Raw genomic sequence first — 288358 nt, 5'->3', positions numbered from 1 at the left:
GTTAATGTGGGTAATAATGGTGTAGTAGATAGTTTACTGTGTAATTGAAGATTACTGACAATTAATTACGTAAAATGAAACCAAATTAGGATGATTTACATAAGTATGAACTTCAGGAAGAATTGCTTTTTACAATATTCAAATCATAACTAGTAAAGAGTAATTTGGCTGTACGGGGAGTTCCGAGAATTTAAACCAAAATTAAATACCTATCGAGAATTTTGGAAATATTTTCCAGTGAGAATACACTGGATCCCTCGTTGCATGATATGCGAATATTAGAAAACGTTGCGGGGCTCCAAAACCGAACATTTGATGAATAGCGTAATCGCCCCTGCTGGGCGCTGGAAAAATTGCGCAGTTCTCGAGCCAGGGCTGTCCCAGCGGTGAAATAGCCTCGAGGCGGGAAACCACATTTTCTCCAACTTATTTGGCCCTCTCACTGATGAGTACTTGGGATATTATATCATCGATATGATATTTTTCTTCATCAAAACTGAGCACTTTTTTATGTATTTTAATTGAAAACCGTAATCAACGTGAGGAAATATTTTTGTTCTCAGTAGTTTCATCAATTTTTTTTTTAAGTATCGGATACGTACTTATCACACTAAGGTTTTTAAATTAACGATCTATAATATTTGAAAGCATTTAATGCACCTACTTAATGCTCAAAAGGGAATCTAGCCTTTTGGATTGGACTAAAGGTTTTAATTTTCAAGTTCACTTGTCCTTATACTTTGCACAAATGCGAAACCAGCTATTTTACCTTCACGAAATGAAAAATGAAATGACACGTAACTTTTCATCTGGCAGCCCTTAGAAGCTATTGGCCGTCAGAAATCAATATGGCGGTGGTCTTTTTGTCGGCGGCGATGCAGGCGCATCCAATCAATTGACGCGATTGAACCTTTCAATCATGCTAGTTGGAACATTCTGTTTGGGTTCTGCACTTCGTTATTAAGTCGTTAGGGACTTACTTGCGAAGGCATTTTCTTTATACGAGTACATCCCCAATTTATCATAAGAATCATCTTCATCATAATTATATCAGCCATAGGACGTCCACTGCTAAATAAAGCATCATAAATGTAGCAGGAAAGCGCTGGACGCAGGCCGCTACCAACCGGGCAACATGGAAAGCATTTGGGGCCTATGTTCAGCAGTGGACGTCCTTATAGCTGAGCTCATAAAAATGTAAAATAGAAACTAAGACTGATACATATTAAGTTGAAAGAAATTGCTACTGGGTGACGCAAGCTATAGCTACGATAATAGTGTAGATGCTACGAACTACGAAGTTCGTAGCGCTAATGGATGTAACGCCTCGACCTGCTACAGCAATCAACGTCAAGCATCTAAAAAAAATTCAGTAACTATAATTACTTATGCTTTACCTTTAGGTACCTAGGTAAGTATATTGTATAATTTTTTTTCACTTGATTTTGAGTCTGCTTTTGATATCAATCTCACCTGATGATAAGTAATGAGACTCTAAGATAGAACGCGCTTGTTCAGTTAACACCTTAACACGGGAGGTAACATCCAGGTAAAAGCATTGTTAGATCTTCCATTAATCTAGTTTTTAATGCCTTTTCTACATATATTGTTAATAAAATCTATATTACGTATATTATACTAGAGAATATTATACCAATGTCGATTCTAGGGAAGATAAGATATATTTCTTTTGTCTTCAGTATTGTACTGCACTATTCCTATTATGAAAACGGTCGCCTATCAAGGAATAGACAATTCCAAAGCTATTCTCATTCGTATTCATGCCAAACTAGGTCAACCTAAATAAATATCTACCATCAAAATGAGCTGGAATGATGCGCCGGCGACGGCTTAATCCCGCGTCAATCACCGCTTTCAATTTTCAGGCAATCCTGCTCACAAAGCTGCCTATTTGCTCACATAATTAATTGTTTTGCCAGAACTATAAGGCGTGGAGCACACCATGAACTAGGATCACCGGGGCTAGCTATTTAGCTCTTAGATATAGTTCTCATTTCTCTATTTTTTTATCTTCTATACTTATAATAAATCTGTAGAGAGGTCAATTCTGTACATGAAATATATTTTCAAAATAACTATCAGGGGGTGATTAGTGATCGACGAAAAATGCAATCAGTAAAATTTTTGTCTGTCTGTCTGTCTGTCCGTCTGTCTGTCTGTCTGTCTGTATGTTCCTTATAGAAACAAAAACTACTTGACGGATTTTAACGAAACTTGGTACAATTATTCTTCATACTCCTGGGCAGGTTATAGTATACTTAGGAATTCCCACGGGAATGGGAATTAGCGGGAAAATCCTTTTGTATGAAAAATCTAAACCGCTTAAGTTAGACGCTTGAAATTTGGCATGCAGGTACCTTAGTAAACTTAAAGCTTAGTTACAACAGGATATTGCAAAATTCCTACGGGAACGGGAGTTAGCGGGAAAAAACATTTGTATGAAAAACTCTTAACCGCGTAAGATAGATGAAGGGGGTAAAACGGGATCCACGCGTACGAAGTCGCGGGCGGCCGCTAGTACATAATATGGTGTTTGAGTTAAAAGAGAATTACGATTTATAACATGTTTTCTGTGAAATATATTAATTCCGGCAGGTAATTTAGTGCGCGTTGTGGACTTCGAAACTAATACTCATATGTTTTGTGTTGAATGCTAACATTTATAGTCATTGGATTAGAGGTAATTACTATTATTATGTCATAGATAAATCTAATTAATAAAAGAACAAGTAAACGTAAGCGATACTTATGGATCTGATAATATGACTCGTTCATAGCATGATTAAAACATGACATGATATTGACCAATGTTTAAATGTGTTTATTATTGAAAAATTGTTTTCTAAAATTTATGCTTGCTTAGTTTGGGACTAGAGACACCGTATAAAATGTCCAAGGATATTTATTATTATTTATTTATACTCTTGCTTCAGTGTGCACGTAGCTTTACAAAGCTCGCTTTACAGACGATCGGTTCATGTAAATGCATTTCATGATCGCTCGAGTATTATCTATTTGCTAATGTTAATAGGCAAGTTAATTAAATGCCTGTTAACCACATCCAACTACGGAAATCCTGCTACTGTATTGTTCAATCAAAAGTTTAATCTAAAATTAATAAGATAGGTAGATGACACGACAAACTAATTTCACATATTAATTAGGGCAGTCAAAACACAATTATTTCATAGAACTGAAAATTGAATGATTACGAGTACCAACCTCATTTTCTGTATAAAGAAAAACCAACTATGTATAATCTTATTTCAGAATTAATTGACAATTATAATTGGTTTTTGGGCAAATTAAGTTTTCTTAGAAAAGTACGTTGACCGACATTATTGTTCTATAGTGTAAACTACTGAAATATACTACGAATATTAATGAAATGGAACGTTCCAATTAATTTTTCATTGCTAACGTCCCACCTATAAAATGTTAGTGACAAGTAGAAAGAATGAAATTGAATGACAACTTTTCTTATACGTACAAGTAGATGATACAAATACCTACTATTCTTCGCTAAAATGCAGTACCTACCTAATGTAATCATCATCATCATTTCAGCCACAGGGCCAACAGCAGGACGTCCACTGCTGAACATAGGCCTCCCCCAATGACTTCCACATCGCACGGTTGGTAGCGTCATATGGTTTTTTTTTATCGCTATGTATTCTATTCTATTCTATTTTAGTTAAAAAGACTTATTCTTGAAAGTGAAGATACATAAAATAATGTTTTATCCCCAATCTCTTTGATCAGGTAATCCCAAAGCTCATCCAATACATGTCAATACCAGGCTCCTTCAGTTCAGAGCGCAATTTACGCTCAACGGTCGTTGAGTCTGTAACATGTGACAACTCCAACTAAAATAAAACAACCGTAAATTGTTTTGATCCTTATAAGTCAATGTAGTTAAAGTTTAAAATCTTGTACTGACTGTAGGTACTAGAATACTCGTATGTTTCCTGTTTAATTCAATATACTATACAAATTTATTTTTCAACTTTCCTCTTTGAATATTAGTGCAGATATCACAATATTCTCAACAGCTTCATTCTTCTCACTAAAAACCTTGACCACACAAGAATTGGGTGCTAAAGTAATTAATGAATATGTACCGGAAGCCCCGCCCGCCCTCCAATTAAGTTGACGACGGCGCAGCCTGGCGCGGCTGACAGCCGTCGGCCCACTTCCGCACTGATTACTATACGGCTTTGTATTGGCTGTGTACTGAACTTGACTTTGGTAAACAGAAGTCAATTAGGATATCTTATAAATAGGACTATATTATCTAGGTTCTATCCAGCGAATAACAGAAAAAATGTAAGGATGATTTTGGATGATTTTGTTTTGTTGTTAGTGTTTCAAAATAATATCTACATTATCCTATTCTTACTCAATGGTCCACTCCACGAGTGCACAAGAAAGCTGCAGTGCGGGAGGAATGGCGACGGATTATGAGGCTTGCCACCGGACGGGTGTGACGACCACGATCACTCTGGCAAGAGTGTAGAGACGAAGAAGAAGAATTCTTACTCATATCCTTATTTTACCAGCTAGATGGAAAATCAGTAGGTACTTATCAAAAATGCCAGGTTCATGGTTTGCTCTTGGTGACAAAATTAAGCTCAGTATATTCCAGAAAAAAAGAGAGAGAGATAGTATCGTTTGTCACCTAATAGCCTCGCCCACGTCTGTCGCAGGAAGTCGTTAAAAAGCGTCTAGCTTTTTTGTTTCATACAGAGCTTATCTCTACAATTATTAACACAAACAGAAAAGGTTCTGCCAAATCAGGCCTTCCTCAAGTTATACTTCGCAACAAAAGCGGCGAATGATTTTTATTTTTTAACTTTAGGTACATGAAGCCTCCTTTTTGCTATACTATTAACAGAGTTTTCAGCCTTGCCTGTTAATTCCTGTTTAGATTTGGCTAGTTCTATTGAAACCTAAGTATATAACGGAAGTTCAAGCACACAATAACTCCCACCACAAGCACGGCCAAGTTAAATAAAAGCTGGCTCGAGTTCCCACACCGTTCCGGTGAATTTTAATCAACAAATACCAACTAGCTTTAAAGTCTGCTCTTATTAATTATGTAGAGGCTCTGCACATCGCAACTGTTTTAATATATAGCATACTTGTTACTTAAAATTAAAATTGTTACTTAAAGTTATTATAATTGTTACTTGTGCATCATAAAATATACTTAAACATCCACCACTCAATGAAGAATATGCTCATACTCATGTACTCATCACACTAAGATGCGTCCCCTATAGTCTGGTCCGCGAGCACGTAGAATTTTGTCCAATGACCCCTAGCTACCCATCCTTATCGCTCGCGCGTAATTATATTGCTATCGCGACTGTGCGACTCGCACCCGCAGTGAGTGTGCGAGCGCGATGGTAACATAATTACGCACGAGCGATAAGGATGGGTAGCTAGGGGTCATTGGACAAAATTCTACGTGCTCGCGGACCGGGCTTTACACGATTATAACTCGCAACCCCAAGGCGATGTCGTCCAAAATTGCAAATCACGAAACCAAATATACCTATGTATTAATACAAATAAAACTGCTCTTGATAATATGAAAAAGCAATAACTGAAATCAAACAAATAAATACGTATTGTATCCTATCTTCAAACAATACTTGTATTGACAACAAACGGCGTGCGCTCACGAATCCGTAACATCCGAGCCAGAGCGTACTTTATAGAAAAATCCTCGCTGAATGTACATTGTACAGTCAACAGCATCATACAATTTTGTTGCAAAATACTACCTATTTCAACGACATAAGAGCTCAGTGTATAGCTTGGTGCTGCCGTCTGTACAATTTCATTCGCCAATATCGTGACAAAGGTGTTTTGCATCCATTTTTGCCGATAGAACGCCTGTCGCGTGCAGGTAAAGTTTTTTAGATTTTCCGTTGTTGAATAGATATGTACGACCGATGGCATATCAGGTAAACACTGTGGCATCTTATGTGCTTTTATTGTGAACGATTTTGCAACAGGAGTATTATTCTTATTTGCTGTTATGTTCAGTTTAATCATAGAAGGCATTATTAAACATGTGTTTCTAAGCTAACGAAACGACGTATCATGTTGTAGTCTAAGTCTGAGTTAATACTATCGTGACTAAATTAAACATGAAGGTGATATATTATCACGGTGATGTACCATAGTGTGTCCAGTACGCCTAAGATGCGCGCCGTGATAACTTTTATCGACGTCAAAACGTATGGGCAAATCGATAAAATGGCGTGACCGCTTATCGCGGCGGCCTGCTTGTCTGTGTAATTTAGCTACTCTGACGCCTGTAATAAGGTTATTATAAAAACAATTGACAGTCCAAACTTTCATGCAAAACGAATTGCAAAGTCACACCTCAGCAAACACCCTGACGTAAAGTAATATTTTTGTCCAAATATGTATTTGCAAATAAGCGGGGCTTTTTACAGACAGCAGCACATCAATCTTAACACTTTAGCTTCTTATGTAGTTGTTATAGGTGCTATTTTTCAACCGAAAATGTAGTCTTATATGCCTGTACCTACTTTTGCAGTACTAATACAGGAGCCACTGCACAGTGGGGTGGCTACCCCAGTTGCGTGGGCCGCTGACTCACTCACCTGGAACGGGGGAAAACGCGACATATGTCTCTGCTAACAATCTATTCGTTTACATATTTATGCCCAACTTCCCGCCGGGAAAATGCCCAAACGATTTTGTAAGGAAATACTGCGATTTGCATGCTTTTAAAGGTTGATGTCAAGCTGTAAACTGTTATCTTGTTATTAAATATTGATGACGCGTCAATGTTTTTTATTTCATAACGAATTCATACTTTAATCTGTTCAAAGTGTTGGGTTTTAACAGTCCATTCAATATTATTCAATTTTCATTCCTTTTCATCTTCTATTCTAAAGCAATAGGTACCTACTTACAATACCTACAATACTTGCAATAGCAATAGAGTGGGGTAAATTTTCCGCAGTTCTAGAGCTTTATTATAGGCAGATTTAGGATAAACTAGTCTATATTACAAAATGTGACTTTTTAAGTAGGATTCAGTAAAAAAAAGAGTTTTAGTACCTACCTATGTTTGTACAAAAATCTACACACACAAGTAGAAATGGGGTTTTAATCTGCTATCACGTTTGACATCACCCGAATCCCCAGGGGAGCCGTTTGTTAGTTCCTCGCCCGACTTCTGAATCTGGGCAATGTTTACGCAATCCAAAGAGGCAAGTTTTACGAGCCAAGATCGATAGGCCTATTCGGGGCGAGACTCTGCGACACCTGTATTACGTAAAAGTATGGAAATTGGAGGTAAAATTCAATACAGACTTGTTGACAGTGTTTTTACTACCGAATGAATTTCGAAGCGGTGGGTGTATGGCAAACGATTGACGTTATTGTGTTGAAGGCTGAAGCATACCCTAAATATAACTTCAGTAACACGAATGACATGTAAATGTTTTAAATTGACGGTATACAAAGCTACACGCTGTCGCATCTCATGAAGTTGCAAATGTGATTATAAGTTGAGTAAAGTAAGTAAAACACATTATGTACATGGGCCTAACAACCACTTAACACAGTATTTCTTGTCGCATACAAAAGGCAAAACAAACTGCGATATTTTTCTAAAGAGTGCATTGCAAAAATACCAATCTTTATAGGGAGTATAGACACAGAATAAGGTTGAGTTGCACCACCCAGCATTTTGTATGGAGTTTGACAGATTTTTGACGTTTGTTAAAGTTAAACTAAAATGGTGCAACCCAGCCTAAATATTTTAACATGTTCCCCCTTTTTTGACAATATAGACAAAAAACCCTTCCACTAATCGCTCACCTCAATGCCCTATGGCCATGAACTGGGTCGCACCCTCGGGCGGCACGCGACGGCCCACTGTCCACTCGGCCTGATCGCCACCGATAAGGTTTACGACTGGCTTAAACACCGCACAGTGGGCTGATGTTGCCTTTTTAGTGTTTAACGTGACCGTTTAATTTTACTTGCGCTGACGGAATTGTTGAAAAAAAATCTACGTTTTGATAGTATTAAAGCTCCCTTTTTTCTTTAGTTACTGTTTTGCCGTTTTTTGTCACTATTTTGGTGAAAATTTATGTTCAAGATATAAATTACTGGCGAAAAAGCGTAATTAAGTGTGAGCCAAAAATCTGTCAAAATCCTAACAAAAAACACCGATTATCGTTAAAGTTACGGTCAAAATTAGGTGGTGCAACTCAGCCTAAAATTCGAATCTTTAACAGTATGTTACAGGCAGATAAATGAAATTAAATTATCATATTCAAATATGAAATCAGCTGAAGGATCATATTAAAGATCCCAAAATAGTCTAAATGAAGCCCGCAACAAGCCGGGCTAATGAGCAGTCGATCTCATTAACGACTAATTAACTCGCAACACGGATATATTCCAGTAATTATCCCGGAAGTGTATACTTTAAAGCCTTTTACGTCCTCGGAAATATTAGGTTATTAACAAATTCAGGGATTACTTAAATTACTGGTGTTATGAGTTTTCATTTTATAATAATGTTACAATTTTCGCCACCCACAAGTAGGTATGCTAAAATGAGTCTTTAGTCTATGGGTTCAGTGTTATATTTTGAGACGGGGCATACAAGAGTCAATAATCAGATCAGAGCCGAGTTTTTATTTAGAAGAAGAATAAAATATTTATTAAAATGTTTTCTTTATTACTTTTTTTGCGAACTAATGACTTTGCCACATGAGAATTTCATAATCAACAACTATACAGGGTGGAAACGATAAGTGATCTCACGCGATTATTTCGAAACTATACAAGATATCGAAAAACTGGTTACTGACCTTGAAAGTGCTTCACAAGCTCTTTCCCGTTCCGTCTATTATTGATACCGTTAGATAGAGCTTGTGAAGCACTTTTTTTTAAGAAAGAAAGAAATACATTTATTTGGTCACTTTCAGGATCAGTAACCAATTTTTGGATATCTTGTGTAGTTTAGAAATAATCGAGTGAGATCACTTATCGTTTCCACCCTGTATAAATAAAGTTGAAAACATATTTGTCGTCTGCCACCTGTCTGTCGTCTGCCACATTAAAAGAAAATGTCCTATTGACCATGTCCTGTCACCTTAATTTCTACACACATTCCTACCAAAAAACCAGATTATCCCCCATCATTCTTCCTAAGGGATAGTGGAATAGCGCATTTGCGTGTCCATACACGTTATCCCTTCGTAACGATGCCCTAATGAACTCGGTCGTCGGTGTGGGCTGCACCTTATTTCGTGAACATATGAAGTGAAGCGAAGTGAAGAGAATATTTACCAAGTCCAGCGTCTGGGATATCTGGAAAGAGAATTAAAACAGTTTTAGTAAATGTAATGAAAACTTTAAAGCATCCATTTAAATTACATTAATAAAATAAATAAGAGTTAGTAAAATTTTGCAAACAAATAAAGTCGATCGTTCGAGTCATCATCGCGCATGCAACTACAGAAATATGGAAAGCTCTGGGAAAAATATACCTACATTTGACAGTATAATTAAAAAACTAAATATAAGTCATAAACATCTACTTCTATTGGGTATTTTCTTGTATTCGTAGGTTGATTCTTTAATCTCGATTAAACATGTTCAAATATCAATTAATGTTCTGTAGGCCTAACATGCGCGCCGCGATAAGCGGTTATCACGCCATTTTATCGATTTTCCCCATACATTTTGACGTCGATAAAAGTTATCACGGCGCGCATCTTAGGCCTACTGGACCTGATTAGGACTACCATAGGCTAGGCTACTAATCGTGATACTTTTACATCTAAAACCGCATCGCTAAATAACAAAAAGCTGTACGTTAACTCTATTATGGTGTCCGTTAACAACAAAAACTCCGCCCAAGTGGCTAGTGGAATCGTACTTATATTGCTCTCAAGTCGGCCGTCCTTCATAACTTGGAGCGACCTCACCAGGCTTTACGACTAATCGTAAATCTCGTTATACGTTATTTAAAAACTTTCTCTCGCACTATTTTTGGAAAATGTTTGAGGAGATTCGTGTTTCTGAAGCTTAAAGTACGTAATTTGGCAGTAAAAACGGATGCGGTCTCGTTTTAATGTAATACAGACGTAAATGTAACCACAAATGTTACTGAAATGTAGAGAGCAACTTTGATGTGTGAATTTGATCGTTATAAGTACTAAAATTTGAATTTATTTTACTAGCTATGATTACTGTGTGTGGTAATCGTTTTTCAACTAGTCACCCAATAAATAAAATACTCATATACGAGTAGGTAGTAGGAAGACGCTGGATGCAGGCCGCTACCAACCAGGCAATTTGAAAATAATTGGGGGAGGCCTATGTGATCGTAACTCATGCAATTGTCTTAGGTAAAGGGTTAAAATGTCTTAGTTCATGATAAAATATCTAAGACAAGAATACACCTACAGTTAAATACACATAAAGCCAGAACTACCCAATCCAAATAGAATAAGCGATTCTACAATACGAAGCGATTCCGTTCATATCGTCTAATGTTATTTTACTTTATCGCTCTGAGTTGAAAAATGGCGAGCGATATTTCTCTTAGTTTGCAAGGAATCGATGTAACGGATTGGAGAAGTCGCGTTTAGGGTTACCAAATACCTTTGTAACTGAATAACTTATTAACTTATTGGTTCTCCTCGTTATATTCTACTAATATTATAAAACTAAATGTGAAATGGATGGATGTATGGATGTTTGTTACACTTCATGCAAGAACACAGAACAACATTTATAAGGTTTAATTTATAACGATCTGTGACAAACTGGATTTCACGCGGGCGAATTCGAGGGCAAAAGCTAGTTTTACGTACCTATATTCATATTCACATATCAACACAGAAATACGTTCCTATTCCTAGTCCTTACAGTTAGGTAATTGGTGATATTTAGGTAGTTTACTGAAAGTAAAAACGCCTGAGCTAAAACGGTAGCGATATTGATACCGTACCGTATCTTTGCACTTTATAAAACTTGAAGGTACTCAGCATACTGAATTCAGGTAGTTAGAGGAAGCCATATTATGACCACGAAAGCTCATAATTGTGTTTTTTCAGAAGTAGGTTAAATGTTTACCCCCTTACTAATAAAACTTACACGCTCGTTGAACAGTGTTTTAAAGTGACGTTTAGTATGGAAATGTCATTTTAAAACATTGATCAACAACTTGTAACTTTTTATTAGTAAGGGGGTTATAATTTAATTTGATTAATTCCTAAAGAATATTCCGATCGGGCAACCCTAACAGCGAGAACAAAAAGATAAACGTGATGTCGCTTACAGAGATTTATGTCGGGCCTCATCGCTCAGGGCTTAGTCGTATTTACCGAGCCTACATGCCCCTAGAACGTCTGGCTTAGAAACTTAGTGACGACTTGGTGACAAGTATAGCCCACGCCAATAGAAAGTGTCATTTTTCTAACAAAGAGAAACTATTTAAGCAATCTTAAACTGATCTTTAATGGAAAGGAGAAGATTAGCCGTATTTACCCGAGCCTACATGTCCCTAGAAAATCAGGCTCAGGGACTTTATTAGTGACAAGAACTAACGCCCGTATTCACAAACATTACTATAAGGTCTCACAGTGCGCGTGGACGTACAGAGTAGCACACAAACCAATCACAGAGCTCTATGTAACGCTGTGTTCGATTTTCTGCTTCACATAAGCAAGCATCGTTTGTGAATACGGGCGTTAGTACGACTTGGTGATCAAAACATGTAAATTGAGTCCTCGATGAGCATTTTGTTATCTAAACGCAAACTATGGCGCGTGATGGTTACAAATTATGTTAATAAATACCTACAAATGCTATATCAAGTAACCGCTTCTCCGCCATTTTAACATGCGGTCTGCGTTGTCGTCGCCATTACCGTGCTGGTTAATTACCAGCTTTAAATTATTAAGTTTCGCTTGCGTAAGTATTAGGTTAACTACCCATATAAATTACCAAAAACCGGCGCTCTTCCAATCTGAAACTAACTAAATCCACAAAGGTAACTTTAATTAAAGGCCCATTTACGACCAAAAAAAATAAAGACTCACACGCTGCGAATTAGGTTATTACCTACTGCTGAATAAAATTAGGGTGAAAGAGTTACGGTTCTCTAATAAAACGGGTAAGCCATACAAAAAGTCCCAATTCGTCAGAAAGGTCTCGGCATATACAGTACCTTTTCCGCTAAGAGCTACGTGCCAATTTTGGCACAAACGCGCGCACACAAAAGCTTGCCTAACGTCATTTTCGCGACATAATCTAGAGCCAAAGCTTTGAACAGAGCCATCTAGGCAACATCATCGACACTCTTTGAAAAATCACTCAAGATTATAAGCTCTCAGATAAGCTCGGATTTTCAGAATTACCCACTTTGGTACGTACAAACTTCAAAGATTCGGGGAAATTACTGGTTGAGTGTAAAAGGCTGAATATCACACTGAGGATAACATTTTTTGCCTACATTAATTTTTCGTAAATCCTTTCTAGCATGTTGTGAGGTCCTTAGGAAAATTACAGAAGACTAGGAGCACTACTAAATACTTCTATAGAAGAATGTAGAGAATTCTGAGAATGTATTATTTTATTTCCCTTTCATATTTTCTGGGGGGATCCCTCATTAGCTTCTTTTGTCATACCTACCTCCTATTTATCTTTACACAGGCCGTTCAATAAAAGGATATGAATAGAATAGAATAGAAATCATTTATTTGCGTAAGAGACACGGTACATATTTGTTCAAATTATACATAAAGCAGTTTGTAAGTGCATGCGTGCTCTACCGAATGTCGGCATGCAAAAACTTAACAAAAATGTCACATTAAATAAATTAAAATTAAAAAGATGTCCATTAATAAAATCATAATAATATTACATGCTTGTCAGGTACACATTCATTTACATTGTTTATTTAAGTCAAAATATTCTTTCATGTCATAAAAGCACTCTCCAACAAGCCAGCGTTTTAATTTACGTAAAAACAAAGTAGTAGGTAATTGTCTAATTTCTAAGGGGATTCTATTATATACGCGAATGGGCATTATATAACAGTTGTTATTATGGAGAGTACTATTATGTTGTGGCAACATCAGTTTGTGCGGGTCTCTTGGTCGTAGCCTCTGTATATGAGTTTCTGTTATAAAGAATGACATGTTATGCCTTATGAAAGTTCCTATTTCAAAGATATACATGGCTGTCACTGTAAGTAAGTTGTATTTCTTAAACATAGGCCTGCAGCTTTCACGTGGCCCAATGCCACTTATGGCTCGCACACATTTTTTTTGAGCAACAAACACCTTTTGCACATCTGTTGAGTTTCCCCACAAAATTATTCCATATCTCAACACTGATGATACATAACCATGGTATGCCATGATGGCAGTCTTTTCATTTGTTGTATTTCTTAGACGATACAGAGCAAATACGAAACAGCTTAACTTCTTACATATACCCTGAACATGACTTTTCCAATTGCAATGGCGATCCAGTGTTATACCCAGAAATTTCGTCTCATGGACTTCATCTATAATTTGTTCTCGGCATTTTAAGTTTAAGTTTATGCTTTTACTTTTGACGTTATGAAACTGAATGTATTTAGTTTTTGAGGCGTTAATTAAGAGATTATTCTGTCTTAACCAGTTATCTACATTAACTATTGATTTATTAATCGAAGCTTCGTAGATCACCCCTTTCTCATTATTTGGTATAACAAGTGAAATATCATCTGCAAACAAGATAGTTTCAAAACGGGTAGCCTTCGGTAAGTCGTTTACATATAAAAGAAACAACAAGGGTCCCAGGACGCTTCCCTGAGGAATGCCCAATTTATTTTGTTGAAAGGATGACCTATAGTCAATCGCCTCGTTACTCTGATTAATTTTTGTGACCTGTACGCACTGCGTTCTGTCTGCAAGGTAACTCCTGATCCAGTTGAGCGCAGGTCCTCTAATGCCATATTTTTCGCATTTGACGAGGAGGATTTTGTGGTCAACTAGATCGAATGCCTTGCTAAGGTCAAAGAATATAGATGTAACTGGCACTTTGCTATCTATAAAATTGGTAACGCTACACATCAGTCTGTATCCTGCGAGAGTTGTAGATTTATGTTTCTGAAACCCATTCTGCTCCTTGGCTATGATATTATGTTTATCCAGAAAGTTTGTGATCCTAACTTTCATAGCCTTTTCAAAAATTTTTGAAAGAATAGGAACAAGAGTTATAGGCCGATAGTTATTTACATCCCGTTTGTCATTCTTTTTAAACAATGGTTTGACAATGGAGTGTTTAAGTGACTCTGGAAATAAACCTTGCTCAAATGATAAATTTATCAGATGCACTATATATATGTTCTTTGAGTAGGTCCTAGTCTATTTGCACCTACGCCGGCAGTTTTGCTAAGGCTTTAAGTAAATAAGAGTACTTATTAAAATCAATCATCTATGGTGAATTGTAAACTAGCACTAATAATAATTGGCTGTCTTATGTAATAATAAAATATTCATAAAATGAAACCAAACAACTATACAGCTTCCAGACTTTCAATTCCAATTAATCCAATTTCGAAAATTATTCGACCCAATTTTTCATATATTTCCCACGGGCCAGCGAGTAATTCCACATATTGCAATGCTCAAAATATTTCATTACGTACAATGATATTATAGAACTATAGATATGTTACGTTCATAGAAATTACGATTTTAATCCGTGCCGAGCTATTCCAAATTGCACACATTGACAAATGTAACTCATAAGTGAAACAAAAGATACGAAATAGCACGCAAATGAAAGAGATAGCTATAGTTTTAACGATTGTGCACTAACTAATCTATGTCCGCAGCGCACGCATCCTTATCGATCTAACGTCAAAACAAGATCGCTTTCTCTTTCTTAACTTGAACATGGCGCATGGCGTCTTGATTGTTTGCATAAATAATTGAAAATATAAATACTAAATAATTTTGCCTAATCACATGTGGTAAGAGATCCCTTGTATTTTGTTTACTTAGAGTCATAATTGGTACACTTTCTAAATACACACGATGGCATTTTTTATTTATTTTGGTAAGAACACAGGAACTTACGTTGTGGTACGCACGCGATTGCGCACGACGCAGGCCACACGAAGACTAAACACAAGACGTCCCAATTGGGACGTATTTGAGTATTCACAGCGCGAGCGCTTATAACATATCTGCTTTTGTTTTTATATAATATCATTGATTACGTAATAATGTTTCGGCAACGTGTACCAATATTTTGATGGAGCAAAAGGGATTATTAACTATCCGAAATTCAATTGTATAACGCGCAGCCATGCGTGTAAATATTCGACGACCGATACTGTTTGAAATGTAGATTGAATATTAAGCTTTAATAAACAACCCTTATATTGCAAAATATCACGTAGCAAGTTACAATTAGGAACACTATTGACGTAATAAAAGTACAACTAATAAAATAAAGCATTCTTAAGAGAAAATTCAATTCAGAAACTCAGTTAACCCCTGCGGTTGCAGCAGAGCCATTCATTATAGAAAACTTCGCATTTGTTCTCATACAAGCCGGTCTGTAGCGGATATTAAGACAGAGGCACTAACTTCAGGAACATATTGCTCCGCAGACGTTAAAACAGTTCGTGATAATATAAAGCATTCTTTACAGGCCCAGTATATTACGGTTTACTATACTTTAGCAAGAATTTCCCGGGAAGTTCATAACACTTACGTACCGAGCCATATCTCGCAACTACAGAGGATATTTCTTTTTTCTTTGAACGTATGCAGCATCATATGGTACGCTCGCGCCGCTTGGACTGTTTCGCGAAAATTCGAGAGGGATTTTTAACAAGACCGAGGCATAAGTGTAGTATTGTAGAGCCAAGATGAAATATGGCGGTGATTCCCGCCACTGTATTGTTTTATAAACTGGGAAGTATACGCACTCAGAACAAAGCAAGTGGGTTTTGCTGAAATAAACGTACGAGTATTGTACAAGTATGAATGTCTTTCATACGTCGAATAAAAACATTCAGCGGTTTCTTTGTTTTTTCAAATAACTCGGTCAGTGTTTAGCAACTGTACTGTAGTTTCTGCTTCGTGATTTTAACTAACTCCAGTTCAGAGAACTAAATAAACCTTGATGTGAATTTATTTAAGAGGATTTAGTGTGGAACAATGGTTTTGAAATGTATTATAATAATGCTAGCTCATTTATTTATGGAGTTTTAACTAATAATAACACTATTATAAATTAATAGTTTAATAGGTAATTCAAGTATATTCCAAACAGAAATGTGTCGATTGCGTATTTTTGACGTTGCCGTGCCAATTTCTGTATGAATTTTGGATAAATGTTGAAAGTTAGCCTAAATTAAGTTCATATGATAAAATCATAACTAATAATGATAACAATGCCAATTTTAATCACAAGCCGGCAAAAATACATGCAACTAATTAAGAAAACAAATCTCCTGAGAAGAAACAAGAGTAATTCCGAACTTTCGAAGTCTTAAACTAGGTCGGCGTATATGATGAAATATACCTTCTACATTATAATACGTAAGTACGGACTCGCAAACTCCTCCAGTACAAGTTTCATATCAAGCCAGACTTCAGCAAAACTTCTGTGGTAGAGCTAATATTATTTATTTAAGGACCGATTCTGACGAGGATTTACATTTCTTTACCTTATCTTTCAAGTCTGGGGATTTAATAAACTTGATAAACTTTACGAGCTCAGAATGTATCGAGTAAACAAATATTTGATATTCTACAGTGCTTGCGAGCGATAAGACAAGCCATCGAGTTCATTATAGGATGGCTTTTGCACAACGAACTAGTAGGTACTAGGGATAGCGATCTAAAATCAATTTTTAGAAAAGCTGAAATCAATAAAATTGTTGTTAAAAATAGATCGATCCCTTGAATCGATGTCAGAGACTGCAAAGCCTTGTTATCCATCCGTGAGCCTTACGTCTACATGTCCACACTTACTTATTATTTTATGGATTACTAGCTGTGCCCGCGACTTCATCCGCGTAGAAGTCGAAAACGTTCTCATAGAATTTATAAATGGTTTTTTAACGTTATTAACTAGGTATGTACAAAAATATTTTATAAAATATTTTTTTCAGGTTAAATAAACATAAAAATAAAATTTTGTTATGTTTTATGAACATGTAGCTCGGCCTTTGATATGGATTTATCTATTAGGACATGCATAAACAAACATATTATGTGACCTAAATATCTTATAGCCCCTCTTGGCATAAGCATAATTAATTACTTAGCATAAAGAATCACAGAGCGTGAACTATAGATAAAGAAATGAGTGAAATCTCCTGACAAAAGCCTACCAGGTAGGCAGGTAGTACTTTCTCACAGAAAAGTGAGTAATTTATGTTACCTCATTATTTATGAAGCTTCGCGTCGCGATTTCTTATTTCCTCGAGGAGCGCGAGTTAAGACAAGAGCCTCTCAAGGCAGGTAACTCGAGTATGTTCTTGCATAAATTTTAATGAACAAAGTAAAAGGTAACTTCCTTAACTCTCACGCGTGAAATTCACCGCAGGCTGAAGGTAAAGGATTTAGAACCTTACGAAAACTTAGGCTGAGTTGCACCACCTAACTTTGACCGTAACTATGACGATAACCGGTGTTTTTTGTATCCAGTTTGACAGATTTTGGACGTTTGTCAAAGTTAAAGTAAGATGGTGCAACCCACCCTAAGTTAGTATGGGATTGGATAAAAAATTACACGAAAATTGCGACAGGTTCATCCAGTATTAAAGTAGCTCAGATGGAAGAGCATTCGCCCGGCAAGCGAAAGGTCGTAGCGTAGGTTCGATTACCGCCTTAGGCAGTTTGATTTTTTCAAGTTATTTAAAATTTAGATAAAAAATATGAGAATATGAGCAAATTACTTTAAAACTCAAAATCGATTCAAAGTCAAACATTTATTCAGATCGGTGGCAGTAAATACAACAATAAAATAAAAGAAATAATTTCTGCCTTTTGCAGCCAAGTTTTGCATGAACAAATAATCTTCATGACAAACGGCCTGTGAAAAGCGCCGAAGTAAAAACCAAAAGATAATACATCTCACGGAACTTTAACACTTAAGTTTCACTATCATTATTACCGACCTCTAAAATTCCGGCGAAAACTTGACAAAAGAAAAGAGTTTTCCTTGAAATTTTATCTTTTCATCACGATCTGGTTAATGAAGAAGTCGCTTGCAAGATCTTCCCCATTAAAAGTTTGTTAATCTTTGTTAATTTTGAGAAAGAAAACTCGTGGCTGTGACGTGAATTAAAAAGGTAAATAAATGCGGGATAATTTACATTGTTTGTTTTATTTATCGCATACTTAGGACTAAAAGCGGTTGTACGTTCTAAACTCTTATTGGATGCATTAATAAGAGAGCTTCGTAATTAACCAGTATTTGACAAAGTTTACTAAGCTCCAGCTTATATTCATCAATTTAAGAGGAGGTACTTTTTTACCTAACAATAATATTCGGGTAATTTGACAAGGCAACCCCCACATACACGCGCCATTCACCCCTTGTCACCTACAAGGGCGTAGTTGTCAAAACTTCAGAAAATTCAAAGAAATACAAAGGGGTAACTATAGGGTCTTGCCTTAACAAGGGTACGGTTACTTAGCGTCCTTTTACGACTATTTTGAGTATACTTTTAGGATACGGCAATAGGATAAAATTTAAATACAATGCAATGGAAAGTCGATAAAAGACTTCTATTTCCATTTTACAAATCGATGGTAACAAAAATAGAGGAGTTGTTCATTATGCTTTGTCTCGACGGCAATTAGCAGATGTAATTAAGCAAACGCCGCCAACTACGGCGCAATCCTGCGAATTGCTGCTGTTTTTACAGCGCAGTTTAATAAGCAGTGCTACAAAAAGCTGCTGGTGATTTTAGTTGGAGAAATGCAAAAATGTTTATGGGAATAAAAATCTTCATCAAAAGCAATGAAACTAATTATGAGAAACACACATCTAAAGACACCTTGCAATATTCCTGAATTATGTTTAAAACATCACTGTGCTTCTATCTATTTCAATTAGATGAAGTTTTTACAACGAAAGACTGCATATGACCCAAGTACCTACAAAATTCACAATTAACTAGGCACAAGCCAATCCAGCATTGGCATAATAAAGGTAAATAGAGACAACCGAATATTAAAGGATAATGTTTTATACATGGTAGTGTAGCTATAATACAATATAGGTTCCATAACCGTAGCTGATTCACCCCATTTGTCATCACATCTATTTGTTAAAGATAACAAAAGGAAAGTAAAAATTCATTCAATGATCGTTTTTATCCCAAAATCAGCCCCCGGATCGAAAACAATGCTATCCATTTCAATTTAGAAGACCGTCTTCGCGCCAACTTTAAAAGACCTAACTCATTATCGGATTGGGCTCGTCGAAACTCGAATAAAAAAAGCAAAAAGATCTCGAATGCATCCAAAAAGTTTTCATTACTCGGAGAGCCAATGCGACGGCTTTTGTTTGCTTCGGAAAAAAGATAACGGGCGAAAACACGCGTTCCACTTTCAGCTCTTTCCCCAGACGAATGATGGCGACAAAGGCCGGGGGATAATGAAGGGGTATGCTGGGATTGTCTTCTGTTGTATTGTCTTAGGTCAAACGCCATGTTCGAGAACATATTATTTTTGATTATTGTGATATTTACTATATTATACATTAATAATGAGGTATTTAGTGAGAGTTTTGGAAAGATACTCGTAATTACAATTTTAATTGTATTTTCAGGTATGTTTTTCTGAGGGTTTTGTCAAAACCCTGAGAAGAATAAAACGATGGCAACAGGCACAATCATGTCTTAAACTTGATAAACTGCAAAAAACATATGACATGATGTCACAAGACCGACATTGATTTAAATAACTGGAATAAATGTTATTCAAGGAAGATTACAAGCTTAGCTCGTCGAATTCTCATGTGTTTCTTTTCGAAAATATAGTTAGTTAGTAGTTTTTTCTAACCATCTTTCACATTTGTATTATTTGTCCAAATTTTCTCTTCTTTATAACGTCCTCAAGCACAAAGGAATAAAGTTGTGATAACAATAAAACTGTGTTTGTTAAGGTCGAGGATCGCCTGCATTTCATCAGCTAAAAGCTAGCGCCATCGCATTGACTATGTATGATTGTGGGAAGCAATAACCACCTCTGTGGAGCTGCTACATAATTATTACGTATTATCGTGGCAATATCACGAGTGCTGGATTGAAATTGTGTCATTGCAGCGTAATTACGAATCGTGGAACTAATTAAACTACTTTGGAAAGTAGTTTTGTCCAAAGCCTTTGATTAATCGTAATATTAACTCATAAGTTAATAACTATGATGTAATTTATAGGGCCATTTTTTGACGATTCCTAATTGTCACATGATTTAGGATAACTAAAGAAAAATATCTTAATAAAACTACTTACTATAACAATAAATATTTTTATAAGTTGCGCGCTACAAAACGAAACAGTGCCTGAACATCACGTTAAGTTTCAGTACTTCGTTAACAATTTAAGGCTTATCAAAATTGCAAGGAAACTGCCAAGCGACCTGCAGTAAAACGTCTGAAGCCCACTTGCAAGTATCGCGAACATTTGCAAAAACGGGGCAAAGTGGGGACCGCGTGGTGTCATTACCTTGCACTACTCCTTGGGGGCTTGTTTGCACCCCCCGCTTGTCTGGGGCGCAAACACAAAGGGACCGAATAGTGAGAGCGATGAACTTTAACTATTTGTTTCACCACATTTGGAATTTAAAGCTGAGTTGCACCACCAAACTTTGACCGTAACTATTACGATAAACGATGATTTTTGTATGGAGTTTGACAGATTTCTGATGTTTGTACAGTCAAAGTAAGATGGTGCAACCCAGCCTAATATCTTCAAAATAACATTATTTGTTTAATTGTTGTTACCAAACTTTAAAATTGGGATTTACTTTTTTGCCTGATAACTATGTCATGTCTGTTATACATGTCTGTTTATTAATAAAACCTGCGGTCTACATCAAACCGGAAAACTTTAATATCATAAAAGCCTATCGTGCAATATTCATGATGAAGCACCAGTAAAAGTTACCTATTAATTAAAGTGACAACAATACATTTTTATTTCAAAAGCGCACTTATTCCAACGACATAAAATTCACAATGTTTAGCTTGATGATCTATCGCCTGTACACTGCTTGGTTCGTTCGTTCGTTTCAGCCGAAAGACGTCCGTCCACTGCTGGACAATGATTTCCACGAAGACTGGTCCTGCGCCGCTCGCATCCAGGCACCTCCCGCGACCTTCACCAGTTCGTCGGTCCACCTAGTGGGAGGCCTGCCCACGCTACGTCTTCCGGCCCGTGGTCACCACTCAAGAACTTTCCTGCCCCAGCGGCCATCAGGTCTATGAGTTATGTGCCCCGCCCACTGCTCGCTACACTGCTTGGTACAGAATTTAATCCTCCGGTCATCGAACGCACCTGAGAGCTGAGGTTACAACAAACCGCCAAATAATTGTCCCGCATTGCACTAATCTGCGATGGCCGCATAAATCCTGCTTTAATAACCGGGTTGGTCTATAACCGGGTCTAGGGTTGCCAGGTCCAAAAATACAAAAGCCGGACTCGGTTCTTAATTTGGCGGGAAATTTAACCCTAAAAGCCGGACATACCTTTTTTAAACATGGGTGCAATTAGTAACAACTATTATCTTATCGGTAGCCCAACATCCTATGCCCATGTGTGCTCGTGGCTCGACTTTCGCCTGGCGCGCCAGCCACATAAAAAGCCTAACAAAAGCCGGACAGGCCGGACAAGACCTTAAAAAGCCAAACATGTCCGGCTAAAGCCGGACACCTGGTAACCCTAACCGGGTCTATAACGGACCGGACCGCGGAATTGGAACTCTATTGGGCTGTCTTCCTGGCATTTGAGAAACGCGGCTGGGAAGCGGAGATTGTGGGAAGATAGACAAAGCCTTCCAAGATTTATTATATTTATCAAATGAATAGGAGAACCACAGACTATGCCACAGATTGCCCGAGTCGTCTGGAAGAGATCGCTTTTCAGCGATAAGACTGAAAGATCGTTCGATTTGCCTTATGAATGAATAAACTTAATTGTCTACGTAATTTAAACATCAAAAATGATTATTCACTTGAAAGAAAGTAGTGGTACCTAACTAAAAAGTTTTCAAAAGCTTTTTAACAGGTGGGTATTGAACTCACAATTTATTACCTTTTAGTACACATAGCTAACGCTGTAAAAATGACCTAAAAACAGATATTTGCATACTTTTCCCTTCCTCATTACTAATCCAAAACAGCATTTAATAACCTTATTAATTTACAATTAAACAGCCAAAAGGGCCGACAGCTTAACGCAGAGGTTTGCAAACAAACAACATATTATCAAATTGCGATATTCCCCGTTAGGGCGCGTTCACACGAGCACAAATCGTGATTGTTGACGAATCGTCTTCTATTCCGATTCTTTTTTTTTTTTGACGGTGACAAATTCTATAAAATGCCGGTGTTCACACGCAGCAATCGTGAAAAATGACGGATACGTATTAAATCAAGTATCTTTTAAAAATAACATTCGTCAACACAAAAAAAAACACGAATTATCAATGTTTTTTTAGGTAACTTGTGCTGTTCACATCGTGTTCGATACTTCAAAACATGACTGAACTCAATTTTTGTTTACAATTTTTACTGCTTCAGAAGTGTTCCATTCCGGTTTGAAATCGATGAAATTAAATCTAATGAGCAAAATAACAAAATATCATTTCGGATATTTAGACGAGATTCCGTATGCAAGTGAACGTCCACCCGTCATCATGAGGTAATAATCTTTTTTGACGAATCGTTAATGATGGATCCCGTGTGAATGCGCCCTTACACAACACCCGTCCCTCACGCGAGAGGGGCTATCCTCCTACCCTCGGATTTACCCCAATATGATTGGATTACGCGGAACTCTTTGAGATTTTAAACGCGGTGTGTACCCAATTTACGATAATATGGAATATTTTGTGAGGTTATGTAATAAGCAAAACCTTTTTGTAACATTTAATAACAGGTGACAAATGACTGCTCATTGTGAAGTTTAAGATTTAGTTCTATTGCTACTAGACACTTTTCAGTTTCATCAAAATCTGAGTAGTAGATAAGGCGTAAAAGTGAAGAGACAAACATCTATGCATTCTCACAGCAAATTTGCTGTTATATTATTATTATAGTAGATAGAATCTTAGGATCTTAGCAATAGCCAATACAAATGCTTACACGTGTGATAATAAATATTGCCTGTCAAGAAGCGAGCGTAACAATTCCTCCAAATCCTCCAATACCTATTCACAAAAGTTTTCAGGAATAATATATTTCTGCGCTGTTACGATAACGACTTTTAAAAAAGGATAGTATTGTTTCTAAGTTAATATCACAGATACCGATTGATAGAGTGCCTATTTTGAAAGCATTACGCTATTTCAAAACTGTTCATTTAAACTTTTGCAAAGGTCGAAATGAGAAATCATCGACACATATTTTCTGAAAACAAAATAACTTCCCGGTTGAGGGTAGTTCGCACCGAGTATAAAACCAGCTATACATCAGCGGCCGAGGCCGGGACTAATCGCACCCCCGGGACGGGACGTCCCAGCGCTTAACCCTTCGAAACTCCGCGCAAAATTACTTACTGCGACTTCGGGATAAATACAAACACGAAATCTGTGGAGGATTGCACCTTGTCATATTTCGTGAAATATTCCCGAAGTTTTCGGTTTGTTTTTCATTCATTATAACAAAACGGTTCACGTATGTCATAATCATTATACGTGACGTCAAATCATTACTTACGCATCAGCATGTAATAGCTGGGATGATCCAATACTACTCCCCATTAAACTACAAATGTTTCATTAAGCCACACGTTGGAACGTACTTATTTAAAGCAGTTAATAACATTCCGGATTACGTGTAATATTTAAAAACATTGTATAAATTAATCCACCCTCCATTTAATCACGCGAAACACAAATTAGTTGTTTACAAATGGGGATTAAGGTTATGGGATACGAATACGTCATGTTTTATCATAATCAGCTTTTATAGTGTTTTAAATTAAAGTACACGACCACTTCCAAAGGGTTTGTTTAAATTTTTTAACCATCACACCTTAAATAATACTTAATATGATTTTCATCGTACTTATGACAAAGGCATAAGCCAGCGGAGTTCGAACCCTCTACAGAAACTTTTTTTAGTCAACAATTTATAATTACTCGTAGGTTGAACTGAACAAAATATACAAAATTAAATAACATAATCTAATAGCTTATCTTTAGGTCGTGCCATTTTGAAATAATATAACGCCATAGTTCTCGAATTTAAACGAAAAAAGATTCACTGGAGATCATGTCCATCAAAGCGTGGCGTGGCGATAAACTAAATCCCTTTTTAGGGGGGCTAATAGAAATTGAGTCCAATCAAAACGATTCATCTAATAAGGCAATGGGCCATAGATATCTGGATCTACAAATTTAGAGCGGGCAGTAAAATTTTTACGTCGCAATAAAAAGGGCGTAAAGTGGACTTCGAATGCGGCAGACTGCGTCAGCAGCGAGTGCTGGGAATATAGATCTTGGACTCTGGTTAAGTGTCGAATAGTCTTTTCGATGTACTGACAAGGGATCATCAAGCTGAACATTGTGGATGCTACTTTGCAATGAAAAAAAAAATCATACAGCTTTGTGCTCTATATTGTTCCTAAAGTTTCATTTCACAAAACATAACTAAACAATATTAACGAGTTTGTTCACAAAGTTGAAATATATTGCGTTCATTACAAACGCAAAGTAAAACTACGCAACATCCTTTTTACAAAAATCCGGAACTCGGAAAATTCAACGGGGACCGGCTAAAAGCACAACTCTCGCAAAGCCATTAAAAGCTACATTCACATAATCAAAAGCTCGATTCACGCTCCCATCTCAAAGCTTGACATGTAGTCGAAATGTCGCCCGTTCGGAACTTTCCTTTCTCTAACACACATGACTCTTTCTAACACAAAGGCTGCTATTAAAACTCGAGACCAAACGCAAAGCTAACGAACGGAGTTGCAGCTAATTCAGCTACTAGTTGGTGATTTGTTTTGCTTATACCACCCTGCGCGCCAAAGATAAGAACCGCCATTTCATTTCTAATAGCTTAATAACCTATGAACGCCCTCCACGCGCTACACTAACGCCATCTACGCTGTTACACCCTTGTTTCCTCTAAATAAAGTTCAAATTTGCATTAGCGAAACGGTTTGACAACAGGAGCAAACACGCGTTGGGGTGAGACCTCTACCGTTTTTATTGCAGCAATTTATAATATTAAAGCGTTTAATATTCAAATTTGGGACATGAATTTTTAGAAAGTAGCGAAAATGAGAGAAGCTTGTACTGAAAATTTTATATGGATATTTTTATAAATAAATTCATAATGCAATAATGTTGTTAGAGAGATGTGGGGAGATCGTTGCCCAGAAATAAGACACAGTATTGTTTATGAAAAACATTATTGCTTTTGCAAATTACTGGTACCCAAATATTTAAGAATAATCCATTGATTTTTCATCCTTTAAAAGAACATTTACTTCTACTATTATAAACCACTAATCTCCCAAATGGAATGCCTCAAAACATATCTTATCCAAAAATCGTATCTAGATCGGAAATGGTAGCAATAAAATATTTATGTTTGCCTAACACACGTTTGATTCGATATTTGTATCGGAGGTTGGCATAAATCTCCTTTATTGTTGTGGGTAATCTAAATATAACCCAGCTCTTTCATGTCAAGTTGTTATTCCACCGGGTCTGACCCCAGGGTGCGTAGCGAGGTGCCTCGCGATTGGAATATCAAGTCGTATACGAATTATTTGGACTGCGTTATGAATCCAGTGGTACGAAGATTCAGATCATTGATGCAATCAAATAAGGTGATTCTACTAGGGTTTTGAAACCCATTAGAATTTTCTAAGTTTCTAGGCATTTATTGGTAACTTCAAAAATAACTCCGATATTAATTAAAATGAATGCTTTCAGCCATGTTAGTTTTTCAAATACTGTAATATGCACTTTTACATTTACTTCGTGTTTGTTTACTTTATCGCTATTCACTTATTTACACTATAAGTTTATTTTTAACTCAACGTTGGGTCAAACTTACACAATGTTTTGCTACGTGAACGTGATACTGTAAACAAATACATACTAGTCTGTAAAGATATTTTAAGATTGAGTACGCTTAAGCAGTATAAGAACTAAAATATATTCACGCGACTTAAACAAGCATATAACTTAGGAAAGTGGGAAGACTGATGAAGAAGAATGTACTTGCAGCCAGCATAATGTTACGTTCGTTGCATTAGGTATTATTGATGTCGACTTTACTCTTTTTTACTCTGCTATGAAGCTTGTTGTATTTACACTTTAAGAGCTGAGCAAGATTATGGAATCTTGCTCAGCTCTTAAAAAGAATTGACTGTGAATGGTCACAGTCCACTCATCCTCACACCTTATCACGTCGTGAAATCGTCAAATGTTATTACGTACTAACCATCACTACTCCAAAAACTGCCACACACCTCTTTCATAAAACATTTTCCGCGATTTTCCCTTGAAATATGATCCCGGAGTAATCTCGAAGGGAGCAATCGCTGGGCCGAGTGCCCCATAACACTCCCATGTGCCATAAAAACTGAATTTCATACATTTATTACGGCTCGCTTTGAACTCCGACAATGGTCATGGGTTTTATGGCGTTAAGTGTGACTATTTCGATCGTATACAAATTGCTTTCCCGGAAAAATTACTAGCTGCTTATTATTTTATAGGAGCTTTTGCCCGCAGAATGACCCGCGTGGTTTTCAGTTTGCTGCAAAACAATTCTTTTTAAGAATGTTAGCAATTTGTAAATGCAAATTACTAATAATCCCGTTAACTCACATTGGGCTCACCACAATAGTCGAGCGGCGGCGGGATAACCTGCGTTCCTCGGTTCACGAGTCGGCCAGTCCGCCCCCTTCACCGTTCGGCTATCGTGGCTACTCGGAAATTGGAAGTTAGTGCCTTTTTCCTGATCTCGTCACAGGAAAAAGGTACTTACTGCACCGTTATAACACTTATAACACACTTAACAAACAAATAAATATGTATGTGTAGGTACTGACTTGTGCGCGCAACTTCGGCTGCGTGGAACAAAAAAAATAAGCAGTTTAGATCGTGGTTATTGTTATTATTCATTGTATGAAAGTTAGGTCTGAATATCTGGTTTTAACAACATGAATGAGATAGGTACGTACATCTTATTTCTCCAAAAAAAATTGAAACCTTGTCTCTAGCATGCTTCTACGTTAAACACTACTAATCAAGATTTATAACATTACTAAGAGCCTAAAAATTAATTGCTCTTTGTGAATGCAAAGAATTCACACTTTGATAAAACATTGGATTTAATTAATGGCATTCGTCGCGAATACTTGCCAACTCTGGAACCCTCCTTACCTGGAAAATGAAAATTATTCCATTAGAATACGTTAAATATTTCCATTTAATCTTATTAAAATACTTAAAATATTGAAGAAAAAATTTCGACATTGGATTGCACCATCTAACTTTACTATCTGTATGTTGTCTGTCAAACTCCATACAAAACTCCAGTTATAGTTACGGTTAAAATTAGGTGGTGCAATTAAGGCTAAGTTTCAGATTTATCAGGGCAGATTACAATTCTCATCTAGAAATCCAAAGGCCAGTTTAACCGATCCTTGATAAAGTATTTGAACCTATTAGTACTTTCCTAATAGCCTTTTAGGCAACTTTTGGTTTTATAAGAGCCGTTAAGAGATATTTGGCAGATAAAATGACCGCTTATTAGTAACCGTTGATATTAGATAGCTACCTGAAACTACATGAGTACGTATTAGCCCTTTTATTTTGTTGAAGTCTAAAGCTTGGTTGCACCATCTTACTTTAACTTTGACAAACGTCAAAAATCTATCAAACTATACAAAAAGCACAAGTTATCGTCATAGTTACTGTCAAAGTAAGAAGGTGCAACCCACCCTTAATAGTAGTTATTTGTTTGCAACCACGTGCAAGAGGAGAAATATTTCGCAATTAAATGAAATTCCTGTCACCTTTATACACAGTTTTCAAACAAGCGCTTAATGCTTTAAAATCGTATTATCTACATTCAAACAGCTGCCAATCTGAATTCATCTCTATTTCTATACCAACTCTTTGTTTACTATACAACATTATGTCATTTCCCCGCGTATTCCATCTTATTTCTATTCAAAATGGAATCCCGGCACAAAACATTTTACTTTGTAGAAACTTCAACGCTTTGGGACTCAAATGAGTTTATAACTCGGGTAAATTGCGTGGTGCCCGCCCGAGAACGTGGCTGTTGTCATTTAAATAACAGGTAATTATGTGCAAAACGCAGCTCTTTGAAAAAATGCAAAATGTGGTTTAGAGCCCTGCTTTTTACTTTGGAAAAGCTTTAAAAAGTGCTCAACTATGGACTTTGATCTTTGTAGATAGAAAATGTAACAAAATAGCTACAAAATAGCTCTAATGTCAGAATTCTTTAACACTAAATCCTATATAAGTAGTTTCTGATATCACCCAAGTAAACTTGTTTGTAGAATAAACCAATTTATTACACACTGTAGCATCCTCACAGGTCAAACATAAAAAAGAATAATTGGCCAACGTACATAAGTTATGATATTACCGAACATAAATAAAAAGAATTACTTTTAACTTGGTCCAGCGAATAAAGGAGCGGCGGGACAAGGAAATCTCGGAAACTTATTAAACTCACTGGTAACTTCTCGAAAGGTTACGAGAACTCACAAGTATCTCGAAAATATTTCAACTTTCTGAGAAATTTTTCATCGCCCATTCCAATGTAACTGGAACATTTCTTACTAATTCCCTTTGAGTCGCTGCTCCTTTGATTCTCTTATACTGTAACTAGTTGTAGAGTTTTGTAATTTAATTCATTTTATAGAATGCACAAAGGAATGACGGTTTTTTTTGTTGTAGGTAAGTACTTAGTTACTTAACTATTCCGTATGTAACAAGTACTTTAGCTTTTGTTATTCTTTTACCGTACGTGGGCTGTATTAACTGAGAGAAAAATCATAGTATGAATCTTTATAATTCAAAATTCATTCGTTTCAACGAAAAAATATAGTTTGTGAATTTTATACTCAATATCCCTTATTCTTTGGCCCAAGGATGTCCACAACGACTGATCGTGCACTGCCTACATTCAGGTGCTTCCCGTGACCAGATCGTCGGTCCACCTACTGGGAGGCCTGCTCATACTACGTCTTCCAGCCCGTGGGCGCCTCGCGAGAACTTTTCTGCCCCAACGGCCATCAGTTCTAAAAGCTAAGCGACCTAACAACAACAATACATATAATATATCCGTCAAATACAAACATTTACGTAAAAGCGTCCTCATCGAGTTAATACAAGGATGAGGAACCTCGAAAATCCCAACAAAGTGCCCTTAATAATGCATCTTCGTGGAGTTATGTCAATTTATAATACAAAGGCGCGACGAACTTTTACAATTCCCTCCGAACTTCTAACCCGTTTGGTATAATTCCGCTGATTAAATACGGGACTTGTCAAACAAAATTAAAATGTATGACGACATTACTTAAGTTCATTTTCAATAATATTTAAGACAGAGATACTCAAGCTATACTTGTAATTTGCCCACTTAGCAGAGTCAGGAAATGATGTTTTATTAACACCAAGTATATAAATGTTTTACCTGTATAAAATTATCACTGATCGAAAATAAAAGAAAAGCTGATGAAAATTACACTTTTCCAAGTCCAATATTTTACTGAACGCAACCGTTATTATTAATGGATTACTATTATACTATGCACTATTAAAACATACAAAATAAACGTAGCCGTTGAGTACATAATTCCGAAGCAATAACGGACACAACGTGTATAAATAAAGTTGTTCATCGAACTGAAGTTTTCCCCCCGTAATTATGCCTGTGGGTTCTGTTTTTATATGACTCGTAAATTCTTTAATTTATTTAAACTTTCTTTTACCGAGCCCAGAAAAAATTGCGATACATTAAAATTACTTCCCCAGATTTCCACACATTCTTTAGGGGAAAACAAAATACCTGCGTAACACAACGTAACCTCAAGTCCTTTAAAACGACAAATTCCGCAATTTCCACGGCAGCTCGACACTGCAAAACGCCGTAGAATTTTATTATTGGTGGCTTATAAAAGAAATAACCCCCGAACAAAGGGAGATTTTCTTACAGGCAGCGCTACGCGGCGGAGTTGAGGAGCCCTATTTTCCGGCCGCTTTGCTTCTGTGAAGAGGCTATTCTACTCGGGCGGGTTGGCTAGGTGTTTTATTCATTTTCCCAAAAGTTGGGAAGGCAGCGAGGTTCGTTATGACGGAACCCCGCCCGCGGCTAGGGTTGGCAACCTATAAAATATACCGTTGTTGTGGAAAAATAAAAGCATTCTTGAATGTTTGATGGAAACATCTTTAATTTATAGCGAAATTAAATGGTTATAAAAACATTATTTATTTTTTAAACTCTCTTAATCTTACAGGTGTTTCCGAAAGGTTTTACTTCTTTTCTTTGATTATAAAGACTTTAAACATTGCCAACCCTACAAAGAACCGCTATCAGACGATTATAATAACTTTTTCTCAAAACGAAAGAACATTTTTTACGTGGAGCAATTCGAAATTATATTTTATTTGTTGTTCAACGTTGAAACGAAACGTTTTGATTTATTCCACAATATTAATCTCAATGCCTTTATTCGCAATTGACAAGAACGTTTTATTTCTTATTTATTGTTTGAACTTTTATTAATCTCCTGTCACCGGCCACTTTTAGGATGTAATTATTATTATGGTTTACTGAATTAAAACTCATTAAAACTTAAAACTCATTAAAACTCATTTATTTCTGTAAATAGGCTTAAAAAGCACTTTTACACGTCCCAGTATTAACCCTACCACTGCTTCAGGACAATAAATGGGCCAGTGCTGAGAAGAAGCAGCGCAAGAAACTCAGTCACTATTGTCAGCCTCTTTTTCAATTCCTATGAAAGTTTATTCAAACATGATTATCTTATAAATAATGATTATCTACATTTACGAAATCTTTCTTTTTTGTTTTCCTTTTCCTGTGAAATAATTTTAAGATATTTGCTTGTTTTATAGGCTCTTCAGTTCAGGTATGATAAATGTATTACCTACACAATAATTACGCGGGCTTCTATGGCACGACTAATACCCTAGAGCCTAGATCAGTCTTTCCCAAAGTGGGCGACAACGCCCCCTTGTGGGCGCTGCAGGCCTAAAGGGTGGCGGTAAGAGACCCAAAAAAAGAATTGGGACGTTGTGTAGAGGCTTGGGAGGCGTCATTTACTAGGAGGACTCTCAGACACCGACTGAGCACTCGACACTCGACTACAAATGGGGGCGCTAAAAAGAATTTATTCTCAAAGTGGGCAGTAGACAAAACAAGTTTGGGATCCGCTGGCCTAGATGATAGGTGGCCTAGCTTACGAGCGGCCTGAATGCACACAATAGAGCCAATCCTTTGTCCCGGCATCAATGGCCGACATGTCGCCGCCATGCCATCCATCCAATATCGCTTCAAAACCCCCTTTGTTCCACGAAAAACACTGTCAAATACAAATTCGATCAGCGCCGCCTATTCCAGACACATGCTATAAAAAACATTAGCATATCCTGGATACAATGGCTTCCCCATATTTTACGACGATAGCGCAACACGCTTTAACTCAACAAATACAAACGATAAATTCGACCTTATCCCTAAACAACTAAGACCGAATAACTCTACGACCTTCATCGATGTTCCCAAACCCGGTACACTGCAGTACAGTACATAATTCAATGACACTCCCGGCTGAGCATTATCGACGTGATCGATTACAAATTGTTTCATTATGTACCTAATTACAGCAGCTAAAGGTAGCTTTTGCGCTGTGCTCCGCGGGTGGGAGCTATCGAAGTGAATTGGGCCTTATTGCTTTGTTGTAAGGGTGACAGGCTGTTTAGAGGACTAGCCTCCGAGGGAGCTGACACCCTCCGGAGCGTATAAGGTCAAATGCAAACTTTACCTTTACCCTTTAAAGGGAGCATGTGGGTATTGCACTATTTTATTTGCTTGAAACAAAGATAAGCTAATGAAAAGGTTACTTTAGAACCATTTTTGTCGAGGCAATCAAAATATCTCCACACCATAACATAGTTTCGGTAATTAAAAAGTATCATATATCACAGGCACTTTATACTAGCGTGCCATTAGATACAAATACTTAAAATGTGTTTGTTCTATACTTTTGTATATCCTCAAAATCATAATTTAATAAGGCAGTAAGAAAAGCTTTTCTCGTTAAAAATTAAGTCTATTGACTGTATTTACGAAAGCTTACACATTTGTTACAAAATTAATTACTTTTATTAATTGCTTACTCCATTTATGAATAGTTAACAAAGTAAACAGAGCCTATTTGACAGACTTTTTATTATTATTTGATAACATCATTAATTATAAAGGAATTCTTATTTCGTATTGTGTAAGGAAAACCCATTAGAAACCGAAAAAAATACGAGCTTTCTCTTTTCCAATAAACGTAATATACCTCTATTGTTCGCTTTGACGTCGATGGATGTCAATTCAACGAGACAAGGAAAGAAATTATCCAAATGGCTCCCCAAGAAATGGCTACGAAGTACTGTTCGTAATGGTGAAAACGATTTACAAAACTCACAGGTCAAAATCACTCGGAGAAATGTCAATAAATATTTAAATGAAAAATTGCGAGTGCGATATTTTCCATAAGTAACGGTCGAGTGCCTGCGGGAGTATTAACGTTGAAGGTATGTCCAGAGACCCTTCTTTATTTAGCATATTCCGACCTTTGATCATGCATAATTTGTTGTAGATCGATCGCGACGTCCGGCCTCTACGGAGCGTGCCGCTTGAATGAGCGCGCAGTGGACCGCGATCGCCGAAATGCCACGCCCTTTGCGAACTACCCGCATTTCGATCTATAGCACTGGTACTAATTGTGCATCCAATCAAGGCTATGTGCTGACATAGCAATTCGCTTAAGATAACATAAGCTATGTGCACATTCGAAAGATTCCAGATTAATGCAATGTTACGTAGGTTATTCAGATTTTCGTGTACGTTACAAAGCTTTCTTTGCAACCCGTACAAACCAGCCTAATTTCCAAAAGCTTATTAGCATAAATTTTCTACCGCATTACCAATTTCACCTCGCGTAATCGCAAACATGAATTTTGTAGCTCATTTTCGTGATAAATAGTTTGTTCTGGAAACGATCTGATATGTTATACGCGAACAAAAGCTGGCTTAAATAATTGACATGGTTACAATCGAGCTTGTACAGTCTACCTTCAAAATTATCGTTTAATTCGTACTGATAATATCACTCTAATAACTTCATAATTATAGAGTCACAAACAAGTAGTAGAGTATAAAGCAAAGGTGAGTTAATAGTCTAGAGCATTTCCATGTATCTAATGTAACGTTCTTACAAATGTCACAATACAGGTTAAATGTATGACGTTTGGTGAAAGGGTGACATTGACACTGACAGTGACACTAGAACATATTTTCATAGAGCGGCTCGTTTTTCTGTAACAAGTAGATTTTCTTGACCTTGAGGCACAAACATTGCTCATTTTGGCTAATAATAAAAAGAATGAGGTTTCGAAATTAAGAAAAAACTTACTATTTTTTGTTTTAGCGTCTGTAAAGTAGATCTTAAAAAAGTACAAGGGTTTTCTTCAATAAACATAGAAAAATGTACAATTTCTTTAAAAGCAAAGTTTTCCTTTCACGAATAGGTAGCCGAGTGTACATCCTGCGTCAAATTGCTCTGAGGTGGAATTGTGTAAAGCAATCGTAATCATTTGACAGTTCATATCGTACGATTGTTCTGTCAAACGCTTTGTTTAACTGACTTTATCGTACGATATGAACTGTCAAACGATTACGATTGATTTACACAATTCCACCTCAGGTATTGATTGCTAATTTCATTAAGGTCATTTCCATGACAATGCTCGACCTCGGAGATGAATGTTATTCAGCTCTTGATTTCATTTTAACATGTCCCCGAAACTTTGAATTGGGTTCCACCTATTTTGAATACGGCGCCTTGTATGGTTCGTCGAGTACTATTATAATGGGTTTAATCTATTGTAGCATTAATGTAATAGCTATAATTGAAATTATAAGAAATTTTAATCAAAGCGAAATTAAGCTGATTGAGTATTTTATGGAGATACTAGCTTTCCGCCCGCGGCTTCGCCCGCGTGGAATTTTGATTGTCACAGAAAAACTTTATCGCGCGCGTCCCTGTTTCAAAAACCGGGATAAAAACCATCCTATGTCCTTTCCCGGGACTCAAATTATCTCTATGCCAATCATCAAAATCGGTTCAGTGTCTTAAGCGTGAAAGCAGACAGACAGAGTTACTTTCGCATTTATAATATTAGTAAAAATTTTCAAAGATAGAAAAGTATGAAATATCAAAGAAGAAAGGACGTCACATTCATCGACGTCATCTGTAGCAAATCTATACAGCATCAAAGCAATGTGTATGTACAATGGAAATGTACAGGGAATACCCAGGGGACCTGAGCAGAACTTCCTAGAGCGTAGTACCGTTTGTGTGTCACCTGTTGCACAGAACCAACAGCTTTGATTACCATCCAGAAGGGAAGAAATTTAGATTCTTATCGGGCAATCAAATACTTAAAAAATTAAAGCTAAAATCACTAAAAAACCTTCTCTGCATCAGTAGAGTAATTTACGCCAGTATTCACAAACATTACTATGAGGTCTCACAGTGCGCGTGGATTCATACGGTGACACACGAACCAATCACAGAGCTCTATTCAACGCTGTGCGTTCGATTTGCTGCTTCACTTAAGCAAGCATCGTTTGTAAATTACAGGAGTTAGTCGACTGGCAAGTAATTTATTAAGTAGCTAAACGTGTCTGAACACCAAACATTTAGGCTGAGTTGCACCACCTAACTTTGACCGTAACTATAACGATAACTAGTGTTTTTTGTATTGACTTTGACAGATTTTTGACGTTTGTCAAAGTTAAAGTAAGATGGTGCTACCCAGCCTTAGTCGAGTTATATCAAGTTACTAAATCGTTTAGTCGAGCCAATCCAGACCCAATTCATTTGTCTATAGTCTGGTCTGCGAGCACGTAGAATTCGCATGCACCCTCACTGCGGGCGCCCGTCGCACTGTCGCAACAGCAATATAATTACGCGCGAGCGATAAGGATGGGTAGCTTGGGGTCATTGGACAAAATTCTACGTGCTCACAGACCGGGCTTGTTGATTCTTCAAAGTCTTGAAAGATGATACTCCCTTGAGATTCAAACCTAGACCTCATCCGTAAGGGAGTCTAAATCTCTAACCACTAACCACGGCGTAGAGTAGTTAGTAACTCTCATCAATTATTTATCATATTCATTTCCACGTTTCCATTAGCCTAAAACCATTAGTTTCAAACAGCCTCTCTCATTTCCCAAGTTTATTTTGGGTAACTATTCCATGTTGAATACAGAGCTGGGTTGAGGTTATTACCTGAATAGAGGTTTGGATATACAGGGTGATTTTGCAACCATTTGGCAAAATTTTTAATAAGCTCTATGAAACAATATAACTTTATCGTAATTATATTAAATAGTGGTATTTATCGAAAAAGAAATGAAGATAAAATTCGCGGGTGCCCATAATAATATCTTAAGTTTTAAAGGCTGAAGCTTATTTTTGCGCACCATAACGTCTATTAAGCTTTGCAGATAACTGTGTGTGTGTGTACGTAATTTTTCTATGAACGAAGTAAATTATCCTGTGTGCATTTTAAAACCGTGCGCAGTGGAAAAAAAATTAAATATGAAAAAAAATGATTTATTTACGTAAATCAATTAAGTTACTGATTCTGTCACTCCTAAAAAGACAAGTGTTTGCAAATTCACCCTGTATTCTGTTTACGCTGCGACTACCGGTTACCGGTTCGATTCCTGTCGATCGTTTTCGCCTCCTGACAATAAATTAGTATTGGTGCGGTCCCTTCCGACGAAAGACTTAGGTATAATTTGTGGTAATGAAGGCACGGGTAAATATGTTAATTAAAACATTATCTCTCTCGACAATAAGGCCCACTATCCGCCGTCCCTTTTGTTCTCATTTTGTATGGAATTATTTCGACTGAATAAACAGTCCCATTTTACCATTGTAAGTGTTAACTGACAAAGTTGTTTTCGTAAAATGACCGATAAAACTAATTATTTGAGTCACGGTACGGTTAGCAAGGAAAAATGTTTAGCACATTTATTCTGTCAGATTTAATTGTTTAACCTTATCAAGATCCTCGCAACGTCATTTAATAAAGTAACTGTAGCCTACCAGTTAAAAAGATTATGAGACATGTAGAGCAAAATGACGATTTGTAAGAACTATTTATTAGTCTAAACAAATAAAGAAATTTTGACTTTGACTTTGACTTTAACTTTGTTGATCCCATTAGACTGTATTTTTGCAAAAATAACACATAAGACGCCACAACAGTGTTTAAATCAATGTGTTTAGTTAAATAGGCTATAGCAAGAAGGTGGCACTACTGCTCAGTTAACATTTAGAAAGAAAGAAAATATTTTTATTTAGTTCAAACATCCTTAGACTACTTACAACATAGTTACTTACATAAGTAGTTAAATTTGAACTAAAATGGCAGCACCTATGCTCTAAGTCAGGACCTAGAGCATAACGCTGGTATTCTGTGGCAGCCATATTAAGTGGATAGACACTAACCCCCTTACTAATAAAACTTACACGCTTGTTGATCAGTGTTTTAAAGTGACGTTTAGTATGGAAATGTCATTTTAAAACAGTGATCAACAACCGTGTAACTTTTTATTAGTAAGGGGGTAATATTTTACACAAACACATTTGGTTTCTTTCTTTAACCTATGTGGTACTCTTATGTCTATGCACTCTACTTTCTGTGATGTCCATAACTAATGTTTCTTTTTTTCTATCTGTACCTACCTAGCACAATAATAGAAAGACATTTAAATTACTGCAATGAACTCTCGTTCAACCAGACCCTTAGCTTCTCCAATCGGATTACCCCACGACTCTAATATAAAAGGCACCGGGGAAAGGTTACCGACTTAAGCCCGACTTGAGCTATCTTTAGAGATCGCGAGTCATGCAAACGACGTCACATCACGTTATTTAAATGAGTCCAGTAGGGCGACCAAGCGTTGACTTTTAGTTACGTCGCTACATTGTATTATGTTTTCCTAAGCGATAACACTTGCCTATATGGTATTTACAAAGGCTCGTGAGCCGGGTGGCTGTTTTAGCTATCTCTGACTTAATCCATTGTCTGTTGAGGCCAGGCTACAATTGTACATAGATAGTACATTATAGTCAACTAACGTCATAAATGTTTTTCTTCAACTTCTCATTTAACTCCAAACCTAAGACGTCATTACGTGAAATGGCTCGTAGCAATTAAATTCAATGTTTTTTTTTGTTGGATTTTAACTTTATATGTATTAGGTTATTCGATTTAGCCGCAAATTCCCCTACTCCTAGTCCTAGTCCAAACTTTGCCAACTCCAGTCAGCAGCCCAATGTATTATGTGTTCCCACGCGGACCTAAGGGCCCACACGACGGCCAGTCCGAGAATGGACTCCCTGCATATGTATGGCCTCCGTATTTGGCATGTTTGACATGCAACAAATATTAACATGGACCATCCATAACTTAGAAGATAGAATATTGAATTTGACGAACATTGTAAGTTGGTTGTACTTATTACAAGTTTACATTTGGAAGTGCATCCATCCTTCGGATCGCGCATAGCAAGTTTTCCACTTAAATCATATTAAGTTATTTTCCGAACTAAAATCCCAACCCACTTTAAGACCCTATCCAGGAAACTAATTAATTTTTAACTAACTAGGTAAGATGGTTATCATTAAATTATCTTGATTTTACTATTAAAAATACACGGTTTAAGAATATTAACCGTTCTTGTCGTATTTCCCACGCAAATCCTGTAGTTTCCCACACACTTAAACGAGTCCAGGCGACGTCACGGCTCCTGCATATGTATGGCTTCCACTCTCTGGTCTTTTGCGACTTTTTGCTGCTTATCCGACTCGCTAAATTAACTTATATTTCACTCGAAGTGTCAGAGATTTAAAGCTAAACTTTGAGTAAGATTTATTTTGTAGTAGAAGTTCGTTTCTAGTCACTAGCTTCCAAGGCATAAAGAATCAGACTGATTTAAAACAATCGTTTATAATATTTTAGAAAGTCGATTTATAATTTAAGTTCTAATTCAATAGATATTATCTTCCATTGTTTATCGAGTTTGCTATCTCCTGATAATGATTTAGTTACTTTAAGATTATGTAAACCAGTTCACAATAGACTGTATTCCTACGACAAGCGTACCCATATTTGCCAGGCATAAAGTTGTCCTATCGAGTTAACAACAGCTAACGCCTACCAAACCGGCCAAAGCACGTTCCAGGCTAGAAATCTAGACCGAGATTCCCACACACTGTTTGGCAAAGCCAGGAACTAGTTTAACTACTCCATGAAGTTGAGTTGCCAACTAGAATTTAATGTAAGTTACAACTTACAAGCACAAATTTGTAGAGTTTAATAGAGATCTGCTAGACGGAATGGAGCTATCAATAGATTTAGTAATGGAATACGTTTTAAACCATTTGGAGGTAACGTTCGGTTTAGGGCAGAGTGAATGAGGCGTGAAAGGGAATGGCTTAAACTCAGGCACAGCTTTATTGAGACAAAAGATGTCATTAAGGAAACGAAGGAGCTATTTCTCTTCGCCTTAAAATGATGTTAATATCCATGCCAATACAATATACTAAAGCAGGAATTTAAAAATGTATTAGTTAAAGAAATTCCAAAGCAAGAATAATATTCCTACTTTAAGACAAATCAGAAAAAGTAATTTATTTATTTCTGAAAATAGATGTGCAAAGCTCATCAGATATGGCGCTATAGGATTTCTAACGCTTCTAATTTAAGATTTCATGATTCAGGGGTCAAAAGAACCAACTATGAATTTGAAGCAAAAATACACGTCGCACGAAACGAAGGCAGTGCAAGTTTAGTGTTGTGCTGCAATACTTTCACGTAGTCACAGTTCCATTACCGGCGATACCGTGACAGGCGTGATACGACGTCCATTAGTTGTACGACAGGACGCAATTGAGTCGTACAGACGTGATTCGACCTATGCAGAATGCAGTTCTTGATTACGAGTGTAGTCCGACGACTAAGCAATGAGCTGTGTTAAACTCGGTTTAGTCAAAGTAAATGCATGCAGCAAAGCAAGCAAGCTACTTATACACTTGTTGAATTCACGGGTTATTTCGACTATCACAATCAAAATTGTAGAGCCACTGCCTAGTTATAACATGGGTCACATAAAAAAGGTTATTAACAGCCTTTTTATGTCATCTAGTCAGTCATATTTTAGTACATTTGACTGTACCCTAATCTCTTAGTTACGCCAATGAATATCGTCGAATATACCGACATGAATGACTGAACTAAATGGATATTATGTACATTGTAGCTATGGACAATACAAATATTTAACTAACAATAAACTTTATGTCCCTTTTGACCGTTAGCCAAAGTATCTTTAATACCCTTGTCTGTCTGTAATAGACAGTTCAATAATCAAGCCATGTACAGACATTTAAAGTCAAGTTTGAAATTGATAAGGATCAAAATATTTCATGAACAAAAAAATTGTGAAACATCTCGTTTTTTCACCAAAAGCTTGTTTCCACGTAATCTTGTTCATTACGAAAAATGAAAAGTAAATCCCTAATATCAAAGTACAAATGACTAAGCAAAGAAACCTTAGGTATGAGCTCGATCGCCGAAATTCTTTGGGAATAAAACCGAGAAAGCGTCGTACAAATCCCGGGCCAAATTAACTCCATCGCCGCGTTGGCGGGATGGCGGGACACGTGAAAAATTCCCGCTCTTTAATAAACCCGCCATTACGGGAAGCCCGAATTAATACCCGCTCAGATAGGCTCTTCCTATCTGGAGCGTAGGGAGGTGATGAGTTCAGTTCGGTTTTAAATGTCGATAAAATATTATAATTTTATTTTTTGTTATAAAAAAAGGTTTTACTCTATGGCATAAAAATGTTAATAAGGTGTTTAATATCTGCTGCATACTTAGAGGTTGCATAATATTTAATTAAGTATTTTTACGTCAGACATAAAAACACCTGTTACTATAAAATACTGCAGTCTTCCTTCCTTACTTTATTATTGAGCGTTGTACTTCTATAACACAAATTAAATATCGTAATATCATAGTGTTCAACATGTTAAAAATCCTACACACTAGTGTAGGATGCTCAAATAGTTCTCGATAATGTGCACTTTGAAACAAAATTTTCTTATAAGTTTTCTCTATTTAATTAGTTTTAAATTACTTGTCGCTATCGATAAAATCCAAGTCCAACCGTACCACGCTTGGCACGCACCAAGGAATTTCTCATTTAGCGGGGCGCTCTATGCACCTTCCTGCAAAAAATGCGAACTCGCTGTCCTCCGATTGTCGGACACGTAGCCTCTGTCACTGCGATTATGCACTTGCGGAATTTTCGTATTAACACGCGAGCCCCTTGCGGGACGGGACAGTGGTTGTGGGATAGTTTTATCGTGTAATACGAGAATATTTGGGTTTTCTTTTAATATAGAGACTATTTAGAGAATTGCTCCTATTATTATGAATGTAGTGTTGTTAGCAGTTATCGAAGAAGTGTTTTAAGAGGCTTACAGAAGGGTTTTTATTACAAAAACAAAATTAAGGAGAAATTATACAAAAACAGTAATTGAAATCAATTTGAAATGCCACAAACCTTTTTTGAAAAACTGTTTGAAACACCCACCCGCATCACTGGCCCCCGTCACTGATCCCCATCACAGTTCCGCGTCATGTGACCGAAATGCACTCGTTTGTGAGTTCTGTGAGCTCACAGCTCCCATTTGACTTAATTAAATAAAAAATATCAAATCTTTGTGTTATTTTACAAAACTTTCTTGTGTAATACCCAAGGCGCTCCTTACTCCCGGGTGACTTGCGAAACGAAATAAAAGTCTAAGCTGTGTACTGAAACACAAGCTGCAACGAAAGACGATACAAACGGAACAGTATTACTGGGCCAATAGTTTCCCGGTACGTGACCTCTCCGAGTGAGGTGCGAAATCCCGGGAATTCCCGGATAAATCGGAATTCTTGCCCGGTTTAAACTTCGCCGAGCGAGTTAGATTAAATCGAACTATTGAGTTATTCGAGAGTTCCACGATATGATTTGGTACGCCTACGGAGTTCAGCCTTTTCTTATGCAAGTTGCTCAAGTTAATTGCTAGTTACGAAGTTGTAGTGCGATTAAAATTTTCGTAAGTTATCCAATAAAATTTCCGTTGAAATATTTGTGTAGAGCTATCGATTTCAAGCCAACAAAATAAAAATTTTAAACTATAACTTTTAAAGCGTAACGAGAATTCAGTTGAGCAGATAAATCGAAATGAATTTAAATTATCATTGATTCCTTCCTGGTAACTTTACGTCATCCTTACCAAATTAAACAATAATGCTTACGTTTAAACTTTGATTAAAATGTAAATTCAAACTAAAATCATCAGCAGCCAGACCTCTACTTTTAAATAAACTACGACCCAACTGGATCAGCTCCCAATAGCGCCAAATTTATGGTGACAGCGCGTCGTCACGTGATATACCGCATCACTGGCCGCGTCACTGCTCCCCGTCACAGCTCCGCGTCATGTGACCGAAATGCACTCGTTTGTGGCCTGCCTGTGACAGGTAATGACCCATCCGTTTCGTTTAAATGCTTTTGGTGCTTTGGGCCAGCCTCGTTTCTTTATATGAGGTTATTTATGGCGCCATGAAAATAAAATAAATAAAGGACAAAAATGCTGGAAATATTCACATGCTGTCAACAGAATCGGGCATGTGTATACCACCAACAAATATTTGCTTTGATACAATGTAAATATGAAAAATGTTTTGTACTTTTATAAAATAACTTAATACGAAAATAAAAGACGATTTCTACAACAACATAATTTTAAAAATAAAAAGGTGACGAGGAGCACGAAAAGTATAATATTTTAGAAAAGATTGTGCTGGAGCAATAAAATTTTATGGACAAAGTCTAGACGCGTAGGCAATAAATTACGAACGTAGGTACTCGGGCTCTGGTGCTGCATGAAAAATATTGTAAGACTGATGAGACAGATTCTATATCGTCTATTATTTTATCGTCTATCCCTTTTTTGTAGTTGCAGATGAATTCGAACCCCATAAAACTATTCAAGTTTAGAAAACGCAATAAGGTTACTTTCTGGTTGAAAGGAATTTCCATCAGCAAAGTTCCAGATTCCGGGTTACCCGTTAGTTTCTTTAGAAATTGTCAAAGAAAGACTCACTAAAACGTTTGAAATCGTATTTCTTACATTCGATTATAAGCCCATTAATTTTACATAAGTAAGTATAATATGTTAGTCAGCTACATGGTTCCCCTAGCAAGCCTTAATTTCCCTAAAACAAATAATATTACACATCTCCAAAACTATTTCGTCCCAACCAAAAAGCCTGCAACTCGGAGAAAAACTACAGAATATTTATTTATCTGTGGCAGTGCTAAAAACTGTAAAACAAACGAGGTGGTAAAACGCGCGTGACAAGCGCGCCGACGAAAACGCGGGAAAACGTGGAAAAAATAAAATACCACGCACTGAGGCAAACAAATAGCCAGGTACAGCCAGCCAGGTGTAGAAACATGCATGCATATTCTGCATTTTCCGGCTTATTGTGTAGAGAGGAAAATGAAAAAGGTGTACGAATATCTTTGGACCAACCATACTATATAATAATGGATCCAACTAGGGATTGTACGGGACGCCATTTAAAAACTGGTGGAATATTTTTTTCATTGTATGTTTTGTCGTAGGTACCCGTTATTTTCACCAACTGTCTATTCGTAACTGATCACGCAAAAATACCGGTAACTTACATAGGAATCGGTATTTCTCCGTCCCAATGTGTACCGGTATTCTGCCCATCTCTATCTCTGGGCGAGCACAAACAGAATGTTTTCTGTTTGTTTTTTCACACGGAAACTACAATTCTAAGCTGGTCCGACTGTCCGCACCGTGTTTATATTTCTACCTACATTTTTCTGTTTTATGAAGCATTCGCCTGGTTTATTTGTAACGCTTGTTCAACACGAGAGGCTGTCATAACAACAACGAAAGATAACTGTGACCTTGGAAGTACAGTCAACAAATCAAGCTAAAAACCGTGGCATCTCAATTACTTGAAATAAAGGCGATTTTGCAACAAAAATTTATAGTCTGAAGTGTTGTCAACTGTACTTGAATCATGTGAAGGTGACATGAATTTAGTCCTTGTGTTGAAAGGTTTTTATGTCGCAATATTATTTTTATCACCGAATAGACAGAATCTGAACAAGTTGAGAACCCTCGCCTTTGTTTGAAAATATTAAAGTTACGCAGTTTTAATATTTATTATCGTGTGTAAAGAATATTTTGTTGTCTAAGTAAGTTATGTAAAATCCATCAAATCAAAATAAAGATCAGCATTATGTATCAACCAATTTCTCGTTATACAATACAATCCAAGTTCTCCTTTAAAAAAAATAGGTTTCTGACTTTACCTCTTCAGTATAGGTATATAGGTATACCTCTAACAAATTAATGATATATTATATGAACCACTTTCCAAAAACAAACTCCTTTTTTATTTCTATACTTTCAGACTTTAATAGCAATGTTCAAGTAAATGTTTGAAAATATCTCGAGGCTATAAAGTCGAAAATATTATTATACGCGCCCACGCTCATAGGCGGCAAGAACCAGTGTTGGGGAACAATTGTGCGGAGGTATCGATAGTGCCTTTTACGATTACTATCGATAAAAAAACTATTAATTGTGACTTCACTTGTAACCACAGAATTATAATAAGTACTCTGTAACTCAGAGTTGACTTTGTGTTGTGATTATTTAGGTATGTGTTTTAGTACGATGGTTTCTCTATTGATACAGTCGCAATGTTGGTTAGACTATCGATCAATAATACTAAGGGTGAGTTGTACCACCTAACTTTGCCGTAACTTTAACGATAACCGGTGGTTTTTGTATGGATTTTGACAGATTTTTGCCGTTTGTCAAAATTAAAGTAAGATGGTGCAACCCAGCCTAAGTGTAGTCAGAATTATCTACCTTTAATACCCATTGCATACCTCACAAAGTCATTAATTTCTATTTTTTGTGTTGTAATCGACTTGTCTGAACTCTACCAATATTGTGTTATCATTACTTAAGCAATATCTATATTATTCTTTAATTCATCAGTCCTGAGGGTGTATTCCTCAATACTACGTAAAGTAAAAGATGGAAAGAACCAGAGACATCGACGACTCTATTTTCCTGAGCCACAAGCCTGTCAGGAGTGCGTAGGCGCGATATTGACCTCTGATAAGCATCTCTCCTGCTAACAATGTTAGCGGCCGAGGTTTTATTGCGGGCCTTTTCCGACACTTGACATGTCAAACGCGTGGTAATGAATTAGAGGAATAGGTATTCAATTATTGAGGTAGGTAATAACAAAACATTGACATAAAAGGGTCAAACATGTGACCATCAGACCTCCCCAACTGACCAGCGTGGGTCAAGGCCTCCATTTGCCACTGGCAAATTAAAAGAAGGCTAATGTAGTAGAGACTAAATTGACCTAATAATGATTGAAGTAGGCAACATTAACGCTTTATCGCTGGTAACCCATACCAATCCTTATATCGACAACTGATAGGTCTTCAGCGTTTTCGTTATTTCAGCCGAAGCTGAAATATTGCGTGTAATCACATGAGGAAACTGACGAATTACTTACGAAGCGATATTGGGCGATATTGCCCGCTAATATCCGCTAATGATGCCTGCCATTACTGAGCCGCGGGGATGCGAGGAAAAACGTACGAAACTATAGTGATGAGGTAACACATCAAATTATTTACGAGTAGTTTATAAGTATGCCATATTGCCATATTGCCGGGATTTGTACCTATGGAAATTAATTATAATGAATTGATACTACTTATCTAGTTTTCATTATTTTGGCACAGTTAATAAATACTGGTGAACGCAAACTTATGTAATATAAGTTAACATAAAGTGCCTAGATATGCATAAATGTAAAATAGTTTAATTACGATAAAGATCTTTTTTAAATAATGAATTTATTCATCGTAAATATTATGTTACATCTTAGGAATATACCTACGTATTTATTTAGATAACAGGAAAGTGTGACAGAACAATGTAACAAGACTTTACACGAACAAAGCAAAAGCCTAGCCTTTCATTTGCGAAGCACTAAATTAGTACCTGCTTATTCGAGACTCCATTTGGCCAAAATCCTTGCCCTTGCGCACTCAGTCATTGTAAATCCGATCCGGGTCAACTCAATCGCGCGCTCATCAAAGGCACATTCCGGCTGAGAGCCGAAACGTGTACCCAGTGTAATTGGATTAAACAACAGGCTGCTCTTCGCTGAGCTGCTGTATAAAACGGCTATTTTCTACGCCTATTTACCAGTCATAAATAAAATTGCAATTTTCCAGGTTTAAAACAGTTTGCAATGATTTATTGCGTGTGGTAGGGTGTTGCTTACCGTGGGCTTTAGGAGGAAAACTTATTCAGTAGATGATGAAATTGAAGAACATTGAGAAAAAAGTTTCTTTTTGACTTTGAGCAAGTTCTCAAAATGTAAGAAGACAAAAATTAAGAAAGAACTAACTTTTTGGGGTCAATCTGAATAGTTGAAAGTCCTTGAAACAGTTTAACATGCTCGTCATAGGTATCTTTACCATCTTTAAAACAATTCTACCCTATTGTGGTCGAAAATTAAGGATATGTATGACACACTAATCAATGGACTAATTTTATGTGCTGTCAAAACGCAGCACATCCATAGATTTTGTTTAATAATATGACGTCACTTTTCATTAATTATAATTATTGGTTATTGGTTTATAGTGTCAACTACGAATTCCGAATCACGAATTCAATGAGCGAAGGCCGGCTATCGGATGGAGGCGGCGGAGCGTAATCAATAGCGTATCTGCTATCTGGCGAGCCTTAGAGGATGCGCCAGGAAGCGCCGAGGGCCCTCGAGATAAGCAGCGTGGGCGAGGACCAAGAAATGGCGTCGCACTTTATTCTTAGCCCATCAAATTACGTGCCAATCGAGGGGTTCTGGACAATATTCTGTGTTCACAAAACAAGTTTTCTTTTAGACAATGTCACAACTTCACACAACACACACTTTTCTTGAATCAGTACTATTAGTCCTGCTACTTACGGTAGGGATTACAACTTTATAATGCTTTAAGATACGAATATTAATGAACTTCATAATTACTTATTGCTGTTCTTCATTTCAATTCCAGTATTCAAGCAAGTTTTTCCCACATTATCCAATACTTCAAATTACCTTCTACCATAAAGCTGTGCATCAACCGGACCGAAGCCGATAAATACTCGAAACTTCCATGAACTTCACAGGTGAAAGTTAAAAGCCACAGATTATAACACCGCCCCTTCGGTTCACACTCTAGCCGGAGGGGGTGTAAAGCCAGCTTTATCCAGCTTATAAATCGCTGAACCGAACCAACATAGTGCGAATTGCCAGCACCAACCGCAACTTTTGCTAGCTTAGAGCTGAGTGCAGGTGTGGAGTTAATGTATCTCACCTGAGCTAGAAGGGATATTGATTGGAAGAATTAGCTACTTTAAGTGAAAAGTTCTTAGTTCCTTTCAATTAAAGTATGGACCTTTAGAATCACGATATAACATTTAATTTCGATTCGAAATTGTAATAGCTTCGATACCTACAATAAATGCTCATCACAAAATGGTCTAGAATTTAGATGCACGAATACAGGCATTTTAACACAAATGGAATTTATATCACTAAATTAATAAAATATTTTTAAAAATCTTAATGAAAAAAAAACAAAATTCTTATTAAGAATAAAACTTGAAGTGTATTTGTTATTTTACCCTCCAGCCTTTTCGCCTCCCTAATGAATACCTACAATCTTAATCGCGCTGGCCTCTTCCTACGTTAATATTTAATTAGGCCACTAGGTGGCGCTTTGCTTTAATGGCTTAATTGCAGAAATATACCAATTTAATACCGTTTCTTGCCTGGAAAGTCCTTAAGATATTTCATAATGTTTTATTAACTCTCTAGAGTCGCTCTTCACGAAGCAATATCTTTTTTATGACAAAAAATTCTATTTCCTTGCACCATTTTTAATATTTAGTTACTAACCTCAGTAGCATGTTTTTCAAAAAACATTTTAGATGATTAGTAACATTTTAGCTTATATCGTATAGTTCTTTGAGTTCATCACCGAAAGACCAATATTGCGTACCTATCTATCTCCATGTCATTCCAAGACTATATTCGCATTCAAAATGAATTCGAATTTTTTTTTAAAATCTATTGAGGTAAAAATACTTAAGTAATCATCCTGCTACGAAATAAGTCAAAATTGAAAAACTTTCGCCATCACCTCAGGTAAAATGGCGCTGTGAGCTAAAACCATAAAATTTAAACGCTAGGAGTTAAGATATTCAAAGTGAAACAAGTTCAGTGTGTCAGGGCCTCTCGGAGGGAGATAAGCCGAGTGCCGAGGGCCCTAATGAGGGCTCCGCCAGTTTTTAGCATAAGTGACTTTGCTGCAGCCGGTTTAATAAACTTTCAAAGAGGAAAACTTACAGCACAGGAATTTTAAAGAAATACTTTCAGGCTGCGATCGTTTATTTTGCTTTTTATTCCTGAAATAGCCTGATTGGACGTCGCTTTTTTAAAGTAACTGTCAGCTATTTAGTGTTTAGAGTTTTATATTTTATGGAACAAGGATACTTTTGTGTACCAAAAATGCATCAACTTTGTTTAAAAGAAATTCCTAGTGAGCTCTCCCATCATTACCGTCATTTCAGCCAAAGGACGTCCACCGCATCCCCCAATGACACATAGTTACATACAGCTCTTTACATTCTATGTTAATCAAATCATTATCTAGGTATATCAAAATCTTAGTAGTATCACTAAAGCTTCAACTACACCAACGCGTGCAGATCGCCATTGCCGGCGCGATCATAAGCCAATGACACTAGGTCGCGCGACCAATGACAGTCCGCGCGACCTATGACAGTCCGCGCGACCTATCATAAATTCGATCGCGCCGTGATCGCGCCGGCGATGGCGATCTGCACGAGTTGATGTGGTTGAAGCATGTTAACACTATATACTAAAGGTCATCTACATCGCCCTGAAAGATAAACAGCATGATGCTAGAGCTTAATGAGTGAGTTTTCAACTCCTGCCGACCCAGGGTTGCGATAATTAAAGTCCTCAGCTCTTAGCCAGGTTAAGGTCTTACGAGGGTCGCACATTTATTTCATGCTGACCTACTTGATTTACTTGCGGATTCTTTAGAAATTGCGGAGTTTTAGCAAGGCCATATTTAAGGTGGAATGAAAGAAATTAGAAAATGGGTCGGTTACTTTGTTACCACCGCAGGTCGGAATTGGTTTGAAGGAAATCACCAATTTAATTATTTAATTAACGAACCTTTTACAACTACTCACTTAAAAGTTGTTAGGTTTAGTAATGTGTAATTTGCCCTACAATAAAGAGCAAAATTATAAGAACAGAGAATAAATTTTAATTATATTTTCATTTGTAATTTTACAACCTACCTATGTACGGACAACTTCACAATCAATATAAAAATTGTTTCAGCCGAATGACGTCCACTGCTGGACAAAGGCCCCCCAAGGATTTCTACAACGACCGGTCCTACGCTGCCCGCATCCTTTTTTTTCATCAACATGAGTTTTCTTTACAATCATTAAAAATATTATTTTAACAAACACTTGTATTTTCTCTCTTTTACCGAAACAATATCTTACTCGAACAAAAAACAATAAATCATCATAAAAATGGCGGAACTTTTGTAAACTCGCGACTCTTGTTCCCGAATTCCGATTCATTCGACTCCTTACAACTTTATTGTTTCCAATTATTTCTTTGCTTTTATATTCGTTTCCAATTTCTCGTTGCTATTGGCAATCGCTTCCAATTTATTTAATAATAATATTTTATTTTAAAGAAAGAAAGAAAAATTAACTATATAAAGAAATAACATAACTTTAACCTACAATGTTTTCTAGCAAGACAGTTTTATTTCCAACCTAATTAAATCATATATTTTTAAGCACTCCGTTAACCCCTCGCTGTTTTCGAAACAGCGTCATACGCGATCGCGACTACGTCATTCGAGTCCATAAGGCAAGTCCAATGAGGCAGTGGAAAAAAAATTCGCAACAGCGTTCGTCGCTACAATGGTTTTCGAACCTACTTATGCGATGGGATCCTTTTGGAGTTTTCTAATATACTGCATCTATCACGTACAATATCTACGATCAATCTATGTATATCAAATGATTGTTAAAATCATATCAAATACCCATTAACAAACCATATCATGGAAACTCGAGAGCACTTGCCTACTTGCTGACTTGCCTCGTATATTTTCAACGTCAGAACTAGGTCAGTCTTCGACCTTAATCCCTTGTGAAGGTAAGTAAGGACCTGCTATAAAGGAACTGGGCGTTCGATTTCCTTGGGAAACTTCGATGAGTAGAGAAGCCCTTTAGGCGTGCGGCGCAGCGCGGTCGTCCATATAAATAAAGTAGCTGGAGGAAATCGCCACAACACTTTGGTGAAAGGCATCATATGAGCACGCCCTAAATCTCATCTACGCCTTATTTGAAGCCAATATTTGAAAGTAATAAATCCAATGTTCATGCGTGGGCAGGCCTCCTACTATGTGGACCGTCGACCTGGTAAAGGTCGCGGAAAGAGCCTGGATGCGAGCAGCGCAGGGCCGTTCATTATGGAAAACCTTGGGGGAGGCCTTTGTCCAGCAGTGGACGTCATTTGGCTGAAACGAACGAATGAACGAAATCCAATGTTCGTTCGTTTATTTCAGACCAAATGACGTCCAGTGGACAAAGGATTTCCTCAACGACCGATCCTGCACTGCCCGCATCCAGGTAGGTACTTCCTACCACCTTAACCAGATCGTCGGTACACGGGAGGCCTGCTTTTTTGCGTCTGTCTCTTACTTCTTCACTCTTATACCACCGAAGACAGAATTTGAATAAAAAATTCACATCTTATATTCAATCCTCGTAATTAATAAACCTCCTAGTTAGGATTCATGGTTAAAGTTGTATAATAAACCGCAGTAAATAGGGCAAGCCTCACTCGGCGCGACAATGTGTGGCGCGAAGTTTGGCGCAAGCAGACCGACAAATTGGACTTCACGGCGAGATTACCCTGGTCACAGCTGAGATTGTACAGCCAGGATCATCCAAGCAACATTGTATACCTTAAATACAATGGCCTATGCTAAGCAATACAGCACAGGAGTCAATTACTTAATTGTTGACGTCGTCAATTCGCTTTTAGTTTAGCTGGTCCCAATAACTAAAGGAACGGTATTAGGTGAAACTAGATCCATAGCCTGAACTGACACGCGTAGGATAAATCGAATTGACTAATGACAAAATTCTTTCGCCCAAAATCGATTCTCAAAGGTTATTTCTTTCTTTCTTTCTTCTTAACTCATCATGGCTTACGAATGTTTCCCAAAACTGGATCCTGTTTTTGAAAATGTTATGTAAATTACTTAGGTCTTATTAAGGTCCGTGAGGAAGCTGCATTTTTCCGGGCTGTGACTGGATGAGATTACCCGCAGCCGCATAATGTGCCCCGACTTTACAGTGCCGCGTGAGACGAGCTCGGTCGGCGCCAACTTTCCAACTATATGCGCGAACTTTGTTGAGGTTTTTTATGCAATACATCTCTCTACTTTGTTCAGAGATGTCGAGACAAAGTTGCGAGTTTAGTAACACCAGCCTGAAAGAATCTTAATACGGAGCACAATTTCTAAACTTCACTAAGTAGGTACTAAACAAGACAAGTAAGTAGCTATAAATTACTTATACTTCAAGTAACTATACATAGTTAGTGTTTCTGAAACCTAAATTAAGAAGCGTTACGAAGTGATGCGTTTGTCTGTAAATGTTCTGCAATAGATATTCCTCAAGTCTTCGCTAGAAAGAAATAAACAAGGATTGTGTTCTCCTAAAATGAGACATTTTATGGTTAGCTCCGCAGGTGTTCGTAAAAGCTCTCTTCATAGCTAATGGACCGATACGACTTTATTAATATCGATAAGTTACTAATAATATAAGTCACTCTACAGTTGCAAGATAGAGCAACAATTAAATAGTAATAAAGAGTGGCTTGACTTTCTTTGTCTTTAGTTGTAAATTGAAATACATAGTGTTGAGATCACTGAGACAGAATCTGTTTTACTATATTTCATTATTAGTGCCAAATTCAATATTTTTGTATATTTTAAACATCTTCATGTTCTTACAAAGTTGCCTTGTTAAGAACCGCCACAGAGACCACAACTACACTTACAACACCCCGTTTGCGCCGGCCTGCCGTAAACAACTCACAACTCGCGAAGTTTACCTCAACGTTGGGACTATTATAGTTACTGGTGTTGCTCACTATTGTTTGGGCACGGTTAATTATGTGTACAAGTAACTAACAACTCAAACATACAGTTTGATATCTCAATATGAGAGCAAACACAAAATTTAAGCAGAAACTTCCGAGATGCTTAAGCGTCTTTTGAAATATAATCTACATGAAGAATGCTACTTTTTCGTGGTTGCGAACACTTCTTCGTAACGAAAGGCAAATCTTGAGTTCCTTGAGTCCTGGAACTTTGTTTTTCGTGGAAACTTCTGGATCGCAATCCTGGCAGAAAAGTTTGCTATATCATCGTTTACGAGTTGGCTTAAACTTAAATCCGCTCCCTAGTTTCGAATTTCAGAACGACTTGGGATTTATCGCAAATTACCTGATATTATTAGTGTTCTAAAGTAATAGGAAATATGGCAAAACTACTATGGATATTGCAGTCACAAGCTGACTGCTTTCTCAGGTTACTTCGCCGTTCATATTCTTCATCTTCACAGCCTTTCAGGCGCTTTCACTGCCAGATCTTGCATGAACAATATTGATTCAATATTTTTTTACGTTGACAAACATCAAACGGTTTATTGCAAAATAATATGTAGGTAAAATACTACTTGTAAAACTACATCAATTGCCACAATGATAAGCTATTCAATGATAAGATCAACGTTTCTACAAGAATTTTACCTACATAAAGTACGAGAATGATTTCCAAAGGGCTGGGCCCTTTAGCTGGTTATCAATATCCATGCAGGTTTTCCAGTAAAATTTCTCAGATTCAATTACCATCCAGAAATAATTTTGTATTATCCTTTAACGAGTCACCTAAATGGGTTAATAAAACAATTCCCATCCCAGGTGATCCGTCACGTATCACTAAAAAGCTCGTCACAGATTGGAATTAGTCGAGTGACCTTCGCCTACTCCTCCATTACGGAGGTCGTTATAAAGGGAGGGCAAAGTTTTAATGAGTGCCGCCGCCATCGCGCCAGATAAGGGCCGGTGTAATCCTTGCCTAATTGATTCGCAAAACGCCCAGTCAGCCCTGCAAACGCCTGACTCCACAAAACCTACTGATGAAAAATACTTAGAACTGAATTCCAGCTGGCGATCGATTATTCTAAGTAAGATCGGTTACTACCGCAGATTCTTCATGGGTGCTTGGAATTAAATGCGCATGTCTATTTGGGTTACAATTTAAATGGCTCGATCCGCATTAAATCACAAACAAACGATCGCACGAGAGATCGACTTTTTGGTGCTAAAATACACCCTTATTTGATCGCTGTGATCATTTACTAGCTTAAGCTTTGTAAAAATCAAGTCTGAAATGAGCAGTTGAATATGGAGAAAAAAACATGTCCTTTTCAAACAGGATCATTGTATCAGTTCATCAGGTTCGCAAACTTGCAATATTCTAATCATACCCAACATTAATAAGTCCGATGCTTTCTAGCCTTCGACGATATTGAAGGTCGAGGCTTGTCGCCACGCAAGACAGCCTTCAAAAGAGTCTATAAACAACTAGAGAAATCGATAGACAGCAAGAAAATCGGAATATTAAATGGAGTCCCCAGTAGGTAGGTCCACTAACGGAACATTCAAATGCCTCATATTTTAGACCCGGCTAAAACAATAGACAGCTACTAGTTAACTGACTGAGTGACTAACTCAGCTAACTGAGTGTTTTGTCTTGCCAATAAATTTTGCAAACCGATTCTGTAGCAAAATGGAAATAACTTATAAAACTGACAATCAGTTTAGACAGTTTGTTACACCTTCACTGTTTCAGAAATATAGCCACTTTGTTCAACATTTTAAAGCTCACTGCAAATGACTACAACCGATCTCAAAGGGTATCTTTAACTGACCAAATTACACCCGCGAGGCTACAACTGTTTGTATTCGCAAACTATTTACAGAAGCAATAAACTTGCGATATTTCCCTTTCGCTCGCTCAGCTCAATATTTCCGCATCGCTCGAAACAAAGCGCCCAAAACTAACAAATGGGTATCTGTTTTGAACCGACGCGAAGTTCCATCTCGCATCGGGTCCGTACAAAAGCGCAAACTCCATTCAACTAGAAATATAGCAAGCAGGCGACAGGAATTTCGCTCTTTTAGAAACACTCGAATCTCGTTTGCCTGAATAATTGGGACAAAGGTTTTTCAGGCATTCGTGTCACAGCCAGAGGAGAAGAAGCAATTTACTACCTGAATGTTCAATACAAACCCTGCGTGTGTCGAGTCATTCGATTTGAAAAACTTTTTAAGTGTCAAATTGATTACTAAAGCTAGAATTGCATACTTAAATTGCTTGATAAGAAAGAACTGATGTTCTTCGGCAAACATAAATATTCGGTGATTAAGTCCTGTGACAGACAAAATTTTACGCGGGCGGAGCCGCGGACAAAGCTAGTATTTAAAACATGTAGGGGAAGCCCGGGCAAGAAGCATAATGTGGGTAAGAAGAATAATCGATTTTACTAAAAACCTACAACACATGGCGCTACTGGACATTTGCGGGTCTGTAAAACAGCAACACAGCCACGCCATGATAGTTCCACCAAAACAATACGTGCGTGAACTTTTTGTCAATTCGAAATCAAAAGTTTTTGGCTGTTTTCTTACGATTTTTGGCAAGGTATGTGTGTTGATTTCTTGTATTACGTATTAAGTGTTGACTTATAGACTCTGTTTAGTTGATTGCATGTTAAATTAAGTTTAATTTGTGTATGTTGCTTTTTTTCACCGGTAGAAATTTAACGGGTGGGTATACAACTTTTAAATATTGGTGCTTTGGGCAAGACGGATATGGGCAAAACGGATAGGTAAAGACAGCCATAACTGAATAGCAGGCCCTAACAAAACCACACATCTGAAAACAAGAACTTCCAAACAAGACTTGTCAAGAGGAAAAATGACCAAAAATAAAAATCAGATGGAGAAAACAAAATATTTATGTTGTGTGCTTAGAAGAATACACTGAACCACCTACCGAGGATTGGATAGAGTGCAATCAATGTAAGAAGTGGGCACACGAGGATTGTACCTTATATTCAGGCATAGGCAGTTATTATTATGATGATTGCAATGATTAAAGCAGTTATTACTGTACATATCCGTCTTGCCCAGGGGGGTCGGGCAAAATGGATAATTGGAACTTTTTTTAATGACATTTTTATTGCAGAATTTGTTTAAGTTTCTAAGTTTATTCTTTACAATTCCAAAGATGATTACCTAAGATACAAATTATTAATTAATAGACTGTTGTCGATTGCATATTTATGTGGTTTTTTTGCCACTTTTCTCAAGGTATTCGTGCTGCCCGGGCTTCCCCTACTGAAAAATATAGAAACAACATGATTTCATGTGTGATTAATATTAATTTTGTGATAAATTCATACTTGAAAAAGTGTTTTTTAGTTTTTAATCTCGGCTGTACAATTTCGTCAAGAGTTCATTAGCATACTGAAAGAGACTTGCTTTTTTGGTGATTGCATGAAGAATCCTGGCCGTTTTCCCCACACTATGCACAGGTTTTGCAGACATTCATGTTCTCCCGTGCAAATACTGCTCACTAATGGCGGAACTAGACATGTTTTCGGCCGTTGCTGCGCCCATTCCCCATTTTATTACCCGTTCTTCGAGGACCCGTTTTTGCCCACGTTTTAGGAATTTAAGCTGCATTTTGTGCCCGTATAACGCTAAGAATCCACTCTCCACCGCTAATTCGCTATTCCACGGGCGGGCTTTTGTCTGATTGCGTATTTGTTCGGGCAAGTGCAATATTTTACTCGGCAAAATGTTGGGAATGTTATTCGTTTGAATGAAATTCCTCGGACGTAGGTAGATTTCGAATGGATCTACAGATTTTTCATTCAGATAATTTTAGTGCTTAATTTTTTTGGCACTAATAGAACTATCTACACGATTCTATTTGGGTACTTTACTGACTTTGTAGTAGGTAAAAGATATTATAGAAGCAGATTTTGAAAAACCAATTAAATATTAACCCTCAAAATTTCTACCGTCCTATAATCTACTTTCGGATTATTCTGCACAGAACTAAACCAGATGGCAATATGGCTCTGCAGCTATACCCGGGTATTCCGGGTAATACCCGGGCGCGCTCAGTAACGGGCCTGATGAGGCGCCGCGCGAATACTGATGGACCGGGCGACTCTGATGAACCAGACGAATACAGATGAACCGGGTGAATACAGATGGCCGTCGACCCGGATAACCGGACGAAATTAATCACTCCATAATGTCCTGTTGCATATTCCATTGAAAAAGGTCATCCATCAAACGTTGTATTTAATTATACTAAAGTGTCTTATAGTAGTGGATTAAATAACGACACACAATTCTGAAGAGTTTTATAAAGGGAAGTAATAGCTTTTCTCACAAACAATTTTAGCTGAAACTTGATTAAATCATCAAAATTTATCATTGCCGATATGTTAACCAATTGTATTTCTTGCTCCACAAAACTTCTAAAGTTAAGCCTATAGAACAAAATTAAATCCTTCCATTTACCGTTGAAATCAAGAGAAATAGTTCAGAGTCGCACTGCAAGTCTGATTTATGTCCGGATCGCATCAGGGCAATATCCGGGTGAACCGGCCCAGGTACGGATATGTAATAATTTTTCATTTTCTCACCTGATCAATCTTCGAGCGCTTCCTGGGTGTGAAGGGAATACGCATTTCATGGGGTTAAATGTATATTAAGGTCAGGCCCTTTTTGCATGGTGATTGCTTTGATTTAATGATAATTTTTGATATTTCCTCTTATTAAATGAAAAGATTATTTATGCTAACTAATATTGCATTGTTTTTCTTGGCTACTGCTTCTGAATGTACAGCTGAGAAATAGAGTGCTTCAACAACTTCAGTTTAATTTCGTACCTTTCAAGATTAATTTGAATGATAAATCTACGTTAAGGACATTTTAATAATAATTGTATTGCTAATATCTACCATTAAACAATCCCTCAAAGTTTCGAATTGCTCAATTAATTCACGCAAACAAAGTCAATAACAACGCTTATAAAAGATTCAGAAACCTTCAACGGGGACCAATATTACGATTCAGTTTATGTTTTATGTTTCGAATTTCGCGAAACAATAATAATTAGGTATGCTGAAATTACTCAGGCCCTTATAAATTCTTCACTTATTATTCAAGGGGTGTCGCTTTTGCTACGCCTAGTAAATTTATTAAACAGGGTCACGCCTCCAGTTTATGGGGATAATAAAAAGTAAAACAACACGTCCATCTGACAGATGAGATCTGAAATGAGGATCTTGCGACGCGAAAATGTCCCGGCGACGAATATTCATGTTTTACTCATACATTTTCTAGCAGGAGCCTCAAACTGAGACTTAGTACTTCGATCAGCGCTTCCTCAGTCAGAGTATCTATGAACTAGACAAGTTGTGTTTGTAAATAGCACGACTACATATCAGTCTTATTCTTGAGCATCAAGAAGAAGAGAACTCTTTCTATCACTTCTGTTGTTTTTCTTTCATTTCTCCCTTTTTATTGAACATCTATACTTTAATTAACACATCACCACTTGTTAATCTACAATTCGCTCGTAAATCAAACGGTAGTTTAGCAATTAATCGTCGATATTGTTTACCCTGTCACTGGAATCAATTTGCAATATCTCACGCAATTATTAATCATAGGGCTATTTGATGAAGTAATTGGAATATCACTCGAAATGAATACATTGCATGGATCAATGGCGTCATAAATTATGAGTATAAGAAGCTAATAGAGATAGCATACCTATCAAAATTAAGAATGGAAAGAAAAGAGAGGTAAAACAAGACACACCCTATTTAGATGAAGCGGTTTTCCTTTCCTAACATCAACAGGTTAAAAATCTGAACATTTTACTCCAAAAACACGCGAGAGTAATCAAATAAACGTTGACAACACAAAACGGATCTTATGTAAACTTAATTTTCGGCTTGCATTGTCCCGCAGGGCTCATTACTGCAAATTGGGTTAGACTCTAGAAAAATAATGGAGAATCTCTTCATTGGATGAATATTCAAATATTCTGAGGACATGACCCGGGCGTAATTAAAAATAATTATGAGGCCGACTCGACTCGGGGGCTCACACTGAATATATAATTCGATAGATGCGATGACTCCAAGGAGCGGGAATAGGCTATATTAATAAAATATATTATGCCTACTTCGGTAGAGTCGTACAAACCTGCCATTTCTCAAATATTCCTGTAGGTGGAATTTGTACATACCTGAAACAAAGATAAACACATTATTAGTCTCTACACATCTACTCATCGTACCTACGTGGAAGTTCGAATATCGAAAACGTTTAAAGAAGCACAAAAGCTTCCATAATATAATATTATTCTCTTCTTATAAACCTACATAAAAAGGTTAAAAGGACTCAGAACCATTTCCCCAGAAAATACGTTCCAAGCCCACACGTTAAAGTTTATTTCAAGTGACAAAACGTCAACGATTTTCGCCACACAAAAGACTCCAAGCACCCGTAAGTTCACAGCAGACAAAGTGATAAATAATTCCCTCAATATAATGCCTCCTCGCAACAGCCACCGCATTCAAAGCGAGCGCTCATGCAAAGTTATCGATAAGTCCTCACAAAAGTACGAGTATCGATGCGAGGCATCACGAGCGGGCCGAATGCCGTATCGATACATTTGCGACGATACGGCGGGAAAGTATTTTTTTTTTTTTTCTTTTTCGACGCAAAAGCAGAGCGCCGTGATGCCTTCGTCTGCGAAATGCAGAAGAGCAAATAAAATAAGGCTTTTTCTACGAGTAGAATAAAATGGATGCAGACATATGCTACCGTTTCTCTAGACGGAAAATACATTTTTTGTTTGAATTCAATTTTACATAAGTAGAGGAAACAGTGACAAATGGAGTATCTATCTAGGAGAAACTAAAAACTCTGAGTCACTTCTATCTAACTGTCCTGGTAACTTCCAAACTTCATCTACTTACTATTTTATGCAAGCAGCTCCGACTGTCCTGTAGCCTTTAGTAAGTTAAACTAACCCGTCAAGTATTCTTTTTATACAGTTCCGTGGAAATGGACTGAAATTCACTCCGAGAAAATCATTAACTACGAAAATTAAAACTTCATAAAATGCAACACAAATACATAAAACAACATCCAGATAACAGTTCAATTTACATATTAAATACCTTCGTGTTATACCCCAATGGTCGGCTGAGATTATTATATTTATATTCGACGATAAAATACTAACTATGGGATACGTAAATGTAACTCGGAAACGAATAAGGTACGTAATCGTTAGCTCATTAAGTAAATGGAACAAACCCGAGGGGCGAAACAGGCACAAAATCATTTGGGTAAAGTTGGCCGACGTGTATAACGCTCAGACCGGTTGTCCTACATATGTTGTTGCCAGCACTGGAGAGCTGCCAGGACCGGGATGAAAACCCCAAAGGCTTACGGCCATGCCAATTCCAACGTGCGTTTTTGCCCGAAAACAGAAACAAACGCGATTAATCATTGAGTTACAGAGGGTTCATTGCGCATAAAACGAATTTAATCCCCGTCACTGAGGATTAAGGCAACAAAGCCGCGGCGAAGTCAAGCTTTCTACTAAATTGAAAGCGATCCCCGGAATAAATGTGCATTGACGACTTCACGTAACCTCGATCAATCGAAGCAAATTCAATAAACAACATCATAAAAGGGAAACATAAAATTACGAGTTAAAAAGGCGACAGAGCGCTGAATACAATTTTTCCTTACTTATTGGCCGGCTGGGCTTCCGTCGACAGACCGGAAATGAGTTTTGCCGTCTTCCCCCCTCTCCCCTCACCAGCCCCTATCAAGGGACAAGCAAACCCGCCTCATTATTAGCCTGACGGAAAATCCATTTGACCCCATTCTCGTCGAAGAACTCGAAGTTTTAAGTGAGTTTGTGACGATGAGTCCCGGTTTCGTGATGCAATTATCGTATGCGACTATAAACGGCTCTATCGACGTTTTAGCGCACAATGTTCAAAACGTTAATATTGCGCGAATGTAAACTTTGGGACTGGAGAAACAACATAATTAAGCTTCTGTTCTGCTTGCTTTAATGTCTGAATTCAAGTTCCGCGGTTTGCGTTACGTAAACACGTGGTTTGTGCGAAAATATGTACTTAACATCTTTTAGGTTTACATTTGCTTTAACACGAACCGCTTTTTGGTTTTGACATTTGGTTTTCGTAGAAAATTAGGACCTAAAACAATAAATATTAATTTTGCATCTGCTTATGCCAACAGAAATGTAAGGTACGTTAATTCTAACTTCGCATAATTAAAACGTCTAAGTACTATCAGTATTATGTACCTACCTAAGTAATTACACATCAGACTATCATACAGACTGATAAAAGTATTTTTTTTAAACAGTAATGACTTTATTTGGCTCCCTAATTTAAATTATACTTTTAATCGAACATGTACTTAATTTAATTATTTAAGTTTTACATAGTCTCGATGTTTAACCTTAACTTTCATTTTTGTTTTTCTTTTGGTTTGAAATGTTTACTGCACCCTACCAAGGTTTTTTACAATGCTATGCTATGGAAGAGCGGCTACCTCTGACACAGGTGCTTATGTACTTAATAGAGGAAGTCCACACCTAATTTGTAACCCTAAAATTGCAGCGAATAAATGTTTTATTATTTATTATTTATTATTATTATTAATTATTACAATTACTTAACTAAATAGGATGTCACAATGTTTACCTTCAAGTAACTACCGTTGTCCCATAGCTTTTTCCAACTGTCATTTAACAACACCGTAACTTAGACCGAATTTCGCGAAATTACATCGAACCTTGGACCGTCGCCAGCCTGCCGATGGCCTAAATCGAAATGCAACTGCTTTTGTGACGTATCGAAATATGAACCTGTATTCCGACTGCTGCAGTTTATCTCTGCTCGTCTTATTTTATTGTTATTGGACGTGTTTCAATTCTCTTTTGTCAACTATAGGTCAGTGAAATGAGGTATGGGAGCGGCACAAGAGAGGTGACATTGATTTTATGACGTGATAGAATACAAATCAGAAGCACATATTTGAAGTCTCCCCTAACGTTTGACGTCTCAAATGCCGCTCACATACCTTAGGCACTGATTAACTTTAGCGCTAGATCTTATAATATTACTTACAGAATACCATAAACTGTAACAGATAAGACCAATCAAATACTTACACTTACAAAAAGGGTAGGCCGTAGGGTAGTCAAAGAAAAATTTAAACAGGTATTTTGTCGTAAAGTAGGAAAGGAAATGTAATATAACTAGTCCTTAATGCAATATTCGCATGTTTGTTCTCTTTTAGAACAAAAAATGCGATCCTCGCATTTGCTTGAATACGGCTCTACACGCGTAGGTTTATAACAAAACATGCCCCTTTTAACTCCTGTTGGTTTTCTGTCAGTTAACAATAATTATGTTTGACTCTATCCTACTTAATAAAAACATACGTAAGACTTTTCTTTTTAAATACTATTAATATGCTAACAACTAAAGACTGACTGAAGACCAAATAACCCATACAGAACGCAAAAGTACTGAACGAATTTTGATGAATGTTTAGAGTATTATTATTTATACATCAGAATAACATACAAGCTATTTAAAACGATATTAAGGAGACTGACCAAAGTGGCCAAAGTACACCGATAAGTGTCATCAGTCAAGTATATCGATCATTTTGAGAGAAGCTGAACGTTGCGCGGGCAAAGCTAGTCACAAGCAAATTATTTCTTAACTATCAAATAAAACAGCATTAAATCCCGGACCCAATTAGGCAGAAAATACCTTTTTTCCTCTAAACACGAGTGGCAGATACCGGAGGACAGCGGCCCTCGGCGCGAGGGCGGGTGATTAGAGCGCGCTAACAAAGCGGCGAGGGCCCTTAACCTACATGCTGCTTCCCTGCAGCTAGCGGCTAATCGCAACCAACTATTGCAGTTTTTAATTCTGCGGTCAGTTAGGACTAAGGGTTTATTAAACTTGCAGGTTCATATAAAACCTACATGCTCCGCTTCCCTGCAGCTAGCGGCTAATCGCGACCAACTATTGCAGTTTTTAATCCTGCGGTTAGTTAGGGGTTTACAATTACAACTACTGGAGGTATTTTACTGGCCCACTTTGACATCGATTTGTATCTAATTGGGGTTAGGGCTTATGAAATAAAAATTGCATCTTCTTATGGTGTCATCAATTTCAATCAGCCAAAAGGCTACTGTTCTAGACAATGAACTTAACACTAACATGAGAAAGGCCCTAATTATAACGGACTGCAATAGGCTAACCGGTAAAGCAATTAACCCTTAGGCTAGTTAAGGCATAATAATAGGGCTTCGCCTCCATATTTAGAAACCTTCAGTTCACGCGGCGGATTCAACTCTTATCGAGATTCATCACCCAATTTTGAACAATACAACGGAAAGACCCCCATAACACAAACGGTTCATAAAACAAGAAACATAAAACTGGAGACAATGTAGAAAGCAGCTGTAGATTTCCTAGATAAAGGAATAAGGATAGACCGGGATGATCGAGTTTTATTTTACAAACGACCTCATAAAGCAAAGGCGTTTAATAAAACAGCTTTAAGTCACCAGCTTCACCTTTAAGTGTGGCTTATGCAGATTTTATGAGGACACTAACTCCCAACTATTAGACATCAAGTGTGAGGTGAATATGCTTTTGTCTTTTTGAAGCATAGTCGTACAAAAGGTGTTGTATAAAAAATCATACTCAATAGTTTGGGAATATGATTTGAATCTCCATTATCGGCAGTGTCAGGCAGCAAAACTTGAAGATATTGATTTCGACGGGTCGTTTTCGGGACGATCTCGGTGCTATATTGATTCTCTTGAACTCTGGCAGGTCGTCAAGCCATAAAGCGGTTATCTTCGGTCGTTTGCGCCGGAGCGGCAGGCGACGTGTCCTATACGGCAGTAAAAACCAGCTCACGGGGGCGTTTCGGCAAATGCCACGGTAATTACGCGAGAACTTGGAAACACGAGACAACTTTATGCTCGTAATTTGTTCCTAAACTTGGTTAATGCTCCCCCTGACAAGATAAATTCATTAAACGTACCTGTTTCGTAACAGAATAGACGAATCGACGGCGTCACTGCGTAATGGCGTCGTCAAAGTTAAGTGTATTGCTTTTACACTGACGTGCCTTTACTGTTATTGGGACTCTTGGATGGCTGTTTGAATAAGTGCGCCCGCAATTCTTGTTGAACATTAATTTTCGGTTGGCAAGTTAATGTTAAATTATAAAGCTATTTCATAAATTATGGGTCTAAATAAGCTCTCCTCAAAGTAAGTAATTTTGCTGAAAATGGAATGACGCTTGTGTGCTAAATTCGAGTTCTAGTCTAGCCTTGGACAATAGACTTTGATTGAAATTTAATATTCTGAAAAGGCTTCTGACATTGCCCCGTAACTCGAGCAGCAAACATAAACTTTTTAAATCCTATTTACACCATATTCGTTTGTTCTATCCGTCATTGATATAAAAAAAAATAAAACCGACTCCAAAAAACCTACACTAAAACGTAGAAAAATAATTACTAATTACCTACTTATTTATTAGGACGAATTATTAATATTTATGTAGGTATACCATGATTGATACTTCTGGAGTCGGTGCCAAGATTATGAAACATGTAAAGTTTGCCTGCCTGCCAAGATTATGAAACATGTAAAGTTTGCCTGCACCGACTCCAAAAGTATCAATCATGGTATACCTACATAAATATTAATAATTCGTCCTAATAAATAAGTAGGTAATTAGTAATTATTTTTCTACGTTTTAGTGTAGGTTTTTTGGAGTCGGTTTTATTTTTTTAGGGTTCCGTACCTCATAAGGAAAAAACGGAACCCTTATAGGATCACTTTGTTGTCCGTCCGTCCGTCTGTCAAGACCCTTTATCTCAAGAACGCGTGAACGTATCAATCATGAAATTCACATGAAATACTCAGGTCTATTGTCCCTTTAAGCTGTGAAAATATCAAACTTCTAAGCCAAGCCAATCAAAAGATACAGCCGATTATGTCGATATTTTCAACAAATTTTCGACACTCGCAAAGGAATCAAAACCTACAGGATACTTCCCGTAAACTCAGAATCTTGAAATTTGGCATAAAGCATTGTCATATAATGCAAATATAGGAAAAATTGCGAAAATTTCATTTTTTTAGTTATATAATATAATAAAAATATTTTAATAAAATGAAACTTACTACCTTATTTCTCACGAACGAATAAAGGTATCAAATTGAAATTTATACCAAATACCTAGATCTATTGTCCCTTTAAGAAGTAAAAAAATCAAACTTCTAAGTTAACGCGATCAAAAGATACAGCAGTTTATACCGACACCTTAGACGAATTTCCGTCACACGCTAGGGAATCAAAACCTACAAGGTACTTCCTGTGAACTCAGAATCTTGAAATTCGGCACGAAGCAACGTTATATAGTACAGATAAAGGAAAAATTGCGAAAATGATAAATTTGAAGTTATATAAAATTTAAAATATTATTTTTGCTTACATGACATAAAATATTTTTTTAATAATTATAAACTTACTACCTACCCTTTTTCACATGAACGCGTAGAGATATTAAAGTTGAAATTCATATCAAACACTTCTTAAATCTAATTGCCTCTAAACTGTGAGAAATTCTAAATCAACGCAAAAATTCAAAACGCTGAGGTAGGTACCTACCTATAATGCAAATATAGGAAAAATAAATAAATAAAAAATAATCATACCGCATATTTTGAAATTCGCCACTACTCGCAACGGAATCAAGTAAGTAATTTGATTTAATACGTCATAAATTGTAAACCGCTACGTTTGTACGGCGGAACCCTCGGTGTGCGAGCCCGACTCGCACTTGGCCGGTTTTTTATAAAATTTTACTTATTTCTTGCTTTTTAGTTAACTAATTATTACCTTGATGTTACCACTGAAGGTAGGCAGTACACTGAGACCAAAAAAAATTGGTTCATAATCGGCGGAGATATTGCGTATAAAAAAGTTCATCCCCAATTTTCCACCCTTGGGGGTGAAATATTTTCTTCAAATTCGCATGAAACCACCCTTTTGATAATACCTATTCAACAAAAAAATAATCGTTCAAATTGGTTTATAATCGGCGGAGATATTGCGTATAAAAAAGTTCATCCCCAATTTTCCACCCTTGGGGGTTGTTTTTTTTATTATTAAATTTAAATGGGACCACCCTTGAGATATTACCTATATGCCGAAAAAAGATTTGTTCAAATCGGTTCATAATTGGCGGAGTTATCGCGTAACAAACATAGAAAAGAAAAAAAAAAAAAAAAAAAAAAAAAAAAAAAAAAAAAAAAAAAACATACGGGTCGAATTGAGAACCTCCTCCTTTTTTGAAGTCGGTTGAAAATCGACTGAAAATTACATCCTGTATGATTCCAAACATTTAAATTACTTACACCGTAGGTACGATGCCAGCGTGCCACGAGTATTAAATTCTGATTTTTAAAAGCAAATCGATTCTCAGTTCGGTGGCCGCGCAATATCAATTAAAACTCCACTTAAAGCAGTCCAGCTCGTGGAGTGGATAATAATCATCCGGAACATTGGTCAGTACATTAATCGCTGGCGGGGACTCCCCGGCATTAAAGTTTCAGGCGCCATTAGAAGCTGTCTCCCGTCATTAGAGAACACAAACTTTTTACTCAGAGCCTTCGCTAATTACCACCAAATATTTATAAAAGCAACGAAAAGGATACACTTGAGGAAAGTAGAGTTTTTAAGTGAGAATTCTTTTCCTCTTATTCTTTTATTTGCACGTGTTTCAGACTGAAGATATTGTTGGTACTTATAACTTTTTAGGCATTGCCCAATTCTAAGAAAATACCGTTGATTTTCTGAGCGAGAGTGAGCGAATTACACAACATCACATTGTACTTACTCGTACTAAGTTAAAATCTGATAACATTATCACCGTCTAGGCACATTTTATTATGGTACGTAGTAAAGTATATCCTAAAACCTTGTGTATGTTAATCACATAGTTATTAGTGCTAGTCATGTACTTTACTTGGCAGTTGACTGCCAAGTAAAGCTATCGCTACCATTACACCATGATCACTTTCTAAAATGAGAAATTAAGAAAGAAAGAAAGATACATTTATTGCAATGGACATCACACAAATACAGGCAATTACATAGACATGACAGTGGCACATAATAATGGAAGAAGAAAAAATAAAAACAAGAGTAAACTGAGCACTGCAATTTACACATAACTACGAGTAGGTATATCACCTTGCTCTATGGAGTAGACATACCATATTATAATCGGAAAGTAGCTTGAAAAGGGAAGCTTGCATTAAAATCATTGTAATCAATGTCACTTTATTCCATCGCACTATAAGAGTGCAACTCTCATAAACGATTTTACAACAATCGTAAAAATATTAGCGGGAGGGTAGCAACTGAAACTTTATGTTTCGGAATAGAGTGCAGCGACCTCTTCTTTTATTGGGGAGTTATGGATGGTTTTAAGCAACGTTCTGTGAGGGAATAAGTATTTTATGGTAGCGGTAATAGCGTATTTTATATCGACTTTGCTTTTATATTGTTGGGGGTTCATTCTCTCTCATCATACTTTCTGAAGCCAGATTAGGTTATAACAGGAAATGTTTCACAATTTTCATTCCAGACCTGTTTTTTCTTTTGTCTGGAAAAGTTCAATCGTAAACATTACCTACCTACTTATTGTAATTATTCATTTGATCAAAAAGTGACTAGGTACTAGATGATAATTAATTGTCTTTTTTATTTTCTTAGTAAGCACTTTACTTGATGAACAAATAAAGAAATACAATTAAAAAGTGTGCTTTCAGCTCCTGATGTATCAACCGCCACAACCATCAGTCACCACCGTGCCGAATAAGACTGTAAACCTCTCATCTAATAGAATTATTTGAGTCATTATCAGCTCCTGAATGGTTTATAAAACCTTCCACTAACCTTCAGGAATTTTCCTCACACTATCTCATATCACGATTCGACAAACACAGTTTGGTATTATTCCCATTGTCCGATATATTCCAATTTGCCCATGCATACCCGAGTTTCTTATGCATGGTTAAACGGGACGCTCAGCGACGGGTATGGGTATATACCTTTATACCTACATTAGGACTCGTACACATAAACATCGACAACGACATCGAATCGTGCTCCAACGCGGCATCATTTCACGATGCGACATCGTATCGTAGGAATACGTGCCACGATTTCGCCGTGTCGGTAGCAGTAATCTTGAAAAATGGACTGTACTACAGGACACGTGTTCTCCTCAGTCCTCATACAGATATTAAAAAGACGAATAAAGAAGAAACATACACAGAATGGATACACCCGTCTCTTTCAATTATGAATAGCTAGAGTCATTTTAAGAAATCTATATGTTGTTGCTTACTCATCGTAGATTCGCGTGGGAATCGCATCGTGACACGATGTGGCGTTGTAACAAGATGCGACGTCGTATAGTGTTTATATGTACGAGCCCTTATACCCATTCCATTTGCACTATTTATAAGCCGAATGGGCCTGTCCTCCTTCGACATATTTAATGAGCCCCGGAACTTGGGATAACAAATGTAAATGTATACAACATACACACGAGCTCATATTATCACCGGCGCCTCAAAAGGTTCCAGCTATTCTGTTGAGGAACCGCATGGAAATGGAATTCAGTGTCACATGGAACATATAACTCCTTAGGTTTCTTAAGCTTTAGGAGGATTAAAGTGATTTTGTGTTATGATTAAAGAGAAACAGCAATAAATAAAGGTGAAAGACCTAAGTTCAAGTCAATGTTTCAGTCTTCAGTATTATAAATGTATCCAAAACAATGTAAATATTGTTGTTAAAGTAAAATCCATTAACGAAGTAATTCAACAAAAGCTCTAAAGCACCTATTTAGTAAGCACTTATAACAACTTTGATGGATTAGCGTTTACAAATGAACCTAACGACAGGCGGCAGGCTAAAGAAACTTGGTAATTACATTACTGTCAAAATGTTAAGTATACTGAAAGTTCATTACCGTATTTTCTTTGGCAATTAATTGTACTTGTCTACACGAACATTGAAACGCGAATGGAAGAAAGAAAGAAGAAAGACAAATAGTTTATTTGGTTCAAACATAATTCGTTCGTTTCAGCCAAATGAAGTCCACTACTGGACAAAGGCCTCCCCCAAGGTTTTCCACAATGAACGGTCCCGAGCCGCCCGCATCCAGATTCCTCCCGCGACCTTTGCCAGATCGTCTGTCCACCTAGTAGGTGGCCTGCCCACGCTACCAGCCCGTTAGTTTAACCTAATTTAAATAATATACATAATTTATTGAACCAAAATGATGGAGGAGATGCGCCAGTTGACTTGAAATGTGCGGGATGAAGGATCTGTGTTCGTCTGCAAGTGAAGGCAAGCAATTTTCGGCTTGCGAAAGAATAATACAACCTAATTATTGGGTTCATGAATCAAAGTAGCTATTTCTTCATTACGTTTGAAGTTTAGTCAACAATATTAAAATATTAGTATGACTTGTAGGACAGCAACATTAGAAATGACTACGTGTGTTACAACCCGCATTGAATCAAATAAGCATTCGAGTTGCTTTCAAAGTATTTCTATTTAAACATCCTAATTTGTTTGCTTTACGTCAACTAGCCTTTAATTTCCTGAATCTACTTTAGTTCCAGGTTGAGGTCGTGTCATAGCCACGTTCATTACACGTGTTTGCGAACTTAAATATGCACAAAGCGAGGGTAGGTCCGCGAAGTCGCCTGGAACTGAAATATTCTGATGCGCGCACATTGCATCCACATATTAATATTTTGCCCATTAAAATTGTAATGAAACCCCTGAAAGTCAAATATGAATGTTGAAATATACAAGTTATAAGTTTGCTAAGGTTATTACAGTTAGGTAGATAGATAGATAAAACGTTTATGTAACAGGAACACACATTACACAAGAGCAGCCAAGAGTAGGTGATAATAAAAAATGCTAATTATGTTTTTCACAATGTTTCCAGCTCACTTGTGAGAAACAATAAATTCAATTTCGTGAACTTATCAGTCACAATCAATTTGTGAAAAATGACATTCTTCACTTCGCTATCTCTTAGTCAGAGAGTATATTTTCAACGATCAATCAATCCTTATTTGTCGTCAACTCTATAATAAAGAATTGGTGCCAAGATTCTCGTATTTATTTGTGAGAAATAACAAATAGGCACTATACTCGACGCAAAGACTGAGACAGACTCGGCAATATTTTATTAATTATAAATTAATTATAAACAACTCTATGCCTGCCTCTGTTTGACATCACCCATAACCAGTGTGAGTGCCAGAGAAAACGTGATATGCACTGTGTTATTATTATACCGCCTGCCACGAGTCTTTGCGCCGAGTATAGTACAAGAATCTTGATTCCATTACCCATTTACATGACACATCTACACGTCATATATCAAGAAAAATACCTATCTGAACAAATAACAGGTACCTACCTAACATGAAAACGCCATGTTTTATGAGGTGAATTCGCTGTCAGCTGTCAGCGGACGGGCCCAAGCGCATAATGCATGGGCTTTAGGCCTCGTGTACACCTGCTGTGGACGCAAGTTATTGCTGCTAGTGTGGTCAGCTGACTTAGCTGACATGCTGACAAGACAAGCCGTGTACCGAGCGTCAGGGGGTTAACTAGCTCTACAAACAAGCATGGTAAAACATTAGTTGAAACTGTGTGTACTTAACCTATGTGTACTTATCTGAGTAATAGAAAAACTTTAGGAGTAATAGCGCCCCATTTGTATTATTTACCGATGAAGTATCGCTCATTTCTAACACCTGATGTTTTACAAAACTTGGATTTTATCCCAAAAAAACAAAATACATAAAAATATGTTCATTAATATCCTAATATGACAATGTTATGGCTAGTGAAACAATTCAAACATAGGTCATCATCATCATCATCATCATTTCAGCTATGGGACGTACCTACTGCTGAACACATACCCAATGATTTCCATTTTGACCGGTTGGTAGCGCTAGCGGCCTGCGTCCAGCGCCTTCCTGCTACCTTTTTGATGTCGTCGGTTCACCTTGTGGGTGGACGTCCCACGCTGCGCCATAGGCTGTCAGTTTTGCGTACTATGTGCTCTGCCCATTGCCACTTCAGCTTGCTAATCCATCGGGCTAAGTCAGCGACTTTAGTTTGTTTACGGATCTCCTAATTTCAGATTCGATCTCGTAAAGAAACATGGATCAAAATGTTGAAATTCAACCAATTAAACGTCCAATCTATGCTTCAATTTATATCCCTCTCTAAACGTTGTCTATAAACGAGCCTTAAATTATCCACTAATAATGAACTTATCACGATAACAAATTGGGTCATAGTTGATTTAACCCGAATTAGGAACACAGCTCCTGAATTTTATAGTCTGCATTTTCGAATGTTCAGCGCGATCATATCGCTGATTGCATCCGATACGGGAATCGATAACAATCGGCAAACAAATCGAGTCGTGTTCATGCGGATAATTCGAACAATCGGATGCTCGAGTGGACAGTAATGATCACTTGCTCCGGTTCATGAGCATTGAGCACTAATTTAATTTCTAGTGCTATTACTACAGGGTATACAAAGCGAATGATGTACGAATAATTACCTATGTGTTTATCAAAGCTGCGAACCCACTTTAGTAGCTATTAGTTGGATAAAATCATCTGTCTTTCATAATACCAATCTTCGGGGGTTTTATATCTCTTACTCGTATATTATTATCCTTTATCGATACAATATATCAGAACCTTTTTGATATCCGTTATCAATATTGTAGTTATTATTAAGGTTTGAAGTCTTTCTACGCTTCTCACTTTTAACAAAGACAATTAAAAATAATTTACTTTTTTGTGACATGGTTTATTAGTAAAAGTTATCAGTAAGTAGGTACTTTGGTACAATTATTGATAAACGTTAAATATATTAAATTAATGACCTATTATTAAACACAAAAATAAATCACCCATCTTCCAAAGATACACAATACCCAAACACCACGCCAGAACATTTACACGATTGAAATTACAGCCAAATGAAATCCTGTCACGAAAATCCCTCATTATTACTTCCCAATATTGGAACAATACCTAACGTCGTCAACACAATCCCTCATCCCTCCAAAGCGTATACATACTCGTATATTCGGATACCCAAAAAGAAACATCAATCGATTCAAAGGCAATCGCATTGCCCAGACACTGGGTCTGCTGACTGGGCGATCATGTGAAACAAGGCCCTGAATAGAGGTCGGGATCTGGCCGGATTACCAACCTTGGTAGCTCGACTAGTGATAGGCAAACGCTTTTATCGACATCAATGATTTGGCTAACATTTTCACGCTTTACCTTTACGTGATAGCTAACATCATGCAAATGACATCACTGTAAAAGGTTAGCGCGACATGTGAAAAAATATTTCAATATTCGGTGGGGCAATACCTTACATTTGTATTAAGGCATGATTAAGTGTCGTTGGACTCTATAATCTCCTTTTGAAATCTAGGTTATAAAGAAAACTTATTTCAATAACTCAAACTAAAAGTACTACGCTACAACTACAGTAAAACCTACTGCGTATTTTGAGCATCACACTGCTATCCCATTAATTGCGTTCCCATAAAAATCGGCACATCGATATCGACTGCAATGCGACACTATCTAATAGTGTAAGTATATTAGAGGCGCAGTATTGACTGAAACGGATCGAGGACAGGAAACGAAGCATTGTGGTCGTGGCACGCTCCGCTGCGCCTCTGTTGACGACGTGTTTGTGTCTGAACGTCGTCCTGTATCGAATAAGGATGTGCACTCATGCGAAAAGATATCGATAAAATGATTTCAGCAAAAATATTTTTAAACATTTTCATAAAATTTCTCTTGCCGAAACGATCACAAGTTTCATATCTGATACTTCGCAAATACAAAAGTTTGTTTGAACATAAATTTTAATTAGGAGCTGTCTAGACAAAACGGTTAGATGACGGGCACATCACAAAGACACTGTGACCTCGCCTGTTTTTATTAAAAGGCTTTCTATTAATAGTTATCTTGGCTAATTAAATTAGCACTTTCTGAGCCCTAAAAATATCTGTAAATAGTGAACGTTTCATGTTATAACAACATTATATGTCATTGAAATTTAAATAAGTACAATAATTAGATAGCTCTTAATAGTTAAAACAATAGTGCCTTATTAAATGTATAATTTTTACTCTATTACCAACATACGAGTAAAAAGCATTAATTTGGTTTCTTTTAATCAGTCTTATCAATTTCTTTTAATCAGCTATGTTTAGGGTTCAGTACCTACTGATACACTATGAGTACCAAATCTTTGCAAGTAAATTAATCCCCGTCGAAAACAATAACACATTATACAAGATATTACGTCTGTGACTTTGTATTGAATCTAAATGGCATCATTGGAGATCTAAAACCTTTTTGCTACTCCATTAGAAGGTAAACTGATTAGAAGAAGCTGTATTGTAGCTGAAATAAATACTCTCTGAGCCTGTAAGTGGACCTTTACTGTTTTATTATTCACGATGTGATGTTCAATTTAGTTTTTTTATTATTCATTTAACGGTTCGTTACCATTAACAAAATATTGTTTATTCATGGAGGTTATTTAGTTTTTAATGAATAAATGATAAGGGAATATTATTTGGCCACATAGAAGCTATAAATTCGGTGTATTTTTACTAGAAAAGAAAAGCTACGAGTAGCGTTATACTATTTCGTATTTCTTGTAAAAATATGTACCGTGAAGAATAAACACGTTTAGCGCTACATAGATTAAGTAAGCCCTAAAATATTCAGCCCCAATTTGCTCTCCTTGAAGAGGTAAAAACCTCGAAATTCATTTTTCACGGACTCCGCCTTGAAATAAAACGTACAAGATTAGTTTAGCCGAGGGACGTATCAGTGCCTAGGCCCGTTGCCATGGCAACTGGGGCAGAAGGGCCTATTTGACGGTCCATTGGGCATTTTGTGCCTCTAACGCAGACTCTGCAGACCTATAATACAGCTATTATAGAGCTTCAAGCATTTTATGCGGGAAATTCACACATTGTTTCGCTAGTTCGCGTTTGGGCATCGTTATTTAGTCATTCAGGTGAATTTATTTACGCGTTTAACCAAAACATTTGTTTTATAATCGTGTTTAACTTGCCTAAAGCGTAATGTGTGAGTTTTCGTTTCTATTATTTTTGCAATTGAGGTTTCCCCGTGTAAATGTATTTCCAGAGAGTCAAACAAAACATTACAGCTTGTCCGGTTTACTTTTTACCTTTTGCGACTTGGAAAAATAAACTCCCATTTTTACACGTGCCGCTGGGTTTATCCGACTGAGATAAAATAAAATCTGATAAAACTATGGATTCTTCAAGCTTTACTTAAATAATTTGGTCGTCCCTTCGAAAGAAAATCGTAGTAGTTAGGTACCTACCTACTTACTACATAATACATAATTGTAGTATACCTACTACCCATAACTTTTATATGTATGGGATTATAGATTAATCCGTTCTGCAACAATATTGCAAACCAACTGTTTAATGAGATTTAGGGGATTAACTACATCAATCGTGAATTAATTGCAAAGCCGCTTTAATAATATTGTTCCGATTATAAACTAACTGAGACAATTGAGAGCAAACCTATTGTTGCAGATAGCTTTTTATAGGACCATTATATAAAAGTTTAGTGTGTGAGAGTGTCCCTTTGCAGTTTATAAAAAAGTTTAAGTAACAATATACGTACCACAGATCACAGAAACTAAAGGAAGATGTGACAAGGAGGCAGGGCTGGTGTCGCAGCAAAATGCCCAAAAACAGAACAAATTGCTCGTGAAAGCATTGATGTCAGCAGCGACGACATAATGTACAGTCCGCCACTGTACAGTTGTATGTGCAAAAGTGTAAATAAATAAATAAATTATGTAAACAGTTCACATTGCTTACGTAGTACCTACTAAAGATTATATTATTCGAACGTTGAGTAGATACTAATACCGCTGTGAGTGAGCACATATTATCTTGATTATTTTGTGTGTGTGAATTTCTAATCCGACACTGAGTTTCGAACTCAGCGCATTAGTTGGCATCTCTCTATATCTCTATGATACGTACCTATACAATCTCATAATTCTCGCAAAACGATCATAATAATGAGTATATTATAATAATAAATTGGTACTGATTATCGCTGTGCCACATAAAGGTACTGGTGCACCGTTACGACAAAACGATTAAGACACAAAGCAGGTGGCGAACGCTCGGGATCCTCGTGGGAGCCGCGGACTGCGCGACAGTGCCTAAAGCCTCAGGGTTGTCGACAATAAGTACATTAAAACTGCCAACTACGTCGCACGAGAGTGCCTAGATAAAATACATTCTTGGTAGTTTAAATTCAAATCAAAATAAAATCACTTCAATGTGAGAGCGAATGTATATATTGGGCAGGTTTGTACCCTAAACTCTTGCATCTCATTTAATATCAATGAGTTCGGGTCAAATGCCTGTCTTGTTCTACATAAAAATACTTCCTTGTGCAACTAAACAACCGTTAAAAACTTACTCAACACTGTATCATTTCTGACAGTTTCGAAATCCCTTACTGAAGTGAAGTGCACTGCATGTACACAAAAGCGTAGCTAAATGTATTCTCAGTTTTAGGCAGAAAGTTCACTAGAATTATCCGTTTCTAGTAGTCATCATAATGATAAATGAAAGAACATTATAACGCAGGTAATGTACTTATATAATTTACTGTAATTAAATTCCAACCTATGTTTTAGCCATTCAACACTAATTATTAACAAAACGTGGACAGACCCCAGATGGTAAGTAGGTACACTAAAAGTTTTGGTTCAATAAAATAATATCAATACATTGTGTCAACCCTATACACACACTGCTGGTCTACTAAACCCTGCACTGACTGGTAAAGAAATGTGGTCAGTGTTTTTGCAAAATAAAAATAGTCCTTACTTTACAATTTCCAGCAAGGACGAACTGGTTGATCGACAACCACAATGGCCACTGTATTTTAGTCCGCAATCCAGATAATCTACTTTATAATTAGGTTTAAAGCTGTGGTCAGACTAGTTTGACCTCTTGTTCACTTACGATACTTGTTGTTTATGAAAATAAGTAAAAATATAATTATGTAGTTAATTTCTTTCGAGATGATACATACTCTTTGATAAGACGAGAATTGTGTACATCGGTATACATAGATGCGAAAAACATCTTTAATTGACTGTTGATACCGTCTTGCGTCAGTCAGTCAAAGCAAATCAGGTCAGTCAGGTCAATTAAAGATGTTTTTCGCATCTGATGTTGTTTTCGGTTATGAAAGTAACTTCTATTTTCAATCAATCTAAATGCTTAAGTATTCGTTTAATATGTGAATACATACTTCAAAATGAAAAATTCAATAACAGCGTCATGTTCTGGGTTTTATTACCACAGAGCATGACCCATGCTGAGCGGTGGCCAATTTTGGTTTCAAACTACTTGTACATTCTTACTTTTAATCTGTGTTGTTGATGTTAAGTTGGAACCAAAATAAATGATTTTCTTTCTTTCTTTCTTTCGATGTTATTCTAAATCAAATAACAAACATTAAAATTCTAAACCACCTGAAGGAGTTAAGAGGTAGAGGTGTTAAAGTTAAAGGACGTGAGATCTTTAGGTAATGAAATACCTTTATACTTCACCTACCTAACCTTCATTATTCACCTTCCTTGCATATTCTATCTTTTATAAACCGCGTCCATGACCTGAGCTTTCTGCAGCAAAGCCCGCGAAAGAAAGGGGTAGATTAAAAATAGTTGGTGGAGTGTGTGCACGTGTCCCAAGAAGCTCCATTCTTGTAGGACAAAAGCTGCGACACACTGAGCGAGCTTTGAGAAAGCGCTTGGGCTATAAAACAAGCGCGCTTACAGAATTAAGATGAAAAATTACTTAGGACTTTGAATATTGTCATGTAACTGTCAAAGACTTACATTCATTTTCAGAGATTACAGACGCGCTAAGTTATTTACTCGTATATTTTAATACCTTGACGAGACAAGGTAGCTGAAATGGTAAGCCAAGAATACTTATGCCGAAAGTTCTTATTTATGATTTTTCCGAAAATTCAGATCAATATCCTACTAAATAACTTTACATTTTATTTTAGCACTTCTGTTGAGAAACATGAAAAGATTATTTGATATTTCGCTGGTTTAGTAGCCACATTTCTGCAAAGGCTTAAGCGCAGTGGCGACGTCGCCATTTTGAAGACTGGATTCAATTCCACACAGGTTTTGTCTTTCATCTTAAAGGCAGACAGATATTTACTCATAGCAAACAGCAATGATTAGGTAAATGACTTATTTAATAACACAGTTGAAAGATTACGTCTAGTTTTTATCTTCCTGAGAATATTTTTTTTATCTCTGAGCTACATCAATATTTCTCATTTTACCAAAATTGGTAGTACCTATTGATTGATTAAATAAAATACCGTTTCAAAAGGTATAAATTCCCACATAAACAGAAAATCATAATATTTCGTTTATATTTTTTCCCAACAAAGTAGATTAGTTGTTTTATCCTACCAACCCCTGGGAAAATTATCTGAATTAGTAGGTACCAAGAAGCCATGGGCGTGGTCTAACCTACCTATAGGAAAAGTTACGAGTAATTATTTGATCCCAAGCACTCTCCATGGTTCGAAAGGCACGATAAGCAGTAGCTTCCTGTTATTCGATATGATACCTCCAGTCGTTAAGCCGTATTTAGGGCAGAACTGACGCGTAATTAGGGTTGATCATTAACGAATATAGCTCGATAAGTAGCAATGTTAGTAAGAGTCAGAAATGTTCAGTTATTTCTATGTACTACTACTAGTACACTTATACGCTTGCCTACTATGTAGTTTGTAAGCTATCAAACACAATCGTAAGCTATGTTATTAACGCCAACCTAGCATTAACCTTAGCATTGAGCTAAGCTTTGCAATAATCGTTTTAACAATATCTAAGTATCTGACCAAATATGGTCCAATAATAGCTTGAAGTTTTGTAAGAGCTCTGCTTAGCTCAACCATCAATTAACGCGATTGATTGCTAAACTAAACAGAACCTTATAAAATTAATGAAGCAGCAAAACACCACCTCATTCTGTTCAACCACCCACTAAGTAAGTCAATACTTATAAAGCCTAATTTCAACAAAATGCCTTGCTTGAATTTATTACAGCCCCCATACAGAAGTTGGGCTTTAGAAACCGTACAAGTTCATCACAATTTATAAGGTAAAGTTCGTTTGGGAAACCTTCACGAAGTTACTTACTAATTTATACGTGGTGTAATGTAAAGTAGGACGTTCGCCGGTGTATTACACTGAATATTAATATTCTTAAAGGAACAGTGCTTATTTTTCGTCTAGAATAACTTGAATAGGTTTTTGGCAAAAGAAAATTATGTTTTTCAGACAGACTACGTACCTAGAAAGAGTTTCTTATTTGCAACAATCAACATTTTACAAATAAGGTATTTTCCTTGCAACCTAAATCAGTTGTTCTTCAATTCTATAACTTAGAACAACTCCGTATTTCCACCTCCGGTAAATCTCTCTAGAAGTTCTAAGTAACAATGTACCACGCAAAATGGCCACAAAGCACCGTAACACAATCAAGTCCGCCATGGAACAGGAGCTACATAACTCAAACCGGCCTAGCACCATATAATGGAAAGTTAGGGCCTTTGGAAGGATCAGCCGGGTCGGGCGTAATAAAGGCTCTATAAATCTGAGAGTTCGCCGGGTCGCACAGTTACTTGTGTAATCGAATGCTAAGTACGCGATTGTGATTACAATCTCTGTGTCTATAGGGCTAACGATACAGAACTTATAGTAGTAGTAAGTTAAATTGTAGACCTTGCAGACTGAATCCCTTAAATTGTGATTGATGATTCATGGATAACTCAAATAAAAAAAAATCATACGTTAGTGCGTTTTTTAGGTAAAAGCCCAAATAAATGATATCAGCCGATTTTAGTTAAGAAGATACTTGTCTTCAAGCTGCAATGGGAGAAGACCCTTAGAAATATGGTTGTGATCCTTAGTCTTTAAAGAGTAGTATTTATTCTTTGTCATTTTCGTATTGAATTGTTTATCAACTAACTTATGGGCTTTGTTGAACGATCAGATAAAGTTAACGTATCTAACAGACATTTGCAGCATTAACTTTAACTCGTAACAATATTTTAGCACTATTTACAATTTAAAACAGGTATCTATCTGTTTTAAATTGTAAATAAGTTTTAAATAGTATCAACTAGCGCCCGTATTAACAAACATTACTATGAGGTCTCACAGTGCGCATGGACGCACAGGGTGACACACGAACCAATTACAGAGCTCTATTCAACGCTGTGCTGCTTCATTTAAGCAAGCGTCATTTGTGAATACGGGCGTAGGACTCCATCGAACTAGAAAGTCGTTCAAGAACACATTAAGTTTGCATCGACCGATTCAATTACAAGATAACTGATTGCCAACTGCTGTAGCCTGTAATGTTCACTGGTTTGTTTGCTCAGCTACTCGTAGCTGCAAGTTGTGCCCAGTTAGTGCAGTCCGCTGGTCAGTAGGGATGCTCTATTATGTCGCGTCTACACTCCACTGCACCCATAGAGAACTTTGCCTGTGTTTATAGAGAGGGTAGTTTAACATAGATGTACGATAGAGATCTATGAGCTTTAGTTGGAAAATATACTAAGGGTTGAGTTTTTTAACATAAACGTCAAAGAGTGGAACTAAGTTTAGTCATGTTGCTGATTGATGATGCTGAAAAAAGCATTATTAGCAAATGAAATTAAATTGACGTCATTATTGGAAAATGAAATGAAAGTAAAATACGCCAATCCGTAATTTAAATAAATGTTTTTTTATATGAAAACATATTAATCAGCTAGCGATGACAATAAGTGGACGCAAGTAAAAAAACTCAGTCATCTTTCGCTGTCTTACAGGTAACTGTAATTCAGTAAAGTTTAACTTGAGATAAGTAGGTACAAATCAAGACAGGTAAGCTCTCTTGTCAATCAAATACTCATCTATGCCGTTTCATAGAAAGTTCCATAGTGGAATTATTAAATTACAAAGTATCAGTTACTAAATTAGCGAAGAAAGATGAATACAAAATTAAAATTTACTTGAACTGTTTGTTTCAACAAATTTCGTGATCACACAACTGTTTAACCTCTATCGTCAGTAGGTACGTGCAGACTTTAGCTTAATCACGTACCGGATAAAGCCATAGAAAGTAGAGCCGAGCGTAAAATTTAACTACGATATTATTGAACATTCCCGGGCCGGGGCAGGAACATTGTCAAATTATCCCGGAATTGGGCCACGTAGGTTTTAGGTTAGGTTCAATTTGACCTGGATATTGAGGACAAAGTCCCAATATTAGACGTCAATTATGGCGTCCGCCATTATAAAGTTATTGGGCACTTTCATTTCTACATTCAGGATATTGGTGAATAATTTTAATCTTCAGGCTGTGACCTTTTAAAATTAAGTACGCGTTGACGCCTACGTATTAGTTCAAACAGGCTTTCATTTTAATCAATTATGGGACAGACAGTCTCAACTCTATTACTTTAAATTCCATTACTGCAGTGAACCTACATCAAAATACACTCAACATCTAATAAATTGCCCCTTCCGCGACGCGAACTTTAAAGATTTTCTTCTGACACAATCATGGTGCCCCAACAATATTGGTGTTATTTGAAAGCCCAATAAATATCCTTAAAGAAAAACACATTTAATTTCTTAATAAATTATTAACATATACCATAAATGTGACTTGAAAAAAGACCTCACTTTGGGCTCACCTCTGGTGTTGCGGCCCTACTCGCGCCTCGTCATATTCTAATAGCAAAACATACTTCTAATGTAAATGTCACATAACTTTTGTCAGTCAATACTTTATTTGAGAACCATTGTATAAAATCACTTCTCTTTTGGATTCCGATCGAACAACATCAAAATTGTAACGTCTCAAGAATACGAGTACAACGAAATAAGGGGGCGTCCATAAATTACGTGAGACAATTTTGGCTATTTTTCAACCCCCCCGCCCCCCTTGGTGAGATTTGGTGAGATTTTGCCTGACCCCCTCCCCCACCCCCAAATCTCACGTGATATTTAAAAAATCCGAAATTTAATAGTTATGGAGTAATAATAACCGAGAAACATTTTTTTTGTGTGCTTTAACGTTGTCGCTAACGAGTGCATCAAAAAGATCTATAAAGTTGAAGATTTTAGTTCTTGAAAGTATTTGCTGGACGCTGTACAATCATCATACATTTAATGTATGTCATTTTTTACGCAGTCGCTAGCGGATGACGATTGATGTAAAGTCGCACTAAGCCCACTGATTACGAATAGATCCAGAAAAACACGTGTAGTGACAGCGGTTAGTACTAGGGTCACATTGTTTTTTTTACAGAAGTACCTAGTCTAATTGTTCCTTTCTACAAAATCACTAATAATCTAGCAAAATCGATTTTGATAAAAAAAGAACTTGTTTTATAATTTTCTTAATTTCGTCATTTATTCTGCATTTTAGTATTCACACATGCAGACGGAAGCATTTTTAGTTTTATTTGTTTAGACTGTATAGAATAAAATGACATTATCATCATACAAATATCATTTTTTAGTCCTGACAAGGAACCCTTATAGTTTCGATATGTCTGGCTGTCTGTCTGTCCGAGGTTTTGCTTGGAAACTATTGGCACTAGGGAGCTGTAATTTTGTAGAGGTATGTATATTAATCACGCCAACAAAACGGTAGAATAAAATTTTGAAAAAATTTTTTTTAGTGTAGCTCCCCTACATGTAAAGTGGGGATTATTTTTTTTTCGTCTTCTACCCCATCGTGTGGGGTATCGTTAGATAGGTCTTTTAAAATGGCTTAGGGGTTTCTAAGACCATTTTTCGATTTAGGGATCCGTTTGCAAAATGTTAAAGTTTAAAGTGCCAATTTTTGTCCGAGTAGGGCGTCCCCCCCGCTAAAAACTAAACTGCTAGCTTGATAAATCTGGAAAAATTCAAGATTATAGTGCTTTTTATGAACTTTCAAGGAAATATTATTATATATTGTGATAACGACGGACAACTACGGACCTACACTGCGCGTGGCACGACGACACGCACTTGGCCAATTTTTTTACTTAAGATTTAACCCAGTTTTCTGGCAAACTCTATTTCTCTATTTCTTGTGGAAATAAATACGTGATATTTCCCGAGACCCCCCCTCTCCCCCACGTGAGATTTAGTGAGTTTTTTGTTGACCCCCTCCCCCCCCTAAAAGCCTCACGTAATTTATGGACGCCCCCTAAGCAGTTTCCGAGTTTTATTTATAAAATTCCATCGCGTCTGCAAGGCGCGAACATTGGCGACCGTGACAGGACTGCAAATTCGGACAATCTGGAAGATTAATCCAAGGACACCTGGAGTCAGCCGAGCAGTGACGCAGCAAAAGCTTCACCTCGCAGCCTGGATTTCAGATAAGTGCCCTGATTATTCCTTCCTTACATCATCCCACCACTATTAAACCACTCCTAAACCTTTTTTATTTCCGAAATCCTATCCAATTTAGTAAAAACTTTCACTTGTGCAAATTGTGTCTACCCCATAATTTTTATTTATCATTCAAAATATCATCAAATCATTGCAATTTCTCTTATTTTCAAGTAATTAAAGCCAAATCCTAATTGTAATAACGTATCGCGCCAGTAGTTTCCCGGTTTTTAGTATTTTTTTGCCGAATATTTCAGTTGTGCCAGCGGCCGACCTCAACGAGCCGGCTAACGGGACATCAGCTGATTCAACGCGTCAACACCGGCTTCCTAGCTGCCGTCGGGGCTGAGGGCGTGAGATACGTATTCTTTTTATTATAAATTTGTGTCTTTCTAACTGAGGCTCGGCTTTGTAATTTTGATTTGAACTACCTCGCATTTTTTTTACCGTGTAAATTCATTAAACTTTCATAATTTATTAATTAAACGCATTCCAATAGTACAATTACATTTCAAAATAGTATTTTATTAGTAATTTGACATTTTAATACAAAATAATGACTGATCCAGCCACTTTATCATCGCATTTGGCATCGAGGCATTCGATGTCAAAGGATTTATTAGTAAAACGTAGTTCAATCAAAGGGCAAATTACTAGATTTAAAAACTACTTAAATAAAATTACAAAGCAGCCCTCGCTGACGACCATCGAGATTGCTGAATTGTCACTTAAACTCAGCAAGTTCGAGGGTCAGTTGGCCAAATATGACGAGCTGCAAACTCAGATCGAATTAATAAATTCTGAAAATTTGGATTTTGAGATGGACGAGCGTGAACGCATTGAGCAAGACTTCATTTTGTGCATAGCTATGGCAAAGAGTTTCTTAGATGAACAAAATGAATCGAAGTTAATAAGTCAAGACAAAAAACGCCGCGAATCTTTATTTTTAGAGGCTCAATCTTTTGACGCAGATTCTAGTGTTCGCCTACCTCAAATCCAAATAGCCAAATTTGACGGATCATATTTCCGCTGGTTAGAGTTCCGCGACACTTTCACTAATTTAATTCATAACAATGAACGCTTGTCATCTATTCAAAAGTTTCACTATTTGATTTCCTATTTAGAGGGAGATGCAGCTCGTGTTATTTCAAATATTGAGGTGTCTTCTGCCAATTATAATGATGCTTGGCAATTAATTTACCAGCGTTATAATGACAAAAGACTACTCATTAATCATCATCTTAAATCATTGTATAATTTACAACAGTCGACACGCGAAACTGAAAGTTCCCTACGATTTGTAGTAGATCATGTCACCAAAAACTTGCGTGCCCTAGCCAATCTAGGTCAGCCCACAGAGCACTGGGACACATTAATTATATTTTTCATTTGCTCTAAACTTCATAACCATACTCTCATAAAGTGGGAAGAACAACGTAGCAATTTAGGAGATGTTCCCACCTTAGAACAATTTAAGCAGTTTTTAATTGACCGGGCACACATATTAGAATCTACTAGTCGTAATCAATGTAATAATAATTCTAATAACACTAATAATTACGTAAAATCAAATCAAAATTCAAATTTTAATAGCAATAAATCAACTTTTCAAACAAATTCACATAATGCAACTTTAAATTCCAATAATAATAATTCACACGTCTGTATTATTTGCAACAAAAATCATAAAATATACGATTGTTCAATTTTTAAGTCAAAATCAATACAGGATAGGTTAACAGACGTTTCCAAATATAAATTATGTTCAAACTGTTTACGTCAAGGACACCCGGCCCGCGAGTGTCGTATGGGTCCATGTAGGCAGTGTAACGAGCGACATAATACACTACTGCATTCAGTTGATGCCACTAAAGCCAACAATGCTCAAATACAACCATCGGAATCCATTGTCAACTTCTCTAAAGAAAAAAATACACATGTCATTCTGACTACTGCCCTAATAGAAGTCGTGAATCCAGTAACTAAAAAGGCAACTTTAGTTCGAGCCTTATTGGATTCAGGCAGTCAGTCGTCTTTCATTACAAAATCATTGCAACAAAAACTATCATTAAATTCTAATCCAACTTCCATCAATGTCATTGGAATTGGAAACAACTCAAGCTCAGTCAATGAAAGCTGTGTTGTTCAACTAAAATCCACTCGTCACAATTACCAAACAAATCTAAATTGCTTTGTTCTTGACGAGCTCACAGGAGTTCTTCCAAAGTCTCCAATTAATTTAAATCAATTAAAATTACCTAAAAATATTAAATTGGCAGACCCTGATTTTAATCAGCCAGGCCCTATCGATCTTTTAATAGGCGCAGATCTATTTTGGGATGTTCTAATATGTCAACAAAAATCATTAGGAAAAAATAAACCGAAACTTCAAAACTCTAAGTTTGGCTGGTTAATTTTTCGGTTCTATTAATTTAAGTATAAGTAATCAACTACAGTGCAATCAATGTATAATCTATAAAAATAATTCAATTATTAATTTATCATGTTCTTTATCAAAATTCAATTAAATTAAATAAATTAATCACATTATCTATCTAATTTTACATTTGAGAGCATTCGTAATATTGTGCATGCTAGCTCGCACATTCTCCTAGTGGCAGTGAGATAACGATCTGGCCAACAAAAGGCAGACTTGTCTCCCGGAGCACTGTGCGCCAGTGCGTTCGGTGCCGACGCGTGCAAGGTACAACATTCATATCTAAAGTGAGTGCTGCAAATCGTAGGGGACGCGATGCTTGCTTGTCTAAATGTTACTTTTGTTTATTCATATTTATTTTAGATACAAGTGTATTCATTTAGCAGCTATAATTGATTTAACTTACATAGATCTTATTCCCCACTGACAGTATTTTTCTATGCCGCTGAGGTCAGCCAGCGGAAGCATTCCTACTCAAATTATAAAAACTACTTATTATTTACATTTTATTATTATTTAATTTAAATTCTCTTTTTTTTTTCTGATTTTGCTGCTCAGGAAAGCACCAAATTTTTATTTACCTACATACATCTCACGCCCCTCACTTTGGTGGCATCTGGGAGGCTGGTGTCAAATCGGCCAAATATCATTTAAGACGTGTAATAGACACGTCTCATTTAACTTTTTAGAAAATTTCAATCAACACTTTGCACAAGTGGAAGCTATACTAAATGGCCTTCCCTTGTGTCCTTCAACTTCATCCCCTGACAATTCCCTTTTCCTTTCCCCAGGGCACTTCTTAACCAGGAAGACCACTGAATGCGCTGCCGTCACCATCTCTGGAGGCTGATGATGAAAAACGACTCCAGCGCTACGCTCTGTTGGAGAAACTACAACATTTTTGGAGAAGAAGTTCGAAATTTTAACCAAATTGCAAATCAGAACAAAATGGAGACAAAGCAAGAGCAAGATAAAGAAAGGAGACTCTACACGAGATTCTACTTCACGAGAAATCTCTCCCACCTCTCTGTTGACGTGCTGGGCGAGTAACCAAATTGCATCCCTGCCCTGATGGTATTGTCCGTGTTGCTGACGTGAAGACCACCTCCGGCAGCTACCGACAGCCCTTAGTGCGGCTCTGCCCGCTGCTCAGCGATGAAGACTTCGAGAGTTGAAGAGCTGGAGCCTTCAACCGGGGGGAGTATGTTGCGGCCCTACTCGCGCCTCGTCATATTCTAATAGCAAAACATACTTCTAATGTAAATGTCACATAACTTTTGTCAGTCAATACTTTATTTGAGAACCATTGTATAAAATCACTTCTCTTTTGGATTCCGATCGAACAACATCAAAATTGTAACGTCTCAAGAATACAACGAAATAAGCAGTTTCCGAGTTTTATTTATAAAATTCCATCGCGTCTGCAAGGCGCGAACATCTGGGATCAATTAGACCAATTTTTATGGTTATGAAACCAAATAATGATCTCACGTGTCCTCTTTAACAGATGGATAGCGATTAATCCCAACTTAACAGTTTTATAGCCATAAAAGTTGGCTGAAGCGTAACTACCTATTTATTGAAGAAGTGACTCGGATCCTTCTAAAGACACATTTTTGAGGTAAAAACTTTTCCTTTAATGAAATGAAGTTTAGAACTAGGCTTTTAAATGGTGCCAATATTGGTGGGAAGTGCATACGTTTGAAAGTGCTTGTCGCGGGAGGTGCGATTTATTTGATGTCGAGTGTAGATAGTTTACTCACTTTTCTGTGTTGCCAGCTCTTGAACAAAAAAAAAACAAAAAGAAGCTACAAACGTACTCGGCGCTCCAATTCCTAACTTTTCGCAAAAATCAGTATGCAGATTAAAACTTTACACGACACGTGCTCCCACTCCGGGCTCTACAAAATGTGTTTTAATAAAGAGGAAACTAATTTACAACTTCCTTCTAACGGAGATACTAGTGTCAGGTGCATTTTCAATGTTGAAATGCTGTAGTTAATTATACATGTTTTACAATAAAAGATAAGGTAACTCCAGAAATAGTACCCACATCTCTTCCACAATGCTCAGTTGAAATTTTTTATAGTTAGTTGTCTAAATAAATGATGTGCCAATTTTTCATTCAAACTATTGTGTAAAACTTACAAAATCCTTACACTTCACTGCTGGAGTGGCCGTTCGGATTACCGGCAGTAATTCCAAGTTAAGTTCCCTTATTCGACTTGACACCATACACACATGTAGTTGAATAGATACCAGATACCATTCAATTGGTACGTAACTATCCCAGGCATCATTCCCATTGAGCCCTGTGACAATCCTCTGATGGTGTATAAAATCATATCAAAGTTATTACGGCCCACACGATAACCCAGAAGATTATCTAAAAGCAAATTAACAGCCTCTGCGTGATGGCCATTAATCTGCGGCACAAAACATCTTATCGCCTCGCACCTCACAAAGGCCACTCCAAGCCCCAAACAATACAAATCCAACCCTATTAAGCCACCAAATCCCTTAAAAGAAAGGAGAATGGCCGTAATAAAACCGCGTTAGCCCGCTCTAAAATTCATTTTAATCCTTATACTTGCAGCTTAACACCCCAGAATTAAAAACTGCAATTTCCTCTTATATTCTACGAAGCAGACTTAATATTGCAGTTACGATACACCGTTTGCGCTGGTTTGCGGCAGCACAAACAGTGGCTACCAAACATTTATCAGATCTGGATTGTTTCACAAAGAACCTTTCTTTGTGCAGCGGTTTTCTCTCCGGGAATAATGGATTTTACTCGTAAAAACCCACTTAACAGACTGAAAAATTTAATGCGATCCGCTCGACGTAAGTCTATGAAAACAAAAGACACGATTACTCACTCTTTGGTGGTTAAAATTTAACATTTCAGACGTTTTACGATCAAAGTTGTTGAAGCATGGAAAAGCTTCGCAACTAATATAAGTTCGTTTAATTTTTTTCTTATAAAGTTAAGATTACACAGCGAGAACCCCAAAAAAGGTCTGCATTCGATCTTAAAAGTAAGCAGTTGTCAAATACCTGCCTTGTTATGTATAAAATGAGTAAATAATAAGGCAGTAAGTAGATTAGAAAATTAAACGAAATTAAGATGTAACATACTAAACAAAACTTAAACATAGAGCGTACTCTATATTTTACTACGTAGTAAACTTGGCCGAGCACACAAGTCTTGCTTAGAGAAAATAGCGAAAAATCTTATTGCAAGCTACTACTTCCAATTTAGATACAAAGGACCCGTATGTTGTAAAAGTCTAAGCTATCGTGTCTAGGATATGTTTCCTTTTAAATGAAGTCTATAATCCAAATATCTAAACTTACTTTAATTACGGTATATTAATACTTTTAAAATATCTTTTTAATTGATTTTTAATGTACCTAAAACATGGTTTCATGCTTCATAGAGCTCTTTGTCGGCTTGATAGAGCCATGCAGACGTTTTTGGCGGCTCGTTAAAGCTTACAAAACCGAACATGATAAAAAAAGGATACAAAATCATTCATACAAATTACAACCAAAAAAAGAATTTTTTCAAGACATCGAGTGAATTTTAAGTAAGATTTTCTCAAAAAGTTAATAAAAATGATACGACGCTACGTTTGGGAGAGCTTCACATAAGAGAAAATAAAATTAATATTCCAGGACTCATCAAACTACTCCCACTTTTATGGTTCTGCGTTATCTGATACTTACCTTGTGTCTACGGTATACGACCTATTTATTATAGGAGCAGCTACTCTTTATTGTTTTATTCAAGAATTTAAGTAGCTCTATTTACAATCTACAGCACATTAGACTACACATTTTTATTGCAAAACCTTCCCTTACAACAGCAGAATAAAACACAATGTGTGACAACCTCTTAAAAATTATAGTTACTTCTAAATTACTAAACCCTATATTATTTTAAACTGGTCACTATCATAATTATTACTACTGACGGGATTGCTACCATGTCAGTCCTGGATCTGTCAATAGGCCGTATAGGCCGCGGCCTAGGGGCGGCAGATTTCAGATGACGCTTACTCGATTTCAGAAGATAAAAGTTAAATAAAGATCCAACCCCACCCTAGCCTACGGGCGGCAAAACTGTAAATCCGCCACTGTACCATGTACCTTAATTTTGAGTTTCCGATATTTCGGCACTGTTGCAAGCGCCATGGTCAGTTACTCCGTGACCAAATTACTAAACCCTAATTTGATGAAAAAAGATTTTTAATTAGGCAATCAAATTTAAAGTCTGCATGTATAGGACAGCCGTCAGTGTCACGTCGTACAAATAAATTTTTTAATGGTTTTCCACATCTGTAAATCAATGGTGAAAGAGCAATGGACTCTGAATGTAGGTTTATGCGGTCAAACTGCAGCATGTGAACGATGGCATGACGGTGACCGTCAGACGGTCGTATCTAATTTTAATTATTTAATTAACGCCGTAAACTGTGTACGTTACTGAATACTTGATAATAACCTTGGCGTAACTTTATATTTCGTAAACAAAAACGACCTTATAAAAGAAAAATAAACTAGTTTTTTTAGAAATAAATGGACGAATGTCTACATAATAATTTGTATTGTGTTTTATGGACTACTAGCGGCCGCCCGCGACTTCGTACGCGTGGATCCGGTTTTACCCCCTTCATCTATCTTACGCGGTTTAGATTTTTTCATACAAATGTTTTTTCCCGCTAACTCCCGTTCCCGTGGGAATTTTGCAATATTCTGTTGTCACTAAGCTTTAAGTTTACTAAGGTACCTGCATGCCAAATTTCAAGCATCTAACTTAAGCGGTTTAGATTTTTCATACAAAAGGATTTTCCCGCTAATTCCCGTGCCCGTGGGAATTTCGGGAATTCCTTTCTTAGTGCACCTCTACGGTACCTAAGCTACGTTCCTTCCAAATTTCAAGTGCCTACGTTTAGCCGTTTAGGCTGTGCGTTGATATGTCACTAAGTCAGTCAGTTTCTCCTTTTATATGTATATTTAGATTTGTAACACTCTTTCATTTTATTAGTGGTAACATTTTATTCGCATTTTTAAGTTTTCTATGAATATCTTTGTAATAACATAAACGGTATAAACGTTTTCCATCAACCCTGCCTAAATTTGACCGGCCGTCTAAATCAGATTGGTCCGCTCGGCTGGCCCACAACAGAGTAATCTTTACAAGCTCAGCTGATTCTAATTCGCAATTCGCCTGTGGCGGTTCGCTTCAACTCGACAATCCTTATTGTATTTGTTTCATTCCATTTCATTGTAATATAATAAAGTCGTCAAGAAGGATTAGCGGCAGGTGGAACTTCAAGCGTCGAAGTGATTATATGACCAGAGCTTCTTTGGGCTTTAGGTGGTGATATGACTATAGTTTTAATTGCCCCTCTGTGCAGTTGATGGCAGCAAATCTATCCAAATCCATGCTACCGTATTTCCGAACACTAGTTTGTCACTCGCTAGTAGTTACGGCACTCGCTGGAGAGAAAAATCTTGTCACTCCCTATTGAACATGACAGTAGAGCGTGGTAGAGCCGACTAGTTGTCGCAAATGCAGCATCTTTATTGACCAAATCAGTAAAATCGGTCTGTGACATATTGTTTATTCACTTGTTCAAGAATTTAATCATTTACGAGACGTAGCTTGTACGTTTTTCATTTGTTTTTTTCCATGAAGAGGTGCTTATAATAATGCACTCATGCTCAAAGGTTCTTTGATCGAGACACGTGTCGTACGGAATACGCTCCGCAGAAAAGAAAACGGTATTACATTCCATTTTGCATCTTCAAGGCATAAGGTTGGCTGCAGCAGATACACACAGTTTTGTAAGGTGTAGGAATCATTCTTGTAGAATGTAAAAAAGTGGACGAAAACTGATTCGCCATTGCAGTCGTCCATACAAAAAAGACGACTGGCTAACAAATAAATAAATACCTACACTGCAGTTACAGACTGACACTACAGTCAGGCGCCATCCACGTTCGTGTCGGCATGCCGTTAAAATAAGTATGCTTCGGGCTATGTAAAGTCTGGTTCGAGTTAAAATTATATTCATTGAAATGCTTCTTCAAATATAATTACGATTGTCTGTTTCAGGGGTCATTGGAAAACACAAACTTGATAATATTTAAAAACACTGACGCCCGTATTCACAAACGATGCTTGCTTAAGTGAAGCAGCAAATCGAACACACAGCGTTGAATAGAACTCTGTGATTGGTTCATGTGCGTCCACGCGCACTGTGAAACCTCATAGTAATCATTGTGAATACGGGCGTTAAACCAGTTAAACTACTAACTGCGTGATATAGGGCGTTCTTACAACAATTTAGGTACTATAGTTCCTTCTTATTAAGGTTCACTCACGTCTTTGGGCCTAAATAGCTAAATATAGAGACTACACAAGTGTTAATTCTTAGTCTACCCACGGCGCTTCCCTTCGGCTTCGTCAACTTCTTATTGTAGCTATTTTGTTCAGAAATACGAAATATCTAGTCATTTTGGTCAGGCAAGATCAGGTTTATTATAGGTCAGGACACATGAAAACTACTCTTATTAATGTTATAATAAGGTTCAGCTGAATATTACTTCCAATCGAATATCTATTACCCAAAATTATAGTTTGTTACTAAATACATAGGGTAGGCTATCCTGGGAGTTACTGCCACTGACCTTCAATGAAATACGAATATACCGACCAATAAAAACGCAATTTTATTTACTTAAATTTCCCAAGGCTAACACGTTTGCCCGAGCCGGTCAGTGCGCAGTAAGCTGGCCGACTCTTTGATTCACACGTCACACAAGCATTCAAAATCGCTGACATACACCTTTCATACTACATGTGTCCCTACAAGTCAAAGAGTTATTTTTCTGGCGAAAAAACGGCTAGTAAAAAAGATTTATAGGATAAATCCTACTAAACACATCATCTTAGGATGTATGATGTCATCATACTCATGAGAGCAGTATGCACTGTCCAATTTACGAAGCGGGTAATATTACTATCTTTTACTTTACTAAAAAGACTCACAAGGAGTATAATAATTATTATGACGACATAAAACCTGACGGCCTACTGTGTGCGGAACTCGGGAGCCGTGGTTCAATTTTGTTTCATTTTTATTTTGTGCATTATATTGAACTGGAAGTTACGAGTATTACTCGTATTAGCTTGAAAGTATTAAATACAACTTCAATATTGCCTATGTGCCATCGTTAAAATTACATACTGGTAAATATAGACATAACAGTGGCTATGCGCGATATATTTACCTATCTGTCTTTATTGTGTGATGTCCATTGTAATAAATGTTTCTTTCTTTCTTCCTATTGGTTTAATATAACAACTGACGACAAATAATGTTAAGAACCATACATATTAATTTATTTTCACTTCTTCTTCTTCTTCTTGTCGTGTGGACAATAAACGTGTACAGTGTCAGCCTAAAACTCCGCTACAAGTGTGGCGTTGTATTTTCACTTAAAATTATCTTTCCTTATAAATTGACTCACGTTAGATAAAAAAACTGCGGCTTTTCTTTTAAAGAAATTATAGTAGTAGAGAATAGTTGCATATGCCCGTATTCACAAGCGATGCTTGCTCAAGTGAAGTAGCAAATCGAACGCACAGCGTTGAATAGAGCTCTGTGATTGGTCCGTGTGTCACCCCGTGCGTCCACGCGCACTGTGAGACCTCATAGTAATGTTTGTGAATACGGGCGATAGTTTATTAAGGTGCACCACTGCACACCGCACCTAATTTGCAGTCAACCGGCAACACCACTTCCACAACTCATTGTATCGAATCGATCTAAGTTCCAGGTAAGTCTAAAACAAATTCATCGACCTGTTACCGTCAGCAATACCCGTAATTCTAGTCAAAACCATTTTAATGACTCATTCTAGAGTTACTAGAGAATTGTGGATACTTTCTTGGTAAGAAAAATAGTGTTTAGATATTTAATTTTACGGAAACAACCCTGACTGGTGAAAAAGCTCTTTGGCGAAGCTTTTAAAGCTTCGATTCGATGCCCGATTATGTCATTATAGAAAATAAAGTTTGTAAGTTGTAGAAATTCGTCATTTTTAAATTAGATCAACTGGTATTAATCTTATTAGTTTCGTAGAAAATTTAATCAAGCTGCAAACTTGAATCTGCTTATAATTTTGTCTACTAGAGGTATTATGCATAAATATTAAGTTTTCAAAGAAATATTGATGTAAAAAAGCTCGTAATAAATCAAATCAAGTAAGTGAACTTGAATTTTAATGTAGAGTCTCTTTTTCGTGGAGATGGGTGATTCTTTTGAAGCTTTTATAACTAAATAATGTAAAGGACCTAATTTAAAAGGCATTAATTAGTTCATCATTCTATTTGAATATAAAGAAATGAACCCAGAATTAGTTATAATTACTTATAACTAATTCTGGGTTCATTTCTTCTCGGAATCAATAAACTGTGAGCGTTAGGAGTCTTATTTCCAATTATTTCTAATAGGAAGTGATTTTAAATCAACTAACACTGAGTAACTTACTATTTTAATATCTAATTAATTTTATTTCAGAGCCGTAAACTTAATTAAGCTGATTTAGATATTATAATATAGGAAATACGGATCAGGAAAGAGAAAAATGATTTTGAATTCAATTATTTGTAATAACTATATTTTAAATGTAGTAAGGTATCGTCTCTTAATATTCTCAATTTTGGTTGATACATTTATTTTTTATCGCATTAAATTGCTCTTTGATTTTATTTTTTAACTAACGTAGAGGTCAAAATGCGCGTAATTTATGTTTACCATTTTATTTAGTTGATAATTGGCTTGATAATTGCCTCACATGTATAATAAAATGTATTTAGTGCGTAATTTGCATTGATAATTTTGGAATGTTAATAAGTGCGATATTAAAATTACAAATACTCTTACGGTTAAAACAAACATAGTTTACCTAGAAAATATGGTTTAATCTATATCGTATAAATATAATTCCTTCAAAATCCGTAATCTAGTAGAGATTATTATGAGCGTCATGTATTTTTCCTTCTAAACTTTAATTAATGTAGAGATAAATGGAGCTTTCACGCCTGCCTCACAAATTGAAGCCGGCGAAGTTAAACCCTAGCTATAAAGCCTAAGAACAAATATCTAAACAAGGCTCTATTACATTATTTTCATTGAGCATATGTTACGCAATCTTTCCGTGATTGTCGCAGTATAAATACAGCATTATAAAAACTTCTATGGCATCCGCGCCTCATCAAATCGCCTCTTTTCAGCCAGCACTATTTTACACTCGCTGTGAAAACATTACCGAACGCAATCGATTTTCGACTTAGTGGCCCCGGCGTGACAACGCGGCCCGAACATCTAAAATTACATAGAGAAATGGTAACTAAAGTATAACTTACCTGGCTAGCATGGAGGACGTCCAAAAATATGGTAAAAACACTGATCAAAAGCACGGCGCGCGACATTTTTGCGGCCGCGGTGCGTCCCGAAACCCGAGTGGCAACTGACGTTAGTGTCAAACGCCAGAAACCTGCGTACTAGCTGGACGGTGCCGTACCGTAGTCGTAGCTAGTGAGATATAGATCGACCCTCCCGGGAGGGAGCGAGACGGCCGCCGTTCCCCGTAGGTGCGAGCGAGACCCTCGGCAAGGAACTCCGCATGCGCACTGGTGTTATAACGCAGCGTACAATAAGGACGTATGGAGTGCCGTCTTCGTCTGGCTTTGTCTGGATTTCCCGATGATGCATCATTTTTTACCAACCGTGAACCGTTGATAATACGACCCTAATTATTTTGAATTTGAGAAGCTTCCTTCCAAATGATGCAAATCTTCAACGGTTCGCTTGTAATTAGCCAAAAACGTAGTAAAATGAGTGCGAAATTTTGTATAGACTTAATACTTATCATTTCTTTTCGTTAATCAACTTTCCTTACGCTTAAGCATGATTCGCTTGCCTTAGACGTATCTTCATCTTAAACAAAAAGCTATAATTGGAAAACTTTAAACTATTAAACACTCCATCTTCTAACTCTGTTTAAATCCACTTTAATGTACTTTTTACTTAAAATGTTTCAAATCTCTTTTTTCTTGAACACTGATTAATATTGTGTCGCTACAATTAGAATAACTTTCGATTTCTTTTGGTTTTTAAATATGAAATGCTCTACTACTTACCCAAATTATATTTTGCTTAGGCTCATTAATGGTTACTCAATATTTATAATTTTTTCACAGTATTAATGCCTGAAAAAAATTTTTTCATCACGATTTTGGTACATAATCGAGTCTCAAGTCTCAAAATTCGCAACATTCCCTAGCTTGAGCCGCAGCCATCCCGTGCCATTAGGCTCATCGGGGCCTTATCTCCCCTTGCACCGGGCCATTATTTATGGCCAGTCCATCCATTTCCCATGTAATGGCCACGCTGAATGCGCTCATAACGACGTTTGGCTTATGAGTTCGGGTCTTTTGCATTTGATCTTTGACGCGATAGAAAAAAGGCTCTAATACTGAAAGTTTTGATAACTCTACAATATAGTCTTAATAGACAAGTTTTTGTTGATACACTAACGCAAACTCTAGTTTCATCCTGGCTAAACTGGATAATAGAGGTATACTTTATGTGCACATGCTTAAAATACACTGGACCGCAAAGAAAAAGGTTCAGTTAGAAAATCTTCAATATCTTCAAAAGTACCTTACCTCTTTAAAAATACTAAATTAATTCATTTTTTGTGTAGAGTCACAATAATGATAAATATTTATACAAAATTACAAAGTGAGTAGAAAATTATTGCAGTTGACGTAACAAACAAGAAGATTGCAACAAAATTATAGTTGGAAATGTGGCTGGCTCACAATAAGCCCCTGGGGAAGCATCCGACCAAACTACACCCATCTGTCCAATCGGTGGACCATTATGCTGACATCTTGTTTACTTGGTACCTACATAAGATATTTACTAGAAATGTAGAAATACACTAACTACTTACTATTAATAAATAGGCAGGTATGTAGCGCAAGGAGTGTAGTTAAAACACTTTATTTAATATTTCCTATAGCAGTAATAAGTTTTCATATTGCTAAGTGAAAATTCATTTTCTCTCCATACAAATCATTTCAGTTTCATCCTAAAAAGTAACCTATGTCCTTCTCTCCAAGGCCCAATCTATCTCTATGTCAAAATTTATCAAAATCGTTTTAGTGTCTTTTGGCGTGAAGACAAACAAATAAAGGTATTATCGCATTTAAAATATTAGCTTGGAAAATACAGAAGGTCAACTTAGTACAAAATGTGACTGAGTTTCCTCAATGCCATCAAGTTGCCTCCAAGCCATACTTTTTCTAAAATAATTTATGAGTTAACTAGCTTTCCGCCCGCGGCTTCGCCCGCGTGGAATTTTGTCTGTCACAGAAAAACTTTATCGCGCGCGTCCCTGTTTCAAAAACCGGGATAAAAACTATCCTATGTTCTTTCCCGGGACTCAAACTATCTCTATGCCAAATTTCATCAAAATCGGTTGCGAGGTTTAAGCGGGAAAGCGTAACAGACAGACAGACAGACAGACAGACAGACAGACAGACAGAGTTACTTTCGCATTTATAATATTAGTTGGGATAACCCTGCCGTTAAGAAAATTCAACTAATTACTGTATATTCATAAGACACCGTGCGAAAGGCAGGTTACTAGTTTTAACCTAACGAAGTAATTAGCGACGCCAAACCCCTGAGCTCTACCACCCTTCTGGAAATTCAACTAAGTCCAACGTAATATTGATTTTCTGCCTCAATGACGCCTTTTATTATAGCCATATCACGTCCGTGAGAGCCACGTGGAATGCAAATGTCGTATTACCGACTCCGACTTTTATTATACTGAGAAACTATTTGTCTTCCCGTGACACTAGGGAAGAGAGCCAGCCCTGACCATATAAGTAGGGCAGGTTGAGGAAAATAGACTCTATGCTAACATAATAAGGCCTTCGATATAATGTAACTAGGACTGTCTTCGGGGTAACATACTTATCCAGTGCAGTTCGTGCCAAATGTGCACTACAGTTTATATTTCAGAACGTAGATATCAAACTATAGACATAAAATCTATGGTACTACCAAATGAAACTTGCGAACTAAGGAAGTACTTAATTTTAAACCTCTTAAATTTTTAATTTGCTTTCCACGAATATACACGGTGTCCTAGAATGGTCAGAGGTCTAGGAGTTTGATTCACCCGTTATTCCATACAGGGTTACAAGTATTATTGGATTTCGAATAATTCTAAATTATAAAACATTAGTTGCACAAAAACCTACTTTTCAATTTGCTTCTCCAAAAAAAACCCAATATTACAAAAAAATACAGCTAATTTGTATTTGTTGAGCTAAACGGCTGGCCATTGACAAGCTAGACCAAGTGACAATAATCAGGAGTAAATAACGGCCGTCATAGCCAGACACCCCACCAACCCACGGCTTTGCCCTCGTCAACGCTGCTGTATCAATTCCAAACGCCCCGTCCCGTTCAGTGCTTCTCAAACTGCGATACGCCCCAGGGAGAAATATTAATGACTAACATAGAATTTTTTTTATTTATTTAAAACTGTTTAAAATTGCTTCTTCATAATCATAAGTGGACCAATATTTTTTATGATTATGAACACTTATTATGATTATGAAGAAGCAATTTTAAACAGTTTTAAATAAATAAAAAAAAATCTATGTTAGTCATTAATAATAATGATTCATAAAGCTAAGCTAGGTCACGTACTTTTGAAGATATACAGGGTGTTAGGTAAATGGGTATATGAGCCGACACTAGCCCATGTTAACATGGTCATATAAATGGTATGGTGAAGTCAGAAATTTGATATCATCATTTTAATTTTTTAAATTTTCATACAAAATAAATGTTATAAAATCCGATTTGTATAAAAATTGAAATAATTAAAATGAAGATATCAATTTTCTGACTTCACCATACCATTTATATGCCCATGTTAACATGGGCTAGTGTCGGCTTATATACCCATTTACCTAACACCCTGTAGAAAAAACTTTAACCGATCCTTTTTCTTTCGGTCACTGGATAGATATTTTGAATTTGTAAAGGTACGAAAGGAACCTGAAAAAAATATTTGTATTTCGCTGTAAGTAGGATTAATGCCCATAACAGTTTGGGAACCAGTAATGTAAAGGACTTTACTGAAAAAGCTTCGTTGGAAGTAACGAAAATGTGCCTAGAAACTATCATCTCGAAGAAACGTGATCCTAGAGATGATGTGTAGTCTATTTCTTATTCTTACGTAATAACTTCAACATACAAAGAGAATTGCTGCCATAATGAAGTCAATAGCGATCTCCATTTACATTTGATGAAACTTACTGAAAGGTTACTGAATAGAAGTCGAATTTGTAATACCTACGCCATATTTCAATTTCTCCGGTAAACTAGGTATCATGACTGAAGCGATTAAAATTCAAAAGCTTCATAGTACCAAAAAAAGTCAGACGTAAAGTTTATAGAGTCCGGCAGAAACGTAAGGAACGCCAAATTAATTATTGTTAAGACTTCTGTAGAAGTTTCTGTTTCGAATGGTTGAAATTAGAAGAAATTCTTGAGACAATTAGGAATGTGTTGGTCTTTAATTCGACTCTACAAACAAGGTAGTTGTACCAATTTGAGAGACAAAAATTACATTGCCGAGATAGTTATTTGAGTTTTTGAGACTTTATAAATCCACAGAGGTTTAATTATCGACAATATTACACGTAACGAAAACATTACAGTCAAACATGAAAATCAATGCAACCACATGCTATCAACTAAATATTACATAACATAACATGCAATGAACGGATTGCTTACATTGCTAATCATGAGTCGGGATTAGAACGTATTGGATATAGGATATAGCTGAATGGAAACCAATCACTGCGTTCATAGATGCAATACATCTGGAGATATTCAGCCGTTACGGCCGTCTAGTGCAGACGCGGATTATACACGCACTTCAGCGTATTGCATCGATGGCTCATACACTTTGTAGGACAATGAAAACGGCCAGTAAAATAAAAACAATGCAGAACTAGGAGCTAATACTACTTAATTGCGAAGAGTATTTTTGTTGTGTGAAAGAATTTAAATTACAATTCTATTATTAAAACATTTAAATTACAATTCTATTATTAAAATAAAATTGGAACATTTAGTTAGCATCTCAATAGTTTTCTATTTACAATTCTTATGACTGTAAGCAATTTCATCTGAACCATATTTGGAGCATTTGGGAGCCATCGATCGAATCATAACGCCCACAAAACTGCATCCAAATGCACATTATTATGACTAACTCAGGCCGCGGTTTCGCTCGCATCACCTCAGACACCTTATGAGACTTTTCCAATGTCTACATATAAAGATAACGCGACATGTAGTTTTGTTAACTTGGTTCAGAATAAAATATGTATTGTAACCGTCTACTACACACTAGGGACAATACTTATATTATCAGTGAAAGAAAGGTAAAATCCAAAATTATTTACTTTTGCATACAAGTATTTTTTTATATCTTTAACTTTACCTACGAAACTACCATGCCTACATAAATAAAGCCTGCTGCCAGGAAATTACAACAGAAGAAAACCTAGCGCGCAAATCTTCATGTAAAATTAATATTACTCGTATTTCAGAAACATGTAACTTCTAAATAAACTAACAAACATTTTTCTTTTTTCAAACATAATATTAGATGCACGACCTGAAGTAGGTTAATATTGGGAGGGAGGGGGCGACGTGTTGGAGCGGGTTCAACTGTGTTCGCAGCTCTTTGGGCGGTTAGCGAGGTTCCACACGTCACTAGAATAATGATGTAACCATCTTCTTTGGAATACCTTTGCCTCCTTTTACATTTGCGGTAGGTAGGTACCTATTTGGTTAAAAAATAGAGTTTACCAAAACTTACACTAGTGGCATTATACCTAGTGGTAAAAGAGATGGAGTCTCTTTCTTGAAGTCTTGGGATCGGTTGTCAACTGGTGGGACACTCAAAGCTCGCCTTAAACACACTTTAATTGTTGAAACAAATCAAATTATTCCAGGGGAAACTGACATAATATTTACATAACAATTCACTTAAGACGTGATTACCTAGCTTCGATTTGAATTTAATTCAGGCGTGGGAGATGCGCTAATCTGCCAAAAGCTCTCAAACAGTAAATCAGGCCAAAACTCGAACTCATATCATACATTAAAAATCCGACTTCAACAAAATCTTTGCTAATTACTTTTATATCCAACGCGTGCCAAATGGACCTTCCATAAAAATCTTGTCCCACTTCAAGCTGGAACCCCGGACAGCCGATTCCAGGCCATTCCGGCCCGGACACGGATGTCCGGGTTATGATTGGCCGAATATTGATCATAGCCGGGCTTCCCGGACAAATCGGGGTGTTGTAATATGTTTGATGAGCTTTTTTCCCTTTTTTGTCGCATGCAAATTTGAATGGACATATAAAAACGGCGGGTGTTTGGACAAGCGAGCTTTTCATACATTACAAAGGCGTACGATGGACGACGGCTGTTACATCTTTGTAGGTATACGATTCATTATTCTGGTACTAATTTCAGCTAAAATAATAACTGATAAGTGTTTGTGGCAGAAAAATAATCAGCCTGATAATTGCGTTCTTGGTTCGATCTAAGTAAGTACGATGTTTTCAAACTTAAAAAGCGTGCTAATACGCAAGCAAAAGCTATACTTAGTATAAAACCATTCTTCACTAACGCACACTTGACACGCATTCCGAATTTTAGCAAATGAACACGTAATATTAAACAAGTAAGTAGCCCTACATTTATCAATTTAATAACTCAAGGTACTACGATAGCAAAAATAACGATTCTATTGACTGAAAAACCAAAACAAACGCATCCATCGCAAATATTTTGGCATGGCTGCGATGAAATGGTAACAATTCGTCTGTACCAGCATCCACTGCAGTAATAACTTACATTAATCTATGCACCAGCATTCGCATATTTAGCGGGCCGTCTAAATGGATGAGATAGCGTTCGGATCGGGTTTTCAATAGCCGTAGGAATTTGCTGGATTCTATGAGGTCTAGACGGGCGGAACGTTCTGGGCGCTTTGCATGTGCGCGGTGACGTCACACCTCGCCAGGCAGACGAGGAGGCGGTTGGTTTGGGGACACCACTCTTCCAGGTATTGGAGAGACCCACGTTTTCGCTTGTCAGCGTTTTAAACTGTAACAAGAAGGCACATAAGTAGACAATGAGATGTGAAATTGCCAGATTTTAGAGCTACTACAAACGACAAAAATATTTATTAATTTTTTGAGAGTAGATTGTCTCCTTATTTTTCCAACTGTAACATTCGTTTTCCACTTGTAACTGTTTAAGCTGACCATTTAATTAAACTGTTTGCAGTGAATGTATAAATAATGATTTACTCAGATGTAAATGTAGAACTATAAATGAACTACATTTGGCTGGGTTGCACCATCTTACTTTAACTTTGACAAACGTCAAAAATCTGTCAAACTCCATACAAAAAACACCGGTTATCGTTATAGTTACGGTCAAAGTTAGGTGGTGCAACTCAGCCTAAGTATGTAAGTATGTCACGTTAAATTGCAAATATCGTTTTTAATATCAAACGCGTGGAGACCCTACTCGTAACATGTTTATTAGAACAGGACTCGAAATGTTAGGCCAAATGTCTACGACCCAATGCGGTTCTCTTGCACATTATTTGAAGTTATTTATTGCGTTTAAGTAATGGTTGTCACTGAGTTGTTGCATATTAATTTGTTTCGTATGGACGGATGATTTATTTGGCTGCGTCAGGAATTCATTGTGGCTGTACCTATGGAGATAATTATGCTGCAGTTTCTCGTGAGCTCATTAGCATTTTAACGAGCAGACAACAACGGGTGGAAAACAATTATTTCATGGTGTTCATGAAGTATCGGTGATCATGCTAACGACAGGGTCACACAGAATCCTGCTTTTCAGAAATATGCTACTGAGTTTTCACCCTGCTTTTCAGAATATTTCTGACAGTAGTAGTAACTAGGTACTAATGATTTTCTTGCGCCGCTTCTTCTCAGCACTGGCCCATTTACGAGTAATTGTCCCGAAGCAGTGGAAGGGTTAAAATAATACTGGGACTTGTAAAAGAGATTTTTAAAAGCCTACTTGCAAAAATAAAGAGATTTTTTGGAAGCAGTGTCACATTACTGAATTATCCTGCTTTTCAGACATATACCTACCTACGATATTTTTTTTTTAGTAATTTTACAACTGAAATTAGAAACACTAAACAGTGTAGCTATACCACTCTAGTCCTATCTAGGAATCGAACCAAGACCAAAAGGCCAGGCTATAACCACTAGACTATACAGACAATCGATCTAATCTAAGAATTTTTACCTAACATTTCCATCAAAGACCAAACTTATACCTCTTCAAGTTTCAAGCTGCCTTTCAGACCCCATAAAATCAAGGGAAAAGTCCCAGCATCAAGGAAACCTGCGCGTTCCCGTCAATCCCGTCTTTATTGTATATTTCCCGTGTTCGGAGCCTGAAACCTTATCGCTAGATTATAGTCTGTTGAGAGGCTTAGGCGCTGACGTGCAATATTGAATTCCTTGCTGCTGCACTCCGATCGATATACGCTGACAGACATGAGCAGCACGTTTTTGATAAAACCTCGGCATCTCATTTGATGGAGCAGTACGTAGGTGCTACTTTAAAATGTTAATAGTTATTAGGACTTGTGTAAAAACCTAATTTACTCTAACAAACCTTTGCGAAGCCACACTTTCTTGTCACCGCACTTTTGCATCCATTCCGAGAATAGGAAAAACTCTGACAAAGGGTTCAAGAGTTCGTGCTAACGTACCTACGTGCACTACATAATATCGTACTAATAATTTATTTAATTTCTTGTTATCAGACGTTTTTATTATTCTACTATCAGAAAACTTTTAGTTGTAAATTCAAAAGAGCCTCCTTATTACAGATTATAACGGAAAAGTTCTTGGTTCTAGCATTAAAGTGTAGCCTGCATATTTCAGCGACTTGTATAAGCTCTATTATAGAATGAAACCTTGAAACCTCATCTCTTAATTAAAATAGTGTCAGTGCTAATTGCCGACACCGACTTAGGCGCTGACGGATGTGTAATATTCAGGTTTCTGCAGCTATCGGCGCCATCAACCTATTTCAATTTAATCAATCAACGTTTCTCATATAAATAAATAACACTTTAAATTGATACTGAAGTTAGACATCATCCAATCATAGAATAAAAGCTAGCTTGAGCTGATGGCGTAAGTAAAAAACTATAGCCATAATAATTTCTCAATACAGATGACACTGTTTAACTGTGACTTTGTTGATTAAATAGTTACATTCTACCCAGTTACATTATTCCGCTAGCATTTTCGATGACGCATAAAAGTCGCAAGTTGATTGACCACGGTTCGCCTGCGTTTGTAAGTTCATACAAAATTAACTAATGACTCATATCCGTCGCTATCCCTAGCTTCGTTACAATCGCATTAGCCACCGTGAAATTTCGCATTGTGTGTGAAATTGTGGCTACATTGATCGTCCATTTATAAACACACACAACACTGATGATTTATTACGTAATGCGAGTAATTAGTGGTTGTAGGGTCTGTTAATTAGTAAAGTTTAAACTCTTATGATCTCATAAAAATAAGTATAATAGTAATAAAAAAGAACACCACCATCATTTAATAAACCAAGCAAACGTAGTCCATTCCGTAAAGAAAGTTGTAGTTCAAAAACGAATAGGTAAAGCTCCGCATCAAATAAAAGCTTTAGTAATGGCGAAATAAACACATCGCCCGTATTCACAAACAATGCTTGCTTAAGTGAAGCAGCAAATCGAACGCACAGCGTTGAATAGAGCTTTATGATCGGTTCGTGTGTCACCCTGTGCGTCCACGCGCACTATGAGACCTCATATTAATGTTTGTGAAGACGGGTGTAAGTCTAGTCTACATACAAAATATCTGCCTTCTTTGAGGCGTTCAATATTACAGCTCCCGAGGGTAAAAAGCAAACATGTTACATGAAGTAACTTACATTATGTCTACACTAACTAGCCAGCGGAGCGGAAGACAGAGCTTTCAGTGCTCCAGCCTTCAATAAGCTCCTCTTCCAAGCTTGGCGTAATCCGCGCGTCAATGCGTCATCTAGCTTTATGAAGCTGAAGGAGTTTTCTGCAGACGATTTTCATAATATTCGGCATACTTAGGTTTGATATTTGTAATTCGGTTCGGTAGTTTATTTATTTATTTGTATAGGTATACAAACATTTTACAGTCTAGGCTTGATCCGCACAAAGAAAGTAGTCTTAAGCCCGTATTCACCATCAATCCCTAATTTTTAAGTGACCCCTTTGAATACAAAATTCCTTTTATGTGTTACCAAAGGGATTGATGGTGAAAACGGGCATTAGGCCCGGTTTCTGAATTGAGAATTACAGCTTGAGCGTGCTCATATTCTAAGTACTCAAGCATTAATTGAATATAAAAAGTTCATACTACTTGATTAGAAAATGAGCACATGCAATCCAAAAATGACAATTCAGAAACCGGGCCTTAGTAGCGTAGCATTCGTGTAGCTTTACTTTTTATATCAAACATTCAATAAAATTATTATAGCTCGATATACATTGAAGTAAATTGATACATCTTAAGGCTTGGTATTTCTGCTAAAGTAGGTATTTCGCGCTGTCAAAATCTGCGCGCGCAATACTTCGCCGAAGACAGCGCGCCAAAGAGCTCTCGCGGCAACACAGTATAGAAATACGCAGTTTAGAAATACTCAGTTGGTTAGGTTAGGTTGACTTCCTTCCGTTCAAGCGTCACACTCACAGTACTTTCTAATACAAATCATATCCAAGTGATACAAATAAAAACAACTTTCAAAATTTTTGGAAATATATTTTAGAATCGAATAAATATAGAATATAACTGCCAAAGTAAACACGGTTCAAAGAGGCGTGGCGTCACCCGACCTTCCGGAAGTTCCGCGCCGGCTAAAAGAATTTCAAGATTACGTCACCCGACCTATCGGTAGATCCTCGGGAGCTTGAGTGATTGGAAAAACATTTTATGATCAGTTACTCGTAGTAGCGATTATTTAGAGCTTGGATAATAAATTATAGTTGTTGCAATTCACAAAGCTTTGCATGTGGTTAATTACATTAATCAGTACACGCATCAAGTTTGTTCAGTCTTTTTGTTTATAAATAAAAATATCATACTAAAATTGAAAGAAAGAAAGAAAGAAAAATTGCATACATATTTGTTTGTATTGGTCTGGGTGTTTTCTTTCCATAATTTATGTATAACGTACGTTGCACACCTTGGTCAAAACCACTTTTAACTGATTTTTGCAGTCAAACTGGTTTTGACCGATTATGAGGTGGTCCCTGACAAGACAGAAATTTGGTAAAATGGTCCCTCATGACTTAAAGGTTAAGAACCACTGCTCTAGAGACTCAAAACTACAAGGATACACATGAACTCCAGTTTTAAATCCGTTGGTATCTGCTGCATCTGCCATCTTTTTGGCTAGAAGATTCTTCTATCTTGCAGCTTAGACCTTTAGCTACAGACCTTAGACAGTATTTTTGAAACATTCTTACGCATGGTGGAGGAAGGGACGCTCTAGACACTCAAGTCTACAAGGAGTCACATCAACTCCAGTTTTAAATCCGTTGACATCTGCTGCATCTGCCATCTTTTTGGTTAGAAGATTCTTCCATCTTGCAGCGTAGACCTTTAGCTACAGACCTTAGACAGTATTTTTGTGAAAATTCTTACGCATGGTGGAGGAAGGGACGCTCTAGACACTCAAGTCTACAAGGAGTCACATGAACTCCAGTTTTAAATCCGTTGACATCTGCTGCATCTGCCATCTTTTTGGCTAGAAGATTCTTCTATCTTGCAGCTTAGACCTTTAGCTACAGACCTTAGACAGTATTTTTGAAACATTCTTACGCATGGTGGAGGAAGGGACGCTCTAGACACTCAAGTCTACAAGGAGTCACATCAACTCCAGTTTTAAATCCGTTGACATCTGCTGCATCTGCCATCTTTTTGGTTAGAAGATTCTTCCATCTTGCAGCGTAGACCTTTAGCTACAGACCTTAGACAGTATTTTTTTTTACAAGCTTTATATTGATTATTATTTATTTGTGTCAGTGTGCTCTTCTAAAGAGTGTAAGACGATTGTATGTAGGTACTATTAAAATGTAATTTTAACTCATTGGTTTTGTCTCATATTTGAGGAATGTACTATGTATCATGAGTAGAGTCTTCGTTTAAAAGGATGCGAACGATTTAAATTTCAATAGGTAGACAAAATTGATAATTTTTAAGTATCAAAAATTTAAGCTTTCTCCAGTAACACTGATATTATTATACTGTGACTCATCAAAGTCATCATTGTCAAAAATATTGACAAATCGCGAACTGTCACGGCCAAAAAACTGACACGCGTCCGTCCTCCGTAAGCGCCACCGCGCGACTGATTGAGATTGTCCAAGCCGTCATGGACGATTTTTTCCACATTTTTTAACATAGTAACTAAATAAGACGCAACATAAAAATTTCATCCGTTAAAAGCCCTCAAGTTATTTCTGAACTTTAGTTTAGTAAAAGATTTAGAATCTCAAATCGCTTATTTTAAAAATAAAACCATAAATAGAAAACGAATAGAGGTAACTTTGGGAATTTATTCTATCGAGTCAACTTCATCAAATCGTGTTTCCATCCGTTAATAGCCCTAGAAAATATCCTCAACTATGCCCAATAAAAATCTTGGCCTTTAATTTTACTGTTTAGTACCTCAAAAATGAAAAATGAAAACCTCATTTTCGCCATTTTCTCTGCTACCCGGCCTTAACTATTGAGACGTACACGTGCAGTTAATTATGTATCAAGGCAGTAAATCACGTCGCGCACGACACGTCGCGAGCGTCACGGCCGTGAGATGCACGTCACGTTGTAATTAAACTTACTTCAGTTACGTGATAATTAACAATGTTCGTTAGTTGCTAAACATTACATTTGTAGGTAAATAGGTAGGTACAAGTAGGGTGGAAGCACATCTGCAGTGTACCTACACATTTTTGTTGCAATGTCTGCATAAGCTAAATAAAACTAAGTTAACAAAACCAATATAGAAAAACATACGAAGACACACTTCTACAGAAGAAAGTTTGTACACTAAGGCTGGGATGCACCATCTTTCTTTAACTGCAACCACATTGCTTTTTCTATGCTGCAACTGCAACTGCACGAGCATTACAGTTACGGTTAATGTGAGGTAAGATTTCTTCTTGCTGGTTAGGAATCATCTGTAAGGTAAAAATTAAAAAATTACAAAGTTTGTAATTCCAGTGTAGTAAAATAAGCAGCCCCACATTCATCCCTAATAATAACGCGTGACCATTAACCCCCACTATGTAGCGTGCTCTCGACATTAAAATCTGTAATTTCATGGCCGTGACACCTCACCCATGGACACGCCATTACTGCTCGACTACCAACTAACAAGCTACGTAAATGTCAAACTAGATTTATTAATAGTCTTTGAGGGCTTATTAAAGCTTCCACGACTTCAGCACATCAATCTAGTGCCTAAAGAAAATCCAACTTAATTAAGTATTTCGGTCAATGGCGGTTCACTGGAATAAAGTCTAAGAACTATCACAAAACACGATTTCATTTAATTATTCGCGCAGCAGCTACTAGAGCTAACTATCTTCTTAAAATCCATCTCCATCCTACAGGAGAATGAATAAGTAACTAGAACTACTTCAAAAACACGTCAAGGTACAAAATCTTGTATTTTTGTTGGACAAGTTCAGTGGAAAAATGCTCAACCTCATGCAAAAAACAATAACAATCAATTTCAAAAAATTGGTAAGTATAAGCACATGATCCGCAGAGCCATTAATTATACTTTGTTTGTTGTGTCCAATTCATAATTAATTTTAATGACATCCTCCGATAGACTGGCGCAGGTGTAGCCAAATAAAAGCTCATTAAAAGCCTTGTAACTTAAATTATAACGACTAATTGGATAATGAGTGCTCATGTTGACTAATAACATGATTCCTTAATTAATATAAGATTTTAATTTAGCGGGATTAGTCCGTAAAAAACGATTTCAAAACACCTACGCAGCTATCCTTAAATTCAGCCATGTTACAACAAGAATAATAAAAAATGTTGAGGTTTTCTCAAGATTTTCCCCAAATAATTTTACCATAAGAGTCTGAGTAAACATGTGGGTGAATCTTATCTCACTTGACAAACCTTTGGGCCATTGTCCGTTCTGAAGAACGGACAAAATGTACACTTCAGACCACCTTAGCGATGACAAAAGGTATTGAATTAACAGAATATATTTATTCCTAAAACTAGGTAAGGGAATACTAAAATGGGCTGGAAGACGTAGTGTGGGCACTTGGACATGCCCCCCACTAGGTGGACCAACGATCTGGTGAGGGTCGAGGGAGGTGACTGGATGCGGGCGGCGCAGGACCGGTCTAACCGGTCATCTTGGGGGTGGCCTCTTTGTCCAGCAGTGGATGTCATTTGGCTGAGACGAACGAAGGTAGTTTATACTTACCAATACTCTCGCTTTCATAACTTATGAGAATGGAGTAAAAGCAAAATGACACCATAGGCTTTCCAAACATTCTGCAAATGAAGCTAAATTCAGGTGTATGTGTACAAAAGAGCTAGATAATTCTGTAATTTGAAGCTAAGTGTGACGACCGCTTTATCGCGGTGCCAGGAACGTGACTTCGACTCCCGTTCGCGTAAAAAATAAAACCTGGATCTGAGCTGTCGTCTACGGGAATACAATTTAAATAAAAACCATTTTATTTGCCTTCAGGCTGAAGGCTTCGGCATGTTCTCCGCCTCCGCAAGAGTCACCTTTAAGCGCTTGAAAGGTTTTGTAAACGTGTGAAATAACTAAAACCTGCACAGAATCAAAATAGAGCTTGGAGAAAATAACTTAGATAATTATTATTCATGAATTCTGAGTGCAATTTAAGTTTAATTCTCCAAAAACAAGAAGAATTTGAGATAGAACTGATAGAGCACCCTGTGATTCTTACTATACTGTGTGATAACACTTTTAAACTGTTAACAAACTTATGAGGTATACACAACAACGCAACCTATTCATTAGTACACAGTCGATTGAAAGCTCAAATATGTTAGTCTTTAAAAGTTTAAACTGTACTAAATTCCTCAACGGGAACTCGCTTTGCTGAAACTTAATCAATTCCCGGGAATTCCGAGGGCATTCAATCGGATCTAAACTACCGAATGTGCCTACCCCACCGGCTAGATTAACTTTGGCTTAGTTACAACTTAGATTCACTTAATACTTAGCTTGTTTTTAGTTGGCAGGGTTTCTGATAAACCCTCAAGTAAAAGTGCCAACTAATAAATCAGATCTTAATTGCTCTGCTAGTTTACTTATGTAGATTTTATTTATCTAACTAAGACAAAATTCAATTCGTTCTAATGTAATATTCTGCGACTTTGAAAGATTTCATAGGAAAGGTTTGAAAGAAAGGGGTCGTGAAGAAACCTGCACTTTATTTTGTTGTTGTCTTTTGTGTAACGGAGAAGGCTTTCTAGCAAACCTTTCAACATTGAAAATTCCGTGAAATTTAGTACGATTTCACACTCAATGATCACATTGCTAAGTAATGAGAAATACGACTAAGAAAAGTAATGCCTCTCTTCTCATTTCCACGAAAAAAAATGCCTACTCTCTTGAGTGCCGTAACGTTACAATACACCGCATTTCCAGACCTAGAAAAGATATTTAGGCTAAACCGGAAAATAGGTCGCCTCCATCCCAAATTGTAAAACAAACGACATGTCCGCATTCTGTGGCCATGACTCGTGAGCCAATTCTGGTAAAGATTTTTAGGGGTAGTCCGCATGCAAGGGCGACCGCGGCGTACTACTAGTGATGCGCTGAGGCTAGCGGACTTGAGTACTACTTGAGCTGTTATTCGTACACTGGGTCACAGTTCCAGCTACCCATTTCCGTAGTAAAAAGTCTTTATACGTTTTACTGAAAATAAATATTCTTATTCTTTTTTCTTTCGCTCTCATCAATCGGTAATTCTTTGCAATAGAACGAGACGACATGACCGGAAATGGGTAGATGGAACTGTGATCCATTGTATGAGACGTACCTAGAGCTAGAGACGTGTCCGAGTACCTAGATGAATACACTGTCCTAATGATTGTGGTTACATACTTAGTTTAGCTGTGTCAATCGATATCATTAAGCAAATACAGAGATAATTATGATTAACGTAACTTCGTTACTTCTTAAAAAATATTAAATGTAGTCTACCGCTACAGGATAGGATGTAATATGTTCTACATAGCACTGAAAATATAAATAAATATTACTTGTAAATAAGACTTTTATACTTACATCGTACAATATTACATACAATAGTGTTGTATAGTTAGCAGCGAAAAGAATACCTACAGAACGTTCTACTTTTACTTGTGTCACAGCACTACTGCCGCAGGCGTCGCGTCGCAACGCGCCAAACGCAGCGGGACGCTCAGTGGGATGCATTGACGTGGGTTTTATTAATCCCTGATTTACTGGGCTGGCTCAAACTTGGACAGATTACATAAGGACGTCTGGGGAGTTTATGTACCTATAGAGGAGTCTCATGTCGTTCATTAACAGTAACTTATTTGAACACTTAACTAACACGTAACTTGATTTCTGTTATTTTCCACAATCACAAGAAAATATTAGTGACTCGAAAAAAAATACATTTAGGTACAGTCGAAGGCTTCTAACAACTTCATGTTTTTCTCGGCGCCGGCTATAAATTTTGCTGATGTGACCTAAACCTAAAGGAAAAGTGTTAATTCATAATTAATGCAATGAAAGTTTAAAAATATATTTATTTTTATAACGAAAACCGATCCCCATCAGTAAATCTTCAGGTCAGGAGAGAGTAGGTACCTAAACCTACAACTAAGATTATAATTTATTTTACAATAGCATAGCTTTTGGTCGTACCTAAATTGTAGAGTCAGACTTAATTGTTTTACCGTCTAAAATTAAATGAGACAATACCATTCCGATTAATAGATCGGACGTTATTTTGGCACGGCATTATCAATTAATCCTAGACTTCAAGAAGGCAGCCCAGTTATTTGGGTGATTTCTATTACGCTAGTGCTCTGAATAATATTCTATGTTATTCCGAGCGAGTCCCGGGGCAATTAGCGAGGGTAATCTGGTTCACATATTAGGACCCTCCCACGCTATAATTCGACTTCACTCCAACGATTTTGCCGCTGCGTCATATGACTTCATACACTGTAAAGACTGAAAATAACTAGCTAGGTACTAGATATGTGCTACAAAATTCAAGATTACATTCACATAGCACATCCTATGTTTATTAGGTATGACGAATAGATATCCTCTGTAGGTACAAAGGATCTTTAATAAATCTTCATGTTTAGTCTAACTCTAAACCATTTAAAAGTACTTACCTATTAACTATAATTTTTCAGAATCAGTGTTCTAACTTCATGTTGATCGATTGGTAGCGGCCTGCGTCCAGCGCTTCCCTGCTACCTTTACGATGTCGTCGGTCCACCTTGTAGGTGGACGTCCCACGCTGCGTTTTCCGGTCAACAACAATCGATCAACATGGAAAGCATTGGGGGAGGCCTATGTTCAGCAGTGGACGTCCTGTGGCTGAAATGATGATGATGATGATGATGAGTGTTCTAACTGCAAACTTGTTAACTTGATCATAAGCTGAAATTATCTTTCTTTTTTCTCCCAACGATAATGATTGGGATGACTATGAGATATGAGTCGACCTTCATTATACGTATAATGGCGAAAAGTTTCCAGTGTCCTCGACCCAGGCTCCAGATGGGATATTTTTAACGCACCCTCAGGTTGCCATGACCACCGACGCTCTGATACGGCCCACATAACCCTGGCCAATTTATTTAGTTCGCATCGCTAAATTATGTTACATAATAACTACCTATCTATACTAATATTATAAATGCGAAAGTAACTCTGTCTGTCTGTCTGTCTTGCTTTCACGCCTAAACCACTGAATTGATTTTGATGAAATTTGGCATAGAGATAGTTTGAGTCCCGGGAAAGGACATAGGATAGTTTTTATCCTGGTTTTTGAAACAGGGACGCGTGCGATAAAGTTTTTCTGTAACAGACAAATATCCACGCGGGCGAAGCCGCGGGCGGAAAACTAGAATATAATATTACCTAACTCTGTGCAAATGGTCGTCGTATACACAAGTATAAGTATTCACAATTTTAGAAGGAATAAAACGTTTCTAGGTAGAGTTAAATCGTGTTTTTTTCCCATCACTTACCTAACTTCTAAATATCAATGGGTTATTATTATTACTAGTGTAAATATTGCAATAAACCTTTCCTTACTTCAGCACTTCATTGGCATCATTGAAAAGCTAAGGTATACATAGTTATTCTTCTTCATAATACGAGTTTTACCAATACCTCTCGTTTGGAACTTGCACTGCCATCTGTCGTCAGTCAACGCAAACATCTTTTTACTCCCGGCCCGGGCGCCCTTGTACTTGAGTCTTGAACCACAGATAATAATAATTTGAACCAAAGCGCAAGGGTAGGCAAATAGTTCAGCATTTTGTTCCAAGAAGCACGCCAAGATGCATTTGAAGAAAATGCCTCACTTAGGACATTTTCCGGTGGTAAAATCTTCAAAATATTGTTATTCGTTGTCGTTGGCTAAAATATTTTTAAATGATAAACAACAGATATTATTAAATAAATTAAAGACAATATACAAAATTCAACTTTAAACTTTATTCATAAAAAATATGACTAACATTACAATGAGGGTTTTCGCGAATGAAAGATCCGCTAGATGGCGGAACGTGGATGTGGGGTCTGACTGCTGCGTGATTGGTGGATTTTGACATATCTGTCAATGTCATGTCAAAAATAACCAATCATGCAGCATTTGGACCTCGCGTCTACGTATTGCCATCTGGCGGATTTTTCATTCGCGAAAACCCTCATTGCGTCTATTACTCTTTCAAGCTACAGCTTATACACCTGAATAACATAAATGTGTAGGATTTCAAAGACGAACGTATTTTTAATAATTTATGATATTTTGAACAATACGTGACTGTCAGTCACAGTCCTATAGTTTTAATTTTAATTAAGTTCTAAACGTCTCTTCACACTTCTGCCCTTACAAAAATACATAAAATCATTACTACAATTATTTAAATTGATTATTTACAAAATATACATGATATTGCAACATCTATTTACATAACATATTGTTTATCACAGATGTATCTATCAATGTATAGCCTGACCAGGAACATAAAAACCCTCGCCATGTTGCGGAAAACTAATGGTACTAATTTCTTTTAATGGCAACAGTAACTGAAAACTTCATTGACATGTCACCTTGCATGTCAGTTTATTGCTGTCAAAGTGTAAACAAACTTTATTTTAAATGTGCGCAATTGGTTTTATGAATTAAATTGCTAAAATATTTTTATAGTCGTGAAAGAAAAGTGGTTCACAATGTGTTAAAGTATTTGTCGAAGAGAAATACTAAGGGTTCGGACAATATTTTCATTGAATAATGTTTCCGACAAAGGTTGTCAAATTGACTGACATGTTTATCGTATAGTACAGTCCACTATGAAAATTAGCTGTGGTTTGTTTCAACTACCTATTTTAAAAAAATTGTCACTTTCTAAGTGTTGAATTTTATGGGATTGGGAAAGAAGTACCGAGTTTGAAGCGTTCATGAGCAGACATTGCAGTTGAATATTCAAGTTCTGAATTTGATTATTGATGAATAATAAAATAAATCTACTAGCTCGATTGATGGTTTCATTTAATTTATTTAAATCAGGTTACCTATAATAATATTTTTTCGTTAATTTATGAAAATATCAAATTAGCCCGTAATCCTGAATCCTGATACATAAAGTTAGCCTATTAATTTAACACAGGTACGACTGTACTCAGTGTTGCACTATCAAATGCAATTGACGCGCCTCTATGCCAGGGTTTTTATGTTCCTGGTCAGGCTATACCATTAAAATGATCTACATCTTAATCACATATGTAATTAAAATTATAAGTTGTTTATTTCTAGATATACATATAATTCTAATTAGTCATTTTTTACTTCATATAGCCCACATACTTTGTTCGCGGGGATCGCCTTATCTGTAACAAACATAAATAATGATAAATATCCATAAACTAAAATTGGTAGGTATTCTAAACTATTTGATAAGGAATCTTTATCAAGGTTAAGAAAAAGATAATTCCTACAATAAAATTGTTCAATAACGGTTTTTATTGTTACTTATCTCGAAATTAAAGCGATTTCCAAATTAGAACACGTTTATAAATTTGTCTATGGTCCTGGGCTAACAGCTGTTTAAATCCCGACATACAACGCGGTAGAGTTAACTGCGCACCTGGGGCCTGTGACGTCACATCGACGCTCTGGTACGGACGGGACGAACGCGGGGAGATGCGCGGATGAGTGCAAGGAAGAGTCACATTCCAGGAAGGTGCGCAGTTACCTCGATCTTGTTGTAAGAAATAAACTCACCAATCATCTTAGGGTACGGCAGATTCAAAGTGTCCATGATGTTTATGAACTCCTCCAACGACTTTGTCAACCTCGGATTGTATTTCTTCTCCTCTCCCACCGTGGTGGCCGTCTGTCCTCTGTAGTCGTGGGCAGGATACAGGGTGTAATGGTCCGGCAGGGTGAATATCTTCTGGTGGACAGAGTTGTACAGGCCCTCAGAGGAGCCCTCCTGGAAATCTGTCCGGCCACAGCCTCGGATTAGGAGCGTGTCGCCTGTGAACGCTATGCCCTGGAAATTGGAAATGAAAATATCATTACCTGAAACATAATATGAAATGGCGCTTAAATTTTAAAACCAGTTGTACAGTATCTCATTATAAGGCAACTAGCTTTTACCCGCGTGATTTTTTTACTCACAGAAAGTTCATTTTTCAGATAGCCTATGACTATGACACGACTTACAAATAATGTGGCTTACTATTGGTAAAATAATTTTCAAAATCGGTTCAGTAGATCCAGAGATTACACTACAACCTCACCAGATCGTCAGTTATTGGCTCTGTGCACGATTACAGCGCCAACTAGCGTCCACAACTTTATGGGCTCTGTCACATTGACATTTAGGTCGTATAATTGTGAAAAAATATCGAAATGAAAAAATAACAAATATTTTCAACTAATAAATTGTTGTGATACCACGATTTGGGTGGAAAAAAGGTTTTGAAATCATTTTGGTCATTCAAATCAAATGATGTAAGTCCAAAAAGTGTGTTTAATTTTGATTGTGTCAGGGTTTGTTTACTTCGTTTATAGTTGTAGTTTTACAGTAAAACAAAAATAAAAAGCTACTTTAACGGTTTCATTATACACCACTATTTTTTTATCACCGGAAAATTTTTAACAGGTTATGTAGAAATGTGTGAAAATTATAAAGTAAAAAAAAAATTAAATTTTTTATAAAGTTAATTTTTTTATTAAATTTTCTTTAGTCCCTATTTTACGCGTCACTGCTGGGCCACTCCGCTGCTCGTTCATTCAGTAGAGTAGTCGTACGCGCTCGCACATTGATCTGTCTGTCTCGCTCACGCCTTGACCACGCTTCCAGTGTTATTATTACTAATTTAGACCATTATAATGCAACATTTCAAGTAATTTTGAGTTCTAATAAGTGTTTCATTACACTTACGTACTTCTTTACGTGGTATTCTGACTGTTAACACTAATTGTAAGTTAATAATACAATGAAATACCTACCTACTGTGAATACGTTACGAATACACACCAATGTGTCGTTACGAGGCTACTACGACTTTAAAAGAAATATGTAATTCAAAGATCTGCCAAAACAGCGGCTTTCAGTGTTATCATCACAGAATAATAATAATGTATTACTTACCTACCTATCTTACGCCATTTTTATTGCAACATTTCAAGTAGGTAATTAGAATTGTAATTGAACGCAGGGCAAAGGACGAAAACAGTAATTTAGTAATTACGTAATACGTCACGTTGTATTTCTGTGAGTTTTTAACACTAGTTAATAATAATACCTACTGTGTAACTCCAATTGAGATCGCGCGTCGTTCGTAGTTCGTGAATTTAAGATCCGCCATAACAGCTGAGTGGTGCGAACAGTTTTAGATGTTGGTTTTAGTAGGCGCTTAGGTAAAATTATAAAAATAATTCAACTTTCCCTTCATACTTACCCGGGCTTAGGATCGGCCTTAGGACCGGCAAAATTCAATGCTTTGATAAGCACCCTGCATCGTGCTGAAGTGTGGCTGTCCCGGTACAGTCGCAAAACTGCACTACACAATTTCTCCGGCCAAGAATAATAATGCACGTATCATTAACACGTATTCACGTGAGGTGAATTGGTAAGACAACGTAATAATTACACGACACTATTGACTTGATTGATACAATGTTAACAAGACAGTTCACGACCGATCAAGAGCTCGCGCGCGCGCAACTGACCGACCGCGGCCGACCGCGGCCGACCGCCGGGCGAGCGAGAGGGCGGCGCGGGGCCGCGGGCACCCGCCCGATAATGGCCGCACGACAAACGTACACCGCCGCCTTTAGAAAGCGTCGGGCCGGCAACGTCGCATCTCTCTCCATAGTAACGGGCGGCCTTGCGTTGAGCGTAAATAGTGCTAGCGACGCGTGTGTCCAAATATTACCAATTTTGGGATGAAATTTTGAGTAGCTTTATTTAACTTTTTTTTTTTGCATAAATAGGATCAGTATCAATAACTCATTACCCAGAATTTTTTTTTTCGGTGATAACAATGTAGTGGTGTATAACAGTAAATATAATTAAATGTTCCTGTATCGCTAGTAATAAATTAAATATCGTTTTCAGATCGAAATGAGTATTGTTTTGAAGACCGGGTTTGTGAGTGTTACAATATCAAATTCCAACCACAAACCGTATTTAAAGGAAAGTTGTTGGTATTGGCTGGACAAGTCCGAGATGTAGAAGAATTAAGAACAAAACAAGGGCAGAGTTCAATAATTTCACGCTCTCATCATAAGGCAAACATCTGTGCACAACAACTACTGTGACTCATTTTTGTACTACTACGTTATACAGGGTGTCCCGTAATGTAACGTCAAGCCGGAACTGGGTGTTGAGGCAAGTTATGCTGGTTATCAGAAAAATATTAAAAAAAATCCATGTGGCATTTTGTCAAAATAATAGGCATTTAAAAAAAATCAAAAATTTCTACTCCCGGTGACGGTTTATTTACTCGTGTTGCCACAAATCTTCACTTTTTCCAAAATTTTTTTTTTGTTATGTAACCCTGAATAATGCTTCTCTAAATTGTTATCAAAATTACAAAACCAGCTGCTCCAACTTGGATGAAAAAAATACATTATTCCCAAAAAAATTATCAAAATAAAAATTTTGCCTAGTATAAACTGACTGTACTGAAAAAAAATTGTACTACGCGAGTGTGGCAAGTGACGTCATAATTTGGCGCATTTAGTAAGGATTCCAAAATGGTATAACACTTGGTAAATTTTTGCTGTAATTGTCAACAATTTTTGTTTTTTTGGAAATAGTCCCGTTTTTAACTTTATCTACCTTGGTTAAAAATTATTATTCTAATGTGCCCAAAATTCAAGTTTCTGTGACTGACTACCGTGCAGTCAGTCACAGAAACTTTTGTCACCATGACAGTAATTAGTAGTTGACATACTGTGACAAAAGTCACCCGTGCGCGCGCGCCTTTACTACCTGCTCTGCCTGCACTTGTACTTGGCAACAGGGATAATAAGGATATGAAGTTTCGGTTATGGATACGGTTACGGATATTAGAATAATATTATACCGGTTTCGGTTACGGTCACGGATATGAAATCATTTCAGATTATCCGAAAGTTTCGGATAATTTCGGTTACGGAATTATTAGAATTTCAAAAATGAAGGTATAATACAAATAGCAAGATGCTGCGTGAGCGTGACCCACATAGCTACTTTATGTACCAACTAAGACGACACCTATGTATGATAAAGGTAAAACAGGCTGGCATATTAGATGGTGCCAGCGAATGCCAGACAAGTTGGTAACAAATATTAAGATTTAAGGTACAATTCCAAGACGGGCCGCAGACCGCAAACTGCAACCGCAAACTGCAACCGCAAACTGCAAAACTATGAAATCGGTAGCGCGGCATTGCAGCTGCGGCGTGTATACTGCAGATTTCATAGAGTTTTGCAGTTTGGAATGGTACCCTTAGACTCCGCCTTTATCCGAAACTATCCGTAACTTTTGAATCAGTTTCGGTTACGGTTATGGATATTTTTTTATTTCGGATATCCGATAGTTTCGGTTACGGTTACGGATATCCATAACATCCCTGCTTGGTAAGATGGCCCTCTCCGTCCCGCTCATACCTTTTAAAATGGCTTCTCCACCTCACTTAAGCCAGAAACTTGAATTTTGGGCACATTAGAATAATATTTTTAACCAAGGTAGATAAAGTTAAAAACGGGATTATTTCCAAGAAACAAAAATTGTCGACAATTACAGCAAGATTTTACAAAGTGTTATACCATTTTGGAATTCTTACTAAATGCGCCAAATTATGACGTCACTTGCTACACTCGCGTAGTACAATTTTTTTTCAGTACAGTCAGTTTAAACTAGGCAAAATTTTTATTTTGATTTTTTTTTTTGGGAATAATGTATTTTTTTCATCCAAGATGGAGCAGCTGGTTTTGTAATTTTGATAACAATTTAGAGAAGCATTATTCAGGGTTACATAACAAAAAAAAATTTTGGAAAAAGTGAAGATTTGTGGCAACACGAGTAAATAGACCGTCACCGGGAGTAGAATTTTTTGTTTTTTTTTAAATGCCTATTATTTTGACAAAATGCCACATAGATTTTTTTTTATCTTTTTCTGATAACCAGCATAACTTGCCTCAACACCCAGTTCCGGCTTGACGTTACATTACGGGACACCCTGTATACCTAGTCTAGTTATTTCCAAATTGTAAACGGCTATTAAACCAGCCCTATCGAAATACAGTCCACTCTTTTATTTAAGTTCCCAGTAGATCCCTTTTCATGCGATTAATTAATGATATTAAAATGTATTATGTAGAATCGCTTTGCCATTGACAGATACATCTGATGACAGAGCTTACATTATTTCTACTTTTGACCACCATGAGCGCTGCGATAGATTATGTTACCCCCACCTAGTACTTCGCACCCAGCGAATAGCACAGAATAATAATAAGTACTACATAGTTTTAATATTTTACTTAGTTGTTATTTTTAACCGTGAAGGTTTAGGCAACAGTTATCATAAGCTGGTCAAGTACAAGATAGCGAATTCCAAGAGCAATAAATACATATCTTCAAGTGCATTATAAGATAAGATTGAAATAAATGCATGTTAGCTTGCTAGGGGGCGTCCATAAATTACGTGAGACAATTTTGGCTATTTTTCAACCCCCCCGCCCCCCTTGGTGAGATTTGGTGAGATTTTGCCTGACCCCCTCCCCCACCCCCAAATCTCACGTGATATTAAAAAAAAACCGAAATTTAATAGTTTTGGAGTAATATAACTGAGAAACATTTTTTTTGTGTGCTTTAACGTTGTCGCTAACGAGTGCATTAAAAAGATCTATAATGTTAAAGATTTTAGTTCTTGAAAGTATCTGCTAGGGACGCTGTACAATCATCATACATTTAATGTATGTCATTTTTAACGCAGTCGCTAGCGGATGACGATTGTGTAAAGTCGCACTAAGCCCACTGATTACGAATAGATCCAGAAAAACAGCGGTTAGTACTAGGGTCACATTGTTTTTTTACATAAGTACCTAGTCTAATTGTTCCTTTCTTCAAAATCACTAATAATCTAGCAAAATCGATTTTGATAAAAAAAGAACTTGTTTTATAATTATCTTAACTTCGTCATTTATTCTGCATTTTAGTATTCACACATGCAGACGGAAGCATTTTTAGTTTTATTTGTTTAGACTGTATAGAATAAAATGACATTATCATCATACAAATATCATTTTTTAGTCCTGACAAGGAACCCTTAATATAGTTTCGATATGTATGGCTGTCTGTCTGTCCGAGGTTTTGCTTGGAAACTATTGGCACTAGGGAGCTGTAATTTTGTAGAGGTATGTATATTAATCACGCCGACAAAACGGTATCTAGAATAAAATTTTGAAAAAAAAATTTTTTTTAGGGTAGCTCCCCTACATGTAAAGTGGGGATGATTTTTTTTTTCGTCTTCTACCCCATCGTGTGAGGTATCGTTGGATAGGTCTTTGAAAATGGCTTAGGGGTTTCTAAGACCATTTTTCGATTTAGGGATCCGTTTGCAAAATGTTAAAGTTTAAAGTGCCAATTTTTGTCCGAGTAGGGCATCCCCCCCGCTAAAAACTTAACTGTTGGCTTGATAAATCTGGAAAAATTCAAGGTTATAGTGCTTTTTATGAACTTTCAAGGAAAACTAAAGCGGTTAAGATAGATCAGTTAGTTCAAGAGTAATAGTCGTTTTACTCATGTATTATAAAATTTCATACCTAATAAAAATTCCTTAAAAGAAAATATTAAAAGTGACTTTAGATGAAGTAATTGCTTACTTCTGAAATATATTGTGATAACGACGGACAACTACGGAACCCTACACTGCGCGTGGCACGACACGCACTTGGCCAATTTTTTTACTTAAGATTTAACCCAGTTTTCTGGCAAACTCTATTTCTCTATTTCTTGTGGTAAAAAATACGTGATATTTCCCGAGACCCCCCCTCTCCCCCACGTGAGATTTGGTGAGGTTTTTGTTGACCCCCTCCCCCCCTAAAAGCCTCACGTAATTTATGGACGCCCCCCTAGGTGGTATTGTATCGTTCGCCTTCATTGACGATAACGTAATCAATAGCTGACACAATCGAAAGTATAAATTAGATAATGTTATGTGTCCGATAAGAATTCAATAGGTGATAAATAAGACTGAATAGCTAGGAACATTATGTTTGTATCACTTTTGTTCATTACTTTAGTAATAACCATAAACACTCACATATTATATGACAATAATATAAGTAGGTAAGAAGAAAAGTTTTTTTTTAGTATACCAATGAGTGGCTAAAAGTTTTAGGTGTATAACGATGACCATAAATACTTTTTTCGGGTAATATAAAAGCTCTTGCTACTGTTATGATTATGAATACTCCCCCTAATCTATGAGTCCTTCCTTCTAGGGAAATGAATCCAGGACATTCGCATTAATGGACTTCAACCATCAAAATCTAACCAGGTAAATATCTGTCATGCTAATGACGTTTTTAGTGTCTGGTAATAATGACTCGAGAGTCAAGCATCCATTAGTGTGTCCAGGAGTGGCGGTTGCCAAGAGCTGATAGTCGCCGAACTTCACCAGGTCGCCGTCTACCAAGTGGATATTTGCCTGAGCGCCAGACGCCTGGCCAATCACGCCCTTAGAGCCTGGTAATAAGGTCACGAGCTGTCTACTAACCTGATCATGACAAATATAAGTCAAGCATCCATTAGTGTGTCCAGGAGTGGCGGTTGCCAAGAGTTGGTAGTCGCCGAACTTCACCAGGTCACCGTCTACCAAGTGGATATCTGCCTGAGCGCCAGACGCTTGGCCAATCACGCTCTTACTGCCTGGCAATAAGGACTTGAGCTACAAGACTAAAATAATACCTCATATGTGTGTCTACTGACCTGGTCGTGACAAATATAAGTCAAGCAGCCATTAGTGTGTCCAGGAGTGGCGGTCGCCAAGAGCTGGTAGTCGCCGAACTTCACCAGGCCGCCGTCTACCAAGTGGATATCCGCCTGAGCGCCCGACGCCTGGCCAATAACGCTCTTAGTGCCTGGTAATAAGGACACGAGCTGTCTACTAACCTGAACATGACAAATATAAGTCAAGCATCCATTAGTGTGTCCAGGAGTTGCCGTTGCCAAGAGCTGATAGTCGCCGAACTTCACCAGGTCGCCGTCTACCAAGTGGATATCTGCCTGAGCGCCAGACGCCTGGCCAATGACGCTCTTAGTACTGGTAATAGGGACTTAAGCTGTCTACTAACCTGATCATGAAAAATATAAGTCAAGCAGCCATTAGTGTGTCCAGGAGTGGCGGTCGCCAAGAGCTGGTAATCGCCGAACTTCACCAGGTCCCCGTCCACCAAGTGGATATCTGCCTGAGCGCCAGACGCCTGGCCAATGACGCTCTTAGTGCCTGGTAATAGGGACTTGGAGCTGATAATGACAAAAAATACACCTTCTATATGCTTACTGACCTGATCATGACAAATATAAGTCAAGCATCCATTAGTGTGTCCAGGAGTGGCGGTTGCCAAGAGCTGGTAATCGCCGAACTTCACCAGGTCGCCGTCTACCAAGTGGATATCTGCCTGAGCGCCAGACGCCTGGCCAATGACGCTCTTGGTGCCTGGTAATAGGGACTTAAGCTGTCTACTAACCTGATCATGACAAATATAAGTCAAGCAGCCATTAGTGTGTCCAGGAGTTGCTGTTGCCAAGAGCTGGTAGTCGCCGAACTTCACCAGGTCGCCCTCTACCAAGTGGATGTCTGCCTGAGCGCCAGACGCCTGAACAATGACGCTCTTAGTGCCTGGTTATAAGGACTCTATAGCTGCCTACTAACCTGATCATGGCAAATATAAGTCAAGCATCCATTAGTGTGTCCAGGGGTTGCATCGCCAAGAGCTGGTAGTCGCCAAACTTCACCAGGTCGCCGTCCACCAAGTGGATATCTGCCTGAGCGCCAGACGCCTGGCCAATCACGCTCTTAATGCCTGATAATAGGGACTCGAGTTGCCTACTAACCTGATCATGACAAATATAAGTCAAGCAGCCATTAGTGTGTCCAGGAGTGGCGGTTGCCAAGAGCTGGTAGTCGCCAAACTTCACCAGGTCGCCGTCTACCAAGTGGCTATCGGCCTGAGCGCCAGACGCCTGGCCAATGACGCTCTTAGTGCCTGGTAATAGGGACTCGAGCTGCCTACTAACCTGATCATGACAAATATAAGTCAAGCAGCCATTAGTGTGTCCAGGAGTGGCGGTTGCCAAGAGCTGATAGTCGCCGAACATCACCAGGTCGCCGTCTACCAAGTGGATATCCGCCTGAGCGCCAGACGCCTGGCAAATCACGCTCTTAGTGCCTGGTAATAAGGACTCTAGCTACGTACTGACCTGATCGTGACAAATATAAGTCAAGCATCCATTAGTGTGTCCAGGAGTGGCGGTTGTCAAGAGTTGCTAGTCGCCGAACTTCACCAGGTCGCCGTCTACCAAGTGGAAATCCGCCTGAGCGCCAGACGCCTGGCCAATGACGCTCTTAGTGCCTGGCAATAAGGACTCAAGCTGCCTACTAACCTGATCATGACAAATATAAGTCAAGCATCCATTAGTGTGTCCAGGAGTGGCGGTCGCCAAGAGTTGGTAGTCGCCGAACTTCAACAGGTCGCCGTCTACCAAGTGGATATCCGCCTGAGCGCCAGACGCCTGGCCAATGACGCTCTTAGTGCCTGGCAATAAGGACTTGAGCTACAAGACTAAAATAATACCCCATATGTGTGTCTACTGACCTGGTCGTGACAAATATAAGTCAAGCAGCCATTGGTGTGTCCAGGAGTAGCGGTTGCCAAGAGCTCATAGTCTCCAAACTTCACCAGGTCACTGTCTACCAAGTGGATATCTGCCTGAGCGCCAGACGCCTGGCCAATCACGCTCTTAGTGCCTGGTAATAAGGACACGAGCTGTCTACTAACCTGATCATGACAAATATAAGTCAAGCATCCATTAGTGTGTCCAGGAGTGGCGGTCGCCAAGAGCTGATAGTCGCCGAACTTCACCAGGTCGCCGTCTACCAAGTGGATATCCGCCTGAGCGCCAGACGCCTGGCCAATCACGCTCTTAGTGCCTGGTAATAGGGACTTGAGCTTGCCCGTGCCGGTTACGTGGTCTGCGTGCATGTGGGTGTTCACTGGAAAAGATACGAGAGGATTATATTTTGGTTGTCTAGGGATATTCCTATTTTACTCTGCCAGAATCACATGGTTAACTAGAAGTCTGCCAAGAAGTCTATGGAACCATCCTTACTAGCATTTTTCGGGCGTCGTCTTGCCAGCACTCAATGCTGCAATTATGTCTGCCGAACGCCGGACCTACGCAGCGCTGGCAGGCGTCGCGTTACTTAGCTTCAAGAGAGTTGACGACGACGTTCGAAAAACGCCAGTGTGGGGGAAGCCGGGTGTTTTATCCAACTTACTGGCAAACAGCAGCTTGAACAAGAAGAGTGGCGTCCCTCTCAGCATGTTCCAACACCGGGTCGATGAGCACCGCCTCTCTGACAGTCTAGTCTGCCAGCAGGTAAGTATAGGCACTGCTGAGTGTATCTAACAGCAAGTAGTCAACTTACTGGCAAACAGCAGCTTGAACCCCAGCTGTTGAAGAAGAGTGGCGTCCCTCTCAGCATGCTCCAGCACCGGGTCGATGAGCACCGCCTCTCTGGCAGTCTGGTCCGCCAGCACGTAAGTATTAGTGCTGGCTGATGACTGTATTTAACAGTAAGAACTCAACTTACTGGCAAACAGCAGCTTGAACCCCAGCTGTTGAAGAAGAGTGGCGTCCCTCTCAGCATGCTCTAGCACCGGGTCGATCATTACCGCCTCTCTGGCAGTCTGGTCCGCCAGCACGTAAGTATTAGTGCTGATGACTGTATTTAACAGTAAGAACTCAACTTACTGGCAAACAGCAGCTTGAACCCCAGCTGTTGAAGAAGAGTGGCGTCCCTCTCTGCATGTTCCAGCACCGGGTCGATGAGCACCGCCTCTCTGGCAGTCTGGTCCGCCAGCACGTAAGTATTAGTGCTGATGACTGTATTTAACAGTAAGAACTCAACTTACTGGCAAACAGCAGCTTGAACCCCAGCTGTTGAAGAAGAGTGGCGTCCTTCTCAGCATGCTCTAACACCGGGTCGATGAGCACCGCCTCTCTGGCAGTCTAATCCACCAGCAGGTAACTGTAGGTGCTACTGTATCGAATATTATCCAACTTACTGGCAAACAGCAGCTTGAACCCCAGCTGTTGAAGAAGAGTGGCGTCCCTCTCAGCATGCTCCAGCACCGGGTCGATGAGCACCGCCTCTCTGGCAATCTGGTCGGCCAGCAGGTAAGTGTAGGTGCTGCTGACTGTATCGAATATTATCCAACTTACTGGCAAACAGCAGCTTGAACCCCAGCTGTTGAAGAAGAGTGGCGTCCCTCTCAGCATGCTCCAGCACCGGGTCAATGAGCACCGCCTCTCTGGCAGTCTGGTCGGCCAGCAGGTAAGTATTAGTGCTGATGACTGTATTTAACAGTAAGAACTCAACTTACTGGCAAACAGCAGTTTGAACCCCAGCTGTTGAAGAAGAGTGGCGTCCCTCTCAGCATGCTCCAGCACCGGGTCGATGAGCACCGCCTCTTTGGCAGTCTGGTCGGCCAGCAGGTAAGTGTAGGTGCTGCTAACTGTATCGAAAAGCTGATACACATTGCCATTAACCATTGACTGGAGAAGAAGCTAAACTATTTAATTCTTTTTGGACCGTACATGCCGTTTTCTAGCAAAGAGGAGACGAGGCGAAAGGAGAAGTGTTTTAAGCAAGTAATTGAACGTCGTTATTTCGACTCGTCTCCGCTCAGCATCAGTTTTCTACGATGCGATGAATAAACGGTGCAATGCATGATGAAATAAAGTCATAGAATCTACCAAAGTATAGCAACAAAATACCTTTACTCAGATAGAGAATGACATCAATACGAGAAAAATACACAATTTACTCAATTATATTACCCTGTACTGTTATTACACTGTATTTATTCTTCCATTAGCACCGTAACTACACAGTACACACCTTGACAATGGACAAGGTCGCAACTACAGAGAATTCATCATTTATGTATAGTAGGTATTTACATATACTAGATTAGTAGGAGATTTGGTACTTAGGTTTACCATGGCCTTGACTTCAAAACACACTTAACAACTTTTTTCTACACACGACCGTCAAGTGAGACGTAATTAAATCGTGCTTATAAAACTATGGCTGGTACTACATTTTTTATTTATTTTTTATTTAAATCGTTGCTAAATTACAAGTCTTACCTGCCTAAAAAAGAAGTTGGATCCCTTTTCAGCGGCCGACGACATCATCCTTATGTGTAACGACGCGCTTGACGTTAGATACACCCTCGCCACTCTCAAACTAGGGCCGGTTAGTTTCTGCAGCATCCTATAAAGCAATTATTACACAATGATTACGCGTACAATGACGTACTGTTTGATGTTGATGTAGTTCTTTATCAACAATGGTATTAGATCTAATGCTAAATACGCCTCTTTGTTTTAGTATCAATCAAGGTGTGTACTCGTATCATGGTGGATAGGGCTTGTGATGGAAGATAAAATTTTAAAATTATTATCAAGGGCATTCTGAGTTGGGGAACATAATTATGGTGCAACTGTCCTATTCTAAAAAATACGGATTAGGTACACGTCAATAGAAACAGGCGATAGATATCACAGAGCAGAGGAAGCAATAACTACACAATGGGTAATAATTTAGTGATGTTGGACTATCCATAATAAGTCATGGCATGATGATACATATCACGCGGCAAGATATTCGAGATTCGTCGTAGTGGAATACCTACGTCTTTTGATCACTGTCATGATCATTCATTGTGGCGACACCACCATATGCCGCCGCCAGCCAGTATCATACCTCATGAGTTAGTACTATCAACTATTTTCTTCAAATCGGTAGCCCAACATGGGGCACCAGACCATTCTGGGGGGGGGCATGTGCTACCCCTATATATGGTCACGACCGTTAGGTGGCGCTAAGCTTTAGATATTATACACTTCCCCTAAAATAGGTTCTCAAAACAACTGCCCTGCTAATGCTAAAAGAACCACAGAACATCAAAAGGGCACATATGCAACAGAGGTGACCTAGTGGTCAGGCCAAGCCATATTTTTAGCTATGGTTTAGAGTTAGGGTGAGTAGAGTTAGAAGCTTAGCTCTACATGAGATCTGATAACTTTTTCACAGTGCTGGTCATACAGTTTGTCTTGGCAACATTTTAAATAAAAAAATTTTTGGTGAGATTTCACTTCTTTTTGGAACTAGGAGGGAAAAGTAATACCAACTTTCATTCATCTTTTAATTTAAATAGCTTTTCATCATCTTTTAATTTATAGGAGTCCCTATATAAATTTTTAGACCTCTAGCATCCAACATTTGCAGATTAGTCACACAAACTTTAATCCCCATCTCAAGGGGTTTTAGGGGGTTAAAATTCCAAGTTTTAGAATGTTTTTGTTGTTTGTATGTAATACTAGCTTACATACCAAATTTGAGTTTTTTAGAACTCCAGGAAGTACTCTATGAATTTTGAAAATCATCAGTGAGGGACAAAATTGGAATTTTTCAGATATCAAAAAACCTAAAGTACCTACCTATAAGGGCTATGCAATAGAAACTTTATATTTTTAATATAATAAATTCACTATTGACATCATATCCTGAGAATTTTGTTTAGGTATCTGGTAGGTATAATCCAAGCCTATTTTAAGAGGATTCAATAAAATAACAAACCAGGTAGGAATGCTCCCCAGTGCCCCCATATCTACACTTATTAATTTATCTAGATTTTCTAGATGGTTTAGGCTCATTTTACTTTTAATTTTAATGCATATGCAAGATACTGTCTGTCTTTGCAGACACCATGCCATGCTATACGAGTTTAAATAAGTAACTTCAAGAAATTATAAGAGTAAAAAGGTGTTAAGCTGCCGTATAAAATGTACACACAGTATACATAATTTATAACCAATGCTTTATTAGAACAGAAAACGGTCAGAAAACTTAACAACAAACATGTATGATGTCGTAAATAATCCACAAAATTCTAGACTAAGAGCTAGTGAACGCCAGACCTACGTCATTTTATAAAAGCTGAAAGTTTGTCAGCGTATGCTCCCAATATAGGATATAATGTTGGTGAATTATGAAGTTTGGGTCGTGGTGGCTTTGGGAGCTACCCTAAAAAAACTGTATTTCAAGGAGTTGGAACTGTCAAAACTGTCTGGCTGTTGGGGATAATACTTCTAATTATTGTCCAAATATTATACATAAAAATCAGATTTAATGGTATAACGTAAGTAGAATTACAGTCTATTGAATATACAGAAAAAGTCACCGTAAAAGTTAGACTTACGTTATACTATAAAATCTGATTTTTATGTATAATATTTGGGCAATAATTAGAAGTATTTTCCCCAACAGCCAGACGGTTTTGACAGTTCCAACTCCTTGCCAGACAGTTTTTTTAGGGTAGCTCCCAAAGCCACCATGACCCAAACTTCATAATTCACCAACATTATATCCTATATTGGGAGCATACGCTGACAAACTTTCAGCTTTTATAAAATGACGTAGGTCTGGCGTTCACCAGCTCTTAGTCTATTCGGTTAGTAGTTCATTAGTGTTAGATTAAAGTAAGTGTCTTCTTATCACAAGGGTACACAGCTGTTAATAGTTTGAAAGAAAGAAGTTTGGTTACGAAGATAAAATAAAATGCTACCTGATAAAAAGAAGTGCCGAACAATATGACTTGATGCCAACGTTGGAACAGATACACTGCCTTATCAATTCTTGTCACTGAAACTTAATTTTGTTATCAAATAATAAATCAAAATCAACATCGTAAAATTACAAATTCCTAGCTGTCATATTGACACTAGTGACAATCTTATTATCTTACTATTTTAACGTTTTATTAACTGACGCGGCGAGGCAGGCGACCAAATAATGCCACGTCTATACAACAGACTATCTACTTTTTTTAATGCAATTTCTATCAATCGTCATTCATTTCCTTTTCCGTCATTTTGAAAACTTCAAGAAAAATTGTTGTCAATGATATTTTAACAAAATGTAAAAATTAACCGAAATAGTTATATTCAGATAGAATTGAAATCGAAATTTCAAAAACAAGAACGAGAAATTATTTTTTCTAAATAAATTGCAGTCTGCGGGTGATAACTCCATCTAGTTGTAAAGCTTAGTTTTCAACAGTTTTCAGCCTAAACTACAGCATTTTATGACTATTGATCTGAGAAAATAATATTTTTAGTTTCAGATTTACAGTGTTAGTACTTATTTTAGTCAAAAAAAAGCTGCAATTTAAACGGAAGGTAAAACTTATGTCAATATTATTATTATACCTACCTAAGTAGGATTTATCTAATAAAATCATTAAAGATAACCACAAAAATAATTTTGGCTCGCTCGTACACGTAGTATTACGGTATTACTAGTATTTAGAGTAGTATTTTAGTTCTCATTTGTGGTAGTAGAGAACAGACTAATCAACACCCACACATGAAACCAGCCAATACGGTGCATGTTTATATTAACTCCGCGTTTGTTGTACTGCCATCTTCTTTTAACTCGACGACGTTAGGTATGGTTGTCTCTTTTTCACGCCAGCACTTGTACAACGTCATTGACCTCTTTCATCCCCACTACACCAGTCAATATTCTGCTTTTGTAAAAACACACAAGCAGAGTAGTGTGCGTAGAAACAGCCACTGCGGCTGTGCTGTGCATCGTATTGATGTAAACATTTTGTTGTCACTGTTATTTCAGTGCGTGCGTATCGTTGATCGTATGGAAAATTAACAAGACGAGCTGGAAATATGTGAACAGCTGTTTTCAATTTATTGACAACAATTTATGAATGAACTATTCATTTAGGTTCAAGTAGAGTCTGAAGCTGAGAAGTGTTGAAAATTCTTTGTTTTAGAAACTCTGTTTTCGCTTCGAAGGTCGTTTATTTACAATAAATTATGCGTGCAGTTTGAAAGATTATTATGAACTAGATGTTGTTATGTGTAATCAGTGGCCAAAAGGATATTTTTAATTTGGATTTTGAATCGACGTAGCCGTATTGCAAGTAAGTGGTCTCTTTTACACAAAGGCTGCAATTTCAAATTGGATTTAAATGTGTAATGCAATTATTGGTTTGTTTTTGCTGTTATGTTGAATTTTGATAATTGCTCGAGTTATTTAAGACTGTTATTTTTCCAAGAGCTAGTTAGTGTGGCATGAAACCTGTTTGTGTACTATGGTCGTGATTGTGTTATGACGCCATACAAACCACTTCCTTGTTCTAAGCAACAGCATGTTATCTACGAAGTGCGAACGATCATGGTGATAAATTTGCGCAATTTAAATCATTATCTCATCAGTAGTTAGGTATTTGAAACATAAATTCAAAGATTCAGAATAAATTGGCAATGTTAACGCTGTATCAAAATTAACTAGCTACCTAAAGTCGGATTCTTTAGAAATTTCCCTAAATGTAAACAAATATGGCCAACTGACATTAAAACATTTTTAATCTGTGCCCTAGTGAGGCGACAAAACCTCTCGTTAATCGCGGATTGAAATTATTGTAGTACTTACGTACCTATAGAAATAATTTATAATGCTTTATAAAGCAATGCATTAAACAATTAGTAGTACATTCAATGAAGAAAAAATACATTGTTGATTAAGTCTATTTAAATCTATTTAAATGCAATCAGTAATAAAAATGATTGAATAATTGAAATAAAATCGATTAAATTTACCGATTATTGTCTATGACTTACAGGTTACAACACTGATGTGTCAGAGACAACATGGAGATAACACATAATTTTAAACTTCAAGTCAATTTGACAAGTCTCACAAATTTTCATCGTTCACATATTTTGCTAAAATAATTTGTTTAAAGATTGATTCCAAACTTGTATAATCGTGAGAATAAAGTTGGTTTCATGGGCTTGTGAAATAATGTGTATTATATTATGAACACGTAAGTGATTATGGTGTAATTGTGTGCAGAAGTGTTTGTTTACATTTAAGGAAATTTCTAAAGAATTAAGGTATGTATACCTAGCTTTCCATCGGGACATAGATTAATAATCTATGCATCGGGAAAACTTTAATTATAAATATCAATCAATCAATAAAAGCATTATACCTTTAGATGTAATCAGATATTTCTCGTCTATTATCTACACAGATGAAAAATATTGTTTAATTTATTGTGACAAGGAATTTAATTTATTATGCCTCCCTATTCTAGTTGGTCTTGTTGTAATTTTAAAATTCTACGAAAGTACGACTATAAGTAAGTTACGTATTCAAGAAATTGCGCCAAACCACCTACATAATTATAATAAACTAGCGGCCGCCCGCGACTTCGTACGCGTGAATCCCGTTTTTCCCGCTAATTCCCGTTCCCGTGGGAATTTCGGGAATTCCTTTCTTAGTGCACCTCTACGGTACCTAAGCTACGTCCCTTCCAAATTTCAAGTGCCTACGTTTAGCCGTTTAGGCTGTGCGTTTATCTGTCAGTCAGTCAGTCAGTTTCTCCTTTTATATATTTAGATAAAACCTAGCTGACTTCCTTGGATAATTTTAGTTTCATAATTACGCCAGTATGGATTGTTATATCACAATATCAGTCAAAATACCCGCGTAATTCGTTCCTGCGTTGCAACATGCGTTCAGAAATAGCCGATCGGCCTTGCGCTCGCGCCGCCTGAAATTAATGTAAAATGTAAGCCAGTCTCAAACGTTTCGGTTTACCATCTCATTTTAAAATGTTTGGATTACAACACCTACTTACATCTGCTAATGTTAAAGCTCAGTCTACAGCCAAGACTAGCCAGCCACCATGCTTGCTAACATCAATCAACTTTTCACAGAGCACGTAGCTACCTAATAATAAACTTTTTACAACTTCTATTTAACTTACCACCAGTTAAAAAATTTCCTTCCCTTCTGGTCCAGTCGAACCTAATAGAGTCAACGAAGTGTGATAAATAAATATTATGTTCTTCTGCAGACCCAAATTCTAAAATTAATGGGTCCTCCCACTTTATTAAGGTTAAAAGTGCTGCGCCCAAACTTAAAACAACCATGACCTTAGTTACGGAAGCTTAGCCAAGGAAGTTCTCTACGACCTTCTAGGTCCTTTTACTTTCTTAAGAGTAGGTAAGTTAATGGACATTAACTGGTCGTCATCCATTTATTCAGCTGCGGCGCCATCGCGGCGTATGGCGTCATCGTAAAAGTGGAAACATTAATCCATATAGATGACGGCGTCTATACGTATTTCAGAAGGTTATTAAATGTCATGTGAAGCTTTAATATATTCCGCAGGCAAGTCCGTAACACAGCTGTGTTACATTCGTACTGATAGGCTTTCTGCTTGTCTAACTTCTTCATTGGACATTTTTACTGCAATAATCCACTTACACGTCATTTTCTCATGTTTAACCATGTTTTTTTGGGATGGACTGTCCCTTAACCATGGTTATCCAAGTTGTCTGCCAGTGCCAGTGTACTATTATAACTTGCGAGAAGTTTAGAAACATTATAGGTAAATTACCAAATATCGTGCTCCACTTTGTTTGACATCCCATAAATGCTTACAATGTGATGTGTGCCAAACTAAACGTGACTGACGTGGAAAGAATATTCCTTAACTAAATAATGGTCCATTGATGACGCTAATATGCAATGTATTTATTTAACAAAAGAAGCAATACGTAATCGCTTTCGTTTTGAAGGTAATTAGTTGGTGATCACCGCTAAAAACGTTTAGAGTTTTCGTCTCGCCGTTGTACCTAAGTATTTATTGCAAAAATCTTTCAGAACTGCATTTTGTAAGTCGGTTGTCTTCCTTTGAAGTGATTAAGCTAATAGATAGTTGTAAATTGAGTTGGACACAAAGGGAGAGCATTCATTTAATCATTGTGTTAATTGGTGCTAGCCATCCATGAGCGTAATCAATCAGAAGAATATTGGAATCACGAAACTCCTGTGTCAGAACATCTACGACGTTATTCAAGATTTGGACAGCTCATTGTTTAGTTCTGTTAATACACTTGCGAGCAAAAGTATGGAATCACTTACATGAAGTTGTTTCCACGCGATCTTGTGTACAAACCAATTTGTTAATAACAAAAAAAGTAGCACCATTTTAAAGATTTAACTTTTAACTTTAAATTGATACCAAATTCATTTAAATCACACCAGTATTTAAAAAGATATCCCGGCTGATGTAAAGAAGTAAGGAAAAAGACATGTATCAACTGTTTGATACGTCGCGAGTTGCGGCCTATTTACCCCCCATAAAAGCAAGTGTTTTCGGATTTTTGCTTTCACACGTTGATCCATACACATCTCCGCTTCTTTTGACACTTTACCTGGGATTCTACACCTTCAGAAGCAGCACAAATCGTTGCACTATTGCAAGAAGGGCTCAGCCAGAGGGCTGTCGCACGTCAGCTCCACATAAGCCAGTCCTGGGTTTCAAAAGTTTTAAGACGCTTTCGGGAGACTGGTGGCTTTATCCCGAGACCAAGTTCTGAACATTGCCGGTGCACATCGCAGAGGGAAAACCGTTTTTTCATGTCAACTTCTCTACGAAATCGTCATTTGACTGGTATCGACGTCCAGCAGGAGCTCAGAAATGTTCGTAGGATAGCTGTTAGCAAGTAAACAGTTCGTCTAAGATATAAACAATAGAATTTGACTCCAAAAAGGCCTGCCACAGGCTTGAAACTGACGGCAGGTCACCGATAAGCACGCTTTCAATTTGCTCCTATACATCTCGATGGGAAGTCGAGCAAGCCACCCCCATAAGCCAATGTTTTAGCGAACCAGGACTGCACAAATCGCTCCCCAGGCCGTCTATAGACCCGACCTCTTCGACTGCTGCACTGCAAAAACAGTCTGCATTCATCGGAGAACAAAACTCGCCTCCATTACTCGCCTTCCGAGTGCGAGCTAATTGAAAGCGTGCTTGTCGGCGACCTGCCGTCAGTTTCCAGCCTGTGGCAGGCCTTTTTGGAGTCAAATTTTATTGCTCATATCTTAGACGAACTGTCCACTCGCTAACAGCTATCCTACGAACATTTCTGAGCTCTTGCTGGACGTCGATACCAGTCAAATGACGATTTCGTAGAGAAGTTGACATGAAAAAACGGGTTTCCCTCTGCGATGTGCACCGGCAATGTTCAGAACTTGGTCTCGGGATAAAGCCACCAGTCTCCCGAAAGCGTCTTAAAACTTTTGAAACCCAGGACTGGCTTATGTGGAGCTGACGTGCGACAGCCCGCTGGCTTTGCCCTTCTTGCAATAGTGCAACGATTTGTGCTGCTTCTGAAGGTGTAGAATCCCAGGTAAAGTGTCAAAAGAAGCCGAGATGTGTATGGATCAATGTGTGAACGCAAAAAATCCGAAAACACGTGCTTTTATAGGGGGTAAATAGGCCGCAACTCGCGACGTATCAAACAGTTGGTACATGTCTTTTTTCTTACTTCTTCACATCAGCCGGGATATCTTTTTAAATACCGGTGTGATTTAAATGAATTTGGTATCAATTTAAAGTCAAAAGTTTAATCTTTAAAATGGTGCTACTTTTTTAGTTACTAACAAATTCGTTAGTACACAAGATCGCGTGGAAACAACTTCATGTAAGTGATTCCATACTTTTGCTCGCGAGTGTACTTTAGAACCCAAACAACGTGACCATTAGGCAGTAATAAAATTAAACTCCTCAATGCTAGACAATAAGTCTGTCAGGCTTGCCACTCACGGCGCGCTTAGGCCCGGTTTTTTGATTCGTAGTTAAAATAACCAATAGTCAAATTTGACAGATGTCAAATGACAAGTGGTTAAATATCAGAAAAAAATGTTTTTCAAACAATGGTTAGCTTGACTTTTAGTACATTTTTTAACTATTAGTTAACATTTTGTTAATATTTAACCATTAGTAACAAAATTTAACAATTTGTTATTTTAACTATTATTCAAAAAACTGGGCCTTAGGCGACCTTCGAATCCGGAGTTGCCGCGTTTGGATTGCAAACACAAAGACAACTTATCATCTTTTAATTCAAATGGTAATCCAACGAGACGGGAAATCATTACAAGAATATAACGTTAATTGGCATTAATGTTCATTCATTATTTTGAATCGAGGACGGAGGACGACTGACGGTGATTCGCGTAGCCAACTAGGTGCAAAACCAGCTACTGTTTTGTGGGCTCATGTTCTTAGTGCTCCTACTGGCAAATGTGTGAAAAGCAAGATTCATAGAATAGTACGAGTACCTACTTCGTTTACATCTTGTGTTGCTTTTCTATTACAGACTTAGCTCTAGGCTCCAACTCCCAGCAGAAAAGCTTGATGCTTTTCTTTTTCTCTAGACATTAGCCTAATGTAGATTAGGTAATTAATTGTACAGCAGTGGTATAGTTAGTAGATAACTTATATTAATGCGCTGGGATCTGCTACCATGGCACGGTAGTTTTCCCTTTTTGAATACTTTCAGTGAATATATTTCCATATTTCAGTTATTATTACTGTAACATTTTGCTTCTGGCATAATAAAAGCCTAGTCGCATGTCGGTCACACATAAAACTACTCTTTACTTCAAATGTACGGAGGCTTTCTTACTTACTTACCATAATTTACATAAATACCCTTGAAAGGTTTTTAAATATGGAGCTGAAAAGATTTCCTGACCATATTTACAGACGAAGGGACATTAAGCCAAAGACCGTTTTATTTTAGGTGGATTTCCATTATATAGAAGAGGCATTAAGAGATCTAATCAATCGAAACTAAATCCATGAAACTATTAAATAAATGCGGAAAAAATAATGGAGCTATAATAGTTCTGATCGTGTATACCAAATAGGTACGACTTCACCTAAAATTGTAATGCGCAATTCGCTGTTTTTTGCGTTGTGTAGTTGTGTATTGACATCGCTGAAGGTCGTTCGTTCGAAGAGCTTTGTCATCCAGCTGATATCAGATTAGGTAGGTATGTTTACTTGTAGGTACATTGTAATTTGTAAACCGCTTCGTTTTAACTAAATGGTCTGTGGCGGTGAGTCCACACCTGTTGGAAAGATCGGGCAGTGGAAAAATACTACAATCATATTGATTGTTGTAGAGTCAAAAGTATTTTCAGTTTAATTTTCAATACATTAGAGACAGATTATGTAAGTCATACTTTATTACCTACTGTTTTCTACGCTTTACAAAATAATATTTCTGCTGTAAACAACTAACGCACATCGGCAAAAAATCACCTTGAATCCCAAATTAACTAGGTAATACAATAACTGGAATTTGACTACAAAACCAAGGTCCGTCTCTGTTTTCCAAATATTAACAAAATCAAAATTAAATGACGAAATGATTTCTCAATTCTACCAATCTAGAAAAAGAAACCTGTACCTCTAGCATGAACAACAGCTTTCGTCTTCGAATCGTTTGCGTATTCGACAAAACTCGATACTCAACCTTCGAATTAAACGATAATGTGACAATTTTGATTCTCAAAATAAGTTTCGTGCAACACGTTCACAGGGCGCTGTTGTAGTTTTCGTACTAAATCTTCTGTGGTAAAAAACAAGATGCAAAGTCAAGAAACTCGTTTTCGATAGTCCTTGACTTTGACAATGAGTCGACCTCGAGTGGTTTAGGCGGGTTTTCTCATTCATTATTCTCCAATCTCCAGATGAAACCACAATTTAGAGGTAGTCGTACTACTCCTCAGACAAAGAATCGGCTAGGGGTGGCTGGCCGTCGCCCTTGCCGTCTCGCCGGGGTGTGGCGCCGACCATAGGATTGGGAGCTAGATTAATTTCACCGTTGTTATACCTACTATAAGCTCATGCATGTGAAATGTTTTCACTTTTCATGATGAGAAGCCATTTCTTGGCTTTTGTTTACTACTATTATCATACTCGATGCTTATTGCTTTGTTTGGTTTAAGTAGTTAGAGCGAGTCTTCAGTTTTAGATTGTTTATTATCATTCATCCCAACCCAATAATATTCTTCCAATCTTCAAATTGACTCCTAATTCCAAATCGAATCAATACAAATTCTTCCAATCTTCAAATTGACTCCTAATTCCAAATCGTAGCAATACATGGAATGGAAAAAAGGGTCTGCATTTATCTAACCTGAGTGAGTAATGTTTGACCCGTATTCGGCGACCGATATACACCTAATTTGCATGGCCACATCCGTTATGCACACGTAACGAAGATTTAATTCGGTGGCGCATATAATCCGGCGGTAATGCCGCATGATGAGAGTTTGCACAATGATGGACATCAAACGTTGCCAAACCATCGCCGCAATAACATTATACGCGCTGTTTCAAATCTAGAACGGGATTTTATGTATCATACCGCATTTATGAGCGGTGTAAACGTCTGGAGGACTGTTTCGTAAACTATTAATGATACTTCTAAAATCTCAGTTACTTTGAAGGTATTAAATAAATTTTCTTTCTTTTCTTGCATCATGTCGGTCAGCTTATGTATTAACACAGGTTTAATCTGTGAGTTAGGGTGTGTTCTGCTCTATGTAGCGTCATCTCAATTTGCGATCTCGAACTGCAATCAGTTGCCAGATTTTTCAAGTGGTTTAGGACCTAAGCTACCTGTCTTATAAATAGTCTCGACCACAATAAATAGTCCACAATCTACATAGAAGACGGACTTTATCTGGGGGATGTCCCAATTTCTGCAAAAATCGTTGTCTAACCAATTTATCCATCCAGCTCGAGATTATTTTCGGCAAATATTGGTATTTGTTCCACGTTGCCTTATCGAGCGACCTTAGTACTATCTCCGCTGGTCGGAACTTTGGCAACCTTGACATTAATACCGAAATACCGTTCGTTTCCTACCAGTGTAGTTATATGCGCTATTGTCGATCATGATTATGATATGGATCTTAAGGCTGAAACTGTGTACTTTGACCAGCTAATTTTCCTGTGACCTATTCACTTAATGCTCATAGAAGCATAATTCTTAAATCTCCACTCTGCTTAAAACTCTTCCACACACTCGTGCTTAAAGAAATAAATACACTTTTTTCGATTAGTAGTTGGAAACGTTAGAATATCCAACCTCGTTGTAAGGTAAATAAATAAGAAAATGGGGCAACATCTGCATGCGACCTCCAATTTATTGCCTTTTGAAGAGATGAAACTCTCGAGATCTTTTCTCCTCTGAAATATTAAATTTTCTTGTGTATCCTTCAGCTTCTCAAGGGAGCTACCAATTTGTTAGTATCCTTGGATATTAATCTCTGCTCTTTTTTAACTTCTAAGTCCGTAATAGTACTCTTTCTTGGGATATTCATAATAATTGTGCTTTCTGTATTAAAACATCTGGCTGTATGTTTTTGTATAGCGATTTTTTTCAATTATTCAAGACAAAACCTTAATAAACCTCTTGTATACGATAAGGCCACTCACAAATTGAGCGTAAAATGAACTTGAGACGATTGTGTCTCGCCTATCACATAGAAACAAACGACTAATTATAATAATGTTCACTAAGTGCACAGCGACCTTGGGTGCAGTCACGGCGGCGTGCGTTGTGAAACACCCCTTCTAAATAATGCTCCTGCCGCTCATTGCCAGATTCAGTGGCTTTATGTTACAGGCAGCGTTGCCAGACGTCCCGATTTTGGCGGGACGTCCCGATTTTTAAATCAAATTTAAATGTCCCGCGCGGGACAGGCTCGGTCCCGCTTTTCGGAGAGAACTCGACCGTACGTGGCGTACGTACTAAATCTGATTTAAAATATTATTTTTATTGTTAAAATACATTTTCTATAGCTACTTTTGCTATCTATTGTCACGTAAACGTAATTTTAAGTCAAATAAAAAGATAAATATTTGAAAACCTTTGATTATTATACGTTTTTTTACTATGTCCCGCTTCTGACGGAAGAATCCCGCTATTTTCACTCAAAAAGTACCAAAGTCCCGACTTGGCGAAAAAAAAAAACTGGCAACGCTGGTTACAGGCCACTGAAGCTAGTTCAATAAGTTCATCATATTCATGATAAAATCATCGATGTTATCGTCTGTTACAGTAGCCTTTTCTTGGTTCATCGCTACAGAATTTGATTTGCATTATTAGTCATACCTTCGGGCTTCGACCTTCGAGTCTCATCAAAAGTATGATTTCTGCCAAAAGATGAAACAAATGAGTCAAAATCATGGCATAGCTTGGATAACTTTTGCTTTGTGCTTTCTTGAATGTTAGCATATTACTGATGTTTCTCTACCACAGCAACTCTAGCATGTCAAGTCGTCGGGTATTAATGATCCACCCTGACAAAATTATACATAGTTATCTTCATTAACCCCTTTAATACTGAACCTTCTCGTGTAGATAATTCTACGTTTTCTTTTCAACACCCGTCTTTCGACTTTTACATCTTGGAAAACACTTTAAATCTGCTTGTACTAGTATTCATCACTAAGTGACACCATTGGCTCTTTCTTCCCGTTTAACTACATCCACACAAATAATATACTATTTAATATTCCTAAGACAGCTGGTACTTACTGATGCATATCGAATCTATGAATGTTGGTACTTGAACTAGAAAATGCTCTTCAAGATTTCCCCTCGCTAATTACTTACAACTTATAAGGGGAGAACTTGGAAAATTGTTTACTGAATAGTAAACTTATATTCCGGCAGTTATGAGATGAAATGTCGACATTCTAAAGAGTTTTCGTTGGTAAAGTTTGGTGGTTTAATTTTATATACCCCTTCCTTTTTCTCTGAAAATTTTGGTCGTCGATAGCTGATGCTGTTTATCCAAGTTAGTTTTAAGAAACAAGAGGATGCTTCACTTCTATTGTTTTATCCAGACGTGGGGAGTGTTAGTCCGATCCAGTTTAATTAATCGATGCACTTAACGCAATGCAAATATCGATTGCACCGCTCAAAGCATCGTTTCGACACGCATCCGCATGGGTGAACTTTACGGCTCGGGGTCGGTTTATTTAATTGCTCGTTCGATGAAGGCGTGTCGAGTTACAGTTAATCTTCATGCAACCTCCTGCACTTAATACTGTATGCTTTACATATAATCAATTTCTAAAAGTTACTATTTATTCAATCTTAACATACCGATTTCATACGAACGCACATGCTCAGGCTTTAGACTAAAAGTTAAAAAACTAACATTTATCGTTTGTTGTAGGAACATACTGTTCAAGATAATTCATTCATTTGTAAAGAATTACTATTTAAGTTAAGATTAATGAAGCGAATAAAAATTAATTAAGTGATTATCGAATTCAATATAACACTTAATGTAGAAATTGGTGCTGTTACTTAATTCAATTAAATCATAAACTGTATTAAATTACCTTCCTTCACATTCATGATTGACGGCAAGCGAACGAAATCATTAAAACTTTCGTTCATGTTCCTAATAAGATGTCATAATGAATATGATGATGCAACTGATGAAATGAAAGATCATTTTAATGAAAAGTTGGGTCTATGGTTGGCATTTGCTCAATCGAGTCCTTGTAAACAGTATTCCGCTTCGGTGCGCGCGCGCAGAAACCGCGTTTACGACCGTTACGTGCGCAATCAGCTGAGTGGGCATTCGTTGGGCCATTCATGATTCATTGGTTTACCTATAATTGATTCTAATATAACTCTAAGAGCTCTTTTAAATTAGACGTTTTGAGCCGCACGTTAGTCGTCCGTTTGCTTGCAGGACCGCACACGCAAATTCTATGACCGTTGGAATAAAAATAAATAAATGACAAAGACCAATAGTTAGTGTGCTGCTTCGATCAATAATACCATAATAATAAGGTATTGTTCATCGAAGGTGTGCGGTCTTGCAAACGCACGACAACCGTCCGGCTCAAAACGTCTAATTTGAAAGTGCCTTAAAAATTAGCGATTACTTGTATAAAATAAATAAGTCAAGAAATGTTTGTGAAACATTGCCACTGCAATTAGCTGTTAACAGCTTTTGATTGATCCAATAAAGATGTAAATTTGGCGAATGCTATATATTATATTAATTTTCTATATTCAATGAAGATCTATGTAACAGTTGTTGCTATAAATACTAATCAACAATAATTAGTCAATCCGCTTTCGTTTAATTGATTTGGTGGTATTAAGTCGTAAATCACACGATTTAAATAATGACGTAATTTATTTAGGTTATCAATTTATTAACCGTTTGTTTGTCGTAATGTTAGCAGGTGCTACATCAAATTATAATGGTTATGATATTTTTAAACTTGATAATGAATTCAGATAGAACTTTTACTTCCCGAGGCTTTATTGACATATTAGTAGGTCAGAAGTATAATTTGTATTAGGGAGTAGTTATCCTATCGCTCGAGGCGCCGTACGCTGCATTTCGGATCCCCTATTAAATTGATTGAAATTCATATAATTTATTGGGCGCCCGAAGCGTAGAGTTTAGGGCACTTGTCTCTGGCGCTTGTTATGACTGGTCTCTTACAGAAGCTGTTTTTGTTTCAGGTAAAATGCCGTCGCTTCTAGAAGCACTAGAGCGGAAGTATGGGGCGAAGGGAGAAGTGAACCCTACTATAGACGATATGCCGGTGGCCATCTTCGTGCCTAAACGGTCGCCCCGTCTCAGTGTGCCCACTCTTCTAGTCCTGAACGATTGTGAGATCGACTGCGCGGGAGACGCGCGAGGCCTGGCCGACAAGTGCGCTGACGTCGTTGAACTGGACCTCGCTAACAACAAGCTTACTGAATGGCGAGAGGTAAAAAATAAATGAAGATTCTTGGATTGGACATTTTGCCCAATAGTCTCCAAAAGCAAAGCTTGTACGACGGCGGCAATGGTTCCACTGGGTGACCTTTAATCTAGCAAGTAACCCAGCTATTTACATAATGAACGTGAAGTATTTTGAAGGCGAAGTTCATTGGACTTGTTATGTCCTGCCTGAAGTACCCGCAGTCCGAATCTACAGCACCACTCGACCCTAAATTGAGTTGCGTTAACATTATTGTTAACATCCGACATCCGCTCCGCCCATCAATTTATTCCCATCATGAAAGTGTTACTCCCTATGCCCATGCACGGTTGCTAATTTTAACTCGTCAACTAGTTATGCTATTGTGCAGCAACAATGCTCTATGGTGATGCTGTAGCGATTCCACGAAATGCTCTTTGTTTCAGATATTTGCAATACTAGAGCACACGCCTCGTGTCCGCTTTCTGAACTTGAGTTTCAACCGGCTCTCGGCCCAAATCCAGGCGGCGCAGGCGCTTCATCCGCGCTGGGACAGTCTCAGCCACCTCGTCCTCAACTCCACCTACGTCGGCTGGCCCGGCGTCACCGCGCTACTCAAGGCTCTCCCAGCTCTAGAAGAGCTGCACTTGAGCCTAAACGAGTACTCCTACGTCGACTTCAGTGGAAAGGACGTCAAAGAATCAGACAGATGCGAAGACTGCTCGCGGCTAAACGTCGAAATGCCTGAACCGGTCCACGAACAGCTAAAGAAACTGCACTTCTCCGGCAACCCAGTCAGCAGCTGGCAAGAAATCTCCAAATTAGGATACGCCTTCCCCAACCTAGAAACGTTACTGGTGAACGACTGCCCCATAACGACACTAGCACCAGATCCGTGCGATAAGTGCAGCGACAGCAATGGGAATAAGAAGAGTCACGACGCTTTCTCGTAAGTACGGTCGTTTGAATAATGCTTCATGCGCTGATGCATAAATAATAGAAGTGATAAGCTGTAAAACTGCATGTTTTTCTTGTGGATTGATGGTGGATATGACTATACATTTAGTTTACAAAACACGTGTGTTACGAGTCAATTTTTACGACCACGCCGCTATTGTCCTCGGAAATATCATAATAAACAGCTGTCCAGTTATCACCACGTGTTGCGAAAGAGTAATCTCTAACGCGCTTTGTCATTGACCTACTGAACCGCATTTCGTGCCATTGGAAGTCTGGAAGCGTGTGCAGCCAGTAATCTATTCTGCTCGTCATTATCACCCTGACCAATGTTAATTTTATCCACAGCGACTATTAACTTGCTAGATAGAGCAGTACTGACTATATTCTTTTGTATATTATAGCTGTATTACTTGATAAAAACAGTACAAAGTCGAATGTTTCGTACTTTTCTTTTGCCTCTTAGAAATAAACACAAACGCAACAAAACAACGAACTTACTCCCAGCTGTATCTACTGAAAACTTCTGGCACTCATGCCAACAGATGTTTATTTACCCGCATATTTACTATTCCAGACGACTCCGCTTCCTGAACCTCAACAACACCGACCTGTCGACGTGGGACGAGGTGGATCGACTAGCAAAATTCCCCGCCTTGAAAAGTTTACGGGCACAGGTAAGCCTCGTAATAGATTAACTTAGAGATTTGGCTTCGCGCTCAGAATAGCGAATCTTTGTTTTCTATTTGGGACGAAGTCTATTCGGTTTATTGGAAATTGGGATCCATTTTTGTGCAACGTTGCTTTTGATAATCAGGTGTTTTCTAAAAATGATTTTTTGTTACCTAATTACTGTTACGAATTTCTTCACCTATTTGTTTCGAATGTAGATAAGCTGTAACATTATTTGTTATTGTTCTATGCACAACTGAAACGTCCCTTATCATCAGATAAGGAAATTGGCATAGCACAATCGTCAAAAATATACCAAGGAGATTCAATGTCGTTATGTATTGCGAATACTTGGCTGGGCACCCGCCTTGTTGCCAGTTGCATAATAATCTATAGCATTCGTATTTATAGCAGTTTGTATCTAACACAGTAACTTAACATCAATATTCAATAGCAGCTGGTGTTAAGTAAGCATTGTTTAAGTACTTCGGTAGATTAAGATAAAGCTAGCGATCGAGCTCTACATTTTTCGTTCCACGTGAATGCTGTATTGATTTATAAGGCTGTTTAGATTTCATTTATGTAAGACTTATTTATGGACCCAATAACATTCTAGTCTGTATCAGTCAATTGTGTTCCTCATTATCATCAGATCATTATTTTAGTCTCCACTTCAGGAGGCATTTTTCCCATAGTCGCCTTTTATCCAAGGGAATAGTGAGAATTTTCGTTCCCCTATTAAATGATGTTCCCAGAGTAGAAATCAAACCAACATTAATACCATTCGAAAGGCGTGACTCACTGGCTTCCTACAAACCTAATGGCATTAATTATTTAACTATTACAACATCTGCGTCCGTGCCAATTTGCGAAACCTTGCTGCATAGCACCCGTCCCATCTGATTCGGATGCCGCGATAGTGAAGTGATATCGTTTCTTCTTCCTCGTCGTCACTTTATTCAGACTTTGCCAATACGATTCTTTTGTAGTACAATACAATTTTACTTGATCTTAGCGTATAAGCACTTAACCGCCTAGGTTTTCCCAGTTGCCTCCTTTATAGACTTGTTGAATTATTTTTGCGATCGTCCTCAGCCTCATAATGTGAACTGAGCAATAACATTTACCAGACTTTTAATGCAATTTCTAGTATTTATGTTAAGTTGTAAAAACACATCTTATAAGAAAAATATTCCTTGGTATGATTAAACCACAGATATGGATTAGAGTAGATACAGCAAGTTGATCGTCAAAGCGTGCCATTCCGATATGTCCAAATGGACATACATGGTCGAGTGATGTTCATGTAATCCGATTACAACAGTCGGTTACGATGATTTTACGAGGACAGTAGTACGAACACGGTAGAAAGAAGAAATTATTTACGGATTGAGAATTGTAATTAACAGCACAAGTAACAAATAATTAATTAGAATAAAGTAGCAGTAGAAGAAGTATAAAGTGGCATTGTTTTTAATACATATCCTGCGATGTACTCTTAAGAGTTAAAACCATGGTCCGTGTATGTGGTGCACTCATACCGATCACAAGGAACCGTACTTACTTTTATAACAATAAGACATACACTGATCCATGTATTCATGCACTTGACCAATTTTTGTCTTGAAACGCTGGTAGGGTAAAAAAAAAATAACGAGATTTGACGATTTGTAAGAATTAATTTATTTAAAAAGGTAAATAAAGATGTTTTTGGTTTTGTATTTAACAAATTATCAGTTTTATTGGAATTAATTAATTGTCGAATCGAGTCACACGATATCTTTCGATGACTTTGCGAATGCAGTACGATGATACGATTATTTTTACGTTGCGGCAATCACTAAAATTCGCTAAAATGACACTAATGACGTTTAAAAAGTGGCACGCTCGGCTTCATACAATTTTTTTCACATGCTGCATCTATCTATATCTGTGGATTAAACTGTCCAGTATTTCAGAGCAATCCAAGTTTTAGCAGGATTATTCCTGTGCCTGATATACTGTCCAGGCAGTCCAGGATATTCAGACCTGTCAGTCAAAAGGAAATTCTTCGACTATTAGTCCCTAGGCTAATTTGATCATCACTGGCTCGTACATCGTTCAATCGAGCTGTAGCCGTGTTCACCCGTCCCTCGGGCACTGGCAATACGGGTGAAGGTCTTCCCGATTTAGTGCGGCCTACTTGACGCGTTGCACAACGCTAATGTGCCGAATGCTCCAGGGGCCATGTTGTGCGAGATATCAAATCTTTGATACGTGTCTGAATTAACACAGATTCGTCAATCATCACAATCAATCTTAAATACCATAGTATAAGAAGAGTTTGGTTTGCTTTGGTGAGATACCAAGGCATACAGGCCTCATAATATCGGTAAAATAATCTATGTCATAGTTGAATTGCTGATGTTTGTTGAAAAAATCGATGTCCCAACTTACTTGTTTTTTCGTACCTCACTGACTCGATATAGAGCAATGCTGATTGCTGTGTCCACAATTTAATTTTTCTCCTTAATCTCAACTTGCTTGGTTTCCGCAACAGTGAATAAGATAATAAGTACTCTCTTTTAAAAGAGAATAAACAGTACATAACATCTATACTTATAATAAATCTGTAGAGAGGCCAATTCTGTACATGAAATATATTTTCAAAATAACTATCAGGGGGTGATTAGTGATCGATACTGATGCCAAAAATGCAATCAGTAAAATTTTTGTCTGTCTGTCTGTCTGTATGTTCCTTATAGAAACAAAAACTACTCGACAACACAATTATTCTTCGTACTCCTGGGCAGGTTATAGTATACTTAGTAATTCCCACGGGAATCGGAATTAGCGGGAAAATCCTTTTGTATGAAAAATCAAAACCGCTTAAGTTAGACGCTTGAAATTTGGCATGCAGGTATCTTAGTAATCTTAAAGCTTAGTTACAACAGGATATTGCAAAATTCCCACGGGAACGGGAGTTAGCGGGAAAAAACATTTGTATGAAAAAATCTAAACCGCGTAAGATAGATGAAGGGGGTAAAACGGGATCCACGCGTACGAAGTCGCGGGCGGCCGCTAGTTATGCATAAAAAGCTACCGTGTTGGTGTGCAGTTTGTATACGAAACAGCTTTTCAATCTCACTTTTCCTTTCCATTATATCATATACAATAACAAATAAAAACGATAACACAACATAACTAATCTATACTTATAATAAATCTGTAGAGAGGTCAATTCTGTACATGAAATATATTTTCAAAATAACTATCAGGGGGTGATTAGTGATCGATACTGATGCCAAAAATGCAATCAGTAAAATTTTTGTCTGTCTGTCTGTCTGTCTGTCTGTATGTTCCTTATAGAAACAAAAACCACTTGACGGATTTTAACGAAACTTGGTACAATTATTCTTCATACTCCTGGGCAGGTTATAGGATACTTAGGAATTCCCACGGGAACGGGAATTAGCGGGAAAATCCTTTTGTACGAAAAATCTAAACCGCTTAAGTAACACGCTTGAAATTTGGCATGCAGGTACCTTAGTAAACTTAAAGCTTAGTTACAACAGGATATTGCAAAATTCCCATGGGAACGGGAGTTAGTGGGAAAAAACATTTGTATGAAAAAATCTAAACCGCGTAAGATAGACTCTTGAAATTTGGCATGCAGGTACCTTAGTAAACTTAAAGCTTAGTTACAACAGGATATTGCAAAATTCCCACGGGAACGGGAGTTAGCGGGAAAAAACATTTGTATGAAAAAATCTAAACCGCGTAAGATAGACTCTTGAAATTTGGCATGCAGGTACCTTAGTAAATTTAAAGCTTAGTTACAACAGGATATTGCAAAATTCTCACGGGAACGGGAGTTAGCGGGAAAAAACATTTGTATGAAAAAATCTGAACCGCGTAAGATAGATGAAGGGGGGGTAAAACGAGATCCACGCGCACGAAGTCGCGGGCGGCCGCTAGTACAATATAAAATAACAATAAACATTGCATTTACATTTCCTACAATTAGTGTTAGGCTGAGATCGTCACGCAAGCGGGGATGTGAAAGTGTGCCTCGCTTGTAGGTAAAGTTTACACACATCAGACCATACAATTTTGTTGCAAAAGAGCCGCTATTACAGCTACACGAGGTGCTTACCTTGATGTGTCGACTGTACGTAATAGAAGTGCCGTTGAGGAGGGCTATGGCGGTGTAGTATGGTCCTCAGTGATGTCACAGTGATGTAACGTGACACCACGTTCGATATGTGATGATGGTGGTTACGTTGTTCGATCTGTGTCGAGGACGTTTTGGACTAAAATTTCCATTGTTATGTGGAAAATATTCGCATTATTGTATCACACAGTGACGGAGAATTTCTCGATCTTCAATCAAATAGAACAAACTTTGTAGTAGGTACAACAACACAAGACAGGAAAAGAAAAGGAAAGAAATATAAAAACGATACGGCTTATTATACTAGAAATGATCTCTTCCAGACAACCTAGAACCTTCATAATAATAAAAGATGATCAAAGAAAGGAATATGTTACTATAACTGGTTCAAACTGGTTGATGTATCGATCTTTCCGTTACCATAATCCGATATGGTTCGTGATACTGCAACCGTTATTTTAAAACCAAGCCCTACGGTCGTTTCACTAAAATAAAAGCAAATGTCAGCGCAGCAAAAGGGTCCGCATGAGTCATTTTCGTGTTGAAATGAATTTATTGCCTGCACTCGGTCGTTCACATTTACAGCTGAATTACCTGTCGACCTTGCCTCTTAGTACTTTAACATTGGATCGAATCGATTATTCATTTCAACGAGATGCACAATCGAGATACCATCAAATCGTCGACATTGACTAAAGTTTTAGAGTCTAAACTTTCAACTATGGGTGTAAAATTAAGCTCGTAACTCTCTTTCCCAAGTCTCGAAAACTTTTCTGGCAAGGGTTATATTTCATGCCGGCCAGAATTCATTATCAAATTGGTATTTGAAATTAGGTGTGGTATAAAATAACCTGCAAGATTGTAAAGTCAATTAAAACAGCCTTTTAAATATCCGCGAAACATCGTAAAATCGTGAACAAATCTACGAGAAATCGTCTTGTAAACTGCAATTGCGTTCATTTAGTTCAGGCGAATTTCTTAAGACAGAAAGATTTACTGTCTAGATGTTTTGTAACTCTAGATTGCCGGGTTTGAATATGGTTCTGCAATGTGCACTCATTCATATGATAAACACCTACTCGTAATAGTTTTCTAAGTGCCCTAATTTGCTTCCTGCTGAGATCGGGAACTAATAAAAACGTTAGATAATCAGCGAAAGTATCATAACTTTTCTGCAAAATCCTATTTATTATGTGCCTCCTCAATAGCAACAATTACCCCTGTTGACCGATTCGTTTAAACTATAAAACTAATCTGACATACCTAAATAAGACTATTGCTCTGCAAATCTCAAGAGCACACAGCAAATTGGAAGATTACCTGATTAAGATGACAATTCATTCTTGTCACCATTTTCAAGAAGAGGGCGTTTATATCTGTTTTTGTACTTGCCTAAGTAATACAAGGAGATATTGGTGTGGTCAAGAGCCTAACTGGTTTTTGCAATAAAACTAGTCTAGAAAACTCATGATGTAATAAATTCATAATCATAACACAGCCGTTCGCTTTGTAGTTTATTAAAACTATGACTAACGTTACGAAGCGTACAAAATTACAGTGGCGACTAATATTAATAATTTAATGTGTTGGTTAAAATACTTCCAGTCCTGACAAGTTGCGTGCTAAGTAGGTACGTAGTTATATGGCTCACACTGGACACATAATGCGGTGTATTTCGAGAAATTGTAATAATGTAGATGCATAGGACGACACATCAAAGGTTAACACTATAGCGCCTTATTTAGTTGTTATAAGTGCGAATTTACCACAAAAATGAGTAGTCTGATTTGCTGTCATAATGGAAGCTTATTGCGTAGTTAGTATAGGTACGTTTTGCGTTTTAATTTTTAAACCAAAACAGCTCTATTCTTTACCGCTGTAGTGACGTTGTTCGATGTGTGTCGAGGACGTTTTGGGCTAAAATTTCCATTGTAATGTGGAAAATATTCGCATTCTTGTATCACACAGTGACGGAGAATTCTAGATCTTCAATTAAATAGAACAAACTTTGTAGCAGGTACAACAACACAAGACAGGAAAAGAAAAGGAAAGAAATATAAAAAAGATACGGCTTATTATACTAGAAATGATCTCTTCCAGACAACCTAGAACCTTCATAATAATAAAAGATGAACAAATAAAGGAATATGTTACTATAACTGGTTCAAACTGGTTGATGTATCGATCTTTCCGTTACCATAATCCGATATGGTTCGTGATATTGCAACCGTTATTTTAAAACCAAGCCCTACGGTCGTTTCACTAAAATAAAAGCAAATGTCAGCGCAGCAAAAGGGTCCGCATGAGTCATTTTCGTGTTGAAATGAATTTATTGCCTGCACTCGGTCGTTCACATTTACAGCTGAATTACCTGTCGACCTTGCCTCTTAGTACTTTAACACTGGATCGAATCGATTATTCATTTCAACGAGATGCACAATCGAGATACCATCAAATCGTCGACATTGACTAAAGTTTAGATTCTAAACCTTTCAACTATGGGTGTAAAATTAAGCTCGTAACTCTCTTTCCCAAGTCTCGAAAACTTTTCTGGCAAGGGTTATATTCATGTCGGCCAGAATTAATTATCAAATTGGTATTTGAAATTAGGTGTGGTATAAAATAATCTGCAAGATTGTAAAGTCAATTAAAACAGCCTTTTGATTGAGAAATCGTCTTGTAAACTGCAATTGCGTTCATTTCTAACTTCCTGCCCCGTACAACCAAACTGTGGAATGGACTGTCGTCTGCGGTGTTTCCGGACGGATACGACCTGCAAGCTTTCAAGAGGAGAGCGTATCTTTACCTTAAAGGCCGGCAACGCACCTGTAACAACGCCCCTGGGCCTGCGGGTGTCTATGGGCGACGGTAATCACTTACCATCAGGTGATCCGTCTGCTCGTTTGCCTCCTATCACATAAAAAAAAAAAAAAAATTTAGTTCAGGCGAATTTCTTAAGACAGAAAGATTTACTGTCTAGATGTTTTGTAACTCTAGATTGCCGGGTTTGAATATGGTTCTGCAATGTGCACTCATTCATATGATAAACACCTACTCGTAATAGTTTTCTAAGTGCCCTAATTTTGCTTCCTGCTGAGATCGGGAACTAATAAAAACGTTGTTAGATAATCAGCGAAAGTAACATAACTTTTCTGCAAAATCCTATTTATTATGTGCCTCCTCAACAGCAACAATTACCTCTGTTGACCAATTTGTTTAAACTATAAAACAAATCTCACATAAATAAGATTATTGTTCTGCAAATCTCAAAAGCGCACAGTAGGCCAGTAGAATTAAACACAAAAATTGATTAAATCGGAAATAATTCCTACAAATGATTTTTTTGCTTTAATGGCTTCATTGGTTGCCCATTAAGACTCTCCTAAGTTTTCGACTTCGACGGAGTTGTGCTTAAGTGGTGGGGGCCCCCGAAAGCGGCGTTTTTTCGGTTTTCCGGTTATACCGCGTAAAGGACTTACCCTATCGAAAAGTGGTCTTCATGACGGTTAAAGGGCACTCAATCCTGCATTGAATAAGACCAAATTCATATGTTTTGGACAAACCGTTCTCGCGCTAAAGTTCGGCAAAGTAGAAAATAAACGTATAATTAATGACCCTCTCCACGTCCGATGGCTTGATACCCACATGCTTCCAAGCCTTGTAAAGGGTCGCCACCCACTTGTTACTAGCGTTCTTTTAAAAGAACGCTAGTTTTTACATAAATATTTTTACTAATGTGGGTAGTGTAAACTATTTTTATGTGCAACATTTGAAAGATGAGGTGTGTCGTAGTACTGTCCAAGTCTTATAAGTACACTGACGTAAATAACCATAAAGTTTTGGAGCGATTGTTTTGAGATAAATTTATCATGACTGATTTAAGGTAAGTGATAGAAAAAGTGAACTCCGTAACAAGTTGGTTAACCAGTGTAACCCTAACAAGGCTCACGAGTTTGATTCGCTTATCCTTGTTCGTCCCAGCCGTTCCTTAACGGCGGTTGCTGCACCTCTTCCTGACACTCTCCTGAACGACTCTGTGTTACCTAATGTGGCTGCCTCTCTTCCTTGTACCCTCTTGTACGATTGCATTGCTTAGCTATATGCCTGGTCCAAGGTTCGACGCCACAAAATCAACTTTGTACGCGTGAAAATAGTTTAAATAATATTTTCCGTGCTTGCAACATTTTTCTTTACTGCTTCGCCTCTATTAGTCGTAGAGTGATTGTATATATTCTATAGCCTTCCTCAATGTACGAGCTTTTCTACACAAAAATAATGATTTCAATCAAACTAGTAATTCTTAAGATTAGCGCGTTCAAACAAACAAACAAAAAACTCTTCAGCGTTTTAATATGAACTTGTTGTTATTGATTTTTGGCGTCGAACCTTAGACCAGGCGTACGGCTAGGCAACGTAGTCATGCAGGAGGATACAAGGAAGAGGGGCAGCCACAGTAGGTAACACAGAGTCGTTCAGGTGAGTGCCAGGAAGAGGTGCAGCAACCGCAGTTAAGGAACGGCTGGGACGAACAAGGATAAGCGCATCAAGCTCGTAAGCCTTGATAGGGTTACACTGGTTGAGGTGGCCCTTTTCAAGACTTGGAAGCCTGTGGGTAACAAACCATTGGACGTGGAGAGGGTCATTAATTATACGTATATTTTCTACTTTGCCGAACTTTAGCGCGAGAACGGTTTGTCCAAAACATATGAATTTGGTCTTATTCAATGCAGGATTAAGTGCCCTTCAACCGTCATGAAGTCCACTTTTTGATAGGGTAAGTTCTTTACGCGGTATAACCGGAAAACCGAAAAAATGCCTCTTTCGGGGGCCCCCACCACTTAAGCACAACTCCGTCGAAGTCGAAAACTTAGGAGAGTCTTAATGGGCAACCAATGAAGCCATTAAAACAATAAAATCTTTTGTAGGAATTATTTCCGATTTAAAAGCTAATTCTACTGGACTACAGCAAATTGGAAGATTACCTGTCCGGACAATAACCGTCGGTTCAATATGATTCATAGCGAGCAACGGTCGATATAGGACCTGCGCCTACGCCTTTTGCGCGTCTCGGTCATTCCACGTGTCCTGGATTTATATGAATTTGACTCGTGTAACCTCTTCAGTATATTATTATTATGTAGGTACTTGTTCAAAATGTCATTTCTATTTCCACAATCTGTAGTTACGCTATTGAGTATAACATGACCATTTTCTACTGCGTCATAGAGTCTCGCAGTCTACTCCAATTAGAACCGTCAGTTTTTTACTCTTCTCTTGGCCATAATTGTATTTATCTTACGTGAAATCCTTTTCTGCGGTTAAGTATTTCCTTCGTAATAAGAGTTTTCCGCTCTTTTCCACTCGAAAATATTTCGCGCACCCATAACTCCTTCGGGCGCATAAAAAATGCAAGTTTATCGACGCGATACTGGCGTCCCGGAGACGTGGAATGACCCAGTAACTGCTCGATGCTCGTGGCTGCTAACTTAGTCTCTTTTACACAACCAGCAATCGCCTGAAACAGCTAAATGACTCGAATAAATGCGATGCGATACTCTTTGTTTATTTTGAGAACCATTTTCTTCCACAGTTTTACTTTTATCACGCCTCTAAAAACGTTTACGTTTGAGCTATCATCTTGTCCTTCAAAACTAGATTAAGATCTTTTGTTTTCACAAGTTCTTGGAAGTAAATTATAACAGAGTGTAAAGACACCTACCTAAATTACGTCATTCGAAACGATATTTATATCACATTTGCAACGCAACTAATCGCTACTCAAACAAAGGATATGACACTACACAAATGTTCTAACAATTTTCGTTAAATTGGCTTCACTAATCCTTGGTAGATAGTACTGTAGTCGTGACTGTATTAATAGTGTCATTGTCATGAACTTGATGACCCATTAATTACTGTTTGTCAGTCAATGTCATTTAGCTTGCTTCACGAGTACACGGAATTATTGCTTTCCGAGCAATTTTATAGCCAATTTTATTGCTTTTATCTCCACTTCACCACAATCTTTAGTTTCATTAGGTATCTGATGCATTACAACTGCGTCACAAAGTCCCGTATCTTAACTAATATCATGGCTCACGTCGGCTTATAAAAGGACTGCAGACAGCTCCCATAAAGCCCTTTGTTCTAACGCAGACCCGGTGTCGTGCCAGTTACAGCTAGAAAACATGTTTACGCGACGTGAGGACGTTATTCTGGTGGAATAAAGCCCTAAACCGCTTGAATATTTTGATCCAGCTCGTGACCCATGAATGCGATTACCATACGTTTATGTGTACTGTCCGACTTTGGGTCAACTGCACTCTCTCCATGTCGTGCGATATTTATCTAACGTTGGGTCTTGTCATACATTATTTACATCTTGAATTGTATGTAGCGCATATTTATCAGAATCACAATAGTGTCCTTGTTGTAGTACCCATAGTCAAATGTGAGATCATGTTTTATAGATTTTGTGACAAATGGCAATTCATTCTTGTCACCATTTTCAAGAAGAGGGCGTTTATATCTGTTTTTGCACTTACCTAAGTAATACAAGGAGATATTGGTGTGGTCAAGAACCTAACTGGTTTTTGCAATAAAACTAGTCTAGAAAACTCATGATGTAATAAATTCATAATCATAACACAGCCGTTCGCTTTGTAGGTAAGTTTATTAAAACTATGACTAACGTTACGAAGCGTACAAAATTACAGTGGCGACTAATATTATTAAATTCAAATTCAAATTATTTATTGCATGTCACATGGGTAAGGGTTGACAAGAACATAATATTGAACATGTGACGCCCAGTGAAGGCGTTGCAAAAAATTAATGTGTTGGTTAAAATACTTCCAGTCCTGACAATTTGCGTGCTAAGTATACGTAGTTATAATAATATGGCACACACTGGACACGTAATGCGGTTTATTTCGAGAAAATGTATTAATGTAGATGCATAGAACAATACATCAAAGGTTAACATTATAACGCCTTATTTAGTTGTTATAAGTGCGAATTTACCACAAAAATGAGTAGTCTGATTTGCTGTCATAATGGAAGCTTATTGCGTAGTTAGTATAGGTACGTTTTGCGTTTTAATTTTTAAACCAAAACAGCTCTATTCTTTACCGCTGTAGTGACAATAGAGGCCGTGTCAAAGGATAGTCTCTGAATGATGTGAAACAGACCGTTTTTCACAAATAATGTTCTTTTGTAAAATTGAAAACAAAAAAGAGTAAAATGAAAACCAAAACAAAGACGACTCAAATGTTTATGATCACAATAATGAGTCATATTACTTTGTAACAAAACAGTAAAATTATTATTTTATTAAGTTAAACGAAAACAAATACGCAAATTTAATATGCAATCATTATCGTAAATCTGTTGTATGCTACAAGTATTTATGACATAAGTAGTTATGTAGGTACTACAGTAACTCTAATTACTTGATACTGCATAATTTGTGAGTGATATACGGGAAATTACACAAATTACATGAAATAAATTCGCGCGTATGTCAAACATAAGTCTAAACCTGACAAGTGGTACCGAAAAAAGTGCGTATGTTATTCACACACGGCATGTGTCGTAAACATCGTTAATAATAATCTAACATGCGGAATCGATATCGCATAGGTACCTACCTAATGATTCAGAACGGAGCGGTCACCGGGTGGGACGGATTCAAATTTGAAGTAACGGCCGGCTGTCTGGCGGACTCGGAAAGGGCAGGTTAAATTAAAAGGGTCATGATAAACACGCTCTATAAGGTTCTCGATTCAAAGAGAAAGATCGGTGAGTCTCCTAATGACTCAAAGGGCTAAATGTAGCCGCTAAGCAGGCGAACAATCGACTTTTCATTTGATAGACATTGCTTGTCGTGTAGAGTGAGATATCAAATCAACATCAATCTTCAAACTGTAGCGAACATACACAAAAGATTTTTAGGGATAAATGTAGCGAATACCTACACATAGAAAGTTTGCAAATTGCAAACAAATGAATTAACTAGGTAATTTAATTTGGCATGAAACTAAAACAAAGTAATAGATAATCAGGAAATCGAATGCATAAATAATTATAGCAAAATATGCGGTAAATGATCTCCGAAGGATCAGCCGCATATGCAAAGGTTCCGCCTTCCGTTTTTAGGCAAAACGGGTGCGCTGGCGCAAGGTTGAACGCTGGGAGAACAAAGGAAAGCGATGGAAGGAATGGAACTATCGGACGAACCAAGGATGACGTTGGGTTATTTTTATTGTAGAGCTCTCGCATCCACTTGGAATGCTATTCGAAAGCACAATGCAGATTTCGAAATATTTGCGCATCGGCGGATTTCGATGCGTCTTTCAGTTAAAAACATGATTAGCTGTAGAATATTATCCGATTTTTAAATTGACAAAACGTATAATAGATTATTGTGTAATACTGGTAGATTTGCTGTTACAGTGCGTGTTAGATATTACGAAAAGCATTTACAAAACTGGTATTAAATTAATTCGTTTTTGAATAACTTATAATCTATGATTGCGAATTCTGTCGTCAAGTCCCTACAAGGAAACTTGGACCTTGAAGAACCTTGGACGAACAAAAAGGTGACTCAAAACATCAGCAGTTTTTGCCGTAGATCCTCTCAGACTCGTGACTCTAATATTAAACTTCATTAGGTTAGAACAACCAGTTCAAATCACAAGGAAAATGTTACTATGAGATTAACAGTAATAGTTTTGTTATACTGACCTAGGAACAGGAAAACAGGTGCTCATTATCTCCTTTGAAGTCCGCTAACGAAGTCTTCTCATGCATTACAATAAATTAGCATTTGTTTATAAACAATTTATGTTTGTAGGTAACTGACGTATTCTAAAGGTGAGGGGTTGAATTATTAATGTCCTTGTTACAGAGACCACGAATACAGATACTACAAAAATGTTTATAAAGAAAACAAAAGTCAACTTTTCTTTATAAAAAATCGTTTATTGACGTAAGAAACAGCTTGTTGTTGGGCTGCACTTACCACTAAGTAGGTGTGTGATAAGTTCAATAATCAAGAGCTGGATACGTATCCTGTCCTAATGTCCTGAACCTAATGATGTAATAAGTACTTTGACTAGTGAAAGTACCCTTACTCTGTTTGTTGTGGCTGGTCACTAGCCTGGCTGGCGTAGCCCTTTGGACTTTTTAACCCGATCCAGATCACCAATATGCTGTTAAACGTGCTTTATTTTTTCGGTACATTCTTCTAGGTCACATGCTGAGCCCAACCTACCTATAACCCTAATTGAATTCCAACCCTACATTAAACTTATTAAAGAACAAAACAGAATAACATGCCCTGACCTGTCATATTCCAGGGTTGGCCGCTATGGGAGCGCGGCGAAGCGACGGAGCACGAGCGAAGACTGCTCTTAGTGGCGCGGCTACCGCACGTTCGTACCCTCAACGGAGGCGGCGCGGTGCCGGTGGAGGAACGCGACGCGGCCGAGCGGGCCTTCATCAGATACTACATGGAGAAGCCTGAGGCTGACCGCCCGGATAGGTGAGGCTATTGCAATATCTATAACCGATTATTCCCAGCACTGTTCCCTGGGGAATTGGGAAGAAACTTCCCAGTCGCCTGGTTGACAAATATTCACAACTGTTCCACTCCGATTCGTGCCTTTTTTCGGAAGGCACTTCCGTATCATTCATGTTGAGAACTTGAGATCGGTGTCTGGGTTACAAGTTTTCTTGCTTAGTGCAGAGACCGCCAGAATATAATTTTACCTGTGACAGTTTTAGTAATAAATACTTTTTTTTAAATTTAGTAAAGGTCTGGTTTAATGATGATCGTGAAATGCAAATTGTCTTCACTTCAATGCAAATATTGACAATGTGTCTTTATCCGTCTGTTTATCATTGGAAGTATTTCAAACATGAGAATTCCAATTCCGATATGAAAGCACAAATCGTAATACGGTTCCCTGTAAGATGGAAGATTGTTTGTTTACGAATTGGAATTCGAAAATAAGTACCTACCTACGTTTCCAGTTCGTAATTTCAATGACAAGCGAAGAACTGCATATGGGGGCCGTCCATAAATTACGTCATCGATTTTTTCAGATTTTAGACCCCCCCCCCCCCTACAATCATCCTATCGTCATTTCTTAATGACCCCCCCCCCCCCTTCTCCCAAAATTGACGTCATTACCAGTTTGACAAAATTAAAACATTGCAGATTTGAGAAAAATAGGGTATTATATGATTAAAACACTTGGTTATAGAATCACCTTTTATTATTTTTTCTTTGGCAATAATCATTGATATAATATAATATAAAAGTAAAAAATAGGGAACAAAAATATTATATATTATTATTCCCTATTTTTACTTTTCTTTGGATAACTCCCACGGAGTTTTCACCCATTCTTTTAAATTCTGGATCACGGGTAATATCTCCGTATCCTCCCGATATACGTTTTGGCTCGATTCATCCACGTCTTCAACCCACTCAACGTCGAGTGCCTGTCCCGTTACGCCGTCATGCAACTGTTGAAGGACTTCTATTCCTCGCCGTCCCAAGATTCGAGCACTACGACGAGGGGCCGCAGGACCTCCAGGTTCCTGTTCCATTAAACACTGAAACAAAAAAAAAAGACTATATTAAGCACTTTATCGCTAAAAATACTTTTTTGTACCTATGTAAAACAATACCTGATCCGGGGAACCGTGTACATAATCTTTCATATTCTTTTTGTGCTCCTTCATGGAGGTTTTTGAAGCAAAGTAAGTACCACATTTCGAACAGCATCTTTCTATTAGCTCGCCTTGTAACGTAGGACAGTAGAAGTCATATGGAAGTTTCTTAAAATGTCCAAGAGGTACTTCCACTTTCAGTGCTAACTGAAGGTAAAGAGGACAGAAGCTGGCGTCCTCTTTTAAAGGAGGCGCTGCTTCCAGATTTGATGTAAGCAGCAGGGGTGGCGGCATAAATCCATCAGGGAGGATCTTGCGTAATTTGCTACGTGACATTGTGCAGCAAGCCAGATCTGAGCATTTGGAAATCTGTAACATATATTGAGACTCCATAACGTGCTTGGTGTACCATTCAGGTCCAGGATGGGTGCCAATCTCCGGATCTGGTTTATCTGGACAGATATACTCTGCCACTACGCTTTCCCCGTCTATGACCATCTCGTTCCAAACGTTAGCAAGCGTTTCCCCAGCACATTTAAAATTCTTTTTCTCTAAAGCGACGTCTGTAGTGCGCCGCTGGGTATCGAGATGACTGCCAAATTTATCGTGTGGAATTATTAATCCTGCAAGCTGGTGACTGAGTGGTGCCATTCTCCTTTCAACACGGTTAAACGCACTGCGTCCAGGTGCATTGCATGCTATTGCAATATAGTCCAAATTGTGGTCCAAAAAATGTCGCACAGCGTAGGCAATGACTTTTTGGTAACGGGGATTTTCGTCAGGACCTCCGTCAACAGTGAAAATCAGCACTGGCTTCACCACACCCGAGGGTGTTTTCAAAATACTCTTAAAGTTGTCAAGAGTCAATAATCTCTCGAAGTCTTGGGCGTGTGTTGCTGCAGTTGAAGACGAGTGTTTTCCACTCCTAATTGCTATGTATGTTGGGCCGCTATAGGACACTCCGTCAGGCTGGCCAATCGGCTTTGTTTCATTAACCCGGCATCCGGCATAGACACTTGGGATCAACTTGTGTCCGGGTCCGACAACGAAGGTATGGTCTGGTAGGCGGACTAAGTAGTCCATATGCATCATGAAAGGTGCTTGCTTGTTAGCAGCAGTTAGGCCGATTGGTACCCTTGCTTTGTCGTCCTGAGATATAAAAGCTGAATCATCTCCAAGCAGAGATGCAAGACATTCCAGTCTTCGGATGGAAGCGACGCAGAACGCAGTATCTGGGTGAGACTTATGATAATCTTCTTGAGCTCGAATCAAACGCACTGGAGCTGTTTTAACATGTCTTTTGCCCTCCAATGATCTGGATTTGCAGGGTATGAGTCTTATATATGTAGCTGAGCGGGAAATCTCAAAACCTACATCAGTTAGTTTTTTGTGTAGGTCATCCAACGTGCGACAAGAACGAATAATCTCGCTTCTACGTTTCTCATCCACTGAACTTCCATACATGGCGATTTCGGTAATAGTTTTTATTAAATTGTCTTCATTTTCCAGCCGTGGGCGACCGGGATGCTCGTGTAAAGTTATTATCGATTCTGATCCAGGATTTGTAGCTACCAAAGCTTGAAAAGCTTCTTTTTTCTTTTTCCTATATTTTTTTGATGCTTTTTGGTTACTTTTTAGTTTCTCTAAATTCATAGTTTCCTTTTTTATTGATTTCTTCGCCTCCTGAAGCTCAGCATATCCACTTTCAGTCAGTAGTCCCCGATTTTCGGACTGTTCCAATTTGCTAATTGTTACTTGCAATGCAGCTATGCGAATCTTGCTTGCATCTTCTGCGTGGGCCTTGTAGGTACGCGATTTCTTCGTAGTGCTGCTCTCATCCTCATCAGATGATAGAGTTTGATGAACCCTTTTCTGTTGGCGAGCCCCTTTAATGTCGTCATCCGAAATGTTGACCGCATACCCTTGCTGAGGGCTACCACAATCAGCACCGATTGTGAGTGGAAGAATAGCTTCTTTGGATCCACCCTGAAATAAAAATCATTCTAGGATCAAATACTGAACAGTATAACAGTTCTCAAGATCTTGGGCAAAGCAACTGGATAGTTAAGTCTATTTGAAAGAATTCAAAATTATTTACAGGTTGGGCTATAGCGTTATCTTCCAGCACAGTTGAAGATCCGAGCGAGGAGGTAGTTGGGAGCAGTGAGGACGAAGGAATCGATGCTAGGGACTCGCCAGCGAACGGCGCTATTGAAGTGCTTGCTTTTGCTTTATCCTGAAAAACCCAAAATTAATCAAGGTCATGTTAAATAGGTCAGTCTATAATTCTCAGAATATACTTACTTTAGGCCAGTTTTCAAAATTCTGTTGGTCTGTGGTGTAAGATTGAACGATTCCGAACAATTATTATCTGGAACAGTTTCATCATAAAATCATAATTTATAACACATTAATGTACGTTCAATCGCTTAGTTTGAAAGAAAATATTGGGTTGAGAGGCTCTTATTTCTTTTGAACAGTCTAATACGTAAAAATAAAATATTTAAATTTTTTTTAGACTAGCTTTCAGTGGTACTATTATACTATGTTTAAAATTAATACTAATATTATTCTATTATACTATGTTTATCAGGGATAACGTCGGCTTGTAAAGGTAAAAAAATTTTTTAAATTGGTCCAGTAGTTTCAAAGTATATTTGGTACAAACAATCAAATCTTTTTTTACCTTTACAATACCTTTATAATATGAGTAATTTTTGACTTACTTTCTGTCGTGAAAAAAAAGACGTAATGCTTTTGTTTTCCTTGATGGCCGGTAAATCTTTTAGTAGGTCCGAAATTTTCCTTTCTGCTGCATTAGCAAGTTCCGTCCGCTGTTTCTTTGGGTCAAATTCACTCTTCAGTTTAGGTACGCCATATTTCATCGCAAAGCTTTTGTGCGGCTTGAGGGGTTTTATCAAAATAACGTCTCTTCACAGCAGAAAACAATCGCTGGTGCACTTTTTGTAAGTCAATAACCATCGCGGATCGACTATAGTAATAAATAGCAGTGAAAATAGTTTTCTGATTTTGTTTAACTTTGCGTTAAACGCGTGATGACAAAATCTGCGCGGATAAACGTGTTGCATCGTTCACGTTCGTACTCAGATTGACAGCGAGCGCAGGCCGCACACAAAGGAAGCCGACTTAGGCCTCAGCCGCGAGTTTAGCGGGCAGCGGGCAGCGGGGCGGGAGCGGCGGCGGCGCGGGAGCGGGGCGGGCAACGCAGACCCGTTCTCGAAACAAGCGGGCAGCTCGCGCGGCGCTTTAGCGGCGAAGTGTTGTGTTCGGGGTTGTGTTGTCGAGATATTTGTTTTTATTCGCAAACGAAATGTCTGAACAACGGCGACAATTTTATTTCGATTCAAATTTATTCCTAACGCTCGATTTATTGTGGGCAAAAGAAGGAGTGCGCTGCCCGCTCGTTGCCCGCTCCCGCGCCGCTGTTTTCGAGAACCGGTCTATTTGATTTTACGCATAAGATCCTGCCGCTACCGCGCCGCCGCCGCTCCCGCCCCGCTGCCCGCTAAACTCGAGGCTGAGGCTTTATAGTATAAAACAAAGTCGCTTTCGCTGTCTGTCCCTATGTATGCTTAGATCTTTAAAACTAAGCAACGGATTTTGATGCGGTTTTTTAAAATATAGAGTGATTCTTAAGGAAGGTTTATATGTAAAATACATGTAAAGTACGACGGGCGAAGCCGGGGCGGGCAGCTAGTATTATATGTAATATTATTGTTAGAGTATTTTATCTGTAGTTATTACTGTATTTGTGTACATCTATGTTGCATTATGTATGTTTATTATGAGTTATTTTAGTATTGTACGCGCCTTAGCCGCCTCTCACATTTGCAGTCTCACTTACTAGGTGTGCTGGAAGAAATTTCTTTTTAGAAATAAACTTTTTGTACGTGAACAATAAACTATAAATAAATAAATAATAATGACGTCAATTTCGAAACACCCCCCCCCCCCCTATCTATCATTTACCGTCATCCGCAGACCAACCCCCCCCCCCCCCCCCCTAATTTAGAATGACGTAATATATGGACGGCCCCATGGCAGAATATCTGAGGCATTCCACTGAAGGTCCGCGTAATGATCGTGGGCGACAATTCTCACTCCGAGGCGACCTAAATAACTAAAGCTGTATGCTAATGATGCATCCTAAGTGGCTAACTGTTCGTTATAGCTGCTAACCTTTCCGTGGGCGGCTGCCTTAATTCTGTCCTCGTGTCACAATATTTATAACGAGAAAACAATATTTTGGATTGTATGGTAATGAGTTTCAATGAAAAGTCCTTACACAACCTGTAGAATGAAATTTTATCAATGAAAAATAATGGAAAAGTAGCTGACGCGAAGACAGAGATAGGAGGATAACATCTCGGATCATGTATGAAATTGTACTTACTTATGTGTGATTTGTGTAATCACAGTGACTATTGTATTGAAATTCGGTCCGTAAAACCAGTAGTTATGCTGAAATACCACCGCAATATTTGAGGGTAGTCTAAAGTTGCGTCTCCACTAAAGCGAAGCTGAGCGATGCAGAACTTTTGAATCAAGGTGTGCGCGCACGGGTGACACTATTATCCGTGATAGTATAAGTAAAATGATGTTTCTTTTACACCTTTATAAAGAGAAAAAGAGACGCCCGTATTGACAAACATTACTATGAGGTCTCACAGTGCGCGTGGACGCACAGGGTGTCACATTAACCAATCACAGTGCTCTATTCATCGCTGTGCGTTCGATTTGCTGCTTCACTTAAACAAGCATCGTTTGTGAATACGGGAGATACTGTCACGGTGACAAAAGTCACCACACCGGTGACTTTAGGCGTGCAAGAAAAATCTTGCTCCGCTCCCATCTCTGATGATCTCTGCATTATATTTAGTAGTACCTAAAAAGGCAGTATTGCAAGCGTGATGTGAACACTCCAGGTACTGGGAGCTGGTGTCGGTGCACGGCAAGCTGGACCCGCTGGTGTCGGTGGACCTGCGGCCCGAGAAGCGCGTGCAGATCACCTTTACCTGCGGCACCACCAGCGAGGTGCGCACCGTCGACGTATACAGGTAAGGCCCGTTTCCATTACAAAGTGGAGACGAGTGTCAGCGTTTATTTGTAAAGTTCGTAAACTTGCTAATAGATGGCGCTGTGCTGACTTAGCTCACGCAGTGTCCTCTAAATCAGCGGTTCCCGAAAGGTGGTCCGCGGAACCCTGGGGTTCCGTGGAAAGGCCGCAAGGGTTCCGTAAAAAATATTATCCCACGTTTCGTGACCGACGTTGTTCGCTCGCACCGACTTGTTTACGCAGGGCGTGCGGGCGGAGTACGGGGGTTCCGCTAGGAAAAGTATAATCAATTAGGGTTCCTTGGCAAAAAAAAAATTGGGAAACCCTGCTCTAAATGGGCAAATTGTAATATAAATTATGATATTGAATGATTATCTTGGGAACCAAATACCGTTTTTTGCTACGTTGGCTTTAATTTGAGCAAGGAAACTTAGCATTCTTTTCGCTCAACTTCGGAAATCGCACATCTCTCGTCTCCACCTTGGTGGAAATCAGACATTAGTGTTTCGGTTTGCCATGAGGTTCCAGCAGAGACGTGGATGGTGGAGTATGCTGTATGGCCAGTTGGCCACTTAGCCACTCAATCCATGAACAGAATGAATCATTACACAGTTGTCATTTATTTTGACAGTTCATAACGTACGATTATTCTGTCAAACGCTTTGTTTAACTGACTTCATCGTACGTTATGAACTGTCAAATGATTACGATTGCTTTTAGACAATTCCACCTCTGTTGTGTGTGCGTTTATATTGCTGAATGAAACTCAACGTAATTTTCATTTCATCTTCAGAACCGTGTCAGACTTGAAATCCAAACTAGAGCAGCTAGCCGGTTTCCCCGCATCCAAAATGAGATTATTCTATGTCGATCAAGAACTCCGGGATGGAGAGGTGAGTATTGTATCGCAAAAACGTTATAACTTTCGCAGTCCACACAAAATGGAAATAAACCTCTTATGTTCATTATAAAGAGATTTAACAAATATCCTTTTTTTTCTAGCTATTCCCTGGTCCAGAGGAGATGAAGTTCCCAACGAAGCAGCTATACTCTTACAACATTCGGTCTGGAGACGAGATCATAATCGAGTCGAAGCTCGCGCACTCCATATCAGTGAACTCGACTGCGTGAGACGTGATGCCGGCCTCTATTGGTTAAGCGAAGCTTACCGGCCCTACTAAAATTGTCCTTTTCGTGCTGTGAGGGCTTATAAACACAGCATATCTTTTAAATCTTTACAAAATCTTCATATTGTTCACAAGAACTGATGCGAGTGATCCTGGACAAATCTTATGCATGTTTTTTTTGTTTTGTTACGGCATAGGTAAGCTCAGTGGCGGATAAACGTATAAGCACTACAAGCACGTGCTTGGGGCCCCTGTTCTCCAGGGGCCTCCATCCGCTGCTGGCGCGCCAGCAGAGGATGGAGGCGTTTCATTTTATACCTACATTTTATCGAGATTTAGCCTATGTTACTCGTGAGTAATGTAGCTTTCAAATGGTGAAAGAATTTTTAAAAACGGTCCAGTAGTTTTTGAGCCTATTCATTACAACCAAACAAACAAAGTTTTTCTCTTTATAATATTATAGAGTAGATAAAGTAAAGTGCGTTTTCCCAAATATACAAGTGGCGTTTAAAGAAAGAAAGAAAGAATAATTTATTACGATGAACATCACTTATACATGACAGAGAAAAAGACAGAAATGGCACATAAATATTACAAGGAAATAAAAAGTGAACTGAGCAGTGAGCAGTGCTATCCTGTCGCAACAGCGATGCCCATCACAATGGGATTCCACTCAGCATATGCCGTGGCCCACGGTGGGGAAGGCCACGACGCTGGTTTTCAGTGGGCCCCATGCCGAGTGGATGTCACGGACACTAACCTAAACTGCATATCAACAAGGCCGTTTAAATATAAATATACAGTGTGAGTCACGTTAAAGTGTACATATGAAAATAGATGAAACTAGACCTATTTTTATCGACAAAAAAGAGGTCAAAAAATTTTTGAGACCTTTTTTTAAAAAATTATAGAATTTTTTTTCTTCCAATTACTTATTGTAAAGAAAACGTAATAACTTTTAAACTATGCGGTATATCCTGATAAAATAAAAACAGTAATAATGCTAAATAACAGGCAATACTAAAAAAATACATAAAATACACAAAAAATGCCAAAAAATAATAAAAAATGATACTTTTTGAAAAAAATCTGCTTTTAAATTCGTGTTTTTTTGGTTATTTGATAAATTTCTCCAAAAAATGCCCCTATAACAGGTGGTTTTTATTACATTGTATTATTCTCTATCGTATTATCTTTGTAAAACCAAAAATCGCATGTCTCTATCCCTATCACAACATTTGCTATGATCGTTTGAACTAAGCCTATTTTTTTTCAAAAAGTATCATTTTTTATTATTTGTTGGCCTTTTTTGAGTATTTTATGTATTCTTTTAGTATCGCCTGTTATTTAGAATTATTACTGTTTTTATTTTATCAGGATATACCACTTAGTTTAAAAGTTATTACGTTTTCTTTGCAATAAGTAATTGAAAGAAAAAAATTCCATAATTTTTTTTTATAAAATCTCAAAAAAAAATTGACCTCTTTTTTGTCGATAAAAATAGGTCTAGTTTCATCTATTTTCATATGTACACTTTAACGTGACTCACACTGTATAACAATAATAATAATGTGCAAACATTTGTTGAATAAACATAATTATAGTAAATTAATCCTTCAAGGCCGCGAATCTAGACACAATAGATAATCAATTGTTATGACATTAATTAATGCCGTCTGGGACTCAAGCGGTTAAAGATGCTACATAATAAAATAATACCCGTATTAAAATAATAATAATTGTGTATATGTATGTGTATATAAGGTGTTATTTTTTGTACTGATCATACTTTACCAACGCATCTAATAAAATCATACAAATACAACCCAAGTGTTTTTAAAAAAAAATTCAGGCTAGTTTTTGTTTTTACTTTTCCTAACAAAAAAAAGATATTATTTTTACAACCATCCTGTCTTCACTCACTGCCTCTCTCTCTTTCTTTACTCATTTCATTCATACGAGTACGAACAATGGCCGCGCGCATTCATTCAACGTTCACACACATAAAGGTTAGATTACACTAAACCTACGTTATCAAAAATTATCACTCGTGAGTATGTACGATGTTACGTCATGTTAATAGGTACTACGCGCTGGGAGAAACAAAATCTAGCTACATAAGTAGGTAAATAAGTGTATTTTCATTAGTGTAATAGCGGGGGACTTTTCCAACGAACCGAGGCGAATCATCCGCGTTAAACTAGAAATTTAAAAAAGGATAGAAATTGGAATTCAATATCTACGGTTTCGTAATGCCTACGCAATTTATTTAGAGACGTAATAAAAAATTGATAGGTACATACCTATTACTACTTCGCTTCGCTTCAGTGGAAATGCACCCTAATATTGAATATGAACAGGTGTTGTAAATAAAACTCACTGATCAATTTTCCTGGTTTTAATTCCTAAATTATGATTTGCCATCACACTTTAGATTCATTGATTTCACTTATTCACACATTTACCTATTTTGAATGTTGTTATTTAAAGTTCCTAGGTTATTATTACACTAATCACAATACATTTTGAACGTCAAGCCTTTGTTGAATGTTCACGTAAACACTGTCTTGCACTGTCTAATCTAGCCACGATCGAATTGAGGTAATGCTTTCGGGCTGCACACTTGCTTGCTGTTCACTAGACACCACGTCGGATGTTGTATTCACAATTCGCGCACTAACTTTTTTACGGAAAAAGTCCCTTTCGCGTAAACAAGCACTCATCTGTCCAAATCACACTGTAGGTATGTACCTAGGTAGACTTCCGCAATAACCATCGATAGAACTAGGTCGCGGTCGTGGCCCTCTGGCAACAACTCCTTGATAAGGCATTCCGTATTTTTACGCAAAAGCCGCCGTCTGCGGCGCTCGCATCTGGGTACCGCCAGCACTGTGCCGGTGATTGAAATTGAAATCCAGAACTTCGTCCTCGAAGCGCACGGAATCTCGTCAAGTCAGGATACGGCTGCGCTCCCTGAAGCGCTGCGCGGCTCCAAACAAGCAAGGTATGAAGGTTTTCGACTCGTCAATGTTTCTCGTCGGCCAGTTAGTGTGCCCGAAACATAATTTCACCTGCGTTTTGTTATTGATCAAGCGCGTCATTGTAATAAACCACACATACACTGCAATACGTTTGGGCGCATTGGACGGACTGGGACGATTATTTATGTTGTTGCGCTCCCGCATGCCGATCGGCGGCTCGGCGCGGGCTGTGGGCGCGGAGCGACTGGCAGCGATATCAATATGGCCGACTCACGCGGCGCGGCACGTGGCAGTGGTCGTTGCCCTCGGCCGGCTACTACGATAGTGCGTACAAACGAATACTCACCGCGCTCAAAGGATGATTTATTTTTTATTTTTTTCGAAACATTCTTTGTCGATTTACTCGAAAACTAGCCTGAATTTTTTTTTAAAAACACTTGGGTTGTATTTGTATGATTTTATTAGATGCGTTGGTAAAGTATGATCAGTACAAAAAATAACACCTTATATATTTATAAATGTATATATACTCAACATCAAATAAACCGCACCTTCCGCGACGCGAACTTTAAAGCTTTTCTTCTGACACAATCATGGTGCCCCAACAATATTGGTGTTATTTGAAAGCCCAATAAATACCCTTAAAGAAAAACACATTTAATTTCTTAATAAATGATTAACATATACCATAAATGTGACTTGAAAAAATACCTCACTTTGGGCCCACCTATGGGATCAATTAGACCAATTTTTATGGTTATAAAACCAAATAATGATCTCACGTGTCCTCCTTAACAGATGGATAGCGATTAATCCCAACTTAACAGTTTTATAGCCATAAAAGTTGGCTCTAGCGTAACTACCTATTTTTTGAAGAAGTGACTGGATCCTTCTAAAGACACATTTTTGGGGTAAAAACTTTTCCTTTTATGAAATGAAGGTTAGAACTAGGCTTTCAAATGGTGACAATATTGGTGGGAAGTGGGGAAGCATACGTTTGAAAATGCTTGTCGCGGGAGGTGCGATTTATTTGATGTCGAGTGTATTAAAATAAACATGCGATGTGAAAAAAGAAGAGAAACAAAAGAAGTGTGCTAGTGTAAGACTATCATTGTGGTTGCGTTTAGAATCTTTCACAGCTTAATGATTACTAACTGCTCTGCTGAACGATCCTTCTCACAACTAAAAAGGTTGAAAAACCCGCAAAGAACAAAAATCTGTCCAGACAAGCTTAATTATTTAGCATTAATGTGTATTGAGGCAGACATTCTTCGTCGGATAAATTTCGACGATGTTTCTCGGATCTCGGAGTTTGCTCTGATTAAGGCAAGGAAAATAATGTTTTAAGTTTTACATTTTACCTACTACACTTTCTATTTTGATGAACTTTCATTTTATACTTTATACCTTCCATTCCATTCCTTCCATTTCCATTTAAGCAATAGAGGGCCTACACAGGTTCTGTGCTTAAGGCCTCGGATACTCTTAATCCGCCACTGGGTAAGCTACGTTTATCCATAGAACGAGGCCTTAGTCGGTGCCACGCCGTGATGTTGGTTGCATTTCATGTAATTTCGACTGATGTTCTGTTTTTTTTTTATATTGTGATTGTGACCGGATTTTTAATGATTTGCTTTTCTATTCAATGTGTGCGTCGGGAAATTAATATTAAGAATTTAATTACGTTCTTCACGACGAAATGCAACTAACCTTACAGAAATAGTGTATTTTTTACTTTTAAAAATCAGCCTAAAGCCATTTGAAAGAATATGCTAGCGAATTTAGAGTTTTCCAGTACTCCAGTGTATGTCTATTTTATGTAGGTACTAACAAAATGTTGAATGGGACTATTTTAGTTATTTTTATTCATCATCTTAATTTTTTGTTTGTAAACTGACATTTTACCATTTTATCGTAATCACAAGTATTAGCGCTCTCACTATGTGAATCTAACGGTTGTCACAAGTATAGTAGATTTAAGTTTTTGCCACGAGCTATAAGCTTGTCTATAAAAGATTATTTTTTTATTTCTTCTATTGTTTCAAGAAATCAATAAAATTCTGATTGGAATCTTATGACAAATTAAGCATTTCTGTTTTAAATTATCGAAAATGACTATGGTTTATAAATCAATTGGATTTTTCTATTTTTTTTTTATTTTTGCAATAAGCAACTGTGATAATAAATTATAAAATAATGGCTAAATCTGAAATTTATTACCGTCTTTGTAAAAATGCATCACATAATATTTTGTGTATGCTACATCCAGGTACATACATACGTAGATATTCGGCTAGGTGTTGTAAATTGCTTGATAACACAACATAAAGTGATACTAACTGCCATTTTGCGAAAGTATACCACGTGTCTTTAAGATCAAGGTTTTAAATTGAATATGATAATTTGGTAGTTATAATATAGGTAAAAATTGTCAATAAAACTAATGAAGGCTGTTTCAAATTGTTTTACAGTGCTAAATGTAACTGCTGAAATCTATAGCTACCAATATTTAATATTGTATCAAAATCATGAAGTCTGTATCAAAATTCATTACAGTATTTACAGTACATTACTACGACAGCAGTTACAAGCAAAATCATTGCATGACACTATATTATAACGTAAATTGTTTTTTGTTTTAGTCTTAGAAAATAAATCAAAACAAGAAATAAATGATATGTATGAAAACTTGTGTATTATTTTATAAAAAGCTTCTTTCCATACACACCTATCATTGTGTTCTGCACTTGATCCAAGATCTGGTTGAACACCTCTAGCCATTGGTCACAGTTCATTTCCTTTGTTCTTCTTTTGAGAAAGTTTACGAGAATGTTTAGTTTGTCTATGTTTCGGGATACGACCATAGTGCACATGTATTCAGAGATCATGGTAACATCACAGGGCAAAGGCGTCTGTCCGCTGTCCAACCAGGCGCGTAATAACTCGCGAACCTTTTCCCAAGGTAGACCAAGCAATCCCTTAGGTTCCTCCTTTTTTACTATAACTTTACTGCAGCTATTTTCTTGGCCTATAACTTTGTCATCATCTCTTTTTGTCATAGGATCTTTCAAAGCCACATCTCTTGTTTTATGTTCTTTAATCATAGGGTTTTTATATGGTGTGTCTCTTGAAACACTTTGCCCTTGAAGAAATTTATTCATTAAGTTTCTAGAAGTGCTTTTATTAGGTTTAGAATTTTTTGGAGGCCTTCCTCTTCGTTTTGTAGATGGTGATTTGAGTAGTGCTATTACAGGTGATTTCTGTTCAGGAGGTGAAGACATTTTTATCTTTTGTGGAGATACAGAGAGATCTGGTTTCACAGAAACTTTATTTCCCAGTAAGATGTTTTCTCCTGGCATATTACCAATGTTATCAGCTTTTGTCTCCAATTTGATTGGCTTTATTGATGATAAGAATTTACTAATAGCGCCTTTTGTTGGTTTGACATTACTACTTTCAAGTTTTGTGATTTGTATTCCAATACCTCTCATTTCCCTTGGATCTATATTTTGTTTCTTGCAAAGTGCTATTACTTCCTTTGTTATAACTTCAACATCATTTGTAGCATTATTAAGGGCAGTAGATTTATTCACAACATTACAGAATCCATGACCCATAAATTTTGCAGTTTCTACAGGAGCATTATCAGCTCTAACCATTAGTTTCAATGTTATACATTTACCTAAGACCTTGAATTGTGTCATTCTGGAATGCACTTCAGTTGATAATTGCTTCAGAAATTCAATACACTGGTCATTATTTTCAAAACGGATTCCATAATTGACTTCAGCTGATACAGATTTTCTGACTGTATGAAATGATAATGGGTTTAAATCTCGCCCACGACACTGATCAAAGAGTTGGGCACCAGTTTTGTTGCCCAGATGGCGCTGCAAGGTTGCCAAAGACAGACTTTGTAGTGATCCACAGGTGCTGTGCCCAAGATGTTCTAATTTATGAGCAGTCTGTCTGCCTACTCCAGGAAGGTCTTTCAGTTTGATTTCAATCATAAAGTCTTCAACTAAGTCTGCAGTTAAAAAGAACTGACCATCTGGTTTAGCTTTTTTAGTAGCCAATCTGGCCTGCAAGCGATTGCCTCCAAATCCTGTGGAACACGGACAACCAGTTTTCTCTTTTATTTCAGATCTTAAAACAGTTGCAAAGTCTTGCACACTTATGTTCATATCTTTTAGTAGTTCAGTGCAATCAACATACATTTCATCACATGAAACTGCTTCTATATCTAGTATGTATTGAGCAACTGTATTGTAAAGTGTATAAGCTACTTCTTTGTACCCATCAAAATCATAAGGTATTGTTTGTATATTAGGACATAACTTTAATGCAGCCCCCATAAACATCCCATTGCTGATTCCTTTTTCCCTAGCTTCATATGAGCAAGATGCTATTTCACTCATAGATCCATATTTGTCATCTTCATCTGTAATGTTATCAACTCTGCTTTCAAATTCAATTTCTTCTTCAGGGACTCCGTTTACTTTACTCAACTTGCTTGCTTGTTTTTTTCGATACAAGTTAAATTCAGTGTTTCTGTCGACTCCTGCTCTCTTGGGTCTGGCCTGGCCTCCCTTGGAATGTGTGACAGCTACAGGTTTGCCACGTAACTCTGGTCTATTACGAAGTCCTACGGACACAAAGAAACAATCCATGTCTATATGCATAATAGTTTTACCCTTTTCGAAATTTAATGGAGATGAATTAGCAGGATTGTCTAACAAGCATACTCTATCTCTTAGAGCAGTCCGAGCTGGGAATTTAAAATTGCTGTTCTCCCGCAGGTCATTAACGTGTTGTTTGAAACAAGCTCCCAATTGAGAGATATGGTGTAGTCTGGAATTGTTATAAAATTCCGATATGAAATTAGGATCTGCTGCTGTTTTGGTTGAAGAATCATTTTTCTTAAAATCACAGACTGGATTACTTGGATCATTACTTACATTGGAGGTAACATTTGTAGGAATATGTTTGGTTTCATTACACATTATATCTAAATTGTTCACAGCAGCCACTGGTTTTACAGGTTCTTCATCATCTTTAAATAATATATTACTATTAGGGACAGTGCTCTCCTCTAAATGAACATTTTCAACTTTGGAAACTTCATGTTTAACATTTTTATGAAAGTTCAATTGTGGTTGTGTCCTTGAATTTCTGTAAAGCAAGTAGTTTTTGTAGTCCTGAAGTTGATTTGCTGCTATACTATCTGTAATCCATTCTGGTTTTATTACTCTGGATAGCGACATGTTCTTCACTTTAGTGTCGGGCAAGTTGGAAGCTATTATGAAGTCTTCAGCTCTCTGGTATGTGTGATACACGCCTCCGTGTAAAGCCATCAGCTCTTTTAGTTCTTCAGCTGAAGGTATCGTAAATCCATTAACATAAATGCTGACTCCACCAAATATATTTGTTAATTTATCATTTTTGCAAGCTTGTACACTAAACTGTTCCTCCAATTTCGAAATTTTTGCCTGCATATATCCACCCCAAGCTTCAAAACCATTATCAGGAAAGTTTTCATCTCTTCGCCTCATCTCAATTTTATTGTTCTAGTTTAAATTCTGAATTGTTTGCTAACTGCAGAAATTCAAAGAATTATTATTTTTGTCAACAACAATGACAACCAGGGTGCGGAAACTTCCATACTACGATCAAACTTGCTTCCAAACAGCGACTTCAGTCGATAAATTCCAATACTTTTTTTTTTTTTTCTTCTTTATGGCTCTCGCGGATTGCGTTTAGCCACGACAGGGTTCTTGATTTTTGCGTTCAGTTTTGCCATAAGTTTTGCGGACATTGCGTTTAGACAGGGTGGGATTGGGTTAAAGTTAAAAGGTAGGGAAACGAATCAATTACGGAAGAAACGGAACAAAGGATGGTTTTCATAGGATCAATTTAGGTGTGATATAAGTACAAAATAATAAAAATAAAATAATATTTACATAAGTACAATATACATTACTATTTACAATTTTATATTATTATGGGTAATAAATTCGGCTAGGATATTATAAACATCAATGTTATTGGTATATAATAGGCAAGTGATGGATGTAGGAAAAGGAATTTTAATGGCTAAAAGAGAACTAATAAAAGAGGAACGATCATATAGGCAACAGTAAAAAAATATGTGATTTAAGTCTCCGACGCCAGAACCACAAGTGCACGAATCATTATCAAGTACATGAATTTTAGCCAAGTGTGCTGGAGTGCACACGTGACCAAGTCGCATTCTAGTTAAAATGGTAGTAACTGTTTTGGAAAGATTCATTTTAACAAACCATGGTTTACAAAGGATGGATGGTTGAATGAGCTTGTAATGTTTCCCCTTAGATTGGCTAGTGAACTCCCAATTCTCAACCCAGGCAGATTTGAGATAAGCTTTGGGAAGGGCTGCCGTTAAGTCATGGCAATAATTTGTGTACGGATGTATATCTCCACACTCAACCGCTTCATTGGCCAGCTTATCAGCTTTATCATTTCCTGGAATATTGGTATGACTAGGAATCCACGCAAAATTAATTAAATGACTGTTAAGACTACATTTGTGAAGTAATTTCCTGCATTCTGTAATAATAGGATAATTAGTATTGTTCTTAAATGGAAATTTATGTAATGCCTGCAAAGCACTTTTAGAGTCACAAAATATTACAGTTTTGTTTAATTTCATAAGGAGAGCATACTCTAAAGCCTTAAACAGTCCAAAACATTCTCCTGTAAAGACTGATGATTCTGGAGGGAGTTTTATTTTCTGGACAATATGATATTGTTTATGGTATGCGCCAACGCCAACATGACCCGTTGGAGAGTGCTTAGATGCATCGCAATAGATATGATGCCAATCGCCCCAGTGTTCGTCTACGATCTGATTGAACTTAATGTTAGCATTGTAGTCATCCTTATGTATGTCTAGGTTCAAATGAATTGTCGGAGTAAGAATAAGGGATTCAAAATTTACAGAAAATATCGGAAGAAAGGAGGTTCTGTGGACTGGGGCTTGGATTGATATAAATATACGAAAACTAATAATCACACAAGGAGGAGATTTACGTGACCAATAAGAGGAAGTATCAATTAAATCATTAAGTCTGTTGAGTTTGCTATATATAGGATGGTCAGCAAATTGAAGTACACGGAAAAGATACTTGTCACATAAATATTGGCGGCGTAATTTCAATGGGGGCTCAACACATTCAGCTTGCAAGGCATTGATTGGACTCGATTTCATAGCACCAGCTATAATCCTTAGCGCTTTAGATTGAATCGCATCCAATTTACTTAAACCAACTAAATTACAAGGCTCTAGATAGAAACTGCCATAGTCAAGTACACTTCTTATAATAGCATTGTATAAAAGTCTTAATGACGCTGGGTGAGCACCCCACCAGACTCCAGAAACACATCTTAAAATATTTAAAAGCTTTTCAGATTTTGCAGCAATGCTATAACAATGAGGAAGCAATACTTTTTAACTACCCTAAAACGCTCTAGATGTCGCTGCTCCTGTTTCCTTCATATTTTCATTTTTTTCTTAATTAAAATATATTTCAGAATATTGTTAATTACAATGTGAAAACTTTTTTTAAAATGAAATTAATTTGTTTTAATTTAAAACTGAACGGTGACATTTTTTGTTATAATTTACATAATAGAGTAGTAGAAATTACTATTTAACATATGGCAACTTTGTTTTTCCTCCAAAATGGCCGGTGTTGTTTTTGTTAGGTTGAATGCATTCTTGTTTTCTTAGCCATCGTTTATGAGTTCTGTGGCCCTATTAAAGTATTGAAGAGTCGAGTCAAATTCAAGTTCATTCCTTCGTACCTGCTGCTGTTCTGGTTCATCGGAGTTTTGTTCGTTCCTTCGTGAATCGCGAAGAAACTTTCTGTTATGTTCACAAGTGATCTGAGTTTTCTCAAAGTGCAAATGCTTTTTTAGTGTTGTTGAAAACTTTGCGAAAAGACGCTTTTGGTGTATAATATTATGTGTGTTCATAAATAAAGTAAAATTATTAAATTGAAAAGTTTTTGTTTATTTGCATTTCCATGTGCAATGTAGAATTTTTCCAAATCCATTGTTTTGAAAATAATACAATACGTACACCATAAAGATAAATACTTTCAAAATAATGGATTTGAAAAAATTCTACATTGTACATCAAAAAAACAATAATTCTTTGAAGGTTATGAGGGCCTATGTGTGCGTGAACTGTGTGTATGTGTGCGTGGACTTTATGTATGTATGTGTGCGTGGACTATGTATGTATGTGAGCGTTACGTACGTAGGTTAAGTACAGGGAATTTAACACCAGGCTGTCAATTAGTAGGTTCAAAAATTTGACAGAGAGGGTTCTCTATTTCCTATGTATTACTTTTCTCTATGATGACAACAATCACCCCGCGGCAAATTAAATGCCAAAGTCAAAATCAAAACAGACAGGAAAAAAAAACTTAGAAACCACAGATTAATTAGTAGGGTCTGGAACGCTGACGTTATTCGATAACAGTCATCGTAGTCGTGCATATAACCGTTCCATTATGGCCATTCACTGTAGAACCATGGAAAGGTTGGGCAAGTAAAATAAAAAAAAAGTAAAATTGTTTATGATTTTTTTGTCAGGCAGCTCAAATGTCAAATGAATTGAATTTGAAAACAAATCTTCGTTAGTGCGATTTTTACAATATAATCATAAAATTAAACATTTCAATGTCGAATATCGAGGAAGAACTAATCATAGCACCATGGGTTGGACCCGGCAGTTGCCGAAAATTGTTAACCATCATCATTTTATCATCAAACGTAGAAATCATTGAAAGAATAGAAGAAGCGCTTTCTGAGATTCATTCGAAAGGAAATTTCAGGTGGAAACTTTTAATTTTACGCTCATTCCATCTCGAAGAAGTTGTCAGACAGTCTGATTTAACAGGAAAAATTGCTATAGATTTTGTTGTAATAGCAATGGACACAAGTAGTTTGTTCTGTTTAGAATGGACCAAAAAAGTTCTAAGCCAGGTTCATCCAGATCTCCTAGCTCGCCGTGTTGTATTAGTGAATGCAAGTGGATTACCAATTAACAGTATGGCGACAAATGCCGGTGATCTCCTCAGCTTTCAAGCAGACTCCAAGATTGACCTGATGACTGCCAATGTGTACAAACCAGAAGAAGCCAGATTCTTGGCTAGAAAACTACTAAAATATGTTGAAGTCTCAATAGGAATCAAAACTGGAATACCTAATTTAAATATATGATTTATGGTAATGTGTGTTTCCTTCCCTAATACCTAATATCCTACCCATCCTAGCTAAATAGAGTTGACCTATTTTACTGCTGCCCATTATTCAATTTCATTTAAAAAATAAAGGTTATTAATCAGACCCTTCGTGCCCATGTAGTTTAGGTTCTCCGTAGGTTGTTACACTCCTGTTGCTCAACAATCAACACTCAATACAAGTAAAATCTCTTCTTCTGTTGTGCACTTTTTAATGTTTTGGCACCACTGGTGAGTGACAGGACCTGAGCCATTCTGGTGAGTGCACTAAGATAGTCCTCATTCATTCTCATTAGTATTCTTCTACAGAGCTATCAAAAGAAGGTACAATTTTAGGAGTATAATTTTTTGCAAAAAATGCTCTTCCACTAGTGGCCCTAAGTATGGAAATAAAACTTGATATTTACACATTTCCAAATTATTTATTATACTTTGATTGTACTACAAAATAATAGGAAGATTTCTACAGTTATTACATTATATATTACATACATAAATAAGAAACAATTACAGCGGTTCTCGCTGGTGTGCAGCGACCTCACAATTAAGTAGCAATTTCTATTGAAAATAAAAACAATACCTACCTCTGAATATGCTCATGTAAAAACGAACTTATAAACTAACTGAAATACTGCTCATTTGTAAACATAGGTATATGTATTATAACTATAAATAACATTATCTTAGCATAAAATCTATGAAATCAGTAAAAAGAACATCATAAAAACAAACAGAATTTCTCTTTTAGAAAACGAAATCCTTCAGCTATAGAAATGCATTTCCGTCTGTCGCGCGCTGGTTGGTAATTATCTAAAATAGGAGCTACAGATTGCTGGATTTAATATTAAAGTCACAATTGTGACTCAATTAAAAGTAAACGTATACAAAAATTTAAGATTAGGCAATATCACAACTAAACCACCTGTCATACCAGGCCGAATAAATAATGAACCATAACAGTTACAGCTGGTGTAACTCTGTATGAAATACAATGATCCACAACAATATACCAAAAACCCCTTAGAGAATTTCTTACATATTGAAGAACATGCACAAGTGTGATCGATCATTCATACATTGAACATTTGCTTCTAACAAGATGGTGTTTGATAGTAAGTTATGGAAGAGTTAAAAAAATTATAAACAAGTCACTATTTTCTTTAATCTCTAATGAATTTATAATTACTCTGAATCAACAAAGTCAGGAAATGTAAGCCATTTTTATAATCAATGTCATTTTCAAATTTCAATCAGCTCCATGAAAATATGGAGACACATTTATTTCAGAGTGTAATCTTTCAGTTGTTTTTCAAATTTAATATATTATGTTGCGATTGAATATCAACTACACAATAATTAATCTACATATTTATGGAAAATCCATATGTCATGTTGTTTGTTAACATACCCAATATTAAAAGGTAACTATTTTAAGATATATTTTCTATCATCAATGACAAAACCTTAGTGGAAGAAAAAACATGATTTTTGCATCATACAAAAATAGAGATCACCACACGATACTAATTTATGAAATGAATTCAAAACATGACAAATAAACCAATACATTTTCTATGCAAATTGGTGTTGCTGTTACTATAGTAGCACAAATACATCACTATATTGTTAATGTTATAATATATTGAGTGCGTATGATCGTGCAGTGAATATCGACATGATACTTGTGGCTCTCCATATCTTGATACCACACAAAAGTCTTCTAGCTACTGACATATAACATACCTTAATTTCTAAGTTCCTGTACTGAGAGATATATTTAAAATATCAAGCCGACACTCACGGCGTCCAATATTTGCGGTAGAAGAAATATCAAATTAAAATGTGTGCTGTCTGGCACTGTTATCATACAGTGGGAAGGTTTAAAAAAAATGGCGTGTTAAAATAAATGGTCCAATCTGTTATAATCCAAAAGATGGGCATTTAAAATGTCTCTGTAGAATCGTGGTGGTAGAGTAAAAAGAGACATGCATACAAAAATCGCAGGTAGCCAACTTTTTTGACTAAATGCTGTACTCTGTGCTGACCACAAATATAGGACGCTTTAGTTAAAATTTTGTCCAAATAATGCCATTACCCTACGAGTGTCAGATAATAGAATGTCTATTCAAATGTGCACAAGTGTCACATTTTAGGTTTGAGCGCGCGACTAAGAAACCTTAAAATATGACGAAACTTGTGCGATTATTACAATTAAGTCTACGCCATAGGCTTCCACTGGTCACAGAATGCATTTGAGTTATAACAAAAATCGAGATTCACTGATATGTGGACACGACAATCCTCCATACAATATTAATATTAAAAAGTTTAGTGTACTTTGATGTCATACATAGCAATAGCCGTTACGAACCTTAAAGACCGGAGTGTTGCTTATCGCATGTCATAGAAACATAGAAATTCATAAATGGAATAAAATATAAGATTTGAACATTGCATTTGTCCCCGAACGTTTCAAAATAACAGTCAAAATATATTGAGATTCATGATATGTGGGTGTTGGAAAGCCTCTAGGCGGTCGTCGGGCTGCGGCCCCCTCGCCCCATCTTCATGAAGCACCTATTATATCTTTACTGTACACATCTGTTCACTATACACTGTCATGGAACCTGGAACAGAAAAGTTTTATGTAAAGGAAAAAGTTAGTCAAATGAGTTCCCAAACTGGTGACGTAATAATCTTCATTGCCATTAAAAAAAATTACAGAGTCGTTGTCATTTGACTTCTGCATCTACTAATGGGTTCTTGTAGTCTTGAATTTGTGTTTAGTCATGTTTACAAATTGGAGGACGATTATTTAAATTCTAAACTGTTATCCCTATGGGATATTAACAACATCCCGGCTGACAATAACGTTCCCGCTGACGTACGGAGACGGCACACGCAGATGTAGTGACCTATCAGCATTTAAATTGGTTATGGTTGGGCACCTTTTGGCTCCACTCACTCACCGCCAGTGGGGCGGGGCCTCGCTCACCCGGGACACTCGCCGAGGGGGCGGGGCTTAGCGAGATACAATTACATTGGTTACGGGCGGGCATAGTACCTGTTGTTGGACATCAGCTCCACTCACCACCAGTCTAGTCGGAGTCGAGGTTGACCAAATCCCCGCTAGCATGGGGAGGGGGCGCAGGCGGCTGCAGCGGCGGGCGGCCTCGCTCGCCCGTGAGTATCTCTCGACCTAAACACATTAGCTACGGTTGGGCATGGCTTCCGGCCTCGCCCGCCCGTGAGCATCTAGGGCCAAACACATTGGTTACGGTTGAGCATGGCTACCTTTATCTCCACTCACCAGTCTAGTCGGAGTCCAGGTTGACCACATCCCCGCTAGCATGCGGCGGCGGAGTCCGCGGTTGCAGCGGCGGGCGGCCCCGGGCATCTAGGCCCAAACACATTAGTTACGGGCGGGCATAGTACCTGTTGGACGTCAGCTTCACGACGGAGGGGCGGGGCTTCGCACGCCCGCGACACTCGCCAGGGGGGCGGGGCCTAGCTCGCTCGCGACACTCGTCAGGGGGGCGGGGCCTAGCTCGCTCGCGACACTCGTCAGGGGGGCGGGGCTTACTCACCAGTCTAGTCCTGGTACCTGTTGGACATCAGCTCCACTCACCAGTCTAGTCGGAGTCCAGGTTGACCACGTCCCCGCTGGCATGCGGCGGCGGAGCCCGCGGCTGCAGCGGCGGGCGGCCCCGAGGCCGGCCTCGCTCGCCCGTGAGCATCTCTCTGCCCAAACACACTGGCTACGAGCGAGCATAGTACCTGTTGGACATCAGCTTCACTCACCAGTCTAGTCGGAGTCGAGGTTGACCACGTCCCCGCTAGCGTGGGGCGGCGGAGCCCGCGGCTGCAGCGGCGGGCGGCCCCGAGGCCGGCCTCGCTCGCCCGTGAGCATCTCTCTGCCCAAACACACTGGCTACGAGCGAGCATAGTACCTGTTGGACATCAGCTTCACTCACCAGTCTAGTCGGAGTCGAGGTTGACCACGTCCCCGCTAGCGTGGGCCGGCGGAGCCCGCGGCTGCAGCGGCGGGCGGCCCCGAGGCCGGCCTCGCTCGCCCGTGAGCATCTCTCTGCCCAAACACACTGGCTACGAGCGAGCATAGTACCTGTTGGACATCAGCTCCACTCACCAGTCTAGTCGGAGTCGAGGTTGACCACGTCCCCGCTGGCATGCGGCGGCGGAGCCCGCGGCTGCAGCGGCGGGCGGCCCCGAGGCCGGCCTCGCTCGCCCGTGAGCATCTCGCGCGCCCGCTGTTGTTGAAGCGCCATCGCCACCGGGTCGCGGCTGCCGAGCCCGCCCGCGTAGTACTTAGCGCCCATTTGCTGCATACACAAATTACATAAGAATGTGAAAAAACAATTGAACATGAAATACTCAGGTCCAAGTGGGTGGATGGCTAAGGAATTGTTAAATTATTTATAGCTTAACTCTTGGTTCGTAAACTTAGTTGATGACCCACAAAATATTTACATTCACGATTTCCAAGTACAGTCAGCGTCAAATACTTCGTGACACCCAAAATAGCCAAAAGATCGCAACACGTTTCTGTTAAAAAAAAAACTCATAAAATTTATTTTATTTTTGTAAGTAGGCTTTTAAAAAGCACTTTTACAATGTTACTGTTGGTAAATGAGAACGCAATTGATTATTTTCTTAAGGTTGGCTTTATTGTTTAGTTTAAACGTTTCATGTTGGCAGCACTTTTTTTTCTCTCTCGCCATCTTTCTTCCTGTAAACGTGTGAAGTCTCGAATATAATACGTTTGTTAATATTTCCGTGTTTCAATGGTTTTCCCCGAAATATCAACAGTTACAATTAGAGTAAGGTTGTGTTGTAAACAATTTGGTCACTTCAGGTGTCACGAACTATTTGACGTTGACTGTACCGACTTTCGGGAGGATAGCCGCTATATTGAGTTAGAAACCTCGATGCGTCTCACTATATTTAAAAAAAAACTGAGTCAGTTGTGAAGGAAGCTGAAAAACACGGTATTAGACCAAGTCCAGCACTCACGTTCTGCTGCAGCAGCTGCTGCAAGCGCTGCTGTTGCTGCTGCTGCTGCTGGCGCTGCCACGGCGGCTCGTACTGCAGCCCGCTCGAGCCGCTCATGCCGCCCGGGCCCGGCGCCGCGCCGCCGCCCGCTAACAACGAAAAATAAATTAAAACTCATTTATTTTTGCAAATAGGCTTTTAAAAGCACTTATACACGTACCAGTATTAACGGTACAATAAATGGGCCAGTGCTGAGAAGAAGCAGCGCAAGAAACTCAGTCACTATTGTCAGCCTCCATTTCAAGGGTTTACAGTTTTAAAAAATACATAGGTAGTCATGCATTGATGCGAGCTAGACAGTTAAACAATAAATGTTGTAACTCCTCCCAACTACACAATGAACAGTTGACAACACATCTGACTATACATTGTTGGAAAATTGTCCTTGTTACAACAACTGGTGCCACTGTGTTAAGTTTGACGTGCCGTCGTCTGTCATACTGTTTAAGTACTGCAGCGCGATCTTTCACAGTTCACACTGCTGCCCACTGGACTACCCCGTCCACGTGTAAACTCAAGCGCCTACGTGGGCGCAGTCCGTCTCAAAAAGTACACGATACGCGCTTTTCTTTTATTATTTGTCTTTTTCTCTACCAATAGTCTGTGAGCACTTTTGGCAGTTTCAAGGTTAAGCTAATCATGTCATTTTCTAAAACTGGTTTTTAATCAATAAAACAATTTAGAAACTACGCATATACTACGTTATATCCGTTTTTAGTGGCAAAATTCAAGTGACTATGTAATGGTACGGTTGCAAACCACCAAAAAAACGAAATACTAAAATAAAACCTTGTCACTTACCTAACATGGGGTGCATCATGGGGTTCATCATTCCAGGTTGCGCGTACTTGTAAATCTCACTCATTTTCTGCATCAGCTGCAATCAACAGCTTGTGTTAAATACTATATTTTATACATTTAATATACATACGCATACCATGCATCTATGTTTACAGTCAAGTGAAAATTAACCTGCACAGCAAAGACTTGGTTAATACACTGATGCTTATGTTGGTGTAGAGAATTTCATACATTACACACTATACTTGAGCCACTTTAAATAAGTATGAAAAGCTCTCCACACTTCGTTCTATTTTCTAATATATTTGTGCGCAATAAACATAAAAGGGAACAAGCTTTATGTGCAATTGACTGTACTTATGCTATAGAATAGGATCGCTAAAAGCTGTTAGAAGTGAATACTCATTCTGACGACTGCACACTGCACAAGGAAAAAGGCATGCTAAAATAAAATAAACTTATACAGAGATCCAACTTACTATTTTATTAACTATTCGATAATAATTATAATGCCAATATTTATTGGATTGATAGACTATTTTATTTACGCAATACCTTGTCTCCCTATTGCAAATAATGTTAAAATTGTTTATTGAATAAATACCTATAATGACAATGAAAATTGAACAAATGAAAATAAAAATAAGTTCGACACATGCAGGGGACCACTTTCAAGTTATTTTTAAAGTATACAAAGCATATTTTTGAAACATAACAAATCGCATAGAAACCCGTTTATGGTATGTGATGTTTCTAAAATACGTCCGTTCATTGATATGTTGATCAAGTTACTTATTTTATTCAAAAATATACCCCAAAATGCTATTTTTTTAAAAATTATGGATAAGCAACCAGTTATTTTATCAAAATCTTATTTTATAATGTAACTGTGCCAAGCAAGTTGGATCTCGGCACGCCAGGCGTAAAATATGTATAGTATATTATATGGAGAGAGGTATCTACGCTACACTTACGCCATAGTCATATCCACCGAACATCTGGACAAATAAATATACCGGCATTATTTATATGTTTCATTCAATACAATAAATATTGTTCTCTCCCTACGCATGTATTTACATACGTTCCAGTTTTCGATTCGATTGTTCGGTTACTCTTACATAACTCTTACTTTTCTACATAAAAATTATTTATTGATAAATATTTCAAATATCCCTATGTTCACCAGTGGAGGACCACCGACGACCACTTTGGAACTTCTACAAGGTGGACAAACGACCATAAAGGTAGCAAGAAAATGCTGGATAAAAGCCGCTACCAACCGGCCCATCTGGAAATCATTGGGGAAGGCCTATGTTCAGCATTGGACATCCTATTGTTGAAATGATGAATGGTGAAGATCTACCACAGAGAGACAAAACTACTTATTTATAGTGTCCACCAGTAGCTCCCAACGGCATCAAGACTTTAGTCGCGTTGTCTCCAAAACTTTCTGGCAACTTTCGATATAGCAACTTTTTTTCCGATGTCGACCAGTGGGGTACAAAATCAGGAATATTGTAGCCACTTCGGGGGTAACCCCTCCGGGCATCAAAAGGGTTTGACACAGACCATCCCATTCGCAAAATGGTCACACTCAGATAAAAGCTAATGCTTAGCATTTTTGAAACAATAGTTTAATTTGTAGGTTGAAAATGTTAAACAACTTTTATGTAAATGTGACCATTTTGCGCATAAAGCCCGGTCTGTGAGCACGTAGAATTTTGTCCAATGACCCCAAGCTACCCATCCTTATCGCTCGTGCGTAATTATATTGCTGTCGCGACTGTGCGACGGGCGCCCGCAGTGAGTGTGCGAGCGCGACAGCAACATAATTACGCGCGAGCGATAAGGATGGGTAGCTTGGGGTCATTGGACAGAATTCTACGTGCTCGCAGACCAGACTATAGAACAAAATGAATGATCATTTTTGAATTCGTGACGAAATGCGAATGTTCTGCGTCAAAGCCCACCGAGCAGGGTACTCACGGCCGGGTTGGCGTTGTAGATGAGCGGCAGCATGTCTCGGATCTGGTTGTCGTTGATGTTGGGCATGTCCTTGCGCAGCATGGCCGCCAGCGCCGCGTACGCTAGTTGCTGCTGCTGCTGTGCTATTAGCCCGGACACTGTGGAATTAAAAATAAAATCTAGTGCTCATCTTTTCCAAAAATCTAACATTTGAGATACATATATTGGATCTTTAGTGACGTCACTTAACACTGAAATAACACGCAGCATTCCATGATATTATTACGTTACGTTACAAAAATACAAGGTGTGTTTAGCCTAGCACTACAGCAAATGGGTATTTACGTCGATACGCTATAGACAGGTAATTAATTGACTGCAACTTTTTTATTTTCAGACCAATTTCAAGACTTCCTTCAGTTATAAGCTTTAACTAAATTCCTTCTAACGTGCTCACGAATACATTATATGGTACACTTAGGGCCTCCGCTTAACTCGCGCACTTGGAAATGCACGCCCGCGGCGCGCACCCGTGCACAGCTCATACTAATTTTCGATTATACAGAACAGCGCGCAAGTTTTAGCAGTGGATCTTAAGAGCGTTTACGCCTTTTGGCGCAAAAACAGTACTTTTGCAACCCGTTACAATCATTAACCAGTTACATTACAAATATGTTATAGGCATAAATAATTAGGCAATTTCGTCGTCTACATAATTGAGAAAATATTTCGATTAGTATAGTATTTAAGAATTCTATCAAGATAAGTCCACACAGGTTTTCAAATTTTCACTTTAGCGTCAGTTTACAAGCTGAAATTTATACAGGGTGTTTCTTGTAAGGTGTCAAGCCGAAGGCAGGTGATAGGTGAGGACTAGACCTATCGATTTCACCCCCATGTATGTTCTACGATTTTTCGTAGTTTAGAAGTTATCGTTAATTTTGTGATTTTTTTAAATTTTATGACCTAGTAGGCTTTAATTTTTTTTATCTTTTTTTTAGGTTGACTTTTCTCAGATTTCTTTTTTTTGACAGATTCCCTATTAATTGCAGATGTTTGAAAAAAATAATCACCTTCCTATCTTTGATGCAAGATACAAATTTTTTGCTAGAAACATTAAAAATATGCTTATAGCAGAACATTCTAAAATTTTCAACTTAAAAGTTTGAAAAAAAAAATAACTTCCATTGGTCCAAAATAATTTAAAAAACTGCGCAGTTTTCTGAACTTTCATAATAACACAAAAAAACATGTACTTAATAGGCCATTATTTTCTGTAATCGCTCCACTAAAGTGGTCATTCGGAGATTCCGTTACATGTTTTTGACTTTCTTAGGACTAACTAATGTTTGCAATCTCCTAAGTTTACGTTACGTAGAACACATTTAGAGACAATAACTGAACAGAACATTTTTTTATCCACAACGAGGAAGCTGTTGCCCTTCATCTGGTATACAACAGGGAATGAAAATATTGATGAACTGCGGACAAAACTGACTGAAGCACAAAACCACATTAGAATGCAAGAAGAAGCTTTAGTTACGAAGAATTTTTTTTCGTCGTTGTCGAATGTGCATTCAGGTCAACGGCAGACATTTTGAACATTTACTTTAATTAAATTAAATCATTATACCCTTTTTCCCTCACACACACACGCACACACACACACACACACACACACACACACTTTCCCTTTCTCTCACACTCTAATAGGTATATCAAATTTAATCGTAAAGTAACAATCACCACTGTGGTCTAGTGGTAAGACCACCTATTTAGGACGGCCAATTCCTCTGTGGTTTAGGATTCCGGGTGAAGCTCGCTGATCATTCATCAGTTTCCATCATGTCAGATGAAGGGCAAGAGCTTCCTCGTTGTGGATAAAAAAATGTTCTGTTCAGTTATTGTCTCTAAATGTGTCCTACGAAACGTAAACTTACGGGGATTGTATATTAGTCCTAAGAAAGTCAAAAACATGTAACGGAATCTCCGACTTGCCACTTTAGTGGAGCGATTACAGAAAATAATAGCCTATTAAGTACATGTTTTTTTGTGTTATTATGAAAGTTCAGAAAACTGCGCAGATTTTAAAATTATTTTGGACCTATGGAAATTCTTTTTTTCTCTCAAACTCTTAAGTTGAAAATATTAGAATGTTCTGCTAAAAGCATATTTTTTATGTTTCTAGCAAAAATTTTTTATCTTGCATCAAAGAGAGGAAGGTGATTATTTTTTTCAAACATCTGCAATTAATAGGAAATCTGTCAAAAAAAAGAAATCTGAGAAAAGTCAACCCAAAAAAAAGATAAAAAAAATTTAAGATTACTAGGTCATAAAATTTGAAAAAATCACAAAATTAACGATAACTTCTAAACTACGAAAAATCGTAGAACATACATAGGGGTGAAATCGATAGGTCTAGTCCTCACCTATCACCTGCCTTCGGCTTGACACCTTACAAGAAACACCCTGTATAAAAATACTGTGAAAACGATATAACAACCATTTATATCCTATAGCATAGGTCCTTAGGCAAATAGTTGAGAAAATTCTTAGATTTAAGCATTTTACAATAAGAAATCACAAATTCAAAGAACGTGAAATACCCAAAAATCAAAGTGATTTTTACACCATTATTCTTCTTTAATTCAACATAAAAATAGCTTAATATAATATAATAACATCTTCTTTAAAATATTTACTTTGAAACGATATATAATTCATTGTTATTGTTTTGCTATAAACATTTGAAAACTATTAAAAAACGCCGCGCGCGAATAATTTCCAATGATGCCCCTTGAAACGCCGCGCCACGGTAATAATATCATACAGTATTATAACTTCATATAAACCGACGAAACGCGAGCTTTCCTTCGAATTTCAAATCTCGGGACGCGGTCGAAATCCAAAAGTTAGGGTTAGGGGTGTCGCGAATGTGCCGAACGGACGTCGATGGCCTAGCTAGTGTTGAAAATGACTAAGGTGATTGAATTTGACTACCGTCATTTACGGTCAAATTTGTCAAAAACAAGTTATTAACAGTCAAAAATGGTCATTTTCAGTCAGTTTGATTTGAAATAAAAATTATATTGTATTAAACCAGCTTTTGCCCACGACTTCATCCGCCTGAAATTAAAGTAACAGGTTATTAAGTACTCATTATGATTAGTAGATTTAAAATTATTTTAGTATATTTTTTTAAATTAAATCTACTAACACAAAACAATACGCATTTTTATCGTATTCCATTCACAAAGTATTTTGTTTGTCTAAATAAAAAAAAATTACAATCACAAAACTAGATAAAAATTCTAAGTAGACAGATGTAATTAGAATGGGTACTGTAGGTGGGCAGCCCTATCGCATGTTGTCATACCGTGACGTACCGCGCGGCTGTTGACATTTATTTAAAAAATATGGCCGAGTTGGAATACTGTATAGATAGTATTACCGTGGCCGCGCTTCGCGTAAAGGCTCTTAAGGTACAAGTCCAAGATGAAAATACAGACTGCAAACGTGCAAACTACAAGCCACCACAGATTATTTATGATTTAGAGGTTCAAAGAAACCTTGGTGGCTTGCAGTTTGCGGTCTGCAGCCGTCTTGGATTAGTACCTCTAAGGTTACTTCTGTACTCACTCATGCCGTTGGCCATAGGCCAGCCGGAGGGGAAGGGCGCGGGCGGCGGGCGGTTCTTCTCGTTCTCAAAGTCCTCCCACGCCGCCTTGCGTTCTTCCTCGCTCAGAGTTTCTTCTTCTTTGTTCTCAAGCAGCGAGTCGTGCTCGTGGTATTTGTATATCTGGAATTAATGATTGTGTTAGCAGTGGTGGTAGTTAATATAAGGTAAATGCAAAAAGTACTCGAGTAACTAGTGAAATAAATGAATGGCTAGTTGAAGTAACAGAATGGGCGTAAAAAATTGACGCGATGATCGTCATATCATCAGGTCATTTGAGTTCCTTCCATTGCAGGAGCACGAAACTTTTTTTGCAATGGAAGGAGAGTAACTTGTATCCCAATGCTAGCCAAGCAGTTTGGGAAGACCTAATTTTCACTATTAGTTCCTTAACCGCCTCTTACGACGTGTGTCACGCTATTTTCGGGCCTTGCTTTGCCTTGTTCGGGCGCTGTGTGCCTGTGTTCGGGCGCTGTGTACCTGTGTTCGGGCGCTGTGTACCTGTGTTCGGGCGCTGTGTACCTGTGTTCGGGCGCTGTGTACGTGTGCTCGGACACTGTGTACCTGTGTTCGGGCGCTGTGTACCTGTGTTCGGGCGCTGTGTACCTGTGTTCGGGCGCTGTGTACCTGTGTTCGGGCGCTGTGTACCTGTGTTCGGGCGCTGTGTACCTGTGTTCGGGCGCTGTGTACCTGTGTTCGGGCGCTGTGTACCTGTGTTCGGGCGCTGTGTACGTGTGCTCGGACACTGTGTACCTGTACTCAGGCGCTGTGTACCTGTGCTCAGGCGCTGTGTACCTGCTTGTCATGTTCACGTAGCATCTCCGCGAACAGGCGGTCCTTGGGCAGCGGCGGCAGCGGGCGCGGCTGCGGCGGCGTGGGCTCGAACTTGTATAGTTCTGCGAGATCGTTCTCCGCGTAGTGCCGGTCGATTTGTTGCTCGTCGATCACGCGTTTGGATATCGCCTGCTTTGTCACTTGCCGCTCGTAGATCTTCTCTTCCATTGTGCCCTAAAAGGATGATAGGAATTTTGTTTAATTTAGGACATAATCTGACAGCGTAGAATTTAGAAATCATCACGAAACAAAAATAAGTGAGTGTTTATTAAAAAAAAATGAAAAAATGTCCACATTTTAAGGAAAATTTTATTATATTATCTTGCATGTTTGTCGTCACTTGTCATTTAAGGGAACAGAATTATAGCCCGACCAGGAACATAAAAACCCTCGCCATGTTGCGGAAAATTAATGGTACTAATTTCTTTTAATGGCATCAGTAACTGAAAACTTCATTGACATGTCACCTTGCATGTCAGTCTATTGTTGTCAAAGTGTAAACAAACTTTATTTTAAATGTGCGCAATTGATTTTGTGAATTAAATTGCTAAAATCTTTTTAGAGTCGTGAAAGAAAAGTGGTTCACAATGTGTTAAAGTATTTGTCGAAGAGAAATACTAAGGGTTCGGACAATATTTTCATTGAATATTATTTCCGACAAAGGTTGTCAAATTGACTGACATGTTTATCGTATAGTACAGTCAACTATGAAAATTAGCTGTGGTTTGTTTCAACTACCTATTTTAAAGTTTTTTGTCACTTTGTAAGTGTTGAATTTTATGGAATTGGGAAAGAAATACCGAGTTTGAAGCGTTTATGAGCAGACATTGTAGTTGAATATTCAAGTTCAGAATTTGATTATTGATGAATAATAATAAAATCCTACTTGCTCGATTGATGGTTTCATTTAATTTACTTAAACCAGTTTACCTATAATACAGGGTGTCCCAAAAACAATGGATAACCCTGTAACCATCGATAGGCCTCGCCATGGTCTCCCTAACGTCCAATTTTGACCCCAGTAAAAATATCACCGTTTTCAAGATTTTTAAGTTTTTGTGCATTTTTAGAAAATTGCCACCTGCGATTACTTTTTCTCATGCCATTTCTACAAATGAGGATACTTTTCAATCTAGTTTTTTTCCTTATCACAAGGGATAGTTGGGCTATCAAAAGAAAAGATTAAAATTCAACAAACTAGTTTAAAAGTACGAAAATTTTAAGAAATTGCAGAGAAGAAGGAAAAATTAATTCATTGTCTTGCACTTTTGATCAGCCATCGTGTAAAAAAAATGTAGGAAGACCATCGTGCCCATTACCTTAAAAACTTCATTGGTTAATTGAGATTCTGAAAAGGTATCACAAGCTTATGTATTCTGTATCATTTTTATCTTATGGCTACTTGAATAGCAACTAGTATGAAAACTGCAAAAATGAGTTTTTCTCGTAATAGTTAAACTAGGACTGCATAGTGGCATTAAATACAAATGGATAACTTTTAGCGTAGGAATTTTAATAAAGCAACATTTTATCATCATCATCATCATCATTTCAGTCATAGGACGTCCACTGCTGAACATAGGCCTGTACCCCAATGATTTTCATAATGACCGCTTGGTAGCGGCCTGCATCCAGCACCTTCCTGCTTACCATTATGAGGTCGTCGGTTCACTTTGTAGGTGGACGTCCTACGATGCGCTTTCCGGTACGTAGCCTCCACTTGAACCCTGTTGCCCCATTGGCCGTCCGTTCTGCGTTTTTGTGATTACTTAATTTTTGTTTTACACCTTATAAATGTGCCTATAGACAGATGCCCGTGATGATACACGGCTCGGAAACGTGGATTTTTTGCACAGCGTGCTATGGAAGGGGCTATGCTCGGGTTTCTTTACGAAACCGTATCAGAAATTAGGAGACCTGTAAACGAACTAAAGTCGCTGACATAGCCCGACGGATCAGCAAGCTGAAGTGGCAAAGGGCAAGGCACAGTAGTTCGCAGAACTGAGGCAGCAGGGTTCAAGTGGAGGCTACGTACCGGAGAGCGCATCGTAGGACGTCCACCTACAAAGTGGACCGACGACCTCATAGAGATAAGCAGGAAGGTGCTGTATGCAGGCCGCTACCAAGCGGTCATTATGAAAATCATTAGGGTACAGGCCTATGTTCAGCAGTGGACGTCCTACGGCTAAAATGATGATGATGATGATGATAAAATGTTGCTTTATTTAAATTCCTACGCTAAAAATTATCCATTTGTATTTAATGCGACTATGCAGTCCTAGTTTAACTATTACGAGAAAAACTCATTTTTGCAGTTTTCATACTAGTTGCTATTCAAGTAGCCATAAGATAAAAATAATACAGGATACATAGGCTTGTGATACCTTTTTAGAATCTCAATTAACCAAGGAAGTTTTTAAGGTAATGGGCACGATGGTCTTCCTACATTTTTTTTACACGATGGCTGATCAAAAGTGCAAGACAATGAATTAATTTTTCCTTCTCTTCTGCAATTTCTTAAAATTTTCATATTTTCAAACTAGTTTGTTGAACTTTGATCTTTTCTTTTGATAGCCCAACTATCCCTTGTGATAAGGAAAAAAACTAGATTGAAAAGTATCCTCATTTGTAGAAATGGCATGAAAAAAAGTAATCGCAAGTGGCAATTTTCTAAAAATGCACATAAACTTAAAAATCTTGAAAACGGTGATATTTTTACTGGGGTCAAAAATGGACGTTAGGGTGATCATGGCGAGGCCTATCGATGGTTACAGGGTTATCCATTGTTTTTGGGACACCCTGTATAATATTTTTTTGTAAATTTATGAAAATATTAAATTAGCCCATAATCCTGAATCCTGATACATAAAGTTATCCTATTAATTTAATACAGGTACGACTGTACCCAGTGTTGCACTATCAAATGCAATTGACGCGCCTCTATGCCAGGGTTTTTATGTTCCTGGTCAGGCTATATCATTTAAAATGGTGCGCAAAATCCAAGCTAACATACTCCCTTTCAAGCTCTTGAACATTGTCGTAGTATTCCTCAAACGGGACTTTCACTTCATAGTGTAAACTCACCATGGCTAGGAACCGGTAGATATAGCACGGCTTCTTCTGGCCGAAGCGGTACACGCGGAAGATACTCTGCACGTCATGAACGGGTTCCACGACACGTCGAAAATGACCACGCGGTTGGCTGCCACTTTATTATGGCACAATACAAACTCACCATACCAAATACTGGAAGACCCGAAAGATTCTTTGCACGTCATGATATAGCAGGACTCACTGATCAGAGGTGGAATTGTGTAAAGCAATCGTAATAATTTGACAGTTCATAACGTACGATAAAGTCAGCAAAGCGTTTGACAGAATAATCGTACTACGTTATGAATAATTATTGTCAAATGATTACGATTGCTTTACACAATTCCACCTCTGTTTTTTCAAGTTTTTACTTAGGTTCACCTGTCCGATGACTGTCATCAAATCTTGTTCTCAAAAGTTTAACACAAAAGTAAACTCACCATGACCAAGAACCGGTAGATATAGCACGGCTTCTTCTGGCCGAAGCGATACACGCGGAAGATGCTCTGTACGTCATGAGACGGGTTCCACGACACGTCGTAGATGACCACGCGGTTGGCTGCCACTTTATTATGGCACAATACAAACTCACCATACCAAATACTGGAAGACCCGAAAGATTCTTTGCACGTCATGATATAGCAGGACTCACTGATCAGTTTTTTCAAGTTTTTACTTAGTTTCACCTGTCCGATGTTTGTCATCAAATCTTGTTCTCAAAAGTTTCACACAAAAGTAAACTCACCATGACCAAGAACCGGTAGATATAGCACGGCTTCTTCTGGCCGAAGCGATACACGCGGAAGATGCTCTGTACGTCATGAGACGGGTTCCACGACACGTCGAAGATGACCACGCGGTTGGCTGCCACTTTATTATGACACAATACAAACTCACCACAGCCATATACTGGAAGACCCGAAAGATTCTTTGCACGTCATGATATAGCAGGACTCACTGATCAGTTTTTTCAAGTTTTTACTTAGTTTCACCTGTCCGATGTTTGTCATCAAATCTTGTTCTTAAGTTTTACACAAAAGTAAACTCACCATGACCAAAAACCGGTAGATATAGCACGGCTTCTTCTGGCCGAAGCGGTACACGCGGAAGATACTCTGCACGTCGTGGGATGGATTCCACGACACGTCGAAGATGACCACGCGATTGGCTGCTACCAAGTTGATGCCCAGTCCACCCGCGCGTGTCGAGATCAGGAATAATCTGGTTGCAAAATACATAATCAAGAATTGTATAACATGAAAATCATGAAACAAGACTAACCGAGAGGAGTGTATGCCAAATCCCAATTTAGTCACGGGTACATTGGAGGATCGTGCTCTTGCTCCTGCAGTGGAGACGAATGCCTTGATCACACGTACCGAGTAAACGGGCGAGACAGTAAAATGTTTACTCGGTCGAGACAGTTGGGTGAGCGAGTCACATACTCGAGCGCTCGGCCGAGCACTCGGCGTAATGTTCATACACACCAAGTACTCGGCCGAGAGCACTGTCTCGCCCGTTTGCTCGGTACGTGTGATCAAGGCATGACCTGGACGATGATAATGATAATGAAGCGTGACAAAATGACATTTCCACGTTTGCTATTGATTTCATCTTTTGAGCAAATTATTGATTCAAATACTCCTGCCCTAAATAATGACAGTCTGTTTCTATTTTACTTACAACTGTACTTTTCAGAGAAAAATATTTGAGTGCATTTATTGTAAGCTCGTTTCCCGCTCTACATTTCAGTAACTTATGTAAGTATTTTATACAAAACTAACGTCTTTGACCTTCGTCTTTGGTTGTGAAATATTTGATTAGAATTAGAATTATTTTATTTTTAGTCGGATGAAAATATGAACTGACCTAGCTCTAGGGTTGTCTTCTCTATTGAAATTTTTGCACCAAATAGATCTGTTTTCACACGATGTCGATCCGTCGAGCCTGAAGTAATCCACACCTGGCGACCATGAACCTGCAAACGAATACAAAGTGTTATTTAATATTATTTTCACCAAAAGTTCTTTCACCACTCACCATAGTTGGCTATTCGTGTGAAACCCAACACTTTCAAAAAATACGCTTAAATTCTATTAATTATTTTTCAAAATATTCCTTTTGAATTGTACTCACCCACGTGACCGCCTAGTTTCTCATCAATGCGTCCTTCTTGCGTCGCTTCGTCCACTTTCCCGAGGAAGTGCTCAATGAGATCCAACGAGTACAATGATTGAGAGAACACCAGTCTGAAAAACAAATGAATTTACTTTAATAAAGGATTTTTTTTACATCACGATTAGGCAATAAGATGTTGTATAGTAAAAAAAAACATTAATATGTCGATATATCTGAGAATACCCTTGAGGATTGCAATGTAAACGATCAGCATCAATAAATCAGGGTAGGTTTGTACCGGGTGCACTATCAACCAAGTTGATAAATGTCTACCTCACTTTATGGCTTATATTTCTTCTCAATTTTCCAACTAATGGACAAGACAAAAGACGAAATTGTGGGCAGGACTGAGTGTCATCATTTCTTGCAAACGAAACATTTTCAAAGTGATCATGCGTCGTCTTTGTTGACGGTACAAACGGTGGTTTTGCCGGTGACTGCAACGCAATGGGCGGCCAACTTTTGCAGACACATTGCATTACATGCTTAAACTTGCAGATCGCCGGCGCGATCACAGGCCAATGACAGGTCGCGCGGACTGTCATAGGTCGCACGACCTGTCATTGGCCTTTGATCGCGCCAGGGATGGCGATCTGCACGCGTTGGTGTGGTAGAAGCATTAGCTATAGTCTGGTCTGTGAGTACGTAGAATTTTGTCCAATGACCCCAAGCTACCCATCCTTATCACTCGCGCGTAATTATATTGCTTGGGATCATTGGACAAAATTCTACGTACTCACAGACCGGGCTTTATAAAAGTTACAATAGCTAAAGCCTGGTCCGTGAGCACGTAGAATTTTGTCCGTCAGCTGCACTGTAACACTCACAGCTTGTCGCCGATGGCCTCGCACTGTCGCAGGATGTCGAACAGCAGCACGAGCTTGTGAGAGTGGCGCATATCCTCCAGCTCGTCCTCTGTCACCAGCTTGATCCACCACTCCGTAGGGTTTTCGTTCTTGAGCTCCACGATCTCGTTTTGTTCGTCCTCTTCCATTTCCACTGGAATGTGAAAGGAACGTGAGAATGATGGCTATCGACTTTGTGCTAAAGAAGAGAGTGACAGGATCTAATCACAAAAATAAAAAATACCGAGAGAAACAAACGGTACGCCCACGTAGAGATGGCTCACAAACAATTTTGTAGCGGACGGCTCTCGCGTTCGATAGTGTATGTAACTCGTGTCTTGGCCAGTGTGTAGCTTGTCTTTTATTTTTCTCTCACTCTCAGTAGCCTTGGTAGGCGAATGATAGGACATTATTGTGATCATAGTCTTCGACCATCTAGCTAGGTCAGTGTGAAAAAACTATAGATACGATTTGAGGATCTTGATTTATTTTTAAAATGTCATATTTTCAACTACCAACCTTTTCGAGAATTTAATGTTTTAGTAAACTTGTCCATTAAACTTATTGGTTAAACAGTGGTTAAATTAAATACGTACCAGGGTTGGCCCGGGTCCCGCGGCGCGTGGTGACCTTGGCGTCTTTGGCCTTGCTCTTCTTGGCGGACTTTTTCTTTTTACTCTTCTTCCGGCTGTCGTCGCTCATGTCTGACAATTCGTCTGTGGATTCTTCTGTTGACGACTCCTGGTTGACAAGAAAAATTGTTATTGTAGCTACCCTTATAGCTTCGGCAAAACCAAGTCATTCAGCCTGCGTCTGCGATAGACTAGAATACCGTTCTAAAAAAGCAAATAGTTTGAGAAGCTAAACAATTTATGAAACGAGGTTTTTGGCTTCATTTTGAACAAGACTGACAATGAGACACCCAATCGTCATTCGTCAAAAAATAGAAGTAAAACATTGTTACAATATTTTAATAAAAATATGTTTTTATACTTACTTCTGGAGTGGAATCATCATCTATGAAATCTACTAATGATCCCTCGGAGTCTTCTTCTTCTCTCTCCCTCTGTAAAAAAAAATATCAACTTATTATTTCATGACAATTATTTTAAGACCACCTTATTTTGCACTTAATACAGAAGAGATAAAGTTCAGCGTAATTAAAAGTTTAAGGCGATTATCACACTGCGCCGCGCTCCGCCGCGGTACGCGGGACGACAGATTTAATCATTGTATGCAAGTACCTCAGTTTGTATAGAAAACACGCGCGGCACAACACACTGACAACGCGTCTGCGCGCGGGATTCGTTATATGTAATCACGCGGACCGCGGCGGAGCGCGGTGCAGTGTGATAATCGTCTCAAAGGAGTTATTTGATAGGACTGTACTTGCCTTTTTCTGCTGCATGATCTCATATCGCTCGGAGTTGTATTTCAGTACGAGCGGGTGCGTCCATATCCGCTGTAGCGACTGGAAATCCGGGAACAGGAAGCCGGATGACTTACCCGGGAGTGGTCTATGGGAACAAATGTATATGGATTTAATTAGGTTGGGACAACATAGTCAATAGTTTCTACTTCTCTATCTAGTCTTGAGAATCCAATAAGATTCGATGCTAGATTAGATGCCCTTTAACCGTCATGAAGATCAGTTTTCGATACTGTAAATTCTTTACGAGGTGTAACCGCAAAAACGCCCTTTTCGGGGGCTTCCATAAGCACAAACAACTCCGCCGAAGTCGAAAACCTAGGATAGTGTTATTGAGCGTCATTAAAACCATGAAACCTTTTGTAGGAATTATATTTCCGATTTCAATTCTAATTCTACTGGCCTATAATGCCAACATTGATATTCATGTAAAATTTATAAATATCTACTTAGTTTACCTTCTCGAGTAGTTCTCCAGGTAGTGCTGATATAGTTTGCACTGCACCTCCGATAGCGTGATGAATAACACGTATTCGTGCTTGGGTGGTAGGAATGGCGCTAGTACGCCGTAGTCTCGCCTCTGCAAGGAGACAAAAAATATTTTAATGTAACGACGTTATGGTGATAATACAACTTTGGCAAACGGTAGAGGGTATCCCGTCAAATATTTTGATTGTTTTTAGACTAAAACAAGGAAATACGATTAAAAATATGGTGGGAAACATATTCCCACTGATTTATTAGGCGCTTCATGATGCGTCATGCTCTGTAGAATCTGTACTGGCCGTTGGTGATGAGGTTCACGAAGCAGTTGAGGTACTCGTTGTACTTAAGGTCATAATTATGTCCCCTAGATGGGGTAGAGGTCGTCCACAACAGTAGGACTGTTGTGGAGGACTCGTTGTAGTGGTGGGAAATATATTCCCACCGATTTTGAAAATATTAAAAAAATGCTATTTATTAACCTGCACAGCTCCATCCAGCATCTTATGCAGCACGTGCGAGCGGCGCTTCATGATGCGGATGTCGTGTTCCGTGGAGTCGGTATACTGGCCGTTGGTGATGGGGTTGACGAAGCGATTGAGGTACTCGTTGTATTTTCCAAGAAGGTTCGGCTTCACGAACTGTACCATGCAGTAGTCTACGGAGCAAATGGGAAGAAGTGTTATACATTGTAGACTAAATCATAGTTTGTGTAGAAAGTCTTCACCTGTGATGTGGCTATTCAACTTTGTATGTATTGGGTTTCTTCTAACAAACAAACACGTTTTACTGTTGTAAACTAGAACTGTCTTTCGTTACGCAGATATCGGTCAATTGATGCAAGTTGCAGTAAGAGGAGAAATTCTCTTTTGGAAACACTTTTATAACAGACCTCAAAATGTAGGGCTAGTTCAAGTATTGTTCTAAAAACTGCAAGTGGAATGGTGTCAAAAATTTTAAAAAAACTATAACTATTCTGCAATCGAAAATGGCTCTTTTTATAAAAAAAATATTGCACAGGTTATAGAGATTTACAAATAAATAATACGACTTGTCATCATGACAAAAAATTCAAAAAGGAAGTCCCTGCACCCTATCCTGATTATCAAAATCAAAAAATCAAAATCAAAAATATTTATTCAGTTTAGACCACAAGTGGCACTTATGATTAAACAACCAAAATCCAGCCTATAACTTTTTCTCAACTTACATTCCTTCAAATTGTTCTGTAGCGGCGTGCCAGTGAGTACGATGCGTCGCAGAGTCTTCACTCTGTTCATGGATTGAGAGAGGCTGGTCTTTTCATTCTTCAACAAGTGGCCCTCGTCGCATACCACTAGGTCCGGTCCTGGGAGGGAAACAATTGAATATTATGAGATAATCAAAATGAAGAAAGATCGTTAGTGTAAACAATATTGTAAGCAGTAATCCTTATTAAACACTAGCTTTCCGCCCGCGGCTTCGCCCGCGTGGAATTTTGTCTGTCACAGAAAAACTTTATCGCGCGCGTCCCTGTTTCAAAAACCGGGATAAAAACTATCCTATGTTCTTTCCCGGGACTCAAACTATCTCTAAGCCAAATTTCATCAAAATCGGTTGCGAGGTTTAAGCGGGAAAGCGTAACAGACAGACAGACAGACAGACAGACAGACAGAGTTACTTTCGCATTTATAATATTAAGTTGGGATTTTGCTTGCTCTTTTTATATCTGTGAAAAATTTTTCGCAATGATACTAAATGCACCTTTTTTAAATGGGTTGTTCTTTTGAATGGTTTACGATATGCAGCTGTGACTGACTATTGTTTTTTTGCCAAGCAAAGGATCTCTGTTGTTTCAATTTTTTTTGTGTATTTCGTGGCAAATGTGTTTAAAGTGTCTATCTACTAATGTTAGTGCAATATTGAAGTTAAGTTTTATTGCTTTTGGAAACTTTTTATGGCGACCAGATGTTGACCTTTCTTGGGTATGCGCTTTGAAATTTTGTGCAATAGATGTCTTTTATAGAATGTGTTGGTGAAAGTTTTGTAGGGATCTTTCTTTGTTATCAGCTATTACTCATACTATAATGACTTGCAGGAAGTAGAATACATGTAGACATTTACGTACATGTAGAATCTAGGTATATGTATCAAAATTATCAATAAAAAAGTAAAGTTTATGGACCAAAAGTTAGCGCTTTTCATTTGACAAGTACATAATTATATCGATCTATGTTACTATTATTTTTTATTTTATAACTAGCTTTTAGCGGTTTCACCCGCATGAAATTTATTTTGTCACAGATCGTCATAAATTATAGCCTATAAACAATAATACTGTAAAGTTTTATCCAATCCGTTCAGTAGTTTTTGCGTGAAAGAGTAACAAACATATTGACATCCAGACATCTATACGAACTTTCGCGTTTATAATATTAATACACTCAACATCAAATAAATCGCACCTTCCGCGACGCGAACTTTAAAGATTTTCTTCTGACACAATCATGGTACCCCAACAATATTGGTGTTATTTGAAAGCCCAATAAATATCCTTAAAGAAAAACACATTTCATTTCTAAATAAATGATTAACATATACCATAAATGTGACTTGAAAATAGACCTCACTTTGGGCTCACCTCTGGGATCAATTAGACCAATTTTTATGATTATAAAACCAAATAATGATCTCACGTGTCCTCTTTAACAGATGTATAGCGATTAATCCCAACTTAACAGTTTTATAGTCATAAAAAATGGCTCAAGCGTAACTACCCACTTTTTGAAGAAGTGACTCTGGATCCTTCTAAAGACACATTTTTGGTGTAAAAACCTTTCCTTTAATGAAATGAAGTTTAGAACTAGGCTTTTAAATGGTGCCAAATATGGTGGGAAGTGGGGATGCATACGTTTGAAAGTGCTTGTCGCGGAAGGTGCGATTTATTTGATGTCGAGTGTAGTATAAGATGAAAATAATAGATCATATGCGATCGTTTTCGTGCTTTTTGGTAAGATAATTGACACCAAATATTTATAAATAATTTAAAATCCCTGACGCTTCATGTGACTCTTAACACTATATCTTTCTGTAATGTGTTCGAAACCACCGAAAAATGTAAAAAAAATAATAAAGAAAGAAAGATAAGAAAAGATCTGACCGGGTTTCATCGGTCAAGTTTTCTAGGCTTTTAGCTTAGGCGCTGCACTGGTCACTGTGTACTTACTCGCATGTTTTTTCTTCACGTAGTTTTTCTCACTCAAAAAATTGATTTGTGACGGTTAGACACAAATTTTTACACTGCTGAGTTATGTTGTATTGCACTTTGGGTTTCGACCTTCGCGTCGGCGTTAAATGCCATAGGGCTTTGTAAGTGCCTTTTGGGCTCGGACCGTCTGGAGCGCACGGGTTGTGCTCGTCCAATCCCGAAGGCTGCCCAAAACGAACTCCTTAACTGGATTATTATTAGTTCTGATTTTTTGCACGTTGGACAACTTTATGACATTTACAGGAGGGCGCTACTACTATCAACACTGGGTTGTTAGTTATTGATTTTTGCTTCTTGAGTTTCAGAATCTTGGGACTTTACTTAGAATAGAAGTTAAAAAATTATAGACAGATACGTCAAACAATGTTTGATGGATAAAAGTCTATTGAAAGAATTCGTTAAAATAAATATTTTTCATAATAATATTTATAATTTTTATTATTTTTGTCTTAATTTCTTCAAATATTGTCAATACATATTTGCAAAAAAACACACAAAACTGCCAATCTCGCGAGATCTTGAAATTGTCGAGATCTCGCAGTATTGATAATCATAATCTCGCGGGAGATTTGCATTCCCTAACCTATCAAGCTAACAATCGAAGGTTGCAGATGTTATTGCCCTATTTAGAGGCGTGGCATTTTGGCAACAAGGAATCAAAATGAGAGGCAGGTAGCACAAATGACCGACCTGTAAACTGAAGTTTGGTGAATCTTCCGATATCTTGTGGCACAACTGAACCAATAGTGAACCAGACACAATTAAAAAATAATTCCTTGAAATAATTTGAAACGTGGGTGTTTTTATATTACAAAATTATCTCATTGGCGTGGGACGTCCACCCACAAGGTGGACCGACAACATCATAAAAGTAGCAGGAACGCAGGTAGGCCGCTACCAACCGGTCATTATGGAAATCATTGGGAGAAGCCTATGTTCAGCAGTGGACGATGATGATGAAATGATTATTTGACATTTGCTTAAAATATGGTATACAGATAAATCGAAGGTACAAGCTGGAATGTTTATTTATTTATTTATTAGGGATATCAACAGCTTACAGATTTCAATGTAACATTAGACACTTAACACTATGGAAAGTCAGTAACATATCCACGCAGTTGCTTAGTTTAAATTATATCTATGTACAAACAAACATTTGTGAAGAGAAGCTGAGAAAAGTTATATAATTTAATTAGTTTTTACAAATATTTTACGATTAAACTTGTAATATATTTGCAAAAAACTTATTAAATTATACTATAATTACATTCCATATACCATTTACTCGAACGTCAAATGGAGGGAAGATGTTATTTCTTTATTCTTTTCATTGTGACCCCTGTGGCCGTCATCCTCACCTGGATCCACGAGGCTCTGCTGGAAGGTCTTGAGCATCTTCTTCTTGAACTTCTTGGGGTTGTCGGCGGACAGGTTGCGGAACATCTCGTAGCCGAGCACGCACACGCCGCCGTTGTCGAACCACTGCTGCAGCTGGAACGCGCGCTCCGAGTTCTGTTTGTACCTGGAACGTTTCATTCAACGTTAGGACAGAGTAAATACAAATTAGTAGGTCATCTTCATAGAAACGTACGGGCGCGGTTTGTATGTGAGCGCGCCAACACGTATGCGGCGCGCACGCACACACTGACAACATTTAGCGGGGATTAGCGGTGAGCCAGTCGTGGTTTCGCCGAATTTTGTCAGTGTGTGCGAGCGCGCCGCATACGTATATTGGCGCACTCACATACAAACCGCGCTCGGTGCGTTTCTATGAAGATGACCTACTCATTTGTATTTACTCTGGTTAGGACTACGCTAAAACTCAGGCGGGCGTTCACACGCGTGTCTATTGAAAAATAGTATCAGCTAGAGCAGTGTGTTGTGGACACGTGGGACGTGTTTCGCAGCGGGTACGGGCAGATGTCTAGAGCGGGCTCCGTATAGTTTTAGATAGGATAGGTTCTAAATTTTCTGGGCTTCACCGTAGATCGCAACTGCACACTGTGTGAGATTGTTATCAAGAGCAAGCTTTAGGCGGGTTTTAGAATCGCGTTGAAAGCCACATGCGGAACTCGTTGACCCAGTTGAGCACGGTGGACAGCGGACACACCACCAGCACCCGCTGCACGCTTGTCAGCTGCTGTGACGTCACCCACCTGGAGAGCTCGTACACGTCGACCTCGTAGTCCCTCTCGGCGTGCTTCAGCCACATGCGGAACTCGTTGACCCAGTTGAGTACGGTGGACAGCGGACACACCACCAGCACCGCTGGTCCCTGGTCAGTGCTGTGACGTCACCTACCTGGAGAGCTCGTACACGTCGACCTCGTAGTCCCTCTCGGCGTGCTTCAGCCACATGCGGAACTCGTTGACCCAGTTGAGCACGGTGGACAGCGGACACACCACCAGCAACCGCTGGTCCCTGGCCAGCTGCTGTGACGTCACTGACCTGGAGAGCTCGTACACGTCGACCTCGTAGTCCCTCTCGGCGTGCTTCAGCCACATGCGGAACTCGTTGACCCAGTTGAGCACGGTGGACAGCGGGCACACCACCAGCACCGCTGGTCCCTGGTCAGTGCTGTGACGTCACCCACCTGGAGAGCTCGTACACGTCGACCTCGTAGTCCCTCTCGGCGTGCTTCAGCCACATGCGGAACTCGTTGACCCAGTTGAGCACGGTGGACAGCGGGCACACCACCAGCACCGCTGGTCCCTGGCCAGCTGCTGTGACGTCACCCACCTGGAGAGCTCGTACACGTCGACCTCGTAGTCCCTCTCGGCGTGCTTCAGCCACATGCGGAACTCGTTGACCCAGTTGAGCACGGTGGACAGCGGGCACACCACCAGCACCGCTGGTCCCTGGCCAGCTGCTGTGACGTCACCCACCTGGAGAGCTCGTACACGTCGACCTCGTAGTCCCTCTCGGCGTGCTTCAGCCACATGCGGAACTCGTTGACCCAGTTGAGCACGGTGGACAGCGGGCACACCACCAGCACCGCTGGTCCCTGGCCAGCTGCTGTGACGTCACCCACCTGGAGAGCTCGTACACGTCGACCTCGTAGTCCCTCTCGGCGTGCTTCAGCCACATGCGGAACTCGTTGACCCAGTTGAGCACGGTGGACAGCGGGCACACCACCAGCACCGCTGGTCCCTGGCCAGCTGCTGTGACGTCACCCACCTGGAGAGCTCGTACACGTCGACCTCGTAGTCCCTCTCGGCGTGCTTCAGCCACATGCGGAACTCGTTGACCCAGTTGAGCACGGTGGACAGCGGGCACACCACCAGCACCGCTGGTCCCTGGCCAGCTGCTGTGACGTCACCCACCTGGAGAGCTCGTACACGTCGACCTCGTAGTCCCTCTCGGCGTGCTTCAGCCACATGCGGAACTCGTTGACCCAGTTGAGCACGGTGGACAGCGGGCACACCACCAGCACCGCTGGTCCCTGGCCAGCTGCTGTGACGTCACCCACCTGGAGAGCTCGTACACGTCGACCTCGTAGTCCCTCTCGGCGTGCTTCAGCCACATGCGGAACTCGTTGACCCAGTTGAGCACGGTGGACAGCGGGCACACCACCAGCACCGCTGGTCCCTGGTCAGTGCTGTGACGTCACCCACCTGGAGAGCTCGTACACGTCGACCTCGTAGTCCCTCTCGGCGTGCTTCAGCCACATGCGGAACTCGTTGACCCAGTTGAGCACGGTGGACAGCGGGCACACCACCAGCACCGCTGGTCCCTGGCCAGCTGCTGTGACGTCACCCACCTGGAGAGCTCGTACACGTCGACCTCGTAGTCCCTCTCGGCGTGCTTCAGCCACATGCGGAACTCGTTGACCCAGTTGAGCACGGTGGACAGCGGGCACACCACCAGCACCGCTGGTCCCTGGCCAGCTGCTGTGACGTCACCCACCTGGAGAGCTCGTACACGTCGACCTCGTAGTCCCTCTCGGCGTGCTTCAGCCACATGCGGAACTCGTTGACCCAGTTGAGCACGGTGGACAGCGGGCACACCACCAGCACCGCTGGTCCCTGGCCAGCTGCTGTGACGTCACCCACCTGGAGAGCTCGTACACGTCGACCTCGTAGTCCCTCTCGGCGTGCTTCAGCCACATGCGGAACTCGTTGACCCAGTTGAGCACGGTGGACAGCGGGCACACCACCAGCACCGCTGGTCCCTGGCCAGCTGCTGTGACGTCACCCACCTGGAGAGCTCGTACACGTCGACCTCGTAGTCCCTCTCGGCGTGCTTCAGCCACATGCGGAACTCGTTGACCCAGTTGAGCACGGTGGACAGCGGGCACACCACCAGCACCGCTGGTCCCTGGCCAGCTGCTGTGACGTCACCCACCTGGAGAGCTCGTACACGTCGACCTCGTAGTCCCTCTCGGCGTGCTTCAGCCACATGCGGAACTCGTTGACCCAGTTGAGCACGGTGGACAGCGGGCACACCACCAGCACCGCTGGTCCCTGGCCAGCTGCTGTGACGTCACCCACCTGGAGAGCTCGTACACGTCGACCTCGTAGTCCCTCTCGGCGTGCTTCAGCCACATGCGGAACTCGTTGACCCAGTTGAGCACGGTGGACAGCGGGCACACCACCAGCACCGCTGGTCCCTGGCCAGCTGCTGTGACGTCACCCACCTGGAGAGCTCGTACACGTCGACCTCGTAGTCCCTCTCGGCGTGCTTCAGCCACATGCGGAACTCGTTGACCCAGTTGAGCACGGTGGACAGCGGGCACACCACCAGCACCCGCTGCACGCTTGTCAGCTCGCTGTGCGTCAGCAGCGTATGCGTCAGGGAGACCACCTGAAACAATCACATACAATAACATTACTCATTTACTCAAGTCTTTCGAAGAACTACCGGGGAGGCTATACTCTTAACGTTAGCTGTTTTGAATGTATCCAGTCCACCCCTTTCACGCATAGATGTACACACAGCTTAAGCTGAAAATGTAAACGACAGGAATTATCCCCGCAAGTTCTATCGGCGGCGGGCTTCGATGAAACAAGACAAGGATTAAAAATCGATTCACAATAAAATTTACGATTACTTGATTATACTCGTGTTCTAGTTGCTTTAAAATACTCGCCAAACAGTTAATACTTTATCTTATGTTAGTTAATCTTATGAAAAAAATGTATCCAAACAAAACAGGTGTAGCCAAAAAGCAAAGCAAATGTAAAGATAAAACTGCTTACCTGTAAGGTTTTTCCGAGACCCATGCAATGGGCGAGAATACAACCGGATCCCTTGTCTTTCTTGATGCGTTTCACACTTTCGAAACACGCGTCCCACATGAATTTTATTCCGTTCGCCTGAAAGGAAATGGGGAAAAATTACAACACGAAAGAAGAAAATATTGAATCTATCTAGTGATTGAGTAAGGTTCAATAACGATTGCAATTTCAATAGTTTCAGTCGAAACTAACACAAAAAAAAAACAATTTGGGATCTTAATTTGAGACAATACTTATTTAAATGGCAAAAACTTACTTGATGCGGCTTCAACTTCTTGACAAGTCCTCTGTCAACTTCAATAAGTGGCTTCTTAGTTTCCGGATCGAAATCTAATACTACTTTCTCCAGGACCACTTCATCTGGCTTTCCCGATTCATCGAATTCCAAATTATTGTACTAAAAACAAACAAAATATGTATTTATCATGTTCATTTGTTTTAAATGAGACTTTTCATTACAATGTTATTTAATACTCACCATTTTTTGTCTCTCAGCAATTCTGGCAATCCTTTCTTTTTCTTGTCTCGCAGCTTTCTTGGTGGCTTCTTCTAATTGGTTTTTGCCCATCACCTGTTCATCAACATAAATGGTAAAAAATAATTAATATTCACTTCTTATTATGTCCTTATGAGGCAGTTTTTACGGAGTTTTTAATCTTTCCATATTATGCTACAGTCATGAAAATGTGTCTTAACATTTTAGTAAGATGACTGAACAATTTAGTCCTCCTAAATATCTATTAGGCATTAGGATTGCCCAGTTAAACTGTATTACTTGCGTTTACTTGTTTCGCCGCAACTACTGAGCAGCTTAGCCCAGTATTCCATAATTGCAGTTTGAAGAACAACTTGTAAAATTGTAAATAAGTGGCGTCACCTTACGGATATTCTTCCTGCCGTGTTTGTTCTTGCCTTCGTTCTCCGTGTCGGAGCCGGAGCCATCGCTGTCGTTCAGCTGTTTGATGCGCCGCCGCTTCTTTTTGCTGGCAACATTAATGCAAGTTAGGAAAAGAAGCTACATCGTAACTTATTTTATTTTACATCGTAATTTATTTTACTTGGAACGTGTCGAAGTCTGTGACAGTACGAGCGAATTTAATTATTCCTGTGTATGTCTTTTCGAATTCTGTGGAGATGCTAGGAAGAATAAATGTCATACCAGAGAAAATTAACGTGTTCTGTTCTATAGGACTTCTGACAAAGGCGAAAGCTCTTTATAAATTAGATTTGCTGTATTCGAAATTATAAATTGGTACATTTGGCCTGCAGTTTTATTGAATTCTTAACGAAAAACGAAGTGCTGTAAACACATTATTTACTTACGGAACTGAAACTGTACTGAAAAATACCCAATGTTGCCAGGCAAATTAAAATACACCATTTAGTGTTGCTCCCCTACTTTGCCTACACAAATACTCACCTTCCGTCGTTGGATGAGGAGCCGACAGAGGCGTCACTGTCAACTGCCTTCTTTCGCCTTTTATTCTTCTTGTTAGATTCGGAGGAGCCATCATCTTCCGAGTCTTCAAAGTCGCTGATCTTGGCCTCCGTGTCGGCGAAATCCTTCTTGCGCGAGGAACCAGCCTCGCTGTCCGACGATATGGTCGCGTGCGCTTTGCGCCGTTTGGCTTTCATTCTACATATTGGATTATGTTTAGAATTTGACCTTGCAAACGGAAACTTTTTCTTTTCACTGATTTTTATCAGTGAAAAAAAAAAGCTTCAAATACCAATAGATAAAATCAAGTGTTATTTACTTCTATCCTTGTTGGATAGAATAATACTAAAATATACTTATATCATTAAAAAAAAATACAAAATTAATTGATGACAAATTACCCTGTGCGTGCAAGGAGACGCTTATGATTGGTCGGCGACCGTACATGCACACATTGAAACTAATGTGAAAAGCTTAAAAATTATTTACCATTTTGGGCTTACCTCCCTTTTAACTTGACATGCTGGCGATTGTACAAGCATTTACATCATATTTTTGAGTACCGATGTTGATGAAACGAATGGTGTTTGCAGCATATAATTATAATATAATAGTATTCTAATAAGACACCCAACTAGCGTTCACACGTGTGGATGTAATAATACTGTAGTTTCATCCAAATCCGTTTAATAGTTTTTGTTAGTTTTTTTCACAAATAGCGTTACGTGCGACTTAGTTATTAAACAAAACATGCAAGTGTTAATTATCACAGTCATGCACCTCGATAACACAATATTTAGTAAGTATTAAGTAAGTATAGGATAGATTGTAAGCAATAAAACAAAATGCGAAAAGAAAAAGATGTAGTAAGTAATACAAATAAACATAGACATTAAAGGTAGCTTTTCTGACATTATTATAGAAAAAAGAATAGGAGAGTTATTACGTACAAAGCAAAACCAAAAATTATAACGAAAAAATACCATTCTCTATAAATAAAAATATACTCACGTTGCTTCCTCATCTGAATCAGTCATTTTCTTTTCCTTTCAAAGAAAACAGAAGTATTATAAATTTCTTTCAAATAAAATCGCAAGGCAAACCGCAATAATGTTACAAGTGCAATATTTTTGCAAGTGAAAAAAATCTGGTGTTTTACATAAAAATATCTTACCTCTTTGTCATTGTTTGACCCTGAAGTGTCACTTTCTTCTAATAAATCGTCTTTAGCTAAGTGATCACCACCGGAACCATTCAGACCCGTCAAGGATATTGATGGTAGATCTGGAATACAATAAATAAATCTTAACTGCTGAATTCATGAAAAACCACAAACATATAAATCGATGTCACTGATATTATGTATTAAGAACTGTACAGTCCAGTTCCAGACTTGAATATAAACTGGAGAATAGACGTAAACAACTACGCGTAACATCGAAGAGACGTTATCTCTCTCACTCGCCAATCGAGCTATAAAAAAATATTTTCAAAGTTATTTCGATTTTGTTCCCAGGTTTATCTGAATTTAGCTGCAATTTCTCCAGATAAGTGAAGTGACGTCTTACGAAGTCGCTGGTGGAAGCTGAATACGACGAAGACAAGGTAAAATGGCGCGTATAATGGGAGGTGTATGTGCATTGAATAGGGGCGACAGCACATCAGGCTACCCATTTTTGTTGCAAACTCGCCCCTTTTACAACTGCACAAGAACCCAGTGGTTACGTTGACGTGCCGTCGTCTGTACATACAGTTTCTAAGATAAACGTCATTACCTTCTCCAGCTTCGCTCTCCGCGACGGAGCCTGCTTCGGAACTGGTCTCCGCCTGAAGCATATCTTCCTGGTTTATAAGTGGTACTTTCGGCATCTTTTTAGTTGAACTTATGGAATTTGTTTCGGTTTTCTCAGTAGAAGTTGAACCATGCCGTCGACGGTTCTTATTCAGACTGTTGAGATTTGTAAGTCTGAAATATTATAAAAGAATGAGCTTTATTTTTTAAGTTAAGCATGTCCTAGATAGTACATACAATATTGCTTCAGATTTGATATTATCTTCACTTAAATTAGGCTTATAATAGTTAAATTACTAAATAGTTACGAATTAGATACCATCGAGTTGAATAGATCAGTCAGATTCAGAGGCGTAAGAAGTTTGATTACTATAATACCTACAACAAAAAGTTAGCTTACGCATGAGAAGCCTTATTTATGCTTATCAATAAAGGATTGTCTTAGGATAAAAAGTTACTCAGGTACTTACTACACTAGCAATGAAGCATGCAAAAAATCATTCACCACAGGAACACCTGTATCACACCTACGCCGCGTTATCACGACAACTAAACTATGAGTAGGTAGTTACATAATATATCTGCGTCCATTTCACTACTTGCTGCCAAGCTTTCATGGCAAAGTACCTATGGTGACGGGGTAATTTGGGGCCATCCATAAAGTACGTCACACGAATTTCATGATTTTTTGACCCCCCCTCCGTCCTTGTCACAGGTGGTCACATTTCTGAGACCCCCCCCTCCCTAGTGTGACGTAACATGTTTTGCAATTTCATATCGAAAAATTATTAAATTAACAGCCTAGCAGTTCCGAAATTAGTTTTATTTCCATTTAAATTAAGTTTTTTTTTTATGAAATCAACATTATATCAAATATTTGAAACAATTGAAATGTGATGTCACGAAACTTAGGACCCCTCCCACCCCTTGTCACACCATGTCACACTTTGTCAACCCCCTCCCCCCCTCTTTACGTGTGACGTACTTTATGGATGACCCCTTTCTACTAGGCCTGACAATGGCATAATATGGTTTGTCTGAGCATGCCGTTGTGGGGTAAGTACTTATATGGAAACACTTATGAGCTATAGCCTATCTATAGGGCTGGTAATACGCATATGTATATACGGAATTCTCCAATTTATTCACTTTAACGCACTATAGGAGTAAACTATTGAACGGATTTCGATAAAAGTTACAGTAGGTCCTATTTATTTAATCTTAAAACGGTATTGAGTCCTTCTGTGGGTAGATCTTTGCCGCAGGCAAAAGCTAGTCGCAAATAAAACATTCGAGGATTTGGTCCGAGACCTGAATGAGAATATTAGGATGATTGATATTCTCCTTTATGAGGGGCGTAGGCCGAAGGGGAGTGGCCTACCTAAATACAAAAAGACACGTCAAAAAGTACGTTTAAATTGGTAGATGCGACTGCAGCAACACTATGCAACCGCTAATATTAACACAATAGACTATACACAAACAGAAGTTCTTTCAAACAGGCACAAGACTTTTTCAGACTTAAGTGACTTCACTATCTTATCCCTTGAATTAAGAAACAGAAAAGATGATTATTATTGATGACACATTTCCAGATTCCCAGCACCATATTCAGGGCACTCAACTCTGAATTTCCTCATGCTTTTTGTAAATATTTACCCATCAATATCTTTGTCATCCCGGCTGTCAGAATCTTTGCTGCTACCACCAGGTTGTGCCCTAGAACGCCCCATCTGTAATTTATTTTTTATTATCTTAGTAAATTCCCAAACAATTACCCCCATTTTATGATTCTATCTCAATTTGAGTTTTATGCAAATAATAAAATTAATTTTGAAAGAAAACAACAGATTTGTAATAAGAACTAATATAATTTCAAGCAAATTTAATATGACACATACAACAGCTTACTTAGTGGCTAATTATATTGCTTACTCTAAGAAATGCTTTAGGAATTATTTTATAATTTTTTCAGAATAATGCGTTTAACAATCACAAGAAAACTCACTTTGGCTGAGGACATTTTAATTTATAAAAAAGAAAGAAAAAATGCTATTCATTTTGCAAACCTAACCTTTTTTTTAGTGGGATTCAAAGAATCATTTGAAGTTTCATCGCTGTCCCTTTGACGTTTGTTGTTCATTGCATCATCCTTCTCATTGTCTCCAGATCTCCCAGATTCTGCAGTATTATCTTCTTTATTTGATTTTTTACTACTTTTTGCCCCTGTCAAAATATCTTCTTCTGAATCAGATGATGAATTTTTAGTTACATCATTTTCTTTCTTTTTTTTCTCATCATCAGAACTAGATATGCCTTTGAGCAGAGAATCTTTAATTTCTTTCAGGGCATTTTTCAACTGTTCATCTTCAGTGTCAGAGCTAGAGGAGTATGTGAGTAACATTTTTTTTGCATGCATGCTCTCCATTATGTGTTTTCTCTTAGATTTTGGTTTTCCTTCTTTGCCTTTTTTTCTTTCACTTTTCGACATTTCCAGCTCATTGTTTTGTTCTTTATCTTGTGATAATTCTTTGTTTTGTAACTCTACTTCTTTTTCACACTGAGAATTATCTGGCTCACAACTATTTTGTTCATCAGCAACATCCTGGTTATTTTTTGGAGATTTATCTTTGTGAACTTTGTCTGAATCTGCAGCTTCATGGTTATCAGAATCTGATTCATTAAGTAAAGTACTTTTGATCTTAGAAAAATCTTCAAGTAATTTAGTTTTAGCCTTATTTTTTACATGCATGCTTTCATTTTCTTTTTGGTTTTTATCTGAATCAGAATCATTCAAGAGGACATTTTTTATTTGGTTCTGATCTTGACCTCTTCTGTTTATACCTTCATTTTCTTCTTCTGTTCTTTTTTCTGCATCCGAGTCATTTAGCAAGGCATTTTTAACATTCTCAGTTAGTTCAGTTATTGGTAGTGGAGATGGTGATTTATTACCAACATCAGATTTCTCAGATTCGGAATCATCCAGAAGAGCACTTTTTGCTACATTCAAATTGTCTGGTGAAGCCTCTTTGCTCCTAGAATTTTGGTCTTCTTCAGACTGGTTATTTACAATTAATTCAGAATTTTCAATCAATCCTTTTTCTTTTATCAATTCACAAACTATTATTTCATTTTGAGTAATTTTTATCAAATTATGCATTTGTAAAAAACTTTGAGACAGTTCAGGTAGTCTAGTTATTTTAATACTAAAATTTTTAGGTACAAAGTTACTAACTTCTTTTCTTTTCTGCATGCAATAGTCATCATCCTTTTTGGATGGTACTTTTGATAGATATCTATCTATTTTATTATTGTTCCCTTGTTTTGAATTTTGTTTATTTTTAGTATTCTGATTGTTTTCAGAACTCTTCTCACTAATCCCAACAATCTTGGATTTAGTATTCTCCTGGGGTGCATTTTTTTCTAAAATGTCTGGTTTCAGCAATTTAGTAAGACTAACACACTTTATCAATGGTTTTACAGGTTCAGTCTGAGGAGTGTTTTCTATGTTATCGGAATTAATTTGGCTTTCTTCTTCTGATTTTTTGTTGTCATCAGTTTCACTATCTGAATCATTTAATTTCCTTTTTTTAGATTTGTGCAACTGTAATGTACTGTCATTGTTCTCACAATTTTCTACAGACTCGTTATTATCATTGCCTTGAACATCTGGTACTTTAATTCTAGAAGTTAGATCATTACTATTTTCAGAACTATCATCATCTATTATTCTATTATTTCTGAATTTAGTTTTGCCATATTTTGATGATTTCTTTGGGATTTCATCATCATCATCATCTTCTTTAGCTTTGCTCTTTGACTCTAAAGATTTTTCTGTGTCATGTTTCATTTCAGAATTTTTTGAGCTGTCATTTTTGGATTTTCGCTTGTCCTCTGAGGAATGTCTTTTGTCTCTTGATTCCATTCCATTTTTTGAACTAGCTTCTTCACTGCTAGATTTTTTATGAGACTCAGAAGTTCGCCTACTTTTATTTATTTTGCCTTCTAAAGACTGTCTTTTGTCTCTTGAATCAAATTTTTTTGAAGGATCACTTTTAGCTTTTTCGGGTGATTGCTTTTTGTTTTTTGCTTTGTCCTCTAAAGACTGTCTTCTGTCTTTTGATTCCAACTTCTCTGAACTTCTTTCCTCATTTTTTGATTTTCCATCTGACTCAGATGATAGTCTTTTGTCCTTTCCATCAGATTTTTTTGAAATGGAATCAATTTTTGATTTCTTACAAACATCTGATGATTCACTTTTTCCCCTGTCTTTAAAATTACTTCCGTCATTATCTTCGGTTTCAGAATTGGACTTTGAAGTTTGTTTATCACGCAATTTAGATTCTATTTTATTTTCTTTTGTATCAGATTCTAATTTAAGACCTTCCTTTGTTGTTTTTGAATGCATGTCTTCAGTCTTATCTCTCTCAACCAATGCGTCAGATTTCTTTTTAGTATTTTCATTATTTTCTGAAGATTGTTTTCTTTTCCTTCTTCTATACAACTTGCAATCATAGTAAACCGGATACTTATCTTGCATCGACCGGGGCATTTTTCGCGCCATAACCTTCACTGACATGTAATGTTTTAATGGAACTTGTTTCGCTATCCTTAGTTTGCGTGAGCGGTATTTAAAGTACTGGTACTTCGCTTCTGGTTCGGCAACTGCTGGAGCTGGAGACACCGCATCTACGCCTATGCTGGACTGACTATCGTTCACCATCGACAGCACTTTTCTAACGCCAACTTCCACATTTTCTAAGGACTTTTTTGACAATTGACATATCAGGAGAACTTTGTCCGCTGCTTTCTGTACAGCATGGAAATTCTTGAGCTTCTCTTTCCGTATTCTTTTCTCTTTCAAGTTTTCAGACCGGGCCCTCAGATTAGACCCCAGTTTCGACAAATATTCCATTGCTTCACATAATACATCACAAACGGGCACTTCGTCCGCCATTTTACAATTATCTTGCGACTATACAATTTAGATTGCATAAATCTCTAAACGTAGTAAAAATGTAACAGTATTTTGAGGTTTACAACAATACTTGCGAAATAATTCTCATTTCTGTACACAAAAACGCTAACACGCCACTAACCAAAAATAGAAATAAAAATCCATAGACAATCTACGTTTCTTTTCCTGAATTTTGGGCGCACAATATTTTTTCGATCGCTGTTATTTGATGAAATTATGACCAAAATAATTTAGACAAAGCAAAATTACACATCAATTAATTATTAAAATATTTTAACAATCGTGAACTACTGACTCGGCGATTATAGATTATTCTTCGAGAACTAATATTATAAAATTACGTTGAAAGGAACGCAATCGTAGACCCCTGACCTATTCAACTCAATCGGATTATACTCGTATACATAAATATAATGCACAAAATAGCGGCAAATAAATAGGTATATAGATGTACTACAACATATAGCTACGATGTATGCATAATTTCTCACTATCTTCTAACATAAAACTAACGAAGCATGCCATCTGTAATTGTACATTAATGTTTTCTCAGTATTCCTGTAGCAGAGAAACACAGCATTTTACAAAAATTAAAAAAAACAAGAGGTACCAATTTTTTGTACTCACCTTTCATGTAAATGGCTGAACAAGCGTTTTAGTGATTTCCTTCGCACTTACGGCTTTAACTGAGATTGTAACTCATTATTGCACGTTATATTAATAAATAGTCAATAAATCATACACATAATTCCACTTCTACTCCGAAAATTCGGCGAAATAAGCAAGGTAGGTAAACTATCCAAAACAGTCGTGAAAAAGAACCATAGACTAAAGAGGAGTAGTACTGTATTTCTAGTGTGAGCAAATAGATGGCGAGCAAGGAGAAGCTAAGTAACGATCCGTGAGGTTCATAATTTTTTTATCTGCTGAAGAATAATTAATGAAGTCTTCTTGTCTATTCAAGAAAATCAAATCATAGGCATGAATTAAATTAACTTGTGTAAGACTATTTTATGGCGGAAATAAAATAGTATAATAATCAAGTAATGGATTTCTAAGCGAATAAACAGTTATGCAAATCAGAAGAAAATTATTACCAAAGTTCTATTCTCCAGATATTTAATTTGCGTAGTTTTACATCTAAACATCCAGAAAATATTTTACAACTTAATTTTGGCAGATTTATAAAGCACCTTGGTTCTAAAATTGTTTTTGGTTCCGTTAAAAAAAAGAAAAAAATACAGCTGATCTGTCAAGAATGTCATTTTGGTTGACAGAAAAAAATTATTTGATTGATTTTGTTCACTTGTTGGTGATTGTGTAACATAAAAATAATGCTATCGAGGATTACTTTACGATGCAACAAGCTAAGCGTGTTGCCAAGATTTTATAGCGAGGGAGTTGGTCAAAATCAGGGACCAGCTGCGCCATCTAAGCCTGCAGCGGCACAAGTGCCATCTGATGTTCCTGGACTTAGCAGCAATGTTGTCCATCCTGCATCCCAGCCCGTCGGTCCTGGAGTTGACCCAAGCAAGAGTGGAGCCTACAAAGTCCCCGAATACTTCTGCTATGACAATATGAGCTTTTTTGAAGCTGAAATTGAGATGTCCAAGTTCAGATTACCGCAACCATCCGCTCTCAAAAAGCAATGAATGAATTCTATTGTACTGCATTAGTTTATTGTTAATTAGTGACTGTAATAAATTAAATTGTTTGTATCTTGTTTTTAATTTTGCAATCTAATATGATAGGAACAACATTATACATACATATTGTAGATATAAATACTACTATCCCATTACTTCTCAACCAAGCCTGTAAGATGTAAACAACAATGATTCTCTAATTGGAAAATTAGTGTGATGCAATTAAATTTTATATGATTCATCAAGCTATTGGCTCTTACATGTATTTCTTTTCAATGACTGGTATTGAAATAAAATAGTGATGTTTTAATTAGATGTTTTATTTAAATCATCTGATTCCCATACACTCTATAGACCTACAACTAAATAACATAAAATGCAACATTAAGGGTAAATAGCATAATTATGTACTTCGCTTTTTACAATTTGTGAAATGCTCGAAACACAGACAATGCTAAACTGCAACTGAAGAGGCACCACTGATTATTACAGCAGCTTCTTGCTCGGTCAGAGTGGTTACCGCTTCAATGCCATCAACACACTCTACCGAGGCTGATTGTTACTTCTTCTTAGTCAGTTTCTCTGAGAGGTCGTCGAAGGTGGGGTCTTGAAGGTTGATCATCAGGCTGTTGCCAGGAAGGAAGACACGGTTCTGAGATTGAGCAATCATTCTGGAGATACTCTGAGCGGCGCGGATCTTACGCAGTTTCAGGTACCCAGGGTTCATGCCCATGGCTTTACCCAACATCTCAGCGGCTTCGGCTTCTCCCTCAGCCTGGACGATCTTCTGTTGACGCTCTTGCTTTGCTCTTTCCACAACAAAAGCAGCACGCTGAGCCTCTTGTTGGGCCACCTGCTTCGCTTCAACAGCGGCAGTGTATTCTTTACCGAAACTCAACTCTGTGAGAGAAACATCATCAAGAATGATGTTGAAATCAGCAGCCCGTTCGACAAGCTCACGTCTAATCAGCAAGGAGACCTGTTGACGTTGTGTGATGAGCTGTGAGGCATTGAATTTGGCAACAACTGATTTTAGAACTTCATTGCAAATGGAAGGTAAAACTTTTTCATCGTAATCCGTTCCGAGCTGACGGTACATGACGGGCAGGTGACTAGCATCAGGGCGCGACAGCACTCGTAGAGAAATGTTGACCATTTGTAAATCTTTGGATCCGGTCGGTGATGAAATCTTGCGGGGTCGTGATCTAATATCGTAAATGATGGGGTATTGAAACCAAGGTATGCGGAAATGAAGACCTTCGCTCATGACGATTTGCTGCACGCCGCCAATCCTGTTGAACATTATGGCACGGTGACCACCCTCGACGGTAAACAACGATTGCGAGACTCCATAGGCCGCCGCACCAACCACTGCTACAAGTTTCAATCCGATACTTAGCCCAGGTGGCCCACCTTTAGCAAACTTCCCAGCCATGTCGTTCAGCTTGCTTTGAGCCATTATTGATAAACTTTCTAAAAAATGCAATAAAATAACTATTTCAACAGATTTCCCAAAAAGAAATTCTAACCTATTCGATCACAGGCGAATTGTGCAACTACCATAGACAAAAAGATAATAAAAAAAATTAAGAGTGAAAAAAGAAGGAAGTTTATTTTGACTATGGTTGGTCATAGATGAGGAAACCACAAAAAAGGATTCAGTAGATGATGCCGTCTCCACTTTATACGGCCACGCTCGAAGCTCTCATTGCACATTATGTCCGTGTCCACTCCGCTTTAAAATCATAGACCAGTGGGTAGACACTTCTCATACAAAGACTAGTCTCTATATGTAGCAATTGATATACAACCTTATCCCTTAAGCAATAAAGTGCATTTTGGATTGATTTCACTATAGCAGGGGAACCCGCGGATCAATACCACCATACTAAAAATAATTGTTTAGTGTCCTTATGTTGGTAGTATTGTTAGTTTGACAAATGAAAAAAAATGTCTGTCAATTGAGTTTGAGTTTTTAACCGGCGAATTGATTCGTGTGAAGTTATTTTCTCAGATTTGGTGCAATATTACTGTAAATAAACTTTTCTGTCGTTTACGTTGAGTTGATTAAGTTCCTCCGTATCGGGCGTGATAAAGTTTGCTGTTCAGTGTTATGTTTTTTGTGAGATAGAGACTCTTTTAAATAAGCTGTGTTTCAACTTCTACAGAAGTTTAAACTCTTATTTACTTTTCTGTTTAATGGGTATGTTATCTACTTACTTGAAATATTAGATCTATTACAAATCTATTTTTCATTAAAAACAACCCTATGTGATGAAAATGTAAATGTACTTTCAAAACTGGTAAATGCATGAACCAGGGCATTGACACTGGTTGGAGAGAAATTATAGGCTTTGTTTAATTAATACCTATTTCATTTTAGGCTTCTACTGATAATGGAGAGTAGAAACAACAAGAAGTGCGTTATTTGTAATAAGAGGCGAAGTCGTGGTGGATCACCCTTACTTTTGAGTAGGTTTCCTCTGGATTCTGACCGGTAAGTTTCTAATAACACTCATTTATTACAAGATAATTTTACTGATTGTGTAAACTTAAAGGCTGGGATTAATATTTTTAATCATACAGTAAATAACCATAACCAATTTTTAATTTCAGTATTTTGTTTCGTACTCTGTAAATGAATTGCATAACAATACTAAAAGAAATTAGTTGATGAATAAATTTCAGTTTGTTATTCTTTTTCTTTTCTAATAGGTATTTGTTATTTCAGTTGTCGAATGTGGGTTAAAAATGCTGGCATAGAAGACTTAGCATATGTACCTATTGAAAAGTTACACCAACTTAAGTTTGTTTGTGGTGGGCACTTCACTCCTGAATCCTTCAATGCCAAAGGAACTCGGCTGAAGAACTCAGCTATTCCAACACTGGAATTGAGCAATCCCATCTTGCCAGATGAAGTTTTGACAGAGTTTCCTCTTCATGTAAAAGACTCCAATAAAGAAAACCTCAAGACAGGTATGATGATGACTTCAATTATTTTTTTTAAATTTAATTTACTATCTATCAATTTTTCTGAATTATTTAGATGTCTTAATTAATTTTCTTTGGTTTCCAAAACAAACCAACCGAATGCAATTTAACAAGGTTCTTTCTTTGTAACCACAAACATGTGTTGTATGCTTATCAATAAATAATATATAATTTCAATTATTAATTATATCTATACTTTGTTACAGTTCTTTATGATCATTCATATTGCATTCCAAAGAAGTCAAATCCAGTTGAACGAGGTATGTTTATCTAAAATTATACTAATAATATAAAAAGGAAATATTTAATTGTTTGTTTGTATTTGATCGGCTCCGTAACTCGAAGCCCACTCGTAACACAATTTAGCTTAGAATGAGGTGTTGAGTTAGAGGGACTTTAGTAATTTGTGTAATACAAATTCTTCAAAAAAAGTACCGGACCAATTTGAAAAATTTTAGGCAATCTACATTAATTAGCCAGGTCAGCTAGTTTAATAATATTTATAAGCTAGTAATTTTTAATGTGAGCAAGACATGTACCTAGACTGATTGTACCCTAAAGTTGGGTAAGAACATGACATTTTATTACCCAATTCACATTTCATTATCTGCTTTCAGTTCCCCTTACAACTACAACCAAACAACTAAATTCAACATGTTTGGGAGCTGTGGATATACCAGATTCTGGTATTTCTGCGAAAACAACTTTTGAACCTCTTCCTTCTACTTCCAATGCACCAGAACATATGACCTATAAACCCATTGCTCATGGTAAGTGTACAAACTAATTATTTACCTTCTAAAATATGCCTTCCCTCAAACTAAAGAATGCCACCCTGGATGCGTTCTGCAGTCTGCAGTCAGGTCAAAATGAACTTATATGTACAACATTCTAGGTTTCTGTACATTTTATATTAAAGCGATTTGACCGTGCGGATACGAACAAAGAACGCAAAGCACACGTGACTGATTGCCTTATCACGACCACTTACAGATTGTCTTGACATACCCGCAGAACGCATCCAGAATGCAGAACATTAAAACCTCTAAATGCCTTTAATTTAATATTATGTCATTGTTATTGAAGGTGGGCCCACGCTTCATATTTTATGAGAAGAGCTATCATTATCCTGTCTTTGCATTTTTTTAAAACTTGATAATGATTGATTGATTTGGAAATAATATGTTTCATAAAACAACAAAATAAATTTTAAACTAATTTGCATATTTATAATATTTCAGATGATAAAAACATTTGCCATCAAGATGCACAGGCAGAAATATTAGTCCACAGTTATAAAAGACCTAAGAAAAACATTGAAATGAAAGGTAAGATAAAACATACCTAATTTAAAAAACTAAGTAAAATTGCTGATTAATTAACCAATATTCAATTCAATTTGCTTTAATGTTGTTTTTTTACTAATGGAAATGTTTTTATTATTATTACAGACACTTCATCAACATTTACAATTAAAGAGAAGAGGCTTTGGCGACAGTTACAAAATGCAAAAAAAACAATAAGGAATATAGCGAAGTCAAGAGTGAATTTAGACAAGTTAGATTCGGAAGTGCTGACATCGTTAGTAAAGGATGTAGTGCAGAATAACAAAAAAAAGTCACAAGGAAAAAGGTGGACTTTAGCCAACAAAATATATGCTTTGGCTATATTTAAACGGTCCCCTAAAGCATACCGCTATATGCAAAAGCTGTTTACGCTACCAAGCACTAAAACGCTCCAAAGGATTTTAAAAAATATACCAATGGAGCCTGGTATAAATAAAAATATAATTGATATGTTAGAGGCAAAAGCATCAAGTATGCCAAAGGAAAATAAATATTGCTCGTTAATATTTGACGAGATGGCGTTAAAGAAACGGATAATTTATAACGAAATTGCTGATAAAGTGGATGGCTACGTGGATTATGGAGAGGGCGAGAACATGGGACGAGAAAAGAAAATTGCAGACCATGCGTTAGTGTTTATGATACAGGGTGCTAAACATAAATACAAACAATATATTGCGCACTATTTTGTGGAAGGCACAATATCAACAGCAAAACTGGCAAAAATTATATCGGACATCATCAAAAAATTAAAAGAAATCGGATTTGTGGTTCTAACAACAGTTTGTGATCAGGGATCTACAAATATAGGAGCTCTTAACATGTTAAAAAGAAACTGTGGACAAGGCATAGATAGCAACTTTTTCTCTGTAAATAATGACAAAATTTTTATAATCTATGACATCCCTCACTTGTTCAAATCATTACGAAACAATTTCTTTAAAAGTGGAAATATGTCTTTCGATGGAAAAATTGCACAATGGAGGCATTTGGTAGTTGCAGAAGAACACAACAGAAATTTTTTAAATTTTAAAAAACTGAATAGTACCATTGTAAATCCAACATTCAAAACTAAGATGAGGGTGAAGTATGCTGCGCATGCTCTGAGTAATACCGTGGCAGCTATTTTAAAAATGATGGCATGGAAAGAAGTTTCTGATTGCAATGATACAGCATTTGTGATTGAACAGTTAGATAAACTATTTGATTGTACAAATGGTCCATCATCTTTAAATGACGTAAAGAAAGGGATCCGGGAAAATGTTTCCACATCAAGTAATCACATTGAGTCTTGGACCTTTTATACTGATAAGTTAAAAACCATAAAATTTATAACAGCAGAAAACACGATACTAAAAAATGTTAAATGCGTAAAGGGATATCAAATATCTATCAAATCCTTAAACGATATTTGGGAAAAGTTAAAGAATGAAGGGTTTAAATATATGAACCTTAGACAGTTTAACCAAGACTCTCTGGAAAACTTATTTGGAATCATTAGGCAACACAGTGTAACCAATAGAAATCCCACTATCACGCACTTTACTGCAGCGCTTAAAACAAGCATGGTTACTGGGCTGAAAGTGCCTCATAGCAGAAGTGCTAATTGTGAAGCAGACAACAATAAACATATGCTGGAATATAAAGACATTTTAAAAACTAATATAAAAACAACAGAAATAAAAATTAATGTTCAAGATTCCACAGACACTGAATTTTATCCTGTGTTGTCTATCCCGGACCCTGAAAACTTAGAACAGCCCATTGAAAATTTGTGTAGCCTTGAAAACCAACCAGTAGTATATGTAAGCGGGTATTTAGCTGCCAAACTATTACAGAACAGTTCTTGTTTAATTTGTGAAGAGTGTTTGAGCGTGAAAACTCCTGTTGACAATGATTTGTATGCATATATATCTCTTCGCGAATGGTGGCATGATAAAAAAAGTCTCGTTTATCCAACAATTCAATTATGTACCACCGTAAATGAAGCTAAACAATTTTATCATGACCATATTGCCGACCAGATATACAGTGTGAGTCACGTTAAAGTGTACATATGAAAATAGATGAAACTAGACCTATTTTTATCGACAAAAAAGAGGTCAATTTTTTTTTGAGATTTTTTTTAAATTTTTTATAGAATTTTTTTTCTTCCAATTACTTATTGTAAAGAAAACGTAATAACTTTTAAACGAAGCGGTATATCCTGATAAAATAAAAACAGTAATAATGCTAAATAACAGGCAATACTAAAAAAAATACATAAAATACATAAAAAAGGCCAACAAATAATGAAAAATGATACTTTTTGAAAATAAATTGCTTTTAAATTCGTGTTTTTTTTGGTTATTTGATAAATTTCTCCCAAAAATGCCCCTATAACCGGTGGTTTTTATTACTTTGTATTATTCTCTATCGTATTACCTTTGTAAAACCAAAAATCGCATGTCTCTATCTCTATCACAACGTTTGCAATGATCGTTTGAACTAAGCCTCTCCGGGCGCGCCATTCAACGCTTCGTTAACAACGAAACTGAAAATGGCTCTAGATTTGTTATTTTGATAGAGACAAGTTAGATTTCAAATAAAAACAAAAGATTTCGAAGTAAAATAAGCATTTTAGTTAAAATTAAAATTGTCTCTAACTGTAGCGGAGAATAATGTTGTGGCAGGCCTTTGTTCAAAAGATCATAGCAAATGTTGCGATAGGGATAGAAACATGCAATTTTTGGTTTTACAAAGATAATATGATAGAGAATAATACAAAGTAATAAAAATCACCTGTTATAGGGGCATTTTTTGGAGAAATTTATCAAATAACCAAAAAAACACGTATTTTAAAGCAGATTTTTTTCAAAAAGTATAATTTTTGATTATTTGTTGGCCTTTTTTGTGTATTTTATGTATTTTTATAGTATCGCCTGTTATTTAGCATTATTACTGTTTTTATTTTATCAGGATATACCTCTTAGTTTAAAAGTTATTACGTTTTCTTTACAATAAGTAATTGGAAGAAAAAAAAATCTATAAAAATTTAAAAAAAAATCTCAAAAATTTTTTGACCTCTTTATTGTCGATAAAAATAGGTCTAGTTTCATCTATTTTCATATGTACACTTTAACGTGACTCACACTGTATATGGAAAATGTTGGAAAATTCATTTTCTTAATGTTGAGTACAAATTGTAATTTTAGTTGGTTTAAATGTCAACAACATAATAAAGAAATTTATGACAAGATGTTTAAAATATTAAGTTACCTTTTTCTAAGAAAAAGTTGTAAAATCATTAATGACAGCTTCATAAAAAGTAAAAACAATTTTGCTGACAAAAGTAAAAAAGCACAGCAACAAAGCATTGAAAAGTAATCTTGAGGCTGAGGTTCGATCAGCTGATAAGAAAATTAAAGATGTTTATAAATAAAAATCCTATTTTTTCTTAGAAAAAGTTGTGAAAATAAAAGTTTACAAAATTATCATTTCTGTACTTTGTTATAATTTTCAATAATTCCTCATGCCTACAACTGCTATGTCATGTTCAATACTTATTGTAATATACCTATTTTATTTCGAAATAAATAATTTACGTTACAAAACTTCGTTTTACTTACACATAGTATAAAATAAAAATAGTAATCATTAAAATATTGAAGGTTCCTATACTAGATATCGATATGCAATTACAACCCTAGCAAAGTATCGATAATCGATAAGTTATTACGAACGTCACTAATACTGTCAGAAAATAAGGCATTATGTTGGTAGCTCCGCCTGCAGTTTGTGCGGTTGGTAAAGATTTGCGGGTCGTTCTCTAAAATGCATATGTGTGCGTGAGCTCAAAAAATATCTATGGAGTGCCGTCTCTTACTCTTTTATGCTCTTTGTCATAGACAAACTGCAGAGAAATTATTTGACGTTTTCGTTTTTGACATCTGCCTTCCCAAGCAGCAGTGATGTCTGTTTTCGTCTGAAAAGTGAAAAATATATAAATATTTACTTCTTTGTTCTCTCATTAAGTTCCTTACTTGAATATATTACGTAAATAGAGAGTGTTATTTCGAGAAAGTTATCATTTTCACCGTCATAAGCCATGGATTCATGCATCGGTGTGGAACAAGATTTGGACAAAGCTTTATCTAAATTTACCTCTCTAAATGACCACACAGACAAGGTTTTAGAAGATATTATTGGTCAGGTTGAGAATCTAAAGAAGGAAATTGCTAAACGTGAGTATTTTCTTCCCCTTGACAATGTTTTTCATAATAATTGACTTTCTCTTTGTTTCTATTGCCATACATCTTTGCGCCTTTCGGTCAGGCTAATGGCAGCACTAAATACTTTCAATCTATCGTATGTGCTTGTTTTTATGATATCAGTACAATAGCACAATACTGGCTAATCATAAAAGTACTTTCTCTTCATTGTTATCAAGAAAGCAAATTAACATTGAAAGTACTTGAACTATTTATATCCCGCGTGTTAATGTGACTTTTTAATGTATGCAATTAGCAATTACCTTAAACCTGATTGTTGTAAATTTTATTGCCTTCTTTTAATTTTAAATAAACAACACGGTAAACTTCCAGTCATTGGACAGTATTTAAAGGCCATATTTTTTATTGGATTAAAAAATACCATGTTTATTTCAACAACTAAGATTTTTTAGACTTTTCTGCAATTTGTTCCTTGAACATCCATAATGAAGTAATATTCATTATGGATGTTCATTGAGGGGTGTTTTGTCAGTCACTGATAGTGTCTGGCTGGATATTTACTCTATTTCAAATTCTGATAGCCATCAATAATTTGATCATAAAATAAATTAATTTCTAGTATACTTATCAAGTTTATACATTTCCAGAGGGGTCAAATGCACCTTTGACACAAACACAAGCCATGGTCGCCAGTGAATTAGCTGCGCGGGTCAAACAGACTGTCTTTCAGATGTCTACAGGTGAGTCAACATGTAATCAGTTACTTTTATTTCACTCTTTCAGACTCTGGACATAATTTATTTTTGTTTTCTTCTAAATGAAGAATTTTGATAGCTTTCTTTCAAGTTTGTTCATAACTTATGGTATTTTTTTACTAGAGTGATAGATCTATGGCATGATTTTTCACAAATTGTAGCTATCTATGATTAAAATAAACAATAGAGCCAGTTTTCTACAACCTAGATTAGGAATTCTAACTGTAACAAACAGAGGACTAAAATAACGTAATATATTTGTTATCAGAACACAGAGAGCTGCATGCCACAGTGTCACGTGTTGGCAAGTCGATCGACCGACACTTCATCGCTGATTACGGCTCAGTGGCACCGAAAGCTGAGTCATTCTGCACGGACACAAACAGACCTATAATGGAGCAAGCCATTGCCCAGCATTTGTACAGACAGGTAATACAGTAGGTTTTAAAATTAGTAAGTGTGTTTACTTACTTCTTACTCCTACCAACTTCATAGTCAGATTAGTGAGTTGTTCTACTATGGTCTCACTTCCTTGTCTGCCAGAAGCACTCATTGCACTGACTGGTATTGCTGACTATAAAATGAAAAAAGTTTTCAAGGTCTTTGTACTTTTGGTATTTATGTTCCCAGTTGATATTTAACCAGAAAAAAATACCACACAGTAAAACAAAAACAACGTTTCTTGGTCAAATTCAGAACTTATTCTAACAAAGATTAAAAACATCTTCAGGGCTTAGAAGACGTAGGCGACGCGTTCGTAGAAGAAGCCAAAATTCCCGGCGTGGAGCGCACTTGTACTTTTGCGGCGCTGCAGCGCTGTGCTGCGGCGCTTGCGGCCGGAGACCCGCTGCCGGCGCTGCAGTGGGCCGAGAAACGCGCTCACGATCTAACACACTCGCCGCTGCCGTTCACGCTGCATAGAATGCAGGCGCTCAAGGTAAGACCGTAAGACGATTATGTTAGAAGAAGCCAAGATTCCCGGCGTGGAGCGCACTTGTACTTTTGCGGCGCTGCAGCGCTGTGCTGCGGCGCTTGCGGCCGGCGACCCGCTGCCCGCGCTGCAGTGGGCCGAGAAACGCGCTCACGATCTAACACACTCGCCGCTGCCGTTCACGCTGCATAGGATGCAGGCGCTCAAGGTAAGGAGATCATAATTATATATTCCAACAATCCTGCACTGTGTTTATGACCATGACAACTCTGCACAAGTTGTGCTGCAGTGGGCCGAGAAACGATTTGACGTACTCCCCGCTGTGCTGCCTATGTATGATATAATTTGCCTCCATAATTTATGTTTCAAGTCCTACATCATGATGGTTCTGTACAGGCTCTACAGGCTGACTTAGTGTAAAGTGTAATTCATGTATTTGTCCATGTTATTCTGTTGTAGCTATGCTGAGTTTAAACTATGTTATTCCTGAGTGTGTTTGGCGCAAAGTTTTAACTACCAGGATGTTACCATTTTATGGCGTAACATTACAATATGTAGGTGGCGTAGCGTGAATTTGACAGCCCCGAATAAGTTGTCATTAAGAGCGTTTACGTCTAGCGTGGCATGTCAAGTTTAGGTAATTTCGATGCTATTTTTATTCACACTAAAATAATTGCGACTGTGTGCGTGTTCTCACGCTCTATAGTCAAACCAAAATACTTTGATCCACCATCGTAAAAGTGTGCCAGGCTGTCAAGTGACAGCTCAAGGAAACTATAAAATCTTCAAATCTTCCAACACCGACTCCATAATTATAAATCATGGTATACATTAGTCCTAATAAATAATAAATACGTAAATTCTTTATCAAATAGTAAATTATCAAAGGTTTTTTACTATTTTGAGAATATTTTATACAGCCTATGTTCAGCAGAAAAAAATTTGAATTTTAATGGTGAGAGATTTTTTCAAATCGGTTCTATTCAAAACAAACTTTTCCTGTTAACTATTCTTTTTTTATCCGGAAAATGCATAACATTTCATACCCACCAGCTGCGGGGGCAGCTAATGGGTTATGTGGGGTTCTTCCTACCAGAAGGTGGGTAGCCCCTACACCCACTAAAAACCTGACTGTTTCTGCCATGATCCATATGAGTGATATGAGGGAACGCGGGACATCGCCATTGGCTGTTGCCTGTAGCATTCGTCCTTAGCCGCCACCAGACACCTCCATGTCTAGCGACCGAGGCCTGTTAGGAAGGGACAGTTGGAGACCATAAGCTGTCCTCTTGCGCCCAGGGTGTCGGCGGCGGATAACCGGAGTGTCGGCTGAGGCCTCTCGCTCCCGCTTTCTACTGCTTCTTTCTGTGAAAGAATACTTTCACAGAAAGTAAGCACACTATATCATAAGATTATTTGTCTCATAAGAATATATTTTATACTAATGTAGATATTGTTTCCGAAAGCGAGCGGGTTCATTCCGTACCTGTACGTTCTCTAGCAAAAGCTGAAAATGAGAGTTCTGCCCTTTTGAGGGTAGTGTTTATACTGAGCTCTTTGCTTTTTGCATCGCTGCGGCACACATCACTCTGACGCAGGGAACTATTTGAAACGCTAGTCATCTTTATCTTCTGTTGTTTTGTCACTTTTGTTATGTTGCAACTGTTGAAATTATTACTAACCTGTGTAACAAAATACCAGTGGTGTCACCTAGTGTGTTTCTTGACTAACTAACTTTATTTCGATATTGAATTGAATTTCAATAGCAACTATACATAATATGTGTGTTAAAAGCATTAAAAAAAGTGTGTGTTACAACAAATAAACAATTTATCTATCTATCTCACGCCTCTTCCCGATTGGTAGGGAGAGGTCATTTCCAACCGCCGCTCGTTCGCTTAGGCTGGGCACTGTTGGAGCGTGTCAGTCTGCTGCGGTGACTCACGTGCCAAGACTGCAGTTAACTGACAACCATCTACAGGCTCTCGGCCTATACGATGGAGGAATGGCCCGAAGCACCCATGGCCCGGTAGAACCTGGGTCGCCCTATGTGTGAGGCGATCATGCCGTCGCACCCACTCCTCTAATACAGGCAGAACTGCCTCTATGGTGCGACGTAAAATTTGGCGCCACTGAGGATAAATGGCATAAATAATATTGATTGTCACCAGTGGCGACACATACTTTCCCAGTTGTAGCTACAGGCTTTCTCACAACTTATGACAAATTAGAAAAATACATCCCAATTATGCCTAGTGGGGACGTACACAAATATTGACGCAAATGTCATCGTGCATGACATACGTAAAGTAAAAGTCAAGTAAGACCAGATGAATACAAATATTATTAATTTTATTTTGAACTAGCGGCCGCCCGCGACTTCGTACGCGTGGACCTCGTTTTACTCCTTAGTTCGTAAAATCTGTTGTTTGATATCATGTTGATAGATGGCGTTTCACGGCTTCCCCCGCATGAATATTTACGAACGTCAAAACAGTAGTTTGTCCAGCGCTGTCGATTTTAACCAATGACGATAGATTGCGCTTTTTAGACATGTCTTATTTATTTATTGAAATTTATTTGTCACATATCGTCATAAATTATAGCCTATATGTTAATCTGGGTTATAAACAATAATACTGCAAAGTTTCAACAAAATCCGTTCAGTAGTTTTTGAGTGAAAGAGTAACAAACATCCAGACACCAAGACATCCAAACTTTCGCATTTATAATATTAGTAGGAAGGATAGTAGGATTGTTATACGTCGCCACTAATGACAATAAATTTTTTTCCCATTTATCCTCAGTAGGGACATAGTCAGTGTCCACAACCGGGAATAGACGGACTGCGGATACTATGCGGTATCCACGAATTACCTCAGCCTGTGCCTCAGTGATATCTTTTTTCAACAGTAGGATGCTCCACGACTACACAGCACTGTGCCATACTCGAGCCCCATATAGGACCAACGCGCGACGCAAAAGTATAGTTAGCGACTCAGTGCGGCCGGGCCTCCGAGATTAGGCATCAACCGGCTTAGTGCGCCGGCGGTAGCCAAAAGCTTAGGGGTGAGACGATTCAAGTGGCCGCCAAATGACCACTGTCCAACTAACTACAATCCGAAGTACCGCAAAGATTTTCCGACTGTAATATGTTGTGTATGTTCCCCCTACAACTAGGTGGGACCCTGCTGGCAGAGCATTCCTATTAACTATTCTGTAACCACCTATTTATGGCAAATAAATTATTAGTATTATTCCTGTTTATAATATTAGTATACATACATAACTTGCTGTTCCAAATTTTCGTCATTCGTTTTTGTTTCATCGCTAAAAATAACTTAATTTTATTTTTCATTACGTCTGAAATAGAATTTGCTGTAAAAATAGACTGTAATGAAAAATAACAATAAAATATTTTAATTACCACGTGATCGCAAAATCTACCACCAAGATTTTGCGGATACACTATAAAAGTCCAGCTACCTGTCAAAGATCAACGTACGCGTGACATATATACGCGTCAGCAGAGCACCGAGCGACGTGACCTCACTCTGGAACGCCTCGAGGCGGACTGAATTTGAACGATTCGTGCGCGGCGTTTTATAGTACTTTTCAAATACTCATAGAAAAAAAATTACAATGAATTATTTTGAATTTCAAAGTAAATATTTTAGATAAGATATTCTTCTATTATATTAAGCTATTTTTGTGTTGAATAAAGGAAGAATATTGGTAAAAAAATCACTTTGATTTTTGGGTATTTCACGTTCTTTTAATTTGTGATTTCTTATTGTAAAATGCTTAAATCTAAAAATTTTCTCAGATAACTATTTGCCCAAGGATCTATGCTATAGGATATAAATGTTTGTTAAATCGTTTTCACAGTATTTTTATAAAAATTTCAGCTTGTAAACTGACGCTAAAGTGGAAATTTACAAAACCTGTGTGGACTTATCTTGATAGAATTCTTAAATACTAAACTAATCGCAATATTTTCTCAATTAACTATTTAGACGACGAAATTGCCTAACTATTTATGCCTATAACATATTTGTAATATTACTGGTTAATGATTGTAACGAGTTGAAAAAGTACTGTTTTTGCGCCAAACGGCGTAAACGCTCTTAAGCATCAATCCATACGTCGCGTTTTGGGCAGGACTAATTTGTGTCTGAATAATGATACATGACTATGATATGAGACAAGGATCCTTGATCCCTTTAAGGAGGCCCTTTCCATTAAATAAAGGTAGTTAATCCGGCTTTAGAGGCCCTTTATAATTACGGCGGTAGCTACGCCCCTAATCAACCTACTTCCATTATTCCCAGCTGGCCCGCGAGCAAGGCGTGGTAGCCGCGATCGAGTACGCCCGCGCGTCGTTCCCGGCGCACGCGGCGCGCCACGAGCGGCAGCTGCAGGCGTGCGTGTGCGCGCTGGCCTGGTGCACGCCGCACGCGCCGCCCGCGCCGCGCAACTACCGCCACCTGCTCGACCCGCAGGCCCTCGGTGAGTTCCGTAATCCGGGCCTTTTCAAGGCGAGAGTGAATAGGCACTTATGTACCATCCTAGACTGCTTCTCATTTAACACCAGGTACGATTGCGGTCAAATATTTGGCTTCTTATACATAAAAAAAGTATAAAAAAGTATTAGCGTTGCCAGACGTCCCGATTTTTGCGATGGCGCTTGATGAGTATCCACTAGTTCCCCAAACATTTTTTACCATGACGCCCTTGGGAATTCGCCATTTTTATGCGACAACACCCCAGGGCATTGCGACGCACAGTTTGGGAAGCCCTACACTAGTGTAAACGACTCCGCATGCGTCATGGAAATATCCCGTACTCTGAATGGCCAGTTGAAAATGGTTCTCCAAATGCAAATCCTTTATTATACCATGTGTGACAGGAATTTCCTGCATCATTCTGCATACTGTATGCAGGTCTGCACAATTAATGAAGACTTGTCATAAGAGCGTGTGTTGAGACCGGGTAAAAACCTGCTCATCAACGCCCTAAGTTGCGGCACCGCACTGCAATATCAATTAAATGAGTGTTTTTTGTCCAGGCGCGGAAGCAGCGGAGTTATTTATCCGCGAGGCGTGCGCGTTACTCCGCTTAGCGCCGCTGTCGGCGCTGGCGGGCGGCGTGCTGGCGGGCGCGCGCGTGCTGCCCGCGCTGCACGACATCCGCGCCAAGATGACGCACCCGCACGTCATCGCCGCCTGGGCCGACGACCACCTGCCGCTCGAGGTAACTGGTGGTTACACACCATATGTCTACTGCTCCGCCTGACTCCCGTTGGTTTGCGTGTATACTGTACTGTAACCGGTGGTTACTAACCGTATACCTACTGCAGATTAGCAGAGTCCACACCAGATGATCCAACGCGTTCCAATATACAGCATTTATTACACGCTTTGCAAGCTTTTATGTGTCACCTTTTATGGACGAAAATGTTTATTGTTCGTTCATTTACCTGTAATTTATATCAATCAATGTCCAAGACTGATCGAGCACAAACTTAAGTTTGTGAAATTATTCATAAAAAAAAATTTGCATATTGAATAATGATTGATCTTATCTGATAACAAAATAGTAATGTGCGCCAGTAGCTTTTATTTTTACCGAAGGGAGCGTCTTTTACAATTCGATAGGTTAGTCTACAATTGAATTGCCGGTATACTTTGCCATTTGCCACCCTATGCTCCAGCCAGCCCAATTACTAGTTGTAAGCCCACTGGTAAATCTACCGCTATAATTGTGTCGTTTTGTTATTAACTTGATCGTCATATCCAGGTTGACCTGGGCGAGGACGGCGGCGGCTACCACTCGGTGTTCGCGTGCCCCATCCTGCGGCAGCAGGCGTCGGAGCAGAACCCGCCCATGCGGCTGCTGTGCGGACACGTCATCTCCCGCGACGCGCTCAATAAGCTCGCCATGGGTGCCAAGTCAGTATACAACATAATATTACATCATCTTTATCAGATTATTTTGTCTCCAGTCTCCACTGCAGGAACACACATCATGATAATCATTAGCAGACCTCATTTAGTCTTTACTGTAGGAACACAACCCACTCCAACTTACTAAAGGCAAACTGAGTACACGTCATCTCCCGCGACGCGCTCAATAAGCTCGCCATGGGTGCCAAGTCAGTATACAATATACACTATACATCATGATAATCATTAGCAGACCTCATTTAGTCTTTACTGTAGGAACACAACCCACTCCAACTTACTATAGGCAAACTGAGTACACGTCCTCCCGCGACGCGCTCAATAAGCTCGCCATGGGTGCCAAGTCAGTACACAATATACATCATGATAATTATTAGCAGACCTCATTTAGTCTGTACTGTAGGAACACAACCCACTCCAACTTACTATAGGCAAACTGAGTACACGTCATCTCTCGCGACGCGCTCAATAAGCTCGCCATGGGTGCCTATGGCTTAATTTCCTTTTAGGCTGACATCGGTGACCGACGTCAGCGGCGCGCACGATTACACACTAGTTCTATGTAATCATCTGCCGCTGACGACGGCGTTGCAGTGCGGTGCTTCATAGAACATTGTGTTTATTCGTACGCTCGACCGATGTACGCGACCGACGTCAGCGTAGGAGGAAATCAAGCCTATACAATATACATCATTATCAGATTATTCAGTTGGTTTTGACGCAGAACGTCAAATTCGTAAAATGTCCTCGCGATAAATGGCAATGCCAGATTTTGTATGGAAGGTGGCGTCTTTTTATTTCGCGCGGCCATCGATCAAACTTATCTAATCTAATAATAACTAATCGTTTTTTGATTACAAAATAGTGCAATTAACCAAACTTACTATGGCATGTATACCTCTAAACTCAGTCTGAACTGAGTTACGAGCATTAGAAGTTTGATGATTTTACATATAGCCTGACCAGGAACATAAAAACCCTGGCATAGAGGCGCTTCAATTGCATTTGATAGTGCAACACTGAGTACAGTCGTACATGTGTTAAATTAATAGGCTAAATTTATGTATCAGGATTCAGGATTACGGGCTAATTTGATATTTTTATAAATTAACGAAAAATATTATTAAAGGTAACCTGGTTTAAATAAATTAAATGAAACCATCAATCGAGCTAGTAGGATTTATTTTATTATTCATCAATAATCAAATTCAGAACTTGAATATTCAACTGCAATGTCTGGTCATGAACGCTTCAAACTCGGTACTTCTTTCCCAATTCCATAAAATTCAAAACTTAGAAAGTGACAAAAAACTTTAAAATAGGTAGTTGAAACAGACTACAGCTAATTTTCATAGTGGACTGTACTATACGATAAACATGTCAGTCAATTTGACAACCTTTGTCGGAAACATTATTCAATGAAAATATTGTCCGAACCCTTAATATTTCTCTTCGACAAATACATTAACACATCGTGAACCACTTTTCTTTCACGACTATAAAAATATTTTAGCAATTTAATTCACAAAATCAATTGCAAACATTTAAAATAAACTTTGTTTACACTTTGACAACAATAGACTGACATGCAAGGTGACATGTAAATGAAGTTTTCAGTTACTGTTGCCATTAAAAGAAATTAGTACCATTAGTTTTCCGCAACATGGCGAGGGTTTTTATGTTCCTGGTCAGGCTATACTAGATTTGCTTTTTGCGCGCAAGTTTTGTAAGAAATTGCAACAAAATATTGCGATATTTTTTATTGCGCTGATTCTGCTCCATACGGATGTCTGAAGCCTTTAATGGAGGGTATTGTTTGTTTACACATACAATGTCACTATTTTGTTGCAATTTCTTACAAAACTTGCGCGCAAAAAGCAAATCTAATATGTAAAATCATCAAACTTCTAATGCTCGTAACTCAGTTCAGACTGAGTTTAGAGGTATACATGTCATAGTAAGTTTGGTTTATTACACTATTTTGTAATCAAAAAACAAGGTTTGGTCGATGGCCGCGCGAAAAAAAAAGTCGCCAATTTCCGGCATTGTCTTTTTGCGCCTCGGAGCAGAACCCGCCCATGCGCCTGCTCTGCGGACACGTCATCTCCCGCGACGCGCTCAATAAGCTCGCCATGGGTGCCAAGTCAGTACACAATATACATCATTATCAGGTTATTGAAGGTCGATGAAGCACCTGATGTCGTGCCCTGAGTGCCCAAGCAACTGCACTCAGGAGGATTTGATGAGTGCTACTGACAACGCCACTCTTGTGGCGGAGTTTTGGGCTGACACTGTGTAGGTAGTTTGACGCAGAACGTCATATTCGCAAAATGTCTTCGCGAAAAATTTTGCCCCTTTCGCAGAATGTCATTCACAATTTTTTCCAAAAAGTGACCACGTTTTTCACGATTACATTTAGCGAATATGACATTCTGCGACAAAACCATTCAGTCTCCACTACATAGGCAAGACCCCCTCCATTTACAAGTCATATTGAGGATGACACGTTATCTCATGTGACGCACTCATCAAGCTCGCCATGGGCGCATAATCAGGTCATTTAGTCTCCACTGCTGGAGGTCGACCCTTCAATTCACCAGAGGCAAATGAAGCATTATTTTGATCTTTACTGTCCACGCACACACACGGATTGTGGATGGGGGGCTTGATGTTCGCATATTTCTTCCTTAGTCTCCTCTTACCACTTATTATTGTTTTATTAGGAGTGTCACCCCATAGTTTAGCTTTACGTCCTTTACGGGTTTCATGAACCAACTTGATTGTCCGAAAATACATTATTGCCAGCTTTGGCTGGCACGTGAACTGTGGGCCCAATTCATCCATGACTATTGGTTCCTCTTAATTCTTGCCTCAAAAAGATTACTGCTTAATCTCCACCTGTGATCGTAGTAAACACCACAACATAACTTATAGATGTTTATCATATTTTTCAAAGTTCTTTGTTTTCCAGATTGAAATGCCCCTACTGCCCCATGGAGCAGGCGCCCGCAGAGGCGAGGCAGATATACTTCTCTTGAAGCAACGAACCCAACAAGTCAAGTCTTTCCGATATTCAAATATGTAACGTAAACTTTAAACATGATAAGCTAGCAGATTCATATAGATGACGGACGGACGCTCGTACCGTTCTATGCAGATATTCTATAGATGTTTAACTCAATGTTATTGTAAGATAAATATTATCACTGTATATTTACTGAGGCCTGTAGCGGCGTCTATTTTGTTCTTTTTGTAATAAAATGAAACAGTATTATGTTGTTTACTTTATTTACAATCCCTATTATTTACATTAGATGTTTAGCTCTGACCATTATAATATATGCACGGTTCACGTTTGGCCAGTTGTCAATTAACTTGGATATTATATGGAGTGTTGGTATTGGTAATTTTAATATCAAAACACATTTTGATCCTCAGTACATAATTTATTTAATGGATATGTACAAAGACAAAGATTTTTAGGACAAATAAAAATTTGGCAATAACTTTCAACAATAGCAATAAAGAGTGGTGTCGTTTTAAAAGCCGGCAAAATATCAACAACAACAATATTTTTATACTTAAACATAGGTCGGACATACCAATACAGCTAGTTTAGCAAGTAGTGACTCTACCACCACAACAACTTCTACGACGTCCATACATCGATCATAATTCAGTACAGAACGTCGATCATAATTTTATTGTTTATGTTTGTAGTAGTAAAGTCACTCTGCCCATAAAACGATAAATCCAAACACAAATACAATATCTTCAGACATGCTGTTCGAAGTTTCGTTTTATAAGATAAGAATATTAAATAATAACAGCATTATTAACCTAAAAATAAATTAATCAATAAAAATATTATATTCCCGACAGTAAAAGTGAGGCGTAACAATTTTAATATCATACTGATATAACTTTAAAGAAGCTTTTTGGATTTATAGAAACATTCGCCGATGTTATGAGTCGTTTATGTCTCCAAAATTCAGTTTAGAACAGCGCTTAGTAAATAAACTGCGATTATCACACAATTATATCATATAGCATCTACCAGCAAAGTACTACAATTAGGTACTAATTATTGCTGTAAATTTTCATCTACATTATTATACCACCGAAAGAAAGGCTAGTGTTTACAGCCGAAGAAAAATATCCACTGGAATAGCATTTAAACTTATTGGAATCTAGGAATTTTGCTTAGACATTAATTTACAGCGGCAAGCGATCGTTGTGCATCATAATTATTATGTGGAACTAGTAGCTCATATAACACTGTCAATACTTTCAAATGATATTTTTCTTTGGCCGTCTAAACCTACAAGAAAACAATAAGAGTAAGATGGAAGACGCTCCTAAATACAGCAAAAATGTATGTATTTTCATAATTTAGCATTATATTTATCATAATATCACTTATATCCTAATGTAACTATGTGTTACATAATATATTTCATTTATCATCATATAAATACACCCATATTACTGGTATTTGAATCTGTATGCTACACGGTAATATTTTTTTTGTAACATTTGGCACACATCTACCTTCCCTTTGCCTACAAGAATACCACGTAACCAAAAGTTAAATTATTTACGAAATCCTTTCTATTTAGGTACTCTGAGTACATACAGTTAGTAAGATAATCTGGCAATAATATTACTTAAAGTTAAAATATAAGTGCCCATTTATATTATGCTCAATTTAATATGCAATAATATTCTATAAAAGCCATGTTCTAATAATGATTTACTTTAATTAATGATTTATATTAAAGCAACAATTATTTTAAAAGAAAACAACTAAAACAAGATTTATTTGGTTTTAAAGAAATGCACCCTATTTAAAAGCAGTTATGTATGATACATGTTAATTCCATAGATAGAGGTACATTTAAAATGGGAACAATGTTTCCTGGTTTTAGAAAATAAAAATATAAATTTCATTAATAAATAATATTGCTTCATCACAAATCAGTCATCATATCAGTCTAACATTAACTACGCTTTATGTTACCCAAGATATTTACCACATTTACGCGTGAAAATAAAGGGTTCAATTTAAATACATACTACTCAAACCACAGACCGTATGTTCACTAACATTTAATGGATGGTGTTTATTTTGATTTCCATGGTTTAAGAAGTATCGAGGTGCCGAAAAAGCAGGATTGAAGTTTCCAATAAGTATTACCGTCGAGCTAGACACAAATCTTATCACATAGACACTACTTGGTGTATTCTTTCAAGGCTCTCGTTGACTACCGGGTTCAACCGACTACAAACACAATAAGTGTGCATATTTTTTGTAATACTTAATCTAAATAAAATATGCTGTCACATAGTGAAGTGTTTGTATCGCTCATCCCCGGCAGTCACCAAACATATTACTTTTCAATCATTCCTTCCTTACTTTGCTAACACATTTTAATGATAGAATAGAAGCATAATTACAGTAGGCACTTGAGAGAAAACCACCTCGTACTGTTGCACGCCACCAACATTCATATTTAAACGCTCACATTACATTTATAGTTTTGAGTATAAATTGCTTTCGTTTGATAATATGGGAAACTTATTAGTTTATCAAAAGTAATTTTAATCTATTTTAATATAGACAGCACAAGGAGGTAACTTTCTATGAGGGAACCTACTCGTCTAGATCGAAAATTAATTACTTAAAACTATTAAAAACAAAAGGAAATTTTACTACTGTTAGGCGAATGCCATCAGTTATTATTCTACACCTAAATTGGTAACAGACCGAATGATTTAGCATTTCGGAGGGCACGGTAAGCTATCGGACTCGTAGAGTGGACAGAGCCACGTCTATCTCCAATAGTGGGGTACTGAACTACTGACCACTTTCGGTTTAGCTCGAGGCAGCAGCTGCAAGTATCAAAATTTCACTGTCTGTTACTAATTTGTGGTTTGTGATAAATATTAATTGAACTGTATACATAAATTCTGTTGTTGTAAGCGATTGAATGAAGATCACTCGTTTGAACACAAAATACGGTTTACTTACGGCTAGTGCGACTATTGACTAAATATATTTCATTTATATAACTTTTGTATCACTTTAAAGAAAGAAGTTCAAATAAGTAAAGTACATTTGATCGCCCTGTATACAGCATTGTATTGTATATTTATGTTCAGATCATACATACATATCATAAAGGTTATATTAATATATGTATTATACACTATATTGCTCAGTTTACAGTCAAGATAAAATCTTTACATAATTATTACAATTATTAGATAATGTTTGATTAATAAATAAAACAGTAGGCGAAGCAAAATAAATAAGTTGAATTGAAACTTAAAACTAAGGTGTACCATATTTCCATCATATCATTTTACTATTTAATAATATATTTAGCGCTATTACACGGGGCATTCTTACCAAGAAACGGTGTTGATAAGGTTTGCAATAACATCGATGGGAATATGGTGCCACAAATATATTACTCTTAGTAATATTGTTAGAAACATTTCTCTTATTATGATCGACTGACTAATCGTAACAGGGAACCTAAATGCATTTAGGGAGTACTATCCACCTATTTTGATTGTTTTAAATAATATTCCATACTATATAGTATCACATCTATCACTATGTAGTCACTACTATTAAATATTATCATAATAATTTAATCCGTAATTACACTAGGCGACCCGAATCTAGAAACAAAGATGTTATGTGATGATGATTCAAGGGCAATGGTAAGAAGGGGTCTAAAGATATTCTTTAGGGAACCTTCATCTATAGCTCGATCTACCTAAAATATCAGTAAACATATATGTAAGTCACCGAAATTGATTATGGATTGTCTTAAATGGACTAGAGTATGGTAAACATTTTTTGTCTACATATTGCGACAATAGACATAATAAAAATTCTTCATCAACAAATTTTGAATTGAAAACGTTTAGTCGTTCTTTGAACTTATGCTAACAAGTAATCATGGGACCTTAATAGGGCTTTGCCCTAGTAACGCCCCAGGTTTTCTTCGAGAAATGTCGATTACATCCACAAGGTAACTTAAATATTAATTTTAATACTCTTAAAAGCAACAGTTTGAGCAGAAAACCCAAGAGTAATACGTATTTACAGATATATCATAATTCTTCTGACCCGCAACCCTTTCCATAGTATACACTAAGTAGTATTAAATAATACAAACATATTCACTTCCAATTAGAATCGACACACAAAAACACTTAAACTAGAAATTAGACTAACGTCTTTGTCGCGAATAAATCATGATTTGCCCTATAGAGGTTATACGAAGTCAGACGAGTGGTGAAATCGTAGACGATGTGGCAAAGCGCGAGATGACATTTGCCAAAGGCCAGTGATCGCAAAGAGGTTAGCATTCGCATAATGACGTCACAGGAAAAAGAGCTAGGCATAAAACAAGTGTGGAGAATTGGAGTCTGGATTGACGTCAATCGGATGATTTGTGACGACACATGATTGCGTTGAAGTGAAGTTCCTTCACCTCCCGCTACCTAGATATGTTTGAAGAAATCACACGCGAGGCCTGTAATTAAATGAAGTTGCACTCAACGAGCTCCAGTTGTTCTTTTTTGGGATTGTGGGGTTCCGGGGCGCGTAACTCAACTGTTTTTTGGAATTAATGATGACGCATCCATCTTTTGGTGCGTAAGAGACTTGTGTAGTCGGGACTGCGATACTTAGCAAATTTCCTGGTGCTGGAACTTCAATATCTACGCTAGAGGATAGTCCCTTTGTCTGAGTGTTGTCGCAGCCATATTGAGAATGAGTCACTGGTTCCGTTTGAGTATTCATATCACGCTTGATCGGAGAAAGCTTAGTGAATGATTTCGGTGGGGAGTTAATGGTACAGGCGGCATTTGGTTTAGTTATGTAGTTCAGCTGATTTATTGCGGGTGTAAACACGTTTAATGGCGGTATAACGGCATTATTACATCCTGAATTAGACGTGTACGTCACTTTAGGCTCAGAAACAAGGAAGTCAAATGAATTTTGATATGATGCGTTATCGTACGGCGCAGGCGGGTAAAGTTTTTTGGGAGTGGGGTTTACTTTATCGCAGTTATTTCCAGTAAAGAACGCCATTTGTTTCACTGGTGCGGGGTTACTGGTTACAGTTGAAGTGAACATTTGTTTATTTAGGGAGGCATCACAATAGCTACGAGATAGGTTGATCGGCGTCGGTTTTACCAGGGAGATATTACGAGGTGCGAATGGTATCCTTTTTGGTAGAGCATCGCTGACTGTATTAGTGACGTGGGTCGTCAGTTTTCCTGAAACGTCACATCGTGGTATCTTTTGAGGAATTTCTGCGGCACAGTGGTCATTAGCGGGTCGTTTAGTTTTGTTTAGCAGAGAAGTCATATGATTTATCGGGACATAACTATGGCTACCAAAGGGAGTTAGTATTTTTGACCCAGGCGTGAGTAGAATTTTTGCGTAATGCTTGGTGTTAATGTTTTCAGACGACTCCTTCTGTTTTTCTGTGATGACGTCACGCTGCCTATTCGTTACGGAGCCGTGCCGGCCATTACACGTGCCCGATGCGTGTGGTGTATGTTTGTGTTTAGCTTTATTATTGTCTGTGTTTCTAGTCTTGTACTGTTTCTTAGGTGTGTTTTTAGTGCTACGCGATTTCTTTTTTTTATCTTTCGCTTTGCGTTTACGCGCGTTAGTTTTAGCTTTCTTCTTACTACAATGTGTGTCACTACTCTGTTTTGTTGTGGAGTTTGTTTTTTTAGTTTTGCGACCGCGTTTGCTCTTCTGCTGTTCAGTTAGGTTAGAACCGTTCTGGTTAGCGAGCGTTACCTCATTATTCGCGTCGTCACTTGTTTCGTGTGGGCGGGGCTTGCGCGTGCGTTGCGCACGGGGGCGTTTACTGGTTAGGTTAGAACTGTTCTGATTAGCAAGAGTAACCTGATTATTCGCGTCGTCACTTGTTTTCTGTGGGCGGGGCTTGCGAGTGCATCGCGCGCGGGGACGTTCAATGGTTAGCTTAGAAGTGCTCTGGTTAGCGAGGGTCACCTCATCAGCGTCGTCACTTGTTTTCTGTGGGCGGGGCTTGCGCTTGCGTTTACTGGTTAGGTTGAAACTGTTCTGCGTCACCTCATCAGCGTCGTCACTTGTCTTCTGTGGGCGGGGCTTGCGCGTGCGTTCACTGGTTAGGTTGAAACTGTTCTGCGTCACCTCATCAGCGTCGTCACTTGTCTTCTGTGGGCGGGGCTTGCGCTTGCGTTCACTGGTTATGTTAAAACTATTCTGCGTCACCTCATCAGCGTCGTCACTTGTCTTCTGTGGGCGGGGCTTGCGCGTGCGTTCACTGGTTAGGTTAAAACTGTTCTGCGTCACCTCATCAGCGTCGTCACTTGTCTTCTGTGGGCGGGGCTTGCGCGTGCGTTCACTGGTTAGGTTAAAACTGTTCTGCGTCACCTCATCAGCGTCGTCACTTGTCTTCTGTGGGCGGGGCTTGCGCGTGCGTTCACTGGTTAGGTTAAAACTGTTCTGCGTCACCTCATCAGCGTCGTCACTTGTCTTCTGTGGGCGGGGCTTGCGCGTGCGTTCACTGGTTAGCTTAAAACTGTTCTGCGTCACCTCATCAGCGTCGTCACTTGTCTCCTGTGGGCGGGGCTTGCGCGTGCGTTCACTGGTTAGCTTAAAACTGTTCTGCGTCACCTCATCAGCGTCGTCACTTGTCTCCTGTGGGCGGGGCTTGCGCGTGCGTTCACTGGTTAGCTTAAAACTGTTCTGCGTCACCTCATCAGCGTCGTCACTTGTCTCCTGTGGGCGGGGCTTGCGCGTGCGTTCACTGGTTAGCTTAAAACTGTTCTGCGTCACCTCATCAGCGTCGTCACTTGTCTCCTGTGGGCGGGGCTTGCGCGTGCGTTCACTGGTTAGGTTAAAACTGTTCTGCGTCACCTCATCAGCGTCGTCACTTGTCTTCTGTGGGCGGGGCTTGCGCGTGCGTTCACTGGTTAGCTTAAAACTGTTCTGCGTCACCTCATCAGCGTCGTCACTTGTCTCCTGTGGGCGGGGCTTGCGCGTGCGTTCACTGGTTAGCTTAAAACTGTTCTGCGTCACCTCATCAGCGTCGTCACTTGTCTTCTGTGGGCGGGGCTTGCACGTGCGTTCACTGGTTAGGTTAAAACTGTTCTGCGTCACCTCGTTAGCGTCGTCACTTGTCTTCTGTGGGCGGTAGCTGGCTAGCCGCTAGCTGGAGGAAGGCGCGAGGCCGGCGAGGTTGAGAAGCGCCTCGGCCGTGCGGCGCTCTTCGCCGACGCTGTACGAATGCTCGTCGCGCGCACAGCGGGATATTACGAGGTGCGCCGCTGGCGGCAGCTGGAAGGGAAAGAGTGTTAAGTGGTGTGGAAGTGGAACCGGACTTGTGATGCGGCGTGGAGACTTGTAGAAGTCGCGCTTTGTTATAATCTTACTGCTCTACCAAACCTTCATAAAAAGGTAGTTAGTTATCTGATCTTGGATTCTGAAGAGGCCTACAACCGCCGCGCTGTCAATCTTTCTGCACTAAGTAATTACCTGATCGAGCACAGCAGGCCCGAACTTCATCGCTAACACCGTAGCGGCGATTGCACGATACTCGACGGCGCCAAGCGGCGATGGCGTGGAGGCTTATAGCTGCCGCACTGTGTCATACCTTAAAAGCATCTTAAAAAAGAAGAGTAGTTAATAGTCACCTGATCGAGCACAGCAGGTCCATACTTCATAGCCAGCACCGTAGCGGCGGCGCGATATTCATCAGCGCCGGGCGGCGGCGGCGGCGGCGGCGTGGGCGGCGGGGAGGTCTGCAGCCGGCGCACTATATCACATCTTAAAGCTTCGTAATAAAGACGGTATTCACCTGATCAAGCACAGCAGGCCCATATTTCATCGCTAAGACCGTAGCAGCGGCGCGGTATTCGTCGGCGCCGGGCGGCGGCTGCGGCGTGGGCGGCGGGGAGGCTTGTAGGCAGCGCTCTATAGCATTATCTACTTTACCCTACCAGTAATAAAGATGCTAATTACCTGATCAAGAACAGCAGGCCCATATTTCATCGCTAAGACCGTAGCTGCGGCGCGGTATTCGTCGGCACCCGGCGGCGGCGGCGGCGGGGAGGCCTGCATTCGCCATACTATGTCATAATCTTTCTCCCCTAAAGGGGGTATTTACCTAGTTAAGCACAGCAGGACCGTACTTTTTAGGCACTACAGTGGCGGCGGCGTCAGCATGGGTAACGGAGAAGAAGGCAACCGCCGCGCTGTCATAATCTTTTTGCCGTACGGGGGGTAAACAAATATTTACCTGATCGAGCACAGCAGGCCCATATTTCATCGCCAACACCGTAGCCGCGGCACGATATTCATCTGCACCCGGCGGCGGCGCAGCCGGCGCGCTATATCACATCTTAAAGCTTCGTAATAAAGACGGTATTCACCTGATCGAGCACAGCAGGTTCATACTTCAGAGCCAACACCGTAGCGGCGGCGCGATACTCGTCGCGCGTGCAGTCGCCGCGCTATGGCATAAGCTACATTAACCTGCTAGAAATAAGGTTTTTACCTGATCGAGCACAGCAGGTTCATACTTCATCGCTAGCACCGTAGCAGCGGCGGAATACGCGGCGGAATACTCGTCGGCACTCGGCGGTGCCGGGGAAGCCTGCAGCCGCCGCGCTATGGCATAAGCTACTTTAACCTGCTAGAACTAAGGTATTTACCTGATCGAGCACAGCAAGCGGTATTCATCGGCGCCGGGCGGCGGCGACGGTAGCGTGGGCGGCGGGGAGGCTTGCATTCGCCATTTTATGTCATAATCTATCTCCCCTAAAGGGGGTATTTACATAGTTAAGCACAGCAGGACCGTACTTCATAGCGACTGCAGTGGCGGCGGCGTCAGCATGGGTAACGGAGAAGAAGGCAACCGCCGCGCTGTTATAATCTTTTTGCCCTACGGGGGGTAAACAAACATTTACCTGATCGAGCACAGCAGGCCCATATTTCATCGCCAACACCGTAGCGGCGGCGCGATATTCGTCGGCACCCGGCGGCGGCGGCGGCGTGGGCGGCGGGGAAGCCTGTAGCCGGCGCGCCAGGAACGGAAACAGTTGCGGATCCGGCGCGTTCTTGCACGGCGGCGGCGAGTCCGGCGGCGCCGGCGGGATCGGCTGCCGGCCTAGTGTCTGGAAGGATAATGAAGTTATAACTCAAACCGAGATAGTAAACTCAACACGCGAGTTGAATGCAGTACCTCTAGCATGAACAACTTTCGTCTTCGAATCGTTTGCGTATTCGACAAAATTCGATACTCAACCTTCGTATTAAACGATAACGTGATATAAGTTTCGTGCAACCATTTCTCAAACTAAGTTCACTTTACGAAACGTTCACAAGGGCGCTGTTGTAGTTTTCGTACTAAATCTTTTGATGGCGATTGGAATACGCAAACGATTCCGTAGCCGTAGCGTCAGAAGGTAAATGTCAAAGCCAAGGCACACCGCAAACTGCAAAGATTTCGCCGTATTACCACGTGACGCGGCGCCGCACCGCTCGTGTGCCCGTCACAGTCTCACAGATATTTCTTCTAAGACGATGCTGCGACACCACTCCGGCGTAACGTATCGCGTGCTTAGGCTATCACGCGCGTGAACCATACATTTATTTTAGACTAGCTTTTGGACCCCCGTTTCATTCGTGTGATTCAATCGTGACTTAACAGACACCTACGTCATAAAAAAATATACAAACCTGTAAAAATGTCGCTCGGTGCTGTGGATCCACCGTCCAAAGGGAACCTTTGCCGAGACCTGGCGCAGCAGCGACCTATGAACAGAAACATTTTTGTAATTTAAATTTTATGTTAGAAGCTCAATAAGCACGATGATGTCATTTAATTATCCTCTGGCTGTTGACCAATTTTTCCTTTTTAGATTGGATAAATGAAAATGCAGGTAACAGTCTCCAGAATCCACATTGAAAAATTTAAGAACTTCTGCAGATTTAGTACTCATGTATTATAATACATTCGCGAGCAAAAGTATGGAATCACTTACATGAAGTTGTTTCCACGCGATCTTGTGTACTAACGAATTTGTTAGTAACAAAAAAAGTAGCACCATTTTAAAGATTAAACTTTTTACTTTAAATTGATACCAAATTCATTTAAATCACACCAGTATTTAAAAAGATATCCCGGCTGATGTGAAGAAGTAACGAAAAAGACATGTATCAACTGTTTGATACGTCGCGGGTTGCGGCCTATTTACCCCCCATAAAAGCAAGTGTTTTCGGATTTTTGCTTTCACACGTTGATCCATACACATCTCCGCTTCTTTTGACACTTTACCTGGGATTCTACACCTTCAGAAGCAGCACAAATCGTTGCACTATTGCAAGAAGGGCTCAGCCAGCGGGCTGTCGCACGTCAGCTCCACATAAGCCAGTCCTGGGTTTCGAAAGTTTGAAGACGCTTTCGGGATACCGGTGGCTTTATCCTGAGACCAAGTTCTGAACATTGCCGGTGCACATCGCAGAGGGAAAACCGTTTTTTCATGTCAACTTCTCTACGAAATCGTCATTTGACTGGTATCGACGTCCAGCAAGAGCTCAGAAATGTTCGTAGGATAGCTGTTAGCGAGTGGACAGTTCGTCTAAGATATGAGCAATAAAATTTGACTCCAAAAAGGCCTGCCACAGGCTGGAAACTGACGGCAGGTCACCGACAAGCACGCTTTCAATTTGCTCCTACACATCTCGATGGGAAGTCGAGCAAGCCACCCCCATAAGCCAATGTTTTAGCGAACCAGCACTGCACAAATCACTCCCCAGGCCGTCTATAGACCCGACCTCTTCGACTGCTGCACTGCAAAAACAGTCTGCATTCATCGGAGAACAAAACTCGCCTCCATTACTCGCTTTCCGAGTGCGACCTAATTGAAAGCGTGCTTGTCGGTGACCTGCCGTCAGTTTCCAGCCTGTGGCAGGCCTTTTTGGAGTCAAATTTTATTGCTCATATCTTAGACGAACTGTCCACTCGCTAACAGCTATCCTACGAACATTTCTGAGCTCTTGCTGGACGTCGATACCAGTCAAATGACGATTTCGTAGAGAAGTTGACATGAAAAAACGGTTTTCCCTCTGCGATGTGCACCGGCAATGTTCAGAACTTGGTCTCAGGATAAAGCCACCGGTATCCCGAAAGCGTCTTCAAACTTTCGAAACCCAGGTCTGGCTTATGTGGAGCTGACGTGCGACAGCCCGCTGGCTGAGCCCTTCTTGCAATAGTGCAACGATTTGTGCTGCTTCTGAAGGTGTAGAATCCCAGGTAAAGTGTCAAAAGAAGCGGAGATGTGTATGGATCAACGTGTGAAAGCAAAAATCCGAAAACACTTGCTTTTATGGGGGGTAAATAGGCCGCAACTCGCGACGTATCAAACAGTTGATAAATGTCTTTTTCGTTACTTCTTCACATCAGCCGGGATATCTTTTTAAATACTGGTGTGATTTAAATGAATTTGGTATCAATTTAAAGTTAAAAGTTTAATCTTTAAAATGGTGCTACTTTTTTTGTTACTAACAAATTGGTTAGTACACAAGATCGCGTGGAAACAACTTCATATAAGTGATTCCATATTTTTGCTCGCAAGTGTAGATCGTTTCATCCACGAAGACGCGCCCCACCAATTTTTGGTCGAAGTTAGCGCGGGGTGCGGGGAGTTTGATCCGAGCAATCCGAGCGTCATTATTGTAATTTAGCGTGTACCGATAACACTCAAACATTAGCGGAAGAATGGTGGCGCGTTTTCGTGGATGAAACGACCTATACTTAGTTTTAAAATGAAATCTCACCTTATGGAAGCACTTGTTCAACGAGAGATTATGCCGCACACTGTTCTTCCATCCCTGCGGCGCGTTCTTGAAGTATGGGAAATGTCGGACGATCCACGCGTATATCTCTTTCACGGGCAATGCTCTTGCAGGGGCCGCTTCTATGGCCATGAAGATTAGGCAGGAGAAGGAATATGGCGGCTTGGTGTGGGCGGGCGCGGGCGGTGAGGGCGGCGCCTTGCAAGGCGTCCGAGGGGGGGAGGGCAAGCGAGCGACGGGCGGGGGGGTTTTCGATATTTCTGACTGCAAAGGAATAAAGAGGTTATTGGACATGTGAACAGTATAGGCCGAGTGTGAGTTTACATCAAACGCGCTCACTAGTGACCGCGTTTAAAAAATGTATGAAAATTTTAGTTTTTGAACGTTTCCCGCTTGGGACGCTGTACAACCCGTCATACATTTAGTGTCATTTTTTGACGCGCTCACTAGTGAGCGCGTTTGATGTAAACTCACACTAGGCCCTTAGGTGACTTAAAAGCTATCATATCGTGTTTCCAATGGCTCCAAATCGTTGAGGATCACTAAATTGTAGTAACTAATTTAATTTGAAAGTTTATTGCCCCAAAATTGATGTATTCTATAATAATTCTGACTGCAAAAGTTATGATATGGTTTGATTAGCAGTCTTAGAGCTATAAATTATTTTTTAAGATGTATCATTGCGAATCACGCAGCAACTGCTGCGCGTGCAGCTATCGCCTAATCTAGTTAGTACATGCCACTACATAATTTATAGAAAAACCATTTGCATGTCTGTCGCGTCTGTTCCAAAATTACCTTAAGATTAATCTTACAGAATTTGTAGTATACCAATTAGAATAAAATACACAGAGATGACTGTACTGCAAAGGTATAAATAGGTCACGGGCATATTGTGTCATGTGATTGACCGTCCTACGTGTTATCAAGTGTCGGATGAACTAACAGCATCAGAATAAAGCCTACAATTAAAACTTAAACTTTGAAAAACATCCGGGAAAATACAAATATTGATCCCTTTTAAACGAATTGAAATCACATTTAAGGAATAGATACTGGTAGAAGCATCATACGTTTTCCGAAAATCACATGATAACCTATCATATCACGCCTTGATAAATATTAGAACGCATTAGGAAGTATACCACGATTTCATTTCTACGTTAACATACATATAAAAAGTCTGTCTGGGACGCTTTAAATTGTAGTTTCCTTTTCAAATTATCGTTAGCCGAATGACATTGAGTAAACTGCTTGGCACTTGTATAAATAGGTGCGTCGGATACTCGTATAATGTTTAAGCTTATACGTTTACATTCGATATAAATATATGGGTCAGAACGAAAATGTGATCACATACGTGCACACGTAGTACATACTTTTTAAACCAAAGATATACTTTTAAATGTTTTTTGGGTACAAAACAAAGAAGTGTTACAGTGTTACATCCTGTTGGGACTCCAAATTGCAGACATTTTATATTTTTGAGTCAAATGTCAGCGCCTCGAAGTCACTAACAAAAGCTAAAATATGTAAAAATGCAAATATTCATTGCGCATAAGTAATTTGTTGTGAAACCATGGAAAAACGAAAAGTGTACGATTTTAGATTACTTACCTTTATTACCACTTGGCTGGCAATCATTTTTGAGTCTTCCATATCGCTTTTTGTTAGATTTATACCTGAAAAAGAAACACGATTTATTATAATAAAATATTTAAAAAGTGTAAGAAAATCGAAGTAGTCCAGTCAATAAAGCATTATAGATGGAAATCCGTGGAACACAATTTCTGACTTCGGGACTTTATTTAGACTAGTTAGGAGGTGAACATAGCAAAAGTCCCCGCCTTTAGCCCTTGAGCCGGCGAGGAGAGGGGGTTTTAAAGGTACCACTTTTCGGTTTTTCGCTTAATCCTATGAAACTATGTGTCCTAGTGACATGACTACTATGAACCAAAAAAAGCTTATTCAATTTGCTACAGGTGAGATAGTCAAGTTTTTCTATATCTTGTATAGTTTTCACAGCATCTGCTATAGAAGGTCTGTAATATTGGAAATTTTATTTTTGTCTTACATGTTCCCATCAGGGGAAAATCGACTAAATCAAAATTGAGCAAACATTCTAGACATGCGGGAGCATGTTAAGCCTAGTTCCAGGGAGGGGACTGCACCGTGCGTATATTTAGACGAACCACTTGGAGCCACTTTTGACTCCTCATCACTCAAAAACTACTGTGCATTAACACTTCAAATTTGGCTTATGTGTTGAAACTTGTAAGATAAACATCAGCTTCAAATTTCATAAATATACCTCAAACGGTTCTTTAGATATTGACGTCCAAAAATCTACATGTCTGACCTATAGACCAAATTCTAACTACTTCCAGATGACCTTGAAGGTTCAAATTTGGCATCCAGATATGTAGATGTGTAAATACAAAGGAACAAATAAAAAACCAGTCAATTTTAACATTTCGCAAGTGATAGATAGATTTAAGTGTTTTAAATGTCGATTTTTGAACGTCAATACCTAAATAACCGTTTGAGGTATATTTATGAAATTTGAAGCTGATGTTTATCTTGCAAGTCTTAACACACGAGTCAAATTTGAAGTGTTAATGCACAGTAGTTTTTGAGTGATGAGGAGTCAAAAGTGGCTCCAAGTGGTTCGTCTAAATATTCGCACGGTGCAGTCCCCTCTCTGGAACTAGGCTTAACATGCTCCCGCATGTCTAGAATGTTTGCTCAATGTTGATTTAGTCGATTTTCTCCTGATGGGAACATGTACGACAAAAATAAAATTTCCAATATTACAGACCTTCTAGAGCAGATGCCGTGAAAACTATACAAGATATAGAAAAACTTGATTGTCTCACCTGTAGCAAATTGAATAAGCTTTTTTTGGTTCATAGTAGTCATGTCACTAGGACGCATAGTTTCCGAGAATTAAGCGAAAAACCGAAAAGTGGTACCTTTAAACCCCCCTCTCCCCGGCAGCTCAAAGGCTAAGGGCGGGGACTTTTGCTATGTTCATCTCCTAACTAGTCTAAATAAAGTCCCGAGGTCAGAAATTGTGTTCCACGGATTTCTCTCTACACCGTCGTTAAAGCATTCATTGAATGGACTAAAGGTGTAAATTGCGAGTTATAAACACAGCTCATACATACTTGCTAACTTGTGACAGTTTTCCTAGGATAAGAGATAGAGTTTGTTTTGAAGTAGGTACAGTAATCTCGAACATTATTAATTTTATTCTCGGTTCTCACATATTGGTGAAATGAAATAAAAATAATTGTTAAACTGTATTTTTTGTCTGCATTTTTATTTTACATAACTGTGGGCTGATTTTTTTATTATATTTTTTATTGTTTTTCTGTCTTGATTGTTTATTTCCCAAATATCAATAAATAAATAGTTCTTTATTTTCCAGAATTCCGATCAAAGTAAATCTTAAAATACATTAGTTATGCCTTTGTCAATACAACACCTACAATAATGCTCCACCTACAGTCTAATTTTTTAGAAATCAGCAGAAATGTCATCAAAAATGGCCAACTGACATAAAAATATTTTTAGTCTGTGAACTAGTGATGCGACAAAACCTCTCGTTAATCGCGAAGTGAAATTATTGTAGTACTTGCGTGTCATCGCCGGGTGATCGTCAAAATACTAAAAATATGCAACAAAGTCGCAACATTGAATGTGAACTGATTATGAAATTTTCGAGAACAGGAAACAAACTGTATGCACAGATGTAATCAAAAAACATACTGGACAGTAAAACAATCAATGATATCCGTAAAGTTATTAAACTTCAAATAGTTGCAAAAAGTTCTGTTTGACAGTGTTGATACTAGTGACATCTCGCTCGCTCAGTTCTTTGTTGCTCTATTCCGCTAGGGAGGTAATTTAAGATGCTATCAATGAGGGTTTTTGCGATTGAAAAATCCGCCAGATGGCAATACGTAGACGCGAGGTCCAAATGCTGCGTGATTGGTGGATTTTGACATATCTGTCAATGTCATGTCAAAAATAACCAATCATGCAGCATTTGGACCTCGCGTCTACGTATTGCCATCTGGCGGGTTTTTCAATCGCGAAAACCCTCATTGAAAGAAGATTTTTATTTTCTTTTATTTTATTATATTATTATAGGAAAATAAGCAATAGAACAATACCAATACGAAAGCATAATTGCATAAAAAAGTAAAATAATTTCGTTTAAATAAAACCGACTAAAAATTAAACTGACTCCGAAAAAGTATACACTATATTGTCGAAGTTATCGCTGGAAAACTAAACAAAGTATCGTATATTTTTTATTTAAAATTAATCAGTAATCGGAATAAGTGAATACTTAAAATAATATCGATTAAATTTACAGATTATTGTCTATGGCTCACAGGTTACAGCACTGATGTGTCAGAGACAAGTCATAGACAATATGGAGATAACACATGATTTTAAACGTCAAGTCAATTTGACAAGTCTCACAAATTTTCATCGTCCACGTATTTTGCTAAAATAATTTGTTTCAAAGATTGATTTCAAACTTGTATAAACGTGAAAATAAAGTTGGTTTCATGGGCTTGTTAAATAATGTGTATGATATTATGAACACGTAAGTGATTATGGTGTAATTGTGTATGAAAGTGTTTGTTTACATCTCTGCTGGATTCTAAAAAATCAAGGTATATGTATTTAACCAATGGACTTTTAATGTAGAGTACCAACCTCGTAGTAGATTTCTGTCTTGTAACCAGCTGAGGCTGGTAAGGTCGTCATCGTGGTCGGCTGGGGGCAGATTGCCGGCGTTACCGCCACACGCCACTCTGTTGAGAGAAACAACACAAATTTAAAATCATCTCCGTTGCGTAGACTTCATAGAAGTTACAGAAGGAAGATACACTCTATGCTATGTTGTCAGCGTCAAATAATTCGTGACACCCAAAGTAGCCAAAAAGTTCCCAACATGTATTTATTACAACCGGAATAAGGTTGTGATGGCAACTTCTTGGCCACTTTGTGTGTCACGAACTATTTGAAGCTGACTGTACCTCTAATAGTGTCTAAAAATAATTTAATTACTATAAAAACAAGAGATTGTGATATTTTCGTCCGTATTTTGGGTTTCACCCCTTACCTCTTCCATGTGTTTTATTAACAGTTCAATTTAGTTAAATAAGTAAAAATATCAGATGCAAATGTATTCAAATTCAGATTATTTATTTGCTTAAAACACGGTGCCCTAAACATATTAGTCGTAGACTGTTTCTGTAAATTGAAATGCAATTAACATTTTATATCAAAAAACTTTGTAATCATTTAGTCACCTTTGTAATCAATTTCAATTTACAAGCATGCCGTAAGTAATAATATGTGCATGCAAGCGAGACACAAAAATTGTGGATAGCATCTCAGATTGATAACGTTATCACAGTTCACCGCAAACTTCCTGAAATGCTTCAGGCCTTGGATGCGCCAGAGCACATTATTTTAAACCTGTGTAACTACCGTATCATAGAAACGTGATATTTATCAAAATAAAAATGACTTTATTTGTTTAGGACTAATTAAATTACTTCTTACGAATTATCAGATGCTGTTAAGGAGTCTTTAATGTATTATTATTTTTTAAATATTCAACTTGGTGTTGCTGACTACATCTGGCACATACCAATAGCATAGTATTTTTTCAATGGCTTCATAAACTTTTTCCTATAACACCCTAAAAAAGTAACGTCTCTATTAGTAAACTTACAATCAGTAATTGAATTCCATGCACAGATTAAATAAATACACATGATTTTAAACATACCGATATAATAAATAGAAGTACATCTCTATCTACGCTCAATTCGTGTTCAAAAATTCACTATCAAGTCTTTGAATAAGTATTAAATAATATTAGTTACTCGAAAACTAATTACAAATAAATCACACATGGTCAAGAAGCAAGACCAATTAAAGAGAGAGTACAGGGAAATAAAATAACATAATAGTATAGTGTAAACAAGTGTTAGGCGCCCGTCCATTAGTCACTTTAGCTGTAGCGGCATCAACCTAAGCACTGTGGCTTCTTATTTCATTGTAGTAGGGGCTATTTTGGAACAAAATTATAGCCTCATGTGCTGTCAACTATATGACTGTACATTCCTGCAGTCATACAACTGAGGTGCTAATTACTTGCACGCGCCATTAGATATTTTGTTTTAATTGTAACAATGTTGATTGCTTTATTACCTTTGTTTATATTATTAGTAAAAAAATACACAAGTACTTAATTTATTATTATCACTGTTTACTTAACATTAATAATGGGTTGGTCCAGATTCCGTGTTTTTCACTATCGCCACGGAATGCCAGTGACCAGTGTATCACTTTTAGCTGGTGTGAATGAAAAATACGGCAAGTACCTATGTTACGTACTTATGACACATTGCATGATATTATATTGATATCAATCAATGTGTAAAGTCATCCACGATCGTTGCAAAGTGACCTACAAGACGAATAATTACAAAAAACAAAAAAAATCTTTTGATATTAAGCATAAAATGACGTATGTTTACTGGATGCCAAGAGGGCTTTCCCTCTATTCCTGTTGGACTGGGACAGCGGTACTTCATGTCGCAAACTGTTTTAAACCTTAATTTGACAGCAAACCAGCGTACATAAACCGCGGTTAGTTAAAACACGAAGTTATTTTATTGTTAACCTGTAATATAATAATGCCAGTGGCGCCAAACAATACCAGTGGTTTGTAATCAGCTTATCAAGTTAACTGGCGGACTTTATCGCCGTCTTACCCACTAACCTAGCGTCGCGATAACAAATTATTTATCACTAGGACAATATGTTGAAAAATGTGACATTGATCGATGGCGCATGGGCCTCTTTTGGCAACAGTAAGGGCATGTTTGCACAGAAATAAAAGGTATGCATAAACCTGCTAAACTCGTTACGTTTTTTTAAATATTTTTTAAAAAAGCGTAGACACAGTTTCCTTTATCATATCAAGCAAACCGAAACCACTTTTATGATCGATTGATTGATACAACTTTATCAGTATGAACATGAAGTCGAAAGAAAAACGTTGGAAGAAAAACCTTGCAACCATAAAATACTTATTTTCACATAGCATTCGTGTGCTCATGAAAGTGCACTGAAAATACTGTAATGTAATTGCTAAGAAATACAACAAAATGCGATCGCAGTCGATATTATGTCGTTCAAAACATGCAACATCGTAATTAGTTAGTTGGACGTCGTCTTTCCGTATGCTGTCTCGATTCTGAGCCGCGTACTTTGTACTTTCTCATGAAAATTATTATATTCATATTTAGTATTTAAATTGTTAATATTAATTAATAGTATAAGGCGTTACTATTTTAATACCTATCTATTTAATTGTTTATTTATTCTTAACGCACTGAAATGAAATGCATCCAAGACCAGAAAAATACAAACGTCAGCATCCCAAGGTCTTTCAAATCATTCAACATAACTATTTTGTTAATGTATTTTTTGTGTGTCAAGCTGTTAATTTTCCAAGCACTATTTATTTTTATTTTAGTACGAACTCGTGTCGTGTAACACAGTTTAGCGCCTGTAACTCTCACTTTTTACGTCGTCGTGCGCCCCCATATTGCGTTATCTTTTCTACATGTTTGTATTTATAATTTTCTCTTTATTAAATTTACTACCTAGTACCTACTTCCCAAAATTGGTCATTTCTGTAGCAAGGGTGCGTGAAACCTAAAATTAGTATCAACATTCAACACCTGTCTTTGAAGGATCGGAGTGCGACCTCGATGGATAAGGTATCACGTGCTGAGCATAAGTTCTGGTTTGGTTATTGGTTTTAGTTTACCAAAAATGCGTTTGTCGTAGCTTAATGGGTGAAGTCACCTGCTGTGAACATTGCGAAGTTCTCTGAATATATCTCGAAGTACCGGTCGCTGGCCAGAAGTGACGCGCGATCATTCGGGGATCACCTTCACGTTAGGTGGTGTGAGTCATTTTACTAACAGGAAAGCCACATGATACTTACGCCGGCTGTGGCGCTTCGAGATCCGACTCGTCCGACGCGGCGAGCCTCAGTTTCGTTGCTTTTTGGGGTGCAGTCACCACCTCGTCATAGATATTGTTGATATTTTCTAAGACTCCTGAATACCTCGAAGAGACAGGCCTGCCGCGTGCGCGGCGGGATGCATCATGGCGCGCGATCTTTCGGAGCACACTTGGCCTTCATTGGTTGTTTTTTTTACTGACGGTCAAACATTATACCCTGACTACACAGGATTTGCAGCGGTCGGAACAATTCCGTTAAGAGAAAAGCCGCAGATACTTACGCCGGTTGTGGCGCTTCGAGATCCGACTCGTCCGACGCGTCGTCGATGTCGTCGAAGTTGTCTATGACCCTCCCGGAGACCTCGAGGCGGCGCAGCGAGCGGCCGCTGGACGCGACGTGGCGAGCAATCTGGCGGATCAGCCGCCGCGGCAGAGGCAGGGCGGGCCGGGCGCCTCGCGCTGGCGAGCCTCCGCGTTCTCCACGCATTGGCGCCATCTGGGGAAAGAAAGTGATAGATAAATAAGACAATTGCACATCATTTTTGCACGCATTGGCGCCATTTGGAGAAAAAGGACCGTTCAAGACAGCTGCACATATCATGCGTAACTCTGAGGCTAGTCTAGTGATAATGGTTGGGTTGGGATATTGTTTGAATCTTGAATAAGGAAAATCACGTCTACTCCGATTGCACTAGATAAAACACCGACACTGCTAATGCAAATCGTCAGGGTTTCCCAAATCACTAAAGGTGTAGGACTACGGGAAATTCCCATTTGCAGTGTTCTATTACTGTGCAGCTGGAATCTAGAGTAACGATCGGATTAACTAAATAACCTCCTGAAACTACCTATTATGCATAACATATTGTGGTGTTTTGTTGACTGCTGAGTGATCTATAATGGTTTAAGTCAAATAAAGTTAATATTGTTTGTGCTTCAAATGGTGTTGTCATTGATATACGTTGTTATTATAGAATATGACTGTGTGTTAGTGACCTAATGTCCAAAAGATGACGTAATGTAAATGATCAGAGTAAAACTTCTGCAGATGCAGAATGGTTTTACACGTAAATGCAGTTGTTTTTTTTTCGTCTGAAACTCATTAATAAAATAAACCCATGTAGGTACGCATTTATCCGTGCAGCAAAACAACAAGGGGACCTTTGCGCGTAAGAGGTCAGTAGACAGACATTAGGCACTCGATAATACCACAAAACATGAAGGTCGTTCAGGGATTTTTTTTGTCACGATGTCCAAGGTCAGAAATTAATAATTAACTTCATTTATGTACCCATCCAAACAGAAACAGACATGCAACTGTCATGTTAGCCGAAGATAACGACCTTTACATGAAACATTTATGAAATGTATAAAAACTCTAGAGCTAGTCACAGTAACGTCAGTCAGATCGGAGTAGTTCTGCCTAGATCGATACATCTAGGCACAAATGCACAAGCGTGGGCAGGCGGGCTACATAATACAGACGTTTTATAAATACATCAAACGCTAACACTTTTTCACGGATTGAAGATGTGATAATTGCCTCGGTTTGTTGACTTATGTTGAATCGATGAAGATATGCTGCGTGTATTCCTAACTGTACACTTAGCAACTAAAGTAATAAACAAAAAATGACTACTAAACTCTATTAGGAGATAAATGAGTCTTATTGCTTTAAGACTTTTCGATGTCGTGTCTACTTTCGACGCTGATTGTACGAAGATTGTTGAGGATATTGTTATGTTTTAGGGGTTGAACTCCGGAACCAAAGGATCCTATTACGAAAGGGTCTCAGACATCTCTTGCGAGTAGTGAATATTATATTAATATAGCACTTTGAACATTGAATCATCCGGGTAAACAAACAGTTCTTACTAACCAAGATCTTTGGAATCAATTAATTATGCAAATGGTTAATTATGAGATATCTAAGGCATCATAACAATGCGTCATTTGTTTAGCCTAGTTAGATAAAGTTAAATGGTAGTGGGGGTTTATTTATCGTGAAAAGACAATAATTGCTGCCCCGGCACACTGGAAAAGCCTATAATTGGATGACTGAATTTTTATACCCTATCTTATGTGCTAATCTCATTAGCTTAAGCCATTAAGTATTTGTTTCTAGTGGTTTTATTTACAAACAGCCGGCATCAGACGTTTTGGATCCGTTTGGGAAGCCATATGTCATCATCGCAAATGGATTTATGTTGCGAGTTACGAACTAATGTTGTACTAGCATAGGTAGGGATTTCGTGTAATCATTTCAATCATGTTCTTGTAGTCCGTAAGCTAAACATGCTTGTGTTAGAAAAGTGGGTTCCCCACAATAGTTCAGCGGTTGACGGTGATCGAAGTAGAGTTCGTTGAATCTCGAATCGGTAGTCCGATGAAGACGATGCGACGCCGTACTAATTAGAGGTTCGATCAACCAAAATACGCATGAAAAATCAGCGTCGACGTATTTTATCGTGTTACCTAGTGGTACAATCACCTAACGTTGCGCGACCTTGGCATAGTAGCGAACCGCTAAATGGTTCTAAAACCATGTTCACACTGTATGTTTAAATAAAAATGTCTGAAAATGCGGGGCGAACAGTCGCCAGTAAAATTTACACAGTATAGTCAAGTGTGACACGATGACCTAGATCTCTGAAATTTTATACGAGCAACCCGTTCTGACTTCACGCGGTATCATTTCACGGAAATCTTCCATGAGTATTTTTCTGTAACTGAAAACTCCATTGTTTATAGGTATCCAGTAAGTTGTATAGTAGGTATGCTTTTACAACTCTTTCTCCTAAGAAAAGACCTTAATGGTGTTTGTAATACCTCTCCACGGATTTTCCTTCCTTAGCAATACCTTAACTCATGCAAAAAAAGAAAGATAAACCGTGCCTAGCTATCCTGTTATCAGGATAGGCAAACTTGATTTGATCAATTCCTTCAGTTAGGTAATTAAAGAAAAAGCCTAATAAGATAATGAATGTTTTATATTTTTACAAACTTAAACCACGGGGTTACGGTTTCGTGTTATCTTCTTATTGCGTGCAAAAAAGTTGTAAGTGTAAACAGGTACCTAACGCGTAGATCTGTCGCTTTGCGCTGAAAATATTAAACGTAACGCGATCGACTGACGCCAACGTTATCTCGGATATAACGTCAGAAAAACGCGAAAGTCTGTGCATTTTTCGCTAAACACATACCTACTTGCCACATACTACGGCAGATACAAGAGTTCGTGATATTGAAGTGGAACACGTTTATCAAAAGACTGACTTGAGATAAAAAAAGGTTTTTACATAATACATGTAATGGTCATTAAATTGTTATAATGACATTACACCTTTAACATAATAACTGGTATTTATGATAAGGTAGATAGATATTATTGCTTATGTAATTAATTATGAAATACAAATTGAAGTTAAAACTCTAAAGAAAAGCAGCTACTATGTTTATCTCAGCATTATAGTAATAGTGCTAACCTCATTAATGAGTACTGACATTCATTAAATTGCATATTTTATGTTTCTATATCAGTATTATTGAATGAATATCTAAGGTTGTGTCAGGAAGCTAATGATATACACATTAGTCAGCATTGAACATGTTTGTGTTATGATTACTTAGCCTGCATGTGTGAAGCCAAGGGTAACGATTAGCAATTGTTTATTAGTATTTAATTAAGTGATTTAAAGATAAAACTTAATTTTATTCCTTTTTACTATTGTTATAAAGCTGTATACCAATTCTTAACTTTTTTTAAACCTATAGTGTTTGTTGGAAGTCCAATAGCACACATTTTAGAGGATAAATAAATACGTAAATTCAGGATTGAAAACATTAAGGAGGAAAACAACATAATCAATCCTATGCCATATTTCGTTTATTAGTTATTTAAATAGACACATTATTGTGATCTAATAATTATAATTTAGCTAGAAAATCAAACAATAACAGTATGATAAACATAAAAGATTAAGCTTGGAAAATATGTAGCATGAGGTAGTGTATATTGACATTAACCATTAAAATATGACTTTTAAGAGTAAAACATTACCTTAATTTATATTTTATTTTATTGGTTTGCCAACAACTGATGCACTGTTAAAATACAAATAAATAAAAATAATAATCAAAATAAATAAATAAATGAAATTTAAATCTACTACCACAACTTATCATTTAAGTGAAGATTACAATATGGCCTTCATATCAAAGATATGATACAAGCATACCATACTAGTAGCAAAATTTGCTTTAAAAAGGTAAAAATAGCTGTTAAATGCTCAGATGCACGAGATCAGAACCAGAATAAAACTACATTCCAGAAATAAATACTAATTAAGCTCAAAGTGGAGCATTGTCCCTGGGTGGTAATTAAATTTAGAAATCTTATAGGAAGTGTGAACTGAAACTAGGTCACATAAAGGTCTAAGAACTATTTTTACAAGTCTATTTTAGCTTTTGTTTCAGGAAGAGTTTCAAATACTGTACATACCTCTAATGGTTGATGTTTTATAAACAAATCAAGGTCATCACTTTATGAACTTAACTCTATACTGTAAAGATCTTACTAGATTCCACTTGGTTATTTTAAATTCTAATTCAAAACAAATGCCTTGCTAATTAGATAACTGGATATGTTATGGGTTTGACTCCCTAGCAACGTAAGCAGAAAAAAATCCGCCGCAAGTGTACTAGGGGTGATGTAACAACTATTTACCATGATTATGTTTTTGTATTCATTGGGTCAGCAGTGGCGTCAACAACGTGTTGCTAGGAAACTGAGGTTCCGTCCAGGCAGCGCCAGCGCGACGGACCGCGTGCGCGATTGCGTCGCGCGCTGCGCGTCGTGCTACGACGTGGAAGCAGCGTGCAACCACATATGCACGTGCCGACCTAATATCCCACACGAAGGGCCATTACATAACTACAGGGATACGGCACGGCTCCCGACACGACGCCGAGGACGCCACAATCGTTGACTAACACCCGTTCCATATTTAGAAGGAGCGCCACCGAATGCGTCTCGATGTTCCTCATGCGCGTCTTGTCACATTTTTAGAACCGCATGTAAACGATACTTCACGCACTGATCCAGAGGTACACAACGGGCGCAACGTGATATCCCGACAATTTATTTCAGGGAGCAAAATCCAAAATGCGTAATAAAAATCAAGTTTAATTGCATGCACAAAGTGAGCTACTTTGCATTAATATAAACTTATCAAGTATCTTTAACAAAGCGGCATTTAATGAGGACTTACCTTTCTTGTGTAGCTTGTATTGGTAATCACTTAGAAATTAATAACAACAAACAGCATTCCGCGACCTCCGTACTTGCAATCAAAATCAACACGCAACAAACATCTCCTCAACACCCAATCAAACCATAGACCATAGAGCAACCTACATAAATAAACATATGATTTGATAACCGGACACCGCTCTATAATTGTCTATAGGTCGACAGAGGCTGTCATAAAAAAAATCCTAATTTATTTCAGTTGTACACTAATTTGCTAATTAGGTATATTAGCCCCTGTTATCCTAATTTCCTATTCAAGTCCAAAGCCTGGTCCGTGAGCACGCTCACTGCGGGCGCCCGTCGCACAGTCGCGACCATAGAGAAAAGTAATACATAGGAAATAGAGAACCCTCTCTGTCAAATTTTTGAGCCTACTAATTGACAGCCTGGTGTTAAATTCCCTGTACTTAACCTACGTACGTAGCGCTCACATACATACATAGTACACGCACACATACATACATAAAGTCCACGCACACATACACACAGTTCACGCACACATAGGCCCTCATAACCTTCAAAGAATTATTGTTTTTATGATGTACAATGAAGAATTTTTTCAAATCCATTATTTTGAAAATATTTATCTTTATGGTGTACGTATTGTATTATTTTCAAAACAATGGATTTGGAAAAATTCTACATTGCACATGGAAATGCAAATAAGTAAACAAAAACTTTTGAATTTAATAATTTTACTTTATTTATGAACACACATAATATTGTACACCAAAAGCGTCTTTTCGCAAAGTTTTCAACAACACTAAAAAAGCATTTGCACATTGAGAAAACTCAGATCACTTGTGAACATAACAGAAAGTTTCTTCGCGATTCACGAAGGAACGGACAAAACTCCGATGAACCAGAACAGCAGCAGGTACGAAGGAATGAACTTGAATTTGACTCGACGACTCTTCAATACTTTAATAGGGCCACAGAAAACTTAAATGATGGCTAAGAAAACAAGAATGCATTTAACATAACAAAAACAACACCGGCCATTTTGGAGGAAAAACAAAGTTGCCATATGTTAAATAGTAATTTCTACTACTCTATTATGTAAATTATAACAAAAATGTCAATGTTCAGTTTTAAATTAAAACAAATTAATTTCATTTAAAAAAAGTTTTCACATTGTAATTAACAATATTCTCAAATATATTTTAATTAACAGCGACTTAGGGTCTACACATCAAACAGAGAACGGGCAGCAGCGCTCTCTGACAAACATAAATCTTTTAAACTGCGATCTCCAACCCGCCTGCCAAGCGTGGGGATTATGGCAAAACCCTCTACTATAGTGGAGGAGGCTCATAGTCCAGCAGTGGACTGTAAAGGGCTGTTGATGATGATGATGATATTTTAATTAAGAAAAAAATGAAAATATGAAGGAAACAGGAGCAGCGACATCTAGAGCGTTTTAGGGTAGTTAAAAAGTATTTGAATTTATTCACCGATGTCGCTGTTTGGAAGCAAGTTTCACTTCGATGACCGTTGTATGGAAGTTTCCACACCCTGGTCGCGACAGCAATATAATTACACGCGAGCGATAAGGATGGGTAGCTTGGGGTCATTGGACAAAATTCTACGTGCTCACGGACGGATCAGGCTTTAGCTAATTCATTGTATCAGTCAAGCTAATGGCTATGAAAAGGATATGAATCTTGCTAGAATTTAATATTTTTTGCCGGCTATTACGTACGTCTTTAGAGTTTTAGACGAAGCAAAATGTCTCCACTATTTCGTGCTCTGTGATGTCTCCAGCGCATGTTTTGTCCACGGCAAGGTAAGGTTTTGCCCTACACAATCAACAACAACATGTCAACTATTCAAGTCATTCAACACAACAAATTGTTCACAAAAATGTTGAATGTTGACATGTTTTTGTTGATTGTGTAGGGCAAAACACGCGCTAGAGACCTGGCTTAATGACAATGTTACTATTAAATTAATATACAAAACAGCAAAAGAAAAATTTGTGATTTGCACACTATTACAAATATTTTTCTTTTGGTGGTCAACTAATTATAGATAACCAATAACCTTCCGATTATAGTTTGACATTGCCCGAAGACATCGCGTCCGCAAATATACTTTTTATCTCTTTCGTTCTAAAGCAGTTAAACCACAAGTTAAACAGAGATGTCCAATGCTCAACAACTGCTGTCAAACAAAATATAGGAAAAGGAATTTTAATAAAGAATTTTAAGAATGAAGATTGATATAATAATATGTACATTTTCCAAATGTATTTTAAATAGTTTAAATTATTTAAATAAATAAATCTTCAAAATATTACATTTTTAACTTTCTAATTTCAGAAAAAAAGTTTTGGCAGTTCTGAAAAATCAATGATTGGTCTGCCGGTGACGGAGTGAAATGGCAACAACGTCATTGACCACAAAGAAGAAAACACGTTAAACTTGACGTGGACTAAAGTAGCTGGCCCACTTTGACGAAAAATACAATAAGATTTATTTGATTCCGCTGCATTAAAAGTCGATAAACTGATTGGATATAAGCCTAGATGTATAATTCTTGAAATAAGATGGCCCTAAATATTGTAAGTGCATACTTTTTCACAGAACAAGGATCGATGTGACAACCTATTTTCCAAATCATTGCAGTGTTTCTGGAGTTTTAATGCGGACCCGGTTTTCTGTTTTGCAGAAAATGTACGGGGCGTTGTGTGCGGTTTTGTTACCGCTGCTGTTAATTCAACGAGTGGATGCGGCTGCAGTGATATCAATCGATTTGGGGTCAGAATGGATGAAAATCGGCATCGTGTCTCCTGGTGTCCCGATGGAGATTGTACTGAATAAGGAGTCGAAGAGGAAGACTCCAGCTGTTGTCGCGTTCAGGGATGGCGTGAGGACCTTCGGGGAAGATGCAGTCACAGTTGGCGTCAGATTCCCCAAGAATTCTTACAAGTATCTTCTAGACTTGCTTGGAAAACCATACGATCACCCTATTGTTCAAGCATATAGGTTAGTAATGCGTCATTTATCTGCTGTTTCTATTTAAAACTCTTGAATGCAAAAGAACACATACTATCACAGCTGTAAATTGAAAGTACCTCTAAAGATGATGAAATTTTATTGCTGTTACCTAAAACTTAATTCAATTTCATGTACTTACTGCTAATTGAACATTGCATGCATTACATACTTGTGCAATATGTTCATTTTGTGAATCACTACTTGCAACTTCACACAAGTAAATTTCAGCTACATGCATTCCAACTCATGTTAAATTTTTCAGGGAAAAGTATCCATACTATGAGATTGTAGCTTCACCCAGAGGCACCCCCGAGTTTGTTCACGATGCAAAGACTCGGTTCAGCCCTGAAGAGCTAGTGGCTCAGTTGCTGGCCAAAGCCAAGGACTTTGCCGAGATCAGCCATGGTGAGTGTTTTGTCTTATTATGTCTTTCAGCCAGCTGTTAGTGAAATTAACTTTATTTATTGGTTATATCATACACTTAAGTACATAATACTAGTAAAAGTTTATGAATAATGAATGATAACAATTCCCTTTCCCAAAATTTTCATCTACTGTATCTACTGATTACCTATTTTCATTTATCAAAGTTTTATGTCTTACTAGCTATTATTCAGAAACATAAATTGTTTTCTAAATATTAAATTTCAGTTGAGTTGATTGATTCTTATTAGATCACCTGAAACTGGTTTATTGAGATAAATATACAATGTATCACAAAAAAAAGTTATGCTTTATGTAAAACAAGAACCAGATTTTTGGTACAGAAGAAAAAGATCAGAAATATTAAATAATTTTTCCTCAAAAACTTATATTCACTTAGACATGTCTCAAAATTGAGTGCATATTTTTCACACATACTAGTGTGACTAACATTTTCAAGGTAACTTAAGCGTGTCAAGTGATAATTTGATTATTCTCCACAGGTCAACCAATAACTGAGTGCGTGATCACGGTCCCCGGTTTCTTCAACCAAGCGGAGCGCCGGGCACTTAAAGAGGCTGCTGCTCTCGCAGGACTCAATGTTCTGCAGCTGATCAACGATTACACAGCAATTGCCATTAACTATGGCATATTTAGAAGAAAGGTTTGTTTTGTAGATTTTTTGAAAACTTCCTGCCAAAGAGAAAAAAAGGTAATGGGTTCCAGCTACCCATTACCTTTTTTTCTCTTGCTCACATCAAAATTTGTAGAACGAAACGACATGACCAGAAATGGGTAGGTGGAAGTGTGGCCCATAGTACACTTTATAAAATATACTAACAGTTATTCTTATTGAATGGTAATATCAGACATACTATACTTATCTGAAGATAACATTGATGTTGATGCTTAAAATTTTATTGTACAGTGATTGGATTTAGTTAGAACTTGGGTAAGGCAATCTAAACCATTGGTCTTCCCTAACTACTACTTATTATGGTATTTTAAAGAATTCCAACAATTGATGAATATCTTGCTATAATTTTTTTAGGAAATCAATGACACAGCGTGGCATGCGCTGTTCTTCGACATGGGTGCTGCGTCCACCAAGGCTGCCCTAGTGGAGTACAAGACTGTCAAGATAAAGGAGAGAGGCTATGTTGAGACTGTCCCGCAGTTGCAAGTCTTGGGAGTTGGTTTTGACAGGTAGAGCTTTTATTTATTTTTTGTTTTCTTTTATTTTGAAAACATACTTCTTACATCCAATAAAGATATCAAAAAATTAGCTTTACAGTGCCTAGAAGACTTGATTGTTTAGAATTATTCTGTGAAGTTAGTCACTTAGATAGATAGATTAGCAATATGTTTTAGGAAACTTCCTTGGGTTATTTGTAAATGTAGCTTTTTATAATGTGATGTAGTTATAACAATATGTTTTTTGGGTGGGTAACATCCTTGGTGTGGTGCAGCTTTTATGTGACATATTATTATTGTTATGTTTGAAGGTTACATAAAATGTTTTTATTCCTTCCTCAGGACCCTAGGTGGTCACGAGATGACACTGCGCCTCCGCGAGCACCTGATCAAGGCGTGGGAGGCCAACGGCGGCGGCGACGTCAGGGCTTCGCCCCGCGCCATGGAGAAGCTACTGCGAGAGGCCGAGCGTCTGAAGGTCGTGCTATCAGCCAACACAGAGCATTACGCGCAAATCGAGAGCTTGCTGGATGATAAGGACTTTAAGCAGTTGGTAAGTTTTATGAAGCAAATCTTCTATGTTTTTTGGGTGACTTGCATATAGAAATCATGATCCTGTTAATGTCACGTGAGATATACAGGTTGATTTTGTTATCAGTATCCATTTTTTTTTAATAAGCTCTGTAGAACAATTTAAAAATACAACTTTAAACGGTATAAAAAAAAAAAAGTTATCCTAATTATTCTTAATTGCGGTATGTTGTATGATGTAGCCTTAGCTTAGGTTTTACCAAGATACCAAAAGTTGAATGAAAGGATTTTAGTCAAAGCTAGCGCGATGGTAAGCTTTCCTCCCTAGTAGTATGGCTACCAAAAGTAGTGTAAATTGATGGTGCCCTGATGAAAATGGAGTTTTTATTCAATTTTGACTAATTATTTGATTGACAGGTTGACACTTATCAATGTCAAAATTAAAAAGTTTGCGGTAGTCCAACAGGCTCTTTAGAACTAGAACCACAGAATAATAATAAGTACTACGTACAGAAGTTTTACTTCGCGAAGGTATTTAAAAAAATGTATGCTCAATGTCATTAACAATATGGTGTAATTTAGCCTGTCTCAAGAGTCAAGCACCATTTTGTTGACAAACGTCAGTGATCGGCACTGCGCCGAAGCTATAGGGCTGACTTCGGCAAAATGATGTGACGTGAGGTGCCAAACTGCGGAGCAAAAATGGCGGAGGAAATACATGATTTAGCATGAATTATCATGAATAATATTAACTACTTATTTACCTCTCAGTGTCTTGAGGCAACTTAAAAAAGTATATTCTGTGTTTTTATTATTATTTAGGCAGTTAAATACTGCATAGTATACTACACCATTTTCTTTATTTTATTCCATCATACACAAGAATACGCGTGCGTGAGTCAATGTTCGCTCGTATGTGAGGCCTTGTCGAATAGTATCCTGTAGGTGGGCCATCGTGCGTGTTTTGTTTTCGATGTAAACTCGCGGAGATGGACAGGCCTGCTAGAACTAACTCACTGATCTTTCTCCAGGTGACCCGAGTAGAATTCGAAGAGCTCTGCGCCGATCTATGGCCGCGCGTGTCCGGCGTGGTTCAACGCGCGGTCAGCGCGGCGGGCGGCGCCGGCGCCGGCGCGCGACTAGTGCTGGCCGGCGGCGCCGCGCGCGCGCCCGCCGTGCACCAGGCGCTGTTCGCGGCTGTAGGACATGAACCGGCGCGGTCTATTAATGCGGATGAGGCGGCTACTATGGGCGCTGTGTACAGGTACGATCATCATTAGGTCACTCTGTGTACAGATACGATCATCATTAGGTGACTTTAGTTTACACTGCAGGAGCAAGTCTCTCAGGTGACTCGTAAGAGTTCTATAGGCGCGCGCGACTAGTGCTGGCCGGCGGCGCCGCGCGCGCGCCCGCCGTGCACCAGGCGCTGTTCGCGGCCGTAGGACATGAACCGGCGCGGTCTATTAATGCGGACGAGGCGGCTACTATGGGCGCCGTGTACAGGTACGATCATCATTAGGTCTCTGCAGGAGGACGTCTCTTAGGTGACCCGCATAGAGTTCAAAGAGTTCTATAGCCGCGCGCGCGCCCGCCGTGCACCAGGCGCTGTTCGCTGCCGTAGGACACGAGCCGGCGCGGTCTATAAAAGCGGACGAGGCCGCTACTACGGGCGCCGTGTACAGGTAGGACCAGCACGCTTATTAGATCATTTAGCATCAACTGCAGGAGCAAGTCTCTAAAATGACTCGTGTAGAGTTCAACGACGTCTATAACCGCGAGTGTCCGGCGTGGTATTGAAGCAGACTAGGCTGCTACCATGGGCGCTGTGTATAGGTACGATCATCATTAGGTCACTTACGCCCGTATTCACGAACATTAGTATGAGGTTACTAGTGCTGGCCGGCGGCGCCGCGCGCGCGCCCGCCGTTCACCAGGCGCTGTTCGCTGCCGTAGGACACGAGCCGGCGCACAGTAGTTTGATTTTAAAAATAGGTGGACATACGATCGAAAGTCATAATTTCACCGAAACAAAAATTGTTTTGGATAGCATTTTGAATGCTGATCAACATTTGTCATTATGCATTTTTCGATAAAACGAGCCTTTCATGCTTAAAAAAAATATGTCAAGAAAATTTGTATGGAGAAAAATCTTTTCAACCGACTTAAAAAAAAGGAGGAGGTTCTCAATTCGACCCGTATGTTTTTTTTTTTTTTTTTTTTTTTTTTCTATGTTTGTTACGCGATAACTCCGCCAATTATGAACCGATTTGAACAAATCTTTTTTCAGCGTATAGGTAATACCTCAAGGGTGGTCCCATTTAAAGGATGATGGGCACAAATGTATGGAAAGTGGTACCCGCTCCAATAGCCATAACCAATATATATTTTAAAAGGCCTTTAGATGTAGGAAATTGTCTGCTATGGGGCCAGTTCTAATTCACGTTTTGAAAGCAGTAATTCCACTAAGTATTATAATGAAAGTATAACACAATCATCCATGTATACGAGTATGTATTATGACTACAATCTATTAATATAACTAAAAGAAGCATTGAAAAGGAAAGGATTATACCTACGATGAACTACCCAAGCTATTAGCCCTTTATTCGCTTTCATCATCATCATCATGATCATTTTAGCCATAGGACGTCCAGTTGAACATAGGCCTCCCCCAATGATTTCCACAATGGCCGGTTGGTGGCTGCCTGCATCCAGCGCCTTCCCGCTACCTTTATGAGGTCGTCGGTCCATCTTGTGGGTGGACTTATTGGGTCTTGTGGGTTTATTCGCTTTAGCAACCCATAATAAAACCCTTAAGAGGTAATAAAACTTTAACCCCTTTATTAATACAAGTTACACCCTAGTTGAACTCTGGCTTAAATTGTCATTTGGTATGGAAATGTCATTTTAATCCAAGGTTCTTCCTAGGTGTAACTTTTTATTAATAAGGGGGTAGTACTTCTTTAAATAAAAATATTTATTTCACAATTATCCCCATCAATAATTATAGAGTTAAGGAAGGATGCTGGAGCAGTAAACCCTTCCTGGCTCGTATAACCTAAGTACCATACGATGGACACGTATGATACTTCTTCTTCTTCTTCCTCGATCGACCAGATCTGAGGCTGGTGGCCATAGTAAATGTTGTTCGTCTTGGTAAGACCTTTCAAATGACACTACAAACATAACTATTGGAGCCGGGTACCATTCTGCAAAAAAGTATGTATATCTTCGTACACAACCAGATCTGAGGCTGGTGGTCATAGTAAAAGTTGTTCATCTTGGTAAGACCTTTCAAACGATACTAGACTCATATCTATTGGAGCTGGGTACCATTTTGCCCATTGTCCTTTAATAATAAAAAAAACAACCCCCAAGGGTGGAAAATTGGGGATGAACTTTTTTATACGCAATATCTCCGCCGATTATAAACCAATTAGAACGATTACTTTTTTGTTGAATAGGTATTATCAAAAGGGTGGTTTCATGCGTGTACGCGCCAGCATTAAAACCTCATACATTTCAAACTCATGTCACACTATTCTATCACTCATTCTGACAGTCCTTTTTCCTATCCTCTCCCTCCCACCTTCAGTCTCGCTCTCGCATCGCAACGCGCCGCTTCGCCTACCTATCTGGGCGTTAATTACTAAATAAGTATCCAAAATAAACCAATTCAAATAAACCCAAATCGCGCGCTAAACTCAACTCAATAAAAATTCAAGTGTTTGTGAAAGTGAAAGAAGAACCAAGCTTGGACCGTCCTGTGGAGTCTGCTCAATCGAAGGTATCCCATCCCGTTCCTATCCCAATCTCCTACAACTCCTTTCTGGTCCTACCGAGCCGCATGGTTCATTTCCTATCCTTTACACTTACAGAAAATCACAACTACACATTTTCACGCATCCGTCATTTTGACAACTCTCTAGAAAATTCTAGAAAATTCGCTCGTTTGACACATTCTTTCTGGAAAGTTCGATTCGTTTGACATTTGACACATTCTAGAAATTACTATTCGCTCAAACGTCAACTCGTTGTTTGTAAAACACGTAGGTATATTTTTTAAATTCAATCTTTAAAATTTTATTTCAATTCAATTTCAAATTCGCTTACATACGCTACGCATTTTATTTTCCTACTGGATTATAAATAAATACGCACAACTCAACTCATTTTTAACGCTAACTCTCGTGCGTGTGTTTGCTCACCTACCAATACAATGGAGGGAGTAAAACGCAAAATTAATTTGCTTGAAGCTAAAAAAGAAGCGCTTTTTCAGAGGGTTCAGGAACTATACGACCTCAGCCTAAAGGTCTCCGACCCTCAGATTGAACAAATTTTCATGTCTCGCATGCATTCGATTGAAAAAACGAGATCGGATTTTCTTGATACCATTGACGAACTTAATTTGTGTTATATGAAAAATGATGAGGAACTCAAACCTACATTTGCCGCACTCAACTCGTTTGACGATTTGTACTGTAACATCCTTTCGGTGCAAAGCTCCATCGCACAACTAAAGGCCAACACAGAGCGTCGCAAACAGGATTTCGTAAAAAAATTACCGCCTTTAGAACTAGTCTCTTTCGACGGAGCCCCTTCCAAGTGGCCCGTTTTCTACCAAAATTTTAAAACGCTTATTCATGAGAACACTGGTTTGTCTCCAGGTGAAAAGGCTCAATACCTTATAGGAAAACTTTCCGGAAAAGCACTTACAATTTGCTCGGGTATTCCACCTACTGGTGAGAACTATTACATAATTTGGAACAACCTATTAGAAAAATACCAAGACATAAGAGTACAAGCCTCTATGTATTTGGAACAGTTAATAAACTTCAAATCGCAATCTTTAGATGAATTTTTGGAACAGTATTGCTCAGCTGAAGCTGCCTTACGACGTTTACAGATTGATGACCTTTCCGACTTCATTTTGACTCATATTGCTCTCAGTAAATTAGACAAAGACACTCTAAATTTATTTGAACAATCCATTAAGCACGTAAAAATGCCTACGTTTAATGATCTCAAGACTTATAAGAGAACAGAATAAGATCCATTCTTTACGCTCATCTTTTACGCAGAATAAGCTGTACGTTAATAATAAAACGAATTTCGCATCGCAGTCTAAAAACTCGAAACCGACACAGTCGTTTGTTTCTAATACAGCTTCTGGAGTAAAACCCAATCAACATTACTTCCAATCTCAACCGAATTCGCAAGGCTCATACACTCCATCCGCTGTACGCAAGAATTGTCAACTTTGTAAGACGGAACCTGAACATGCCCTGTTCAAATGCAGTTATTTTCTCTCGAAAAATGCGCCAACTCGCCACTCTTTAGTTACTAAATGTAACTTTTGTCTCAATTGTTTAGGCTTTCATAACATCAAAGATTGCAGATCTCAAAATCGTTGCTCAGTTTGCCAACGTAAACATCACACTCTTATTCATATAGATAATTTTAACGTGAATAGACCTATGACGTCACAACAGCTGACTTGCAGCGCGACGCTTTCGCCGACCGACGCGTCCATGTCCGCGCCCGGTCCGGTCACGCCGCCGTTGCAATCGATGCCAACCAACAATGTATCTCTCTCTGCAGTCACGCCGTCGATCGCTGATGAATCTAGTACCACGGTCTTATTACCCACCGCGTCAGTGTATACTTATGACAATAATAAGACGTGTCAAAAATTACGCGTGTTTCTAGACACAGGTTCGATGAGCAACTTTATCACAAATAAATGTTGTGCGCGACTGAACTTAAAAGTCAATCCGCTACCTACCACTATTAAGGGCATCGGTCAGTCTGAAAGTGTGTCGCTAGGATATGTATCTTTCACAATTGCCTCACGCTTTGATCCCAGGTGTAAATACACTATTAACGCACGCGTCATTGATACAATAACCGATTATTTACCTAATGTAAAGGTTGACATAACCCAGTTATCACATTTACAAGGTCTTCCTATGGCTGATGACAGCTTCGATATCCCTGCTGAAATCGATTGTTTGTTAGGCAATGAGATATTCCCGCTTCTTTTAGGTAGTAATAAAATAACTTCACCGCAATCCTCTGTCATCGCTATCGAAACCACGCTCGGATATCTCGCTATGGGACGCGCTCAGTGCTACTCAGCTCATTCACGCAATGATAACAAAGCATTCTTTTGCAATGTAGACTCGCACTCATTAGAATCACTCACGCAACGATTTTGGGAGCTTGAAAGTGTACCTACTAAGAGACACATCAGCCCTGACGACGAAATATGTGAAAACATTTTCCAATCAACTCATTCTCGCGACGACTCTGGGACGTATACCGTTTCTTTGCCATTTAAACTTGACCCATCAGAACTCGGCGATTCTTACTTTACTGCTAGGCGTCGCTTTTATAACTTAGAGAAAAGGTTAGACTCAACTCCGGGCTTACGCACTAACTATAATGAAAATATTCAAGACTGTATCGATCGCGGTTTTCTGTCAAAAATCGAAAACGCATCGAATTCAGAGGAAAATACTCCAAATTATTATATACCTCATCATGCAGTATACCGACCAGATAAACTCACTTCAAAAACTCGAGTCGTTTTAGATGCAAGTTGTAAAACAACCTCTAGAAAGTCGTTAAATGATGTTCTTTACACTGGCCCAAACTTACAAAGTAATATTTTTGATCTTTTAATTAACTTACGCATTTTCTCAGTCGCTTTATCTGCTGATATTGAAAAGATGTATTTCTGTGTAAAGCTTGATCAAAATCACGACCCGTTTCAACGCATATTATTTCGATTTGATCCTGAATCACCGATTGATACTTATCAATACAATAGGGTTTCTTTTGGCGTTTCTAGCTCGCCTTACCTCGCTATGCGTGTCGTTCGCCAACTCGCTGAGGACGAGCGCGCGAATTATCCTATCGCCGCGTCTGAAGCTCAATCCTGTATGTATATGGACGATTATGTCTCATCGATGGACGGGTTAGAAAAAGCTGAACAATCTTACCATCAAATGGTTAAGATGTTCATGGCCGGGGGGTTTAAAATGGTTAAGTGGATCTCGAACAACCCTGAGCTTATAAATAAGATTCCCGATTCGCATAAAAATCCACAGCTCGTCGATTTTGACACTGACTCAGAAATTACGACAAAAATCATAGGCATGCAGTGGCTTCCTAATGATGACGTTTTTCTTTACAAAATTAACTCTACTAACTCTGACCAATGCACAAAACGCACGATTCTTTCCGCAACCGCTAGATTATTCGACCCTTTGGGTTTGCTAGGCCCTGTGACAGCGTTTCTCAAACTCTTAATTCAAGAATGCTGGCAGCGCGAACTTGAATGGGACCAGCCAGTTCCAGACTCAATAAAAAATAAATGGAATCGGTTTGATAGTGAGATTAACTATTTATCGCAATTAAAAATATCTCGTCATATAGGGATCACCGCGGGTTGTCACGTCACTATCATGGGCTTCGCGGACGCCAGCGAAGTATGCTACGGAGCTGTAGTTTATGTGCGCGTGAGCTCTGATGCAGATTCACCCGGTGAAGTCTTTCTTATCGCATCCAAATCGCGCGTCGCGCCTTTAAAGAAAATATCTCTTGCGCGGCTTGAACTGTGCGCAGCGCAGCTCTTGACAAATCTTTTATTATCGGTTCGCGATAGTATAGAGAATCGTTATCCTGTTAACTCAATTTACGCATTTTCGGACTCGACTGTCACTCTCACGTGGATACATTCTCCCGCGTACAAATTTCACACATTTGTTGCGAATAGAATTACTGAAATTAATTCGAAACTCAACGCCAAAATTTGGTATCATGTTAATGGAAATGAAAATCCTGCAGATGTAATATCGCGACCGGTAACTCCTAAAGCATTATTAAATCAATTAAATTGGTTTCACTCTCCTCAATGGACAGCTCAGCCAATCTCGCAATGGCCTATCGAGCCATTTCAAGTTTCATCTAACAGTGTTCGACTGGAAGAGAAAACTATCGCTCTTGTTTCAGAGACAAACTCTCAATCGAACTCTCACCCTTTCGATCGATTAATTGATCGCATTTCCACGTACCCAAAATTATTACGCGCTACTGTGTACGTGTTACGCTTCGCTAAAATACTACGTTCAAACGGAGTGGTTACATCCTCTGATTTAGAACTCGCTGAACTCTATTTAGTACGCCATATACAGGCACTATTTTTTACTCAAGATATGCACGCAATTAAAAATAATAAACCCTTTAACAAATCGCTTCTCAAACTTAACCCTTTCATTGACTCTGATAATATACTTCGTGTCGGAGGTCGACTCACTCACTCTCAACTCAACTATGGACAAAAGCATCCAATCATTCTATCGCCTAAACATCGCTTCACTCAACTTTTAGTTGATTACTTTCATGTATGTAATTTACATACTGGTCCTTCACTTCTACTCAGTCTGCTTAGACAGAAATTTTGGATACTTTCCGCACGTAACTTAGTACGTCAAAGAGTGCATCAATGCAATATCTGTTTTCGTTTAAACCCTAAATCTACAAACCCTCTTATGGGCGACTTGCCATCATTTCGCGTTTCAGAAGCTAAAGCCTTTGTTTATACATCGGTCGATTATGCAGGTCCCTTCTTTATTACTCACATTCGCCGCAGAGGTGTTAAAAGCCAGAAGGCTTATATTTGTTTATTTTGCTGTCTTACAACTAAGGCTCTACACATAGAGTTAGTTTCAGACTTAAGCTCTGATCTATTTCTCGCCGCTTTTCGTCGATTCATTTGTAGAAGAGGCCCCGTTTCCATGATATATAGCGACGGAGGTACTAACTTCATTGGCGCTAAACGCAAGCTTGACGAAATTTACGCTCTTTTGGAATCTGACTCTCACAAAAATTATTTAAGTTCACATTTGGCTGAACAACGCATTAAGTTTCTTCATAGTCCACCATATGGTCCGCACTTTAACGGCATCACAGAGATAAATGTTCGTTATGTAAAAACGCATCTTTATAAAGTTATTGGTCTTCAAGTGTTAACATACGAAGAGTTCAACACTGTACTTGTACAAATAGAAGGCTTATTGAATAGTAGACCATTGTGTGTCCTTAGCTCTGACCCATCTGATATATCCGCTCTCACTCCCAATCACTTTCTCAATATAACTCCACTGAAATTCTTACCAGTAGAGAATGTCTCTGATATTTCTGACAATCGGTTAACGCGTTATCAGTTAGTCAATAAATTAGTGCAAAGCTTTTGGCGTCGCTGGAGTCAGGAGTATTTAACTTCTCTACAACGCCGTGAAAAGTGGAATACGGTGACCAAACCGATAGATGTGGGCTCTGTTGTTGTTATAAAAGATGACAATGCGCATCCTCTTTGTTGGCCATTGGGTGTGGTTGTGGAAGTATATCCCGGAAAGGACAAAATCATTCGCACCTTAAAGATTCGCACTGCAACCGGTACTTATGTTCGGCCTGTAGTTAGAGTTTGTCCTCTTCCTTTACAGTAACTCAAATAATGTTCTTAACTTTATTTTAACATTAACTTTAATTTAACACAACTTTAACGCTAATTTAACTCGTTTAGTTCTCTCTAACGCATGTTTTTTTACGTTTTTAACTTTTTTTTACAAACGCTACTCAATCTAGAGGAAGACCTCTAGGCCGGGGGAGTTGTACGCGCCAGCATTAAAACCTCATACATTTCAAACTCATGTCACACTATTCTATCACTCATTCTGACAGTCCTTTTTCCTATCCTCTCCCTCCCACCTTCAGTCTCGCTCTCGCATCGCAACGCGCCGCTTCGCCTACCTATCTGGGCGTTAATTACTAAATAAGTATCCAAAATAAACCAATTCAAATAAACCCAAATCGCGCGCTAAACTCAACTCAATAAAAATTCAAGTGTTTGTGAAAGTGAAAGAAGAACCAAGCTTGGACCGTCCTGTGGAGTCTGCTCAATCGAAGGTATCCCATCCCGTTCCTATCCCAATCTCCTACAATGCGAATTTGAAGAAAATATTTCACCCCCAAGGGTGGAAAATTGGGGATGAACTTTTTTATAATATACATTAAGAATATGGTCTCAATGTACTGCCTACCTTCAGTGGTAACATCAAGGTAATAATTAGTTAACTAAAAAGTAAGAAATAAGTAAAATTTTATAAAAAAAATTAAAACCGATTCCAAAAAACCTACACTAAAAAGTAGAAAAATAATTACTAATTACCTACTTATTTATTAGGACGAATTATTAATATTTATGTAGGTATACCATGATTGATACTTTTGGAGTCGGTGCAGGCAAACTTTACATGTTTCATAATCTTGGCACCGACTTTAATTTTTTAATTTTTTTTATAAAATTTTTTTATTTTTTTTCTGGCTACTGTTGCAAACTGTAGCGGTCAAACCTTATGTAGTCGTAAGTACCTATGGTGCCTAACATTACTACATAAATACTTTTTGCGGGCACGCGCGGCGAAGCGAGTAATGGACATGCAAAATTTTAAATATTTTTATTTATACATTATTGATTTTAATGCCCTTAAAGTAATTATTAATAGATAAATATACTTAGTCTAACTTACTACAGCCCCCTATTACCTCATAACACGCTAAAACCTTTCAAACTAGAACCTAAGTTTGTAGGTACTATGTAGTCTAAGTTGTTTTTATTGTCATTATAATATTCACTACTGGTCTACTGGTTATCGTTTAAGATAGATTAGGTAGATATCAACCCTTACCTAGGTATATACCTACTTCTTGGCACTTATAATACCGACATACATGATTAAAAAAAGTCTTCAAGCAAGAACCCTTGACTTCAATGGTTATGAAAGATTTTTTAACTTTCTAGAGTAGTCCTAATTAGATCCTTAAATCATTTTGACTGTCATAATCGATTACAGTAGGTAGCGGGATAGTTTCAATTTTGATAGAACTGTAATTTCCAGTTCTTCTGTTGAATAGTCTTATACTTTCGCAAAAATATTCTTTTTTTTTGGCACCTTTAAAGAGGTGTAAGTTTCTTTCCCTTCGTCTTAAAAGATAACGTACATAACACCTTTATAAGTAGCCTCAAACATAAAGCATACCTTTACCCAATCAACGAACTGAGAAAAATCTGAAATCCGACATTTATCACCTTCTTCCATTCATGTCTTCAATTATTATCTTCGTTCGAAAAACAATCAAAAAAAGATATTTTAGCCTATTCACTTATCTTGATCAGAGTGTTCAAAATAATCAACTCACATACTTACTTTTTCCGAAAGAATCCAATAGGCAGGTTTGCAGTACACAAAAATGTTATCACATTATCTGCACCATGTATCAGTAGTTTTTGTGTACGTTAGCTGGCATATAAAACTATAGGTAGAGGTGTACATAATGGATCTGCAATAATGTGTGGCAATACGGTTCCGAAACGTGGCCTCTCAATATAGGCCTTATAAATAAGCTCAAAATTGCACAACGTGCTATGGAGAGGGCTATGCTCGGTGTTTCTTTACAAGATCGAATCAGAAATGAGGAGGAGATCCGTAAACGAACCGAAGTCGTTGACATAGCCCAACGGATTAGCAAGTTAAAATGACAATGGGCAGGGCACATAGTACGCAGAACTAATGGCCGATGGGGCAGCAAGGTTCTGGAGTGGAGGCCACGTACCGGAAAGCGCAGCGTAGGACGTCCACCCACAAGGTGGACCGACGACCTCATAAAGGTAGCAGGAAGGCGCTGGATGCAGGGCACCACCAAGCGGCCATTGTGGAAATCATTGGGGGAGGCCTATGTTCAGCAGTGGACGTTCTATGGTTGAAATGATGATGGATGACGAATAATGTGTAGAAGAGGGTTACGGATATTTCCATTTATGATGGAATTATTTGACTAACTGAATGGAGAGCCATAAAAATGTATTGTTTACTATATGGGTTGAAACCCTTACTGAACCCACTACCTACTGTAATCGATTATGACAGTCAAAATTATTTAAGGATCTATTTAGGACTACTCTAGAAAGTTAAAAAATCTTTCATAACCATTGAAGTCAAGGGTTCTTGCTTGAAGACTTTTTTTAATCATGTATGTCGGTATTATAAGTGCCAAGAAGTAGGTATATACCTAGGTAAAGGGTTGACATCTACCTAATCTATCTTAAACGATAACCAGTAGACCAGTAGTGAATATTATAATAACAATAAAAACAACTTAGACTACCTAGTACCTACAAACTTAGGTTCTAGTTTGAAAGGTTTTAGCGTGAAATGAGGTAATAGGGGGCTGTAGTAAGTTAGACTAATGCCCGTTTTCACCATCAATCCCTTAAGCGTTTGCTAACTAAATATCACTTTGGTTAAACGATCGCCTAAACTGCCCACTAACCTAAGTTCGTTTTCACCATGGTGTAGTAAACCTAAGTAGGGACTCTTTCGTCAGGTGGCGTTTCTTTGTGCGCCTAGTGACGTTTGAAAAACCGGTACTTTCCGATAAAATATTTTATTGGAAATATCTTACGTATTTCACAGAAACAAATGAAATAAAAGTAAAACTAAGAAATAGTTGACCAAAACTAATGTCTTTTTGTATTTTTGAGTTATTATCAAAGACAAAAAAGATATTTGGGCTATTATGTAATCTGTGGTTTGGGTGCATAATGGAATTCCTTTGCCTTAAAAAAAGTAAATGTCAAGATGACTGCTGCACCACAATAAATGAAAATAAAAATGTACATCTTGATTTTGATAGATATTTTGTTGAGTTCTGTGTGTAGTTTTGTGCGATTTAACGATAAAAACGACAACGGAAAAAAGAAATGAAGCAAAATTTTTCCCTCAAGGAAAAATATAAATTGGTTAAAATTATACGTGCCCACAAGGATACTGTACGAGCACGTCAGCATCGACCGCGACCTACGTGCTAGCCCATGAACCCTCAACGTGCACCGTAGGCACTCTACACCGACGGCACATTGGACTGGACACATTGAATTATGTAAATCTTGTATATAGCAATAGCATAACAGTAATAAACCAGATACCTATCAACCGTCCGCGTTGTGTTTTATTTACCCCCACTGAGGCCAAGAAAGCCTTAGTGCAGCCCTCCTTCCTATCAAATCTTTATTATATCTAATTATAAGGTATTGTTAGGGCTCTAGGGACTACAAACGAAGCCAGAAATATAACTTGGTTATGAGAAGTTATGAGTGACCAATACCTACCTACTATCTATACCGTATGTCTCACTCTATAATATTATTATGTGGCCGCCTGAATACACTTGAGTGAAAAAGTGTTTCCGAAAAGCGAAAAAGCTTCAAAAAAATCATTTAATTCAGTTTCCATTTTGCCGAATAGGCGTGATTGACAATATAACTGTCACCTAACACTTAGGCGGCCGAAAATCGGGCCCCTGTTTTAAAGTGATCCCATAAGGCCTGAGGTGTCTCTTATGTGTTGGTGAAAACGAAATTCCTGTTAGGTATTACCTAATATTTCATAAAGGTCGCTTTAAAATTAGGGATTGATGGTGAAAACGGGCATAAGTATATTTATCTATTAATAATTACTTTAAGTGTATTAAAATCAATAATGAATAAATAAAAATATTTAAAATTTTGCATGTCCATTACTCGCTTCGCCGCGCGTGCCCGCAAAAAGTATTTATGTAGTAATGTTAGGCACCATAGGTACTTACGATTACATAAGGTTTGACCGCTACAGTTTGCAACAGTAGCCAGAAAAAAAATAAAAAAGATTTTTCTCCATACAAATTTTCTTGTCATATTTTTTTTAAGCATGAAAGGCTCGTTTTATCGAAAAATGCATAATGACAAATGTTGATCAGCATTCAAAATGCTATCCAAAACAATTTTTGTTTCGGTGAAATTATGACTTTCGATCGTATGTCCACCTTTTTTTAAAATCAAACTACTGTGCGGCGCGGTTTATTAATGCAGATGAAGCAACTACTATGGGAGCTGTGTACAGGTACGATCATCATTAGGTCACTCTGTGTACAGATACGATCATCATTAGGTGACTTTAGTTTACACTGCAGGAGCACGTCTCTCAGGTGACTCGTATAGAGTTCAAAGAGTTCTATAGGCGCGCGCGGCTAGTGCTGGCCGGCGGCGCCGCGCGCGCGCCCGCCGTGCACCAGGCGCTGCTCGCTGCCGTAGGACACGAGCCGGCGCGGTCTATTAATGCTGATGAGGCCGCTACTATGGGAGCTGTGTACAGGTACGATCACCATTAGGTGACTTTAGTCTACACTGCAGGAGCACGTCTCTCAGGCGACTCGTATAGAGTTCAAAGAGTTCTTTAAGTTGCGCGCGAGCCTCGTGCTGGCCGGCGGCGCCGCGCGCGCGCCCGCCGTGCACCAGACGCTGTTCGCTGCCGTAGGACATGAACCGGCGCGGTCTATTAATGCGGATGAGGCCGCTACTATGGGCGCTGTGTACAGGTACAATCATCATTAGATCACTCTGTGTACAGATACGATCATCATTAGGTGATTTAAGTCTACACTGCAGGAGCAAGTCTCTCAGGTGATTTGTATAGAGTTCAAAGAGTTCTTTAAGCTGCGCGCGCGCGTCTAGTGCTGCGCACTAGGCGTTGTTCGCGGCTGTGGGACACGAGCCGGCGCGGTCTATTAATGCGGACGAGGCTGCTACTATGGGAGCCGTGTACAGGTACGATCATCATTAGGTGACTTTAGTCTACACTGCAGGAGCACGTCTCTCAGGCGACTCGTATAGAGTTCAATGACCGCGTGTGTGCGGAGTCGCGCGCGCTCTCGCCGTGCACCAGGCGCTGTTCGCGGCCGTAGGACACGAACCGGCGCGGTCTATTAATGCTGATGAGGCTGCTACCATGGGCGCTGTGTACAGGTACGATCATCATTAGTGACTTTAGTCTACACTGCAGGAGCACGTCTCTCAGGTGATTTGTATAGAGTTCAAAGAGTTCTATAGGCGCGCGCGGCTAGTGCTGGCCGGCGCCGCCGCGCGTGCTCCCGCGGTGCACCAGGCGCTGTTCGCGGCCGTAGGACACGAACCGGCGCGGTCTATTAATGCTGATGAGGCTGCTACCATGGGCGCTGTGTACAGGTATGATCATCTGCAGGAGGACGTCTCTCAGGTGACTCGCATAGAGTTCAAAGTGTTATAGCCGCGGGCGCGCGTCTAGTGATGCGCACCAGGCGCTGTTCGCTGCCGTAGGACACGAACCGGCGCGGTCAACGCGGATGAGGCGGCTACAATGGGCGCTGTGTAGAGGTATGTTTATTATCAAGTCATTTCGCTCTGTTGCAAGAGCGCGTCTCTAATGTTCACAGAGTTTTTTCTATAGCTGCGCGTGCGCGCCTAGTGCTGGCCGGCGCTATATTAGACGCGCGACGAGGCGGCTGCTATGGGCGCTGTGTACAGGTACGATCATCATTAGGTGAATTTAGTCTACACTGCAGGAGCAAGTCTCTCAGGTGACTCGAATGGAGCTCAAAAAGTTCATTGACCGCGTGTATCCGCGCCTAGTGCTGGCCGGCGCCGCCGCGCGCGCGCCCGCCGTGCACCAGGCGCTGTTCGCAGCTGTGGGACACGAACCGGCGCGGTCTATTAATGCAGACGAAGCCGCTACTATGGGCGCTGTGTACAGGTGCGATCATCATTAGGTGACTTTAGTCTACACTGCAGGAGCAAGTCTCTCAGGTGACTCGAATGGAGCTCAAAAAGTTCATTGACCGCGTGTATCCGCGCCTAGTGCTGGCCGGCGCCGCCGCGCGCGCGCCCGCCGTGCACCAGGCGCTGTTCGCAGCTGTGGGACACGAACCGGCGCGGTCTATTAATGCAGACGAAGCCGCTACTATGGGCGCTGTGTACAGGTGCGATCATCATTAGGTGACTTTAGTCTACACTGCAGGAGCAAGTCTCTCAGGTGACTCGAATGGAGCTCAAAAAGTTCATTGACCGCGTGTATCCGCGCCTAGTGCTGGCCGGCGCCGCCGCGCGCGCGCCCGCCGTGCACCAGGCGCTGTTCGCAGCTGTGGGACACGAACCGGCGCGGTCTATTAATGCAGACGAAGCCGCTACTATGGGCGCTGTGTACAGGTGCGATCATCATTAGGTGACTTTAGTCTACACTGCAGGAGCAAGTCTCTCAGGTGACTCGTATAGAGTTCAAAGAGTTCTATAGGCGCGCGCGGCTAGTGCTGGCCGGCGGCGCCGCGCGCGCGCCCGGCGTGCACCAGGCGCTGTTCGCTGCCGTAGGACACGAACCGGCGCGGTCTATTAATGCTGATGAAGCCGCTACAATGGGCGCCGTGTACAGGTACGATCATCATTAGATCACTCTGTGTACAGATACGATCATCATTAGGGGACTTAGGCTACACTGCAGGAGCAAGTCTCTCAGGTGATTTGTATAGAGTTCAAAGAGTTCTTTAAGCTGCGCGCGCGCGTCTAGTGCTGCGCGCGCGCCTCTAGTGCTGCGCACTAGGCGCTGTTCGCTGCCGTAGGACATGAACCGGCGCGGTCTATTAATGCAGATGAGGCTGCTACTATGGGCGCTGTGTACAGGTACGATCATCATTAGGTCACTCTGTGTACAGATACGATCATCATTAGGTGACTTTAGTCTACACTGCAGGAGCACGTCTCTCAGGTGACTCGTATAGAGTTCAAAGAATTCTATAGGCGCGCGCGACTAGTGCTGGCCGGCGGCGCCGCGCGCGCGCCCGCCGTGCACCAGGCGCTGTTCGCTGCCGTAGGACACGAGCCGGCGCGGTCTATTAATGCTGATGAAGCCGCTACAATGGGCGCCGTGTACAGGTATGTTTATTATCAAGTCATTTCGCTCTGTTGCAAGAGCGCGTCTCTCATATTCAAAGAGTTTTTTCTATAGCTGCGTCTACTGCTGGCCGGCGGCGCTCTATTAACGCGGACGAGGCGGCTACTACGGGCGCTGTGTCTATTCTGCAGGAGCAAGTCTCTAAAATGACTCGTATAGAGTTCAACGACCTCTATAACCGCGCGTGTCCGGCCTGGTGCAACGCGCGGTCAGCGCGGCGGGCGGCGCCGGCGCCGGCCGTAGGGCACGAGCCGGCGCGGTCTATTAATGCGGACGAGGCCGCTACTATGGGCGCCGTGTACAGGTACGATCATCATTAGGTGACTTTAGTCTACACTGTAGGAGCAAGTCTCTCAGGTGACTCGTATAGAGTTCAAAGAGTTCTATAGGCGCGCACGGCTAGTGCTGGCCGGCGGCGCCGCGCGCGCTCCCGCGGTGTACCAGGCGCTGTTCGCTGCTGTGGGACATGAACCGGCGCGGTCTATTAACGCAGATGAGGCTGCTACTATGGGAGCCGTGTACAGGTATGTTCATTATTGGGTCGTATTGTCTCCACTGCCAAAGCATGTCTCTTAGGTGACTTGTATAGAGTTCAATGACCGCGTGTGTGCGGCGCCGCGCGCGCGCCCGCCGTGCACCAGGCGCTGTTCGCTGCCGTAGGACACGAACCCGCGCGGTCTATTAATGTTGACGAGGCTGCTACCATGGGCGCCGTGTACAGGTACGATCATCATTAGGTGACTTTATTCTACACTGCAGGAGCAAGTCTCTCAGGCGACTCGTATAGAGTTCAATGACCGCGTGTGTGCGGCGCCGCGCGTGCTCCCGCGGTCCACCAGGCGCTGTTCGCTGCCGTAGGACATGAACCGGCGCGGTCTATAAATGCAGATGAGGCCGCTACTATGGGAGCTGTGTACAGGTACGTTCATCATTAGGTCACTGTCTACTACACTGCAGGAGCACGTCTCTCAGGTGACTAGTATAGAGTTCAAAGAGCTCTATAACCGCGAGTAAGTGGGCCCCATGTAAAGATACTAAACACCAATCACACCACCACTTGATAACGAGTGTCGTTGTATAGTGAGCAGCGTAGAGCCGTGTCACGTTATAAAAAATAATGTTTGAGCAAAAGGATGTTTCTTGCCCCTTCACTAAAGAACTTACTGGGCGAATTTTGATGAAACTACAATTCTTAGCCACTTAGATTCTTTTGTGATGTATACAGACGAAGTCTTAAAGGCTTCATTTGTTATACGTTACAGTTCAAGTTGTCCTTATAAATTGATTGTTTGTTTCCAGGGCGGCGTCTCAAGCCACAGGCTACAAGGTAGCGCCATTGAACGTGCGCGATGCGGTACTGCTGCCCATCCAGGTCACCTTCACCAGAAACGTCGACGGCGCTGACAAACTGGTGAGTATATGCCACAAACAGACCTAGATATTATTGCCACGAGATAAAGACTAACGCGCGAAGGTCTAGAAGGTCTAGAAGGTCGCGGGAAGTACCTGGATGCAAGCGGCGCAGGACCGGTCTTTGTGGAAATCCTTGGGGGAGGCCTTTGTCCAGCAGTGGACGTCTTTCGGCTGAAACAACGACGACGACGACGAAAGACTAACGCCCGTATTCACAAAAATTACTATTAGGTCGTTCGTTTCAGCCGAAAGACGTCCGCTGCTGGACAAGGCCTCCCCCAAGGATTTCCACAAAGGCCGGTCCTGCGCCGCTTGTCTTTCGGTTCGGCTGAAACGAACGAACGAACTATTAGGTCTCACAGTGCGCGTGGACGCACAGGGTCACACACGAACCAATCACAGAGCTCTATTCAACGCTGTGCGTTCGATTTGATTCTTTACTTAAGCAAGCATCGTTTGTCCATACGGGAATAAAATACTTTCTACTATACAAACAATGGAAAAAGTGGATTTTGCCAATAGTGTCAGTTATTTAATTTTGCCATGACGGTATCGATAATGTTCACTTATCAGTACCTATTGCCACTACATAAGTTGCCACAGTGTTCAGCTTGCTATGCTGTTCACTGTTGTCACGACTTTCAAACCAATAACTAATTTTAGATTCGTTTCGTTTCAGGAAACGGTATTTGTATAGATTGCTTATATTCTACTTGAAATTCTTAAAGCATGTTAGGCCTTATTAGGTACAAAAACGTTAAACCCGGGACGAACTATTTCCATACTAACCCCCTTACTAATAAAAAGTTACACAGTTGTTGAACACTGTTTTAAAATGACATTTCCATACTAAACGTCACTTTAAAACACTGTTCAACGAGCGTGTAAGTTTTATTAGTAAGGGAGTAAATGGCTGTTTAAACCAGAGTTCAACCTGTCTAATTTTCTGTAATAAGGGGATTGGGTTTAAATTGTCATGAAAATGGTGATTTAACCTCATAAACTTTTGTTTTGTTACAGATCAAGAGAACGCTATTCGGCCCCATGAACCCCTATCCGCAAAAGAAGGTAATCACTTTCAACAAACACACAGATGACTTCTCCTTCAACGTGAATTACGCGGAGTTAGACCACATTCCTACCAACGAGCTCGTCTACATCGGCTCCGCTAACCTCACCCAAGTGGTCCTCACTGGAGTAGGAGCAGCCTTAGCTAAGCATACTGGAGAAAATATCGAACATAAAGGAATCAAGGCACATTTCGTAATGGACGACTCCGGCATACTCAATCTCGTCAACGTTGAATTCGTAGCCGAAAAAGCCGTTACAGAAGGTGACGATATGGACAGTACTTTCTCCAAAATAGGCAGCACTATTAGCAAACTATTTAGCTCAGATTCAGAGACGCCAGATAAGCCCGAAGAAAAGTTAGAAGAGAAACCACAGGAAGCCGAAAAGGCCAATGACACAGCCAAGGCCAATGAGACAACCACGGAGAAACAAAACGCAACGGAGACTGAGAAACCCAAACCTAAGATAGTCGTACTTAAAGAACCAATCACGACTGATCAGGAGATCTTGAATCTGCAACCACTGACGGCTGACCAATTCAAGGCTTCAAAATCCAAAATAAATGAACTGAACGCCATCGACAGGAAGCGAGTCGAAAGGGAAACGGCCCTCAACAATTTGGAAGCGTTCGTGGTTGACGCTCAAATGAAAATGGATATGGAGGAATTCTCCGAGTGCGGCACTCCCGAGCAAATGGAAGAGATCAGGAAACTGTGCAGCGAAACTTCTGAATGGCTATACGAAGATGGCTACGAAGCGGCCACCGAACTGTTTGAGGAGAAACTATCGTTGCTCAAAGATAAAACTAACCCGATATTCTACAAGAACTGGGAACACCGCGAAAGACCCGACGCGGTTGCAGCCATGCGCAACATGATCAACAGCTCCCAGGAGTTCCTGAAAATGGCCAAGAATTTCACTAAAGAGGCTAACTCCGAAAGGGACATATTCACAGAAGTGGAAATCGATGTCCTCGAGAAGAAGATCACGGAAACCGAGACTTGGATCACCAAGTCCGTCACAGAGCAGGACGCGATGAAGAAAAATGAGGATATAAAGCTGACGGTGGAGAGTATAAGAGAGAAGATGGCCAATTTGGACAGGGAGGTGAAGTATCTTCTGAATAAGATGAAGATTTGGCGACCTAAGAAGCCGGTAAAGAAGGAATCGGACAACAAAACTGAGGAGACAGTGATTGAGCCTGAGAAGGCCGAGACCCAGGAGGAGATTCAGGCGGAGACACAAGCGGAGACTCCCGAGGAGACTGAGGCTAAGGAGGCACCGGCAGACGACGCGAGCACGACCACGGAGCCCCCGCTTCAGATCGGCGACGGCCAGGACGAACATTCCGAATTATAATATTTACGAGTGGAGTAATTTATATTAGTCTAATTTATTTTTTACTTTCGAAGTCGTCGTGACTTGTTCGCATTTCGTGCTGCCGCTACTTACGTGGTTTCGTTGGCACCTTAGGATTAGGGGCACGCTGTGTGGTTACAGGGTTAGGAATAGAGCGAGAACTGACGTTGATTAAAGTATTTGAAATACTTTTTGTACTTTTTATTATTACATCTCCCTATGCTCTGTATTTCCGAAATCACAAATGTATGGTCGCTAGGACTCACTAGATTTCTTAGGATGTATTGACGAGTGATGTAAAGGTTGATTTGTAAATATTTCTTATACTATTTATGGTACTGAATCTAATTAGTTGAATTTTAGCACAAATTGTCTATATCGGGGAGGAGCGCGAAAAGCGAACACGTCTATGAAACTCAATCTCAGTCGGTACAGCCGCCTCTCTTGATTCCATCTGAAATTTAATATTTGTTGTTGTTTCCTTTTGCTATGTTTTTATAAGGCGGTTTCTCTATGTTTATGCAGTGGCCCCAGGACGCGAGAATGTTATATTTATTGTAGTTGACTATGTGATATGTAAATGGCTATAAGTTGTGAGAGTATTAACCGTTGTGGCTACAGACATTCGCCTGAAAAATGTACAAGCAGTATAAGATATCACACAGATAATAATAGTGTCAAAATAAAATACAGTAAGTCGTAAGTGCTATAAGACATTAATAATCTTCAAATAACCAACAATGAAGGAGCGCTCGTTGTCTGTAGCGACATACTCATTAATAAATTTAACTCCGTAAGTGAGATTTGTTCAATACCCAGTCGCAAAAGAAAATAAATTATACAATGAATAATACATGGTCGTTTTATTTCAAAAACATTATCAGTAAATAAGCAGCAGGGATAGTTCTTAATAAACTTGTTCCAGTTTCTTTATAAGACTATATTTGTTGTTGTGTTCTACAATGGTTTATCCCTAGATATGATTGCATTAATATTAATGTTCGTTGGCAACATAATAATATTATCTTATTACAAGTTGTTAAACGAGATTTAGTTTGTTGCGAAATTGTTTTCATAGTCAAAAGGGGAAAACGGACAATCTGTTATTAATTATATTTCAGGGGATATTGAAAAAGATTTTTTTGCAAAAGATCAATCATATTTGGTTACAATATTAATTGAACAGTTGTTTTGTGTAGTAAACGAATTGTCGTGTGTAGGTACATTCTGTTCTTTGCCTTACCAGTACCCTTCAGACAAACAACACTTACACTAATATCACAATCAAGTAAACAACGTCTACAGACCTATAGATAAGTCGGTTGAACTAAAATTTTATTCTTACACCTTTGAGATAAATAAAGCTTTCACAAAACAAAATCTCATTTGCTACTGACACATAGTAGGCGTTTGTATTGACCAAACACATCCTCGCCCATCAATATCCAATCCAATTTATTAATCCAAACACTCGGTTAATCGATTGACTCATTTTCCCAGAATCATAAGCTATGCGCACCGCACACCGAATCGGGACATCCGCGACAAAATTGGTCGGCTACATACGTGATACGGCGTTGAGCTTTAGCGCTTAGCGCGCACTAATCCGCTATATTCCGAACGAACGCCGAACTCTGACTACGTTTATGTTTGGGAACGTTTTTGTTGCGCCTTGATACGAGTGTGTTTAGGACCAAACCATGAGCTAACTCGTGGGAGATTAGTAGATTAGCCGCTTTCAGCAATCGCGCAGGAAGAATGAGCAGTTTACTTACTTAAGTTATTGATCATTTAAGTTTAATCCTCAAACAGCAAATTAGGAGGGTTATTTTCTTGTAGGAGGACTGCAGCACGTGCTAGGGTCTATACATTAGGGGTCTACTACTCGGATTATTATTTAAAGTACAGTTTAACTTCCTCCTGGGATATACTGGGCCATTACTAATTATTTTTGTTGTTGGTCAAGCTGTAAGTAGATTCTAGCTATAAAAGAGTTGCATTGTGGTGGGAGTGAACGAGAGGTGGGAATAGTCTTGTACATTCGTACCTACTCATGTTTTAATCATTCGGTTCAGCTATATCTAATGAAGTTAGTTTAATAATATTTGAATCTTAAATGGCCGCTGGGGCAGGAAAGTTCTTGAGTGGCGACCACGAGCTGGAAGACGTAGCGTGGGCAGGCCTCCCACTAGGTGGACCGACGATCTGGTGAAGGTCGCGGGAGGTACCTGGATGCAAGCGGCGCAGGACCGGTCTTTGTGGAAATCCTTGGGGGAGGCCTTTGTCCAGCAGTGGACGTCTTTCGGCTGAAACGAACGAACGAACGAATCTTAAATACATTAGTCATCATCGTGTATGTATTTGAGTAGTTGAAATAAAAAATAGGTATAGAATATGATACACACACACGTATTCTTCGCGGAGTGGTCAGGAATGCCGTTTGCGACCGTCGGAATTACACAGAGGGCCATTAAACGAAATGTTTTGCTGCACCTGGATTGTTGGGCGCAGTTCTTTTAACTGACATAGTTGGCCATTACAACCGTTTTATTTGTTTATTTTTAAACTGTAGTTGACAACTTGTAGCTTGTACTTACTTATGTATAAATTAAGTGGCGATTGCCTTCGTCCTCTTTTGTCGCGTAGATTCTATCTAGCTCAGACATGGTGTAGTGTTAGGCCAATGTTAATCGTCACAGGTGTCTCAAGAAGCACGGAATCATATTCTTTATGATCTAATTCAAGTTTGGAATAAATGTTCTTTAATTGGTAACAATTAAAAAAGTAACTTTACCTTAGATTTATGTCTGTTGCTAGGCCAATCTGGAAAATAGGATTTTGGATTTAGATCCAATTTAATTAACAGTTTCACAAGGTTGCTCCAACACCTTAATTAAATTAATCCTTTCTAAGTATATTACGCTTTTATCTCTGAAAATGTTTAAGCGTCTTTAATGAATATAAATAAACATTTTAGACAGATTACGAGTACGTATTTATTTTGGCGTTTTGACGCCTCATTTACTAACACCATTAGCGAGATAAGGAGCTTTGTTTCTGTTGAATA

At 38.5% G+C, this 288358-nt stretch overlaps 9 protein-coding genes and 1 long non-coding RNA gene across 11 annotated transcripts in view; 3 read left to right on the top strand and 7 right to left on the bottom strand.

The window, feature by feature from the left end:
• The window catches only part of LOC135078020 (amyloid-beta-like protein), a 166344-nt gene extending 72447 nt beyond the window's left edge, over positions 1-93897 (bottom strand). The window contains exons 1-3 of the mRNA XM_063972567.1: positions 93749-93897; positions 27365-27382; positions 9376-9396 (exon numbers count right to left, since the gene is read on the bottom strand). Coding sequence (XP_063828637.1) covers positions 9376-9396; positions 27365-27382; positions 93749-93814 — 105 coding nt within the window. The 5' untranslated portion in view covers positions 93815-93897. The remainder of the gene's footprint in view (positions 1-9375; positions 9397-27364; positions 27383-93748) is intronic.
• A 19690-nt stretch (positions 93898-113587) lies between these two features.
• Positions 113588-128403, bottom strand: LOC135077990 (persulfide dioxygenase ETHE1, mitochondrial). Its single transcript, XM_063972527.1, has 6 exons — positions 128261-128403; positions 125778-125904; positions 125009-125153; positions 123401-123615; positions 114115-114385; positions 113588-113720 (listed from the first exon to the last, which is right to left on the bottom strand). The coding sequence occupies exons 2-6, from the start codon at positions 125901-125903 to the stop codon at positions 113665-113667; spliced, it is 813 nt and encodes a 270-aa protein (XP_063828597.1). The 5' UTR covers position 125904; positions 128261-128403; the 3' UTR covers positions 113588-113664.
• An 839-nt stretch (positions 128404-129242) lies between these two features.
• On the top strand, positions 129243-164186 carry LOC135078009 (tubulin-specific chaperone cofactor E-like protein). Its single transcript, XM_063972554.1, has 8 exons — positions 129243-129634; positions 141099-141349; positions 141769-142271; positions 142857-142956; positions 156464-156648; positions 162731-162862; positions 163655-163754; positions 163864-164186. Exons 2-8 carry the CDS (start codon positions 141104-141106, stop codon positions 163990-163992), a joined length of 1395 nt encoding a protein of 464 aa, XP_063828624.1. The 5' UTR covers positions 129243-129634; positions 141099-141103; the 3' UTR covers positions 163993-164186.
• A 5136-nt stretch (positions 164187-169322) lies between these two features.
• LOC135078000 (DNA repair protein Rev1) lies at positions 169323-172605 on the bottom strand. 2 transcript variants are annotated; one of them, XM_063972544.1, is made up of 2 exons: positions 171928-172605; positions 171486-171614 (listed from the first exon to the last, which is right to left on the bottom strand). In XM_063972544.1, the coding sequence occupies exons 1-2, from the start codon at positions 172519-172521 to the stop codon at positions 171576-171578; spliced, it is 633 nt and encodes a 210-aa protein (XP_063828614.1). In that variant the 5' UTR covers positions 172522-172605; the 3' UTR covers positions 171486-171575. The 2 variants fall into 2 exon arrangements, with proteins under 2 accessions (XP_063828613.1, XP_063828614.1); XM_063972543.1 differs by having other exon boundaries at positions 169323-172605.
• A 4053-nt stretch (positions 172606-176658) lies between these two features.
• LOC135077815 (uncharacterized) lies at positions 176659-179630 on the bottom strand. The gene is made up of 2 exons (XR_010258513.1): positions 179567-179630; positions 176659-178883 (listed from the first exon to the last, which is right to left on the bottom strand). It is a non-coding gene; the product is annotated as an uncharacterized LOC135077815 (long non-coding RNA).
• Positions 179631-180407: 777 nt separating this feature from the next.
• LOC135078299 (transcriptional regulator ATRX homolog) lies at positions 180408-213461 on the bottom strand. Its single transcript, XM_063972897.1, has 28 exons — positions 210425-213461; positions 210010-210083; positions 208334-208524; positions 207733-207842; positions 207570-207604; positions 206541-206756; positions 205998-206103; positions 205599-205691; positions 205377-205517; positions 205082-205198; positions 204520-204686; positions 201242-201405; positions 197844-197981; positions 197116-197291; positions 196609-196730; positions 196115-196238; positions 195719-195787; positions 195318-195462; positions 194704-194875; positions 193835-193947; positions 193568-193676; positions 192748-192919; positions 188567-188779; positions 187735-187894; positions 184117-184253; positions 182128-182203; positions 181288-181415; positions 180408-180596 (listed from the first exon to the last, which is right to left on the bottom strand). The coding sequence occupies exons 1-28, from the start codon at positions 213305-213307 to the stop codon at positions 180408-180410; spliced, it is 6540 nt and encodes a 2179-aa protein (XP_063828967.1). The 5' UTR covers positions 213308-213461.
• Positions 213462-215278: 1817 nt separating this feature from the next.
• LOC135077988 (prohibitin-2) lies at positions 215279-216558 on the bottom strand. The gene has a single exon (XM_063972526.1). It carries the CDS (start codon positions 216431-216433, stop codon positions 215534-215536), a length of 900 nt encoding a protein of 299 aa, XP_063828596.1. The 5' UTR covers positions 216434-216558; the 3' UTR covers positions 215279-215533.
• Positions 216559-223216: 6658 nt separating this feature from the next.
• LOC135077987 (E3 ubiquitin-protein transferase RMND5B) lies at positions 223217-234442 on the top strand. Its single transcript, XM_063972525.1, has 8 exons — positions 223217-223534; positions 224170-224262; positions 224546-224706; positions 225008-225214; positions 229540-229717; positions 230277-230461; positions 231008-231159; positions 234143-234442. Exons 1-8 carry the CDS (start codon positions 223399-223401, stop codon positions 234207-234209), a joined length of 1179 nt encoding a protein of 392 aa, XP_063828595.1. The 5' UTR covers positions 223217-223398; the 3' UTR covers positions 234210-234442.
• Positions 234443-239106: 4664 nt separating this feature from the next.
• LOC135078298 (proteoglycan 4-like) lies at positions 239107-259598 on the bottom strand. Its single transcript, XM_063972896.1, has 14 exons — positions 259399-259598; positions 254410-254624; positions 250790-250887; positions 247673-247737; positions 246038-246319; positions 243938-244012; positions 243166-243372; positions 242754-242888; positions 242629-242709; positions 242055-242192; positions 241891-241998; positions 241424-241534; positions 240008-241300; positions 239107-239136 (listed from the first exon to the last, which is right to left on the bottom strand). The coding sequence occupies exons 2-14, from the start codon at positions 254622-254624 to the stop codon at positions 239107-239109; spliced, it is 2838 nt and encodes a 945-aa protein (XP_063828966.1). The 5' UTR covers positions 259399-259598.
• A 2169-nt stretch (positions 259599-261767) lies between these two features.
• LOC135077986 (hypoxia up-regulated protein 1) lies at positions 261768-286144 on the top strand. The gene is made up of 9 exons (XM_063972524.1): positions 261768-262002; positions 262110-262426; positions 262701-262843; positions 263365-263525; positions 263913-264067; positions 264398-264608; positions 265618-265850; positions 282748-282859; positions 283882-286144. The coding sequence occupies exons 1-9, from the start codon at positions 261988-261990 to the stop codon at positions 285289-285291; spliced, it is 2757 nt and encodes a 918-aa protein (XP_063828594.1). The 5' UTR covers positions 261768-261987; the 3' UTR covers positions 285292-286144.
• The last annotated feature ends 2214 nt before the right edge of the window (positions 286145-288358 follow it).

The sequence above is a fragment of the Ostrinia nubilalis genome, chromosome 14, assembly GCF_963855985.1.
Source record: "Ostrinia nubilalis chromosome 14, ilOstNubi1.1, whole genome shotgun sequence".
Lineage (NCBI taxonomy): Eukaryota > Metazoa > Arthropoda > Insecta > Lepidoptera > Crambidae > Ostrinia > Ostrinia nubilalis.
Note: the sequence above shows the minus strand (reverse complement) of the source record. Positions and strands in the feature narration are given on the sequence as shown.

Coding starts and splice junctions, on each gene's coding strand:
- LOC135077990 (XM_063972527.1), bottom strand. CDS start 125,903: ATGCTGCAGAAACTAACCGGCCCTAGTTTGAGAGTGGCGAGGGTGTAT. Junction 125,154..125,777: donor CCAACTTCTTTTTTAGGCAG/GTAAGACTTGTA, acceptor AATGTGTATCAG/CTTTTCGATACAGTTAGCAG. Junction 123,616..125,008: donor GTTCAAACTGCTGTTTGCCA/GTAAGTTGAGTT, acceptor TATCTTTTCCAG/TGAACACCCACATGCACGCA.
- LOC135078009 (XM_063972554.1), top strand. CDS start 141,104: ATGCCGTCGCTTCTAGAAGCACTAGAGCGGAAGTATGGGGCGAAGGGA. Junction 141,350..141,768: donor AGCTTACTGAATGGCGAGAG/GTAAAAAATAAA, acceptor TCTTTGTTTCAG/ATATTTGCAATACTAGAGCA. Junction 156,649..162,730: donor GAGGCTGACCGCCCGGATAG/GTGAGGCTATTG, acceptor TGAACACTCCAG/GTACTGGGAGCTGGTGTCGG.
- LOC135078000 (XM_063972543.1), bottom strand. CDS start 172,521: ATGAGGCGAAGAGATGAAAACTTTCCTGATAATGGTTTTGAAGCTTGG.
- LOC135078299 (XM_063972897.1), bottom strand. CDS start 213,307: ATGGCGGACGAAGTGCCCGTTTGTGATGTATTATGTGAAGCAATGGAA. Junction 208,525..210,009: donor GATGACAAAGATATTGATGG/GTAAATATTTAC, acceptor ATAATATTTCAG/ACTTACAAATCTCAACAGTC. Junction 193,948..194,703: donor GAGGCCATCGGCGACAAGCT/GTGAGTGTTACA, acceptor TTTGTTTTTCAG/ACTGGTGTTCTCTCAATCAT.
- LOC135077988 (XM_063972526.1), bottom strand. CDS start 216,433: ATGGCTCAAAGCAAGCTGAACGACATGGCTGGGAAGTTTGCTAAAGGT.
- LOC135077987 (XM_063972525.1), top strand. CDS start 223,399: ATGGATTCATGCATCGGTGTGGAACAAGATTTGGACAAAGCTTTATCT. Junction 224,263..224,545: donor TGTCTTTCAGATGTCTACAG/GTGAGTCAACAT, acceptor ATTTGTTATCAG/AACACAGAGAGCTGCATGCC. Junction 224,707..225,007: donor CCCAGCATTTGTACAGACAG/GTAATACAGTAG, acceptor AAACATCTTCAG/GGCTTAGAAGACGTAGGCGA.
- LOC135078298 (XM_063972896.1), bottom strand. CDS start 254,624: ATGGCGCCAATGCGTGGAGAACGCGGAGGCTCGCCAGCGCGAGGCGCC. Junction 246,320..247,672: donor CCAGCCAAGTGGTAATAAAG/GTAAGTAATCTA, acceptor ATTCCTTTGCAG/TCAGAAATATCGAAAACCCC. Junction 239,137..240,007: donor GTGACGACGCGAATAATGAG/GTAACGCTCGCT, acceptor CGTCTAATTCAG/GATGTAATAATGCCGTTATA.
- LOC135077986 (XM_063972524.1), top strand. Junction 263,526..263,912: donor ATGGCATATTTAGAAGAAAG/GTTTGTTTTGTA, acceptor TAATTTTTTTAG/GAAATCAATGACACAGCGTG. Junction 264,609..265,617: donor ATAAGGACTTTAAGCAGTTG/GTAAGTTTTATG, acceptor ATCTTTCTCCAG/GTGACCCGAGTAGAATTCGA.